The sequence below is a fragment of the Neopsephotus bourkii genome, unplaced genomic scaffold, assembly GCF_033783945.1.
Source record: "Neopsephotus bourkii isolate Nb327-2 ecotype Australia unplaced genomic scaffold, CSIRO-AGI_Nbou_v1 NB_196, whole genome shotgun sequence".
Lineage (NCBI taxonomy): Eukaryota > Metazoa > Chordata > Aves > Psittaciformes > Psittacidae > Neopsephotus > Neopsephotus bourkii.
This window is the reverse complement of record NW_026900709.1, coordinates 995468-1273915: the sequence shown is the minus strand read 5'-3', so window position 1 is coordinate 1273915 and position 278448 is coordinate 995468. Positions and strand designations below refer to the sequence as shown.

At 41.8% G+C, this 278448-nt stretch overlaps 6 protein-coding genes and 1 long non-coding RNA gene across 22 annotated transcripts; 3 read left to right on the top strand and 4 right to left on the bottom strand.

Moving 5' to 3' along the window:
* Positions 1–45737: 45737 nt before the first annotated feature.
* Positions 45738–70825, bottom strand: NAB1 (NGFI-A binding protein 1). 3 transcript variants are annotated; one of them, XM_061376199.1, is made up of 10 exons: positions 70627–70825; positions 68916–69006; positions 67824–67996; positions 64490–65323; positions 58811–58944; positions 57745–57796; positions 52714–52824; positions 50299–50440; positions 48981–49130; positions 45738–48410 (listed from the first exon to the last, which is right to left on the bottom strand). In XM_061376199.1, the coding sequence occupies exons 4-10, from the start codon at positions 65306–65308 to the stop codon at positions 48319–48321; spliced, it is 1500 nt and encodes a 499-aa protein (XP_061232183.1). In that variant the 5' UTR covers positions 65309–65323; positions 67824–67996; positions 68916–69006; positions 70627–70825; the 3' UTR covers positions 45738–48318. The 3 variants fall into 3 exon arrangements, with proteins under 3 accessions (XP_061232183.1, XP_061232177.1, XP_061232168.1); XM_061376193.1 differs by lacking the exon at positions 67824–67996; XM_061376184.1 differs by lacking the exons at positions 67824–67996; positions 68916–69006.
* A 24361-nt stretch (positions 70826–95186) lies between these two features.
* On the top strand, positions 95187–107700 carry NEMP2 (nuclear envelope integral membrane protein 2). Of its 3 annotated transcripts, none has more exons than XM_061376389.1 (9): positions 95187–95326; positions 97674–97789; positions 99330–99558; positions 99731–99803; positions 100837–100930; positions 101584–101698; positions 102322–102547; positions 103889–104065; positions 106068–107700. In XM_061376389.1, exons 1-9 carry the CDS (start codon positions 95221–95223, stop codon positions 106291–106293), a joined length of 1362 nt encoding a protein of 453 aa, XP_061232373.1. In that variant the 5' UTR covers positions 95187–95220; the 3' UTR covers positions 106294–107700. The 3 variants fall into 3 exon arrangements, with proteins under 3 accessions (XP_061232373.1, XP_061232392.1, XP_061232383.1); XM_061376399.1 differs by lacking the exon at positions 95187–95326 and adding an exon at positions 96376–96421; XM_061376408.1 differs by lacking the exon at positions 97674–97789 and having other exon boundaries at positions 95204–95326.
* A 2547-nt stretch (positions 107701–110247) lies between these two features.
* MFSD6 (major facilitator superfamily domain containing 6) lies at positions 110248–159917 on the bottom strand. 10 transcript variants are annotated; one of them, XM_061376294.1, is made up of 9 exons: positions 159510–159528; positions 139033–139082; positions 138845–138942; positions 128688–130285; positions 123654–123751; positions 117945–118106; positions 117277–117375; positions 114853–115133; positions 110248–112426 (listed from the first exon to the last, which is right to left on the bottom strand). In XM_061376294.1, the coding sequence occupies exons 4-9, from the start codon at positions 130229–130231 to the stop codon at positions 112244–112246; spliced, it is 2367 nt and encodes a 788-aa protein (XP_061232278.1). In that variant the 5' UTR covers positions 130232–130285; positions 138845–138942; positions 139033–139082; positions 159510–159528; the 3' UTR covers positions 110248–112243. The 10 variants fall into 10 exon arrangements, with proteins under 10 accessions (XP_061232278.1, XP_061232258.1, XP_061232309.1 ...); XM_061376344.1 differs by lacking the exon at positions 159510–159528 and adding an exon at positions 112643–112694 and having other exon boundaries at positions 112399–112426; positions 139033–139164; XM_061376360.1 differs by lacking the exon at positions 159510–159528 and adding an exon at positions 112643–112666 and having other exon boundaries at positions 112399–112426; positions 139033–139164.
* On the top strand, positions 159483–201839 carry HIBCH (3-hydroxyisobutyryl-CoA hydrolase). 2 transcript variants are annotated; one of them, XR_009728937.1, is made up of 14 exons: positions 159483–159603; positions 160556–160598; positions 161351–161491; positions 162953–163037; positions 163921–164001; positions 164701–164753; positions 180359–180437; positions 185279–185424; positions 186347–186433; positions 188412–188470; positions 189227–189308; positions 193492–193612; positions 194695–194814; positions 195726–195754. XR_009728937.1 is itself a non-coding variant. In XM_061376477.1 (14 exons), the coding sequence occupies exons 1-14, from the start codon at positions 159572–159574 to the stop codon at positions 200793–200795; spliced, it is 1158 nt and encodes a 385-aa protein (XP_061232461.1). In that variant the 5' UTR covers positions 159488–159571; the 3' UTR covers positions 200796–201839. The 2 variants fall into 2 exon arrangements, 1 of the variants encoding a protein (XP_061232461.1); XM_061376477.1 differs by lacking the exon at positions 193492–193612 and adding an exon at positions 200680–201839 and having other exon boundaries at positions 159488–159603; positions 195726–195759.
* A 5973-nt stretch (positions 201840–207812) lies between these two features.
* On the bottom strand, positions 207813–213176 carry CUNH2orf88 (chromosome unknown C2orf88 homolog). Of its 2 annotated transcripts, none has more exons than XM_061376170.1 (3): positions 213079–213176; positions 212373–212463; positions 207813–208886 (listed from the first exon to the last, which is right to left on the bottom strand). In XM_061376170.1, exon 3 carries the CDS (start codon positions 208734–208736, stop codon positions 208473–208475), a length of 264 nt encoding a protein of 87 aa, XP_061232154.1. In that variant the 5' UTR covers positions 208737–208886; positions 212373–212463; positions 213079–213176; the 3' UTR covers positions 207813–208472. The 2 variants fall into 2 exon arrangements, with proteins under 2 accessions (XP_061232154.1, XP_061232145.1); XM_061376161.1 differs by having other exon boundaries at positions 207813–208899; positions 212387–212463.
* An 8159-nt stretch (positions 213177–221335) lies between these two features.
* Positions 221336–247261, bottom strand: LOC133224593 (uncharacterized). The gene is made up of 5 exons (XR_009728897.1): positions 247138–247261; positions 232798–232878; positions 225497–225695; positions 223218–223293; positions 221336–222027 (listed from the first exon to the last, which is right to left on the bottom strand). It is a non-coding gene; the product is annotated as an uncharacterized LOC133224593 (long non-coding RNA).
* On the top strand, positions 246867–253641 carry MSTN (myostatin). Its single transcript, XM_061376143.1, has 3 exons — positions 246867–247477; positions 249634–250007; positions 252265–253641. Exons 1-3 carry the CDS (start codon positions 247105–247107, stop codon positions 252643–252645), a joined length of 1128 nt encoding a protein of 375 aa, XP_061232127.1. The 5' UTR covers positions 246867–247104; the 3' UTR covers positions 252646–253641.
* Positions 253642–278448: the final 24807 nt, after the last annotated feature.

The following is a 278448-nucleotide window of genomic DNA, read 5'->3' as shown; positions in this document are numbered from 1 at the left end:
ACTTCTAACCCCCCTACCATGGGCAGGGATGCCTCACACTAGATCATGCCACCCAAGGCCCTGTCGGGAATGGCTAGCTGATACTGACATCTGCAGGTGCCACCCCGGTCCTTAAGTGATGGAGATGACAGTGTTCTGTGGCCACACCTCATCCTGAGCTGATTGCTTTCAGCTCTGACTTCCAGCACCTTACAAAAAAGCACTTGGAGAGATGCAGTCTTTCAAGCAAAGACATGCAAGTGAATCCCATGTAATGGTTCCATGTAGGAAAACCCCCCTCTCACACATCTGGTTTTGTCCCTTCACAAATTGAGGTTGAAATTGTTTGTGGGTATGTAGAAGCTTAAACTTACAAGGACATTCGGACTTAGGAGCAGAGCTACCCATCCTGGAGAAAAACAAAACAAGGTAAAATGTCAAGCAAGCAAAACAAGCAGTCAAACTGCAATGGAAACTGTCTCATCGTAAGTGGTAATCCAACTTGTTTGTTTCCCACCTCCAGAAGCTCCTCTGGTGTACACAGAAACCACGCTGAGTGCAGGGAATAATGGCAGCACCAAGAAAACCCTGCTACCTCTGAAATGGAAAACTAATCAGCAAAACCACACATTTCTTTCTGCCCTTATATTTTTTGGCACCTTTTAATTTCCCAGTCTTCCTTTGCAACCACCATGAGTTATGAGTCTCCTTGCAAGCTGCAAGACTGTTTTAAGTCTCCTGTTGACTTGAAAACAAACAGCTCCCGAAAGACTAATGGCAAAACATCCGATGTTTTTAATTCTTGAAAGACGTAACCTTGAAAGAAGATTCCCCCCCCACCTCATCTAATCCTGTTTTTATAAACACCTAACTTTTTTAAGGAGGTGATAGGGAGAAGGCAAGGAAGCATAACAAAGCAGATACTCTTCATACCCGTGGGTGAGCCTACCTGTTCCCGGTGATTCTGGACGTGCTACCAGCAGCACTTCCAGTAGCACACAATGTACCATCACACTCCAAGGGTATTTAATATTTAAACAAGACTTGTGAGCTGTTCCGCAACAGTAGGCCAGTGGGGACTGAAGATTTGCAAAACTGGATTCATAGATTAAAAAATAATAATAATAAAAATAATAGAGCAATCAAGATTGTGTATTAGCCTGGATTATGCATGTGTTTTTGCTAATAACCAGTTGTTAGATGTGTATGTGTTCCTTCTAACTTCCAAGACTATAAACATTCAAAATATTTCTAATTAAGGTATTTTTGGTGCATTTGATACATTTGTGAAAGCACAAGATTTGTGCTTTGTTAAAGTAAATTGCAGTCACAGAACATCTTCACATCTTCAACTGCTCCATATTGCTCCAACTGTTCAGACAGGGCTTGAAACAACTCTCACAGAAATAAAGAGTCAATGGAAAAACACACAAGAAAAGAAAAAAAAAATCTATTTTTATATAGTATTTTTTAGCCTTCAGCATAGTTTCCATAGCAGTATTAAACCAAACTATTTGGGATTTTGCCTCAACTGACTGGCTTGTGCTGTTGCAATTCAGAGCATTTCTAACATTACATGATGTTAGAATTCCATGATTTCTGGTGGCAAAGTCACTCATTTCCATGCACATGCCATGGCTTGTCACCCACAAGTTATTCTAACACAACTATGGAATCGGGTCACACTCCAAACTGTGTGAGGCAACCTGGGTTAAAAAACTGATGAGTGATAATTCTCTGCTTTGAGAAAGAGGAGTTTCACACAATATATCTGTGGAAGATGTCTTGAAGAGCTTTGAATTAGACACGCCATAGGAATAGCATTAGCCAAGAAGCATTGATAATTTTGTTTTTCCCTGTGTACTTGGCCTTGTACCACAGGAAAGGGATGTTGTCAGACAACAGTGTTCACAGCCTTCCTGTCACAGACAATTTTTAAATGATGACCAAGTGCTTGGATATTTTGAATATTTAAAGTTTCACCTGGTTGCTTGATCAATGAACAGAGCTTTGTGCAATTAGATATCCTTATAATAAATCATGAAGCCAAACTAGTTGTCTGTCTGGATAATACAGTTATATTGATTTTAGGAGGAGATAAAAGCAGTTCTGAAATTACTAGAACATCACTTATTCTGTCACATACTTGCACACAAAGTAACCTTTAATACCCGACAATAATCATCCAAGCCATTGCAGGCCTAATTTGAGCACAAATCTAATAAAGCCTACCAGCAGTTAATTTGATAATGATTTTATTTCCCTTCAGGCTCTTTGCCATATATGCTATATTAAACTAAACCCTCATTAGGTACTTGAGGATCAGCACTGCTAAAACAGAGTCAGAAGAACAGTGGCATAGCTGAGGAACAAAACCAGAAGCAGGTTGTGGTATTTTTGTGGATATTTTGGGCTAAACGGACTTTGACACAACAAATGAAAAAGCAACTATGTTGCGTATTTTGGGCCAGAAAGAATGCAGAACAGACACATGTAATTATTCACATATTTATGGTCAGGAAAACATCATCCAGTCACCTTTCTATTTCCTCCCCAGCTTTGACTTACTGCATCGTGTTTGCAACAGAATTACAAAGTTTAAAGATAGGCACTGTTTTGCCTATTAGTCATGGTTGATCAAGATGTTATGTTTGGTTTATTTCTTGGACTTTCATTATGTGTATTCTGATGCAGTTCTTTTATTCAGTTTATCTCACTTTGTGCATTTCTGCAAGCTTTTCTTCTGGTTAGCTATTTTGTAAGTTGTATCTCTTTGTCTTTTGATTGATACACTTTAATAGAGAGAGCATGGTCTAGAAAAGTACAAATAGTGACTCAGTTTTGTTTTACCTGTTACTTACATTGTTTGATATGTCAACATATTTTATTAGTACTAAAGTTGAAATTCAGAGTTGAATAAAACTCAAGCAGTAGAATGTATTGGCTCTTTACACAGCAGTGTGATTGAAGAGAAAGGTAATAACTGCTCAGTGTGGCTTACTTAATCTACCTTGGTGTAAAGCCAAATAAATTTCAGTCTCTGAAATAAAAAGCAATTCTTAAACTGCCAGTAGTTGTTAATGATTACTAGAACTGGAAATTCACATGCTAGTGAGTAATAATCTTCTAGAAACATCCTGAATACAGAGATTATACTCTATTTTAACAGCTAACAAAGAAAAGGTGAATTTACATCTCAGTACTAATTTGCCTAATGAGAACCATTAACTTATGAATTTAATGAACTGATACATCCACCAGCTCAGTCCAGTGACCCTGTATTTTGGGAAAAGCTGAAGGATGTGTGTGGTGGAATGCTGCTGACCATTTCCTGAGGATTTGGCTGGGTTCTGAGTGCCTGGTGGATAGTATTCAGCCCTGCTCAGGATAGGTAGTTGTTTGGAAAAAGAAAACCATGAGGAATGGTGCTCTTCCCACACAGTAGTTCTGAAAAAAGGCTGCTGGCATTTTTTTTGCATCCCTGAATAGATTGCACACAATTGGCTCCAACACCGTCCATTAAACATTATAGGGAGGAGAAAAAGCATGAGCACCTTCAATAGCATTAGAGCTGTGCTTTCTCACCTGCTTATTCCTGTCCCTTGTACACTTCTAATGTTTAGGCAACATTTATTGGCATGCTAAGACTTGCAACTTAAACATCAGAAGGGCATTGCATCAGTGAGATGAAGGGTAGAAGTAGCATAGTCACTGGATAGCTGTCACCCAGATGGCCAGTTGTGAACCAAATCCTAAGTTAAATACCACTGAAACTCAACGTTGGGAATTTTGTGCTCCCCCAAAAGAGACAAAGCAGAGCAGACTGGCTTCTGCTTGCCTAGAGCAGGACAAAGCTGGTTTCTCTGTACCTCTGTTACCTACTGGTCTTCTCAGTTCAAGGGTATGGGAAGAGGCAGCTGTGCTGAGGTGGTTACAAGTGTAACCTTTGAATGAGTATTTCAGAGTTCACCTATAAAGTCAGCCTGTGTATTCCAGCTGGAACTCGAACTGCTTAACCTTCAATCTCAGCGTCTTTCAGATCAGGGCTGCAAATGGCTGGAGAAGATTGTTTCCAAACGGCCTGGCAGCCTGTTACACATTATCTTGGCGTGAGCAGAGGGATGTCAGGGCGCTCTGTCCCAGCAGAAAAGGATACCCTAGGATACAGCTCGCTGGGCCACAGCTTGTGTGTGCGTAAGTTCAGGCAAGTTTGTTAAAAGGCCGTGCAATGCCCCAGGAGGGAGGCCGTTTGTATAAGTGCCTCCCTCAAAGGTGTCAAGAAGCTGTAGGCGATGCTACACTTCCGCTGAAGGCAGTTGGACAGCGAGGTGCCTGAAATTCCTTAGAATCGGGCTGCATGACAATGAAGTCATAACTACTTCACTTTTCCTCCCTAAAGAGTTACATACATTTTTACTGTGCAATAATAAAGAGATGAGAGAAGAGGACATACGTTTTTACTGTGTAATAATAAAGTGATGAGAGAAGAAGACGTATGCTTTTACTGTGTAATAATAAAGTGATGAGAGAAGAGGTGAGGGATGATGATACTGAGGTACATAGTATTTTTAACAAAGCTAATTAGTTTTGATTTAAAAATGCAAAAGAAAGCCCACTAACCCACAACACTGTTTCAGAAGTGAGCCTCTAAGGATGAACTATGCCATATTCTACTAAAAAAAAATCAAAATCCAGAACTCTAAGTGGCAGTTTACACAGAAGGGCAACCATAATCTGTTCACTTCTCACTGTTGTGAACCATTTCAGTTTTTAGTCATATTAATGCAGCAGATTGAACATACCTTTGCATGGGAAAGGTTTCTTTCTGTAGCATTTTATCCATCCTCAGTAGAATTGGCTGCAACACAGTACATTTTAGCAGCAGTGCCAATCTGTTCGGCTTTTGTGACATGAGGCAGCACACGGGAGCACTGCTCCTGGCAGAGGCCCAGCCATCAGTGCTCTGCATGCTGCCCTGAAAATGGAGAAGACATTTCTTTTGAGCTGGGGCTGGTGTTGCAAGCAAACAGGAGCAGAAATTGCTTCACAAATAGCCAAACAGAAGCTTATCATTTTTATGATTGTCTTTTAGAACTAAACCTTGCTTAAAGCAACTGTTCTGAGCACAAAACACAAGAACAAAAACACCCCTTTTCGGCTGCGAGGAAGTTCATCTTTTATGAAACCTGGAGGAACAGATGTTACTATGCTCCCTGGCAAGTAAAATCTGGAAGGAAATGAACACCATTATCCAGGAAATGAAAATGATTGGAAGCAGCTGTAAACCGGAGCCTGATGACTTTCCCTAGCATGTTCTGTGGCCGTTGCTCGTCCTGCAAAGCAGGGCTTCGATGTCCCTTTAATTCATTTTACACTGTCAGGGACACCCCTGTGGAGGCTGGCTGCCACAGCCCCACTAGCATACTTGAAGATTAGTTCAGGGAAAGCACAGATGCTCTCCTAATCCCATGTGGAAGCCACGAGAGAGTGCAAACTCCGTATTACACAAGATCCCTTCTCTGACTCAGTGGAAAGGATTTCCTGGATGCCCAAGGCAGGGAGGATATGCAAGTGAGCGTGAGTGCAGCTCAGTCAGTTACATCACAGACATGGCCTATCCAAGCACTTGAAATAAGAGTTATTGGCACATTTCTAGGCAGCCTTCCTGCCTACAGGACCAATATGCTCATGTGAACCCATGCAGCTATTTGGCTCAGAACCCTAAGGATTAAAACAGACCTATGTGAGGCTTCCCCTTGTTGTTCTGAGGTGCGTACAGCAAAGATCCATGTACCTGTGCTGTGTGCCCAGCTCCTCCTCACCACAAAAACATCCTTCCTAGCTGCTGCCAGAAAAGAGTGCTGCTATTGCCACCACCTCGCAGCCATCTTCTGCAGCCTGGCTGATGGCTGTCAGCGCTTCCAAGGAGCTGAAGACAAATGAAGTGAGGGCTTTCAGCAATCTGATAGTGCTGCAATCCGATAGCAACTGCACAAAGCAAGCTTTCCTGGCCCCAAGAAAGGTGCATGATAAAAGAGGCTATAATACTATAGCCATAGCAACACAAATGTAATGTCTTGTATTTGGGAAGGGTTTGCAATAATATGGATGGTGTTATTAACCACCTGCATTTTAGATATGCTAAATCATCACAAGAGCTCTGATGCAGGGCAAGTGGAAGAGATCTCTTTTTGTTCATCTGGAGATGAAACACACCCTCACCCTGTGTTTATTTCAATACATGAGCCCTGATGAGAGGACTACCAGAGGTCAAGGGCTTCATCAGCTGCTGGGGACATGCAGGTGACATCAGCCACAGCATTAAAGGGGTGGTATGACAATAACAAAGAGAGCATGAGTTATCTCAAGCAAGCTAGTCCATGCTCTCCAACTGGCTCCAAGCCCCAGCTCAGAAAGTCACACAGCTGACATATCATCCTGTGAGTCATTCTCTGATACTGTGTGTGTCCAGCACAACTCATGTGGTTTGGCAGCACTGAGGGAGGTTCCTTCTCCTTTCTTGCTGCCCAGAGCTAGTGTTGACCTACAGAACATGCAAAGGGGTAAAGCCACCAGAAGACATCAATACAGTAACTTGACCACCTTGCTAGTCATCATCACCTCCTAGATGATGACTAGCAGCACCAGACAGGATTGGTACCACAAGCGTTACTTGCAAAGCTGTCTAGATGGAGAAATATGTATCAGCACAGCCAAAATACACCCACCTACACCAAAAATAAAGGGTTACAGCCCAGGTTGACTAACAGACTTAGACTCTCGGAAGTCCCTCCTTAAATACCAGAACGCATACATATCTTAGCCAAACGCAAACAACAGACATTCACAAAACACTAAGATGGATAACTGATCTGCATAGCACTGCAAAGTCAGGCCCATCAGGTCATACAGGTTTTATTCATGGTCTGCACCATTATGCCCTCTGAATCTACTCCCTAACCAGACAGTCAAAGTGTTGGAACATAACTGGCATCCTGACAATGTCCGCTAGGACATTGCCGACTGTCACTCCATCAGAGTATGCTCAGTCAAAGCCACCATTCTCCCACAAAACCACCCTTTCTGCTTGGGCTGGCAGGTACAGGAGCTAAAGCCACAGCCTGCAGCAGCTGGCTGGAGTCAACTGGGAAAGACGCACATAAATGTGACAGGGTACATTAATCACAGAGAAAGACAGGCAGAAAGCTCAGATGCAGTGGGTCTTCTGGCAGGACATGGAGCAGAAGGGTTCAGGAGCAAGGGAAGAAAATAACAACAAACAAATCATGCAAGTACATGTGAAAAATTACAGTCCTCAGGCTAACCTCAGGCCTGAGCCCCCTGAGTTTTGGCTAAACTTAAACATTAAAAAAGTCATGTGCATCAGAGGAAAGACACACTGTTTCAGGAGCAAGGACATGGAACTAACAGACGAGAGAAGCAGAAGCAAGGCAAGGCAGGAGTCCTCCCAGCTTGCCAGGTGTGACTCCATCCATTCTAGACAGGTACTGCCGGTTAACCTGGAGGAACAGATGCTACATGTGGAAGGAAAACTGCCTCACTGGAGTGCGCAACAGCACCTGGCATGTAATTTGTCACTTTAATGATAACGGAAGGATTATATTAATAGGCAGGTAGCTATAATGAGAATAGCGACACAGACCACACACAGTACATCTTTTCAGATGCAAAAAAGAATGGCCATGGCGACTGAGCAGTCTATTGACCATACAGACAGATGTTTCAGATGGGTGCTTAAAACCGTATTTTTTCATGAAGAGCAGAGCAACTGAGTCTTATGTTTTTTCTGTCAGGATAAGGTGTTGCTTTTCCACATTAGGTCTGATGGTCATCAGCTCAAGAACAGCTGGGATTTTTCTTCTGCAGTGGAAGAAAATATATCATACATTTCAACCCTTAGCTAAAAGCTGTCATCCTGAAATGCTGGATAAAGTGCTGCAAAACACCAAGGCTGTTTTGTACCATTGCAGAGATGATTCACGCCTTTGAAGGCTGTGCTAAGCCAAGACAGATGCTAAGCCATGAAGCTACTGGACATAGCACTCAGTATGTGCCACACCAACTGTGATCAGTTTTAAGGCCTGTTACAGGAGCAGTGCTAACAGCAGCACCTCAGCAGCTGCCTTTAACCATCCTCATTGCCATGTTAGTGCTGCAGCCAGTGCAGTGGCTGCCCTGGACCTGCTGCAAGGTCTACTGCTATGTGCTTTCCAGGTGTTTATAGACCACCACCCCAAGGAGCTCACAGCCTGAGGTGTTTAACATCTCTGGTGGACACCAGAGGCACATCACATCATCTGTTGCTTGCCCCCAGCAATGCAGGTAGCACATCTCAGCCTGCATAGCTGTGACGCTCAAGAGGACATATGAGCAGATGCCACCACCACTGTGGCAGACGCTTCTGTTTAACAGAGCACAAGATGAGCGGTGAATGAGCCCAGAAGAGCCTTTGAGTCAAAGGCAAGTCATAATATGCACCTGCAACAACATTATGTGTACAACTGTTTACTCCAAAAAGCTACATTATGTATTTATGGATAGACACCAGAAGAGTGGTTAGAAAAAGGATGCTCAATAATACTTTTTTAGATGCTAAAATACCGGCAAGAGGCAAAGCTGGGGGTTTTAACCAAGGGTCATACAAAAGAACTTACACTCTGTTTCCCAAACTATGTGTTAAAGTTACCCATTAGCAGCTCTCAGACAGAGGGACGGTTAGTCAGGGCAGGAATGTATGTTAGTTTTTATTTTCTCAGAAGCATGTAGCTTACATCTGGGGAAGATCAATTATTAACTCTGGCCTGAGATGGAAGTGTACAGGTTTAACTTTCCTTAGGGACATCATGTTTCTAGATCGGACAGGCTCTGTTGTGGCTTGCTCCCACGCAGGTCATTAGATACCAGCAAACAGTGAAACGGTCCCACTAGGAGAAAGGACACCACAGTAAGTACTGATGTGGATGAGACATGCATCGATTTAATTTAAATTCGATTTTTTACAGTGTTAATAGAAACAATGTTGTGGGGAAAAAAAAAGAATTTATTCTTCCTTGTTAATCCTAGGGCTTTGGTTTTGCTAAAACCTGTTAAAGGTTTTTTGTCAAGGTGTAATGTTCTGTACCTGTGCTTCATGGGTGATGTTTCAGTCTTCTAGAGAGTCACTTATGTACGCATGCATTTAATGTGGGAAAACATCCTTGCACCTCTGAAGACTGCTCTTGAAGTGCAACTCTAGGCTCATTCGTCAGACCTAATTGAGCTTTTGAATATCAGGTGTTTCTGCACAAATATAGTTTTTCCGTGCACAGCCATATATACATATTTTTACCATTTTATTCTGTCGATCCTTCTGTGAGGGGAATTGTTGCTTTAGTAACACCAGCTCTTTATCCTTGCCACCTAAAAATTAACCCGGCTTTACAGCTATGTGACAGAGCAACATCACCTGTACCTACTAACAGCAGCGGCAGTGGTTGGTACACGAGTGCTCTCACAAGTGGGTTTCACATGTTACACAGCCAGTTGCCCTCGGGGTGTATTCTGGAGCTAGACCTGCTCCCCAAAAGTCATACCCAGGTTCAGGGCACCTCTGATGACCTCTACGAAACGCCCTCCTCAGAGGTACTTGTTCCCTTCAGGGAAGATCCGTTTAACTCAAAAGCAGCAGGAGGCTGATCAAGCTGAATTCCTGAAGTGTGGAGGTCTCTGCCCCGTGCTGTGGTCTTCAAAGCTGTGCTCAACACCAGGTAAGATCAGGGGAAGCTTTTCTGTTGAACAGTAATCAGCACACAGCAAGCTGGCGGTGGTTTCTCAGTTTTGGCCCTTGTCTTCTAACATGAGAAAGGGAACTTCCCCACATCTGCTGGTTTGCAAATGCAGTTCCTGTCTGACAGTACACTACAGCAGCCTGTGATAGCAGCACTGGAGGAAGCACAGGCAGAGCCAGGGGCTGGAGTATTGCCACAGTACTCTGCTTTGGGAAAGCTGCCTTCCATACAAAGAAGACCTTATACTCTCCCACTAAGGCTGTGTTTCATCCCTCCCCATCCCAGCAAGCCCTCTGCAACCGCTGCCTCGCAGCTGAGATGCTGAAACCCAGGGGAGTGACGTGGCTGTGTGGCAGGCATTAGCAGATCTATTTAAATTGATTATACTTCAAACAAAACTGGTGCTGTCAACGTCTATTTTTATTAAGGTTTCGGAACAATTCATAACCACTTACCCTTTTAATTAAAGACATGCATTACCTCCATTGATGAGCCAGCAGTTCTTGCAAAGCATCTTTGCTGTCTCCTAACACTGTGTTAGCTCAGGAAGGGACCTGTAGCACAGGAAAAGGAGCTGCTGGCCTTATTTCCTGTCTCAAAACCAGTGCACTGCTTGGGCACATCTTCAGATTGATAAGGCTCTTAGAGACTGCAACATGAATGATGTGCCCCTAAAACCAGAGAGGACAGCTCAGACTGGGGAACAGGGTGACAGCCAGGAGCTAAGCCAGGAATGTTTCCTAAACCAGGGAAAGAACCCTCTCCATCCAGCTGAAAGTGCCTGGTAGTCCAGAAGGCATTTATAGCTTCCAGCTGAGGAGGAGTCAGTAGTACCAGTCTGCAATAAAGACACTGAGCTGGCTGTTACAAAGGAGGCTCTTGTTGAGGCCAACTTGTGGATGTTTCTTTGGCATGTCTGCACACACTGCTCTTCAGAAGGAAGCTGGTGGCCTCTTTCATGCTGAAGTCATTTAAAGGAGGGTTGTTTTTCTGGCCATCCCTGCAGCCTCCTATCTGACACATCACGGCATCGCTTTATGGATTTCTCTGCCAAGGACAGGCTCGTTGGACAACTGCACTTTCCGGCAGCTCCCTTATAAGGCAAAGCTCTGGGCTCGGCTGGGCTTAGCTATTCCCTTAATCTTTAGTTTTCATGGTAAAAATAGACCCACGCTCTGGTGTCCATTGTACTGGTGGCAAACTGGAAAGAACACGATTCCTCTGTTTCCCTTGGCTAAACACCAGCTGACTTCACCAACTGAAAATAAATAAACAATCACTCCACCCCCCCCAAAACAAGCAGTGCAGAGAATGTGTCATGATTGTACCGTCAGCTTTGCCCACCAACAACGGCTTACGAACTCTTCGGCGCCTGTCTTGACCACATGCCCATGCAGTGCTTGACTTGACAGAGCTCTGCCCCTCATCCCTGACCCCTGGGCATTACAGCCATGTGATCATTACAGGACATAGGGACAGACCCATCAGACAATGCCCTGTGATGACTTGGGTTACCAGGAGACTGGGCTGGGCCCTTATTCATCCCTCTGAGGAGCCCTCTCACAAAGGGCACCAGATAATCGGTAATAACACACACACCTGCCCAGCTACCTCCTTTTGGGCCTTTAGCCAAAAACAACTATTGTCACAAAGGCAGGGGCTTGCAACGCAGTTTGAAGATGACAAACACTTTGGTTACTGCAGCAGCAATCCTGAGAAGCAAATGGAAGAGACAGAATACATGTACATGGGTACATTTAGGTTTATACTACGCTCAAGTTGGAAGCCAGGTTTAAACCCAACCATGTTCATGCTGATAAGGCTCATCCCAGATCTCAATTCCTAAATTTTCCAAGGAGCTGTAGAGGTGTAAGTTTTTACTTAGTTCTGCACATGATTGTGGTGCCCTGGGTAGAGTTATTCTATGTCGACCATCCTAACCCATAAAGTCTTAACAATTAACATCTCAATGCTGTGTAAAGTGGATTACGCATTTGCCAAAAAAATGTGCTTTTCTTAAAGAAAACCTGTGGCTTAGATCCACTTTCGGCCACAGAGTCAGTGAACTACATAGGCAAGGTGACAGAGAAGATGATAATCTGCAGCAGACAGGGCAGCTGAGGATAGCAAGCCAGTGGCCAAGCATGTCTTTAGCTTCAGCCTCCTCTGCCTAAGCAACAGCAACTACTCTGGGATAGCAAAATAACAAAGTCTATTTGTAAATGATTAGCAATATTCCCACTGATCTTCCTATACGCCTGTCACTGGTCTGCTTAAAGCTTGATGACTGGAGCTACAAATGCAAGTCACCCTGCTCTGCAAGGCAATTGAAAGGAGTCATTGTGTGCTCCTTGACTTGGAGATGACTCACTTTCAAAACTGAAATGCAATTTCTCAAGCCCAAAGAGCATTCAGTTGGAATAACGTCACAGGGGAGGAAAAAGAAAAAGGCATGTTAGCTAAAGGGACAAGCTGAAAATCACCATCTTGCAGCTGCTGCCTGCTTTGTTACCTGTCTGGTAGGACATCACCTTACTACATGTTGTTTCCTTTCTGAAGGGACACTTCTTGAGCCCTTTGCAAAACCAGTGCGTAACAGGCTCTCCCTCTCCAGTCCTTTTTCCTCCCTAGCAAACTAGCCATGCTCTTGGGTTGGAAGAGAAGGGCTGCCTCCATGCACACATGAGCCCTGCTGAATGAGTGCCTGGACATGTGCAGAGTCAACAGGGATTTACTGCTCCACCCAAAATTAATCTCATCATAATCAAAGCTATTTGTACATGAGCATCCGCTTTGCTTTAGATAACAACCAGGGCTACTGTGCTACAGGAGGCTTGTCTATTAGGTGGGGCACGTAGTATCGCCCATTGCTTTCACGTATTATCTTATAAATACTATTGCAGCAACAAGAACAAAGGCAGGAGGTCATAAAAGGTACTGGAGGACAACATAAATATTTTGATTGGTAGGTTTGTAGTGTGTTGTGTTTACTTCCTTGAGTAGTACCACCATGCATACCGCAGCGACTGCTTAATCCAAAATAACATTATTTTTGTGCATGGGAGGAGGAGGAGAACTGAGAGAGGAACATGCTGTAAAAACAATGAAACCGGGTATACAGAAATGAACGACATTTCTGTTTTTTTTCTGTGAAGTCACTAAGCAAAGCAAAATAAAACCTGTCATAACTAAATTGAGTTTATACAATCTCCCTATTGCCATGTCCAATTTACTTCTGCATTTTGCCGCACAGCCCTTCCCTAACGTAACAGCAAAATCAGCCCAATCTATTCACAAAGTTTGAGAGCTGGTACATTGTCAGGTGTGGCGAATGACAGCAATATTTCATCATGAAAAACAAACAATCAAACAAACAAACACTCTTAACCATAAAAAAAACTTATCAATCCCAGCATTTGCCTCATGCCATTGACGTTCATTATGCAAACTCAAACATCCCAACTATATTAGGCACTTCCCCTGAATGGCTGTTTGCTGTGCAAGTGCTGCAGAGCAAAGATCTGTCTTCCAAAGCTTTAAAGTGCTCACCACACTGTTGGCGTCATGTAAAAGTATCATAAAGAATACACAAGCACATATCTGCATAGATTATTACTATTCAGGCTACTGCTACATTTGCTGTTATTTTACCCTGCAGTGGATACCTCACTCTGATTTATTATAACCTCATTATGGGTTTATAAAAATGCAAGCGTAATCTAGCAAATACAAGCGATTAATAATTCCCCCAACAAAAATAATCTGCGAGAAGTGAAATGCAAAGTGCGTCATTTCGCAGGCAGGGTCTAGGAGAGCAATTGGAGCTAATGAGAAAAGCTGTCCAGAAGCACAACCTACAGGTGTAAAATGATACTGCATTTAAGGCTGCAGGGCTCACACTGAGTTTATGCTTAGGGAAAACCAGTTCAGTTTAGAAGGTAAGGTGTCCCGTGTTCCACCCCCGAGTTACAGGTTAAAAACGGGTTATGGATGAAAAAGAGAAATAAATTCCCAAAGCACAGGATCCAAACGCACCCTCACAAAGCCTGCCACTCACCCTTCCCAAGGAAGAATCTGAAAGAGGATTTCCAAACCAGTTGTGAACACAGCACAAAGCACTGGGAAGGAAGAGTGAATGAAGGTTGAATCATCATACTAATGATGATTTTCCAGTTAAGTTCATCCCTTGAAGTGAATTAGGCACCATAGTTTGTAATATCACTTCCTTCTCCAATAAGTCAGGAAGACTTGGGAGTCCACACAAGCATCATTTACACCTGATACGGAGAAGATAAACAGCAAAAGGAAGCATGGCTTACCTCCAGGTGAGGGTCTTGGTCTTCAGGTTTCTCTGTGAGTAGCTCTGCAGGCACCCTTCCAGCTACTCCTTCCATCTCCATCCCCTTTCCCAGAGTGATTTCACAGGGAAAAGTCCAAGCTCCATATCCCTACATCCCAAGGAATCACTTTTATTACCAGGCAACACCAGGAACACCTCAACAGCTTCCTCCAGTCCCACCAGCATACCCAGGTCCAGCAAGCTTATGCATAGCCCTAGCAAGCAGCTACAGCCAGAGGACCAGGGCTTGTGGGGCACCCATCTATCATGAGCAGGACTATGCTGCTACCAGGTTGCTGTGGTTATCCGAATCATGGGTGGGGGAAGAAGAGGAGAGACCCTGTTGGGTGCTAATGCTCAGACAGCTGTGCTCCCTGGGGTCACACACCAGAAACAAGGGATCCTTTCAATTCCTCTCTCCCCAGGCAGCTCTGTCTACATCGTGGTTATCTCTACATCAGTCTTATGACTCCTAAATACATTAAAATCGTGTATGTGTCTCAAAGCCTGCAGGTGTTCAGCCACTCCAGAACTAGTGAATAAGGGTGTCTCTGGCCTGACAGCTCTACAAAAGCCTGGGTTTCAGCTGCAATTCCTCAAAATTGGCTCCACTTGAGAGGTTTCAAGTGGGATGGCCAACAATTGCCTTCAACTCTTCACAGTATCAGCCTTTGTATTTGCCCTGTGAAGGCCAAATACAGCTGCTCCCAGGTAATTCAGTCTTGCTGTGAACAGCAGCAGGTCTCTGTGTGGAAATTGACTGGAAAAGCTATTTCTGAATCACTACAGACATTTGGGGATAAAGGGAGCATTATTTCCTTGATTCCTTTTCTTTCTTTCTTTTTTCTTTTCTTTTGGTGGAGAGTCATATGGAGGCAATCATCACATGGGCATCTGGGAGAGATTCCAGAGCAGAGGCAAAGAACAGTTTTTTCTCTGTTGCTATTTCAGTAATTTTCTTCATGTGGAAAAACACTGACAATGGTCAAGCTCACAGTGTTGCTTACCTCTCTTAGGGCATGGAGAGGTGTCACACATGACCTACTTCAGATCTCAGTGTTTCAGCTACACATGTGATGTGTAGCTACACATTCAGCAGGCACACAGATCCAGTAGAGATTTCCAAAAGCCCTGGGATCTGGGGCAGGAGTCCCCCCAGTCAGGCAGCCTCCCCAGCTTCTGCAGATCCCTCCTTAGCAGCTCCTGTTTTCAGGAATGTCAAAAAGAGTTAATGTAGATTATAAAAGACAAGAAAGCTGCCTTTTTATAAACTGCGTATGTATGTATTTCGTTTGCACTCTCCTTACAAACCAGCAGGGTGTGCCTGCAGACCAGCTTTCTTACACATAAGCAACTCACGTTTTGCCTTAAATGATGCAAACTCTCTTCTGTATGTGTCATGGCTTTTTTTTCAGTCAATAAAAAGAAGACGCTATGCACCCAGTTAAACTCATGAAAAAGGATCACCCTTGCTGACACTAAACCACCTCTCTGTAGTCTCTCACAAAGACTGCAACTAAACTTCCTCAATGCATAAAATGAGCAGTGAGCCGAGAAACAGAAACCACCTCTGGTTTCCTAATGAACACAAAATACTCTCAACCTCCTCTTTACGCTGCCTGCTCTTAGGCGGATCAGCTTGGCAGCCTTCCCACCAGGACCTCTAAAAGCAGACTTCCTGGGAAGGCAAACGAGGGCACCACAGCTCCTTCTTCCACCCTGGTCCCGTCAGACCCTGCTTAGCACCACTAAATTTAGTGGCTTCTCCAGCTCATGGGGTTAAGAAGGGACCATGCCTCCAGGAAGTGTGCCCCATTAGCAGCACAGCCAAAGCCAAGAACTGGATGCAAAGACTGAGTTGCACCACACTGAAAGCTAAATCTATGCAGGATAATACTTTTATAGTATCAGGCAATTTAGTTTACTACTGGGACACACAAAGAACTGGGCTGTGCAAAAGGACAGGAGAAATAGAATTTGAAAAGCTGTTTAAAAGTACTTTGTGCTGCTAATAGGAACTCCAGATTTTTCCCTGCCATTGTAATATTGTGCACATCAATCTGTGAGTTCACCTCCACTGACCCAAAAGAGCTACAGCTGGCATTTGATCTGGTTTTGACACTAATGCAAAAAAGCTGTCCTGGATCACTAGCGAGCACCATCTGCTCTTTGCAACTGAAATGCCATCAATTCACACACCAGGGCCAGGAGCTGCAAAAATAGCTAGTCTAAAGTGAGATGCCTTGATCTGTGTTTAGACACCTGCCTGACTTTCAGGGAGAGCTGAGTGTGCTGCAGCTCCATTAACCTGGATTCAGTGCCCCCTACCACTGCAGCCTTGGTTGTGTCCTCTGGGATTCTCCAGCCTGGAGACTGGCAAAAAAGGGCTGGTTTGTACTAAATGCTGACCTAGCAGTCTCCCAGATGAGTGAAATTCTCCGAAGCATCTAGAGCACCAAAGCTTGAAGTGACCAGACTGCTACTGACTTTCCATTTCTTAAGCCAGAACTACTTTTTAGCTCAGTTACTTTAAAAACCATGAAGTTAGAATGGTAATTTTCACTTCATGGAGATAATAAAAGACAAACTCCACTATTAGTGTTTACAAGGTAAAAACCAGTTTGCACGAGCAATGGGAATGCTATACTAAATTGGCAGCTACAGTCCCTTGCACCCTATTTGCACAAAAGACTTTCAGGAATATCTTTGTTCATACCACATGGATACACCATTTCACTTTCTTCCAAAGGGGACCAGAGAAATGCGCAGTCTCATATCTACAGTGTAGGTCCAGGAAGACGTTTCTGTACCAGTGGAGATCTGGCATTTTTAAAATGCAACATAAAAATCCTGAAAGCTATAAAAGATGTTTTCACTGTATTAGTGACTATCATTTTGATGTGAAACTCTCTTTAATGAATACCTGACAACCAAACCTTTTAAAGGAATGATTTGACTTTGACATGAATGTATTCAACTGCTGTTTGTTGAACGATATCCCTCTTAAACAGCCAGCCAAAGAATATAGCGACACTGTAAATCAAGGGTTTGCAGCACTCAGGACCCTGTTTGAAACCTGCCAGTGTACTCAGGCCAGTATGAGACTGGATTTAAGAATAAGTTTAGGGGGATTTGAACAAGCAGAGAGAGGCCAAGCCAGTAGTTGCTATGTAGCCAAAACACAGTCCTCACCACAAATATTACCAGGTATTGTATGCAGAATAGTTTTTTCCATCAAATGCAGACTGACACAAAGCCAGCCTCCATGGACAAGGTGCTCACCGGTTTTAGGTCAACTGCTCAACTCCAGCCTCACTGCCCCAGCTGGAGCAGAACACTGATGTGCGAGTGTGCCTGGCAGCTCCATGGCCCATCCAAGTTCTACAAAACGCCATTTAAGCACCCTTGGACCAAGCAGGTCCCTCCTGCACCAGATTTTTGCTGGGACCCATAGAGGTTAGCAGGCTTGCAGTCACGGGGTCTCCATGCTCCTCCTCTCCATCACTAGTGCCTTCCTCCGCAAATGCAGCAGGCAGTTCAGGTAACAGAGAGGGCAAAGGCTGTACAAAGCTGATGGCATCTTTACAGCAAAATGACAATAAAACATTTTCAAGTTTAATGAGTTTAGGGGTTGGGTTCTTTGAAAAGCTTATCTTTTGCAGAATCAAAGAGGTATGATGCATATAGATACATCCTGTACACATAGGTGCCTTGAACATTCCAACTGCCAAAACGAGTCAGAGTACTGAGAATACCAAATCAGAGCACCAAGAAGCCCTGTACAGGCAAGTGGTAAGAGATGCATGCTTTTTGGACAAATAAAAAGCCACAAAGCAGGTCCGTTTTCTGAAAGGGAGCCATGCCTTTCCTTTACCAGCAGGTGTCAGATGGAAATAAGATGTCTCAGCTGACATTGCATTGTCCCCTTCCCCGGGGGCAACAAGCCTGCCCCCAGCTCAAGGTGGTCCTGACATCTGTCAGCTATGATCCTCATCATTTACAGACACATTACATTCCACATAGGGGTTCTGGATAACATTTCAGAAGCCACCTCTCACTAGGCAGTTCTCTAACAGGACACACCAGCTTGCTTTCTCGTATGAATAATGACTGATAAGGGCAAAGATGCCTGACAAGTAACACTTAGCATGCATGCATGGATGGGGGATTTTAGCAGGACATGTGAACGCAAGGGTTTGGGTGGTGTTTCTTTTTGGAAGCACTGAGATTCCCTTTCCAAGATGTGAGCTGTGAATGGTGAGCAAAAGGAATACAGGCAAATAACAATTTCTCATCTCATGGCAATTTCTAAGCTTCGAGTAAACACCATCTAGGTCATTTTCTAACGCACTTCAACAGCTGTTCTCACTCAGTGGACTCCTATGGAGCCGGAATCTCTTCTCAAGCAGCCTGCCAGAAACACCATGGACCTCAGCATGGCTGCAGAGCAGAGACACTAATTCCCTCCTCTCTCAGAGCATCACCTCCTGGAAGGAAACCTGCATGGGTGTATGCTAGGAACTCACCCACACCTCTACCACCACTTGCACTGCAGACTCCCCTGCTCATGAGGACTTCACACAGGAGGCCTGAGAAAGGTGTCCCTGAGTGCACCATGGGCCGGGGCATCTTGGTGTCAGCCACTCCATAGGACCCCAGCTCTGCTGGGGAAACCCTCTGCTGGACACCAGGATGAAGGGAATTTGGCCTTGGATAAGTATCTTCAGCTCTGCTGGACCACTGGTAAGAGGGAGTGACAACCATTTCTTTGCCCAAAAGGAGAGTCCTGAACTTTAAGCTCATTAATACCCAGAGAGTACGTGTTACCTGAGGAAACTCTCTATGTAAGCAGCTGGTGCACCACAAAGTCTAGGATATGTCTAGGAGAGAAGCAAATCATGACAATTACAACTCTATTAAATATAATAATTGATCAGTGCAATTCACAAAGTCAGAAGTCTTCTAGAATTATGCTATGTTATCTCGCTTGAGAGAGATGTTTTGTTTCTAACTTTGCTTCCAGAAAAGTGGGCATCCATTCCAGAATCCATACAGCCTTGTACACTCTTCCCCTCCTGGAACAAATACAAAGGGGAAGATAGATGCTTCATAGGTATCAATTTTCAACAGCCCTTTGAAAGTGTGGGAGTATGAATGTCTGACATCCCCCTGCATAGCTCTGAGCATCCTCAGCCCCATCTACTGCTTACGGGCTCCACCAGCCTATGCTAACCTGAAATACCTTGAAATAGAAATGATTCATTTGTACGAGCTGGTAGCTAGTGTTTCTTTCATCAACCTTCTGTAAGCAAGAGAGGAGCCTTTCAATATAAAAAAAAAAAAAAAGACCAACAAAAGCATGACATTTACTGAGATGAAACGTTCCGCAAAGCCCTAAAACTTAAAAATAAAACATCAGGGGGACTAGCATACTCACTGCAGCTGGGGAGAAGGAAAAAACATAAAGAGAAGGCTTAAGTTTCTGTTCAATGCTCTCCTTGTTGGTCACAGGATTTGTCTGCCTTTCACAACCTTCGCTAGGCACGGCCAACACTTCACATGGACTTGTCAAGCACTGCTGTTGCTGGCTTATAGCACCTCTTCCTTGTGGCTGAACCATTCTGCAGCAGCAGCCGTGCCAGTTCAGGCATGCTCCAGCATTTGCTTCAGCTGAGGTTTGGGTTGTCACCCCTCCTGTGGCCAGCACCTCCTCTGCTCTGCGTGAGATGGTCCTTCTATCTGTGCTTCCACTACAGGACAGCTTTTGCTCCCTCCCTCTCCTTCTCCATTTGGTAGGCAGGTTTCCAGTACAGACCTCGGGAAACAAAAACACAGGAGATTTGTGCTTTGTTGACTTGGAGCGAGCGAACAGCACAGCTTGAGTAGCACAAGCGGCACCGAAACGCTCTGCAGCACTGGGACTGAAGTGACCCACACTCATTGTTGCCAGAGAAGATGCAAGCTCACAAGTGAAGTCATCTCAGGATTATACTCTATCTGGGGTGCAGGGCAGAATTTCCCATTGCACACACAATACCCACACACACAGGAGAGGAGCAGGCACGAAACACATGCAGAAACATTCGTTTTGCTCAAGAGCTGCATGGCCACATCATTCCATCGCCTCACCATCAGTCTGTTTCCCCACCATCATTTCTCTCCCTTAGCAGGCCTCAATCATCCTGGTACCAGCAGATCCAAGAGGCTCATGGCAGGGAACATGTCCTCATGCAAGTCCAGCTCAGTGGCTACAGGCAGCAAGCAAACACCCAACTGTTCCCATCTTCCTCTCTGGAGTATAACTGACATTGACACCCAAACATCTACCAATGTTCAAGTAGAGATAAAATAAGAAACCTGTTTAAGCAAACAGATTCACTCTGTAAATGCTATGTGTGGCCAAAATGGATCTCACAAGCACACAGAGCTGCTCCTCAGCTGGTACAAAGCATACTGCTAAAGGGTATTTGCTCAGAGGTAACAGCCCTGGGGAGCAAAGGCCAAGCCTTGTGACAGGACAGAGATAGATGTGATTGGAACTGAAAAGGAGGAAAAAAAGGAAAAAAATCAGAAGAAAATTACGTGTCATCTTTTCAACCACATATTGATGGTTGTTGAAGGAAAGCTAATGTTACACTGAAAAACAAACCAGATTTTGCCTTGAAGCTGTCACTTATGCTGTGCTCTGACATATTTTTGCAATGACTATTTCGCTGTGCTTTCTTCATCAAGGGCAGTACCATCAGTGAAGGGACTGGCATGTAACCCTGCATGGGGCCCACAGGACCCCTCTCTGCTTGCTCGGAGGGTGAGCGGGCAGGAGGGGAGGCAGAGAAGGGTCCCACAGGGCTAGGGCAGCTCATGTGCCCCTTGCTCCTAAGGCAGAGCTGTAGGCATGCAGCAGGGCTGGTGGACCCTGGTAAGGTATTACACCAGATTCGTCCATATGAATCACAGCTCAAAGGCATCAGGAGGAGCACAGTTGTGTTTTGCTCCTCGTATGTCTTTTCACCTGCAGAAGGACCAGGCTACAGGCACATAGATCATGATTTTCTCAATATGAGTCTTTACTGACCAAAGCCCAACCTGCAAGAAATGCGTTTCTGGTTTCTACATATAACACGACTTAGCCCTTCCTCCTTTACAGGAAGGGAACTGTTATCATTAAAAAGGGGGGTTTTTTGAGTGTGTATATTTGGATGGAAAATAAGGGTTGTTATTTTTATGGTTTTAGCTGCATGTGTCAGAGCTTCTCTTGTCTTCCTCCCACAGCTGGTTTGCTCCCACAGTCACTGAGTCCCAGCACAGCCAAACCCCTGAGCATTGAACACATTTGCAGACCATTAGCCCTACTGACCTCTTCACACGCTCAGCATTTGCTTGGAGCCCGGGGCAGCCACAGCCAAATTGTTTAGCTATATCAAAGCTCTGCTGCAACAAGGACAGTGTCTGGTGGGAACAAACTAGCTTCCTGCATCCATAGCATCTCACCCATCCTGCTTCTTTCCTTCTTCATCTCAATGCTCCCTTCGATTACAGATGTTTGAGTTGGACTTGTTTAATTTTCTCCCTAACGCAAAGGTCTTTGGTTAAACTGAATTACTCATTTTTTCCCCTAGCCTGCGCAGCGCAGGTAGTGAGGGGTGATCAGAGTTTCACCATCACCACATCCTTCTGCAGCTATTTGGCAGCGCAGCACCAGGGAAGCCCCAACAGCAGAACGGTTGATCTAGGAAAAGAGATGGTTTGGAATCAACGATTTCCAAAACATAAGAAGTGGAATGCTTTAGCAATTATGCAATTATGACATTTAGCAGAAGCAACGTTAAGATAATGCTCATTTACATTGTCTGAGACAGAATTAAAAATAAACCCGTGTTTGCTTTGTTGTTTTTTTTAAATGGAAACTTGTTTGTGTGAGTTCACAACAGAAAAACACTCTCTTGTTCCTCCCTGGTTGCTGACTGCATCTGGTCCACCACTGGGGGCACAGCAGGAGCAACCCTGCTCCACTGGGAAATGTCCCCCACAGCACTGGGAATGAGCGGGGTGAAGTGATACACTCTATTTCCCCTTTTGGTGACTTAAAACCAGACACAGAGCTCATCACCATTGAGATTTGCTGCCTTAGATCACCTGTCAGGCTGCTACCTGGTGCCCCACCACCTGGTTCAGGACAACGAAAGTCGAGGGAGATGCTGGTCCTGCTGGGCTGTGGGATCCCACTACTAAGGGGACCCAAGTTTTTAAAGACTCCCAGGATCTTGGCACCATCCCCTGGAGCATCTGGGCAGATCCACAAGCCAGTAGACATCGTGACTGAACCACGTGCAAGGAGGTGAAAAACCAGCATGGCAAAAGGCTGTCATTCACCATCACCCCAGGTGGCAGAGGGCAACAGCAAGAAGAATGGTTTTGATTTATAACTGCTTCACGAGCCTTACAGGAAAAGGAGAAAAAGGGAAAAATAAGGTCAGATGCAGTGAGTGGAGAAGCAGCAAACGGCAGCTTTGGGGCAAAGGTGGGGTGGCAGGAGGCTGAGACAGTGTGAGCAGGATGGAGCAGGGGCATGGGTGGACATAGCATGGTACAGGCACAGCCTCAGGGAGGCTCGGGGTCCTTGCAAAACACATCCACTTCAATTGCTGTGGGGAAAACCAATAGATAATAATGGCAATAGTAATTACACTAATGCCTGGTTTTACACAAAAGTAAAAAGCATAAAACTCCATCAGTTAATGGCTCTGGGCTCTCTCCTACATCCCAGACCTCGGGCAGTCATCTCAACCTGGTTTTAAACCTACAGTGTTTCTACCATCAGATATAAAACACTCCTGCCTGGCTGCAGAGCCACCATGGCCCGACCTGCAGGGTGAAGGGTTTCAGGAGCAGCCCTGGCTCTGGCGAGGGCCTCCAAGCAGGAGAGGGCTCCACTCGCCCAGCCCTCGGTCCCCTTGGAATAGCTTTCCAGATTGAGCGATCATTGTAATTAAACCAGAGTCAAGTGTCATGGCAGGGCAGCAGCTAACTTACAGGTCTCAGAGGCTGGCCAAGATATACATCTGACTGCCTGACAATCACATTTGTAAATGGAACTCTGAGCTCCCATACACTGTAATTGCTCCCCGATCTGAGAACAGACAGGAACAGAAATTTGCCTCCAAAAAACCCATGTTGCAGTTAAATTTCTCTCCCTTTCTTAACATATAAGTTGAAATACAAGTATTTTAAATTACAATGGGTGATACTTCTGTAAACCAGATATTGTTGAAAATGAAAGGGCAAAATAAAAAGCTATGTAATAAGTAAACCTGGGCTATCTCAAGTAACTTATATTCCATGAAACAGCTTGCAGACAGTGACCCAGAAACTGCAGCAAATAAGGTGAGCACCAGGGTAGCCAAAACTGCTAGAGTTTCAGCTGCCTTCCATTCAGTTCCTCAAATCCATCCAGGATATCCATCACCCAGCTGGTGATGCCAGCTCATCACCGGGTGCCTGTCCATCCTGCTGGCAGGGATACCTGGCTGTAAGGTACTGGACTGGGTAATCATTTCAGCACAGCCTTCTTTAGCTACAGAGAGCAGACCAGGACTTGTCCAGAAGCAAAGGGAGATCTGGGGTTGGAGCCGGCAATGGCTGTGTTGGCGGTGGCCTCTGACTGCACTCATCAGAGGACAGTACTGCTCACATACGCTGGGAAATGCTGTGTGGGCTGCTCATGCTACAGTGGACACATTTAGAAACACTTACACTGACACTTCAAAAAATGCATTAACTTTACACATCTACTTCTCCAAGAGGGCTGCCGTATTTATTCTTTAATGTATTTATTCAGAACATCACCCTTTCTCCCTGCTAAAATGTGCTCTGTGTAGCAATCAGGGCGAGGAGAAATCCAGTGGACCCTCGTCTGTGCAGAACATCCCCAAAACATAAAAATACCAATGAGTTATAAAACCTTCCTTCCACAGCCATCTGCTTGGGGAAGGAAATCCCCACTATGCGCATCTCCTTGCAGGGCCAGCAAGGGGGATGCAGGGAAATAATAGGTATTTACCCAGCAATATCTTAAAAAAGATCTGTGGAAATGCTCTAGTAAAATACCACCAACAAACACACACTGTTTCCACTAGAAGCTAAGGGGTTTTCTGGAGCACATGGGTAATCCTGGACTGGCAATCTGAGAACATACAGGAACCCAGTTGTAGGACCCCAGGAGGACATCTCTTCTGGGAGCTGTGTTTCAGCACATGAGGTTTCATGGCTTATGAGACGCCTGAGCCATTTACCCTGGTTGGCAGGAAATCTAATTAAAATTCATCATTGAATACAGCAGGAAAATACATAGGGAACTGTTTCCCTCTCGTCTCACTTTTACATAATGGCAAAGCTGGCTTTGGAGGATGACTTTTTCTGTTTCTTTCCCTTAAAGCACATAAAAATTACTAACAGACCCGAGTAAGGTGATACTATTCATTAAGCCGGCAGCACCGTTAACATGGAAATGAGGCTTAAACATCAAAAGCACAGACGTCAGTCCCAGGCAGGTATCTGCTACTGCCAATGGCTTGCCCAGGTCATGCACGGAGATTTAGCTGGTTATGCAGGTTTGTGGCTACAAGATGTTTCCTCCATCACTTGTTGAATAAGAGCTTATTGATTTATTCATTTTAATCAGATTTCTCTCATGTCATGCACACTTACTAAATCTGACTGACAGGGCATGAAATAGCAATGCCTAAAAACAGCAGTGAGGAAGAGAGTCTCACTCTGCTTCCCCCTGAAAGCTCTTATATGGGGCTGCCCAGAGGTGGGGTCCTGCAGGGATGGAGTCAGCAAACCAGGGTAATACAGGCACTGTTGCCATCACAGGGGCATTGACACCAGTAATAAAAGAGCCAAATCCAGGTCCCTTGGAGGCAGTTAACTGCAAGTGGTTTGCATTCACTGCAAAGGCAGAGGTAAAGCCCAAGAGTAGGCTTTCTGGATTGGAATACTGAAGTCACGTCATGAGGGGGATCCAGTGCCAGTCTTTAGAAACACTAGCATTGAGCACCATAGACAAACCCCCACCAACTTGAGCTTGTCTGTGAGCTCTGGGCATGATCCTGGTCCCACAGAAGTGTGTGGGTGTTCTGCAACTATTCCCAGTAAATGTAGATCCGTTCTCCACTCCTTGTTCCCTTAACATCTCTGCTTGGCATCTCTTCCTCCTCTCAGCTCTCCTTCCCTGGCAGGAGTCTGCAGGTCAGTGCCTGCGGCCCAGGGCAGGGCTCCACGACCCGTCCCATGAGCTGCTTGAGGTGTGCACGGCAGCTGGAAAACATCCAGTTTCCAGCAAGCAGCTGCCTGAGATAACTCCTACATCAGCAGGGATAGCTGGCTGCTGGAGCTGAGCATCCAACGGGAAACGCCTGCCAGCCCCCGAGTTGCTGGGAAGCAGCTATTTGGGAACGTCGCATTTGCAACCTGTGCCTTTAAATTCATTTTACGATTACAGTCATTTCACTAAGCACTTAATTGCAGCCATCCCTCTGCGTCTGTCTCGGTCCGACTCCCACAGATGCTCCCACGCCGGCCCACGCTCTGACTCACGCGCCCAGCCGCTGTCAAAAATCCCTGCTCCGCGCCGAACGCAAGCGCTCCCTTCAAACGTGTGCTGCCACTTTGATCTATTTCCATAGATTCCTGTGAGTCATCTGATCCGTCTCTGATCTAAACCCAGTAGACTAGAGCCTACATGTATGTTGTTTCGCATCAATTTGACTCTCATGGAGGGCTGACCCTGCTGTAATGCATGGGCATGCGAGGGCAGAAGATTCATGGGAACTTCTAGGAGTGAATTGCTTACCTATCCAAAAAGAAGAGCAATTATTTCCTAGTAAAAAGACTTATTGTACTCTAAAAATATTATATGTATATATACACATATACACAACAGGAATGACATTATTCTGAGATATGAGGTCACAGTGATGCTCAGAAATCGTTTCCAAACCCACTTGCAGCAAGCACTGTATTACGCAGCCTTTTCCCACCCCTACCAGCCCAATACCCTCTCCCTCACTTTGCAGATGGCTCCTTGGTGGTGCCAAACCTTAACATGCCCATTCCAGCAGGAGCAGGAGCCAGCCTGCCACTAGCAGCACAGCTTAATTAAGGCATCAGGGATGATTAGTCCTGGGCACCTCAAGGGCTGTGCAATATGGCTGCTGTCACAGAGGAAGGCAATAATGACACCCAGGTTATCACTGTGCTCATCTAAGATTTCATACCTACTACCTGTCAGATTTGTGGCCCCTCATTATCCCAAATTCTGAAGCTATGCCCGAGGGGGTACCCAAATTCCTCCCAAGTGGGTATTTTCACCTGGCAATCTATCCACATGTAGCGCTTGCAACTGAATCCATGAAAGCCTAAATCTCTAAATCCATGTCTCTAAACCTGACATCTCTTCAAGTCGTGACGTGGTTTTTGGGGCCACTAACGTGGGTAAGCGTGGATACTCAGAGGATGCTCATTCCTACCTGGAGGCTGTTTGCCTCCACGCCCGCCTCAGCATGAGCTAACCCCATTGCCCCTCCACTCCCAGCAGGCAGGACCACTGGCCATGCCTGCACTTGACATTGCGTTTATACTCTCTGCAAACGTTGCTCCCAAATCCACTGTTACTATTCTCATTGCCACAGCCTCTCTGCGTGCAGCAGGCGGGCAGGATCCCTTCTTGAATGCGTTGCAGGCATGTAGCAGATGGTGCCTGTCACTGAAAGCAAATAAATGCTTTGGTGCCCTGATTTATCTGTACAAATACCACCTGAATTATCGAGGACAGAAGGCCCAGTTACAAACGCCTTTCTTGGTGGATTTGCACTTGGTGGCAACAAGCACTGAGCACACAGGGTTCATGCTTTTACGGAGTGTAGGTTATAGCACTGTCAATGGCTTATTTAGATTTGCACAGATGCATTTGAAAGATAATTTAAAAAATAGTAGAAGCCAGATGGGTTTCATGAAGTTGTCACAAAGATCATTCCAAGACATGCCTAAAATATTAAATATTAAGGAAAAAAATCATGAAACTGAAGGTCTACACCTGAGCTTACTGAGCTCACTGGCAAAGCTCCCATCATCTCCCTGTGAGCAGAGGCTGCAGGCCTGCAATTAGAGATGGGAAACCCAAGGCTAAATTGCTTCCTCTTGCTCCCTGGGTATAAATCCAGCTTAACTCCCTTCTGCACAGCAGATTAGTAACTGAAAGCCAAACCTTGCTGCTAGATTCAAAGCTTCCTGCTGGGTAAGGCTTAGACTCACCATTTTATTTTCCCTACCCAACCATCCATCCTCTTAATGGGTCTCAGCTGTGCCATCACACCTGTACCAGCGGGGTGGAGGATACCCACACACATCCATCTCCCCCTGCAAACAGCAGCCCAATCGTAAAGGAGTTCTGGGAGCTGGAGGTTTATTTAAATCAAGACAACAGGGGCTCATTCCACTCTGTGTGGCTGGCCTCAGCTCTCCCCAGCTGCTGGCAAGAGAGGTAGCACTGCATCTCCAGGCCATTCATCATGGGGATGCACCATGGGGGATGCTCTGCCTGGTGGAGTGGGACGACTGTTGTTTAAAACATCTCGGACTAGTGAAGCATGAGTTTCAGCCAGGTAGATTTTCACAGGAAAAACATCTGCACCAGGAGGGTGACCAGCCCTTACTGCAACATACAGCGGTCCCCCAGCCCTGAACACCCCCAAAAGTGAAAGAAATTGGCTGAGGAGCCTGGGAAGCACAGCAGGGCTCAGCAGCCACCAGGCTTTCTTCTGGGGAGCCTGTAACTATGTAGCACATTGGTATTGAATAACCCCTCTCGCTTCCACACCCCACACCCCCCCCTTGTTTTCATTCATTTTCTTTTGCTTTTGTTTGTTTTCAGGAGAACTGGGGGAGGAGGAAGAGAAAGGGGTAGAAAAAACATTACATGATTTGATTTCAATCACATTGCACTTTCCCTATGCTTTTTCATGCTCAATGGGAGCAACATGTGCAAGCCAGAGAGAACAGCACATCAGACCAGTCTAAAACACATTGCCTTGGGCAGAACCCAAGGTTTCTCCAGCTTCACTGGAAGCTGGATCAAGTCTTTTGAGTAGCCAGAGCTGCAGTCTGTGATACCAGGGGTTTAAGGAAAAAGAGATATTATATGGCAACTTAGGCTGCAACAGCCTCAAGTATTTTTGATGGCTGTCAGCACTGCTGAGCATCACACTCAAAGCGGCACTCAGCCCTTCCTGGTCCCTCGCAGTGGTTCCAAGCGGTAAACAGTAAAGCAATCAAAGCTCAAGAGGGAGACCTTTTGTTTCCCAGTCTATAAATGATATGCGGTGTATTAGTAGAGTGGGAAAGAATCTCAAACAAGCATGTAAACTGGCTGTTTTCCCCTTTTACTCCTAACACATAAACTCTAAATGATATACCCCAGAGGTGCTGCAGTTAAAACATGGTTGTTTATTCATTTATTTCCATATGCATCATCTTTATTGAAGATCAAGATAAACAGAAGTCTGCTCTGCTGGCATTAATCATCTCCCGCATCCCGGGCTGCCGGGGATGCGGGAGGTGGAAGGAACGTGACAGCCTTGCACGTGGGTGTTTGCCTGTTGGAGCAGAGGTTTGGAGCAAGCCAACATGAATGCTGAAATTCAGAGCATTCCCATGGTCTGTCACAGCACTCCCTGATTATTTGTGCTATTTCTTTAAAAATACCTTTTCTTTGCAAATTTTATTTGTGACAAGATGCACGTTGTCAGGGTTTGGGGCTGAATGTCTCCAGGGATAAGGCAAAATGTTTGTTTCTCTTTGGTGGAGGCTTGCACATCTGTGCTCTTTGAACACCTATTTTCAGGCTTGCCTCTGCACCGTGGCTGTAAGCAATAGAGTGCTCTCACCACAAGCCCTCCCTCTCCATTCAGAGCCACTGAAAGCACCTTGGCCACGTTTGAACAGGAGAAAATTTGTTCCCGCTCGCTGTGGCACAGGGAGAAAGCTGGATGTCAAGAAACAACATCGGTACAGTGCTCAAAAGTGCACTCAACGTAGCCTCTAACAATGCATGGGCATGTCTAGCACAGCTCGTGGCAGGAATGAAATCAACTTAGAGGAGTGAAAATGGGCTTGTTGGCAAGGACCACAGCACAAGAGCCACAGCATCGCTCCACAGAGGCGAAGAAGCCCACAGACACCCTCTGCCGCACAGGACAGGTTTTCCCTCCACCGCCAGCTCTCTGTGTTCCCCCAGCCACTGAATCTTAAACCAGGTCAAACTCTTTCTTGAACATTTGTTTAGCTTGACAGCAGCTAATTTCACTGTGAATGTGGTCCTAGTCTATTTAATTAGCACTGATTAATACCATTTCTAAACAAATTGAGGCAGCCAGAAAGGCTTTTGCACCAACACTAGCAAACCAAATCACACTAAGCCCGATTAAACACCCTTAAGTTAAATATCTCAATTAATCTCTGCATAGCAACATCTGGGAGTTAGTCCTTTAGTTTAAACCCCAGTGGCAGTGTACACCTCACAGGGTGTTATCCCACCTCTTTAATACCTGAATGTACTTACTTATCTTAGAATCACAGAATCATTTAGGTTGGAAAGACCCTTACTGTCATTGCGTCCAACCATAAACCTAACACTGCCAAGCCCACCACTAAACCATGTCCCTAAGTACCACATATCCTCTTAAATCCCATCTAGTTACAACAACAAGGAAAACCGTAACATCTCCTATACATGTGATACGCGACCCAGCTGTGTCCACACTGAATTATATGGCTTTTTAGCACAGCAGGCAGAACAACTCCCTCATTGGGTACCCTCTGCCATGAACAGAGCCCGCATTGGTGTTACAGGACTGCTGATGTCCTGCTGATGTGAAGATCAACCTCACACTGAAGAAGCTGACAACAGGGGAAGCTCACAGAAGCAGCAAAGCAAAAGGCAGTCTGACCCACCTTTACCTTCTGCTGATGACTGCCAGTGACAGCAAGGAAGGCTTCAATCTCACCAATGCCTTAGGCAGTGTGTGATAGCACCCATCCTCTTGCATCCTTCCTGAGGAAAGTCCTTAACAAAGCAATGAAGAAAACAGGTCAAACTGTAGGTACTCCTTAAATAAGCTTTGTACCTTCTTTTCAGAATACTTAGCAAAGACCCTGAGGAAGGAGCCCAAGGAGGGATAGGCTGTATCCCATCCTGCCCAGACGAAATGTAATCAACAGAACAGGGGGCAGCTGCTGTCCCTCTCCCAGCTATGCCAGCACCACCTATTTGGCTTCAGCTCGTTTCACTTTAAATGTAAAAACCAAAAAAGATTAAAAAAATCACGTATTTAGTTCCATTCACCAAGCAACAAAAGGCTGGTATGGGTATGGCCAATGGGAACTCAAGGTGATCTGCAGAGCAAAAAGGGTCTCATCTTCCTTCTTTGAAATACATTAAAAAAAAAGCTTTAAAAGATGGTGCTTGTTTAAACCTAAACAATGAGGAGAAAAACATAAACTTGCCATTTTTGCCCTCAACCACAAAGACTGCAAATTTATTTTGGGAGAAAGCAAAATGGCATCTCAGAGCCTAACACGTTCAAGACTCCAAGCGCTCCAAAAATAAACCTGAGCATCACAAGGCAGGCAGCGCCGTGAGCAGGCTCTGTGCGGAGATCGCCTGCCCCTGTCAGAACAGGTTTCACGAGGCTTTATAGCAAAGTCATCTGGTGAGAACTCTACTGTCTAATCCACAAAGCACACCTGGTACTGTAGGAAGAAATCTTGCATGTACTCAATATTCATACTGTCAGACTGGGGCTCCACATAGCATCAGGAGCACTTTCTAAATAGGAAAAGTGAGTGATTGGGGAAAGAGGAAAGAAAGGGAATAAAATACAGGATGACACATAGATGCAATGGCTAACAAACGGCTTACTTGTTACTTGTAGAAGCATGCCTGTTGAAAAATACTAGGTCAGTTGTCTCCCAGTGCTGGAGGATGGACACCTTGTTCTTATACAAAGCATAACGTAAATATGGTCCTTATGGCAGAATATTGGTGGGGTTTTGTTCCAAAAATAGAAATGGATCATTTCTAGAATTAATACTGAAAGTCAATATAATGCTATATCAGACTACAAAATACACATTCCGTTTTCTGAGTGAAACAGCATTTACACAATGCAAGCAAAGGAGGAAGTTCTCTAAACACCACTGAGGGATCAGCTCACTGGAAAAGCCCGATTTTACACAGTTTATTTTTCATTATAAGGTGGTCTTGACAGAAGCTCTTTGATCTCGTGAGATCCAGCCTGCAGTCCTGCATCCATCTCTGGGGCTCCCAACACAAGAGGAGCATGGACCTGCTCAAACAGGCCCAAAAGAGGCCATGAAGATGCTGCGAGGGCTGCAGCAGCTCTGCTCTGGAGCCAGGAGGAGAGAGCTGGGCTGGGTCAGCCTGAAGAAGAGAAGGCTCCTGAATGGGAGACCTTAGAGCAGCTTCAGTGCCTAAAGGGGCTACAGGAAAACTGGAGAGGGGCTTTGGAGAAGGGATGCAGGGACAGGACAAGGGGAATGGCTTTAACCTGCCAGAACAGGGGAGACTGAGATTTGATATGAGGAAAAACCTCTTCCCTGTGAGGGTTCTGAGGCGCTGGCACAGGGTGCCCAGAGAAGCTGTGGCTGCCCCATCCCTGGCAGTGTCCAAGGCCAGGTTGGACACAGGGGCTTGGAGCAACCTGCTCCAGTGGAAGGTGTCTCCGCCTGTGGCCGGCAGTTGGAACTGGACCAGCTTTAAGGTCCCTTCCAACCCAAACAATTCTATAACTCTACGTATTTCCTGCACTCCTGAAAGTGTATTTACAGGGACTGGGTATGTGCCAGCCCCAGTTGCGATGTATTGTAGTAGACAGCCCCTGCAAACAGCTATCGCTCCTGCAGGGAAGAGCTGAATTATCCCACTCCCTCCCTGTCCTCCCACCCAGGTCCTCGGCATTACATCCTTACTCCTGCCAAAACACAGTGGGGATCCCGGCTGCACCCTGGTACAAGGCTGAACCGGACAGCCCCCTGACCCTCACAGTTTATTCACTTTCACTATTGGAGAAAGGAGGTCAGCTTTGGGATGCAGAGTTGGGCTCTGGCAGAGCATCTTACAAGCCAAGCCACAGTGTCTCTTCTGCATTTGCTCTGTTGAAGTCGGTTTGTGTAGAAGTGATGACGCTTTCGCTATGGGTAGGTGTTAATAGCAATACCTAGACAAACAGTGTGATTTCAGATGCTGTGTTAAGGCTGTATCCCACAAACATCTACACTCCTGAGTAGGGTGAATAAATATGCATATGCCTCTGGGGGATCACTCCCCTGACTCACTTGCTATCTTAAACCCTGCTGAAATAAAAGGTACTGTCACCTCCACTGCAGCTCAATATTTAGGCTTTGTGGAAAAAGAGCAATAAATCTTTACATGCAGTGGAGTGTCTTTTGAGGGGGGCATTATCCAGCATCCCCTGGCCTTGGCACAGCCTCTGTTCTTCACCAAGCTTTTCTATTTGGGAGCACCGTGCATCCACTAATCACTGCTCTGGGCAGTGTGATGGATTGGGCTGTGTTTAAGGGGAGGAACAGCGGTTCCGTGCGCTCCAGCTTTCGCAATGTCTGCATCTCTTCCCCCCCTCTCTGGTGGAAATCAACAGCCGTGACAAGCGGGGGTGCAGCATCGCCCATTGCCTGCTCCCACTCGCTTCAGGAAGAAAACAGCCTGGTTCCTCCTCGCTTGTGTCGGCTTCCAGCTGCACACCAGGCTGCCAGCGAGATAGGGAAGTCATGTCAGCCCAGTAGGCACACCACTGTGTACATGAGGAGGTCACCGGTTAAGAATCTCATGATTCATTTCCAAGGAGTTGCAGGAGTGCTTGAGGGGGTTGCAGATTGCCACCGTTACAGGGTGGTGCTCACCTGTAACAGTCACCTATTTGCTATTTATTTCCCTTGGTTTCCACAATACTAAGGTGACGCCCATCCAAAAAGCTCCGGGCTTGGTGCCATTACTTAAAACACGTCCATCCGAAGTCGTCCACCCCCAGCAGCCTCACCCCCAGCAACACCCAGCTGTGAGCTTCGAGGGGGAAATAAAAGAAAAGGAAAAACAAAAGGGAGAAAAGGGAGAAGTAATCCAGGTGCCTGAGGTCCCCCTCAGCCACCAAACCTCCCTATAACCTCTTTATAACACCAGCTCCCCATGTGCTCTCCGTCTGTAACCAGCCACTGAGTCAGGACACAAGGTGGCCCCTAACCTCAGCATCAGCTAATGGCATTGCCACGGCCTTATCCTGCCACCGGACTTAGCTAAGACCTCTTCACGTCCCTGCGGGTCGCAGGGACACGGATGGCAATGCCAAGACCGAGGATTTCTAAATCCTGGTTTCTGAGCAGTTAAACCAGGACAAGAGACCGTCTGCAAGGCGAGGAAGAGCTTTTTCTCAAGCCAGGAAAGGGAACAGTACCTCTTAATATAGCAAGGGGAGTAATATAAAAAGAGTTTTCCCTATCTCCCACCTCACATCCCTCCTACAGACTGACTTATTTTAGTGCCTAGCTACACCCCGGCATGAAGAAAACCATTAGGGTTGCCAAACGTCTGTTTCAGGAGACAATTTACATACACAAAATAATTAAGGTTTTATTTGCTGCTCCTCACCAGTGCACCCGAGGCTAAGGCTGGCCAGAAATCCCACTGACAGCTCCTGAAGTTTCAGCTAACTTCACCGGCTGGCTGGCAGCAGAATGCAACTTCTGGCTCCTTCCCCAAATCCCAGCAAGCTTCTCTGGTCCTGGCTATGCCTCCGAGTGTGCTAGCAGCTAGGCTGAAGGAGTGGGATGCTGCAGGGCATGGGCAAGGGCCATGTCGGGTCCCTGCCTGCCCCAGCAGCCTGCGAGGGAATGATAGGAGATGTTCAGTGGGTTATGGCTACACAACCTGTCATCAGCCTGGAGCCTTCGAGTTTGGAGGGAGGAAAGTGAGACCCCAGCTCTGGTGCACTAGGGAAACCTGCCCTCCTGTCCTAGCCTTCTTCAGCACAGAGAGACATCAGTCCAAGCCACAAAGTAAGATCACTGAGGCATGAATTCAGACCACAAAGGCTGTTTGCATGCTGGTTTGGGAAAAGCCTGAGCAAGAGAGTCTCTCTTGGGAAGAAATCCTGCAGCTTCCCCACTTTCTAATGGTTGTCAGCATTCCCCTCCTAGTCCCAGCACAGCAAAGCTCTTGCACTGTCCCCTGACACAGGGCACATCTGCAAGAATATCTCTGCATCCCAGGCAGCTGAGCACCAAGGACTCCATGCTAATGAGAGCCATTCCTTAATTTTTTGGTCAAACTAAGTATTTTCCATCCCATAAACACTTACAACAGAATTCAGCTGTTGATGAAATGTGTATTAATGAAAATTATCTGTCAGTAAACAAAGGATTCTCCACGGCAAAAAAAAAAAAAAAAAAAAAAATCCCTCTATTTTATGGAGTTTCCTTTTAATATTATTTTCACCTATTAAATTGCATATCAGAAGTAGTTATTGTATCATGTCATATTGTGACAAGAATAATAGTTGAAATATTCTCATTTTATTTTCCATTACAATCACAAAGAGCATCTGTTATCTGGTACTATTTGAGACATCCTTTCTTTGCTCCAGATCAAAGTGGCTCCCATTTGTGCCTTAGCAAAACTGTTTTGTTATGACATGAACAGGAGCCACTTTGATCTGGAAACAAAGGCAAGGCAGCTCAGTCAGTATCGAGCCCAAACCTCTCAATTAAAAAACAAAAAGTAAAAAGTATTGCATCTCTTATGTCATCCGATGATGTGTCAGTAATTACAAGGCACATAATGCGTTGCCTTCATAGGTGTGACATGAAAAGTCAGAATGGCAAAACATCCCCCTGCACTAAACAAATTCTGAGAGATCCAAACAGATTTCCTCAAAATTCTAAATAAAATAGATTTTTCCAAAACTCCAGTTTATGGAAAACTGAAAATATTTGGGTTTGTTCTAATCCAGCAGCTATAGGTTACTTTCCTTTTTGACATTTCATAAGAATCCTGAAATTTAACTCTATCAGTTACTGACTTTCCAAAACGTCATCTTCAAATGACTTCTGCTACAGCCTGATTTGTTTAGGAATGTGTTGCCACATGGGACTGTAGTGGTAGGACAAGGGGTAATGGGTTAAAACTTAAACAGGGGAAGTTTAGATTGGATATAAGGAGGAAATTCTTTCCTGTTAGGGTGGTGAGGCACTGGAATAGGTTGTCCAGGGAGGTTGTGAATGCTCCATCCCTGGCAGTGTTCAAGGCCAGGTTGGATGAGGCCTTGGGTGATATGGTTTAGAGCAAGGTGTGTCTGCCCATGGCAGGGGGGTTGGAACTTGATGATCTTAAGGTCCTTTCCAACCCTTACTATTCTATGATTCTATGAATTGCTGAATTCTTTCTGAACCAGAAGATCTCCATAGGGAAAAAAAATCAGATACAGTGAATCTGGAATACTTCAAAGGCTGTTTCAGTTTCATCAAGGAGATACCTGGATAAATAACCTAAGATTTTTCTTTAAATTTATGAAGCATTTATAGATAAAAATAGCAAAATAAAATAAAAAATGCTTCTATTAAAATGTTAAAGTAGGTATTTTTATATGAATTGCATAAAATAAAGTCTTAAGGTGGTCAAAAGACGTTTCAGAATTCTTAATTTTTAGATTAGAAGATTACAGGTTTCGGGATGAAGCAACATTCCTGTGGTTTTCTCATCGGCTTTCTTGGCCATCTCTCCTGCTGAAGAGGGAAAGGAAGAGCCCCATTATCTCCCCTGTGCAGAAATGCTTCCTCACTGGTGGCTGCAGCAGGAGAGGCAGCAAGTACCATGGGTTCATGTTTTCCTCTATAGAACAAAGCTCCTTGAGAAGCCCCAACTCCTGTCCCTGCACCGCAGAGCGTCTCTGCTTTCCCTCTGTTGGCTGCTCCTCAGCCTTGGTTGGTGCTTTTATTTCTGCAGACTTAAGTCCATAGATTTGAAAGGAGTCCAGGAGATGCAAAGCACAACAGCTGGATATTAATATATTAATGCAGCTTGGCATCACAACAGTTTTGAGGCTGCTTTTTTTTAATTAACACTCTACCATATTACAACAAGGAAACAGTTTCTCTTCTTTTATTACCATCCTAACCCTGAGCCAAGTATTAAATAAGATTTAATTTAATTAGCTCTTATATCCTCCTCTCTTGCAGGATTATTCAGCAACACAAGGTTCTTACCCAGCTCCCTTTTTTGCAGGCAGATAAAAATCCTGCTGATGGTGGTGGGAACACATCAGATGCCCAATTTACATGCAAGATGTGTTACTGGGTTATGGAAAGCAGAGATATTTTCAACCAGTCCTGCAGTTCACCTTTTGCTCTGCCACATATTCACAAGCTGCTCCACTCCACGTGCTCTATCACAGAACATGGGGATGTCACCAGCCTCAGACCCTGTGCTCATCCCACCTTTGAGGTGCTGCTGGAAAGCTAAACCTTCGAGCTGTGGGTTCAAGGTTTATATGCTGGCATCCCCTTATCCTGCTGGCATCACTCCTCTCCCTCATCCCCAGCTTTTCACTGCAGACTAGATGAGCCAGTTTTCCTTACCCTTGTGGTTTGGAAGAAGGATCGGTGGTCTTAGGAGGTGCTTCTGGTCTTCTCTTTAAGCATGCTCTTACCTGGAGGTGGACCTCTGATGTTTTCAGACTCACTGGGCATTTGCACCTGTAAGACATTCTCACAGCTCCATTCATGAGCCTGCCAAGTAGGACCCCACCAAAAGCCTTGCTGAAGACAAGGACTACAGCATCTATTGCATCCCCACGTGTCACCACTGAAGAAACCCAGTTAACTGGATGTCAGCTGTGCCCTGTGCTCAGTCTATCAAGGGGAGGCTTCCACCAGGATTTGAAGATATGGAGTCACTTCTGCATGTGCCCAAGGTAGAAACTGACTGAATAGAACCTTGAGAGTTGTGGCTGCCAGGACAGAGCTCCCTGAGGGACTGAGCTCTGTCCATGAGGGACATGTATTGGAGCAGGACGGAGTCCCAGTCCAATCTTGAGCAGGAACTGCTGTGAAATGCCTCAGATGGTGCTTGCTCTGGGCAGTGAGCAGTAACAGCAACTGTAAAGGATGCTACTGAAGGGTTTGATGTTTTGGCACTGCTAACCATGGCTTGTCACCTTGATCTGTCCCTTGGGTGACCAAGGGTGCTAGGTGCTGGGCAGCCTGGCCTGGACCCAGCTTTAGAAGTCTTGTAGAAGTCTTTGCTTTGGAGTGGTCATCTCATCCTTTTGAGGCACCAACAAATAACCCGAATGTTGCAACTAGTCACTTAAAATCAACTGACTTTGACAGTCGCAGCCTGGATGGAGCATGGAAAGGGAAAGAGCCCTTGGGAAGGGGAGGCAGAGTGTTGTGTCACACATCATCTTTGGGGAGTACAAAACTGCGCCCTAAGCTTGTCAGCTGAGCAGTGCCTGCTCCATGGAGCACACACGTCTAGCCCAAAAATGAGAGCATCACTTTGAAGCAGCAAATGACAGCAAAACCCAGGGCCAATGGACACAAGAGGACCCAGCTCTGACGGTTTTATTCAGTCCAGAGCAGAAAACCCATAGGCTGAGTCAGGCTGCTCTGCTGTGAGTCAGATCCTCTGATATGATGATATTCTGCCAGCAGGCTCGCCTGAGCGGGGGATAAACCCTGCTCTGCACCCAAATCACCCGTGCCCCAAGCACACTGCCCGCAGCAAACCCATCCAAGAGCCGTGCTTCAAAAGCAGAGCAAGGACAAGTTTTGGCCACAGGCAGTGTCTGGAGGAGACGTCGAACGGCAGCAGCTTTGTGAGAAGATGGGAGAGATTGATGGGGAGAGCAAGGAGGGGGGAGAAGCCCAGGCAGGAGTGGGTGTGTGGTCCAGGTACTGGTGACAGCTGCCGGGAGGCTTTCGAGTGTGAAAAGCACCCTGCGAAAGGAAGAAAACACTCGAGCAGTGAGGGGAAAGGTCTGGGAAAAGCGGCGGGCGCGAGGGAAGGAGTAGGAGGAAACGTGGGCACAGAAGTGGGTGGTGCCACATAGCAAGTGTCTGATGTAGCCGGGAAAGGCATCCAGAGCTCCCGATTCCCAGTCCCACACCTTCACTGGGAGACCATCTGTCCTCTCCCGGGGGGAAGGAGCCCCCGGGTCAGGAGAGAGCGCTTTCCTCATCCCGTGAAAAACAGGAGGCGGCGCGGAGCACTGCTTCCCATGGCTGTGCCCCGGCAGCTCCGCTCCGAGATGGGGCTGTGCTGGCTGGTACCCGCTCCAGAGGAGAGCAGCATCCTTCCTCTGGGACCAGCCACAGGTACCTGCCTCCTAAAATGGTGCCTCAACAGGTGCTTAGAAAGTGTCAGATGATAGCTCTGATGTTTTTCTTCCTTGGTGTTCAGCCATTGCTAATCCAATTCCTCCCTTTGGAACATCTTAAAGAGAGTTTGGGATTGTTTGTGTTTTTTTTTCTGGTGAAAGGTTGTCTTTCAGGATGACAGACATTCCCCCAAATTCTGTTGAATGCAGACTGTAAAGTAAAGCCACCAAACAGTTTAGTGGTGACTCTCCTTTCTTTCTCCCCCACTCAGCCTTAAATCAAAGGAAAATCTTAACAATGCTGAACAGTGATTTTTTTTCCCTGGTACCATCTCTGTGTGTGGCTGTGTGAGCAGGCACAACATTCACCCCTTTCCCTAAGTCCTGGCACTTGGGCACCACCAGAGGAGGACTCACAAGCAGTGCTGGGAGTAACTTCAGGCTTGTCTATGCTGTTCAGCTGCAGCCAGGGCACGGCCCCATTGCACTGACTTCACTCCCTGGAGCTGCCAACACCCTACGGATCATCTGCCCCCCCCCCCCCCCGGGGCGTTGCGGCAGGTACGGGTGCACTGAGCCATGGGGATGACCTGCAGCAGGGAGGACATGGTCCGGACAGGTCCTTCAGAGGGTGCCAACCTACTGGCATGATCAAAGGGCAGCATGCTGGTGGCCTGGGTGTCGCCTGTCACACAGACCATGTTTCCCAATATGATCCACTAGACTTCGCATCTCAAGTAGCAGGGGATGCCTACATGAATGTCAGAAGACTGGCTGCACACACAGCTTCTCATCGTCATCTCCCTCTAGGTATGTGAGGTTAAGTTTCCAGGATCAGGAGACAGAAACACCGCTCAACAGTTCTCAAAGTCAAGGTGTAGCTCACCCACTAAGAACCAGGCACCTCTGATAGGCAGTTTAGCAGCACCTCGTGGAGTCAGAAACGGGGTAAGCAGCAGCACATAACACATCCTACCTCCTCCCCAGCATGGCTGTGGAACTGCCCAGAAGCCCTCGGCAACAACAATGTGCTTTGCAAATATCACAGCAAAACACTGCCCTAATTTATCAAACAGGGTGTACAGCAGGGACACACCACAGGGAAACCCATCAGCTCCGGACCGCATCCCCCTGTATCCCTGCCAGCAGCACACTCCTCCTGGGGACATGGGGCTGCCAGCACCTCCTCACACAGCCCTTTGCAGTGAGGAGCAAACCAAATCAGCCTTTTACCATCCCATGGGAATGCAAACTTTTGACATCGCTCAAGAGGCCCCACTGGTGTGAGCCATGCATTTACATGTCTCTGCCTTCTCCCTGCAAACCATGAGTGCCGGCTCTGCTGTGTTACCAGCAATAAACCCTTAATGCCGCGTATTCAGGATCCCTTGTTTGCCCCCTAGAAAGTTTCCCTTCATGCCTTAGACTGGGAGAACAAAGCAGGGGCTGTTTAGCCATGGGATTTAACCACCTGTTGTAATACTCTGTTGATCTAATCTCTTGTTTTAATTAAAAGCCTTTCAGTTTGGTTTGCAGGTTTTTCCTCCCTGCTCTGAACGCAGATTTGCCACTTGCTTCACTGGCTCTGTCTCAGCTGTGGGGTTCACATCAGACCTCTTTGATTGCCCCCAAATACATGGAAATGGGTAGAAAACAACCGAAAGCCACCACAGCAAGCGTCCAACCTGAGACCCACCGCTGTGCATCCACTGCTTGGTGCAGCAAAGGGTGAAATTCAACAGCTCCAAGTAAGTGGGGAGGCAGCAAGGTGTTTGCAGGGTGAAGCTTCAGTTCAAGCCAGATGATCTCTATTTGAGGGAAGAAACAAATGGCCTTTGGAAATGAGACTGGACCCTGCACTGCGGGCACCCAGGGGATAGTTTCAGACACCAAGAGAAAGCCATTTGCATGATGATGAGATTTAAACTTGGTTTCAAGCACAGGCACGAATTCTTCTGTATCTCATAACTAAAACATCTGCAGTTACATCAGAGATCCCTGCAATGGGTACATGCTTTCAAATGGCGACTTTGAATATCATCCCAGCTCTTCTTCCTCTGCAAATTTAAATAGAACCCAGACTTCACCAGCCGGCAGCAGTCATTTTTAGCCTTTTGAGCAGGTCACTGCAGGAGATGAAAATCAGCAAATACAAGAATGAGATTTCAGAAGATGCAGAAAACAGAACAATCCAGCCATAGGGATGCCACTCCTGCTGAAGCCATGCACCGGAACTGCCTTCCCCAGCCTCTCATGGGAGCTCCTCAGCAAGAAGATACGATTCACTCTCCCTACCATTTGTAATCCATTGTTCCTATCAAGCTTGAAAACCTTCTCTATCTTCATGAGGAGTGATAGCCCTTTAAAACTGGCCACATGTTTAACATGCTGAAAACTGTATTCACACTGTTTCTGGCACTTCAACGCTCAATGCTAGCAACACAGCAGGGAGCCTTATGTGGCTCCAACCTGACCTATGGAGTCATCTTCAGCTAATGTGGCCGCCACCACCCACGAGAAAGAAAAGACAAATATTATCTAAGACAAGTGGAGCAACCTCTGAGCACACCAAATGGCTGCAGTTTTCCCTGCTTTGCAAGAAGTATATATGTATATGTATATATATATTAAAGCCCAGACACCTTTTAATGTCATCACCATTTACTGCATCCAGCATCCTCCTCCAAAGATGGGCTGCTGCAAGAGCCAGCGGGTCCATGCAGCGACGCATCCGGGAGCAGTGGAGACGGCTGCTCCACGCTGTGCCGTCAGGATGCGTCCCAATGCGCGGCGTGTCGTGCATCACTGCTTTGACGAGCTACAGGCAAAAAGAAATGGATAAAAAGAGCTGGATCTAATATGTGAGTGGGCCGGTATGTGCAAGGGAGATGAATATGAAGTAAAACATGCTGGATGCTACAGTAATAACTGGGTGCACGCGGGAGAGGCTGGAAGTGGGCCAGGGAGGGGAGATACGAGAGGGATGCTGCTGAGATCAGTCTTTGCGTGGCGCCGATGCTGCAGCTCCTGAATGAACACAAGGCGGATCCTGAGGCTGCCGCATGAGAGCAAGGGTGACACCGCTCCATGAAACCAGCGGGAGCACTCGGCCAGGGCCGTGTCCCCTCACCAGACTCCTGGGACACCCATCCTGTGTGCAGGGAAAAGGATGGATTTTGTCCCTTAAAATGAAGCTGCTCTTACAAACGCACTGGGTCCAGTACCCTGTGCTGCCAAGCAGAGAGAGGAGTGACTCCAGCTTGAGAAACATAAGAACGTTGAATGTGTCCCACAATATATCTGTGTTTTGGCCAGCAGGTCGAGGAATGGGATTCTCCCCATCGCCTCTGCTCTCATGAGACCCAGCCTGCAGTCCTGCATTCAGCTCTTGAGGGCAATAACACCAGAGGGACGTGGAGCTGTTGGAGCAAGTCCAGAGGAGGCCACAGAGATGCTGTGAGGGCTGCAGCAGCTCTGCTCTGGAGCCAGGAGGAGAGAGCTGGGCTGGGTCAGCCTGAAGGAGAGAAGGCTCCTGAATGGGAGACCTTAGAGCAGCTCCAGTGCCTAAAGGGGCTACGGAAAACTGGAGAGGGGCTTTGGAGAAGGGATGCAGGGACAGGACAAGGGGAATGGCTTTAACCTGCCAGAACAGGGGAGACTGAGATTTGATATGAGGAAAAAACTCTTCCCTGTGAGGGTGCTGAGGCGCTGGCACAGGGTGCCCAGAGAAGCTGTGGCTGCCCCATCCCTGGCAGTGTTCAAGGCCAGGTTGGACACAGGGGCTTGGAGCAACCTGCTCCAGTGGAAGGTGTCCCTGCCCGTGGCAAGCAGTTGGAACTGGATCAGCTTTAATTTCTCTTCCAGCCCAAACCAGGCTGTGATGAAAGGGGACACCAGCTCATGCTTCTTTTCACAGCAGGGTGGTGCTGAACCTAAGGGTGGTGACTTTGTGCCTATGAAAATCCCATTCTGAGGACAAGCAGGAGGGGGGCTGAGGTCACAGGCAGGCACCCACCACTGAGCTCCATTCCAGTGCCTGCAGCATCCCAGGGCCCGTGCCTCCATGCCCTGCCCATCAGCAGCAGTAGGAAGGGCTGTCTGCCCAAGGCCCCTTTTTGCCAAGCACAAGCTTCTAATGGCACACGGGTGAGTCATTAAGGGGTTTTGAAATGCGTCAATAGGATCACATCCTCACTCAGTGTGTCACCCGGGAGCTACCCTGGACCTGGGGTTACTCAGCTCTGCAGCAACCTCAGAAACTCCTGCCCAGCCTTGCGATGACAGAATGTATTTGCATTCGTGTCACTGCATGCACAGAGTTAATTCTTTGGTTTGCTTTTCCGTTTGGCACTGGGTTTCAGTGGAGGCTTATGTGCAGTTTTACAACCCGGTGCTGCTATGCTTTGCACCACCAATTTACAACCGAGTAACAAGTAAACACAAGATCTTTTGGCTCCACAGGATTTTCCAAGGTGATTCAATAATTTTCTAAATGGCTCTGAATGAAGCTGTCTAAAATCCCCAGGAAATCAACTGCACCCACATGCGCTCTAAAGACACAGGAGAATCCAAATTTGCTGAGAAATAATATAAAGTATTTAAGAAACCAAGCAAAATTGAGCTGCCCCCCCAGTGTAAAGTAAATCTACCTGAACCAGCAGTAACTGCCTTGGCTGCAACAGCTCCTCTGGGGGACTCCACATGTGCACCAGGCTCTGCAAGGCCCCAGCTCCAGCAGAGACCACAGCAGATGGTGCACGCCTCAGATGAACGCACCTTAAAGACCTCTGTTATATGGCGAAAAGCGTTCATCAACTCTTTCAACACCTCCAACCACTTCCCCCCTGCATGAGAACCCTGTTCATTGTGGACTTACCCAGAAAACAGGAGCAACCCAGATTTGGCTGGGGGGGTGGTGGTTTTGGGGTAAGCATTTTTGGGCACCATCTGATGACCCAAGGACTTGGCTATAGCTTACATTAGGTCTTCTCAAGCTTTTCCATAGTGGGAGCCACCTCCACCGCCTCCCCAGCTCTGGAGCTGCTGCCTGCTGGAGCTGCCAGCTCACCCAGGCGATGGGCAGCCAGCCTTGACCCAGCTGCAGCCCAAAACCGTGTGAGAAGGGGACTTGCCCTTCGTTAAGGCTGCAGGTGCAAGCGATGGGGCAGGGCGGACTGCCCAGCCTGGGGACCTTCCTGGATCCAGGGCAGAGCTTCATCCCGGCATGGCCGGGCAGCGGGAGCTGGAGGAGGAAGGGCTCTGGAAGCCATCCCTCCTGAGCAGCTCGAGGAAATTCGTATTTCATGTTCTGCTCCTTGCCTGCCCACGGAGTTCTTTCTCGTGGTGGTGTGTAGGTGTATGTGAGGGATTTATCCTTTCCCCACTGAATCACTGCAGCACAACATCTTTTCAACCCTTCTGTACAGCAGAAGAGAGCCTCATGGCATTTCTCCTCGCTTTCCTGCTTAAGGAGGCAGCCAGAGAGCTCCTCAGCACGATCCAGGCGCACCCCAGCCCAAGCAAGGCTGGAAAGCAGCAGGACCATTCCTAACCCCGATGAGGGGATCCCTGAGGGAGCAGACAAGCCCCCTCCTGCTAGCTGGCACCCCCAAACCACAGCCCTGCGGCCAGGGATGCTGCTGCTTTTTCAGCTCTGTGCTGAAGGGAAGGAGCAGAGAAGGGCTCCCCGAGCAGAGCGCTCTTCCCATCACCTCAGGAGCCCAGATCCAAGCCAAAGCTTCACCAAATCCCAGTCACTGCAGTAGTGAGTGTTCGTGCTCTAACTGTGGCCCGTTAGAAGACCTTTCACAACCAGTCTGAACCTGGTATTTGCCATTTTCTGCGTTTTGAAGAGAAAATGTAGAGGAAATTAATCACAATGGGCAAAGCGATGGCCATGAGCAAAGGCACAGCTCTGAGCAGATGTTTTCCCTGCTGACCCTCATACAACTTGCTTATTTAGAAGAAGACACAGGAGCTTTAGGCAAGTAACCAACAGAAGTTTTATCAGTAAGGAGGATTTTTGGCTGCATGAGAAAGTGGCACCTCCTAACATTTCAGATGAACATTAATGACCCTTCTGTAATGGCTGTTTAATCCAACAGTGCTTTCCAGAGGAGGACCTCACAGCACCAGAGCTTCACAGCACCTTGCTGAGACACGGAACCTGGTGAGGCTGCCACAAGGCGGTAGGCTCTAGTAGGACCATGCCTGTCCAGCATACTGTGGCTTTACTGAACTGCAGGCACCCACTGCTCAGCCCAGATCAAGCTAAAAACATCTAAAGGTTTTCCAGCTATACTTGCGTGCAGCCTGGAAGATCAAACAACTGCGGCATACTCTGTCCCAGCCTTGCACCTTCAAGACAGTAGTGCCTAGCTCCTTCCTTCCTCCTCCTTCTCCCAGAAAAGGGCAAGATGACATTGGAAGTGCACACAAAACCCAGCAAACATTAAGCCATTGGTTCTGATTTCCCACATTTAATCTCTTCTGAGCTGGGAGAAGTCAGGGGCATTGCACTTCACTCTTGACTCCATCAGGCTGAGCCCCTCTGCTTTGAATCACACCAGACTTTTATGTCAACTCAGCAACTTGCATGTTTCCCAAGGTTTTTGGTGGGTTCCTCCACTTCTTTTGGATGTTTTTGCTCCTTGGTCTGTTTCTCTCCCGTTTTTTATACCCCGTCTCCTATTTGGTTTCTGTCCTCCAGCAACACTTCAGCTGAGATGAGAGCCACCATTTGTAAAGCCAGTGAAACAGGATGGACCACCAAGACACTTGAGGGCAGGCTGGGCAGCAATGCTTCATTCCCTGAAGTCCCAAAGACCACTTCTAGCTGCATGGTACCACCTCCTAGCAGATCTGCTGCTTGCATTTTTGCACCAATGTAAGCACACACAAAAGCAGGAGGTGGAAAGAGCATTAAGACTGCCATCCTGCAGACACCCTTCCTGGGTTTCAGTTCATCCCCCTTTGCCTTGGCCCACTACAGCCCTGCAGGCTGTGCGCATATGGTCACCCATAAATGAGGGCTCAACCACAACAGAAGGAAAAGGTTTCCTCCAGAAAGAGCTGCTCCCTCCTCCCCTCTCCCCAGAAAATTAACATCTCCTTTCAGAGAACACCATTAAAATAAAAAGAAGGAAAAACCCTGGGGAAACTACAGAGTTCTCACGGTGAATTTTATTTTGTAAGCAACAATATAAACATGTGAATAAGAACAGGCATCATCTGCAGGGCCGGCCTTTGATCCAGGGTACCCTGAATCTACCAACCCTTCCAGAGCAGATGAGGGCATGCCTTCACCTGCGGCTCCAGAGGCTAATCCAAGTCGCAGTCCACCAAGACCTCTGTCATGGGAAGACCAATGCTTGAGTATTTGCTATTACCAAAGGTATGTGCAAACTCAGAATGCACCTCCCGCCTCCCCCCCCCAGGTTAAAAAAAAGTAATTATCATACAGCTGCAAACCAGTAAAAAAAATTGCTTCCAGCTTACTGAGACTGAAATGGCCTGTTGGACTACAGATAGACTGAAATATCATCCTGGAGAGAACCAACTGGTCGTGACACAAAGTACTGTATTTACAACTCAAAAATATAACTGTTATGTACTTTAATTTATAGCAAATTTAATACATTAGTGTTTACAAAATAGATTCTGGACTCAACTGAAACAGCGTGCTGCTTAGCAAGTTCTTTTTCCTTCCTCTCACTTTAATCAAGGAGACCAGCAAGCTTAAGAGCTTCTTCTGTGATCCACACAACCGTTGATCATGCCAGGTGTTGAAAAACCAGAACATTTCCTGCATCTCTAAAGTTTTGTTCTATCACACCAGCTGTACAGTTCAAACCCTAAGCTGTCCTTTAACAAGTTCCATACACATCTCATGAAAGCTACTCAGATACTAACCAGGGCACTGGCTTAACATTACAATCTTATCCGCATCACTAGTTCACACAACAGGAAAGAGGAAATATAACTACACATTCAATCTCTTATTTCTAACAGCAAAGCTGTGAACTCCATTGCTTAAAGATACTTCAGTAAGTGAAACAGTACCATACAGTTCAAGAAACATTAAAAAAAAAAAAAAAAACCAAACATTTTAATAGTATAAAAAGTTGTTTACTGGTGTTTCTACTATAAAGCTTTGTTCCACAAATCGAAAGTGATAAAATAATTAGATATGTTTACAGTGATAAGAGACTGCAGTGTAGACATTTCAGCTCACATTTTGCTGACTGTTTCAGTACAACACAGACTGTGACTGAATCGTTAATACACATCTATGACACAGAGCAAACTGCAGATATGAAGTGCACACCTGAATACGGAGGTTTACCTGCTGGCACGGTAACTTACTGTCTTCAGCCCTCCCTTTCCCCTCCTGAACATGTTGTAAGCAAAAACTGTATTCAGAAACTGAGGCATATAACTGTTTTGATGCTGGAAAGCAACTCTTATTGAGGGAGTTGCGCAGAGGAAAAACAGATGCACACAAACACACCATGGTAAATTCCAAAGTTATATGCCGATTATTTCTCCTTAGATAAACTGACATCTGCAAAAGTGAAAATGTACAAAAAAATAAAAACTGTCAAATAAATAAAGAATACAGATGTTAATCAATCACATATATAAAGAAACGTATTGGCATACTGTATGCAGTATACGGTATATTCATAGAATCATGTGGGCTGGACAGCACTTAATTAGGAGTCACATGCTAAAGACGTAACTCCTCGTCGTCTCCTCCAAAAGATCTTATGGTTTCTGGATATCAAGTGCAACCTTTTACATCAACACATAAATCGTGCACCATACTTCATCTCTGCCACACCTAGGATGCTTTTTGTTTTTGTTTTGGAAGATCCACAGAGAAGTCCAAAAAAGTTATAATGGTCTGAATCACAATTTTTGCAGCCCTGTCCATGCTACATTGTCTCTTGGGTTTCCCACCAGCTGAGATTTCAGTAATTGTACAGTATTATCAAACCATAGTTTTTTTCCCCCAAGGAAATGGGAGCCAATCATATGGCCTCTTCCAACTGGCACTCTACACTCCTGAACTGTAGGTGGGTATTATGCTGTAAGTGTGTTACACAAAGGCTGCTAAAACCATTGAAAGTGATGTAACAATAGTTAAGTGTCAAGTATGTCCACTATAATACAGAATCAGGGTCTAGGTCTATCAAATGCTATATCCACATAACATTTTTAACCATGAAATATTTTATGCATTTTCCTTTTTCTATAAGTATTGTTGCAAACTTGCTGTTAATTGTGTCACAAGGTTCGCATTCCTAATTCTCCAATGAATTTTAATTCAAATGTTTAACAACCATATCTACGCTAGGTACACTTAAAGCAGACATTGAAATTTCAAGTAAAATGAACTGTAGCCACATCTACTGGACTCAATACACGTCCCAACATCTAGATTTACTTTGATAAGTTATACAAATACATAATACATTCTTAAATAATGAAGACCCACAATATTAATTTGTGCATCTTCCCATGTTATAAAACCACTTTTACAGGAATGTTTATCCACCTGTATTACTGTTTTAGTGTGCAGTGTCTCTTGCTTTCCTGTTTCCACACATTACTGTACCAGTTCTTAGGCTTTGGCTATTGAAATCTCTTATTTGAATGAGGCAACACTGGTTATTAAGGCTGTTTTTTTTTCTCTTGTGAAGTTTCATTCGTTATTACGACACCATTTTCCAGAGCAGAATGACTATCTTGTGTCTTCAGGTTCTGTTTTTATGACCTTCCTTTCTATGTTGTTAAAAGCCGAATGAGGAAAATCCTTTAAAATACCAAGGCCTTCTGCATTAAGAAAGAAAAAAGAATAACATTTAAAACCCTGCTTGGAAACAAATACATTGTGCTCTTAATTCAAGAAAAAGGACCATGAACCATATGGATACTAACAGTTGAAGCAATGAATTCTGCCTCCTCCTGCTGGGCTTTAGCCCATCTGAGTTAAAACTGAACATCACTAGGTCCTTATAAACCAGAATAAAAAACATTTTATAAAAAAGCCTGATTCCTTTATAAAGGGTGAAACCACATTATAATCAAACTACAGTACAACAGCAACCTAAGTATTCAAAAGCAGTAGTTTGGGTCAATACCACTTTCTCAGGACAGACACATGCCAGAACTTGCTTATCTGAACTTAGTTACTGCACCCTGTAAGCTTTCCCACATAATATTCAATCTGATTCTAGATTAACAAGTAACACCCCTCTGGAAGTTTTGTCCAAAGCCTTGCTAAAAGGTTACACACAAAGCATGCCAGGCTGAGCTACTAGCTTCTTCACCCAGAGACATTGTCTGTTAGTTCATCACAGCCTTTTAAGAAACAATGGGTAATTTACAAGAAGAAGCACTAACCCGAAGACTGGGACTTCGCCTCACCACTGGGGTAAAGCCGGATCAGATCACTGCACAGAGGTTTTCCAACATGCTGCTCTCCGTCAAGTGAAATGTGCTGCAACTGTCTACTTGGCAGATTGGACATTCGGAGATTCAGCGGTCTTTCACCTGGAAGTTGGTCACAGTGAAATGTTGATCCATTAAAAGCAAATCAATATTAGAGATTAAACAGGTAGAGACTTAAAGGCACACTAATTCTATCAAGAAAACTGCATCCTAATTTCCAGCTGCTCATGGAAGGTTTCTAGCAAAACAAAGCTTATGTAAATATGCTGCTTTGCAGACACAGGCATTGCTGGAAAAGGGACACTCAGCCATACCAAAAGTAAAATTAAAAAACTCTCATTCTGCTCAAAAATCTCTCTGAGATCCTAAAAATTCCAGCTCCCACTGCACAATGGAAAAACGGCATAAAGAAGCTAGCACTATCAAGAAGAGCTGGAGCCACACACCCCAGTTCTTCCTGTATAATTGTGTACCGCTTTGCCTGACCAATACACACAAATGAAAACCTGTTTTAATGCTTACTTCTATTGATTCCTTTAGTTGCCTTCTCTACTGCTTATCTTCCCCCTTAAACTAGCTCTAAAAAAACACCAGATACAAAAACTTCTGGTTGTATTTCTTGTGCTTAAAACATTTTATCTCCCTTCACAACAATTAAAAAAAAAAATCTAAACAGAAAACAGTCAAACAAAACAAACACTCCGACAATTAATTCAAGCTAAGGAACAGCCAGTTGGTAAATCAAAGAGAGAGCCACTAAACTTTAAGCTTTTTGAAGAATAACAAGCTCCTAAGGACACCATAAGAATCTAGTTAACTCTAAGTTATTTTTGTAGCCAGCTCCTCAGGCTTTGTTCCTAGATTGTACAAACAAGTACACAAAAAGAGGTACCAACTACATGATTTGCTCTACTTTCAATTTCCACAAAGCAAGAACACAAACAAAATGCAACATCCCGCTCTATTTTGGAAACTTAGGATAAAGCTAGAGCCAAGGTTTGCTTTCAGTAACACTAATGCACCCTACCTTTTTGCCTTCCCACAGGGTTATCCATAGAGAAAGCAGTTTGCCTGGCTACATTAGAGTAATAGAGCAGAATGTGACTCTACATCTGATTGCATTATTTAGACTAAGCACTCCAGGGCAGAGATCCTGACTTGTCCATTCAGCGCTCAGTGTTCTATACTAGATAAATAACACTACTGACAAAAGTTGCATAATACCGAATGTATTTCCTGGCAGCAACACCATGCCTGGAAGCTACCGTACCTTGTCCATCAGTGTTATCTAATGACATGCCATTTGGGCTGTGCTCTTCTGAGTTTTGCCTGTAACACCCTGTGGAAAGACGTCTCTCTAATGCAGCCTGGTTGCAAAGAAATTCCATCTGTTTTGCCATCACCTTTTCTGACTGCAAATAAAGGAAAAAAGATATCTCTCTGTATACATACATACAGTGAGTCAAAACACATGAAAAAAAACATTATCAGATGATAAGACTAACAGCCTAGATATAGGTTTTTGTTGACTCATATGTACAGATGTGTGTTTTACGGTTTCTTCAAAACTACCAAGCAAACAAAATATTTTTGCACCCATAGATTTTCATACTGTTCTTCTGAGTCACTCCAGAGTACTTAAAATGCAAGCTGCTGTAGTTCATCCACACAGAAATGCAATGTTAAATTCTACTCTTTGAAAACACAAAAACCACTTTCTGCACTTTAGGACTGCAGGTTATGTCAAGAGAACCTCAAGAAAAGCAGAAAATAATGTCTTAATTATCAGTTAGCTCTGTTCAAATATATGTCTTCACAAAGTATTCCAAAAAGTATTCCAAGAGCAATGGCAACATCTGCTAAAAACTTATGCCAAGATTTCACCAGACATCTTGGAATCTTTATTTTAGGCAACAGCACTACACAAGCTTAAAAATCTGCCATTCTGAAAGTGTAGGATCACAGTATGTTTGTGGGGGATAAAGGTGTGAAATGTCTGTCTAGAAGAAGAAGACCTATACACCTCTCGAGAGTGAAACTAAACAATGCGGTGCAACGTGGGAGGAAATGGCGTCTGAATGTTTGTCATTGACTTTAATGCCAAGAGAATTCTAATTTCACTATAATCTTGTTCCTGAGAATGTAAATAAGCATCTTGCAAAAATAAAATCACAAGTCAAGAAAGTTGATTTAGAAGAGCCACGATGAACACAGGAACAGAAAGTGTACAACCTTAACATCTACAACTGATTGGGAAACAGGCATTTCTCTACCAGATAATGCAGTAATAGTTTCAACTGGTACACAGGCCCATTAACTGCAGAGGACTTTTCTTGGGAGATGATGAAAGCCCTGACTTCCCATGAAGGTCTGCTTACCCAGCATAGTTCAACAATTTAGAAATACAATGGAAGCAAAACAGACCAGCAAAATCTGAGCTTCTACAGCACAGTGATGCCCTGATAGTAGGCTAATGACATGATCAATATTTACTTACTCTGGCTTAGAGCTCATCAGGTTCTGCAGAAGAACACTGATAGCTCAAGCTCAAGGCAAAAAGAAACTGTTCAAACAGTTTACTTTCAAGTGTGCTTTTTGCTATTCCATCACTCCTCTTACAACTTTTGAACTTCACAATAGTTTTCTAAGAGTAAACCATTTCTCACTCATGCCATTTTCGCTATTTAATTGGGACAACCCCAAAACTTTGACCTTCTAATCACCACAGAAAACCCTGTATAGTTGCAGATGCCTTTAAGCTTAAAATAAATTTCTAGTCCATTGTTACATAGCAGTGACCAGTGAAAGCTTTAAAGCATATATGCGACGAAAATAAGCTTCCAAAATCAAGTGCAGGTCATCATTATGTGACACCAGAACATGTAGCATGATTGTTTTTTGATGTACCACAATGAACACATTTGTATCACTGTACACTACTTTGCAACAGAAGAAGGTAAAAGACAAGGTAACACATCCACTCTCAGGAAACAGGAATGTAACTCCGTAATCTTACGTGAAAATTTGGTGATTAAGTTGCTCAAATCAACAATACAATTTGTTGCAACTTAGCATGAAATCCCTCCTTGGCAACAACTGGCAGCAGGAGATGCATTTTTTTGCCTCAAGGCTGGGATACACTACAGAAAAGACAAAGCATCTGAAACCTGTCTTCATTTATAGAAAGCTTTCTGGGTACTTGAACACAACGTACTGCCACAGGGGTAGATGTTATTTAGGCTATTTATCCTCTCAGATCCAGAGGTTCTCTATTTCCTAATTATACTGGCCTTTCTTCTGGTAAGAAACATCAGAACTGAGGACTCCAAGATCGCCTACTCTATTCCTCTACACTCGGTAACTTGAACTTTCCATTTATAGCTAGTAACGCAAGTAACACAGCACATACTGTACCAATAGTACCCCACTTGCTCTCAACAGGCAGTCACGTATTTTTCAAGCCTACTACACTAGATCTTACCTCCTTGGAACTAACAAGGCTAAAGCTGTAGTACTGTGTCAGAACACTTCCAGAAGTAAACCCCAATTAAGAGTGATGCAATCACAGCTATGCTCGGCAGCCTTCGAAAACTGATGGTAATTACTTTAGTCATCAAAACAATACACCAAAATCAATGCACAAAGACATGCCTGTATTATTCACAGTGTAGTCTAGGTGGCTTACCTGGGAATTAAGAGCTGTTGAGTCTTCATTCTTCCCTTTAGCCAAGGCAAGTGGCATTTTGTCTTGCTGATAGAGAGTCTGGACCGTGTCCTGGAAATCAGGATAACCATCCTATTGAGCATAAAAAGAAACCAAACAGCAAGAGGGACATATTACTGATTTTTCATCACCTTCGCTGTATACTCAAAAGAAAAAAGAAAAGAGCCAACAAAAAACACATTCCTGAACTTCTGTGAAAATTCGGGTCTCCAATTTACGTGTTCATGCTATTCACATCATTTAGGCTTGTGCATAAAACATAGACAACTCCTCTACACCAACTGCTATATATCTAAAATGGCATACACACAAAGTCATCTCTCACAGTTTCAGGTGAATCCAGACTAGTGTTGCCTCTGACATTAAACTAGTTTACATTCAGCCTTGCCAGGCAGATTTAGGCCCATGGTTTCTGTCACTTGTTACATACAGCAGCTTTGGAGATTCTTAAGAAATCAAGCTTATATCTAGTCAAGATTAAGGCACAGCAGCTGCATATACTAACCTTGTGAAACTGAGCAAAGCCTCCTGAAATTCAAGGTATTTTACACAGAACCTACAGTAGCATCACAAAATGAAGTATCACCACTTTAAAAGCAGGGTAGCTAAGGCTTTATATACTATGGGAAATCATAGTTCAATTTTTTCAGTCTCAAATGCTTATGACATGCAAATCTTTTGCAGCTTGCATATGTACCCATAAAGCAAATAAAGTTCCTGTGAAAACGTGCCAGACTCCATTAAAATAAATTAATCATCGAAGCAAAGGTTCAAGATGAGAAAATTTATCCTGCTCGGCATTATAAAAGGAAAGCTCACGGAAAACAGAGGAACATCCATAAATGTTTACAAAAGCACAGTATATAGGTGACAGTATATATAGGTGACTGTTAAAATGTGGGAGGAAGCAAGAGATCTAAAACAGACCAACACCTGAAAACAGTGACACTGAGGATCCATACGTCCACGTATCAAATATGCCAAATTAGACATATTTTCCTTGTGGATTCTAGAGGCTCATGCATGTAAACAACGTTTCTTTACACTATGTGGACAAATAAATTACAGCCCAGGAATAAGAATAGCAATCTTGAAAAAAAACACAAGGGAAGGATTGCAAGGTCCATGCCACTGGCAGGCTGCCCACTGACCTGCACCATGGTGGCCAGACCCTCAGTGCAACCCAATGCCAATAAAGCCATTCTTTATGCTTGGGGGGGGAATAAATAGAAGTATCTGTCCGAATACTGCATATTGCTTTTATCCACCCATCATACTCCCTCAGGGAAAAACCAAACATATAGGTATGCAAAATTTCATAACTAGGTAAATTGCCACAAAACCCCATCCTCTAGAAACAAAGGCTTTACAGCACATCTCCATAAGAACTGACCATTTTCATAGTTAGAACTGAATTTGTTTTGGAGAGGAGAACGATTGTGTGTAGGAAGATGAGAAACTGAACACACAAAACCCCTATCACTCAGGATCCTATTTTTGCAACAAAACAGGTAACATGGCTCTTTATAACATATATGCGATCACTTGCCAATACAAAACCAAAGACTGCTTCCTGAAAGCAAGGCCAGCTGCCCCTTGCTGTGTCTGTCAGCCGTCAGTCATGCAGATAACTTGGATGATGATGCCATTCTGGATCACCTTTCCCAGAGCCATTCCCCACCACTGGCTGTTCTCTGCCCTACTGCCTCATCTAAGGGCTGATGAGGAGCAGGCTGGGCCAGCTGACAACCTGCTCTGCACTACGTTTGCCTAGAGGCTCCTTTTCCCTCTGTGGTCAGAAGGGCCTGCTGTATGCAGTGCAGCAGTTTTGTTTTGCCCATGCTGCTGCTCAGTTGTTTTTCAAGCAGCTTCATGCAGCAGATGTTCTCAGTCCCACATGCGCTTTTTCGCTCCCTCTAATGACATTTTTCCTAGGAAAACAGTAGCTTTTGCTGTTTTTGTGAGAAACACAAATCCCACACTTTGGTTTTCTTTTCAACCTTCTTAGCAATGGTGGAGGTGGGTCTTTTCTCTCCTCTCCCTCCACTCATACCAGCACTAAGGGAAGACGCTTCCTCACAGCCCCCACTCAGGTCTTCCTGCCTGTGCCCCCTGACTCCCACTCAGCTTTGTGAAATTAGCTTTTGCAAGCTCTCCCCACCCCTCCCGTTCAGCTGAATGAAGACACTGACACATAGAACAATTTCTCCATACCACAGACAGCAAGAGTATTTTTAAAACTCTCTCTTCGCTCTCTTGGCTGTTCACACTAACTGAGGGGGAACCTCGCCAACCGCAACATAAAGCAGCAGCAGCGATGAGTAGCCTCTCCCTTCCATGCGTTCTGCGTGATATACCTGTGACTTGTTTTGCTTTCCAAGCTGGTGCCACAACAGCTCATCGCTTGAAGCAGTGCTGGCACTGACTCATGGAAGATGACAAAACAAGGGGTGCCCCCACCCCACAACACCTAGGCAGGAGACAGTCTTGCCCTGCAGGGGGATGTGCTATTCACCTGCTTGCAAACAGCACATCCCTATTTGCCTGTCCTGCTCTTTGTCCGGAGTAGATTTAGCAACTACAACCCTTTCCTTATAATCTGCTTCCAAATCCCAATTCATTCCATTCCCTTTTTCATTCCCTCCACACCTTTAGTCTGTCATTTGCCTGGAATTTTTCCCCTTCTCCTCTCTACACTTCACTCCCACAGCTCGCCCACCCACTCTACGAATAAGAGGGGGAGAGCTCGCTGGGGAAGAGAAAGGCTTTTACAGGTAATTTGATGTAATTCATGGCATATTGTTTCTTTGTAATGCTTTTGTGAGTTTCATATTCGTGAAGAGGATAAATTCACAATGGTGGCTGTAACCCAGCAATATTCAGCCTGCACATGCAGCTCTGCTAGCTCTGCTCCAGGATGACCTTCAGAGTCTCTCTGGAGTTTGGGGGGTGAGGGGGCTAAGTGTTATTATATTTCTGGATATTAACTCTTTTTTGTTTTTTAAGTAATCTTTGACACTATGCAAACAGTTGTGAACTCTCTCCAAATTCAAGTCCTGGTATTTTAGGCCACACTTTGCAGAGACGTTAATGACTAATGGGTAAAGGAATGGTGAATCAAAATACAGGGTTCAGCCTTAAAACAGAAAGGCAAAATGACCTTTACAAAAAGAAAAAAGAGCTACTTACAACACCACCACACTCTCATTCAGATCCTCTGCATGATACTAGCATGACAGTGAGCTAACAGAGCCACAATGAAACATAACAAACTTAAAAAACAGGATAAAGAATTCTTATCCAGAACAGAAGGAAAAATCTGCCGCGTTTGCTACCATTTTCATTTTTACCTCCACTTTTCTAAGAACGAGCCTCCTCAAAAATCCCCAAACATGCTACTAAAAAAAAGGCCGCTTTCTTTTTTACAAATCTAAGCCCCAATAACCCAAAACACCACATGTAAAAGTTATTATGTAATAATGCACCCTTTTAAAATGTATTGGAAGAAAAGTCCATGACTTACAGTGTGTCTCTATTATAATATACTGTAGTAATGACTTACTCTTAGAAGACTCCCAAAGGGAAAAATAAAATGTATGCTGATGACAACACTGGTTACCTCATAATTAATCATATGCTATAATGCTACCAAATGAAAGAATATTTCCTTTAGTTTAATTTAAATTTCTTACTGTGGAAAAAAAAGTCCTATTTCTGAAATAGCCATTTGTACAGCTAGGACATGAATCTTTCACCAGCATTTTAAAATATGACTGGTAATTTTAGAGAGAAAGAAATCCAAGTAAACATCCTTTCTCAGAATTACTGAACTAAAAGGTGCCTAGAGAAAGCAGGCCTTCCAGACTCAGGATTTCACCATGCATGAAAATAAGAGAATAGAGTTTCCCTAAGGCTGTCCAAATTTCCTGCTCTCCTAAAACCCTAAAGTTTCAGCCTGTGTTTTTCAGGATTTTAGTCTTTTTCTTTCAGTGAATAAAAAAGCACCTCCTTTGCAGTGTGTCATTTTAGATACTTGCTCATCATCAATGACTACTAAATGAAGGAAAAACTTTCTAATGCTGAAATTTAAGTCAATGAAATACTATTCCAAGCAGAGGAGCAGCAGCTCCCCACCAACTCTCATAAATCAGGACTAGACTGGACAAAAAAGGGCAGACTCAAGCAACCATCCTGCAACATGCTGGTCAAGGGAGATAATTGCGAAGGTGGATAAAAAGATTTAATGCACCTTTTCTCTGCTCTTTCATGGATTGAAGAACAAGCATATGTCAAAGCAAATCCTAACACATGTAAATGACACTACTGATCTATCTTCAAAGGTACAAGTAAATCCTCAATGCATGTATATGCTTTGTGTTATATAAACTACAACTGTATGCAGACTGATGAAACTTAATAAATAAAAAAATTAACTCCTCTATACCTATTCATAACTGCCTTTTCCAAACAAACTGCTCACACTGAGGTCTGTCTCATGGGAAAAGCCTTTGTACAGGCAAAAGCATCACACTGGTGAAAAATTATGAAAGCCTTGCATTCAGTGCATCATTTGTCACAGAATGAATTACATGAGAAATGCATTCCAGAATATGCTCCAACTTTCCTCTGCAGTTAAAGAATGTATCTTATATCTGTGTCACACACAGATCTAACTCAGGCCTAGCTTATACTCAAATGCACATTTAGCTCACAACTTTTGGAGTAGACAGTAAAAAAAATCCCAAAACACACAATGCTAAGTATGAACCAGATACCCCTGTAACAGAGAAACAGTACTTTGTTAAAAAAAAAATACATCAAAAAGGAAGATCTGCCATTCTTATGAGGTATATAGGTATATACACTTAGAATTTTTTTTTTGACCTTGCCTTTCAAATGTTTTTCTGGCACATTTCTTTAAGATAGCTCACTTCAAAACAACAGTGAATTTTAGCATGCATAGGTCAAAACATAGGAATCGTAACACTTTACCTCTATCTTGATTCTCTTTGGTGACAGCTCATCCCTTTCTCCACATTTAGATCTAGAAAAGAAGACACGCAGACTGTCAGTAAACAGCACATTAACCCTCACCATCAGAATTAATAATGACAAACAAGAGTCAAGATAAAAAAAACCCAAAACATCAGGCAAGAACAAGTGAGATGCACAGAAAAAGCCTCTAATTCACTTGGACGTGGCAGTGTATGTCACTCAAGTACAGAGGAATTTGTGTGCCTTGTGTGGTTTTCAAGATGTCAGACATTCTTCTGAACAGAACAGAAAACTACCTGAGCACAGAGAATTCCATAATGCCTTTGGCACTGCTTACCCAGAATGGATATATTTTTACATAAATCACTATAGAAGGAAGGGGAGCAAAGGAAAATCATACGAAAATCCTACAGGCATAGGAAAACGTATTTTGAAAGGACACTGCATTACACGTGAAGGAGTTAACACTTAAAAACAATATATAGAAAGTATCAAGACTTTCAGTAACACTTATTAATTCTAAAGTTTTAATTGTATTTGAAAGCTATTAAGACTTTGTTACTGTTTCATAACAGCAGCTCATTTAACAGAACAGTAACAACTGAAATTAGGAGTCAGCTTCAGTCCCTTTAAAGCAGGTTTGTAAGCTGCTCCCCACAACCTTATCTTTCTCATTCCCTGAAAACTAACGAGCTAAATCTGTAAATGTAGAAAAAACCAACTGATACATTGAGCAGCTTTGGCTACTTTGCCTATTTACATTAACCTTGAAATACACAAATGCCTCAAATACTTGAAATGCCAGCCTCTCAGATGCCTCTCAGCATGCACTATCATCGAAAACTTTGGAAAACGAGAGAGCAAATAAAAAGGTAATTCAAGGCAGCTAAATCTCAGCAGTTTGAAAGCTTCACAACTTAAATAGCATTTTTCTACCTTCCTCAGAAGAGCACTTTGCTAGCTAAAGAGCAGGAAGAAAGTGTCTCTAGCACTTCAAAAGAAATGTTATTCAACTGATTCATTCCCTGAAAATAAAGGTCCTTTGAGTTAATTAAAACCTTACTTGGTGGTCCTGTAAGTATACTTGTATGTAACTTCTCGAGAGATTTGCCGAGCTAGTGCGAAGAGTTCATCTCTCCTGGTCAACAAGGCGTTATCTTTTACACACAGCTGAGCGGCTGCTTCATTAACTGTTAGCTGGAAATCAAACACAAAACCAGGGATTCATGATTTTGCACAAGTTCACCCACTGTGCTTGTAAAAGTACCCGTTCTTCTGAAATAATGACAAATTTCAGCCGCAACTAGAATTACCCACAAATGTACAGCAAACCCTGGAGAGTTTCTTCCATTTATTTATACTCTTACTAAGCCAGGTAAGCCTCTGGGAAGAAAAATGTGTAGTTGGGCCATTTAATGTCCTTTAAAGTAAAAATGTTATTGTAAGACTCTCTCAACATGCGCTGCCTGTGCCTCATCCCAGCATTAATTAAATCTCAGTATAAAACAGTAGCTCTGAACGTTCACAGTGTTTGGCTCCCAAAGCCTGGTTTACAGGGAATACTATTTTTATAAATGCAATATGCCCAGGACTTGGGGGGAAAAAAAATGACAGTGTGGGTACAGATGGCTTTCCCTGGTGAATACAGCACAGATTCTGTAGAAGGTGATGGTTTAAGAAACGATTAAACTTTTTTTAGCTATGTTTCTCACCCTCGTGTTGTGAAGACTATCTTCAGACATGAATCAAATGTGACTTGTTTCAAGGATGTTTTCCTGAGCCTGCCAGGACACATTTCTAGTGCCTCTGCTGCTGGCAGTAGCTTCATGAAAAGGGGAGGAGAAAAAAAGCCCAAAGTTAAGGCTCAAAATGGTTTCACAGTGCTCGGAAGCCTACAGAAAGTGGCAATACTGTCATGATTACACCATATACAACACTGCGGTCTGAAAAGCCTATGGTCAACAGTATGGACAAACAACAACACTATTAATACAATGAAAGACACTAAAACTGAGATGTTGGAGAGGAGATTCTCTGCTCCTTCCACAGTCAGTAGAGGCAGAAGAGACATTTTCATTTCTTCTTCAGCTGAAGAGCAGCCAGCACTTCTAATGAGGCATAAAAGCCAGAGGCCAGAGCATTGCAGGTGGGTTTTTTTCCCCAGAGCACCCACAACTTTTCTACTCTTTATTTCTAGAAACAAAGCTGCTTTGAATGGGCCTGGCTTCTTGCAAATGAGCACAGCTGCTTTGCTGCTCCTGTCGACAGTATGTTCTGTATCTGTCTCAGGCTAGTGAATATTACCAAGCAGGTAGGTTTTCCACAGCACAGTCAGCATATTCATGATGGAATGAGATGTACCATCCCCAGCCCCTGATCCGACAGAGCAAAGCACAGCCACAGTGCAGTGCACAGGGTTGTGTGGCCAAGGGCCAACAGGAACACACATGTGTGACCTTAGCCACTGAAAACACTGCTGCTACAAGAGGTGCTTTTCATGGAAGAGAACAGAAGATGAGGCTGAGGAGAGGCCAGCAGGTCTGCAGTTAAATGGTGTCTCTTGAGAGAAGGCTAAGAATCATACTCCTTTACCCTGCTGTCTACCACACTGCACAATGTTACTTGTGAATTAATCACAGCAACTCGCCCAAAACATCATGCACACCATCCCTGAAGGATGGAAGCTGTCATAATATATGAACAGCACACAACCATGCTGTCCTTCACTGCAGTGCTTGATGTCATCCTAATCGGAATAGATGTATTTTGCCTAATGCAACACTTGTCCTCCACGAGGTTGAAAAAACCCCAAAACATGTACCAGAAGACCTGAGACTCTCTCAGTTGCCTGAGCCCATGCAGTATTTCTTGTAAAACCTCGAACAGAACTGCTGTTTCTAATATTTCTTGAGCATTTTTTTCCTGTGTTTAGCATAAAAGCCTCTGATCCGAGTAGGGCATTTCCTGAGATACCTGAATACTAATCAGAGTGCAAATATGTCTTTAACAGGTGAACTAGATATGCTGCCCGATCCTTTGGTTTCTGTACAGACCAAAAAAACCCATCAGAGATCAGATGTACAAGGGTGGGAAGTTTAGATTTAATCTGTGAAACAGCTCAAGGTTACTATGCTCTCACAATGTACTGAAGTAACTGCTACCCCTTAGACAAGAACAGTTGTTCTACAATGTCTATCGTCTCAGAAAAAAAAAAACACAGGGAAAAAATAAAAGATACAAAAATAAAAGATAACTACAACGCTGATGCAAAGTATTACCATTCAAAGCAGGCATTAATTTCTGTAATGGTGATAGCTAGTACTTTGCCAAGGATGAATAACATGGCCAATGCTCACAAAATAATCTGAGATGGGTTTTATCCGTCAAAGTGTTGAAAGGCTGCAAGGAGCTGAAATCACTGAAAATGCTTTGGGTGGTTGTAAGCAAGTGCTGTTTATCCTAATATATGAGAAAAGCCAAATGTTTGCTTGTTTTTCCTGGTTTCTTCTTTCAGGTCACATCCAGACTTACAGAACTGAAGTGCATTATGGCATCCTGCCTTTTCAGGAGGCACAATACTGCAGCTAGAAAGCGCTGCATGCCTAAAAATAATTATTCTGGTTGCTGGAAGCCTGAATGATATGGAGGAGCACACGATCATACAGGCTGTATGGAGAGGGATGGGTACATTTCTATCTGATGGGGTTCATAGATTCCCTCACTACAAAACAGAAATAAATACCAAGCCCTACTGTTTTGGTAAGTCAGCAAAACAAAAGGAAGAGGCCGAGCAGACAAAATTTTTTACTTGCATTTCTTATTTCTGATTCTCACACTATTAAACAGGATTTGTTTGTTTTATAGGTACCTAGACAAGCACTGAAACATTAAGACAAATTACAAATCTGACTCAAACATGCACAGGTCACCAAGTTCAAGGGCATGGCTTGTACTCATCACTTTTCCAGTCCAACTTTAAACATTAAGGGCTCTCCATGCTTGAAAAGCTGCGTATAATACCGAGACAGTGGGATGGATTACAGATAGTAGTTTGTTAGTTCTGGAGTATCTCTGAAAGATTCTGCATCAGATTTTAGGCTAATCAGTGCCTTATAGAGGTAATCCTACCAATAACACACGCTTCCAGACCAGCTCAATGTCTACAGCTCCCACTAGCCTCTAAAGGCTGCCCAAAGCCCTCTGAGACACTCCAATGCTCATGCTGAAACAGAGAACATACTCACTAATTTGACAATAATTCCATCAGATTTGATTTTTATTTGCATGCATCTCCACTCTGCTTCAGGAGCCAGACACAGCCTGATCTTTACATTAAGGAGCTAACCACTACTTAAGCCTTTTAAATTCACAGTGAAGTTTATTCAGCTGTTCATTGCCAGCTGCAAGGAGAGATCTTGAACTATGATGCAGAATGACAGTCTTGGAATGTATTAACACGTGCAGAAACATAGTCTCTGGACAAGTAGAAACTTACCTCCCTGGTTGTTTAAGGTCCTTCCTTCTGAGCAGCAAATTAAGCCATCAAAACCAAAAATCCACTGAAGTTGAGTTTACAAAAGGCAAACCCTGGTTTAGCAGATTTTAAACAAACAAACAAAAAAGATGGTCTCATTGCTACTATTTGTATATTTACTGCTTTAAAACGAAGACCACTCAAGACAAAACTTTGTGAAATCTGGCCTCTTTAAGCAAACAGTAAACCAATTATGAGTAAATTCTTCTTGCTTGCATGTGTGCAGTTCCCATCAAGTTCAGCAAGGCCCCACATGCGTAAGTGAGGCATAAGTCAGCCACATACTCCTTTGATCTCATGCCCTTAATCATAATAGTGATAGGAACATTTCCTGAAGCCAAACCGTGCTCTCATTCCATTTTTAAACATGGTTTTACAATGATGTAGTAAAGAACTTCAGTGCAGTACTAAAAAATATAATTAACAAGGCAGAGCAGTCATCCTTTCCTCTGGTTCTTTGCTACCCTGCTCCTTCAAACCACCATCACACTACTCACTCCAGCTTCACAGAGACACTCCTCAGCCTATCACATGCCTGGCACAACATCTACCCTTGGTGCCCACCTCCCATTGCCAGGGAATTATCCTGCAAGAAGTCTGCCCAGATTTCAGAGTATATTCTGCAGCCCCAGAGAGAAACTGTGAAAGCGCACAGCTTCACATGTTGTACACCTCTGACAGCCTCCATGCCCAGGTGGGGAGAACCCTATTTCTCTGAACCCTGAAGCAACATATACAGGGCATCTACGCAATTAATCCTTTCAAGTCCTGCCTCCATGTCACACGCAACTTGCTCTCCACAAGGTCAGGGGAGTAAGATGAGATCTGTTCTTGCATACTGGATGAATTCACAGACTGTAACTGTTCCACATAAGCCACGATACACGTAAGTAAAAGCTGCACAGCTAAAACTGTGGTAGAAAAGTCTGTTGGAAGCGTCTCCTCAGTCTGTACTGAAAGTCCTTGGGAAGTCTCTGCTGCTGATGTGCAGTTGCCTTATAAATGCAAATACATAAACCAAAATGTAAAGAAGTACATCTTGTTTCCTCCTGCCCTTCTACTCAGAAGCATACAGAGAACCTAGTCTTACGCTGTAGATCACACACCTACAAAACTTCTTCTTAAAGTGAAAAAAAGGCTAAGCCAGTACAGCCTTTTTGGCACTCCCGTAACATAAACATCGCCTTTCCTTTTGGGAGCTAAGCCCTACATGCCAAATTTTAAATCCAACTGAAATTTTGCAATCCCTGTTAACTGTGAAAATGCTGATGCAGCATTCATATCAACAGTGTTTTGGCACTGCTCTGAATTCATGTTTGTTCTCCTCTTGTACTGTACTTTGGCTCTGGCAAACCCTTCCCCACACAGACACACCTATTGTGTTACAACATATGCAGTGTGAGCCTGAAGAATGCCAGAAGAGAAGCGAAGGAGGTCTACACGGTCTTTTAAGGACAAAACGGAACAAATGATATGCAGGTATTAAAGGACAAACCTTCAAATTACAACTACCCATCAATATCCATCAATACTGGAGCCAGTCCTTTCCCTTCCTCCTCACACAGTCTGCACTTCACCTGCCCAACTTAAGACCACTGCCCAAAACAACTTGCAAGTTGTATAGTTAAGCATCATCCCAATTCAAACACAAAAACTCCCATCCCACTGGATTTAGGGACCTCATCAGCAAAATCCTTTTTACCTTGAGGGCACAAGCCACACAGCAGGGTCTCCAGGTAAGGGAAGACAGCACAGTGTGATCCTCTTTCCCAGACACAAGCAATTTTAGTTACTAATCTTCCAAACAACCAGTCTACCCTCAAAGCTGAAAGGGAACACCAAGCCAGGACTGCTTTAAAAATGTGCCAGGTGCTTAGAATCCCAAGGGCCATGCTCACTGTAATGCTGGTTTGCTATTTCAGTGCCAAACTGTTTAAACCCTCTGTCTGACAGGCTACACCAGTGACCACGCCGTCTGATGACACCCAGCTGAAGTCATCGGTGCACACATGCACACACCCATACAACAAAGGGGACTTCTGCACTTAAGATTTCTATCCCAGGGCAGGACTGCCTACGGCTCCAGTAGGACACACAGCTCTTCTAACCCAGTGAGAAGTGCCTGTACAAAAAGTGTACCCTGTGAACAGCAGCTCATAAAAGGCGTAGGAAAAAGGGAGGAAGCCCACTGTTGCTCAAGGTTTTTACCTCGTGGAGGGTGAGATGCTTGCCATCCTTTCTTTTCGAGTCAAATCTGCCATATATTGCACTGTACTTCCTGATCTCCTCCTCTTTGTGAGGGTCCTCGTCACTCATCTCAAAGATGTGACCAATCATCTTTGCCAGTTTCTTATTTGTTTTCAGTAACTCCTTGACTTCATTCGAGTCACTTTTGGGCAGGGAGGGAACCATACGTTCTACGCATTCAGCAACTGACAGAGCAGCAGCAGCATCCAGGGTCTCGCTGTTTTCCTTTGGTGAAGCTGGAGAGCCAAGGTCAGCTGGAGAAAGACTATGTTCACTCTCTGTGGTGTGGTGGCCTTGCCAGAGCCTCGGCTCGCTGCCGCTCTGCAGTGGTAAGTTCCCCACCACATCAGATTTGCTTGCACCCACACTTTGCACACACGTCGTGGCAGCACACTTTGGAATCTTCAAGTGAGGCTCCCTGGTGCTGCTGTTCCTTTCGTAACTGCTGCAGGATATCCCCAGCCACGCAGGTGACCCTTCTGGCAACTTATAGATTGGAATGCTGCTGACCGGTAAGGAGGTGAGAGGCTGGTTAAAAAGACCAGGGTTTGTGACCCAGTCCCTCAAAGCCTTCTGCAGCCTTCGGACGTGAAGAGGCTTGCTAGCCATGCCTACAAGAGCCATTATCTCCAAAAACTCCTCTTCACCTGCTTCACAGAGCTGCTGGACGTCATCACCACCCTGCTGAATGAAGGCATCAAAGTAGAATAGGAGATTTGCTTTTTGTAGTATTCGATACAGCTGCAATTCCCCGAGCGTTCTGGGCAGAGCTGAAGCCATCACGGATGACAAAACCTGCAAACAGTAGGAACAGAGAGAAGATGAGTACCAGAATGCTGACGTCCAGACGTGTTCCCCACCACCCATCCTTCAGTAAGGCTGTCAACTCAGAGGACAGGATTTCTTTCTCTTGTTACAAGACCAGGTATGGGAAAAGGGGCAAAATCTCTACTTTTTGATAGCTAATTTAATGGAAACATTCGTGAAAAAGCAAATCAGCAGATAGTTGCGATGCAGCTACAAAAAAAAACTGATTCAAACATGAAGCCAGCTTGTTTTCAGCATTCCCTCTTCATGTTTGTTCCCAAGAATGTCATTCAATATTGCTCACTGCTTCTATTTGACTCTTTTATATCTTCAGATCAAAATGATCACAAAACACCCTGAAGAACTACTGAATACTTGATCCCCTGAAGAAGACAAGAAGAGCTCATCAGTTTCAATTCTTATTTTCCCCCACAGCAGTGTGGAGCACTGTAGAAGGAAAGCAAAGAAGGAAAGTGCTTCACAAAACCCCAGAGAATTAATGAAGCTAGATCAATAAACGGGTGTTTCAGAACAAAGTATTTCTACCATTTTCCCCATTTCACATAAAAAGGATCTCATGCCTCCACTGATCTCAATTATGAGAGCAACATCCACAGACAAACCAAAAGCAGTGACAGATTACAACACATACAATTTAAAAAAGTTATTCTGAATTCACCTGCCTGTCACATCTGCTAACAGGCCTGCACTTCATTGATACTTAGGACATGAAATACCATATACCAATATAACAATTGTGCTCTAAGGGCTCCCAAGGGACAAACTGCAGCAGTATTCTACCCTTATGGCTGCAGAAAAACATTTGCAGAGTTTCAACTTCATAAAACCTGTTATCCACAGTTATCCTGCAAAAAAATAAACTCCTCAGAGAATTGCAGGACCTCATGCACACACCTCTTCACTCTACAATGGCTTTCACAACTACAAGCGGGTAATTTCCAGTATTACTGTGTTAAGCTAAACCACCAATCAATAAGGTCTAAAGCATGCAATTCATAGTTGGTCAGGCAAGTAACAGAACTAAAGAATGCAGCTGGTCTGCTAACACTACTCTGGCTCTACTATCACATTGCACTTGAAAAAACACAAAGCAGGAACCTAAAAATCAGCACTCAGAACAATTTACATACATTGGGGGGAAACTATTTTGACAACATGCAACATGCTTCACCCCAAAACTGTGATGCAAGAATACATCCATGCTTAGGGGCACTGGGAGACTGGTAACCAACAGTAAAATTAAGGCAGAAATTGCAGTATGCATTTTTGCGTTTTTTTTTTTTTTTTTACAACATGCATTTTTTTCTTCAGCAACTCAGAGCAAATGTAGATATGTAACAAATGGAACTGAACTTCTATTCAAGGAACATCTGAAGGATCAGGCTTTTGCTGCAAATCTTTGACTAAACTCTAGTAGAAGAAAATGAAATGAGGAGGCCAACAGAAACTGTACAAAGATGTATGTGGCAGCACCAGGATACCTACAAATAATCTCTTCAGGAAAAGAGATGGAGCCCCAGAAAAAGACCAAAAATACAAAAAACCAAACCCACCAGCTGTATGTATCGTTCTCTGTATGCTGGTGCTTGTAAAACAGAACGGACAGCAAGAGTAGTTCACATCTGAGCAGCCACCTCATGGAGCTGCTGCTGAGCTCAAGAGCAAACAAACTGCACGCTCTGGAACTTGGGGTGGATGCAAGAGGCAACTAAGGGCAATGAGGAAAATCACACACGGCAATCCTTCAAACGGTACAAAATTCTGCAATTCAAAAAAATGACTTTACAGAATTTCAGAAATTTCTCAGGAAAATCCTCCCATTCCATACCATCTTTGACAAAGCAAACAAAACTAACAGCTTATGGTTTACCAGCAGTTCAGTGAACCATTCTTATTCTCCCATTTCAAATGATGTTGACTTTCTACCATCAATACCACAATTACACTTCTATAACTGCTATAAAAGAATAACCGTTTGCTCTGAAAGTCATTCTTCTTAGCACAAAGTCTACACAAATTGACTTTATGCGAAGAGCTAAACTGAATCCTGGGAGGACAGTGGCAGTGAAATTACACACAGCCCAGGAGCTCCAGGCAAGGCATGAAGCTCATTTTTCCAGCCCACAGGCTGGAAGAGCAGCAACAGTCCATGAGCAGCCTTTACCTGGAGGCTTCTAATCACAAATCTCCTCATGACAGGTGAAACTGGATTAATAGGTACTATGATGCGCCAGTACCGAGTCCACAGTTCAGACTACATTGAGATTTACATTTAAAGCAAGACTGAAATCCCTTTGTTTTGTACTTTAAATTCTGTTTTCCAAATTTAGTACTGTAACTCCTGAGAGGGCCACGCAAATTTTCCATTTATGATTGCCACCAATTTCTGCAGAAAAGGAACTTTCAAACACTCCTCTTTCTGATCTCTTTTCTCCCCTCATTTAAACGGAGTTCCTTCTTTACTCACCTCAATGACATCCCAAGTATTTCTAAACTTCAACAACGGGAAGGCTCCCTTCCCTTTCTGAGACAGCCTCACCACACCAACAGCTCCACTGCTTTTCTAGACATTACCAGTCCGCTCCACCGGTTTGGCTCAGCTCACGGCCGACAGCTGGGAAAGGAGGTAAGCTAGTTGACCTGGAGGAGTAAGATGGGGCTTAGGAAGAGGACAAGCAACAAACAAGGTTAGCTCAGACAGCAGCGCAGCACCACCTGGGCCAGGAGAGACCATTAACTCAAAGGTACTGCTGCCGCTGCCTGGCTCTGCTTACCTATCTGGGTATGGCAAAGCCTTAGCACACCCACTCAAGTCTCAGTGCCATACATCTTTTGGGTGACCCTTAAGCTACATCTAAGAGACCTAAAGTACTGCTTTCCACCACTGCTGCTCTCATTTTTAGTGCAGCAGGGGCCGTGCTTCTGGGACAAAGGGTGAGCATGAGAAGAGGTTACACAACGGGAAGACATGGGGCAAGCTCACAGCCAAGAGACTTGTGTACACTCCTCACTGGGAATAATAGCTCAGGTAAGACCCTAGGGCACCATGTGTGCTCCCCTCTTTCACTGCCTTCTCGGTAAGTCTTAGGCTTTCTAGTCTGGTTCAGGAATAACAATCTGGAACCGTCCTCTGGTAAACCCTAAGAAGCTAACCAGAACAATCTGCTGCCTTAGGAGAGAGAAAGTAGATCTTCTAAGGCATGACCAACTGCAAACCCTTTTAGGGCAAAAGGCAGGAACACAAAGCTGGTATGGAAAGGTCTTCAGGAATAAATGAATGCAGCAATGGCAGTTCAGCTGCAACTTGTCCAGCTTCTTTGCTTGTTGTCCGTAACAGTAAGGAGTGTGGGAACACACAGGGAAGAACAGCTGTCTTCTACGTTTTTTTTACATATAGAGCAAACAAAGATGCTAGGAAAGTCCCCATCCCAGACAAAGCTGCTTAAAATACATGCAAGGTTGCATACTGCCACAGCCACAGAAGAATCAGGAAATCACAAGTTAGATTTTCACTCAGCCTTTGCTACCCACAACCGTGCATTCTGATTTTCCACATTACCTCATTCACATCCACAGCCTATCACCCCACATGCCGAGCCCTCCTCTCCAAACGCTGGATGTCACCTTAACTCTGACCACAAACATAACTCCTAGGAAAAAGGAGAACAAAAACCACAAGAACACCACAGAGCACGACTAAATATTTGTAAACAACCAGGGCAGAAATCACAACCTATTCCTGCAACCAGCTTCCTCTATCAAGATAGCCAGCAGTGGAAGCAGCCCGGCTCAGTATCTTTAACCACGGGAAAACACTCATTTCTTCACGTCCTGCCTGGTCCAAGATCAAAGCTGCACATTTCCCGGAGGTGGCAGGAAGATACAGGGCTGCAGTGAGCAGGTGGTGGACGTGGGTGAAGGAGTGGGAGAGGGAAAACGCGGGAGTTGTGGTATGTAAGCATGGGGCAAGGACTCTACTAGCAGTTTTCCTCCTTTTCAAGGCTGCACTAGAAGTAAAATCAATTGAGCAACCCTAACTGATTTTTAGAGGCTTTTATTTGAGGTGAAATAATATTTGAGCTGTCACCAATTCAATTAGGAATACGCACAAGGAGAAAGCGCGAAATATCACATTCCTGTGTTTTAAGCAAAAGTGATTATTTCATAATATATCTTGATCACTTTGGGCGTTTTGAAAAGTCTCTGAAGACAAACCGGATTCGGATTTGAGAACTGGCTGCTTTGCATATTCATTACATTTCTGCAGCGTTTCCAAAGGACTTTTAGCAGAAGAAAATTACATGTAGCTGCAGAAGCGAGATTTAGCAAATTAAATAGTCTTGTCTAGCTCCGAGATGTGCCAAAATACAAGCTATTAAGTGAGTTTCACATCCAAATACAGATGCGTATCTCTCCGCAATTAATAAGAAACTTGAAACTTGCAAAAAACCACCCCCAAACTCATAACGACAGAAAGAACCCGAGTACTTCGCGACTCCCGCCAGCCCGGTGCGAGCCGTCGGGTCCCACCGGAGCCCGGCCCCGGGGGGTTACCTGCAGCCCCATATGGCAGCCGGGCCGTGGAAGGGAGCCGAACCGAAGGAAACCTACGCAGCGAGCGCAGGGGAGCGCTGCGGTCCCGACACCAAGTTCGCATCCGCCGAGCCCGCTGACGGGAACAACCCGGAGCCACGGCCCGGCACACTTCGGGAGGCGGCTACCGCCAGCGGGAAGCCTCCCCGGGGCCGCTTGCCCGTGAAGGCTGCACTGAGGTGCCCGGGTGCCGGGCAGCGGGACAGTCTCCCCACGGCCCGGCCGGTGGCGCCCGGTGCCGCCGGGCCCGGACAAGCAGTCACATTCCACCAAGGGCTGCGGGCAGGAGGAGGAGGCGAACCACTGCGCGGGGGAACGGCGGGGGGGAGAGGCTGCAGAGGGGCAAGGCGCCACGCTGCACGGGACGAGGGGGCGGCCCGTACCACAGCGCCGTCCCCGTCCGTGTCGCCCCCACCCCCCCGATAACCCCGCGCGGGGCCGTCGGGGCACCGCCCCCGTCTGTCCCGTCCCGTCAGTCCCGCCCCGCCGCCCCCCCGCGGCAGTAGGCGCGGTGGGGACGTTCCGGTACTTTCCGCCCACTCCCCGTCCCCCCCGCGCTGCGTTCTCCGGGAATCACCCACGCACGACCCGCCCGCTCCTTCCGGCCGTACCCCGCGGGGCCAGGGCCGCGCTGCCCCAGCTGCCCGCACCCCCTCCCCGGGCCGCCCCGCACGTACTCTGCAGCAGGCTGCCGCCGCCGGATGCCCGGCGCTTCCCTCGACGCCGTCCCGGGGCCGCAGACTCAGCCCCGCCGAAGTTGCTGCCAGCGCCCCCCCCGCCTGCGCGCCGCCGGCCCAGGCTCCTCCTTTCCCATCGACGGGGCGGGTGGGCGAGCCGGTCTCCGCCACCGCCTGGCTGCTGCCGCCGGGCGGAGGGGAGCGGGGGGTGGGGGGGGCCGCCCGGCACAGCTCGCCTCGCCGCGGCCGCTCCTGCCGTGTAGCGGAGGCCGAGCGGGAGGGAGGGAGGGAGGGAAGGAAGGAGGGAACAGCCTCCGGCGCCTCCGCCCCCCTCTACCCCCCCCCCCGCCCCGCACACCACACACCGCCCCCTCCCGCGCGCGGTCACATGGGGAGATCCCGCGCGCGCTACCGCCGCCCGCCCGCCCACGCGCGGGCTGCCGCGTGACGCAGCGCCTCGGCGGTGTCGGCCGCCGCGCGGGGGCGGAACCGGCACTGGCAGAGCGCCCCGCAGCGGCCGCACCGCGCACCGGCACCCGGGCCCCGCCACCCGCCCTGCGCAGAGATCCGGGCTCCCCCGCTGCGAAAGGCGGGTTCAAACCTTCTGCTCGGACGGGGCGAGCTGCCGCCTTGTCCCGGGGCTGGTGCCGGCAGTCCTGGGCCGGGCACGGAGAGCCCAAGGGCTTGGGTCGCTGGCGGGTCTAGGCGCAAGGCCGCGTGTGAGGGAGGCGGTGAGTGGGGCCGCGGCGGTGTCAGAGCTGCACAGCGTGGTGGGCACCACGGTTAATGAAAGCAGCTCTGGTAGAGCACGGTTTGATAAAGTGAGGGTTGGTGGAAGTCAGGACAAGGCCTGGGTGTGGCAGCAGGACCTCGCCAGCTCGGCCCGCGGCTAGGACTGGAGTGCCACTGACACAACTGCCCCCGGGCTGGGATCCGCAGGGAGGGTGACACCTTCCAGCCGGGGCTGGACCAGCCCCCGTCACCCATCACTCAGGTTGAAGGATGCCATACATCACCTCTCTGGGATGAAAACCTTACTCCTGCTCCTCACCCAGCGCACCAAAACACATCAGTCCTGGGAATAGGTGCAGTCGCCATTCAGGCCTGAGGTGCCCGCTGTGTGGGAAGGACATCCGTATGCCTGGTGAGGAGTGGCCACAACACTGCTGCCTTCAAGACTGGGGTTTGGGTGGTGCGACAAAGGGCAGAACTAAAACTACCAACCACTAATGAGATTAAGCTAACTTCTAGCCCATCTTTGCAGGGTGCAGCAGGGACACCAACTTGGGGTACTTAGGGGAGGATCTCCACCTGCAGCACTATGAGCTGATGTCCATTCGCCATAAGATTACCCACTGGTAGAGTTTTTCTCTTTGTAAAATCTTGCCGTACAACATCTAATGCAGCAATAGGAGACCCCATTCTTGCTCCTCATGGGAGTCCTGGTGAGCCTGGGGTCAAAACTTGGCCCCTTTATTACTGTACTGGGATTTCATTTGAATTTCTTATTCTAGGTTTTTAAGTCTGTGCAAAACACAGATGTACAAAAATCTGTATTAAACACAAAGTGTCAAATTGAGTGAGGAGAAAGGGTACCATATATGTATTTAAACGAAGGAGAGTTGATTAAAATATGAGGTTTTAATAATGTAAATCATACTTAGTGCAGATAAAAAAGAGATGGGGGGGAAATGAGAAAGTGAGAGGGAAAAAAGCCTCAATAAAATATGTTTGTCTTGTAGGCGATATCCAGCTCTTCCCACAGCCAGAAATACTTATCACACAGGGTTTCTTTCCAGTCTTCATTGCCTTCCAATCAATCCCTTGGCTATCAGGAAGTTGTGTTGCAACTCACGGCTGTTCATCTGAGTAGGGACCGTCTGGGAGGCTGAGCTGTGGGCTGGCTCTTTGGTAACCACATACAGACAAAACTGAACATGTCGTTCAGTCAAATAGAAGGCTACTGGCTTTGTAGCATCTTAATAACAAACCTACATCAAGTCACTGGCGCACGAACTACATGGATACGCCTAAAAATTACTATTTGATTTAGGAACAAAGCATAAAAAGTTTTCTTTCTGTAGCTAGGGAAATGCAAGCATCTTTATTTCATATAATTTTAATTTGGTAACACCCAAACTCTGAAAACTTGAATTCCTGCTTGGGGTATCCTCCTGGTTGTCAGTGGTGTCTGTAATGGTCAGTGGTGACCATCAAGCTGGTCACTTTGCATTAGGCCTGTTGGCAGTGCCAAGCAGGCTCCCGTGGGGAAGGAAAGGTGCAGGAGGGGTTTGCCCAGCCACCCATGGCCCCTCTGTCTGTCCCCTCACCTCTGCCTATGCCCAGGCATGGACATGCATGACATAGACACGCATGACATGGACATGGCTGACAGGGGCGAGAGCTCTGGCTGCGTTGTGTGCCCCAACTAAGGAACCGGCAATGCTGCTCTTGAGGCTGCTGGCAAACCCATGCCAATTGCCCAATCCTAAAATCATCCTGCAGGTGAAACTGCTGCTCATCCTACAGAAGGGGCATCGCCTGAGGAAAAATAACCATCGCTTGCAGAAAGGGGCAGCACCCGGAGTACCTCTACAGAGCAGGGGCAGCGGCAGCCCAGCTTTCACCTGAAACTGGAGTGACTGTGGTTGTCCCCTAGACTCTCGGGTGTGATCCAGTATCCTGGCGGAGCAGATGAGGAGGCAGAGGCAGCTTTCCTCTCTGGCATGCTGTGGTTCCCATGAGAAAACTCAATTGCGCATTGCCCAGCAAAACCACAAAAATGTTCACAGCGCTGCCTCCTCTCCTCCCACACACAGTGTTTTTGCATACGCCTCTAGGCACTACAATCATGGTAATTAAAGCTGTAAAATATTATTAGTATCACACGTCTATAGACTTTTTGTCCTAAATGCTTTCTATACCATGCAACCCCTCCAAATGGGGAAAAGGAGTAGGGTAAGCATGCGTCAAGATGGGAGATCAAATCTTCACCAGGGATGCTCAGTGCTCCCAGGCCACCTCTGAAGTCCACCCAGGGCGATCCTATGCTGGGACTCGGGCAGAAATCCTGCACACCTGGAACTGTGTATGCCAATGCTGGCAAAACAGGCACTAATCTCAGTGCTTCGGGAGCATTCCAATGGATTTGCAGAGATGCTGCCAGCGACTGAGGCATAACTCAGCCCCATGCTACTGAATATATTGGGGCAGATATAGGAGAGAGCTGAGTAGACTGTAGCCCTCTGTAGCTTGGACCAGGAGCGGGGGTGTATCTGTTCCAGTCTTGCATCTCTTGCTGGGGAAGAGGAATAGGACAAACGTGCTCTGCTGTCTCCCTTCACCAGCAGATCTGAGAATGTCCGGCAAAAAGCCAGAGGCAGCCGAAGAGACAAATTGAGACTTCCCCAGCAAAAAGTAGGGAAGTGTTTTTACAGTGTTTTTTCGCACTGTCCTATCATTAAAATTCAAATGCTTTCATTGCCCGGGTACTGTTTCTGCTTACATCCCACAGAGGACACACCAGCGCCGAGTCCAATCCCTCTCCCAAATGTCCTGGTATCTGGAGGCAGAAGTGTCCTTCAGAAGACATCTGCCCTGCACAAGTGGTAAGGAAGGAATGGAAAGAGTTCTGGTAATTTTATAGCTAGTTTTATGCTCTTGTATTTTGATTTTGAAATGGTTGTAGTGTACCAAAAGTAGATAGGTGAAAGCAAGAAATAATAACACTAAGGAAGTGAATAAATCAGGTGAATCTAGTGGGGGAGGTAGCAGAACTTCAGCTCAAAAGACAGCCTCTATATCAGACCTCCTTTCTTTCCTAAAATACTTGCAAGCTAGAGAATAAACAGCAAATTTTAAGACCTTTAGTTAGCGTGAGGACTAGCTAATCTGATCGCCACAACACAGGCCCTGCTGAGTGCCATAAAGCTTGTGACGAACATTCAATGTAATCCATAAAAAAGCACACATGCCCTTGAACCAAAACCCCAACCATTTACACATGCTTTTCCTACCACTGTGCTAAGGTACCTAGATGGATATCATTAAAATTCCAGCCAATTCCATGAAGTGATTTGTTTCCTCAAGACCTCCAAAGAATGAGAAGCATGTTCATCTATGGCACATGCAGATTTCCAGGCAGACACATTCATGTTCCTCAAGGACTCCCCGTAGCCATTGCTGTTCAAACAGTCCTGCCCCAGCTCTGCAAGAGGGAGAACATGCTCTGCCATGGAAAATCTGCAAGGCTGAGGAGCAGTGTGGGGCATGGGGAGGTGAAGCACAGGGTTAGAAAGGGGCACATACAGATATGCTGTCACCTGTATGGAGCAGGGAGTGTCTCTGCAGAAATGGCTCCTTCCTTCCCCACTGAGAACACAAACCTTGCTGGTACAGTCTGACTCTGATGTTCTGATCACACACAAAAAAAATTGACTCATGCAGGGCATAGGGACACGTTCATAATATACAGAAGAAATATGCAGATTATCAGATCTTTTACCTCCTCAGGCTCCCCAGATTGCACAGTTGACGAGGAATCCGAGTAGGAGACAAGTGCCACAGAATCAAAGGGAAGGGAGAAAGAAAATGAACCGGCAGTGAGCAATTCTATTAAAGGAGACAAGACAGCAAGGCAGACCCAGAGGCAGCTCCACGGCTGCCAACACAGCAGCTGGTACAGCTCCCCAAGGAGCTCCACACAGAACATCTCTGTGGTGGGTCCCCAGCCTCCCTGACTGCCACTGGAGGAGGAGAAGGAGCAGAGCACAGTGGTGTAGGTGCCACCTCACCCCACTGTGCCCCCTTCTAGCAGTCATAGCTGCTGCATAGCTGCAACACAGGCAGAGGTACTGCTGAAAATGCATATTAATGACTGTGAAGAAAGAGAACACAAATTGTTCACTGCTAATGGAGAAAAATGCATTGCAGGAACACAAATATTATTAGCTGCCACTGATGAGGCTGCAGGGTCTCGTGGCTGAACTATGTATCCGGGGCCAGAGATGGCTGCACTCACTTTCTAACTCCTCTGCTGATGTTGGGTAGACTATTTCACCTTGCAGCACCTCAGTTCTCCATCTGGAAATTAGGATAATGATTTGACTGCTTCCTCAGTGAAGCAATTCCAGATTGTTAACGGGTCAGAGGCAAGGATTATTATTTAGCATTATTAATATTCATACTATTGTGCAGTGGGCAGGACTTACTCAACAAACAGCGCTTTGCTAGAGACCATGCTGCAGAAAGTTTACAGTCTCCTAAAGCCTATACCTATAAGTTAATCCAATGCAAAAAAGAACAGATACGAAGCAGGATGTATTTTTGGCAGCTACAACACCTGACTGAATGGATGGTTGGGAAAAGAGTTTTGAAGAAAAGTTTGTGTGCTTGGTGCATGTAAATCAGAAGGTGGCTTCAGATGAAAAGGACAGTACCCCACACACATAGAAAGCTGTGCAGGATGGGCTGGAGTGGAGCTTTCAAGAAAAGATATTTATGCTTGACTGGGGGGTGAAAACCAGGAGAGTAGGGTCAGGACTGAGTAGCAGAGGAGATTATCTCATCAAAGTGATATCTTTCTATTGATCTTCAAGTGAATAGATTTTATGGCCAGGAGCAACTGCCTAAAATCATCATCGTCTCACCTCTTGTACCATGAAGATCAAAGAATTTCATCTAGCTATTTGAATTAGATTAATCCTATGTAAATAAAATAGCGTGCTAATTATGATCAGTCGGAGGATACAGATTCATGACAAAGACATGTGCAAGCATAAGGCTTGTAAAACAAGACTTTGCTAAAACTTCTCAGTTAGTCCTCATCCAGACTCACATAAACCTGGAATTCAGTCCATTTCAGAGTTGTACCTGCATGGTATTTTAGCCATGGCTGTTTCAATCCCTTGGGAAACACAGGTCTGCCTCCCTCCAGGCAGAGCCCCAACCAGTGCATGCTTCTACAGATGGAAGGGCTGCATCATGGGCAGTTGATAGTCAAACTAGCAACTCCTTGTCTGGCCACCACACACACCACCACAGCATTTCTTGCAAGGGTGAGAAGATACTGCTTCTCACTGCACTCTGGCATCACCTAAGCCCTTGGGAAGAGCTGGGCAAAACATCTGAAAGGAAATGTGATGAAACATGGAGCCCTGGAGGAACTGAACATCTTCACAGGTTCAGCCTGTATCTGACAAAGAGCTTCATCTCAAAATCGCAGGGAGGAGGAGGAGCAACTTCTGAGATGTCAAAATACACCATTTCAACATTTTCAAAATAGCAGGGCTGAATGCTTTTGCCTTTAAGCACCCCATTTCTGATAAAAAGCACCCCAAAACAGGGGTAAAAACAACAGGAAAAAAGAATATTGGAAGAAAAATTGCTTTTTAGAGCTTAGTATGCCCAGTATTGTGACGGTGATGGAATCATCATCTTGGCTCAGACTCACTGCCTTGGTCAAATAAGAAAATGTAGGCACAGCAATGGTGCTTGTAGTTTGACTTCTATTACTTTCAGCTGTAAGACTGAAAAGGCCATTCTTTGCCCAGTCCTGATGAAGATACATGGGTGGGGGGAAAGCAAGAAATCACACTGTGAGTGTATTTATCTGACACTAGATTTGCTAGGGCCAGGTTTGTATGAGACCAAAGGACTCATAATGTTTGTATGAAGTGCCAAAGGACTTGCAGCCCTCCCCGTGCAGTTCCCACCATCAGCGGCTGCCGATTGCCACCCCTGCCGCCCCAGCCCTGGCCCTCATCCCAACTGAAGCAATCCAGAACTGCAACATGAGGCGCCAGCGGAGGCTGCAAACCCCAGGAGCTTGGGAACGCAATGAGGGGGAGCGAAAAAACACCTCCTCGAGCCACCGGGTATCGCTTGGGACCTCCTTCAGGGCAAATCTGGTTCGTTATTTAGTTCCCAGCCTGTCAAAATAGCCGGAGCTGGAGCCAGAGAAGGGTGGCAGCATGCGTGGCACCGCACCTCCACAGTGGGAATTTGGCTTGGCAGCCCCGCTCTGGGATCTCATCAATAGCCCCGGGGGGGGGTCAGTTTGTGACTTTAATCTCTGAATGCGGTGCTTTCCTCGTATGCGTGGGTTTGGAGAACAAGTGGTGGGTTAATCCTCTGACTCCTCTCCTCTCTGACAGTGCACCCATGCTCAGCACTCAAGATGAAAACCAAGGCAATGGGGCAAGGGGTCATCTCAGGGAAAGGGCTTTCAGCAACCCAGGATTCAAGGCACCCTGAGTTTTCTGAAGGCAAGGCAACCCAGGGCCAGCAACAGAGGCCTCCATCCTGGGAAGGTGGAGACATGAGCACCAGACCTGGCAATAAAGACACACAGCTGCAAATGGTGGTGTGTGCTCACAGTGGAGACCAGGGTGATCTTGCCTATGCACAAGGGCAGTGCCCTCTAAGAACAACCCCCAGGAATAACATCCCAAACTCCCCACAGGAAAGCCTGATGCATGCTTGCTCTGCAGCTTGGTACAAGCCTCTCACCACTGACATTTAAAGCTGGAGGGCAAAATCCTGACCTTGCAGGGATCAAGGAATTATTCACCACTTACTTTACTGTGCTTAATCCATGCTGAATTCCCTTAGAGTAACCTGGCTCTCCAGTGTGCTGTGCACTTGCATCTCCCAGTGCCTTTATACAGACCCCATTCCCTAAACGTTAGATGCACAGATTCAAACACTCTGTGCCTCAGTTTATCCATACCTTGATGGCGGATGAGGGTTATTCACATCACAGCATTATGGGAATCCAAGCATTTGCAAAGAAGCCCAAAGCCTACAGGTGGAAGCCTGCAGAGGGAAAGGGGAGCGATGATTCCCCCGGGCCCTTTTTCCAAGTAAGGAGAAGGCTTCTGCGCCTTCCAGCTCGTCTCTTGGCAATGATTCGCATGTAGGCAGTGGTCATAATCAGGAAGTGCCTCCTCCAATTTACAGCTGGTGGTACCACCTGTGCCTCTCCAATTCCAGCCAAAACAACCACCTCCTCAATTCCACTTGTAAGCCAGGGCAGAGGATCCAGTGATGATGGCTCAGATGGAAAAGCAAGACTCGAGTTTAAGTGCTGACATTTCCCTAGGTGTGTGCCACTATTTATGGGCATTTTCTTTCTCTTTGTAAGGGCAATTGCAGTGTCTGCTGAGAGAAGATGACCCTGCCATGCCACAACAGCAAGTGATCTGTGGGTGGGAGGGTAGGCATGAGAAAACAAGAAACGGTTAAGACACTCGAATTTGCTGGGTCAGCGAGGGACCAGTGTGCCTGTGTGGCAGCTGAAATAGAAGAAAGTGGAGCCGTTACTCATCACTTCAAGTCTGTCAAGGGTTTTCTTTCTTGAAGGGAAGTTAGTAGCTGCTGGTGAGGCAGGGAACATTCCTGTACAACTGAGATATAGCTGTGTATATGGCAGTATGTATACACACATAACCCATCAGTATTACCCTGTTGTCCCCTGGTTTTTCATTGCCAGGTCCTCCTTGGCCTTTCATCTCATCATGGTTGAAGCCATCTCCCTACTTGTGGAGCATCTCAAGAACCAGTTCTTGATTAGCAATCCATGTTTTAATCTACTCCAGACCCTGAATGGAGCTCTTTTACTTTGGGAACTGGAAACCTGAGGTGACTGTAAATTACAGAAACTTGTAAAAGTAACATCTCTGGTGAGCCAAACCTCATACCAGAAAGGGAAGTCTTGCTGTTTCCATCAATGCATCCAACATCTGAGCTTCCCTGACTTCCATGGATGAGATAGTCTGAACAAAAAGAACAGAGGCCACCACTTCACGAGCAGGAATTCGTTCTATGTGGCCTAATTTTTCCAGATATATGTCGTTTGCATGGTATATATTGTTATCCTGCTCTGGTCCTACTCACAAAACCTAGTCTGACTTCTCTGGAGCATGCAGAGCTAAAAGGGACTGATTTTTCAGATTTACTAAATGCCTGCATTTCTAGTTAATCTTGAGCTATGGATGCCAAAACCTCAGAGAGAGTCACTTACCCTCATTGCAAATATAACTTCAGCCTTCCTAATGCCACTGGAAAAGTAATAACCTCTTGAGAAGACTTAAGGCCACTCTAAAAGCTATATACAAAAACCCCAACAGGATCAGGATGAAAACCAACAGTTTCAGACATCAGATAAAACACTTCCTTTCATCAGTATTTTCTCCATTAGTGATTTCTTCTCACCAACTTCCCATTGCCTCAGGAAGTTTTTTGGGAATAACCTATTTGCTGCAGATTTCCTGAAGAGGCCAAACCATTTACTCAACTTGCTGCTGTCTGGTCCTACAGTTACATGCATACGAGCCTAAAGCAGGCAGGTTCCCATCTTCCATTTAGATTGTTTTTAATGGACAATGAAAAGCAGAAGCCATTCAGCCGAGCAGCTCTGTAAAGCTTTTGACTTGCAGCTTCCCCAGTCCAGCACCATGGTGACAAGCCAGCAGAGGGAAAATATACTGCACAATAGCCAAGAAACACACACTTTGCATTTCAGAGAGAGTGCTCTTCATGTGGCAAAACATCTGCCCAAAGATACAAAGCAAGCATTTTGCTGTCTTTCACAATACCTGCAAATCAGTCTCCTTAGAAAAAGGGGGACATTATTTTTCCTGCTAAACTCTGTATCTGTTCATCAAACTGATCCCCACCATCTGTACCTGCTGGATCCACACAGCATACTCCCATCACCTAAAACTGGGGTTGTCCTGTAAATGGGATCCAGCACACAAGGTTCTGACCTATGCTTGGGATATCCTACAGTGCTACTGACACACATAATAAACCACAGTGTTTCTTCCCCTAATCAACAAAAGTCACCTCATGTCCTTGCACCAAAGCAGTCCTCTCCGAGACATGGAAGCATGCACCAGAGCCTCACTGGCTCTGACCAGTCTCATGGCCACTGTTACTGGATCTAGAGTAAGGAGCCACATCACTTCCTTCTGCTAGCTTCTTCCTTGATGTGGAACAGCAAGTTTAGTCTTTTCCTGCTGTGTGACCTAGGCGATGATGCCTCAGAGATCACTAGTGGCAGTTGGATGAACTGGAACAAAGATGAGCCTTGTGATGTGTCAGAAGCAATGGTGGCCCACACACACAAGTCAGATGCAGGGTTTAGCAACAAATAAAAGCAAAGCCTGTGGCTTGCTTTCCTCCGTACAAGTTTGACATCGGTGACAGAGGTCACATTTGGGTATTGAACACAACTGAAATACACACAGAACCACTTCCAAGAGGTTTGCCAAGGAACAAAGCAGAAAAGACATGGCCACAGTTGAATTACATGTGGGTAGCTGCAAGGTTCACTCCAATAATCACTGTGCAGGCCTTTTTGTGTTCAAAATTAGCTGCCAGCTTTTCAAAGGCAGAACTGTATGGGACCTTCTTAAGGAGCTGATTACTTAAGGTGATGATTACCAGCAGGGCCGAGAGCTTCATCTCTTACCTAACACTTCCTGTAATGAAGACCTGTTTTAAGATGCTTTGATCTTCCTAAACTTTAATAATTTGGATTAAATTATTTCCATACCAGGTATTTACCTCAGGTGTATTTTTTTTTTCCAAATCCATACATCTTCGTGCCTGTTTTCATAAGTCTTACATCAGCATCCTCACTACACATGATATTAAAATTGCTCACTAGGACCACTACCTGCAGGAGCAGGGGTAAGGAGATCCAGTATTATTCCACAAGGAACAGAGAACTGGAGATGTTAAATGATCAGATGTTTTTGACAACAGGTGAAGTTTTTGTGGGAAGGAGCAATTCTGTTCATTCCATAAACCTTTTTTACATTAAGACTTATTTTTAACATTGGCAAGACACAGCTCATTAAGTTAACATGCACAGAAAGATATTTTACAATAAATTAGTACCACAAGTTCATGACAATGTGTGGAATTCTGCAACCATCTGAAAGCAGGACAAGTTTAATATTACCTGGAAGGATGTTTCAAGGGTGTTACTGACCCTTCGTATGTACTGGTAAAGGGATGATCAGATGGCAGATCCTGCACAGGGGTGGGTGATAAGGCAGAAACTGAAAGCCCAAAAGTTGCTGCTGTCTCCCCTCACATTGCACAGAGAAGTGGATTAGGCTCTAGATCAACGGCTGCAGGATGCTAGAAGAGGTCTCCACCAGCCATGCTTGGTGAGCCCTGCTTTCTCCCCACCACATTAACTGAGGACAAGGGTTTGGGGTTCCCTGCTTTCTGTTGTATGGCTGGTGGCAATGACCAGGCTCTGAGGGATGCCACTAAAAACGTGTGCAATTCTAATTTCATTATTACAGTGATTTGGGCTTCTTTTCCCTTTTTGCATTGTCTTTTCTGCAGCAGAAGCTGGTTAGAGAGGATGAAGTACCTGTGGGAAAGGAAAAAAATGTGTAGAAATGGGAACCTGATAAAAGGTAGCAATGAGAAGTCATTAGAAATCCCTTTAATAGTGAGGGCATTTCAAGTTTGTTGAGAACAGCACTACACCTCTCAGTGCCACAAGCAATGCTGAACTACAGTTTTCCTGCAGCTAAAAGCCAGTTTAATCATACAGATTTTAACCATGAAGGCAATGAAAAATAATTGTTTCCCATCAATTTCTTTCACAAAGCAGAGACAAAAATGGCATATTTCTCTTACTATTTGAATTAATTTTTATTTGTGCCAAAAGTAATTTCTGACCTCCAATACATGCTCCAAAAATGGTGACTGAGAATAGAAAGTGAGACCTTGCCTCTGACTCAATGTTGTTATGGTTTATGGTCAACTAAGACCCCCTGCCTAGTGCTTTCCTGCAATTAGGAATTCCTGGCCAACCTGACCACAGCATTTCAGGGAAAAGAAATTAAAAGGAGAAGCATTTCAACAATTATAGTGGCATAAGAAATAGATATGGAAGTAAGAAGTTGAAAGGACAGCATAATACTTACCCACAGACCCCAGCGGTAGTTCCAGGCAGAATTTACTCTAGTAATAAAAATATCTATGGTATACAGGTATCATAACAACACAGGAGTAGCAGCACTGGTAGAGCCAAGTTATATGGACACGATGTCACCTCCTGCCTGCCTGGCTGGATCGCTCTGGGCATGGAGCAGGTTCTGTGGGATCACAAACAGGCATTTTGGTTAGCAGGAGACTTGGGAGCAGATGAAAGCTTGGGTCCACCATCCCCCAACATACCTGCCTGAGAGGATGAGCTGGTACAGGGAGGAGAAATTAACTGTGCTAGATAAAGGAGTGGTATTAAAATCTCTATTTGCCTGCAGCAGTAAAGAAACCAAGAGAAGGAAGAGCAGCTCTGCAAGGGATACAGCTGCACACCACTCCTTTTCGAGGGTGAGCTGCCATATCTAAATTCGTGCCCGGGGAATTAGAATCTGGAGGAAAACTAAGGGAGGTTATTTATTTTCAGCAACCCGTTATCCTTTATTTGTGATTTAATAGCTTTTTACCATTCATAACTTCTGCATTTTCAACCAGGGGGGAAAATGTGATAGGATTTCCCATGACTCATGGTCTTGTGAAGTACTTTGAAATAGCTCATCTTTGAGGCTTTTTAACCACACTGAAGCCCAGTAAAAACCCAAATTCTGCAAAATGGCTCAGAAACTGAGCATCCGTTGGTGCTTTTTAAAGGTGATTTTCTTCTGAACATGCAAACTCCTATGGAAAATTTGGCAAATACCTACCTGATCAAGCTCACAAAGCTGTGTTTCTACATTCTTGGGTACATTCTTACATACATGCACAGTGCTACAGGCTTCTTTTTTTTTTTTTTTTTTTTTTTTCTACTTTAAAACTGAGGCCAAATCTTCAATCAGCAAAGTACATCTGCAGATCTGAGTTTACTAAGCCAATGAGAAATATTACCAGAGGCTTGCATATACAGTTACTCTGCTCTTAGATCCACTCCCACTTTCAGTTTCTGGGGCTGGATTCTCATTCTCTGGCATGAATCTGCATAGGGCCACCAGGAAACTTATTACCAGAGATCACCCGCCTTTATTTTAGTGAGCAATTGTCATATGGATTTTCCTTTCCACTTAGCTCCGATATGTTTGTGTCCTTTGTCCTGCTCCTTTACCACTACTGCTTATAACAGAAAGGCAATTAAGACAGGGAGACATTGTAAGGAAGGGATGCACTAAATAGTCAGCAAGAGAGAGCAGAAGCACATGCCTGGAAGTTGTCCTTCAGTGTGACTGTGGAAAAGGAAAACCCGTGACTGACACACAGAGTAATAGGTTACAGGCTCTGAGCGGAGGCATCTGAAAATCCTGACCTTTCCCATGGCAGGGAGAACTGTTGTGCTGTTGTTCCGAGTAACTTCTCCATAAGACTTACTAAAAACAACAATTAGCAATAGTAATAATGGGTTACAGAGCAAATTTGGGTTTATGACTGTCATTCATCAGGAAACGAAACATATCACAAATGTCTCTTTTAGAAGTGCTTGGAAAACTTGTCATAGTTAAGAATGAAAGTATTAAGCAGATGTGACATGTAATGTCTGAACTGCCATCAGACAGAAAATTGAATTGTTAAACCACATTGTTACCCAAGTTAATTTAAAAAAATAAATAAGAAAGGAAGACACATTTGACAGTGAGCACTAAGGGCCAGTTCATCCCTAGTGAATCCCGGGTCTCTGTAGCCCACAATACCCGTGCTGGCTCCCTTGCCACAGCATCCCTTCAGCAGCAGCCCCACGGCTGGGAATGTGAGCAGGATTCACGCACAGTTCCTGTAAGACTGCATCCAACACGCTGCAAGTTTCTAGGCCAAACTATGCGGAATGACAAACCAAACAAAACCTAAGCAGCTTTCCAAACCAAATGACAGTCATCTCTTGCCCCCTCTCCAGACTCTTATCTCTGAAATGCTTTGCTGTGTTTGCTTCAATCTTTCAACGCTGAAAAGGCGGCAGCACAAAAGTAGCTGGATGGAGATGGATGGACTTCGTTCTGGCAGAGCTGGATGAAACAGGAAGTAAGTTAATGGGGAAAAGTTTCACATTTCAGTAGACAGAGACAAGCATTTCTCTATAATAAGGAAAGGATTTGACAGAAGTTTTTGTGTTTTAAGCTTCGTGTGCATTTCTTAATAAAAGACTAAGCTCCTTTTCTACTTCCGACACAGTGCATTGTGCCTCAGATAAAATCCTTCTGAAGAACAACATGCACACACAGTATAAACTGACATTATTCCAATGCTACAGGGAACATCTTGAACATAATTGCACCACATGGAAGTTGACTTGCTATGAGAAAAACACACAAAAAAGCTTTCACAACAAATCTGTAAACACATTTATGCTCCCAATAGCCATGATAAATCCAATTAAACAGCCAGGATTTGTGCTACAAACTGTCTCTAAAGGAGTTAATGCAGTTTATGTGGCAGGGAATATACCAGCTTTAAGCAAGAAATCAGCTCCTAGCTGCCTGAGGTTCACAATTTCCTAGTCAAGCCTCACTTGAGAGGAGGACTGGCAGCCAAACCATGACTCTTTGAGCCAAACCTCACTTGTAGCCCACCCATGGTGGTACTGTCCTGCCTTACTGTCACTCTGCCTAGTCCTGGCATCACCTTCCCTCTGCCCAGCTAGCTCCTTCAAGGTGCTCTAGTGCCCCTTCCAGCAGTGTTGGTAACACGGTATCAGAACAACGTTGCCTGGTTTTGCTACAAGTACTGTTTCATTTCTGGTATGACACTGACACTTAAAAGAAGTACCAGAAACAAAACAGGGTCCTGCAGATCCATGTGCCATGCCCTGCACAGTACCAGTGAGCCCAAGTTCAGGATGTGACACCACAGTGAACCAGTTGCAAAAGCGCAAGTCCTAAATGTGAAATAATTCACTTGCCATACATGGTTCAACTTGCCCATGATTGCTTAAAAATGTGGTTAAAAATGTGGTTCTAAAGCCAGTTTAGCAGAAGGCCTTGTTTTGGTCCAATCTTCTGCTCCCATTATAGAGAAAGCATATAGCTACCACAGGAGATGAATTATTTCAGCCAGGAACTTAAGATTTTCTTTCCTGCAGATGCCAGTAGAGAACAAAGGAGGGATGCTGCCTTTGCACCGGAAGGAGCATGATGCATTGCAGCATAAGGGAGCAAGAAAGTGTCCAAAGAACATCTGCTTCTGAGGGGCATCAAGCAATGCATGGTGAGGCTTGTGCTGGCTGTTAGCCATGCTGAAAATAAATCCTACTAAATCAGTAACAGCACAATGTCTGTGATGCCATTGCTCTGCATCAAAATCAACAAAGCAATTGAAGTCTCACCAGTGAAGGAGGAAATTCTGTTTATGGGTGCTGAAAGTTGGTCTCAGCTGCAGCACAATAGTGGAAACCCCAAGTGCTAGGGGGTGTCTCAGCACTTGGCTCCGTTTCTGAGCATCCTAACTGCACAGTAGTCTTGTAGGTGAGACTTCAAAGCTCAGCAGTTAATTATCCTTCAAATAAAGGGAGTGCAGTGAGCCCAAACATGTCCCACCCTTATGCTACAAGAGGCTGAGGAGCACTTCAGCCACTGCTCCTGTGCAGTCTCCTTGTTGCTGTTCCCCCCAGATGCTTGTTTCTGTGCATACAATAGACAACCTCTTTACAACCTTCTGATCTCTGCTGTTCTTCAAAGGTTTGAAGCCTCCATTTCCAGTGGATGTAGCAATAGTCTCTGTCAGGGCTGTGGTGCTATGACTCACAGCAAAAGAAACTGCTATAACAAGCTAGGAAGTAAAACCAACAATGGGAAATGTTTACAGTATATGCCTACAATAACACTGGCCAGTGATTCTGAGCATTGCAAGTTTTGGTCACTTAGAGACATGTTAAAATTGCCTAATAAATGGCAGTACCCCATCTTTGTCCAGTATTAACATTCTTCTAAAGGTGTCCCATGGCCATGCAAATTCAGTACAGAGAAGATGGGCATTTTGAGCTGGAAGATGCTGTTGCATCCAGGTAAAGCTGGGATCTTCTCTCCCTACACAAGGGATATAGAGACATAGATACGGAGAAATGGACAAGTATTAGCTGTGTGATTCTAGCCTGCTGAGTGCTTTGGAGCATCCAAACTGCCTGAGCCACACCAGGCTCAGGCATAGGTTGAATGTCTGTAGTGCTGCCAGACACCTTGAGCAACACTGATGAGACTCAAATGCCTTATGAGTATTTCCAGGTGTGTGTAAGCTGTTTCTGACCTCCTCAGCCTGCAGTCTGTTTGGGTTATGGAGCTGGCAGGATCCCCTGGTGTGTCTGGAACTTGTAATTTCTTTGAAGCAGGGAATGGTGTTTGCCAGGTTACCAGTGCTGCGGTGCCTGTCCACGCCAAGGAAGAGGCTTGGAGATAGGAATTGTAAAGGTCCAAGGCAGCTGGCAAGTAACACCTGCCTATAGATGCTTTCCTTTGGAAACACAGTTCTGGGAATTCAGACTTGAGGTTTAATGACACGAAAGAAAAGCTGATGCTTCCAGACCATGCTGCTTCTGAGATTAAAAGCTTAAAAAGTATCTTTTTCAGGCAGTGAAAGAAAACATCCAAGTCAGAAGCTCACTCCCCAGTTAACTTTTAACTGTTTGACATCAAAATGGACAGACATGTAAAACATCCCTCTGCTGTAACACCTGCGTTATACAACTGGAATGGCCAGAAGAGCACTGTGCAGTTAAAAAAGCTGACATCTCATGGAAACAGTTTCAGCATTCAATCTGGAATCACTCTTGTGCCTTCATCTCTCATGCATTTTCTGCAGTAAATGTATATATATAGTCCACCAGGCTACATCTTGAGGTGGGGCTGTCCAGACACCTGTGCCTCAGAGGAGCCTGGCACTGGTTCTACAACCTTTAGCAGATTTATAACCAGACTGTACCTGGTTCCACATGCTGAGGAAATGGGAGTTTGATACAAGGTCAATCACGTGCAGACAGTATGAACCGAAGACGTGCCCTGCAGTCAGGAGCAGCAGGATTATCACACAGGCTCAGCAGCAGAGGAACCCACCAGCTCCAGCAGAAGCAGAGCAGCAGGACACAGGCAGCAAGGGGTGATGCTACAAAGCCCCAGGACAAGTCCCATCACAAGGGCATCTGGCAAGTACCTTCACTGTGTTTGGCACTGGATCAGAAAACTAAACCCTGATAGTACTTTGAAGAGAATGCCTCTCCTCCGTTCACCACCCGACCTCTTCAAGTTATTCTTTCTTATCCTGTCAGAATAGACTACAAAGCTGGAAACACTCAATTTGCAAGGAGGATGGAGTGGGCAAAAGTACTACTTCAACAATTCTTTTGTTCTTCAACTCTCTTGAAGCTTCTCTGGCCACTGCCAGAGACGAGCCCAGGCTTGTCCAACCATTCATCTGAGTCAGTACAGTAAGACTTTACCTTTGGTTTCCAGCTGGCATGAAAGGGGAAAAAAAAACCCACTTGTACTCTGCTGGAGTTACCATCATGAAATGCTGTTGTTGTCAGCAACAGCAAATATGAATGCTGGGAAAGGCTGAAATCAATGCAGTGGGGAATATTTGTAAAGACCTATTTGAGGCACATCCTGTATTCCTCAAGTGCCTGCAGGACGGCTGTGACTAGCAAGGGCAAAATGACTGTACATCCTGTACATACCTAGGCATTCACACATGCACCCAGCATCTCTTGCTTGTTGGTATTTTACAAAAGATAGCCCTATAAGCAAATTACCTTGGTTTAGGGAAATACACTGGGAAGCTGCCTAATAGGTAATGTACAGTCTAAATGTATTAATCAAGCAAAGCCACTGGTGTATCTCTGCCTAATCATTCAACAGCACTTATTTCCTAGTCTTTCCCAGTTTTATACTTCGATAGGAAAAAAACAGCAGCCAAAAAATTCTGAGTTGATAAGGAAAACACAGAAAAAAAAAAAAGTCATCAAGCAGCCTGTTTGGAGATGTACAGAAACTTGGTAATGAAGATGGGCTGTATCGAAAGCAGGAAAAGCAGACATCTCAAAACACCAGACATGCTGGGAAGGGACAGGATGCATGCCAGGCTGGCACACCGTGCCAGTAACAGGGACTGCACACCAGTGGAATTCACATGTGTGCAGAGTGAAGGCTCTGAACCAAGGAGATGTTGTAGGTAGTCTGGAAGTGCTCAGTTAGGGGGGTGCTAACAGCTGCCAGCATGAGCTGGACCTGTCAGGGTACACACAGAGAAGAAAACAGCAGCAAGACATCCAAAACCTTAATGTGTCGAACACAGCAGAGAGCCACAGGCCACCTCTGTGCTGTACCCAAGAGCTGCAAGACTGACTGCCCTTCCTAGGTCTTCCCAGTCAGGATGGCTTAGGCTGCCCCGTCTTCCTCACCATTTACTTGGTTAAAGCCAACCGTTTCAAGCACAAGCAGGGCTGGCTCTGCTGAGGCTCTCCTGCGCACTGTGTGGGGGGCAATGACTATGCTGGCTGGCCATGGACTGTGGGGCTAAGGTAGTGGGTTCCTTCAATTCTCCTATCCCCATACCTTTGTTAAGAGGGAGCTATCACCTCCCTCATATTCCTGGGGAGCATTTCTCATGTGAAGCCTCACAGGAAGGTTTCCATAAAACAACTTTCTATTACTTAAGAGCATCAACGTGAAGGACTAGGTCTTGAGCCAGTTTAACTCTGTTCTTGGCTTGCAGATAGGCATGGTTTGGAAGAGGTGCCCACCAAACACACATCTGCCTGATCAAAATCCATGATTTTCCCTGGCCAGTGTAATGGCACACCAGCAACTGTGGCAGCACTCATGCAAAAGTGTGATTACAAAGTAATTGGAAGACATTACCAGAGCCTTCTTAATACAGAACAGCCTCCTTTGATCTAAAAGAGCTTAACAGGCCTCTCTGACAGCACGGAGATTAATCATGATGGTAGCTGAGCACATCAGGGCTAAAATTTAATTTCCAGAACCACTGGAAAAAGAGCAACTTTTTCACATTTGTTTAACACTGTTAGCAATTCATTCTTCCAAGAGTGTCAAATCCCAGGACAATTACTAGAGGCTGCTGTATAAAGGTAGTAAAAAGCATCAATAGTTAATATGAGTGTAAACCTGAAGGCACAAGACAGACACACACTTATCCATAAACAAGACCTTGTTCCCATGGCCTCTTTATAAAACCATACCACCTCCTGTGGTTTCCCAGAGCAGACACGGGGGGAACACACACATTTGATCAGTTAGCTCTCTTTCATTCCCAGGCTCTCGACTTCTCCTACTCTTCAACAAACTTCTATTGGTTTTAAACCATAGAATGATGGTTTTGAAGCTCAAGATAGTGGGCAAGTCCTCAGTTTCTTCACAGGAGGGATGCAGCAACAAAACTGGTCCTGCAAGGTAATGACCTGCCTGCCTGCAAACAACTGCCAGTGAAGACCTGGTACGTGTCAGACTATCAGTCGGGATGCTAACATTAGTGGTAGGGCTTGGCTTTTGTGATATGCTTCTCTGCCAGCTAAAGGCCAGGATCACCAATCTAATTACCACAGACCATCCCAAATCAACTAGGTTGGAAAAGACCTTTAAGATCATCAAGCCAAACCATTCCCCCAGCACTGCCACCACCACCACTGAACCATGTCACCAAGGGCCTCAAAAGAAAACAATAGATTTTGGTAAATACTAAGCAAAGCTATGTATAAACTACTGGTTTAAGAGCCAAAGGTGCTTATTTCAGAGCCAGCATGCACAATCACATGCTATTTTCTAGCATCTCCATCCACCAGCCTAGCTTAACCTTCATGCTTCTTTTAGAGGAAATGTCATTCCCACAGTGTTGGGACCTTTCCCCACAGATAAATCCATGTAAGGTACTAGTGCCTGCACAGGGTAATCTCACAGCTGTTCCAGGGCTGCATCAATGCTCTTTTAGATAAGTAATAAGTTCACTTATGCTTAAAAGTGGGGGTTAAGTGGGCCTTGAAAAATGATGTCTGTAACATATTATCAGAGCAAATTTAACATAACAAAAATTTAAAAAAACAACACCCCCCCGCCTATCTATTGCAGATTCCAAGCAAAGAAGGAATCCAGACAGATTTGTATCACTGCTTCCTTGCTATATAAATAGCTGCAATAGACATGCTAAAAATAAACCAGATAAATATTTAAGGCCCAGAGCTATTTAACTTCTTGTCATGCTTACCTACTGCTTACTGCTGTGTAAATCAGGAATAATATCAGTGAGATCAATGAATTTACACCAGAATCCTCTGCTGAAGTTGGAGGGAGGGATTGTGTTTCCAGCAATTGCAAACGCATCCTCCTATGAACACTTTACCATCAGCAGAGCTTTCCTTACTCCTGACGCTCTGATAGCAATGGGAAAGCGAGCACAAGGTTAAGTGCAAAGAAAGCTGTGTGACTCAGAAGCCACACAAGAAGGAAAAAGTTGCTTTATTCAGAGGGGTTTATCTAAATCACTCAGATTGAGCCCATCTCAGACATGCCTGACCCCCCAAAAAACAACAGGGAAATGTGTGTGATGGCACCAAGATTTTCAAAAGCAGCTAGAATAAGCATCTTTCACTTAGATAAATATTCAAAGGCTTCAGAAAAAGCAGCATAATGAAAAAATATGGTTCTTTTGCCTAATCAATAAGACAGGTAACCTTTAAAAAAAATAACCCTTCTTATTATCTTGTAAGGTTATCCTGAACGAGGACTCTGAGGTATCTACTACCTGAAGCAGTTTAGGAGAAGTAAATATTCCTGGTAGAGCAGTATCTACCTCAGTATCTACATATGTCAACTAAAACTGATTACCATGAAACTACTTTAAAAATAAGTAGCTGCACTTTTCTTCGGTTGATCATTTTTCTCCCCCCAAAATAACTCAGTATTTTGCCAGTGAAATACTTCAGACTAATGCACTCCTGAAAAAACAGTTGGAGATGAAGAAAATAATCTCAAATGGCTCTTCTAATTTTAACTCTAAGAGACCATTTTACATCAAATAAAGAGACAACATAATGAACGTGATAATAAATTGCATTATTTGCAAAGGCACTTATGGAACATGAATTATTTGTGCTACTGGAATAAACATTCAACAGAATCCACCAAAACATGTGGAACAGTTTAAAGGGAAATACAGTAGCTCTCCATCCTCAATAACCAAGGAAAAAAGAAAATCAACCCCAAACAACAAAATACCCCAAACCAAACTGTGTTCAAGCATGTTTTGGAATTGTGTTGTTCTGATTACATGGGGAAAATAAAGACACAAAGGCTGCCTGTTTTGCTACATTTCTCTTGCTTTTCCAGGAAACCAAATATTAAGTACCTGGCTTACAAACCTCCTCCAGCAGTTGATCCCACTTCCTTTGACGTTCCCCTCCTACAAATGACACAATCCAACACCCACACGCCAGCTCTAAGAAAGCAGGAATGCTATGGCTTCAACAAACCCCCATCCACTCAGGGCTGGCCAAAGAAAGATAAAGCACCCTGCAACTGTGCAAACAAATTATACCCATTGCTGATGTAAGGAGGCAGAAGGGAGAGCAAAGGCGGGGGAAGGAATAATATCAGAGGCAGCATCCTTAGTCATCTGGAATATGTGTTGAGGTTTTTAAAAGCACACCTGGAAATGAAAAGCCTCTATTAGCTCTAGCTAGAAAGTAAACAGCAGGCTGCAACTGGGTAACGAGCATCACCTCGAAGAGTAGGAACTGGAACCCCCAGTGCCTTGTCCCCAGCTTGGACTTGAAGATAACTGCAGGGAACAGAGTCTGTCTCCAACAGCATTAGGGCCTAAGGTAGATAAGGCTTTGAGGAGCACAGAGAACAACCCCATTGGTGCCCTGCACAACTGTAACCCGTATTTATGGCTGCATAAGCCAAATAAATCATCATCAGGGAGTGGCCTGATTCTCTGTGGGAGAAAAAGGATTCAGCAGTAGAAAGAGGATTTGGTATTACATCTAAGGTTGCAGACAGCTTTTAGGCAGCTACACAAAGGCATTGCAAGTATATTAAGGAGTGCTTTACAGGCCAAAAATACAACATGTGGCAAAACCCAGAGCTCCAAAAGCCTGAGGAAAGCACACACTGCAGACATGGCTCTGCACTGCTCACCTGCCTCCTTCCCAATTACTGAAGTTGCAACTTGTCAAAAGCATGGAGCTTAGAGCCCTGCATGCTGCTTCTCAGGAATGCTACCCATTCCCAATAGTACCAGCACTGCTGCCTGCCACAGCTATTGTTGTCCCTTGAGCTCTCCCAGCCAAAACCTAATCTCACTCAGCAATCCCATCTTACAAGACCTGAGAAGGGCAGAGCTGCACCTGTAAGGAACCTCCCCATCTCAAACTATGTGAGCAAACAGTTAAAAATACCACCTTTAAGATCAGAACCCAAGCTCTGCCCTAAGCAATTCCACCATTTAGGAAGACAAACAAACAAGCAAGGAAAATGTCACATAAGTACTCAGAGCCACTCTGACAGGAGGGCTGTAGCGAGAGCACTGAGTCTCTTTTATGAGGCACTTCTTGCTGGGGTAGAACGCTGCCTAATAGCTGCTGTATTCTGCTTGAGCAAGTGAGTGCTTTCTCCTTGGAAATCAAGCAAAGGTTCCAAATCGTTTGTGACAGAGTGTGGTCCCCTAAAGCTACATTTTCCATCTGATTCACGCTGACTGCCTGTAACCCTACGACAGTTATTGAAAGTTAATTAGGACTGAAGTGCAAAGAGCTCTAGGAATGAAAATACAAGCCAGAACTGAATGTGGATGGTCCCCTTTCCCAGAGAAAATGCTGTCAAGAAGGTGAATGTAACCGAAAGAATATTGTAAATGTGAAGGAGATTCTGCTAATAACTTGGCTACGATTGTCCCTTGCTGTTTAGATATGGAACTGAGAGATAACATATTTCTAAGGGAAGCAGGTAAGCACAAAATCCAGCATTTCTTTCTTCACTGCCTTTGCTAGAGCAAGCACCCGAAAAGTTATATAAAGGCAACACCCAAATTACATAAAGACAAATAAAGATATAAATCAATCACTGCTTCCTTTGGCGACTGCAGTTTGTCAGATGTTGCACACGCTATCAAATCCCAACTATTTTTGCCCTTATCCTCCACTTCCTCAGTACTTGCAAGGAATAATCCACAGTTAGATGTGAGCCCAGCCAGCACGGAGAGGGTGTAGGAGGTGAGGCAAGGAGAGCGCAGCCCCGCAGCACCCACTCCCTGCTGAGGCGAATGCCAAGACACGGTGCAAGGCAGTGTGCAGCCCCTCCAGGTGTTAAAAAACCCCATCCTGGCACCCCTGGGAGTTGGATCCAGCCCTAAACAATAAAAAATAAACCCAAAAGCAACCTTCACGCAGCGAAAGTGTGTTGAGAACACGGAAGGGAAGACACTAGCAAAGCAAGTAGGTTGGGAAGGTCAAACGTTGTGCTCAGGATAAAAATATATGGTGATGCCAGAATGCCTTGGCAAAACTGTGTTTACTGATTTTCATGGAACAGGAACAGGCCTTTCCACCCCTGAGTGCTGACTGTGACTCACATGCCACCTAAAATGAGTGCAGTGAGTAAGCAGGCACTACTGAACAGTGCTGGACCTAGCTCACTTACTCTCAGCACCGGTGGGAACGGCATGTCCTATTCTAGGCTCTTCCTTTGGCTGCCTAGGAAACACAGGAAAGTGGTGGATGTCCACCTCATCACAGCACCTAGTAACATCTCATCCAGGGAATTCCTATGTGTGGAAGGGTCACAAGGGGTTCACTTGAGCCTTTGGTTTTGGACCAATTGCATACCCTGACTGGTAAGGGCAGTCAACACTTTGGGTCTGCCAGGCAAACATGGGACCATAATTATAGAATGGTTTGGGCTGGAAGGGAGCTTAAACCCAGCTCCAACCCCTGCCACGGGCAGGGACCCCTTCCACTGGAGCAGGTTGCTCCAAGCCCCTGTGTCCAACCTGGCCTTGAGCACTGCCAGGGATGGGGCAGCCACAGCTTCTCTGGGCACCCTGTGCCAGCGCCTCAGCACCCTCACAGGGAAGAGCTTCTGCCTAAGAGCTCAGCTCAGTCTCCTCTGTTGTAACCCATTACCCCTTGCTCTGTCACTACAGTCCCTAATGAAGTCCCTCCCCAGCATCCCTATAGGCCCCCTTCAGATACTGGAAGGCTGCTATGAGGTCTCCATGCAGCCTTCTCTTCTCCAGCTGAACAGCCTCAACCTTCGAGGGAAACGCTTTTCCCTCACTGTTATGTCCATGTGTTTTAGTCCCCCCCAAACGCACCCTCTGAACCCCGCAAAGCTCTAGAGCACAACTCAGAGACATGCAGCAGGGTAAGACCCGCCAGAAGAGGTGCCTCCCGCCGCCGAGGGGCTGCCTGCCTCTGCCTCCTGCTAGGCCGCTCCTCACAGCAGGATTACACCGAGCCGCGCTCAGCCCCTACCCGGCCCACTCACCCCGAGCCGCCCCGCGGGGCCAGGCGGGCAGCGCAGGGCCGCACCGCCCCTCTCCGTGCCGGGGCCCGCCCTCGCCTCGACAGGCAGGGCCGAGGCGGGAGCCGGCGGCCGCCACATGAGCCCGGCGGGGCGGCGCCCCCGGGCCCGGCTGGGGCTGCTCGGGCAGCTCCTGCCTCTCTTCCTGGCGCTGCCCGGGGGCACCGGGGAGGCGCCAGCAGCAGGTACGGGCCTGCCCCTCTCGCCCCGAGGGGACTGCGCGGAGCGGGCGGTGCCGCGGTGTGGTGCTGGGGGGGGGGTCCCGTTCCCCTGCTCGGGTGGTCGCAGGCTGCGGGGGTTCCTCACCCCATTCCCGTCGGGACACGTTGTTCTCCCCTGGCTTCCCTCGGTTTCCATGGCCGCCAGTACAGCGCGACCTGCTGCCGCCCAAAATGGCGCTGACCTGCGGGAAGGCCGGGGTCGCTGTGCTGCCCGAGGTTGTGTCCGGGGCCAGGCGCGGCCCGGAGGTGTTTTGGTGTGTACTGCTTGTGCCATGTCAGCTCGGTCTCCACAAGAGCACAGTGCGTGGTACCCTGAGGGACAGGGGGACACGGGCGCTGGGGCTGGCCCGTGAACACGGTAACAAAGCGGCCGCAGATGCTCGCCGGACAAGTGCCTCCCATGCGGTTGCGGCAGGGGCTGGTGCCGCTGGCACTGTTCTGCGTTACCCTGCTGGCTTGCTCGTTAGCTTGGCTCAGGACACTGGGATGCGGAACCGAGCTTTTATTGATGAGGGCAGCTAAAGCCCTGCAGGTTATTCTCCGCTGTAGCGGTGATACATAACTGGAGAGATGTTCCTTCCGGGTTCTGCAGCAGATGCTGATTCTTTCCAGTGCTCATCATCTCAAAACTTGAGAGCTGCCCTCTCTGTGTGTCCTCATAGTAGTTAAAATTCTCTTCCAACTTATGGTTACCTGTTCAGAAGCATCTTTCCTTTTGGAATGCGGTTATTTCACTCCATGGAGCTGATGTGTTTGAAGGAAATTATTTTCCTCTAGAGAAACAGCTTAAAATGAAGGGGGGAGTAAGAAAATACTTGCTAGAGTTGTATATGGAGGACACTACTTGATCCCAACGAACCCTACAGGGAAGGTGTGGGCACTCTGGGCTGCATTCTGGCCCTGCAGGGTTATTGGATTTCCCATCACTGGGCTATGTTGGTCTCAGCCCTGGGTAGTGCCCAGCCTCACCTCCGTGCTGTGTCAGTCAGCAGCACTGCAGGGAAGAATGGAACCCGTTGCACTTCATCTGATGACTCTTACGGAAGTGCCTGTCAAGAGGTACATCCAGTCCCTGCCTGGCTCAGCCCTTCCCGCTGCGTTTGCCGTGGGTGGAAATTAACCACAGGGTTAATTTTTCCCGATAAAATTACCCAAATTTCAAACCAATTTACTTCAGCAGGATCATCTGTGGACACTTTAATTCTGGAATGACATAAACTTACATAAGAATATCCACACTGGTATTTTTTATTGGCTTAATTAAATCGGTTAAAAAAGAATTTAGCCAAAGTTCAGCTTCCTTGGGCAGACAGGGCAGGTTTTTACCTGCAAACAGTATCTCGTTGTTGAGATTGGGACTGCTTTGCCCGTACTCATTTTGCTGTTCTGAGTTTATGACAGTGCTTTAGCAGTTACTACTGAGCTTGACTTAGACCTACATTTTCTGCTTGGCGAGCCAGATGATTCCCTCTGTTCAGATCTGTAATTATTTCCTTTATTCTCGTCTTTAATTATGCTCCTGGAACACTGCAGCAATGCACTGTAGGGTATAGTTTACACACATCTATAGTTTGGAACGTATGTTACTCTTCAGAGTTTGCTTGGTAAACCTTTTAGGTGCATTTCTGCTTAACAGTGCAATCTGATTTTGAGGACTGTAGGGTGCTCACTAACATTACAGGGGAGTTACAGCAATTGGCATCCCTAATAAAATGACTTAACCTCTAACACAAACTATACGTGCAGCTCCCTTACAGCATGTCATGGCTGGACTATGTCAGGAAGACTTGCTTTACAGAGAAGAGTTGTGTTATTATACATGAGGAACATTTTTGAGGGAGAGGAGTCTGCTTTCTGTGATCAGCAGGCGTGTCATGTGCTAAATGACTATTTAATACGTAAGCTGTTTACCTGCTCAGACTCCCACAGTGGTGTTCACCATTGGTGTAAGCACCGACTCCAGTGGAGTTACACCCACTCGTGCCAGCAGTGAGTTTGGCTTAGAAGCACCATTCCAGTGCCATGAAAACACTGATACCAAAGCCAGACTGCCATGGACTACATTTGTTTAAAAATACCACCTTTTACAAAGGTGTTGCAGTTTACTCTGGAGCCCAAATGACTTGATGAGAAGTCTAATTTGAATTTTCATCTAGATCATGCCCAACATGCTACCCTGCGGCACAGCTTTTGCTTCTGATTATCTGCAAATGCTTATGATTCCCTCAGCATGTGCAGTAATGAAATGGAGGAAAATTATTCATTTGTATTTGATACATGCTTAAAATTAACTTTTCTGTCCTCCCCCCAGGTAGCAACTGTAGTTTCTTGCAGGAAATGGATGTCATCCAGAAACGGGATGAAAGCTGCTACTGCTATGTGCAGAACAGAACCATTCACTTACAGTATGTTTGGTCAACTCTTCGGGTAAGAGGCTGTTTTGGGGATTATTCTGATATGCAGTACTTTTCTCATAAACACGTGTGAGCAAAGTTTATGATCAAAGCAATATCTCTCTGCAACTGGTAGTTTGAACAGTGTATAGGTAGGACCATGATAAAAATGCAGCACTGCAATCATCCTCTTCGGATGCAGTGAGGTTTGGCTTTTTATTAGAAAGATGATAACCAGGCTTATAGTATGATGCCACACAAACATAAATGTAGAGTTGTGTGTTATTTTGTTGCACACCTTTTCTCCTGATGGACCACTCAACCTCTGCAACAAATGTTTTTGCTTATCACCAAACGCCTTCATAAAGCTTTTAAATCTGAGGATAAAATGCAGTTCTGACTCACTCAGTGTAGCATACCAGGCCCCAGTGTAGAAACCAAAGGTGTATTAGATTGTGGCTAATGAAAAGACAGCAGTAGCAGTGCATGTCTCTCTTCCTGAGTAATAAAGGGTCATCTAATAACAGACGTGTTCAGAGATTCATGCAAAACAATATAAAAACCTCCTAACAGTGGAAGAGGTAACAGCTAAAGGAACAAGCTGACTATCTGTACGGTTCTTTTTCCTGGCAATCATGTCTCTGGACAAAGGAAGGAAACTGTTTCACTTCATCTCTGTTGGAAGAATTTGCTCTCAGATATAAGGAAGTGGAATGTCTCTTTGTCTGTTGTTCCCAGGACTGCTTTCCTCAGGAACATGGTGCAGATATTTTTATGAACGGCAGCAAACTTCAGGTGGTAAAATCCTATGGCAGTCACACACTTTCCTGGAGGAGATGTTTAAAAGCAGGAAGTTCAGATCTTTCCCACAACAAATAGGCTGTTGATGTGTTGTTGCTTCTCCCAGTAGAAGCCTGGTTTATTACCTGTTGCATCACTCTTTATAGATGGGTCTTCGTTGTCTAACAGGCTCTGATTGAGAGCTCACAATGAATCACAATCTTCAAGCAAATCACCCATTTCAGAAGATGGACAAGATCTTTTACCAGTTTCATGGGAGGATGTGTGCTAGGGACAATCCTGAAATATCCAACAGTAATGTGTTTATATTTAAATTTCTGGTTACAGCTTTCATTTTCCTTATCCCTCTTCTGTCCCTAACATGAAAATTGCATTATTAATTACAAGAAAAGCAAGTCCAGATTCTTACAGTTCAGGCAGGGAACAGGGAAGTCTATGAACATCTACAGAAGAAACTGTTGTCAGTCAAAGATTACTGGTTTTGTTAGAAATGTGTGTGTGGGCAAGTGTCATGGTAAATCTAAACCCACCAAGTTTTTTGAGGGATTGAGGTCCCTCCATTGAACTTTGCTGACACTGAGTTCTCCGAATCACCTTCTAAGGCCTACACAGCAGATTTTTACATAGTATTAATAACCAATATGAAACAACTAAGACTTGAATTCAAACTCTCTGTACAGATTTTCATTATATGCTGTATAGTTCAGAAGAACATCCCCCACCCCCCAGTGCTTCTGAGCTACTTCTCTGTGTATTCTGTGGTTTCTTTGTAGGTAAAAGTTAACAGCAGAGAAATGTTCAGGTTTGAGCCCATTTCACAGAACAGCAACTGTCGTAATTCAGAAACTGTTTTTGAGTTCGCTGCATGTGCTGTTCAAGTCTTCTGGAAACCAGAGACAGCTACAGAAACCAGAGTAAGCATAAAACAATATGGAGAGGATATTTGCTTCAAAATACAGCCCCTGAAAACCGAACCATACATTGTCAGTGTGAAACGAGAAAGTAAGTAAAAAACCTTTCCATTTGCATTACAGATAGCTTCGTATTGCCACTGTTTCTGAATGTACCATCTCTTCTGTAAGAAGCTTGGAACTTTTCTGTTGATATTTTATAATCAGCGTTTCAAACTGAATTAGTCTAAAGTCCTATTTTTTTTTTCCACCTTTTTTTTTAGTGCTAGATGGAAAGCTCTTGTTTTTGTTTATTGCTGGAATTTTTCTGTTCCATTTTGCAACCAGCCTGAGCCGGTGAGTACTAGCTGCTGGGGTTTGACCTTCTTTCCCAAAGCCTGTGCATCTTAGGTCTGTTTTCTAAGCTAAAGAGGGGGTTCTTTGGGAAAGTGAAATAAGGAAACAACATGTATTTACAACTCCTCCATACCATTTGTATGTGGAGTACTGCACTCTGTTAATCACTTAGCTGTGTTAGAGTTCTTCTATCCAAGCTTCCTTCAGTGGGCAACACCAAGTCAATCCTCAGTGAGCAGTTGTGGGAATTCAGACAAAATCTCTCTCCCTGTTGTAGACCAGTGAGGTTCAGCAGATGCTAAATGCTGCTGCATGTATTATCAGTGATGCTTTCTTGCAGAAATAAATGTTTAGGATGAGGTCACCCTGGGGCCTTGTATGCCTCCACCTCTGTACCAACCTTTCCCCATCATTCTTTCAATGCACATTTTGGACAGCATGTAAGGGAGGAGAGTTAATTATTATAGCAAAATAGTGGCCCAGGACTTCAAAGCAAAATGAGTCACATATTAGTTGTCAGGAGGCACCTCTAAAACAAGCAGAGCAGCAGTAGATTTTATAGAGTTAACTGAATTAAAAAATTAGATTTTATAAATCAGTAAGTTTAGGAAAAAAATGACTTGTGGGTTTGTGGAGATTTTTTTTACATTTTAAATTAAAAACAAAACCAACCAAAACAGCAACAAAACACCCACTTTTCTTGCAGTACAGAGCCATATTGATACACAGAAGAAAATGAGTTTACTGGAAATTAGAGGGCCAAGGCAGTCAGGAGTAGTGTGAGCATTAAAGAAAACAAATCACAATCTGCTAGCCTGGAACACCTCCAGTGACCTCAAGTCTCTGTTGGGACTTTTTCCTTACATCAATTTAATATGTGAACTGGGCCTGTCAACCATGTAACTACAACTCTTAACTTACAGCTGTGCTCAGTTCTTACTGAAGATCACTTCTGCTGTTATTTTAGAAACACTGGCATCATAACCAATTACAAATTACACTTCTCACTGTATTCTTTCTTGTTCTTTTACAGGAATACCAAGTTCTTTTACCTCTGTGGAATAATACTGGGTGTTCTTGCTCTGCTAGTCTTTGTCCTGTTGATACTTAAAAGGTTTATTCCAAGGGTAAATCTACATTTCTAAAACAGTAATAAGCATCATAATATAGACATGAAGAGTACAGAGCCAGATTCTGACTGTGCTCTGTCCTTATGGCTCTGTTTTAATGACTATAGGATTGCTTGTGTCAATAAATACAATTAGGTCAGAATCAAGTTCTAGTTAGCTTGCTCCTGAGTTTAAACAGAGCAGGAGGTTTTTGATGTACAAGAATAATTTATTCTGAAACATAAATTATTTTTACTATACTGGGGCTAAGTTTACTTTTAAATCTCTGAATCAGTCTAAATCAAAATGTGGTGTTAGTGGCAACAAGGACAGATTCTCTTCCATTCAACAGAGAGAATTCATTGAAAGGGTGATGTGAATTTTTCCTTCTGCAAAGCCCATGCATTCCCACAATATTGCGATGTCAACTGGGAATACACTGCAACAGGCTTATACCGTGACACTAGAGCACTGCACCATAGAAGTCTAATAAGTCATCTGGTTTTGTCTGCAAGTTCCCTTGCATAAAATAGTTGTGGGTTTTATTTGAAATTTTTTTTTTTTTTAATTTTTAAAAATATATTTTATTTTTGGTCGGTAAAAATATATAAAAATATATTTTTAAAGGTTTTTTTAAATATTTTTTAATTGTGGGTGGTTTTAATTTCCAGCACAGCACCTTCTGGATCTTAATGAGTGGCTGCTGGATGTCCTCTCTGTATTTTATTTACTGCTTCAAAGAGAATATGCAGTGGTTGTGGTCTGAACACAGAAACTACTTGTTGGGTAAGAAAATTATCAAGAAATGCGCTGCAGATTTTAGTTTAATTTAGTGATCAGATGAATACCTGCCCCAAAAAAACAAAATCAAGTGAGACTTATTATAGTGTACTTTTTCCTCCTAAGCCATAGATGTTGTAATATTCCAAGGGTTCCTAATCCATTCAAATAAATCCATTCAAAACTCATTAAATAAGAGTTGGATATAGTGGCCAGTAGCAGCATTAAGAGCAGATTTTGCCTGTATTATTTGTCCAGTGATCTGCCATTACATACTCTCCCTGTAACAGAAAAGGGTGGCTGTGCTGGCTCGGATTTTGCTGGGATTTGGGAACTGCATGTGGCTGCAAGGGCTGACCAATGTATTGATCTGCCATCTGCCCCAACATTCTAGCATGGGGAGAATTCATGTGCAGCTCAGAGCATTAGCTAAAGGTTGTTCATAGATCACCTCCTTGCACACTTTTGAAATAAAAAGCCCACACAACAGAAAGCAGGTACCTGTAAGACAACACAAGAAACAGCAGACTGTACTTCACAGCAGTTGTAAGCTTTGTGAAGCAATCTAATGACATTTATATGACTAGTTTACATCTTTTTCCCAATATCCACCTCTTCTGTTTCTACAGGGTATTTTCTGGCTGTTGGAATGACCAGCTTTGCTGCTTGCTATCAGCACGGACCTCCTACCACTGATCTGAGCATATCCTTGTTTGCATGGACGCTGCAGTTAACAGCCTTTGTCTTGATTTACTGTGGAGTCACCATACCTCAAGTTGCATATGCAGTAATAGTAGTCAGCCTCTGTTCAAAGGGCCTGTGTTACCCCCTGGGTGCTGCGTGTCACATAGGCAGGTACGTATGTATCTGTGAATGTCCAAGGCCCTGCACTGCCAGGAAATGCAGAGGCTGATAATGAAAAAAAAACATATGCTTCAGTAATGATTTATGAGTTTCTAACAAATTCATATTGCTATCAAATGTACAGCTGCAATAGGAAAGGTTCAAAGCCCAAGACACAGGAATTTAATTATTTTCCATTTGGCAGGTTTAAACATGAGTTTTGTTCTATGAATAATGGAGAAATGTAACTATTCTTAAGTACAAACATAGCACCTTCTAGTCTGCTGCATATTATAACCAAAACATTTCTGTGTGGTTATTTCATCAGACTGAAGCAATACTGCCTTGCTTTCATGTTTAGGGAGAGAGTCTGCAGGTAACTACTGAATCTTATGGGATAAAACAGCGTACTGTCACCAGGGAAGCAGATGTTAACAAGTGACAGTCCTTGTAGGTTAGATAGGAGTTCAGAGACTAAAAACCTATATCCACAAAAATAATATTTTCCAGTGATCACAGTTCAAAGCAGCTGATATACCTAGAGCCTTGCATTTTTGTTAAGATCAGTAGATCCCACTAAGCCAACAAGACTTTTTACCATTTGATCTGAAGAAGAGTTACAGTTCATTCCTGCTTTACAGGGAATAAGGAGGAAAGCTGAATGCTGCTGGTTGGAGCAGGTGTTTTATACAGAGCTGAAAGTTTTATGGGCATCCAGCCCTTGCTTATCTTAACTCATCACAACATTTAAATTGAAGGCAGTCGACAGAAGGGAACAGAACATGGCACACTTTCTAATTGATATCTAATTATGTTATACAGCACTATGCAGCAGCTAAAAAAACATCAGACTGTAAACATTTTGGCCTCACAGTACTCAGCTTTGTAATTTAAAGCAAGATTTAAGAGAAGTGATCTAGCAAACATCATGAACAGCTCAGAGCACTGCTCGTCTTCAAAGTTACATATGCAGACTGGGTTTTGGTTCAGCCCGTGCCTCTGCACAGACACATTTTGCATATTGCACCTATAAGTGGTTGAGCAAGCAGCCATCTATCTAATTCTACGAGATTTTAGTCCATGCGTACACAGTAAGGACTCTTCCAAAGCTTATCTGAAGTTCATTAAATGCCATTCTGTGGAATTCTGCACTGTCAGTTAAGACCTGAGGTAAATATGCTAGCAAATATTAGACACCTTGTCCTAAAATTTTAACGCAAAAATGTAGCTTGTCCTCTTAAAAGGATAAAAGTGATGAACTGCATGCTAATAGCAGGTAGTAGAGAAAAAGGACCGACAACAGTCACATGCCATAATACCTTAGAAATACTGATCGTTTTCATTTCATTCCAGAAAAATGAAGAACCACTTTATATCAAAAAAGTTAGTGTTTAAACACCTTACTGAAGAGGAATACCGAGAACAAGGTGAAACAGAAACTATCAGAGCTCTGGAGGAGCTACGCTTATTCTGCAGAAATCGTGATTTCCCATCATGGTTAGCTGTATCCAAACTCCAGTCCCCACACAGGTAATAAAATCTGGCTTCTCTAAAATAGGAAACACCTTGTACAGACACTTACAGAGCAGACCCAAATGTCACTTCAGGTGCTGTTCCAGATGTGTTTATCTTGCACGTAGTCAGATGTGCACATGGGTAGCTTTATCTAGCTGAGTAATCTCACCAAAGATTACTGGGATCCCACAGCCAGACCTCTCAAGGATACTGGTGGTGGTGTTAAGCCCCCTCTTTTCTCCTCCCTGACCATGAATTACTCTGAGTTAATTCACAGTAACCACAAAAGGAAAACCTACTAATGCTTCTCTGAGTTCCCACGCAGGGACCCAGGTGGCTGGCTAACCAGCAAAATGCCCCTTTCTTCAGTTTTCAAAGCAGTACACATTTGCATTGTGTAAAACTGGGGCAGGCTAAAGATACATGTTCAAATTTTACTTGTGTTAAGCTCTCCCAACTGCAAGCCTACACAGCCAAAGAATCCTATTGCTTCAAGTATCAACCAATAGCTAGGACTAAGAATACAGAGAAAGAAATCAGTGCCAGCACCTAGGAAGTGTAATAAGTAGAACTACTCCAGATTAGCTTAAGAGACCAACTTAAGACAAATATGGGATGGGAAGGATTAGATAAGCGCAGCCAGAAAACCTTGCAGAATGCAAAATTAATCATAATAGCAGTGTATTTCTGTCCAGACTAAGGCTTCAGGATTTCAGAAACAGAGTTTCACATAGTAGTCAGCCACAAACACTTGGCCCTTGCTACATAACCAAGTGTCACAGTTTCAACCTAGTTACAGAAGCTTCATCTTCCTTGGATGGGCACACAGGCAGCCTCTCTGCCAGGTTTTATAGATTTAAACCATCTTATTTTCTAAGCTAGTTGCATTCTGTAGCATGATTCAAAGATACAAAAAGTGAAAACTCACTGCAGTACTGTAAAACAAAACAGTGCCAAATGCACAAAACAAACAATGGAGACACATGTATTTGCTAGCCATCTCAAAAACCATTCCTATAAAAATACAAAAATAAAAAGCAGAACCAACAGAAGCCTGATTTAAAGTTGAGTACCCCTTCAGGCTTCCATTAAACATCAGAAGATAGTTCAACACAAGGCAAACCTGTAAAACAGCCTGGCCAACAGCCAGTTCCCAATTTAGACTAACAGTGCTTCCAAGAAGAGTGAGGTGACAGCATTCATGTTACAGAAATGTTAAGTCAAAAATGTAAATTATTGATCAGTTTACCAGAACTCCAGAATGTAGCTGCATTTCCTTTTTCTTATATTTCTCTGATGCTGTCGACACTTGCCAGGTGTCAGAACTGCCGTCTGTTTCCACATGCCTGCCAGAAACCTCCAGCTCCATTCTAGCTCTCCAGTGTGGTTGTCCACTGAAAGTAAGATTTGTGGCAATCTGAAATGTAGGGACAGGGCTTAGCTTAAACACAAACCTCCAGTTTGGTGTTTAGACTTTAGCTCAGCTTGCCCAGAGTGTGTGTGCAGCACCAGAAGTGAGGTGACATTGCAGCAGTGTAAGAATATGATGTTCTCACCATTTTTCCTTTCATTAGCAATGTCAACACCTGAATTCTTACAGCCTTTCCATCAGATATGCTACAGCTTTGATTTATTTTTAGAAGCTGAAGTGCCATCTATCCAACTGTACAAATGCTTACTCTGGATTACGCCATGAGCACTGACAAGATGTGAAAATGAAGTTAGATCTTCTTGCTTAGTCACAAGACCCTGCAGATGGCCTCTAGAACAGCAAAAGTTACTTATATAGAAAAGGCTGAAAAAATGAGGTGGGAAAACAAATCTTCAGGGTTGTTGCCATCTGTTGTGATTTACTCTCTGTTGTTCAGGACTCCCTCCCTCATGCTGCAACTTCCCCTCATCAGCGCTGCCTGCAGGCAGGTCCTCACAACATCCCTGCTTAATTGTTAGTAGCCCCTGCATTTACAGGGTTTTTATATTTCTCAGTTGATCACTTCTCCCTTTAAAAATCTGGCAGGTTTGCAGACTTCGTTCTGGGATCTCCCCACATCTCACCTGCAGAAACAAGGGTGCATGAGGAGGAATATGGCATTGGGAGCTTCTTCCTGGAAGAGCAGCTCTTTGAGACAGGGACAGAATCTGAGCAAGATGATCCAACCAATTCCATCCACGAAGGAGATGATGCGGATGAAGATGAAATGCATAAGCAGATTTCATTTCCATATGCTACTGAGTTGCTCTGAGCTTTGGGAAATATCAGGATGGAAAATGTGTTCACCCTAGACAGAAAGGATACACAGCGAGAACTCAAGCTTGGTGATTTCTTTTGGTTGCTGGTGGGCACAGGGATTTTCTGAAAACACAGTTTCCTCTATCACTGATGTTGCATGATCAGAGCAACAGAAGTAAATCATAGGGACTGTTCAAGTGAAAAGGATCCTCATGCTACTGGTACTTTAACTGGGGAAGTAAGCATTGCTTATTTCCAAAGCGAGTACTGGCAGCAGCCTGTCCCAGCAGGATGCCTTGTTGTGCCAAGGCTACTACCTCTAGAAAATTGTATCTGTTTTGGTCCTTTTCACTGTCAAGTCCTCTGTGCTGAACACTACAGGGAGAAGCCATTATTAATACTCTTAAGTACCCTATGGCGTCAACAATTATCATAATGCTGTTAATGTGCTGATAAACTGTGTTTATTGCTTGTGAGGATTTTCAGTGCTAAAGATGAAGTTAATACAGCTGAATGAGGTTTGTTTGCTCTTCTGGCTGGGCTTACTGCACATTAGCTTCATTTTGCCTCTCCACATTTGTTTTAAACTCCCCTAACTCTTCAGAACCCTGCCTGACTTTTCACCCTCTGCTTGTGTTGTTCTGTTCTTGGACTCTGCTCTACTTACATTGTACTTTCCATGTCTTTGCTTCTTTTTCACGTTAACACTCCTCTGTCTTCAGCAGGTCCCTCTGCAGAACCTTTCTTTACTCCTCTGTTTCTCCATCTGACAACTGCAGGTGACTTAGAAGAGGATTTCCATCCCCAGATGTATTTTTACTGTTGCCTTACCTCGGACGGGTGCTGACGTCCATTCCAGACCAATCAGTGGCACAGAAAAGACAACAAAGGCTGAGGCTGTTTTCAGCTGCCCGAAAGAACTGCTGTCAGCACAGCTGGAGCGATGCTGTAACCGTGTAACTAGGAATACAGATAACCCACATAGAGCTCCACTGTCCTGGGAATACACAGCCGTTTACTCATTCAGTAAAAAGCAGAAAGTAATTTCTGGCAAAACAAGGAGGGAGGGATACCTGGCTTCTACCTCCTCTTCTTCAGCCTTCAGTTTGGGACTTAACACAGGAGGTGTGTGGGGAGGAAAAGTAAAGAACAGGCAGAAAAATTCAGACTGTCAAGTATCTGTCAACTTACGTATTACACAATCCCAGGCCAGGGAGTAGGTCATGTCCCTTCAGTTCACCCACCTGCAGAAGTCATTTCCTTCTTTTGTTCTTTAAACTATCTCTGTATTCTTCTGTCCTCACCTTTTTTTTTTACTTTACTGTCTTCCAAACTGCAGAAAACAAAAGACCATTGATGTGTCACCATCTGATCTTCCAAACCCAAAAGGAGTTGCCAAGTGGTGGGAAAGGAGTCAGCTCTCCAGCCAGGATGTATTTGCTTTAAAAGGGACCTCTTTTCTTTGTAACATGCCTCATGATGCAGCATGACTTCAGCGGTGCATGCACAACCATGGTTTCTCATTGTCCACTGCTGGGCAAGGGAGAAAATCCGTTACCTCTAACAGTGCTGAGAGGTGCTGCTGTACCACGTTCCAGGAGCTTCTCTGTCTAAAACAGGAGTCAGAGTAGGTGCTTGGAAGAGTTTTGTGTCTCTTCCTACTTTATAATGATTAAAGTTCATTTTAAAAGGAAGAGACACTTAGCAGCCTTTTGTGCCATAAATTTATAAATACAGATGTAGAATCTATAGCATGTTTAGCAGAGAGAAGCCCTCTCTAGCAGGTGATCCAAAATACACTTCCTGTCAAGTCCACACCATTCAAAACAGGAAAAGAGTCCTGATGAGCAAGGCCACTAGCAGTAAGGTTCACTTCTGAGAACCAAATTCATAGCTAATACCACCACGCTCTGGAAGTAAGACTTGGCTTTGGGGGGTTCTGTCACTAGCAGGAGGCTGGAAGTGTTAGCTGTTGTGAAAACGGAGGAAAGCCTCATTAGCTTTGATGGTTTAGGAGAGCAATGGAAACTCGCCCCAATGATCTTTGTAGACTAAAGATGTATTTTACCTTTGCCTGTGTTGCCACCATGAACATGAAGTACTTAAAATTATTACAGATTAGTCAAAGAAGGCTACTGGAAGAGATGCCTAGTGGGTTTTGCATGTTGTAAAGTACACAGGTTTATTTCAGTGCACTTTGTAGCGAGCTAAGAACTCCCATCCACGTGATCTGAGGCCAGGGGGAAGAATCAGATTTGCCCTGCCTCAAACCCAGAGTTTTTCTGGATTTCCACTGTACTAAGGTAACAATGATTATCCCCCCATAAGCACATAACATGTATTATATGACCAGACAATACTTCAAGATAGTATTTTACCTAAGCAATATGTTAAACATGAAAGCCCCCCAAACCAGGCAGTTACATTTTTCACACTCTGTTCCTTTCACTGAATTATTTAGGGCAATACCAACTACATCAACACAGAAAAAAACCACCAACAAAAAACCCTCAAACCAGCCAAGCAAACCTCAGCCCATGTTCTCTGTGGCTGTGAGGTCCATCATTGGCCAGGGATGTGTAAATATTATTCAAAGCAGAGCACGAAACAATGAAGTACATATAAGGTAGGTGCAGCAACATGAGAAAGACAATGAGTAGTTTAGTGGATGGCTTATACTGACGTTAACAATGCTCCCAAGGCTGTTGGAACATTGGAAGCACTTCCTAAACAAAACCCAACAAAACAAAGTGCTGTTATTTGAGCCCTTTGCCAACAGTGAGTTTCCTTGCACAGCCCTCCTGTGATATATGGAGATACTACATAGGTTTACTGAAACACAACTGTTAAGTACTGTCCAGTGTTCAGCCACAAAATCTGGGAACAGAACCTCAGTGTTGATCTATTGCCTTAACTGTTATAAAAGCCTTTCTTCTTTAAGAAAGGATGAGTCACATGTATCTTGTTTCATGGTGTTTTAAAAAAAGTTACAATTTTGTATTTATTTTGTGTGCATGGTACAGCACACTTGATGTCCTGTCTGTACTTTCAAGGTTTTTTTAAATTATTTTTCAACTTTATCCTTCTCCTCCCTGATGCGTTTACTGTCTTCAGAGCAGCATGACATAATGACAAGGAGGAGCCAAGCAAATTGGGTGTGTTTATGTCCTGAGGTTTTCTCCTTTGTTGCAGATTTGTTGCAGTAGCTGTGGCTGCTCCAAAATAGTGTCCCCTCTACCTCAGATGCATCTCCCTGAAGGAGAGATGCATTCTCCCATCCTGGCACATCCAAACCACCAACAAAGTCAAATTCATAAGGTGACGTGGTCCATCACATATACGCTATACATGTGCAAACAAGGAAGCGAAGATCTTTCCTTGTCAGCACTTTTGTACTTGTGCAAGTTGAGCAGTTGAAAGTAAAAATTTAACTGTCCTACACCCAAGGTAAGAATAAATTCCACACAAATGTGCCCTTGTTAGGGTAGATGCAAATTATATCATTAATCAGAAAGACAAACTGGAAGTATCTCCATGCAAGCTGACATGACCTGCGCTCAGAGCAGCCTCTATCTCAAAACTGCCAGGTAACAAACAGAATCCAATTCTGACTTTCTCACCATGTGGAGATTGTACTTGATGATCTTAAAGGTCATTTCCAACCTCATTGATTCTATGATTCTGTGCCCTGCACACTTAATATCAACCTGTTCACGAAGCACATCACGGTGCATCCCTTACATTCCCCTCACCCCACAGAAGGGAATTTGTGCCTACAGTCAGATTTTTATCATGAAACACATTTTAACACTGTGGAAGAGCAGGTCCCAGGCTCTAGGTCCATCACGCTCGGGGCACTGAACCTAGGAAAAAAGGTCATTATAAGTGAATTCTTCCCAATTCTGGTGATTATGTTCACTGCTGGCACCACAACATGAGCAAATGTAAAGAAGGTTCAGATCAATACTACTGACTAGATTATGGATATTTTATATTTCTTACCACAGTTTTTACAGTTTCACAAATATAAAAACCCAGGTGTACATGTCCATTTTGCAACATAGAATGACTATACGATTCCAAAAAGAGCAGGCATTTCAAATACACGATTCTGAAGTGTAAACACAGTGTACAAGCTCTTCACCTTACAACCCGGTGCTATGCAGTAGCAGCTGAGGTAATACCGTACAGCATGAAGTCAACAAATGGTTGGTTTGCCTCAAAATGGTTTTCAGCATCCTTCTGTCACCTGTTCAGTCTTTAGCTCTCCTCCGAGTTATACATACAATAAATACATTTCTGATTTTAAAGGACACTTGGACAAGTCATGAGGATTTACGTGAGTACAGTACATTTAAATTCAAGTGCAAAAAAAGTAACTAGTGGTTAGTCATCAATGTTTCTTTTTATTGTCTATGGTGTTGGTCCCAGGCACCACCAGAATATGGGTTATTCCAAAAGCACAGCTAAAGCACAGCTACGGGACGCCCCTTCAGTAAAAGCAGGTAAAACTACACACCTCCTTTGCTGCTTAGCTGCTGCCATCTTCCTCTCCCCTAACCCTCTGATCCTGTTGGTCTGCCTCAGGACCACTGCACAGTCCCACAGCACACATCTTCCCCACAGAAGGTCTGACACATCACAGACAACTGGTCTCAAGGAGGGCTGACCAATACTCACTCGGTCCCCTAAAAGCCCAGTGCTCAGGATCTCCCAGGAACAAGCTGTTAATACAAGCAAATGGGCCAAACCACTGTCCTGACCAAACCCCCAGGCTCCTCCCTGAGCCCAAGGATTCCCTTCCAGCAGCAATTTTCACTATGCACTACGTGAGCCTGCTGCAGTTAATATTGAAAAGCATAATAAAACGTAATCCAAAGTCATCCAGTGTCTTCACATTGGGCAAAGTCATTTCCTAAACATACTGCAATTTAATTACGTTTGCTTCCTCCTGAGAATCTCTCACTCTACTTGATTTCTGCATCAACAACTTTGCCCCATAATCCTAATTGTTAAGATTTGCGGGTAATTCCTCCTTATCCCCCACCTTCCCTAGGCACTTAAAGCTTACTCTTTTCTTAATAAATAACCACAGTAACTACACTGCATTAAATAAACCATTGTATAGGTGATGAAATAAAAAACCCAAGAAGAAAGCGTGTACATCGAAACCCTTGATCAATCTCAGGTTGTGCAATCTTGACCAAAGATTTTTGTCTTGATACAACATCAAACAAAAAATTACCCAAACACACACAGCCAATGCCCAACTGAAGGGCTGCAAGCGCAGAGGTTAACTTCTTCAGAGCCTTTCTCCAGCTCTTCTGTTTCGCTAAAAACCCAGTTCAAAAATCTTTGCTTTGCAGAACTAAACCTGTATCTCAAACAAGATAACATTAGATTCAAAAACATTCTTTGAATATGTATGTGTGTGTTTTACTAAATCCACTACCGTAACAGGAAGATACACTTCCTAAAAGCTATTGTTTCTGAGAAATCTTTACAGAGACGGTTTCATGCTGTTCCTATATTTATTGGGTATTTTTTAATAGACTATGCAAGGAAACTCAAGTTTCTCTCCTAAAAAGTTTTCTCTCATTTTAACTTGGGAACAAATTCAATGAAGAAAATTATCCAATTAAGTCAGACACTCTGTGCCTCAAAAAGTGAGGAGTGAACTCCCTTTTTTTACACAGCACTTGACTCAGCTTTAGCAAAGCAGCCAAGAATTCTTCCTACCGTTAGATCCGGCCACATCACTTCCCTCAAGAATTCCGAACTTTGGCTTCCCTGCCGTGTTGCTCTGTGTAGTCATATGAATATTCTTTATATAATTAAAAGCTTGCACTGCGTCACATTATGATCATTAAGACGAAAGAAGTCCTACTTTTGAGCTCCTACTCCAGCATTTCCCAGGTGAGAAGCAGAATTCCATGCACTGTATTTGATAAGGTGAGCGCATCTCAGGGCCCTGCAGCAGCAGGCTGAGCATCATGATCTGACACAATGCGGTCGCCATCTACTTGGGAATCTGATGTTGCTGTAGGTGTTGGTGCTGAACAATTGCTGGACTGCCCAGAATCTGTTGGATTTTGGGGTTGTCTTGCTGAGCTGGCTGATGAAGCACTGCAATTCTCATTGATTTTCTACAGAGAGGGGAAAGGATTGCATGCAAAAAGTAAGTATAAACACTCATAACACTATCCCCAGTGGTACACCCCAGATGCATTCAGGCTCTTCTGGAAATTTACAAAGCACTTACTTTCAATGCCAGCAACAGAACAAATCAAACTTAAAGCAGCAAAGCAAAAGCAGTACATTTAAATCCAGATGACACTAATAGCAAGCAGACAGTAGCTTACCTTCCATCTCTTTTCCTAACTGCACTTTCCCAAGAAGCATGCAAAAAACAAACTTGTTGTGTTTCAAGGGAAAAAATACACAATTAACTGGACTTCATAGTGTTCAGACAAGATCGTTCTTTTGACCAAGCAATTCTATAAATTATTTTTCATGCTCCTTAAATATATAAATGCTCTTACTAAATAGTTTGTTCCCTAATCCTTCCCCTTGCCCCAAGATATTCCTCAGACTTTCTAAAAGGCAGAAGTTCTGCAATACTGTTGTATGATTCCAGCCAGGCTACTCAACTGGCGTTGCTAATGAACATGAAAGCACATTTAAATACTCGTTACATTTCCCAGGGTTGAAATAGCAAACCTTAACACCAATACATTCCACTTAGAAGATACCACACTATGACTGCTTCGTACTGAAGAACAGAGAATATGGCAAGTATGTCTCTTTGCTTGAAGGAGTATAAGCAAGCAGTAGGAAAATCAAACCAAAGTCTTAGCAAGAAGGAATACTTCTTGTCACCAATTCCATTTTCTGTGTACTGACCCCCCTTCCGAATGATCTGTTTTAGTTTTAAGGCGGCTATTTAAAAAATTCTCTCAGAGAGCTGGGCAGTGTTTTTTTTTAGTTTCAGTCTTTTACCACCAGCCTAAAATAAACGACTGAGCAAAAAAAAGCTTGAAGTGTTTTGGGGCACATTTGTCCTTTGGGAGCACTGAAATAGGGATGGGAGATTCTGAAAAATAGAGACAATGAAGGAAATAATACAGTGGTGTGCACGGAATTTTGGCACATCAACAAGAACTACTCTTTTATCAGCACTGTATTTTTACAGGAAGGAAAGAATAATGAAGAGATTACGTTCCACAGGGAACAGGCACAAAAGCCTTTCTTGTCTCTCCACAATTCTCAATGAAGCAGCTGGGGGGGTGAACAGCAGCGCTGGACTGAGCAGGCTCAGCAGCCTCAGCAGCAGGGCTCAGAAACCACACAACTGCAAGAACATTCTTTCCTTGCCATGTTCACAGCATAAGGTCTGTGTGACTGCTCTTCTCTGATTTAAAAGGGGATGGCTTATACTAACCAAGACCTTGAGGGTATTTACCAATGAGAAACAGAGCGGTTTATCTGGACAAATTACTTTGATGTCAGAGACCCTGTGATATCTTCAGTGTCACTGTAAAAAGAGATGCTCTTGGACTCAGTGAAGATCAAAAAAAAACCAAACCAACCAAACAAAACCCCATCAACCTAAAGCAGACATGCCTGCAGTATATTTTCAGGAATAAAGACAAGTAAAAAAGGCAGGAGATCGCTGACCACATTCCTACACACTCTGCTCTGCTGATTCACACTCATCTCCCAAATTACCAATTTCTAAAGACAGCAGTCATGGAAAAAGCATTTCTGTGTTTACGCCTACAGGGTGCATCAGAAGGAATCTCACCCACTCCTTCCAGACAGGTAAACACAGTGGTTTTAACATTAACCGTGCTGTTCTAAAACCTGCACTGACACCGCTGCATAAGTGGCTCCCTTCTGAAAGGCATGTCCAAAGCGTTAGAAGACAGTTCAAGATCCAAGCCCATCCAACCACTGATGAAGCTATTAAAAGGTATCCTGGAGGGAGACTGGACAGAAGGGAAATGGTGTAAAGTCACAGAATGGCTCTTATCTGGTGTAACTCTAGATAAGACGAGAGACTATTTTTATTTGAACAGAAGGTTTGTATCCCATCAGTAGTTGTCTGTAACACCTATTTCTGCAACCATGTAGATGTTTGACAGGATCACCCAAGGAAGCAAAATGAAATAAAAACTCATTTTACACTGTTAAGCAGCTGTGTATCTTCATATTCAGTTACCAACTGGTACATTTTGAAACATGTATGACCTGCACATTCCAACTAATACCAAACCAAATATGAACTTGAGGGAATTCAAGTATATCCAAGCTTGTAAAACAGAGTCTCTTCCTATGTCTCTCCCTCTCCTTCCAATTTTGGGAAAACAATACTTGCAAAAATAGTTACTCCTGCTGTACTATACATGGAGAACAGCTCCATTACACGCAATATTTCAACTACCATGTCAGAACACCAAAGTTATCACAAGCTGACAGAGAACACCTGCCAGGTACTAACAGATTTACATAGCTGTAAAGGTTTCAAGCACCTAACAAATGCATAAGAACTTCCTGTACACTAGAAGATTACCTGCAAAGGCTGATTCTCGGGAGTTGGATGAGTTTTGGATAGTTTAACCATCTCTTTGATCTGGTAGACAGCATAAGCTAAGGTGACCCAAGGAGAAGAGCTGATGCCCCAGGCAGGTTTGTTCACATCCTCTTGATCTTCTTGGTGTTTAGTTTTCTTTACAGGAAGTCTGGGCTCAGTCCGAGGCATGATATCTTCTGACTGCTGCTGTACAAGGTCAATAGTTGCTATGGGAACAGGACTGGAAGGCACTGGGATCCTTTCCGCCAGCATTGTCTTTTCTGCAGTTTAAAAACAAAATAATCACTGGCAAAGCCAATGAGCTTAAAAAAAAAGCCCACCCCAGAACACTGAAGCAGACAAAGAACACTAAGTATTTCTGGCTTTAACAGACCAGTTATCACTGCACTGAAAACAGAACACTGGCACAAACAGCCAGGAGTCAGACACACCACAGTCCAGTTAGGGAAATAAGCCATGGATGGTGCCTTACAAGCAAGGCTTTCCTGCAACTGCAACAAGGTATTTTAGATGTCTGCACAGCCAGGAAGGGCTAACAGGTATGAAGCTGTCCATCTGTTTCCAGGTAGTAGAAATCTGTGTTTTCATGTTACATGGAAGAAGTCATTTTCATGTTACATGCAAACTGGAAATAAGCCTTTTAAACTTGTTGCAAACTTCTTTCTCTGTGTAAAGCCTGCATCTCACAACTCACTAGCCCTCTAGGTAACTAAAAACTGGCTTCAAACAGGAACCATTTGGTGAAGGCACATGGCCTGCATCATCAGAACAGTCCTTTTGGATTTTAAGATTTTTAAACCTGATCATTTGACTTAAAGAAGTTGTTGTACATCTTCACCACTTCTTTTTTTTTACTTGAGAAACAAACCATCCCTCCATAGTTACTGTGGAGTTAAACAGGGAGAAAAAAATAAGGCTAGTGACACATGGGAGGACATGAAATATCTGTAACAGAATTTCAGGCAAAGGCAGAAATCCTCCCAGCAGATCTTTCTATCTGAGGTATTCTGATAACTTGAAATAGTTTTCACAACTGTCTTGAAATGTCATTCACAAAAAACTGTCATGGCCCAACACAATGTGCCTTACAACCTTGAAAAGCCAGAGTATTTATATATGAAAAGTAATTAAATATTTTTAGAAACGGTTAAGATATCTTAAGTAAGAGCTCTATGTTCTCTGTGAGTCTGTAAATAACACTGTAAATTTTGAGAAAATATTTTTTTCTGAGGTATTTTTGCAATTAAAAAGAACTTTTTTTTTCAAAAGTATAAAACTGTATTTTGCTTGCAGGCTTTTAGCACTGGATATTTTAATCAATGACTGGATGTTTTCTAATACTGAAGAAATGAAGAAGCTAATCCTTCATACACTGACCACACGCTTAGTCCTACTCATCCAACTGGTCTGGTTGAAAGCAATCAGATTAGTGCCATGCTTAAAATGAAGATACACTGTTAAGATTGGTTTTCATCTAATACGCACTACCCAAGACTGAAACAAACTAAATACAACAAGGCCACTAAGAATAAACTATTCTTTTGTAGGTTCATGTGTAATTAACCAAAAGTTGATGGGAAACAGAAGCAGCAAATACCTTTTTTACCTTTCCATATTTTGGTGTTATCATTTGAACAGAGGAGAAGAAAATTCTAGCAAAATCGGTATTTGAACACCTTATTACCGACAACTTGACAACCAGTCAAGGACAATTCATTTAATAGTCCAGCTAAAGAAAACTAACTTTCATTTTCATTTCATATTCAAAGCTCATTGCAAAGTAACATTTGGGTAAAAAGCTCAAAAATTCAATACTTTGCAGAATTTGCTACAGTTTTATTGTAATTATTAGATTTATGCTAAATTCTTTGCACCAACTGTTTCATTTTCTGGTTAGCCTTTATACCAATAAAGATGGAGATTAAAAAGTTCAAGTTCCACCTGAGGGAAGATTTCTCGGGTACTGTAACAGAACTCAGGAAGCTATAAAAGTTTGTGTCCTCCGAAGCCATGTCTACGGTTTCTGGCAGAGGTGGTGGCTTGGACTGGTAGAATATGAGTGGCAAGGGTGACCATAAAGAACTGATGCAACTGACATGACTGGCTGTATGTTCAGGCTAACCCAAGGGATTCCCAGAACTAAGAGGACTTATGGGTGGTAAAATATGTTATACTTTCCTCCTACTGACATCCAAAACTCAGTGCTGCCCTTCTTGCAGCAGCAGCACACCCCTTCAATTTCTGTCATTGCTCAGGAAAAGACTTCCCACTTGAAAACAAACTGTTCTGTCAAAATCTGAGTAAAAACACCAAACATGCAGAATTAAAACTGCAGGGAGAAGCTTCAGATATCTTTCTTTATTCGTTCTAATTTTGCAGGGTCTCAGAGACATTAATATTTACCTTCTTCTTCATAAGGAACCAACAGCCACTGGATCAGGGCAAACAGAAGAAGAATCACTAAACAAGCCATCCCTATTCCTCTGAATGTGGCAGCAGGACCTGTAATGAGATTTATTTTTTTTCTAAATCGAGAATGTACTTAAGATGAGTCAGTATTATGCACTCCTTGGGTACATACTGTCCCATGTAGGCTCATATTAGCCTGTTTCATACATTTTCCTCCCTCCAGCTCTTGAGCAGGCTTTGCAAAGGATTTTTAACCAAGTAATTAGATTCTCATTTGCTCATGGAAAGGCTGCATAGTATCAACCTATTCTCTCACAAAAGATTCATTCATCGCACTTATGGATCAGGTTGGAGATTTGTTCACATAGTACTAAAAATATCTAGGCATAACGTATTTAATTAATCTGTAATGCTCACAGGACAAAGCCGTAAGCAATCTGGTCTGCATTCAGTGGTGACCTTGTTTTGATCAGGAGCCTGGAAAGGACATCTGAGGTCCCTCCTAGCCTGAGCAGTTCTATGATTCCACAACCTATATGTAGTGCATTATTACTCTTTAAAGCACAAGACAACCTTGAGCATAAATAAGTTTAAAGCTGGTAGTTCAGTAAAACTGTAACTTCAAAAATAAAATGAAAGTTTTCAAAGCGATTTTTGCTTACCGAAGTAATTGACCAAAACGCCTCCAACCATAGCCCCGCATCCTCTGCCTAGACCCAAGTGGAGACCTTGCAGGATTCCTTGGGCTGATGTTCTCAGCTCCGGAGGCACTGCTGCACTAAGGTATGAAATACAGGCTGCCCATATAGCTGCATGAGTGACACCTAGAGAGATGAAACATTGTGAGCAAAGGGTTCAGTGTTCCAACAAAACATCAGAGCAATTGCACTCATCAACTGGAGCACATGCTGGAGAACAATAAAATCCCTTTACTGACAGCTCTCTGTGAAATACAGATCAGCTTTTGGTAATGTGATACTGGCAACCAAGCCACAGGGAGACATGATGGCTCCTTCTGCAGGGTCTGTCAATAGCTCTTTCTCCCTCTAAGATGACCTCACTTCTCGAGACACAGTCCCTCAGAAGATTAAGTAAAGTGCCTTAGATGTCTCCCTACCAGATTCCCTGTCCCTTTGAGAGGGACCCTGGGCATTTGAAATACAGTTCTAATTTCATCAACTGCAAGCAATTAAGCACTGATGCCTCTCAACAGACTCCTTACTGCCACCATGAAGGCAGTGCAAGGTCATAAAATCCAAACAGTATCAGAGATATCCATGTCATTCCAGAGGCAAGAATTAATTCCCTCCTGCCCTTCTCACTCCCCCCTAAACCAACCACCCTCAAGCAAACTCTTTCTGAACTCAACACCAACACACTCTGCATTTAGCACTGAATGGTCTGGACAAAAAAAGCACTCAAGCTCCTCAGGGTAGGCCAAAGATGCAGATTTTCACGCCTGCTGCTGAGAGGCAGAATCAGCATGCCCTTCCTCCTGCGATGACTGCATCCTGCGTAGGAGCTGCCGCACGCTGCTGCCGCCTCCCACTTCACCCACTCCCGCTCTGGGGACTGGCGCAGCCAAGGGCCTTGCTGCTATAAACAACAGCCACAGTTCCAAGACAGACCCAGCACCACAGCAGAGGTTTTGGAAGTCTCCTTTTGGCACATGTCTTGTAGATTGAGGGTTATAATATTTCTTCCTACTGCAGCAGAAGGATGGCTAATGCCCCATCCCTGGCAGTGCTCAAAGCCAGGTTGGACAGGGCTTGGAGCAACCTGCTCTAGTGGAAGGTGTCCCTGCCCATGGCAGGGTATTGGAACTAGATTAGCTTTTAGGTCCTTACAACCCAAACCACTCTACGATTCCATGATTCTAGGAGGAAATGACCTGTGCACAAATGACCCGTGAATGATCAGCAGCAGCACACAGAAACAGGCTGCAGACGGAGCCTGCATCTTTGAGCACCGGCTTGGTGGGGGTTTGTGGAGTATGGAGGACAAGACAGGAAAAGAAAGACAGGGTTGTGGAGAAGTTGGAAAAGCAAAACAGTTTATAAGCTGATCACACACTGAATAAGCCTGAACTATTTTGCCACCCTCAGATTGAGTGGGAATACTTTTTTCTTATTTGAATGGTATTAAAAATAGTCATCACAGCTTACCAATGCCTCAGCTCTACTGCCTCAGTTTAAAGAGCATTGGCACCACTGATGATTCAGTCAACATGTTTCTGTCCTCTACACTTGACTTATTAATGAATAGTTGGGCACTCAGTAATTACTTAGCCATTTATGCTGAAGACTGGTAAGAGCAAGAAAATACAGGATTTGGTAACATACAGACTAGCCTGGATTTTGCTTAGGTGTAAAATGATAAATAGCACTGATTGGAATGGGTATAGCCATGTTACATGTCCATAAGGCTGTACAGTCCAATTCCATTCCAAAGCTAAATGAGAATTTCTCAAGCTTTGGGTTTGTAAAGGCCACCTTTCACCTTTATACATTGCAGAGATGGTTTTGGTAATAGTACATCACCTTGGTGAAAAATAAAAAGCTTAGATCAGGATCAGAGCATTTTACCTTACCATTTACAGTTTAAGGCTTTAAAACTCAGATTTTCCAAGCAAAAAAGCTCAGTTCTAAAACTCACTGAATATCTACTTTTTTAAAATGCAGACCCATGTGTGCACTGAAATTAGCAACCAAGAACTGTCCCAATAACAAAGCAAAGCTAATCTCATCTAATGTGTTTTGGATTTAGAAAAGCTATCAATTAATGTAAAACATCCAGCTTCACCAGCTATTAAAGAGTAAGTCCCGTTTTAAAGCCCTGCAAATCAAAAACACATCAGAAATTATTTGAACCATGAAGCACGATAGCCCGGTATTTGTTTGAAAACAAAAGGCCGTAACTTAACCAACATGTTCTTGGATGTTTCCACCTTTAGGAGGCAACCCAGACAGAACATAGTGTTCCCAGTTCCCCTGAAAGCAAATCCATACCAATTTTTACAACAACTTCTTACAGAAGTCTGGTCTGGATTACTGCTAACCATGATTCTTTTAAGAAGTTGTGTACAATGTATATATTGTGACCTTATTTGCAAAACCACTAACCATCATTTCAACATCTGGACTATCATTCCAACAAACTGAACAACCCCAGTGTTATGCTTAGAATAACAGTGTTTAGCAAAGTTAGGATAATTTACTTACAAACCAAGAGCTGAAGATTTAGAGCACTAAATTTATTTCAGGAGAGATATATATCCTCATTACTGCCAGTTAAAGGCCCAAGCATTTTGCTCTCTAGATATAACTGTATTGCTGAAACATCAGTAAGAGTCACTTTGTAGAACAATACTTGTTTTGGAGTTTGCTGGATAACTGCCAAGTGAAAATAGCTAATTTTCAGGTTATCAATATAGTTTTGTGATTTACAAAATCCTTGTTATGTAAATTGGTGAGCTAGCATAGCTGTTATCAGAGAATTTGGACCATTGGTTTGTAAGAGTAAGTTGCAAGCTAACTAGTGGAGCAAAGCTTAATCTGTTAATTGCAAAATGAACAAGACTGCCTGTGTGGTTGCAGGTAGATATATATAGATATAAATACATATATATGCACATTTTACCATTTTCCTATGAGGATGTCTAGACATTTTCAGTTATTAAAGACTCAGCCTAAGCTCTTCTTTTCATATGCTGCATGTACAAGTTGATGCAGCATACCTATTCAACATTCTAAACTAAGAAGCAAGGTTAAATCTCCTCATCACTCCTCTGACAGTGCAAAGCACTTAAAAGAGTCCTCCCCATTCCAGTTACAGACAGCAATTGTTCTTATTACAATCAAGAGATGTAGTCTGGGGAGTCATCTTCCAGACATCTCTCCATGCCCTTCAGCACAGCACATGGGGATAATCCTCATATTGCAGAAATGTATTAAAAGAAAATAAATTCTTTACAAAATTCAGCTGCAACTGAATTATGTACAAAATTCAGCTCAAACTTAAACCCCCTCCAGCTCACAGGACTGGAATTTACATGGAATTTGACAGCTTCATGGGGAAAAGCTGTCTAAAAGAATAACAAGGCCTTCACTAAGGGATTTAAAGGTCCTACCAACTTGGTGCAGTCATGTGCCCCACATGGTATAAGCATGCTCTGCACAATCTTTCATTGTTTTTAAATACTTCTAACCCCTACGTATGCAAAGGAGCTACAACTCCTACCTCCCTCTGTCAACAAACTCATTTAACAAAAACAAGAGCTTCTACCTCACCAAATTTCATTAAGGTTATACCTGTTATCCCTACTGACAGATTCAATGGATATGTGTGGAAAAAAGCAGAGCAATAGGATCTGGTAACCACTGCAAAAGAAATAATGAATCAAGGAGAAATTAAAATCAGTAAAAGTGAGGAGAAGGAAAGAATAAAGTGGGGAGGGGGGAGTTAGCAGTACCTCTACAAAGAGAAAATTCAGTCTCCCATTCAGGAACAAATGAGTGAGATTACTGGAATGTAACAAACATAGTGGCAGTTATTAGATACACAGTGTACTTACAGACTTTATGGACAGTAACAGTGATAGAGGCAGGCTGAAAAGTGCACACAGAACGCAACACTTGGGGCTGGGGGAGAGTTCTATGTGTTTGTTTTGGTTTTAACTTTCTCATTTGCTGACTATAAACAACTGCAAATAGCAACAATAGCTGAAGCATAGATGATTCAGCAGTGGCTAGATACAGTCTGGCAGACGAATTCATGATGAAGTATTATTTTGAAGGTCCTTAGCTTTTTCTTTAAATTACTCAAGATTGTACCATGCAAGAAAGCCAACCAAACCAGATCCCTCACAGCCTTGCTGTAAAGGCAAACTTACATATTATGCAATTCATATTAAAATTTCAGGAGAATAAAAACAAGATTGAAAATAAAAGAAACGTATTTCTCAGTCATGACTATAGGATGCTTCCAGGCACAAACTTATGTCTGCGTTGTCATGACACAGGTTTTTTTTTCCTGTGATTTCAGTTGGGTTATCTTTAAAACAGAATTCCCTAGAAGGCAATATCCAAAGCTTTGTATTAGTAATTTGTTCGCCCTAGATGTTTAAGTAGGCAAGAGTGTAACACATTCCCACCCTTCAGGTTCTTTGCAACATTTTCACATTTGGTATGAATGATGAAGCATCAATTCAACAGCTTTGGCTTGGGTTTTTTTTCAATAACAAAATTCAGAAGCTTGCTGCTGTGTCAGTTTTAATACAATAAATTGTTTTTGTTAGCAGGGAGGTAAGGAGCTAGGACACAAACAGATCTTTTTCTATGCTTAGAGATTTACACAGTGCTCTCCAATGGCATTTTATAGCTCAAGTTAAAATCTACCTTAAAATGATTTCTGTAAACAGAGTAGAAAAAGTTAATACAAATTCAAATTATGCATACAGTGGAATAAAACTTCTAAGTATAACCTATGGAAAACAGTCCAGGTGGCATTGCAGAAACCCAAACCCCTGGCTTTAACAAAAACAGTTTAATTATTTTTAAAGGCCGGGAAAACATTTTCTGCACTTTAATTATTCTCTTGCAAGTTTACAAAGCCAAATACTTCAGTATTCTTCAAATACTGAAGAAACAAAAAGAGTTTAGATTTTTCCTGGTTTTGAGAAGTGATACCTACCACAAACACACAAAAAAATGCTGTAAAATCTAAGTTAGAACAATTTGCATTTTAACATCATAAAGAAGGTCTTAGAGACTTCTGGGACAACATGACTTGAAAACAGGGCTCAACCTACTCTTCACAGACCACACCTCTGTCCTTTTAATTTAATTAAAGGTTGAGTATCTTAAAGAAGCTCTATTAGCACAAAGCTATTGAAAGAAATTCCTCTCTAGCTATTGACAACAAATAATTATTCAGTCTAAAGGTATTGATCGAACAATAGCGATGAAAAACTACAAAGTATTTTAACAAAGACAGAATGACCCAGAGCCCTTTCAAGAGCCATGACCTTTTGCGTTTAATGAAGTCCATATTTTCCACCAAACAGGATTTGCAGTAGGTGTGTACCTGGCTCACGGTTCTGCCTCTTTGTTTAGTTAAAGGGTGTGCTGGTCTCGCGCAGTTCTGTTTGAATAAACAGAGAACTGTGCACAATCAGATACAAAGTCACCCTTTTGACGTCAAGTATTTCCCAAGACAAACAGTGATTTTTTATGAACTTGGGTCTTCTGGAGCATTTGTGGTCAACAAAAACAGAGAAATACAAGATTTTGACTTTATCACAGGTCACCTGAAAACAAGCTAAATGTAAGAACCTGATCTTATGTTGGAAGGGCATTACTGCACTGCCTTACCTTGAAGTACTTCCATTGGGAGAACAGTCCAAGCATTTTCCAGATAGGAGATGTAAATGTATCGAGCTGTATTACAGGCAAGACCAATGTAAAGCACTCTGAAGGAAGTAAGGAAAAGAGAAGTCAGGATAGTTTGCACTTTCTTTTTTTTTTGGTATGTTATAGCTTACTGCTTCAGAAGCTATTTGTACATGTACAAAACAGTTTTCCAGTCTAAAGCATATGATCAACGCAAAATACAGTCTTTAAGTCCTACAACCAAACATAAACTCTCCTCTTGCCCACTCCAAACATATTCAAACTGATGCTAAAGTTAAAGAGTCTCTTCAAAATCCTAATGGAAAAAAAAAATTAGAAAAAAAAAAAATTCAAAGGGACAGCAAATCCATTGAGCCTTTAACTACGCTGTGTAGTTCTATGTCATGCTCTACACTGGATTATATCTCAGAGAGACCATCTCTAAGCACATACAACATCCCTTGCAAACAATCCTCTAATCATCCAGGGATTCATTCTACCGCTTTAATGTAAGCCTGGTGTAGGTTCGTATTAGATGAATTAATTTTACCCCAATTAATATAAGTTTATAGTCCCAGTATCTGCAAACTGTTCAGAACTACTCTAAAAACACATCCCACAGAAGCAATATGGTTTATAACAACATGCCTCAGGATGATCCTGTTGAAAAGCAGCAGATGCTGCATCTCAGAATGAAGAGGAAAAAGAAGCTCTTGTAACAGTTTTCAAACAATGAAGCACAAAGACTATTTGTGCAGTGCATTTCCCACTGCATGTTTAACCTGATTACTTTTCCCTTCTGTTCTCAGATTCAGCTTAGCTTACCTCTAGGACATAGCCACTGAAAAACCTAGAGTGAGATGCAATCAAAAAGATGCAGCATCTTGTCAGCATCTGAAGTCTCCAAACATACACGCTGACAGCTACAAAACCAGTACCACAGTTTTCATCATGTCAGTGTCACCAAAAAAGCATTCGGGGCTATGCATTTCACAACAACATGGATCTACAGTAGACAATTTGCTTTACTTTCAGCAAGTTGGGTAAGCCTGAAGGAAGCTCCCCCACCCAAAAACATGCATCAGACCAAGCTGTGCTGCTTCCAGATACATGTGAGGTAAATGAATAGCTGGTTTAAGCTGCTTTTAGGCAATGCAAACCCAAGCATTCATTGAAGAAAACATGGGAAGCCATGAAAAAATTCATTATGATACAGTAAAGAGAAAAAACTTGTTCTTTGAGCCACACATCATAAATTTCATCTTCCCCTTTAATTAATGCCTTCTTTGGCATTAATGTTCCTTTCATAGCCACAACTTGATGTAATTATTTACAATCGCATTTCTTAAGTATATTAGGACACATTTGCCACAAAAGGTAAGCAAACATGCAAGTTCTGCATGCTCCTTTCTTCATTCCCTTACTAGTATGGACGAAGGTGTTGCACACTCTTGGGAATACAAAAGAACTGTCATACCATATATTTGGTTTTCCCCATCAGCAGCACAGATGTGCCCAGAACTGTTTAGGACCAGTTCTTGCCAGCTTAATTTCACTTTTGCCTACCAAAATCTTTGCCTGTGCCTCAATAAATTTCTTCCCACCTCAGCTATCCCCTGTCACAGCCAGGCCAGAGATGAAAAGAGGACTCCTGCTCCATAGCATCACCACTAACACACTTGGCTATCTGGGCTTTTCTGTTATGTTAAACTTGCAGAATGATTTGGATTCAGAGTTACAGACAAGCAACTTGGCCAGGTTATACATTTTAATTTGTTGGAATATGTACAGAGTTTTAGGTAAATTGCAGTTTATGAAGATTTCTACAATTACTGTTTTGGAGTGGCACATCACACGAGAGCTTCTGTGTAGTTAAGAGTTGTTTCAAAAATGTATTTATAATGATCACTTGGCCTCTTTATCAGAACTAAATGGAAAATGCAAACAGATGTTCCTTATGAACCCCATATGCAATATCCACAGAGACACCATATTCAATTTACAGGTTAAACACTTAAAGCACTGAATCTATATTTATGTTAAGGAGAGTAAGCTGTTTACAGGCATTGCTACCAGTCTCTGCTTCCTGTAAAAACTCACATGCTGGAATTGTGGTCAGACAAACATGTTCAAGCTTAACCTCAAGCAGGAGGTTATTTTCAGAGAGTAACATCATCTTCCTAAACTCAGTAGCAGTTTTGCGTGCTTCTACAGAGGATACCATTCGACAATGGTGTCTAAATATTAGGCACTGGTTTTGTACACTTTTCCATCGCAATATCCTCTCAAAGAACTTGTGGCCTTCACCACACTTTTAACTCTTTATTTTCTAATGAAACTCTGCCGTCTCTCAGAAGGTATCTGGAGCAGAGAAGGCAAAATACCCTTCTAACATCTGTAATACTCCCCCCTGTGCTATGACAGAACAGCTTTCGACGTGAACCCATCACTGTCATTACTCCAGATTAATCTAGTGGCCTGCTAAGATACACTGTTAGAAACACTAGCAGCATGTATAACATACACACACATGCCATGCACGTGGATGAAGAGTAAATCTAATGAAGCCAGAAATCAGGCATTTTAATCACCTGTTCAGCATTGTCATGTTTAAAATGCTTGGGCAATAATTTGAGTATTAGCTAAAAAAAAAAACAACCTCAGTGAAAATAGGTTTCAAAACACTGTAAGGGTCTTATATGCCACCCCATACAAAGGTAGAAACAAAGTTTCACAAGTCAAGAAAAGGAAAACTGAACTTCTATCTGACAAGGGTGTAAGGCCTTTTTCTTGTAGCTCTACAAAGGACAGTCAATAGCATTTTTTCCTGCTACTGTGACACCACCTGCAGTTCTGGTGCTCATGCCTTTCCCCAGAAAATTGGGACAGGAAGAAAAGATTGAATGATAATGTTCAAGTAAATAGTACAGAAAGATTGTCTATATCTAGGAGTCTTAACAACCCAGAACAAGGAAATTTTGAGCTATTATAGCTCAAAAAATTATATAAATAAGGAAAAAATATATATAAAGTGCTATTCCTGAATGCTTCTGGCTAAGATGGTCCCAAAGAGGATATATAGTTGGTTCTTATTAATGGAAGAATTAACATCTGTACTAAAAGGCAGCAGACACATATACAGAACTATCAAAGAATATGAGCTATGATCTCCTACTCTTCCCTCTTTTAAAAAAGGTTGCCTGCTCTTGAACAAACTATACATTGAACACAGCTCAAAGAGTACAGGAAGGCAGGCAAACAGGAGACACCTCATAAACTGTGATGACTAAATACAAGCAAGCATTAGATAACATTGAAGTATGACTAATGTGCATTTCCCAGGTGTAGGTATAAAGAATCTTGTTTCACCACAAATAGGAGCTAGTGTTTAAACAACTTAATCTTGATCCAGTCTTGTCTTCATAGGCTTAACAGTGCAAAGAAGCAAGAAGAACAGGATTTAATACTGCACATTATTTTTCTTTTCACTGGCCAATGCTCACATCCCCTTCTATTTCATCTTATTCACAAGCCTACCATTCTTGTTTTTTTTTCTTTCTCTAGTTGAAGCCTAAGCCTGAATTCTGAGCTATAACAATACACACAGAAAAAGCATACCTGAGCTATTTCTAGGTATCAAGACTCTGATCTGTTCTCACCACTCCTCCATCACCATATCCTTCCTCCAGTCTTTGCATGCAAGGTGTCACATATACTGATTATTGTCAAATTCAGAGATTAAAAGAGTGACTCAAAGTCAAGGGATACTCCTCAGTTCAGAGGAAGAAAAAAAAGCATCTTTTAAGTAATCTCTCAAATTACCATGCTAAACATCTCAAACATTTTTAGTAGAAGTCGAATAAAAAAATTCACCCCAGTAAAACAAAAAAAGCAAACCTACAGAACAGAAATGCACAAAAAGAACAGTGCAGAAAGCTTAAAAATACATCTCAATGACTGTATGATTATAAACAGGGCCTTTGGAAAGGACATGATGCTAACAACACAGAGCTTTGTGCTCAGTTGCAGAGTACCTTAGTAAATATAAAACCACCCCTTTATGACTTCATTAACTCAGATTCCCCCCTGAGCTTTTCTTAAAGAGCAGTGACAGGATTTAGAATATGCAAAATTAAGTCATTATCAGTTTAGCAGAAAACAACATACATTAAGTAACATGTTGGAAGAAGTCAGTTTCACTTACACAGGGCAAAAACTATGGAGAAGCCCCACACAGGCATCTCCCTTCAGCAGATGACACAAGCAGCTGCAAGGAACTGAACTGGTAAGCAACACCACCCGGCTGCAACCTCATTCTGCCAACAGCCAGTCTGATCAACAGGACATGTGCACAGGAGGTGTGCTCTCCTCACTTCTTCATCTCATCATCCTCCTCTCAGGATGCAAGCGACACCCTTCCAGACTACTGTGGGGCAAAGAACTGCCCTACAAGGAGAATCAAAGAATCACAGAATGGTTGGGGTTGGAAAGGACCTTAAGATCATCCAGTTCCAACCCATCTGCCATGGGCAGGGACACCTCACGCTAGACTATGTCACCCAAGGGTCTGCCAAGCCTGGCCTTGAACACTACCAGGGATGGAGCATGCTAAAGCTGGCTAAAGCAGGAGTTTTCCAAAACGCTGCTACTCACAGGTAAAAAAAAAGTTAAATTAACAATATTTGTATGTCAAAACAGACAGTCTTTGAGTGGGTGGCGTTCGCAAAGAACTCTAACAGAGCTTTGCATCACTGAACTAGGAAGTCTTCTGAACTGTCTGCAAAAGGTTACGGTGCCATGCACAATGCACGTACTAATGTGCAACTCAAACACAAAGGAAGCTTTTCAGAGCATTTTCAGCTCCTAAAATAACAATAAAAAACTGCATCAGGCAAGCTACGTAACTGAGCAGGACTTGAAATTTTAAAATAAAAATCAGCTTAAATTTCACTTTGTAACATAAGGCTAAGCCTGAAATTCAGCATCTTTTTGTACAGCTCTTTGATAGCATCTTACCTGATATGACCAACCAATTCAATCAGTTTGTGGCTGAAGAAGTAGGCAGTCAGCTCAGACACATGACTGAGCACAGAGCAAACTCCAAAGAGCGTGGTGGTACCATTCAGGTCTTCCAAGTGCCAGTACAGAAAGGTGAACACAAAGCCATATCCAAACCCCATGAACCATGCCACGAAGAGCACTGAGCCATACTGGATACTACACAGCAGTTTTATTAGGTCCCAAAAACTGAATGACTGTGACTGGGTCATACTGGTAGGAGTGTTATCAGAGGACTCGTTGGAGGCATTTCTGTCTACCTGTGAGATTTCTACCTCTTTTCTCTTACTTTCATCTTGCTTGAAGTGCGCATAATGGAATCGAAACTGAGTGGCCACGATCAACGCCATTGTCATCAGAACACCAAAAACTATGAACACTATCCTGTAGTTCTTGTACTCAGGAGCTTTACATCCTTGACCTTCAATGCTAACTTCTGTATGAGTATAGTCAATGCCAATTCCCACAGAGAGCATGGCTAGACCCCAGCCCAGAGAACCCCACATACGCTGCAATCCATACCGGTCCCTGTGTTTGCCGAGGTACTGCAGAGTTACAGTGTCCACAATAGTAACAGAGGAAGCACTGAAAAATTCTCCTATGATGACAACCAGCAGAATGAGTAGAAAGATGGCTTCTACTTCTTGTTGATCATAAACAAGCACAGCTTGGTCAGAAGGCATTGGCTTTGTCGTGACAGCAGCTGGCAGGGTACTCGGAGTCATGTTCCCTGGTGAGACTGGGCTAGTGGTGCTGTTTTTCAAAGTCAGATGGGTACTGTTTTCCAAGACAAACTCCACATCATTGCTCTGTGTAGGTAACAGGAATGTTACTTCAGGATTAGCTGTTCCTGTTGCTTCCAAAGTGACTGGGCTGGAAGTGAGCAGGTCTCTCTTCCTACGAGCTTTCGGGGATGCAGTACTGGCTGTGGTTAGCAGAGAAGACATCGAGATGTTTTGTGAAGCTGTTGTGAAAATGCTGCTTGCATTGGTGGGGTGTGCTGGGGGGAGACCCCTTGGTATGCATCTTAAGGTGGCTGGTCTAACAAATCCAATCCCTAGGTTAAATAAAACCCAGCATAAAAGTGAAAACAGGAGGACAATCTTCCCTTTCTTGAAGCGATCTGCCACCACTCCCCAGAAAGGAGCACTGCAAAACTCAATGAAGTACCTGATGCCCACCAGAAGTCCACTCTGACTGGGTGACATACCCAGCTGCTTATAATACACAGGCAGCAAGGGGTAGAGGGAGCCATATGCAGAATAGAAGAAAAAATAGAAGACCTTTGAGATGAGGAGATCATTGTTTATTTTGACGCAGTGCTTTTCTAACCAATCTAGCTCCTCATCCGGGACAGTGGTTGTCTCCGTTGAAGGGGACTCATTATGGGGTGGCAAATCTTGATCCTTGGAAATGCCATTGAAAGGATCAGCAAGCACATATTTTCTCTTCTGTTCCTCTTCGTCATCAGTCAAAATGGCAACCTTATCATCAGCTGCCATGGTTTACCACAAGCATCCAGTATCTGTATATTCTCTCAAGGAAGCAAGGCTACCCTGGGAACAAATGAAACATAACATGTTAAGGTACCACACATGAACTGACCTGCAATGACAGTCATCAAGGACAAAGCCAGCTTCTATTTTATAAGTGACATCCCTGAGCAATAATCAGGGTGTGGAAGGCCATTTGTCTAGACTAGTGGTACATGATAGCATCAATAAAAATGTGGTTTATGACCAATTCTGTGAAGTTTTCCCAACAGCAGCTTTAATATTGTGCAGTAAGACATATTTCGTGTTTAGGACTATTATTAGGGAATAATTTATATATTCAAAGTTACTGTGGCAATTACGTGCTAGAATTTGCAAGTCTTTTCTTTCAAGTTGTCTTTTCTCCCCTAAGGCTAACTACTTTATTCCCAGTATTCCCTACTATACCAAAGGATAGCCAAGATTTTGTAATTAAGTAATGCAGCCGCATATATATCTATTTTTTTTTAATTATCAAAACAAATTATTATCCAAAGCCTCACGACAGCTTTCAAAAGGTTCATCAACCTCCTCTTGAAACACTATTTCCTAAACACTCCACAACTACAGCAGAAACTGGTACAAGGGCTAAGCTTCTTGGCTGAATGGGAAGAGAGACAGGAATCAGGATAGGGCTTTAAGGTTAAAACAAGGAACTCTCAAAATTCGGATAACAACCTCAAAGGCATCGAAGACTTAGGAGCAATGAAACTAAAGGACCCTATACAGACCCTATAACGACCTCCTCAAGTCCAAATCTGAAATTGAAGAAAGGTGGATTGGGAGGCAACTGCACTGTAGCTTCCCACATTTATCCTTTGCAGAAAACTGTAAGACTGGACAAGAAACAATCAGAAATACATTCACCACTACTTAGACTTTGATTTGACCAACCAGCTCTCTCATTTAAAACCAACAGACTAATAAGGTAAGCTACCTAACAGCAGCTTTCCTTTCAAGCAATACAAAAGAAAAGCTCTGCAAGCAGACTACCAGCTCAAAATCATTCTATTAGGCAACTATTTATTCTATATTAGTATCTGTAAATTTAACCTAGTATTAACTCATGTTGATTATGAGAAAGTTGAACATTAAGTCTATTTTTGGTTTTGTTATCCCTTTGTGGTTTGGATTAGAGTTCCTATCACACACGAACTTTTCCAAGGATCAAGGAAAAGAGCATTTTATTCCAAAAGAACCTGAGATTTCTCCAAGAACATTGGAGTTATGATCAGGAATACCTTCTTCAGGAATTTCAAGTATTTTTTTTGCAGGTCTGCACTTTAGTTGCATGAGAAACACTCCAGTGAAATTGCAGTCTTTCAAAACTCAACCGTAAGCATAGTATCATCCCCTTAAAATTAGTCATGCATTGATATAGTCAGTGCCTTTAAATTAATTATTATTCAGAATTAACTTAAATACTGACAATGGATTTGCAAACCAACGCAAGGCTATTAACAGAAAAGAGACCCTAATGTTGATAAGCATGTCAATTTAACTGTTTCTTACTGATCCAACACATACCAGCTGATATAACCAACCACGGATACTTCTGAAAGCAACAGTCCATTAAAATAGTCAAAACCTTACAAAGTTCAGTGATAGACAAGTCTAAAAATACCACCATTAAAATCCCACACTCATGAGGTTTGTGTTCTTCACTTCTAAATGCAATTTCAGTGGGATACTACCTATGAGGATCTCTGGTTTAGCTTAGGGAGAAAAGGCTGCATAAAAACCTTAGAACCTTAAATATTCATGTATTCAAGGTCAGAAGTTAAAACAATGCCAGCACACACAGAAACTGCTTTTTTCTCCAGTTCCTTCAGAGACAATCCGATTTTAAAAAGTATTTCAAGTATCAAAAGATTAGAAAAAGTCCTAATGAAGTTGTTAGAACAGTTCAATGTGAAATCACATTTTCTTGCTCTTACCTGCTACCATCAAAAGCCACATGAACCAAAACTCAGCAGCTGTCTAGTTATCTCTAGCAATTTTTTATTCAGGCAGCCATTTCCACCTGACAGCTGGAAGGACTGTGGGGTTTTTTGCTCATATATTTGCTCATTTTTTCCACTTTTATATCCATAAAACAAGTCCTTCTAACAAGTAAATTAGATCATCTGTGCTTTTGTTTTCTTTATGCCTTGCCCGCTTTCACAACAAAGACTCCAGAACTTGTGCAGGGCCCCACTTATGTCAAGGGGATGTAACTGTGGTTTCAGTGCTGTTCCTGTGTCCTACCAAAAACAGTATACGCTCATCTGCTTGCAGAACTTGCTTAGTAGCTGTACCAGAGCTTTACAGCATTTAACTGTGAGGAATAAATTTCCTCCCCTGTCCCCATGACATGACAAGATAAAATTCGTATTTTAACCACCTGCGTATTGGGCCAACTTCTTTGCAACTGAACTTACCCCAAATTAAAAAACACAGCTATGTTCTTTATCCCTGTATATGACCTCCAAACCATCTGATTCCATATATAAATTACACAGATGGTTTTTAGAGCAAATAGTATTCAATCTTTTCAAATTCCACTTCCCTTTTTCGTTGTAATGGGGCTTCAATTTTGTACACTGTATGAATAGGGGGTGTGTTAAAAATTGTTACACTGCTTATCTTTAAACACTTCAGCTGATGCATCTTCTTCCTCCCTCCCCCCATAACATGTATCTGCCCCAGCATCCGTCTTCTAATCCGTTGTGAGCAAGGATTAATCCAAAAGATCCATCCTAGTATTTTGACTAGAACATCTTGGGTTAGAATGCTATGAAAAGTTTATTTCACAAGAATTTCAGTAAATATTTTCCTACCCTAAGAGTGTTTTATTGAATATTATTAATAACACAGAATATTCTCTTCAGAAATGTAACAGCATCAAGACTAGTAGAAGCCATATGGCATTCTTTAATGTTTTGATCACTAGTTTCTTTAGGAGTCAGGCTTTTGAAAGTGATTTTATTTAGCAACTTTTTAAAGACTAAAAATAAATGACTGAAAATGAGAAAAGCAAACTAGTGGTATTGTTACTGAAAAATCCACAGAAAAGTAATCTACAGGGCTTTCCTTATACTGACAAAAACACCTATGCCATTCAGGGACTGAACATGCACCAAATCAAACCAGAATGAAAACCAATGTCCTTTTAAATGAGACTGGTTATCTACTGGTTATTTTAACCATAGCCTTCCAATACCATATCTTCACTTTGCAAAACCTTTTTCCAATCCACAAGACAACAGGAGGATAGAAGACAGTACTACCAGTAAGTTTAAAATGAACAACAGAGTATAAGCAAGCAAGAAAGGTTTAGAGAGTAAACAGAATGGATTTCAGTGTGAAGACAGATTTTAACTCATTGAGGCAGAATGAAGTATGAAGTTTTGGTAGAGGCCTGTTGACTGTCATCAGTTCAGCCAGCACAAGTGAGACCAGAGAGGCTGCAGAGTGGTAGCATCACTCTGAAAAACAGGAGTAATAATTTTGAAGCTATCTTCCCTAAACTAGACAAGTGCACACATACAACAAAACCCTAAGAAGGAACTTCTGCAAAGATACTGAGAAAGCCCCTCAAAGGGCAAGAGAAGAGGTGCACCAAGCAGACAGCGCAGCAGTTACACATCACAGGAAAGCACCTCGGTCCTCCAGCAGGCAAGCAAGCTTTTGTCCTCCCACAGGTTTACGTTTCAAGACCAGTACAGAACTCACAACAGGATACTGAGCCCTTGTTCCTGCACCATCCCATCACCCCTAACATGGCTACAGTAGAAAAAGTCTTCATTACAATGTGAACTGCCAACTTCTCCCCAGCCTATTGACTCTACCAGCCCAGGAGCACAAGGCCCTTCGCTCAGACCTGCCCAAGAAGCTTGAGGCCAACCTGGCTTTCTCAGGCTGAGGATTAATTCTGCAATACCACTCATCCTCTGAGCAGCTCATGCACAAGTGCAGCCACTTCTCACATATAAAGAATATACTTTTCAACTACAAGACTGGTCTTAAGGCTTTGCACAGATATGCAAATACTAGAATCCATTATTTTTCCTGATACCAATTGCTGCCACTCTGTTTACATCTTACCTCCAGCAAGTCAAAATACACTTTCAAACCCTTACATCAACACATCTTTTGTCCAACCATCTTCTGCTAAGTTACAGCAATTTTCCTGCAGACTTGTACCTTTGAACAACTATTTGATGAACAGAGGAAAAATCATTTGTCCCAAGGAATTCAGTGATGACAATGCAATGGTTATTATAACAAGGCTCTTACACAGGTAGATGGAAGGAGCAAGTATGGGTATTCTACATATAGTTAAGGATCTTCTTGGCATTCTTGGCTTTTTAATTTCTTAAACTGATCCTCATTTACTCTGGCTCTCCTAGGAATTACGAGGATTTCAAGCTCAGAAAGGATAAAAAGCTAATCTTTTCAAGACAATCTGATGTTATGAGAAGTTAACTATAAAACGAAAGAAAACTATAATAAGGAAAATACAGTAACTAAAACTCAGCTCTTCCCTTGGAGCCACTCTTCCCAAACCCTGGGGAAAAAACCGAAACATCTCAGAACACCTGCTTTGCACCACATCTCAGGAGAGAAAATAAAGCTAATCAACAGATCAGAGTGGGTCAGCAAATCCCTAAACCTCTCAGGGAAAACAACATGGCATTAAAACTTCACTTGCAGACCAGCAGAAAGTTAGATTTGAGGGGAAGGAACACTGCTGCTTTTAAACAAAGTTTAACTCAGCATAAATGTTCCATTCATTAGGCTTTGAAGACTGAAGTACAATTAAAAGTCACAAAGCAGAGCCTCAAAATCAGGCTTTGGATATATAATGAATGCAAAAAAACCCAAATCAACCCACCAACCAACCAACCAAAAACAAAACAAACCAACCCAGGACAGTTAATCAGAAGATAGTGCCAATGATCAAAAGTAACTTAACACATCAAATCCCTAGAAAAATCTCTGTAGATCTGTATTTATACAGTCTCACAAAACATACTCTATGAATAGAATTTCAAACCAGGAATCAGTAATTAATCTCTGAAGCAACAGGCACCTGTAAAAACAGAGCAGACTAGCTCGCTGTTTGCACTGTGTGGGTAAATCAGTGTCACCCAACATGGCATCACATCTTATTTTTCCCTCTCAGATTTTCACAGATTAGCAAAGCTGATGTTGTAGCCAACACAAGAAGTTTTCAAGTGAAGAGTTTTAAATCTGCTCATAGGAAGCATGTTTCTTGAATAACCCTTTTTTCTAAAGTCACTAATTATTGTTTGATTCAGAATAGGTCTGTGCTAGAGAAGCAGACTTAAAAACTCTCCATCTTCTAAAGACAGCTCACCTCACTCATCCCCCAGCTGGTGCAACTGCCACAAGTTCATCCATCACATTGCTCATGCACAGTATCTCCTCCTCAGCTCCCCTTGTCTCATTAATCTAAACTACAAAACCTTTGGATCAAAGACTTTCTGCTACAAGATCTGTGCAGCATCTCTCAGAATTAAGCCCTGCATGTAGCAAGCCTGCAAGGCATTGCTGTAACAAACATGAATAATAGACCATGTTTTCCTTTTCCAAGGAAGTTTCACCCCTAAGGAGCAGCCCAGTGCTGTCACCTGCATCCATGCCAAAAAGGAGATTTTTATGCAGACAACTTACTTCATGACAGAGGAGTACATAGGCTTAATTTACTCTTGCATAGTGTTCCCAAACCACTCCCACGTAGCTTAACCTTCAAGCCGAGCCCTTGGAAGAGCTGTCCCCTGTCAAGCCATATGATCAGCTCACACAGGCTGACCCACATGCCCCACATCACCATCCCCTGCTCTCTAAAGGCAAGCAGTCCTCCTGTGAGACCCCTGCACTGACACCTTGCTCTGAATTTATAAAATCAGGAGTAAATTACATTTAGTGAATCAACTCAGTGCTAGGAAATACATTTCTTTCAAGTCTGAAGTGAAATACTAGTGCTGTAACATTAACCACCACAAATAGGGCTTCCATGAAGTGAAACCACCTCGTTCTAAACCACTTAGCTCAAAATGGCTTTATTTTGTGTTGCTGACATGCATTCAATGTGTTGGTCGATAGGCTTTTCTTCTTAATTCAATTTGCATATAAAACCCCACATACTTTGACATATTTAGTCAACTAGATTGAGAAACGACAGCATATCTGAAATATGTCAAGATCAAGTTTATAATAGGTTTAATGCACTTTACAATAGGTCTGAAGTTGCTAAATTGATACAACAGTGCTTAACATTAACATTAAAGATGACAAGAACACTATCATATCCTCATCTGTTAGAGAAAAACCATTAAACTCACATCTTTGGACTCCTGCTTTCCAATTATGTTTTCTATTAAATATGTGCAACTTAAGGTGTCCTAGCAGACTCTATTCCTGAATCAGCTTGGGTTTAGTCAGCATTAGACTCCAATTTTTTAGCCAGTTTTTAATTCACCAAAGACATACCTATACCACCGAGGTTTACACTTCGTTAGTGCCAGCAAACAAGCCTGCCTTCAACTACAGGCCAGGAAAACACTCGGGGTCAGGCCCGCAGGGCTCCAGAAGCAAGGCTGCTGCCAGCGCTGAGGAAGGAGGCAGGCACCGGCTGCACCACGGCTGGCGCCTGGCTGCAGCAGGAGCAGCAGGGCTGTGCCGGCACCGAGCAAACTCAGCCGTGGGGCAAACCCATGGTGCTGGGGCCGGGCTGCGTCACCCGTCACACTCCCCGGCACTGCTGTATACACTTGGGCCCATGGTGCTCTAACTAAAACTAGCACTAGCTACGTAAGTGATCAACCACAGCTTCCTCACTTCATTAGCCCCTCACTTCATCAGCTTTTGCTCTCATAGTCTCACTTCACCTGTTTGAACACTTCTGTTGAAATCTGTTTAGGATTTTTACCATGTTTATGACTGCTGTCATGAGCACCATCCTAAAAAAGACAACTGTTTCCTCTTCCCCTATTTCCTACTGGGTCTCCAGAGAATACAAACAATAAATTTCGGTTTTGCCCACTATTTATAACCAGGGAAATAAATACAAAAAAAATAACCAAGCTGGAAAACTAGCATTTTACAATCTTTTCCCTTGGGTATTACTAAATACAGTGGACAACTAGACCCTGTGCGTCTCAGTAACGTAATGAATGTTTGAGCAAGTTTTTACTGAGATACTTCACTATTATTTACATACAGCCACTCTCCTTTCCCCTAAACTACAAGTTTGTCACTCTTCAACGCTGTACTTGTCATTAACACAGCATTTTAAAAAAGCCTGTTGTTAAAACTTTAGAGCTGCTAACCAAACATGGGCTTTAAACTCCATCTAACTTGGGATCTAACAGGCATCCGTAACACCTATGATACCTCCAGCACCAGTTCCTTAAACAAGCATCTATTCCTATGCTTGTTTTAATAAACAGAGGAGCAACTGACAACCTGCTTACTAAAAAAAAATCGTACTTTTAAGGATTTAAGGGTTCAGAAACAGAGTGACAGCCACACATAACACTACAGCTGGATATTAGCAGCATGGACAAGCACAGCGACGCCAGTCCACGAGTTCCCATGGGACACAGCCCAGACGGCGGCCACCTCCGGGGATGGAGGTCACACAGGAGGGCACGGGACATTCGGCTTCGGATGGCTCAGACACAGGTACGGTGGTAACGCCTCAACCACAACGCTGAGCTCCGATGATGCGGGCCGGCACTCTAATGAGGTCACTGCTTAGCCACAGCTAACGCAGGGGACCTCAACAAGGGCGAAGCAGCGCACACCGACCATCCGGCTCAGCTGAGGAGCAGCTGATCGGCCTCGGCTCGGCGCAGGCAACGAACACCTCGGGAAGGAAGCGCTGAACGCAGCAGCCGTTACGGTGGGAAGGAAAAGGCTGAAGCAAGGGCCCAACGGCAGCATCCTGGGCGGCTGCGGGACAAGGCCCGTCACTCCAACGGGGAATAAACCAGAACCGGGTCACAGATTAGGAGAGGAACGGCCTCACCGGCCCCGTGGGGGCCCGGCTCCCACCGACAGCACTGAGATGCGCCGCAGCCGGCCCGCCAGCCGCCTCAGCCGCCGGCAACCCTTCGGCGCAGCGCGGCCCGCAGCAACCCCCGGGTCGGTACCCGTCGGCCCGCGGCCAGGCCCGCCCGCTGCCAGCGCTCTGAGGAGCGCGGTCAAGGGAAGCGGCGGCGACCGGGGGCCTGGCTGCCGGCCCAGCCCCCTGCGCACCGCGGAGCCCCGCTGACTCACCTCGCCCGGGGGCGGCTCCGGGGGGGGCGCGCAGCCGAAAGCATCGCAGCCCCTTCCCGCCGCCGCCTCCTGCCGCCGCGGCTGTTGGGGGCGGTGCTTCCGCGCACCCTCCACCGCCCGCCCCCCCGCCGCCGGGCCCCGCCGCGGCGCCGCCGCCGAGCAGAGGCGCTGAGGGGAGGAATGAAGTGGGCACCCCTCCCCCCCCAGTGCCGTCGCCGCGCTCCCGGGGCCCGGCCAGCGCCCCAAGGGCGGACGGGGCTCCGAGCAGGACGGGGCGGCAGTCGGTTTACTTACGTGCTCTGCTGAGGCTGCGGATGGTAGGTCTGCACCTCCACTGGGCCACGGGCTGGGCGTCTGGCTTAAGAATAGCGTTTGGGGAGCGTTCGTAGACCCTAAACAACCAAATAACTCAACAGTCATAGTGCTTCCTGCGCCTGTGAAGTTCCAAACACGTATTGCAGCATTAGGAATTAAATTATTACCTGTAGTGTCTGCCGCAGCCACTCGCATCATCCCCTCAGCATCACCATTTCTGGAATTATATACGAATTAAATTGCGTAAATGCTTAACAACATAAATTTACCCACCTCCCCCCAACCCTCCGCAGTAATTATTGAGGCAGAAAAACGAAGGCAGGGAGAATTAACTTCCTGAGCAACAACTGAGCCGTGTTGCACTATCTAAAGGTCAGCCGTGTTAAGCTAAGGGAGGGTAGTAATCAAGGCAGAAAGTGAAAGGCTGGCCTAGGATGTGGGGTGTTTATCAGCCCTGAGCTGACCCGGAGGCAGTGGAGTTGTCTGAGGACTAAGCTCAAGTGCTGGGGTGAGGGTGCTCTGTACACAGGAGCTCGCACTTGGCTGCAATCCAAGCGGAGTCACTAACACAAGCAGCCTCCATGGGCTATCCCTCTCCGAAGCACACACGGGCTGTTTCTGCCCAGGACACTGACATTAACTGGGTATCACAGGACAAACACATTGCTGACGTCTTCTGACATGTATCTCCCTTTCCTGAGGGAGAAGCCTTCATTCCTCAAGGGAAAAAAAAAAAAAACCACCCCAAAAAACCCAAAAGAAAATGGGGGGGGGGGGGGGGCATTATTTTATCTGAGGGAAGAAATTAGGAAGAAACTACAAGTTTGCATAATTGAGGACAGAGAAGGATGGGGGCACCATGGGTGTTTGACCCATTTGAGTCCTCACAGAAGTGGAAGAGACACCAGTGCATGTGGAAGGCTGTGCTCCCTTAAGGTCATTCCCCTGCCATGCTAAGGTACTAATGCAGTGTGATCTGTATATGTGGATATGAAGGCTACTGAGGTCACTGTCATCTCCTACAGTAAAGGCTGTAGGAGACAAAAGATACGGGAGATAACCTGGAGTGGGAGAAGGCTTGGTTATCATCTGTCTCTGGGAGGATTTTCAACACTCTTCATCTTTGAGAATCTCCCTTATGAGAGAAACCATGTCTGAGAAGACCAGGAGTGCAGGCCTCCTTTCATCTTGCTGAATTAAGAGATGGAGAACTACCAGCTCATATAGTGAGGGGTTAATTACAAAATATCACTGTAATAAACCAGATGTCAGCTCCACATAAAATGATTTAATCTGGATGGAGACTTTCTGGCAAATGACTACAAATGCTTTTAGAGAGAACGTCTATTTCCAATTGTTTCCAGTCACTGTTTGTGAACTGAAAAGAGAAAGCTGATCTTTGTAGTCACAGACTACATTTACTGCAGCCATAAAAGCAGTCTTTCTCTGAACTCTGGTAACTCATCATTGCCCACCACACACACACTAAGAATGTGACCATGTTCTGAAGCTTTGCTTGTATTTCCTTTTCTTGGAGCTGTGTTTTTGAGAAGCTACACCCTGATCACCCCCCCTTCCTTCTACGTGGTTTCATTGGTGCCAGGGATATCCCCTAAACAAACAAACAAATAAATGCTTTCTGAATAGAGGAATCAAGACAAAACACGTAAAACAAGTTTCTTTGCAGGCTGTTACATAACCTGGTATGTGAACAAAGGGGTTGCAGCTGAGGACCAAAATACAGAATATGACTAATACAGAGTAATTTGCAATGTTTTCTTTGCCCAAGGTAAGAAATTGAGAGAAAACTGCAAGTTTGCATAACTGAGGCAGACAGAGAGGAATGGGGGTACAATGGCATGTATAAATATGTATATGTATCTCTTTATACATAAATGGTTTCTTAGTGATTTTAAAAGCCAGATTCAGTACCAAGTGAGTTTGCTGACATGGCTCAGTCTGGGGTCCATGGCCTGCAATCAGTGTGAGGTAACGCCTGCAAAAAGCCTCTTTCAGTGAGGCTCTGTGTGAAGATATGGATTACAGCCTGTTAGGGTTGCTCAGGGACTTCTTTCGCTGTTCTTTTAGCTATGAAAATGAGGATTAGCAAAAATGGAGAAACTGTAGCACTGCACACAAACTGTCCAAATGTATCCTTATCAGAAAGGGTTACACATTTATAGCCAAAGCAGTGTTCAGAGAAAGGAAATGTAGTTGTACCCTACTTAAAGTACAAAGTTTTCTGTTAAAGAAGTTGCTAGTGTAAAACATTATAGAAAATAAAAATCTGAGTCAGGTGTAAAATCCATTTAAATTTAATTAAAAGATCTCTTCATTTCAAAAGGCCTCTGAATCAGAGTTAATGTGATACCAAACAACAATCTTTCTCTTAGCTAATACAGTGACATGAATAAATATGTACCCAACCACTGCATATTAGAATATTCAGAAATAATACTTTATAAAATAACTAGAATTCACACATATACATGCCATGTAATGAACTCTGCACTACAAACCCACACTGGGTTAAACTTGCTCATGAAATGGAAAGAATGCCTGTGGATTTCTGTGAGCTTTTGGTTCATGCATATGTCACTTTGTAAAGATTTAAATTTATGTGTCCTACATCACTTCACCATCTATCATGGTGAGAATACTTGTTAAAAGGACTTACAAACGCCTCGCTACTTAAAAAAGAAACAAATGAAATTAATGTATAAAAGAAAGCCCCAAACAAATTGAAAAATTAAAGCAAAGCAGTTATCTTTGAAAAGTACGTAAAATTACACATTAAATAAAATTAAAATAAACAAACCTGCCCATTACTAACCATGGTAGATTTTGCTTGAAAAGACTCAGTGGAAAATAAATACAGCATAACACACAAACTTCCACGGAAAAACATCTGGTATGTTATATGCATGAGATATGCATCTTGTGCATCTGGTATTTTCCAGTCATGATAAAGATAAAGTATCTGAGCCTCATCTCATGGAAATGGTTTCTAGAGGCTTAAATTTTAGTGTACAGAAAAACTAACTGGTTTCTTTCATAAGCTAGAACTGTACTTTGAAATCAAGAATTTCTGGCTGGCACAAAATATTCTGCTGTCCTTCAGCAGCTTTTAACTCTGAGCTCTAAAAAAAAAAACACCCCACTTACATCAGCCAGATTAGAAAGATAAGTTGAAGGTGAGATTTGTGCTGGCAGTACTTGCTCTAGAGTACAATGTAAACATCAGAAAAGCTTTCATTACCTTCAGACCTTTAATATATTTTTTAATATATTTTGCATAGCATGAACTACTTTTTTAGTCAGGCCTTTGCTAGGAGAGGTACTGCATTAAGGCAACTATGGTATTTGTTTCTTCCTCTTTAAGAAGTTCTTCATAACACAGTTCATACTTATCCCAGCGTAAATCTGGGAAGAAGTCAAGTCTTCTTCTTGTTCCTCAAGCTATGAAGAATAAAGTGGCTTTTTCCTACTGTTTCAGACACTAAACTATATTACCAGTAAGAGAAAAGTCCCAACAGAGGAACTGAGAAATAGTCATCCAGTGAATCAGCAAATCATACCCAGCTGTAAGCAATGTTAATGGTAACCAAGGACAAAATATTCACAACCAGTAAGATAACAAGCTACCATTGCAGTGGTCTGTCTGGTTTGGCAGGGAAGCAGAGGATTCTTTTCCTCTGATTTTTAATCCAACACTTTCAGAAGGATTACATTCATTAGCAAAGAGAAGGCAAAGCAATGCACAAAGCCAAATACTAGTTACAGAAACTGCATTTACTTTGACTGTTTACTGTGTGTATGTACGCATACATTTTCCTACAGGTTAGGTCCTTCCTCGCCCCCCCAGGTGGATTTATGCTTGCATAGTATCTGCTTATACAGTAGTCAACCTTTCCTCACCCCAAGAACCTCTGAACCTCCTACCAGGTATCAAAATTTGATGTGCAGTGACAGTCTCATAAATATTAAATTCCTGTAAGGTTGTGTGAACATCAGAGACTGACAAAGAAAAGAAATGCAAGCCAGTGCCCTCCACAGGAAGAAAGCGCATGGCATGAACTCCACAGCGGGCTTCCATTTGTCCAGTGAATCACTGGCCGTGATTCACTGAACTGCGTGAGCCGCAGTTCAGTTACCCTGTGGTGTCCCTGCCCCTGGCAGGGGGGTTGGAACTAGATGGTCTTAAGGTTCTTTCCAACCCTAACTATTCTATGGCTTTATGAAGAACTGGGGGTCAGGTGAGATAACTGAAGGGAAAAGAGAAGAGACGGCCAAAGCTTTTGAGGTGGTGTAGACAAGGGAACAGATCTAGAAGTGTAATAACCATAGGAAATCAAGCTTCAATAGTTTTGCTGTCCACACAGCAAACTGGTTCCATTGGGCTGCTGCTAACACTGGTGCCATCAAATATATGCAAAATCATGATGACTTTGATCCTGTCATGAGCTCCACTGCTGCAGAAAGTGCAGAGCTCCACTGACTCTGTAGTCCAGGGAGGAACTAGAGACAATTTATGCAACGTAGCTACTGAACCTGCAATGAATTCTGCTTTGGCCCGTCTTCACGGAAGGAGGGAAGCTTAACTGGCCACAGCTTTGGAACAGAACTGCTTAGACCTTCTGTTATAGCGGGGTCCCAGAAAAGTCCAAACTTAAACAATAAACACAGACTTTATTCTAAATAAACACTATAAAACTTAAGGTTTAAAAAATCCAAAATTACTAGGGCAAGTAGAATAGTTAAAAACATGACATACATCTACCTCCTCTGCCCCTGATGTCTTGGCGGGATGGGTCCTTACTTCCACACTTGGCCTCAATAACACAAGTACATGCCTTCTCCATTGCATTGAGCATACTAACTATTGAGCCTAACATGTTTTTGATAACTGCAGGTACATGACCGAGGGATGGCAAACTGATCAGTTTTCTCTGATCCCTAGGAAGTTCCTTCTATCCCTTCTGAGAGCAACAGGTTGAGAAAATACTGGCAGTATTTTGCAGTGAAGCAAGAAATTGCTTTCTATTATTGTCATTTAACAAAAAAAAACACAACCAAACAACAAACCAACATGGATATAGGGACAGATATCTCTGTTTTCCTAATAGTCAGTGACTTGAGGTCAATGGGAAATTGAGTTCTCAACTTTTGACTAAATTAAATTTCATGAGAGTAGCTTTTAAAGGTAATACAATACCACGGCACAGCAAAATATTCCCTGACCAAAGCAAATTTCAATTGAGGGTCAGTAATCTACATAGTGAAAGATTATTCAAGAAAATGACTGTTGATTTTACAGAGCATTATAGATTCTTCTACTTCAATCCAAGGACTAGCTCTCACTATTTATATATCTAAAAAAATGGTGATAGCTCAAAGCAGTTTTTAACTGAACTGTTTTTTCTGAATCAGATACAAGTATAGCCATATCATCTTGTCTTCCTGATTAAATTCAGGTCTTCTACAATGCAGCTTTGCAAACCTAAACCAAAACCAAACTCAGTATTTTTATTTAGTACATGCAAATGTGATTTTTGATGAAAAAAATGAGCAATTTTCTTATGCCCTTCTCAAATTCTCAAGATAATATTCCTCCCTGCAAAGAACAAAGGATCTTAGTACTTAAGTGTCAGTAGGAGGATTGCCATAGACTTCAGTTGCACTGAGATTCTGATAAATACTGAGTGTGAAATAAATAGAACCTTTTTAGACAAATAGAAGCACTCATCTGTTTAAACTGTGTTTAGGACAGGCAAACTATGTTGTCAGTCATGCCACAGAATAGTAACAGCAGCTTAATGTTCTCTGGTAATATTAGTGAATAAAGTGATGTTTCTATTTTTGTATTCAGATTTCTGGCAGGAAATAAAAATTATTAGTAACACATAAATGTTTTAGATGTTTTCGTTTTAGGACTATCCATGCAATGTGAGAGAAAGACTTCATGTAATGGTACAAATTGTTTCAGAAATACTGTACACAGCTCTTCACCTGTTTCTTACAATATCCCAGTCATTACAGTGTATTTAATTTAGAACTTAGTGTACTGTAGAATTCTCAGTGGAAAGCTTCAGAACATCTGTTTATTTCCGAGTTTGAAGTTGAGGATAAAAATAAGACAAACAAAATCTCATATTTTGAGTAGATATTAATAGTTCCACACTGACTGCGCTCACTAATAAATTCATTGGATTCCTCCCCAGCAGTGTTTCTTTTCCAAACCTGGAAACTAAATTGTTGACAGTGAAAAAAACCCAACAACATATGTTTAGTTTTCAACAGAATGTTAATTTAGGTTTTAAGAACCTGATTCCACAGTGTGTATTGGCATAAACTTGTATTAAAGCCAGTGACAGAGACATGCTTCAAGCAAAGATAAGTTTTGCACTAGTGGCATGATATTGTACCTGGCAAAGTTTGAGGAAGGATATCTTATGTCAAGCGAGTTGCCTTGATATAGCTACTGTGAAACCCAGCCTCGTTTCAGGAAGCAGCTTCTCTTCGAAACAGAAACATCCTAGAGAAACTCTGTCTCTTCCATTTAATGTCTTATTTTACCCACAGACACCAAATCATCTTTCCCAACAGTCACTCTAACAGAATTAGATAGTGGGAAGAAAATCAACCTTAGCTATATAGATATGGCTACAGAAATACTCCTAGGACTCAGTTTTCAGTGCAGGGTAACTACTTGTTCTTCCAAAGTCTGCTGGAAGTGTCAGTGGGATCTAAATCACCTCAAACAGAAACAAAGGGGTATTAGACTGTTCCCCAGTTTTGATATTTTCACTGCCCTCTTGGACAAGGACAAGGTTTCAACCAAATGCTAAGGTGTGTGGCTAAAGTTAGGACATATTGAGGCAAAGTGGAAAAGTGGAGCAAACTTGAATGCTACCAATTCAGAGTACATGAATACCGGCAGAAAAATTCCGGTGTACAAGTTATACATTGTGATTTAGTGGCTCTACAGAGTATAAAAGAGTAATTTCCTCTTGTGTTTTAGTTTCACATAAGGAGCTGTGACGAAACTGCAAGGTGCTGCCTTCTCATGCCATTGAACTTTTAAGTTCCCAGAGATGGGCTGGATGTCATTTTTTGCTTGGCACTGTGACCAGAAGTGCCACCTGATTCCACCTGGCTTCACAAGGAGCATGGGTTCCTCTGCTGAGGTTAATAAAGCATTTCAAACTGAGTCCTTCCACTCTTGGAGACACCTGAAATCTCAATCCACAGCTAAATTTTTCAGCTTTTACAATATTTCCATTCTCTTTGTCTCTTGCAGAATGTGATCTATTTATAACAGCACAGCTATTTCTGAACCTCAAGCAGACAGAAAATTGATGCGTCATTATAAGGATATGCCTTTGAAATGGTTGGGTGGGAAAAGAAAAATACAGGAAGGTGACAAAAGCGGAAAAATTAGCCTTTGTCTATGTAACAGTATTAACATTTTTCTTACCTTTTTTCTATGACATTCCTCATAACTTCCTAAATCAGCACATCAACTATGAATTCTCAGAACCTCTGCTTTTTAAAGTCATTTACTAATTCCTTTTCTTCTTTCCCCTCTCTTCCCTCCGTTCTATTAATAGTTGAGAAAAGGTCTGTTGCCTGCAGGGTTGGACAATTTTATCTGCTTTTAGGAGGTACGACCCAGCTCCCTGAGGATTTCTTATATTGCTGCAGTGTGCTGTTAACTGTTCATTACCAGAAGGTTCAAAACTGTCAAAGTACATATGTGTAGGGGGAAGAAAGATTGTAAGTGCAAAACCAATTGCAAAGAAAGAAAGAATTCTATTTTAGCATAATATATGCATTTTTTTCACACAGAGAGAAATTCAGACATGGATCCCATCTGAATTACAGGAACAAATCAGTATGGTCTCATCATTTCATTTAAAAAAGACTATATTAGAGCTGGAAAAGGTTCAAAGAAAGATGCTCAAAAGTAGTTTAATATTCACCAGTAAGGAAAAGAGGCAACTTAGCAGGAAGACAGCAGATTTACAAAGTTATGAATTGGAGAAAGCGGATTCATTTACTCTTTATTCTCATACATGGATTAGGAAACATCAAATGAGGTTAGTAGGAAACATGTCCAAAGTTCGCAAAGATACTGTAAATGATAAAAATTCATCAAGTTCCAGGGGAGTATGGACAGATACATGGAAAAGAAAGCCCCAGATTATAGAACATAAGCCATATTCACCCTGGTCTTAGTCTTGCCCATACAGCCCCTCAGGGCCATTTCTGGGAGACTGTGGCCTGGACTAGATAGTCATTCAGTCTGACTGAGCATGGTTATTCTTATGTCTTTTTACCAAAGAGCTGTAATCTTCTGGGGAACAACTGAAAGAGATTAGAATAACAATAAATCAATAGTTCTCAAACATCTTGTACCACAGTTTATTTTCCCTTCAGTTTTTCAAAATGTCGTGCATTCTTGTACTTGTTTCAAGTAAACTGTATTTGGTTTTGCAGATCACCTCTGGACCACTAGTGGTTCCCTGAACCCTTGAGTTCCTTAGGCCACCATGTAATAAGTACTGCTAACCCTCATGCTTTGCCTTAAACACAGGCTTATAGATGTTCTGAGTTAGGAAGACATTTTTCCCATTCATGTAGGGCCATTCTAACATACTTAAAACAGTAACATTTCCTACCACTGGAGGTCCATCAGTATATGAGTGACAAAAGGAGAAGCCAGAGCAGCTAATAGCAGGTGGCTCCTTCTTGACATTAGTCACATCTAAGTTAGAAAAGCTGTAGTCAGATATTCCTTGTATCTTCCATAGCCTTAGCCACTGACATCAGTAGCAGCAGGGAGTGTTACGGGAAGCCTGAGGTCTCAGTTTCTTTTTTCTCTGTAGCTTGCATGCTGAATAACATCGGTACAACGAGAGCAAATGCCATCAGCTCTGAACTGTAGATGTTTTGTTATCCAGGTTGCCTTGGAGGGCAATCGTGAATCAGCCCTCCTGATGCCTAAAACCCCTTCAGACAGCTCTCTCATAAGTAAGACTTGTAGTCTTGAACCTTCTCCAGGAAACTGAGTTATTTATAATTTCCACTGACAAAGACGAAAATGTATAAGGATATAAATGTACAAGACACATAGGTTGCCTGTCTACCTTGTATGTCTCCCTTAGATTCTAAATTAAGAATTTAAGCATCAAATACCAATCCAAATGGTAATATTGGAGAATAATTTTAAAGACCTTAAATCAAAATATATATCTTAAATTTTGATCCAACTGCACCAAATAGTAAGTAAATGCAGTATCACTAAAACAGAATGCAGTATTTGGTTTACAAAACCTGTCTTACCTACCATTAGATGTATTAGCTAATCAAAACTGGTAAACCTTTGGACTCTGAGCTGGGTGGGGGTGATCTCCTTCCAATAACAGTGGCTGAACAAATACAAATGGTTTATACACAAAAGCCTTAAAAGGAGGAAACAGGTATTGGAAGGTTGGCTGCTAATTAACTTGGGCCTATCTGGGAAATGGAGACAGAAAGTGAACTACACTACAGTCATAACACCAGAGTCGAACTTTCATTTAGCTATCTACTGAGCTGAAGCACTTTAAAACATGGCTGAGCTATAGTGTTTTTATGAGATAGGTAAATACTGCCCTCATTCTACATGCTAGATAGGTGTGAAAGATTAACAGGGACCTGCAAACAGTTCCCCTTCCTGGATAGGAGAGGTAAAGGTTATACAGCATGAGTCACCAAAACCTTTGGCAAAAAAAGTTTCCAGGTATTTAAAACAAAGTGACATCTTCTAGGGAGGATGTTTTCCTTCACCTTCTAGAAATAACTCCACATATGCCTGAGAGATCTGTTTCTGGTCATTACTATGCAGTGACAAATTCACAATCCGTTGGTGCAGTCATTTTGTAGTGAGTAATTATGTTACCTACAATCATTACAACTGCTTATTGTGGATAATAAAGAAAAGCAAACTAATTACTGTGAAAGAGAGTGCCAACTGCTTGTGCAAATACCCTATAACTTCCTGAAATTGCACACTGGAGGACATGACAGAATTTTGGCCTTTTTTCTTCTGTAAATACTAGGCACTTTTTTTTTTTTTCTTTTTCTTTTTTCATTTAAAAAGTGAAGAAGGTGAGAAATTCTCAGATAGGTGGGAATTTCCTCAGAAGAAAAGATAAGTTAAATTCTCCTGAGGAGAGTGACTGAGCACATTTTAATGCAGGTTTGTTTGTCCTGTGCTAAAAAAAATATCCTCATTGCCTTCTGCAGAGCTGGGTAACAGCTGGTAGATGGCAACATTACAGGCTTGCATGTGAAGCAGTGGTCAGATTATTTGTTCAGGAAGAAGACGCATGCATCCCTTCTAACATGCATAGAAAACCTGTTATAAATCTATTTATAACAGTTTACAGAGCAGCTTTTCTTTTCTTTCTTAAAGAAGCAAAAAAATATATTCCATGTATTGATTTGTAAAGCAACACAGAAATTTAAACACGTGGTATCTGAATCTTCTTCCTTGCGATCCCATAATCCTGGGTCATTGTGCTATGTGGCATTTTCTGGTATATGCACTGCAAACATATAGATAAGCTATATTTATGCTTTAGCTCAATAATACGAGCTATCTTTAGTGCTATGGCAAGATGCCATTTGTTATCACTAGAGTATAGCATCTGATACTTTCATCTATGAAGCTAATATTGATACCACAACGACATGGTAAAGGTTACTTTCTTTACAGAAGTGAAAACTAAAGCAGAACAGTAAAAAAAAAATACTTCTTTCTTAATGTCTTCTTCTTCTGACTAGTTAAAATATGTTGAAAATGGTACGTTGCTATTGTAATTGGGATGACAGACAGCAAAATTCAGCTGGTCCCTTACTAGGAAGTAACTGATTAATGGTGAATATTCCAAAGGGCTCACAAAAGCTACAGCAATATTAGTGGTGGCACAGGAGGAAGAATGCACAGAGCAGATGTGTTGCATGAGTCTCGCATTCATCCAGGGTGGGATGGGAGGGGACAATTGCCATTAACATTTCAGATGGAAAATGGATTTTTCTTTTTTGTTTGCTTCTTTATTCTTTCCTATTTTTTTTAACAAAGTCTCTTCTTTCTCACAAAATTATTTAATTTTAGCATAAAGCAAAAGTTGTTGCTTCTTGTTGCTGACCAGAGCTTTCTCTTCTTTAATTTTGTTTTTTTTAGGCTACAAATATCAATAAAATCACTTTTCATAGTATCTTAAATTTATGAAATAATGTCCCAGACTAATTCTACACGATGCTACATCTCCTAGGCAGAAGCACAGCTTTCAATTCAAGCAACAGATTTGTGTGCTTTAATATCTTGGCAGGGCCCAGATTGAAACCCTGCTGTTAACTCCTGCAGTTAACCATACAATAAAGCACCTTCTCACTCCCAGAGCCTGAAGAAGTGCTCTTAGCAACAGTTTTATAAGGTAGTGCCTGCATTTTTCTTGGCAGACAGAGGTGTGTCAAAGTATGACTAAATCACACTGAGTTGCATGTTATTTCTGAAATAATTATATATTCCCATATACTGCTCTTGGCGGCATGAACTTCCATTCCAGCCTGCTATGGCAGAGACAGAGGGAGAGCGAGAGAGAAGGAGGGACTGTCGATGTCTGGACAGGAGAACCAGTGGCATCATGAGATCCATACGGCAGACGAAGATTGAATTTACAGAGAGGAACCAAAGATACTACAGACCATGCATTTCCTTGTGAACAACTTAGATATATATTGTGCCTTGCCATGGCTGGCAGTGCTTTTCTTCACCAAGCAGTGTATATATATCCCTGGGGCAGTATATCCACTGAATGAGGGCTCCAGGTACCAAGTACTCCATCCCTGTCACTTCCATTGTTTGTTTATGATCCAGGATGACCATATTTCTTAAAAAAAAACAAACAACAAAACAAAAAAAAAACCCAACCACCCCAAAACCTAAAACACTTTCCCTTCTAGCTTGCTATACATCCTTTCCACCAGGGTAATCATTGTACACAGAGCTGGTAAATTGAGTTTCACTGAAGCATTTGCTTACAATTACCCCATATTGGAGAGTTGCAATTTATACTTACAAACAGAATATATCTATAATAATGAATGACATATACTTATTTTTTAATAGCTTGAAGGCCTCTATTTATTCTGCTGACCTTTCCCCCACCACCACCATTTTTAAGTTTTCTAATCTGCTATTCTGTCCTATGCATCACTCATGGCATTAGATGAGATATCTTTGCCTAGGCAATGTTCTTCAAAGGCATTATTTTATGAACAATTTTAGCTGCACTGTAGAATTAAATAAAATAGAAAGAAATTTGGAAAAATATTCTTAATATTGACTTTTAAAATCAAAGGTACATCTTTTCAAGTGAAAATGAATACCTGTGTGAATTGTCAGATGAGTAATGTGGAAAGGCTTGAATACACATACATCCATTTAATAAGACACTGTCACGCTGTCAGCCAAACTGCCCTGCCGCAGAGCCTCGTTTGAATTTAGAGCAACAAAATCTTAAAATAAACATCTGAGGTGTTCTCTCTAGTCATCACATCCCTGAACTGTCAGAAATCTACTAATTAGCATCAAATGCTTTTGTGTTTAATTCACTGTGATTCTGACTGGAACAAGATGAGGTAACTAAGCACTCACTACAACCCCTGAGAAGGAATGGCTTGGTACCAGATGGTTCAACACCAAAGCATGTGACATTGCAGCTGAACAACAGATAAAACAGAGAGGCCGCAGGAATCTTACATACAGGACTGAGCTCCTAAAATGGATTTGTAATGATTCTAAATGTTTGGGGTTTTGTTTGTTTTTGTTTCGTTTTTTACTGCCTCTTGAATAATATCATTCCACCACAATAGATCATATGAGGAAAATTTCAGGTTAACAACAGTTGGCAAGATAAGCATATAATCTGCGTTTAAAATGTAATGTACGTTCATTGATACAAAAGATATGAAAAGCACTACCTTTAAAGTTAACTGAACCAATGCTAAATGTGGGATAGAATTACAAGCGGGACAATAGTGCTTCAGAATGCTACTGACAAAGGAGTTACTGCAATGTCTCAAAGTAGATCAGTCAAGTGACAGGAACTTCCTATTTAGAATATTGTTCCTTGCCAGGGTGGGTATGTGATTCTAGTAGATTATAATAACAAGTTCCATAAGATTCAGTGGAGGGTCATATGCATATATATGTAAAATATTAATCACCATTCAGAAGTAAGACTTTAAAAACATCAGGATAGTTCCATTAAGGGTACATCTCCATTGAAATTGCTCTAGCTCTTGCTAGCATAAGTCCATCAGCTGATCTTTCTGTTGTGTCACATGCAAATGTGTTAATTAGGCTTGTTCATAACTCCCTTTGTTTCTGAGATGATTGTAAGGAATTATTATTATTATTATTATTGGCTACATTTTTATTCAAACTCTAGGGTAAAATCTCCGGAGCTCCAGGAGATAGGCTGGCAGGAGGGAGGCACTGAAGGCAGTGAGCCCAGTTCCCTACTGCATTGTACCTGTGCAGTCCTGGTCTGTGAAATGGATCTGGCAAACTGCTATGTCCTGACTGGAAAGTAAATTGCCTTGTGCCAGGATTTCACACCCAGTGTGTACTCATTTTCCATGAAGAAAGTTACTTCACAGAGCTAAAATCATTCAAGTATCAGGTTTGAGGTTTCTGCTCACTAGGAGAAAGTTACATGCCCTATGCAATACTTTTTAAAAGATCTATACTTGTAAGAGTCAAATTTCATTAATTGGCTTTATTGCATCTCTTTGAATCATTCACATCCTGATACGTGATTTTGCATCAGTAATATATATAAATTCTGATGAATGGTGAGAAATAGTGAAATTTATGGGTAGAGCTGTTCTGTACCCTTGGTTCTTGGAGTCTATCAGAGATTTCTTAAGAAATAGGAGTACCACTTTGCACTCTGTACCACTAGTCTTACAAGTTCTGTTTTCCTATACTAGTTTCACTGCTATTTTCATGTAATACGAGCAAAGCACCTCAAATAACATCCTGTTAACATAAATAAGCTTGAATTTAATTTCTTATAGAAGCACAAATTTAGAATAAATCTCGAATTAACTGATATTCTGGGATAGTGCTATTTCAGGAAGTCCAACAGGGATGGTATTTTGAAATAGACACACTGTGTGAAAACCACATGCCTTTTTCTCTTCCTACATGGAGGCAGCTCTGACTCTCACAAAATCAAACTCATACATCATGACACAACAGGATGCAATACAAATACCATTTGCTAAGCAGACTCCTAAAGTCTTGTAGGCAAGTATCCCTGAGCAAAGAGTGCTGGCTGCACTGTAGCATCACTTGCATTGCCAGGGAAAAAGGAACTCAGTTTCATTCCTTCCAGACCTGGGAAACTCAACCTCAAGAACTAATTTATACACCCAAAAAGACCTTCAGCAGTAACATATCATTGGGGGATCTTTTTTTTAGTCCTCTAAAGGTTAACTGTCCTATGAACAGAAAATGCACTTTCCTCTGGCCCCATTCCCACTCCACACATACACTCCCTACTGCTATTTCCACCCACGCTACAGCTCTTTTTAACTGTGTTTAAGAAGCTGAGAGAGAAATATGCTGATGCTGATGCTGCCACTCCTCCTCCTCCTCAGGTGGGCGGGTTGGTAGCTGGTCAGTTTTCCGCAGCATTTCTCATTGCTAGATGTGTGGGAGGCCGGGAGCAGGAAGGGAAGGAAACAGCCCTCTTAGGAAGGGAGGCATATCAAAGCAAGTGGGAAGCAAACAGCCCCTTCCCACCTGCACATGTGCAATTATATGCAAATGAAAAACATAACATCTAGAAGCAGAGCTTTCCAAGATGTGGTCCTAAAAGGTATCAAACAACAGGTCTCAACGCCAAGCTTACGGGTGACCAGATCTCTTGGCAGACAGCATTTTTCACCCACGAAGAAGCACAGCCCCGTGGAGAGGGAAGGGGGAAGGGAAGAGGGCGTTCCTTACAGTTCTGGCTGTGTACGTAGGTGGAGGGTGGTTCGAGGAGAGGAGTGACAGATTGCTCGTGGCAGCAGGGAAGAAAGATGTAGGAGGGTGTCGGCCCAGGGTCCCGTCTAGCCCAGGGGATACTGGCAGGGTGGATGCAGCACAAGTGCTATGTCTAAGTTGGGAGGGGAGGAACCCGCTGGCGGATGGACCTTGCCTGGGGGCTTTCTACCGGCCCCATCAACACGACAGCGTCTGCTGGTGCCCTGCGAGGCCAAAAGAAAATAGAAACTACTTCACCCACAATTTCATGATGGATTTGCTTTCATACTTTTCCAAACACTTCCAGTTCCCCACTGATAAGATTCAAATTAAGTGGTTAGGGAGGTGAAGCGGGGGGGGGAGGGGGGGAGGGGGGGGGAGATGTTTGTTTGGATTATTTTTACCCTCTCACACACTTTTTTTTTGTGCAAGGAGGAATTCACTACTGCATGCCATTAGTTGTGCCCTTATCCCAAATCTATGACTTCAGAGGTTATATGGATGCATTATCTGAAAAGTCTGTGACCAAAAGCCCTGGGAAAAGCACTCTGTTCCCATGGGATTACTCACATAACAGACAAAAGCAGGTATTTGCTTCTCCATATTATGTATGTGTGTTTCAGTCCTTCACTGGGCTGGGCTGGTTTTAGAGGGCGGAGAAACAGATTTTTTTCCACTTACATCTAATTTACTCTCAGTGACATCAAGGGAAGACTCCACTGCAGACCTGAGCCTTTAGTACTTAGGTGTCCATGCTGGCACAAATAAATTTGAACTTGTATCATGTGGAGATGTTTCAGAGTGTTGTCAACTGAAACTGGGCTGAGAAAAAACAATCTGATAACAACAAGTTAGCACTTACTGGAAATTTTCCTGTTCTTTACTGTGGGGGTGATGAGGCACTGGAAGAGGTTGCCCAAAGAAGTGATAAACGCTCCAACCCCGGCAGTGTTCAAGGCCAGGTTGGACAGAGCTTTAGTCAACATGGTCTAGTGTGAGGCATCCCTGCCCATGGCAGGGGGTTTGGAACTAGATGATCTTAAGGTCCTTTCCAACCCAGGCATTCTATGATTCTATTCTGTTCCTCACGCCTTCACAGACTCATTTTTCCTTACCTTTGTACACAGTAAGGATGGACTTACTACCCACACGTAGAGAAATTAGATGCCAGCTGTTAAGCCAGCAGAGGAAAAGATTAAATTTACAGCAAGCCTCGATGCAGAAGCATGGGACATGAGGAAGCACTTGTACTGTTTATTATCTGGTCTAGGTGAACTACACTGGGAGCTCTCAGAGGCAAGTAAGCGAGAGGTACAAATTAATGTTTCATTAGGGGTATATAGGTGGCATACATCTGAGCTGCTCTTGGAATCCTCCTTAGGAACAAGAACTCCTGCATCCTTAAGTTATATGTTTTTCTGGAAAAGAAATCAAAACCTCCCAGAAACAAAACCCCAAAACATCTGCTCAACTCTGAAGTCCTCCTACAGTCTGCAGCTTGTTTTCGCTTTCCAAACCTGCTGAACACAGTGCCAGGGAGGAATTACAACCTGCCTATCCTTCTGGCTACTGCACTTACACTCCTTGAGTTACTGGTTTGATTACTAGGGGTGCTGCTCACCCCAGTGTATGCAGCCTCCTGCATCCCTTTCTGCTAATAGGTTAAAGGTCATCTCATTCCACTTACGCGACTCCACTGTTTTCACTCTTTTTACTAATTCTACTTATAGAAGTATTTTATTTACTTTTCAGAAAACATTTCACTTTGATATACTGGTCGATGAGAAAATGAATATGAGCCAGCAGTGTGCACTCGCAGCCCAGAATGCCAGCCGTATCCTGGGCTGCATCAAAAGGAGTGTGACCAGCAGAGCAGGTAGAAGGAGGTGATCCTGCCCCTCTACTCTGTTCTCATGAGACCTCACCTGGAGTATTGTGTGAAGTTCTGGTGTCCTCAACATAAAAAGGACAGGAAACTGTTGGAACAAGTCCAGAGGAGGGCCACGAGGATGATCAGGGGACTGGAGCACCTCCTGTATGAAGATAGGCTGAGAAAGTTGGGGCTGTTCAGCCTGGAGAAGAGAAGGCTGCGTGCAGACCTCATAGCAGCCTTCCAGTATCTGAAGGGGGGCTACAGGGATGCTGGGGAGGGCCTCTTCATTAGGGACTGTAATGACAGGACAAGGGGTAACAGGTTAAAACTTAAACAGGGGAAGTTTAGATTGGATATAAGGAAGAAATTCTTTCCTGTTAGGGTGGCAAGGCACTGGAATGGGTTTTCCAGGGAGGTTGTGAATGCTCCATCCCTGGCAGTGTTCAAGGCCAGGTTGGATGAAGCCTTGGGTTTAGTGTGAGGTGTCCCTGCCTATGGCAGGGGGGGTTGGAATTAGATGATCTTAAGGTCCTTTCCAACCCTAACTATTCTATGATTCTATGATATTGCACTCTGAAAACAAAAAACAAAAAACAACCCCCCCCAAAAAAAAAACAACCAAAACCCCAGGATGATATCAGAGTTACTTTTTGGACTGCCTTGCAGTCACTAAATGGCTGCCTGTAAGAAAATTGCAACTTGGTAAAACCTACCACCCCTCTACCTGAAAAAAATCCTATAGATAAATTCAAGCCATCACCAGCATATTTTAACACGCAGGACACTAGGTTCAAGGAAGATGGCTCTTCTGGCACCACCCCTTCTTCTTGAAAGCAATTTTTAAAAAGAAAAAAAAAAAAAGAATTTAAAGAAAACATTAAGCTTAAACTCAGTGCCAGAACCATAGAAAGAAATCAGAAGCTGTCACAATGCATGCTGATACTTCATTGTTTACAAATGAGTAGGCCCCACTCTTACTCTGAATCAGACATGCAGCTGGAAGACAACAAAGAAAGGGTCTTTATTTTTATACTGAAACCATGGGGGGGAATAGATTAAAATCAGCATAAGTAAAAGATGAATCAGATCATTGACTTTTATTTTGGATTCTAGAAACAGACATACTATGTAATCATGTCCTGATCACAGCTTTGCCCATATGCAGGTAGAATTTATTAAGAGATTTCCAGGGTTTCAAGCAACCTCCACCTGCTCATACCCAAGGTTAGCTTACACACCCTGATTTCTTCATTTCCACAGCACACCAACAAAAGATTACCTGACAAAAAGGCTCTGTTCATGTTTGTCTGTGAAATATACAGACTTTCAGACACAGGATACGAAGAAGTACAAAAACGTTATCTCCTTATCAAACTCCTCCTAATTTGCCTACACATCGATGAGAGATGCAGTTATCCTCAAAAATAGTTTTAAAAATAAAAATCTAAGTAAGGGTTCAGATTTTGCAACTATGGCAATTTAGTGTCATTTAGAATGGTTTAGATTTAATTGTGTGGTACTTGCTGTAAAACAGCATATAAGGCTGTATATACATGCTCAAGATGACACCGGAAGGCTGCATCTTTGATGATCATATAATATGCAGGGAAAAGTCTGGATAGTCTGGATTGTCTAATGAATTTGCACTCAATTAATTTGCAGTAGTCAGTCTCCCAGTGCCTGCAAAAGTACCTCATGTCCTGTTCTGTTATTCTTTGTTCAGTGTACATGGCTGAAGACTGCGACTGCATAATACAAACATGTTCTGTGCCTGTTTAGTTTAAGGTTTTTACAACCAAATTTAATATAACCCAAGAGTTACTGCAGCGGAAACGCCAATACAGATGATGCTGCTATAAGCAGGGCCTGAATTAGTTCTTGAAATGAAGAGCAAGGTTGCCCTCTGGGGACTTCACTAGAAGTGCTTCCCAGAGCTGGGAGTTTTTTTTTGTTCCAGAAAACTAATTTTACTGCAAGGGTTTTATTTATAAAAAATACAAACGTGAATCAAGACAGCCAGTGCTAAGAGCTTGCCACATTGAGTGACAAGGAAGCTATGGTTCGACCTAATGCACTGTATTGTCATTTACTTCATACATCTCATTTTTCAGTATCAATCTCATGCTGGCCCTGTGTCAGTCTAAAAAAGTAACCCATAGAATGAATGATCTTAGTTACTGAAATAAAAGTGAATTTAGTTCTCCTGGCATGATGGTCATGTATTCTCAGGTGCCTTAATCTTCTATTAAAATGAAAAAGGCAAAAAAAGCCATTTTCCTGGTTGCAATTTCTGAGTCTGTCTGGGCTGAACACATGCTGAGTTTGAATTCACAGCTGTCTGTGATAACGGAATAGACTCCACAACTTGGTTAAAGTTGTAAAGAAATAAAATGCTTTATTCAGCTGAAGACGCACGGGGGATTGGTCTTCCAAAAGGCATGCGTGCCTCAGTGCCGTTTTCCTTTTACATTTATCCCGTAAAGTCATACATAGGTATTAGGTCGCACAATACGCCTATACATATTCATATTCTATCCCTGCTTCGTATTATAATGAGCTAAAAGGCGCTCCACGCATGCGCAGTGCCTCCTGGTGGTCTTGGGCAGGGGTCTTCAGATGAAGTAAGTAGTCTTCCTCTTGTGGGTAGGGGTCTTCAAGATGAAGTAAACGAGTCTTCCTCAGGCTTGAACTTTTTACCTCTGGTCCTCATGCATGCTCTTTAGGAGCTGGATGGGTCTGGTCCATGTCTAGCTAGTTTAATGGGCTATTCCCTTCGCTAGGAAGCCTTATCTTAGTACTGCCTGATAAGGCAACTGCTGGGCTTGTCAAGCCAGCCATGATTTAAGCAGTACTCCTTGTACAACCCCCCATTCTCCTCACTAGGAGGTTTTGTTCTGGTATTTGTCTGATAAGACATCTGCTGAGCTCGTTAAACCAGCTATGACTTAAGCAGTACCCCCCTGTACATTTTGACAACCCCCCTGTACATTTTGTCTAACCCCCTTGTACACAATAGGCCACATCAGTTTCAGTCTGTAGCTACTGTTGGGGCAGTAATCATGCCAGCTGCCTAATCCCTGTATTTACCTTCCAGGATAACCAGGTTCTGGTGGGATGTTACATCAGAGCAGCTCCTTAACCCCAGTCACTGAGAGAGTGTGCAGCACAGGTGTGGCTGCAAGTGTAAGGAATAAAAGGAGAGAGCTGGATATCAGACATTAAGAAATCAGGTTTGCTGTTTGAAACAACACATCACCAAAATGCAAGGTTCAGTCTACAAAGCTCGGCTCTGAAGGTAATTTAGCAATGCCGGCTTGCTCCGCTTTGGGCAGCTACCACCACGGTTTAAATTACGTTTACTTCACCGACTGAAGAAACAGTCTCACCTCGTGTCCTCATACCTCCTGGGTTAATTCAGGACGCGGAACAGCACTCATTCAGCCCAGACTCTATCGAGGTAAGGGACTAAACCTTTCACAGAACTCCCGAGCAAGGGGCCTGCTTGCAAACTCCATGCCACCGCCCGGCTCTCCTTTGTCAGACGCTACATTGACTGGAAGAGGGCTGTTCATGCCCGGGATGGGGAAGAAGGGGTCCTGGAGCGGGCGGCTATCCCTCAGAACCACCCGCCTACCCGAAGTGGCGTGAGCGGAACGGAGAACGGCCCCGCGCATGCGTCCTACCTCGCTCCCGGCGGATCGTATAGGTTATCCGATGACGACGATCGATCGCGCGGGCTGGCGCCATGGCGGCCCGGGTGCTGAGGCCGCTGCCCAGGTAACGGGGAGGTGGCTGTGGCCGCACTGAGGTGCGGCGAAGCTGCTCCCGCGCTCCCCTTTCTCCCCGCCGAGGAGAAATGTAAATGGCGCCGGGCCGGCCGCTCCCTCAGCTTGCGGCGGGAGGCGGTGACCTGGGAAGGCCTCTCATGCCGGGCGTTGAAACCCTGTGAACTAGGATAAAGGATAATTTAGATCCGAATTAACTTTCCCATTCTAAAATGAATATGTAGTTTGGGGTGCCCGAACTTTAGAATGTAAAATGTTTATTGTCCGTGATTTGCGCTCATAAGTAGCTGAAGGATAGTTTGTGAGCGCTGATGCAAGCCAGGCGTCTGAAGCCCAGTGAATGCTGCTGTTAACCGGCCTCCTTAACAGAATACACTGACAATTAACACAGCCTCATCAGTTAAATTGAGAAACATGTTCACAAAGTGTCCCAGCATTGGTATTTCCTGTCAGTAACAGAAGCATGAGTTCAAGCTGTTCATAAACCCTACCTAAATGCATGTACACACAAGGTCATGAGAACAGGTTTCTTGTAATGGAAGCTTTGGGAATAGACAAGTCTTTGACAAGACTATTAAAAAAAAAAAAAGTATTTAAACACCCAGGAAAAGGCTGTAAATCTTTACAAAACCCACAGACTGCTAAGTAGCAATTGTATCCACCAAACTCCTTGTCTTACTATTTACAAGTTCCCCTAACTTGAACACATCAAAACCAGTAGTTGACATTGGTATCTGCCATCTATTTACTAGTAAGCAAAGAAGCTTCCAACTGTTTTTAATTTCAAAATTGTAGGCTAGTTTACTTGATTTTAAAAAGGAGAATGTGAAACAACGTCGTGTTCAGATATTTTTCTGACAAAGCCTTGCTTAAATCAGCAGTTATATATTTGGGATTGAGTAGCTGGTTTATGGTTTTAGCTATCTTTTTAATATTTTTTTCAGGCCAAAACCATTCAACAGACTGCAAATAATACTACAACATTTGGTAAGAACAGTATCTTATTTGACTGAGCTGGAGGTTTTTAAGGCTTTTAACTCCCTGAGACAGACATGCAGCTTGCGTCTCTTCACAGTGGTTCTAAATGCCATCACTTATTGCTAGGCATAAGGCTGCTCACGTCTTTGAGCACTGTTTCAAGTTTCTGTTACACTGTAAATTAAAACTTAATTATTTTGGCCTTGCCTACTTTTATAGCTATTTTCTATGTTAGCCTCTGTATATTCCTTAAATAGAACTCAACTGAGTTTGAAATCAGTTGTGAAAATAGTTAGTGATTTGTTCCCTACTGCTAAAGGTTACTTACAGACAAAGCAATACGTACATTTGCGTTTCCAGTGTCAAACTGCCAGTAGGGACACATAGAACTACCATTGTTATAATCGTTGCAGGTATTTTCAGAATGCTAGTTGTAAGGAACCATGGTTTTGTGTTTTATTGTGGCAGTTTTGGTGGTGTGTTTTTGAATGAATTCAGTTCTTAGTGTGTAGCTCAAAAACTTATCTGAGGTTTATTATTCTCAAGGACTCGGGCATAAGGTGTTTTTGAAAAAACTGTTCAGGAATTGCAAATAGAACTTGAAGCACAGTGGGAAAGCAAGCCTTAGTGTACATTTCCAAAATGCATGCTTTATGATCTTAAATGTTACGAGACTATTTCCATAAAAACTCTTGTATGGGTGTTACTTAAGGTATCTAACTGATGACATTTGGTTTATTTATTTGTATTTCCATGTACAGAAGATTTCTAAGCAAACAGATTCAACAGCTGAAGTCTTATTGGAAAAGAAAGGAGGTGCAGGAATAATAACTTTGAATAGACCCAAGGCTCTCAATGCACTAAATCTTTCGATGATCCGACAAATTTATCCACAAATAAAGGTTAGTAGCTCCACTTCTACCCATCCACTATGCATATGTATCCAAAACCAATTTTGGAATTCAGTCTGACACTTCTTAGTGTACTGATTTAAAGAATGAGAGTCTGTGTGAATGCATTGGCCAATGAGCCATTTATAGTATGGGAAAGAACAGACAGTTTTAAATAAGTTAGAAAGAGAAGACATGTCAAAGAAACAAGCTGTCAGACAAAGTTAAATTTAGCATCTGGATAGATAGAGACACCCATATTAAAAGTAGAACTGAATTAAAAACAAGAAGGGCTCATGGTTTATATATTGCTTTTGGCAACACCCAGCTGGTCAGTCAGCATGCATGAATTCCAGGATGTACAGTTTTGTTGCCTTTTGATTTGGTGCATGTTTTGTGGGGAGGCTGTATCTCTGGAATAAAAGATACAAGCCATTTGAAAGCAAGGTGTTGTCAGAGTCATTCCTTTAGGAAGAATTGTATAGATTTACAGGAACTTTTTACAAGCTGGTGAAGTAATGTGAAATTTAAGCATGCAAATAGTCCTTTTTAATTTAATTTAATGAGGCTATTTATGATATGCACGAAGTCAGACTTACCAGTATTTGTTGGATAGTTGCCTGCCTTTTGGTATTTTGGTAGACAGATGTATTGCAAGCTTGTGCATTCTTTGAAGAACATTTACAGACATACTTCTGTAGTGCTGAGTACTGGGTTTTATTTGAAGCACAGCCTTAAAAAGTGGTGTAATTTTAAGTACACTTGCTGGTATACAGCAATATCCTGTCTTTTTTGTCTGGGTACTTGTTTGAATAAGGGATTTATAAGCATAGTTTAAAGGGCAGGGGAAGGGAAAACCTGTAGATGACATCTTTTTCTCAGTATGGTTGCACCACTGCTGAAGTCTTGTACCACTGTATTTATTTCAGGGAAAAAAACCAAACAAACCCAAACAACAGCATGGTCATTGTACCTAGCAAAATGTCTGTGCACATATTGATTTAATTCAGAAAAAAATTCTTGATGAGCATTGATTACAGTAATTTTGACAAAATCCATCAGTAATTTAATCCCTGTTTTTCTTGCCATGCATTTTAGATTTACACAACTTTCATGATTTGGCCCGAGACATTGTTATTATATCTTCCATATTCCGAGCTTTATGCCCCAGCATTGTGTTCCAATTGGGATTTATGCTCGACCCTGTTTTAGGGAGTGCTGCCTTTCTTCAAGTTGGTATCTCTACATAGGCATTTTCTGAAATACATGAGGCAACTCTGCTAATCTCTGATGTCAGGGTTAAATAGGACACAGGAGTGGCAGAAAGACATTTAGCTCTCAGTGTAAGACAAACTATTTTAAGTATAGTTTGATTTACTTTTTGAGAAAGTAAAGTAAGTATTACAGCATACAGAGAAAGCAATTTTTTTACACAGACTTTAATCTTACCTGGAAACATTTACTTCTTTTTAGACCTGGGAGAAAGATCCCGAAACTTTTCTAATAATTATAAAGGGAATTGGAGGAAAAGCTTTTTGTGCTGGGGGTGACATCAGAGGTAAGGAGTAGAGTCGCTTGAACATTTAACATATCTTTGCCTGTTGCTGTTTTGCATTGGTTTATTTGCTGTGACTTGGGTAAGCACAGCCTTGCTACACAAAAAAGTAAGAGAGATTATTCTTATGACGCCTTGATGCAGGGATGCTATTTAAGTTACTCGTCAGGAGACAGCTGTCAGAACATTGTATGAAAGAGTAAAAATTGAACTTTTATGAATAACTGATAATAGCAGTCAGTCATTCGTGGGAAGAGAGGGTCCTTGTCTCTACGTTTTCCTTCCCAGATTTTCATTACTGACAGCTTCTTTATGAGAAATTTGAAGAGTCCTAATAAGTAACTTTTACTATAAGATAATTTGTGTCTGGTGTTTGAGTTGGCTATGTAAAGAGCTGGCAATGGTTATCAGTGTATCTGTGATTATTTTGTAAGTAAGAACTGTAGGAAACTTCCAGACTGTGAAAATTAGCAGTTGTTTTAAATTTTAGGTGAACAAGCAGCACGGCTTGTTATCAAATTATGTCCTTCTCTCATTGGCTTCTCAGTTTTAGTATTCAGAGTTTTCAGTATAATAAGTTTTAAGTAACCATCCTATATATTGATATCAAACACCACAAACAAGACTACCATACATTAGGAGGGGTTCCATGGCGTAGAAGATGTACTGCATGCTCACATGTATGTGACAATCTCCAGCATAATAAATTGACTCATATTTGAAACTTTGCATTCATATTTAAGTTTGAGCAAATTTTCTCAACTAAAAGCAGGATTAAGTTGCTGCTTGATTGCAGTTGGAAGAAATTGTTTTCATGCAATATTAATTCTTATTTGCACTTCCCTTTAAACTTACAGTGATCTTTAGAATTTTTATTTCTCTTAAGCCATCACAGATGCAGGAAAAGTTGGAAATAAGCTGGCGCAAGATTTCTTCAAAGAAGAATATACCCTGAACAATGCCATTGGTATGTTTAATGGCAAATTCTGAAGCAGTACAGTTTTCAAAGTAGTGGCTTTGAATGTAAATTTGCTTTCTTTCTTTGCTAATCTATATAAAAAAAAGAGATAATAGAAGTAGTTTTATGTTATGTTTTTTTTTTTTTTTTTAATACTACTAGTGTAACATATCTCATTTTTACATCATGCATGCAGAATTTGTTTCTTTTGTTTAAGCTACTGTGATAGCTTATTGCATCCAGTTGTTCTGGATAGTTAGAATTCAGCTATAGGTTAATTATGTCATAGATGCAGACAGTGCAGTTCTGCACTAAGTACCATTGATCTACTACAAAGAAGACTTGCGATAAAAATAGATGCATGGAAAATCATTAGTAATCAGTCAGAAGGCAGAAGATCAAATTATGTTAAAGCTTTCCATTTAAGTAGACTGCATAAATTAAGCTAGGAGTTAAACGCCTTAGTTTATTGCAAAGAACCTAGGAGTATGTGGTTTTAAAATAACTACCAGCAATGACACTGAGTAAAGACGTTTTCAATTACCGTGCATGGAAAGATGCAGAAGTCCACTCTAAAACTGCTGTCTAATATTCGTGTTTTCAGGTCAGACTTTAAAGTTCAGTCAGATTCATCAGTTCAGCTGATGTCACAGGACCATTGTCTTGAAAAAAATGTACATTTTTTTTGTTTCCTTACATTCCTTACAGGCACTTGCAAGAAGCCATATGTGGCACTTATTGATGGCATTACAATGGGAGGGGTAAGTTAAGCACTTTGGTGTGGTATCTGACATCATTTGTTTTAAAGTAATGTAATATGCTGTGCTCGATTTAAATGAAGCGCACACATGGCATTTCAAATATTGCAATTCGAGAATAAGGATTGTAATGTGAACCTTTGTCTCTTGCTTGTCAGGGCAGCTTTGCTGCTCTTCTAGTGCTTCGGCTGTTCTTTCATACCCATACTGCTTCTCTGAGGGTCTGGTGGTTGTGTTAAGAGCAGAATCCTGTCACTGTAGGAAATGCCCCTTGCAAAGGTTTTCAGAATACTGAAGTGTGAGTTTGTAGATCATGCAAGAACTGAGTTTTCCACTCAAAATGTATTAAGAAATTGAATTATATAAATATACAATTAAAGGAGAACTCCATGAAAACTTGTAAAAATTATATTCTAAACTGTACTTTAACAGATGTTTGTGAGATCTGTATTTTTCCAACAAATTATCTGAAAATGCATCTACTTTCTCACTTTTGTAGTACTCCTAAAACATGAATTACAAGATCCTGATTCTCCATTACCCTTTCCAAGGCCATACCTTATTACTAAAGCAATATGGAAAGACTCCATCATATTGCTGGTTATACTCAGTGTTAATATTTGATTCAGCAATTGGTGGCTCTGAACACTATGAGTAGGTAAGAGACCAGTACTGTACTTTTCTACATGCTGAAATGCTATTCTCTTCAGCTTGACATCTGCTGGATACATTTGCACTGTAGCAGGGAGTAGAATATAACAATCTTAAGTTATTTTGAACAGTGAGTTTGACAAGTAAAGTCTGCCTGCCATATTGTTGCTTAAATTTATATTCTTGCACATCAGTATGATGTTTGTCAAAGACAGGATGATATAAGCGTAACACTACATGATCCATCACTGGTCGTGACTCCTCCCTTTCCAACTTCCTTGCACATTTCTTTTTGTGTATTTTGGCTGTGGTCTTTCCAGTTGGTGATCTAAACATGCAATTCCTCTTTCCCCCTTTGCTGCTCTGCTACCAAGCCTCAGATCTCAGACCTCTAGAACAGCCCTTGAACTTGGCATGGTTGTACCGTTATCTTGTTCTGCTTCCTGTGTGGGAATGCTCTGTCCTACTGTAATTATTCATCAGAACTGCATCCATACAAAGGAGTTATTCTGTTCATGGTATAATTAGATGCTCTATTTTAAATCACTCAGATGTTTGGTTCTGTGTTTTTAACACAATAAGTTCATACTTCATCCCTTTCATATGCCCAAGATCTGGCTATCTTAGTACCTACAAGTGAGTGGGAGCTGGAAACACTTGTCACTTATGAACTACAGTAAATGCCTTTAAAACAAATTTACATTGAAATTGTTGGCTTTAGAAGCAAGTCATTTTAGCTTGGCCTTGAAATTTAAGGAACACCTCTTAAAAAGTGCAATTTTACTATAGTCAGTGAACGAAAAGACAAACAGGTCAATCTCAAACTTGCTCAAAAAAGCAGCACTGTACATAGTGTGCTCTGTTGTTCTAGTTTAAAATAAATTGAAAATCAGAATGTTTTAGAAACTCAGTTATTATGTGTTTAGGTAGTAAAAGTTGCTACTGATGCACAGATATCATAAATTTATGAGGGTAAAACTTGGAATTGTATCAAAATGAACTAGTTCCACTTCAGCACTGTTGGCCAGAGGCTGGTAGATGGCTTTCTCAAGAGCTTAATTATCCAACAGATGGGGCTGTGGAGCTTGATTTCTGCACTTCTTGTCTATGCTCGTGTAGTTCATAAAAAAATTGATATTCAATATAAATGTATCTTTTCATTTTTTTTGTACCTAGAACAGTAGGTTCAAGTAACAAGTATGTTTGATGAAACAAAGGTGACTGAACCAAAGGTGACTGTTCTAAGCAACAGTGAAACAAGTTATAGATACCACATTTATTGCTAAAGGGCATATACAGTGGAAGGGAACACTGGGCGTGTACTCTCATGATGCTGAAAAATATCAGATTATGACAGTTATCAGGTGCTGAAAATCTATTCAGATTATTTTAGTTGACTTCTATCTGTACACTTTTAATTTCTTGAAATGAAATACCTGAACAGTAGACAAAAAAATGCAGAGTATTTAAACAGTTGTTTGTTTGGTGGTTTATTTTAGTATTATTGTTTCTAAATGAGGTCCTAAGTTTGGGTTTCTTGGTTGTAAAAAAAACTTCCAATGTTTTCCTGACTTCAATGAACAAAAGTGTGCTGTGTAAGTTCAGTGTAACTCTGTGGTTTTAAATAGGGCTTTGGCACAAAATACACTACTGTGTCATTGTTCTCTCTAACAGACTAAAGGGCTTAATAACAATGTATTTTATACCTGTTTCAGAGCTAAGTAAAGGACACTAGACAGATTTGATTGGTGGTTTTAACTTTACATAAAGCCTACTTAAGTCTCTGGCATATTGCCAAAGCAGAAGTACGTATATTTAGAGCAAGGTGTCCCTGCCCATGGCAGGGGGTTTGGAACTTGATGATCTTAAGGTCCTTTCCAACCCTAACTATTCTATGATTCTATGATTCTATATTTAGGAGCAAAGGCCACTGCTTTTAGTTTAAGGAGGAATCTGCAGCAGTGTCTACAAAGTACCCTCCTCCTTAGTATCATATTTAGAGCATGCATAATTTAGAAACTTCCTGAGCTACACTGTATTTCAGAACCATAGTGCTAAATAACTATCAGTTGTCACACTCGCCTCTCTATTCATATGGTACTTCTTGACATAAAGTAGCTTTGGTCTTCAGAAAGGCCTGTAGCAATAGGCTTTACAGTTCAGTTTTGTGCTTTGTGAAAAGCAATTTGCTGCTGTTTCAGGCTTATCATCTGTTATTACTGAATGCTTATGTGTTTAGTTATTAATAAGGCCAAAATAGGCCCCCCCAGTATTTGTTTTTCTACTGATGAGTAAAGGCTGTTTCTCAAACATGGGATTTTTTTGCTTTGGAAATCATATACAGTATTTAATCCTTTTGTCTGACCTCTTGCATGATGTATTTGCTAAGTTTATTTTAGCAAGTTACAAATCTATAAAGGCTATACCTTTATGTTACACTTCTTGCTTTAACAATTAATGCTTTGAGTTTTAGGATGTGAAAACACCTTGTGGGGCAAATAGGTTTTAACTTATATGACAACGTGCAACATTTTTAGTATAAATGAAGCTGGATAGAGTTACCAGTTCTTTTAAATCCTTTGCAAAGCCCTGTGTTTGGAGTTACTCTGAGAATTTTATTTTCTAATCTTGATTTAGGTTTAGGGGGAATAGTAGGAAGCTGGAACTTTAATGTAGCTCACAATTTAAAGAGATATTGTCATCTCCAATTCCCTCATATTCTAGGGCCCAGTTTTTAAGAGCAATAGTACACAGTGCTGACTTTTATTCTCTCCTCAGTAGGGAAGGACCTCAGGTGTATTGGAGCATGAGAAGACAACCTGTCAATTGGGTGTTTGGGTTCATGAGTATCTTTCCATTCGTTTTGTCAACACACCTAGCAGTAGAGGTTTTTCTAAGCAAGGTATTTTATTTAAACTGAGAGTCTACATCTAAGTTACGTGGACCATCTTTAAGGTTCTGTTAGAGAGTAGAATTTTTTAAGGAACTGTTTGAGTTTGTGTTAGTCACTCAGGTAGTAATGTTGAATATGCTAAGTTTTAGACTACACAGAAGTATAGATCTGAGAGGAGCCTCGGGATTGTTCTTTTGCACTTGAAGTAGTGTTAAATATAGTTAGATGGTTACTTAGCAGATTTTCACCTAAAGTGTTCAGAAGTCTCCAACAGCAAGAGTTCTGTTTTTTGCTGATGTCCTACCCAAGTACTTAGTTATTCTTTTAAGGTTCCCTAGTGTCTAATTTAAGACTTTAGCATGTGTAATCAATATATTCCTGTCTCAGTCACAGCTCTTTAAGAACATTTTGAGATACTTGCATTCCTTGCTTCTAGCCAGCTCTTTTTAATAGGGATAAAGATAGCTACTCAGCCTTCTCTATAGATTAAGTCTTCTTACAATCCTCTGGAATCTTTCCAATTTTTGTACTTTACAGTTCATTACCAGAGACCAGGCAATATTTCAGCTGGAGGATTCATCAGCACCAAGTAGAGCAGAATAATTATTCTCTATATATTGCAGAGAAGTTCTATCACAAATAGCTAAATAGCAACTTCTCAAAGCATCAGGTGCTGGGAGGCCACCACTTCTAGTTATTCTTAAAGCTATTACTCTTACCTCTTTCCTTCTTGTGTAACATTCCATGACAGTGCCTTTCTTTACCACTAAACTTTTACTAAGCTTTAAATCTTCTTCCTTGAACAGAACTTGTTTGTTGAAGTGTCAGTCTTGTAGATCTACCCTTTTCCTCAAAGGCAATAAAAGGATAGTACTAATTTTCTCCCTAAGAAGCCTGAGTGCCATCTCAGCTGGCATTGCCTTTGACAGATCCACTTCTTTGGTCTGACTAGGCTTCCCAAGCACATTGAATCTAGGCTGTGTGGGTATACTTCAGCCCTTTGGTGCCTGCCAGCCTGATACTTTCAGTAGCTCTTTTTTCAACAGTGTTGCATCATTATGTGTATTAAGTTCATGGTTACTGTAAGCCCCTGAAAAATGCCTAGGCATTTGTTTCGTAGAAAACAGACTTGTAATCTCTGCCTTTTATTTTTCTAAATTGAGTAATTTTTTTCATTAGCTTCTATCTGGTCTCCAAAGTGAGATGGTTTTGAATTCTGATTCAGAGTGTTTGCCTTCCCAAAAAGTAATCTGTAAATTCTAGAAAACCTTGTTTTCATTATCCAAGCAGATAATGAAAATATCAAATATGACTTCGTTAATGATTGACTTTGCTATGACCTCAGCTAGGGTGCCCTCTCGATCTGATTGTAGACTGCTGGTAACTCTTAATATACTTTCCAGTGATTTTGCCCTCCATTTCATAGCGATACCATCTAGGCTGTGTTCCCCTAGTTTGTTTATGAGAGGTAACTGTGCTGTGTATGGAAAAGCATCGGAAATGTTGCAGTTCACAATCTGAAGATTTTTCAGACTGCTGCTTGCTGAGTGACAGTCTCATTTAATCAAGGGGTTATGGAGGAGTTCCAGATAATAGACGCAGCCAAACCCCTGAACTTATTCTATGGTTTGGAAATACTACTGTGCAGCTAAACGTGCTTCCCGTCTGGACTACAGATTGAGAACTAATGTGTGTTTTTATGTTGCAGTAGAAGAGTGAACTGAGTACCTAAGCTTTACTTCTTCTTTGTGTTAGTGCCACTTCATTTTCAGGAAAAGATTCCAGAGCCTGACGTTGTTAGAGGAATCCAACTTTCCTGTAAATCAGAACTGATCTGTAATCTTTAAGGCAGAAATCTGCTTAGTTGAAGTGTGCATCTTTGTAACTATTCGATGTTGCATCAGGTAAGGTCCATTTGTCTTGGAAAGGGTTTAATAAGTAATTGTCTTGTAGGAAAGGGTGATATTTTAACTTTCTTCAGGAAAAAGTAGAACACTTCTCTGTTTTAAGCTTCTACTCTGCTTTAATCAATAAAGACTTGTCTAAATTTGAATTAACAATTTTTAGAGGAAATTTCCAGTGTTTTACTTCATTTTAGCCAGGCATATTTGTGAAATTTTACCTCACAACATTCTGAAAAGGTTTTATAATTATAGGATTTTGTTAAGTAATGCTTTATATATTCCTGATGCTAACTCTTTATAATAATGTTCTGACACCTGAGGGGAAAGACTTGACAGAGATGGGTAATTTTTCATGGTAGCAAAGTTACTTAGTAGGTGAAAGTAAATGCCTAATATGCAGAATAATGCACTAACTGCAAGTGCTAGTGAAATCAAGAATCAGTTTTTAAAAATAGCTTAAAAAACATTAGTCCCCTGTGCTCTTGTGTGTGTTTATAGATGTTTGCTGCCAAAAAAATGCATATTGGCGTGTCACAATAGCAATTGGCCTACTTCCCTTGGTTGCCCTGTATGGGAGAAAACATGTTTGCTTACTTAGCTGTTTGAGGTTCTTGCATTGAATAAATAGCTGAAAGCTGTGAAGGAATTTGCCCCAAATGTATCATATAGTTGTCTTTTTCTCAGGACTTGGTATTTCTAATAGAAATCATTCTCAGTCACAGAAATCAGAAGATTTATATGAAAGAAGGCCAGTTCCTAAAATAAAGGAATTTCTCATAAGGAAAGGTGAAGTCTGTTTTCAGGAGTATTTTTAGAAGATCTTTACACTTTGCAATGCTTGCATGTAATTTAAGCTGGAACTTTTTTTTTTTTTCCTAATGCTTAATAGAAAAAACATCTAAAAAGTTTTCCAGTGCAATATTCAAGATATCAGCTGCATCTTGCACTTTTCTAAACTACTTGAAATGTTATCTGGAGGGGAAGACAGACAGGCAGTATCTCGTTATACTTAATAGACTGGTTATTTGCTACCATGTCTGTATGTTACCTTATGTAACACTGCTTGCGTATGAGTGCTCTGACACATCTGGGCCTCATTAATCAAAGAAAACAAGGGTTTGGATGTACAGTACAGGTTTAAGAGCATTTACTGAGGCTGGAAATGTAATTTACTGTGAACAGCTGAATTAATGTTTTCTTGAACAATGTTGTTAGACGCTTGCTACAGGTACCATGGGGATTCTACCAATATAGTTACTTACACTTTAGGAGGATTTGGTCAACAATTCTCATTACAGTAATATTTTGTATGAAGTAAATCTGTAATAATGTACGTTATAAGCAATATGTATATTATGCATTTTAAGTCAACAGAATTCCAGTACACAAAGGAGCTGGAGCAGAGCAATAGCTGTCCTTATCCTGTCCCATTTTTATCCAGGTTGTGTGGCCATAACTCTTCAGGAATGTTCCTTTCACTCCAAACTTATACATAAAATTTCTGGCATGCATCTGCAAATAACATTTTTTCCTTGTTTCTTCACAAATATGTTTATGAAAGTAAACATCAATGTTGAATTTAAGATATGTATTTGTAAAATGGAATTGTTTTTTGATTGCATAATGTTCTGTAGTCAGGAGCAGAGCAGCATCAGAAAGAACCAAAACTTTCTTACTGCTGTATATAAAAAACACAATTGAAATTTCTTACTCCCAGGCTTCACGAGTTAACCTCTGAGTTACACAGATTAACTACCGGGCAGCTGCAGAAGGTGGGAGGGGGAAAGGGAGAGCTATAGACCTCAAAGATTTAGTGGTCTATAGCCTGAATATGCCCACTACCAAATCCAGTTCCCAGTGAAGTAAAAGTGAGAGGGAAGGCTCTGCCCTCACTCTGTGCCATTTGTGGGTACAGACATCTATGCAGATGGTCCTTCCTTCTGAGCAAGTTGCCTGGTATTGCTGTCTATTTTTTCTTGCAGACTAGTGAAACAAAATCACCGTGTAAATAGCACCTGACTTACTAATGTACATATATATGTATATACATATCGTGTGCTTTGGGTGATTAATTGCAGTGTATTAAAGTTCATTAAAAACTATTTTACACAGCACAGTGCTTCTATACTGTAATGGATATTTAACCCCTTTAAGCCTTTTTTTACAGCTAGGAAACTGGAACCTAGAAATGTCAGTGCTTCTTGGGATTTCTCCTGATTCTTCTTTTCCTTCCTTTTTAAGGTTACATCATGCCTCTTGTCAGTTACCATGTGCTGAAACTTGAACATCTTTGGTTTGGTTTTAGTTTATGCTCTAAAATCTTCCCTGAAGTAAAAGTAATTGTCACACTAAACCTAGATAAGCTGCTTCCCAATTCTCTCTCTTCCTCTCCCGCTCCCTCTGGAAACTGATGTGTATGTGTATCACATAGAAGCCTGTGGCTTGTTTTGTTGCCTGTTCTTCAAAGTGGAAGGCAGCTTTTACTGTAAAGTAGAATACAGAGTGAGCAAGTAGTTATTTGTTGTACTTTAAAACAAATCTTTGTGAGATTGACTCGAGTGCCTCTTAGCTTCTGTAATATAGGATATTGAAAACAATGCTGAGGTGGTACTAAGGCAGGATTCGCTCTTTGCTGACACAACAGTATATTTACCATCTGGCACATTGGTCTGCCTCCTAAGCTCCTGTGCGTGATCCTAGGGACAAATGGTGCACTTGATTTTGTAGCTAATCGGACTATGATATCAGCAGCTCTTGACATCAGCAGAAAATAACCACTGAATGTTTGACTGGACTGTGATGTTATTCCCTGAAGGGCTTATCATAAAGCGCAGTCTCAAAAACAAGTATTTTAAATTACGGGTCAGTATTGGTGCAGTAAGTTAAACTCTTTTCTCCTCCCTCTCCCAACTCTACAATGACAGGGTTTAGTGTACACTATGAAAAGGAATGGATGCCACTATTTTACACCAAGAAAAGAAAGGCAGACTTCCTGAACATACATTGTACAGATGCTGGTATTATGCTATCATACTTCACTTAGTATTTTAAAATTCCAGAATGTTTGCATTCCTGTTCAACGTAATGACATGTAGATCATGTCATAGAGCAAACAACGCTTGTCTACTCCGAGACTGAAGCTGAAGCTTTAAGCTGTACTTTTCTAGATAATTATTACTATTTTTTTTCCTGAAACCTCTCTGTGTTTAAAGGAAGTTTTATTTGTGGCTTCATGGAAAGCTTTCCTACCTCTGCTGCTGACAGTCACTGCAGAGGTTTTTGCAAGCTTCTGCACAGATTTGTTCTTTTCATTTAACACCAGACTCTCTTTTGCTAAAAGTTCTACTATTTTTCTCTATTTCTAGGCCTTTGTGTAGATGCCTAGTCTCATATTGAGAATTCTCTCATTATTTCACTTTCCTTCCCTTTATAATAGATCATGAAAAAGATTTCTGAAGAGAATGATCTTTGCTTGCTTTTCCATCATTTCATATTTCTATTTTTTTCTCATTTCCAGAAGAATTTGAATGCTTGCTTTCTCCTTGAGTTAGTTTTAACGTCTTGTACTTTCTAAGCATTTCTTCCTGAGAAACTGAACGTCATTACAAAATCCCCTTAATTCTCTCCTGTCATCCCCCAAAACCTGTGCCCCTGTTTAAAAAGAGTTCTGTTGCATGGGCCTGTTTAAGAACAAGAAATGTTCCTGTAATTTAAAGATAAAACTTAGTTATCTAGTTATGCATTGGTGATAGTTGCTGAAACAGGTTCCCTCCCACATCTCTGCCCTCCCTGCAGATGTCAAGATGTGGCAAGTTAGATTTACAAATTTCTTGCAGTAGCTAGATTTTTTAGGTGATACAGAAGACCAAAGGGAACGAGCTTGTCTTCCAGGATTTTATGAGTAATAAAAAAAGCCTGTAGTATCTTTTTCTGAATGTACATGGCCAGTATAGGGAAAGACTGGAAAGCAGCACTGGGGGAAAAAGAATGCTGTCAAATTTAACACTAGAAAAAGTTTCACTTGCTAGTAATTAATTACTTTTGTTGTAGACTGTCAGCACTAAGCCTTATTACGTCTTCTCTTTCTGTTGCAGCAGAAGTCTTGTGTTCATAAAAAGTTCTGCTTCCTCCAAGATCAGTGTTTTCTAACAGACATAGCTGACTTGATGCCAGGAAGTTTTGTAGGCTTACTGAATATAAGTCTTAGAAAATAATACGTAGTAGTGAGAAAGAATCAAGGAAAACAGTTTTAAGTCTGGAAATAGGTTATTCCTGAAAATTCTGAATAATCAGAAGGAATTTTTTGTAAAAAGTTACTATGTTTGCATCATGGTTGTGGAGCTGCAGTGTCTGTACGCCAGATTGGACCATGAGACCACACTGTTCAGCCTGCTTTTTGTCTTGGAGGAGCCAACGTACTTTGCCAGGGAGGATATGAAACTGCAGGTACTCAAATCCTGCTGTGGAACCATGGGTTTAACTGCCATCACAGGATCTGTATGGGCTGCCATGTGGGACTGCACACTACTGTGGGTGCTCACCAGCAGAAGACTGGATCAGTCCTTGCAGATTACACAGGGGAAAAAACATGGCTATTACAGCTAACCACCCTAATAAAAACAGTTTGAAACCATTCGTAAGCTTTTGCTGGTAGCAGAAAAATCAGAAGAGGGCTTTTAAAAATTCAGTCTAAATTCTGTGGATAAAGGACACTTGTAGCACAGAAGGGCCTATGTGGGTTTTTTCCCCCAAATTTCACTGTAAGATGAACCTGACCTAAATTTTTACTGTTAATGTAGTTGGATCAAATTTATTTAAATAATTAGAGGTCAGAGTAACACAACTGACACATCAGATATGATTACAGATAATCCATCTGCATTCAAATAGTTGTGCCTCTATTTCTGTAGGAATTTGGACTGAGAATCTAATACATGATCAGTATGTGTAAATTAATATATTTATCTTACATTAATATTTTATGTTTTAAAATACCACACTAAGTGATTGAAAATTTTACAAGAAACCTGTTTTTAATGATATTTTTAAATAGTTGTATAAAGTTGATTTATATGTCATCAGCCAAGAAAGTGATATTCCTGGTCCAGGCTGATCTGTTGTGCTGCATTGCTTTGGTTCACTAAGTCATCTTGCCTGTTAGTATCTACGGATAAAAATGGATTATACTCTTTGGAGTAGTCCATAACATCAGTGATGAACAGAGATTAATTCTGATTCAGTTTAAGCCTTGCCATGTCTGGATGCAGGTGGTAATGCTCTTACATCAGTGATTTTTGACCTAACATAGCTATAAGCTCCTCCTGTTTCCTGAATCAATTCCACTCATTTTGCCAACTGATGCTTTTGAAAACCTTTTTGCCGCACCTTAGCTATTTCTGCACATCTGTATTCAGATGTATTTGTTGTGTTATGCTCAGTTTGTTTGTTGATTTCCACGTTTCTTTTGTGGCACTGGCCCTACCAGGAATTGTATTTTACAGCAGTTCAAAATGAATGTTAGCATTGGATGTGAACTGTTACATTCAGTGTTTTCAATTCAAGCAGGATTTTCACAATGTTAATACTGGTATTGTCATAAAGTTATGTGCTTTCATAGCTAAAAGTTCTTTATCAGCCTAGTGAAGATGACACAAACAACATTCTGGAAGGCCTTTTCTGTTCGTATTTCCTTTATTCTGTTACTTATGGTTTCTTATGTAGTGCTTCCTTTGCAAGTCTGAGTTAAATTGTTTAGTGAATAGACAAGTGTTATTTATGGTTTTGCTGTGACACAGATCTGCTTTTCTGTATGTGAACAGAAGTTTACATGTGTAATACAGGAAGGGCTTATTTATTCTGTTATGTTGTGGTAGCCCTTAATTTCTTAAGTTCCTTAGACATGATGAGTTCTCTGATTTACTACTATGGGTCATTCTCCATTTACGATAATGGAGCCTTCTGGCTATGACTTAAGACTTACGACTTTTAAGATTTATAGTAGCTGTATTCCATTTTTCCATCTATGAGTAATTTGCACCTTGTTTTTCATTAGACAAATACTTCTAATAAGGTTCTGTATTCATCATGAGAAAAAAATGAAAATCAATGATAAATTTTCTATATGCAGTCACATAATGACTTTTGAAATACAGCATTGAGTAGGAAATTGTGTACAGGAAGTAAAATTCACGTACTCTGGTGTTTTTTTGTTTTTTTTTTTTCAGAAGCTTGGTGAGGAATTCAGACCAAACTGCCTGTAATATTATGTTCCTCCTTGAGGACATCTAGCAGTCAAGTTGTAACACAGTGCTTTTAAGATTAGTAACCATGTAGTAATAAATCTGTAATTTGTAACCAAATGCCTTCCTAGACAATCTATCTCCAGTAATATATTGTCAGACCACCATTTCTGCTCTTACCTAGTTTTGATTAATTCTTATATAAACCCTACAGAAAGATTATTTAAATTGATTGCTTGTTAATTTCTCAACTCCCTAACGTCTACTCACATTAAGTATCCTTTACAAATTCAAACATTCAGCTACCAGTGGAAAATAGTGTCATGCCAGTACTAAGATAAACGGTCTGGATTAAAAAACAAGTCTTGATACACCATAGGAATCAATTATCTTGGTAAAGTCTGAAGGAAGACATTAGTTTTAGGATGTATTTTAAGATCATGAAAGGCAGGACACTGACAGTGCAGGATATAGGGTATTTTAATAAAGACATTACAGCATCAAAACTTGTATGTGTAAATATGGGGAGTATTTGGTGAAGTGAGCACAGCAGGTATTTGAATAGTGTGCCAAGGGCCTCCTAGGTGGGACTGTATATGGGTAAGATTCCATTTAAATTAAAGAAGAACATAAAATTATATAATCCAGAAGTGGAGAAGGCATTTAGACTTCTGACTGGAAGAGTTTGTTCTTTACATGGGATACTATTAAACTAATAAGCATCTGTCCTTTGTATTAGATGGTGAAGGCTAAACACATGCAGGTTAAAAAAAGCATTTGGGAAGTTGCAAATAAACATATGAAAGCATATGATTACCAATTTAATAAATTACAGGGGTTTGTATCCCCAGAGCATTTACTCATTTTTCTCACCTAATTTTATCTTAATGTAGGATTATTTAGAAATGATCTTCAAAGAAGTAAGGATGTATTTGTACCATTTTCTGTATAGTGGGTAAGAAGAAAAATAAAGTTTTAGTCTTTTAAATATACATCTAAAATTATGGTCTTATCTGAACTAGAAAATTCAAAGCTATCCAGAAAACAAATACAGTTAGGGCTTACACACTCAAAAAAGTGAAATCTGATTTAATTACTTCTCTCAAAAGAAAATTACCTCTTTCAACATTTTATTATTAAAACTCTACCATTATTTTTATCACTGTGAAATGAACAATCTTGGAAGAGAAGTTTTCTTCCTGGAGTTCACACGTTATTCTTTGTTACTTAATACTCAAGCTGAAAATTTGAGTCTTTATACAAATGTCCAATCATCTAGAAAATAGCCAGGAAAAATGCTTTACGATAGATAATATTTATATTCTTAGTTAAGGGATTAGAAGAAATTAAAGCATTGGAAGGAGCAAAATGGGTATTTTTTATTTTTTATTTAGTTGTGTTATCTTTGTAGCAAGGTCATCATTATTACTGAACATGCATAAATACAACAGCAGGCGTTACCAAATGCAGCGAAAATATGCTGTTATGCTATGAAAAAAAGAAGAGTTGGAAATAATGAAGTCACATTCCCATTTCGAGTTCTAGAGCTGTTTTAGGAGTGAATGTAGCTTTATATTTGGAAAAGAACTGAAGACAGGGCCCTTGCCTTTGCCTCTGTTCAGATGAGATGTACAGCATCTCACCAGTCCTCAAGTGAAAGGGCTGAAGGACGGGTAAGTGACGAGCCACAGGTTGTACCCTTTGCAAATAAGATTGCAATTTTTTGCTCAAATCCCATTTGCCTCCTTGAAACAGCAGTACTTCATGTGTGTAGATTTGGCTTAGTCTGTGGATATAAAATCAAGTATGATAACCAGTTATCTTAAGTTACAATTTCTCAGAAAATCAGACGGAAATCTTAAAAACTTCATACGTCTGTATTAAAACCCTTGACTGGCAGATATATTTTTACAAAAAAAACAAACTTGAAGATGTTTTCAAATTCAGTCATGTATCACCCTCATGGAGGCAGTGACAATTTCTTGCTGGGCAGAATTGTAAGAGAGGCCAGGGAAGAATGCATGAGACTGGTGTGAGGAAATGGATATGATTTTTATTGAGATAACTTCTCAAAATTTTAATGTAAAACCACACAAAGATCTCTGTAGATAAGCAGAAATATGTTCTACTCTCTCCTCAAAAGCCTATCAAATATATAATGCTGGTCCAAAGAAGTATCATCCGATTAATTCTACTGGTTTTGTTGGTTAAAATGACATTTTTCTAGTATCTAAGCAATTACAAATGCTACTGTCCTGGGTTCAGCAGTAACAAGTCATTTTTCTCCTTTTTAGTAGCTGGTACAGTGCTGTTTCTTTGACTTCCAGCCTGGGAACAGCGCAGATAACACCGATGTTTTTAGTTTCTGCTTAGTAGTTTTTACTCTAACCAAGGACTTTCTGGGTCTCATGCTCTGCCAGGGAGGAGGGTAAGGCAGAAGGAAACAGACAGGGCACCTGACCCAAACTAGCCAAAGAGGTATTCCATACCACAGCACATCATGCCCAGGATGTAAAACTGGGGACAGTTGCCCGGAAGTGCTAGCTCACTGCTCGATCAGGCTGGGTATCGATCTGCGGGTGATGAGCGGTTGTATTCTCTTCCTTTGTTATTTCCTTTATCATTATTATTATTGGTGGCAGCAGTAGTGATTTGTGTTATACCCTAGTTATTGGACCGCTCTTATCTCAACCTGTGGGAGTTGCATTCTTTCAATTCTCCTCCCCATCCTTCCAGGAGCAGGGAGAGAAAAAAGTGGGGGAGTAAATGAAAAGCTGCATGGTTCTGAGTGACAGGCTGGGCTTAAACCACAATTAGTCTAATGCACCTTCATTAGACACTGACTTCTTTTCGCAAATGATATTTAACAGGTCTTAGTTTTAATACTAAAATTGGATGGATAGAAGGACTAAGCAAAGGGACATTTAATGGTGAGGAAAGAAAGTAAGATGGAATAGTGGAAAGGAAGAGAGAGAAAATATTTGTATGAAGAAACTTTTTGAGAAGTACTCAGTAGAGGGTTTTATCTCCAAGTAGGATATGAACATTTCCGTGCCTATGTATCATATAGACAAACTTTTGAAAAGTGAGACTCCCTTGTGATTGTGCTTGGTAACCCGAATTCTTTTGGATTACTTCCAAATATTATTCCTAAAGAATAGTAACTTTGTCAGATAACCATTTTTCTTTAAATTGGCAGTTTGCCTCTTGAACATTTATCTAAAATTAAGTTTCTATGAACTGAAAATATATATTTTTTTGTTGGGCCTTGCTGCTGCTCACTGTCTAATCAGAAAATACGAGATAACACCAGGAGGTGTTAGACCAGGTGGTCTTGAAGGAAATGTCTTATCAGGAGGGACTGCTAGAGAAGAGGGTTAAATACTAGCTATTGGATACTAGATCTATTTCTGCTTTGAAGAACAAAAGGCCACAGGTTAAATGAGTTTCTAACCTCATTCTTTGAATTTTAATCAATAATGGTGAAGGCTTTTGCTGCTTAAAATATTTCTGTACTGATAGAGTAAGTAATTATTGCTTTATAAGAATAGTTAATTATTATTTCTCTTTAATGTATTATAATTAAAACTTCATGCAATTCATATATATTCCAAAAGTATTGGGTGAGTTTTGTTGGTGGTTTGAATTACGTGCAAAAATTACAGATGGGGTAATGTTTGAAAAGGGTGATGACAGTTTTTTAAAGCATACAATGCCATTTCAGCCAAAGCATAAAGATAATCTGATGCTTTATTAGCATTTGAACTGTAAAAGGCCTTTAAATATTTTGTTGAGATGTATGTGGTAAATCATGTATTTGATTGTAGAGCAAAGCAAGAGGTGTGCTACATGGGATTACAGTTATGATTATTTTTACTGATCATTTTATAACGGTGTCCTTTGCTTGTGCTCCATGCATAGGGAGTTGGCCTTTCAGTCCACGGACATTTCCGAGTTGCTACAGAAAAGACAGTTTTTGCAATGCCAGAAACAGCAATAGGTAAGTATTTTAACAGATTATGACATGCTAATGTCTTTAAAGTTTTGCTGTTTGTGTAATGAGGATGAAATGTCTTTGACTGAAAACAGTTGGGGTAATGAAAGAACTTTAAAAAGGAATTGGAGATGACCATGTATGGAAAGTATTTTCTATTAAATTAGTAGCAACTTATCTACATTCTGGCAAGCTGATCTTGAGGCTCTTAAACCTGGGGTTTACTGTCTAGACAGCATGAAGACTGTCAGGATACAGTCTGTAAAAAATGGAAGTAGATGTGAGGAGTTAAGTCTTTGCTACAGATGTAGGCAGATGACGTCTGAAGATCCCAGTGCAAGCATCTCAGCTCTGCATTTGGAATTCAGTGCGAGTCAAACTCGCTGTACTACAAGCTGATTTGCAGTGTTAATGAGACAGATTTTGAAATTCTGGCTTTTCTTGTAGATTATTAATGTAAGCCCATTACAGTTGCATACAGGTTGTGTCTAGGCGAGATTGCAGTGTCATCTGTTTTAATAGCAACATGTACTTTGTGTTTTCTAATGTTTGATCCTACAGCTTCTTTGTCAGCTGAGATGTACAAAATAAAATGTGTCTGAGAGCTATATGAAGATGGTGGTATGGCTCAAGAAAAGTCAGTCAGATTACAGTGAAATCATTATGAAATCATTCACATTTTCCTTCAAGACAATCCTGGCACCAACAGGGTATCCACATCGAACTATTACAGTCTGACATATATACTCCATTGATCCTTTCATCAGTGTTGAAGTCCCTTTTCCCTGCTTATCAACAATGTTTATGAAGAGTTCTCAAAGCCTGTAACCTATCCTGCATTCCTCTGCAAAATTTTTAGTTTCTGTGTCTTTCCAAAGCAAGGCAGCTGAAGAATGATTACAGTTATCTTTATGTCCTCAAACAGGAAAATGAGAATAGTCTGAAATATGTGGCTCTGTTAAAATAATTTTTGAGAGTATAGAATTACCTGGTGGTCATACATCTTAAATGGCACCAGACATGGTGGTGCTATTAGGTTTAGCCTTAGTTTCATCTCAAAGAATTAATTGTAAGAAGTAGTGATCATTATATCAGGACTAAGTTATAACATTCTGCTTTTGTTGAGAGTATTTTAAGTACAGTAATGTCATGACAGCTAACGTTAAAATGCATGCTTAGCTGATAGGATTTTTGTAGTGTGCCCTGTTAGTAATGCTTAAAGGGTCTAGCATTTTTCATACTTTTAAAGGGAGTTTTACATATTACCTAATGTTTATTGCTATCCAGCCTGTATGAAACATTTCACAAGACATATTCTGAAATTCTTAAGATATCGAGCTGTGTCGAGTCAAAACATAACCCCCCAAATGTAAGCAAGCTCACTATCGTTTTAACTCCTGCAAAAAATAGTAGAGCAGTTCCTGTTAGCTGTAATTTCTCTGATCACATAAATTTGGGATGAGAAAAATAAGAACTTTTGAAGCCCTTCAGATACTTTTCTCTGCTGACGGACAACATAGTAAACTAAGTAGCTCCAGCACCAATACCACATGGATTTGCTAAACTCTGGAAGTTCATAATCAGTTGTTGTACAATAAAACCACTTGAAGGAAACAATGTGGGTTTATTTGTTTTTTAAACTAAACAGAGAGGTTCTTTGGCATATGAAATTATTCTAATAATAAAAGATATCTCCTTTTCTCCTTTGCTTTTTTTTTCAAAGGTAAAGATGCGAGTAGTGTTATATTAAAATATTTACATACATTTCTTGTGTTGACAAGGGCTTACTTTAAAAGAGACCATGAAGACATGTAAAGGAAAAGCTTAAAACTTGCTTAGGAAAGAAAGTAATTAAAAGCCTTTTAGGATCAGTTAGAAATAAAACCACTGAAAGCGGTTTGGGTTTAAAGGCTTAGCTGTTTTGATCTCTGTGGTGTATGTTTGAAGTGTCTAGCTGCCTAGATATTGTATTAATTGATCTTTTTCATATGTTCACTTGTTTCAGTAGGCATTAATTACACCTTTTCTGTGAAATGAAAACAAACCATTCATTCAGCTGCTACATTTTCACACAATTGCTCTGCATTTATACACCACCATAAATAAAAGGATCTAGATAGATATGCCACTTTGAAAATAGAAACAAAAGGCAACTCTAGGTTGCAGGATTTCGACACAGATAAGGTAAAGCACTGGAAAGCATCCTAGATGTAGGAGGGTGTGGAAAAAACACTGGTGAGGAGAACAGAAGATGAAAGTATACATTGTAGGAGGTAGGCTTTAAAGTGATGTTATAGTAATAGTGGACACTGTCTTGTAGATCCCTCTTAAGGTTTTAGCTTTCCATGAGTTATTTACTGCTAAATCTCCATCCATCTCTGCAAGATAAGGTAGGAATATAGGAGTGCTATCTTTATCTTCTACTTGGCAGCTGCAGAGTTTCACATTTGATATTGCAGTTACATCTGTCTCAGAGTACAGACTGCAAGTCAGCATTATAGTCATAGGCTTTTAGCCTCATCAGCCCAGCAGACATTCAGTTCTTCTCTTATTTAAGTAGGGATTTGAGAAATGATTGGTAAATGGTATCAAAAGGAAAAAAAAATAAGACATATGTTATGAAAAACCCAGTAACAGGCAGAAACGTATGGGAAGCATTACTGAGAGAATTGAGAGGAATATGTGGAACAGGGACAAGAGAAATAAAATTATAAGAAGAAAGGTATACAGGGACCTTGAAAAGGATATGGTAGAAGCTATAGGGAACTATGTTGATACAGCTAAATAAGTGTAAAGTGAATTAGTTACACCTTCACTAATTCTGCTTGTAAATTCCTTAATAATTAAAAGAAACTTTCATTCAGTTTAGTGCCTCTAAGGCAACTTAAGGTAATCAGCTTAAGTTGCTGTACAGCTTATCTAAAACTAATTTCCCTGTGTATAGTCATGTAGGAAGGCCCTATAGATCCCAGTAGGAAGATGGCTTTTCCTCTGAAAACTTACTGGAGCATGGGGAGAATAGTACTTCAGCATCCGTATTTTAATTGCAGTAAAGAGGAAAAGGCTGTTGCAGTCCTGATGAATGGGGAGAATAATGTAATTGCCTTTTTATTTTGGAGGGCATTTATGAGTTTGGTTTTGAAATGAGGATCATTTTTTTTCAGCAGTAGGATATCCAAGGGGAGACAGATGAATAGAAACATAAAACCAAATTACAGTCTTGGCATCAATATTCTGGTTATGATGCCTCAAATTGAGACGGTAAATGTGGAGTAGACTATTCAGAAAGTGAGTACAGATGGAGAATATAGGTGATGAATTGGGGTTTTAGGGCTTTTAAAGGGCAAGACATTCAGCATTTTGGAACAGCTGCATATCTCAGTAGCCTTTGGTATGAGGAATAAATCAGTTAATGGCAGCATGCTTATCAGAGGGAACAGGAACAGAATACTACAACTAACAGGAAGTGGTGCCTAAAAACAATTTTGTGGTGTATTAGAGGCAGCTGAACTAAGGGAGGACAAAGAGGGAACCAGGGAAGGAGCTGAGAGATGTGTGAGGACCTAAGGCAGTGATAAAGTTTAAAGAGAAGCTGTCTGAAAGAAACCTTCGCTTGTTTCCATCCAAGAGGGAGAAATATTCAGGGACCACTAATTTCCCACATCTTAAAATACTTGTTGTAGGGTCTTTCTGTAGTACATACATTGACTTTTTTCTCTTGTGACAGAAAGCAGTTACTTGCGAATGAAAATTTACCACCTTCCATGAGAGCCCTATTTAAAGTCCTTATGTACATTTTAATCTTCTCAGTTAATATCTCTGCTTTGGCAAGTGTTTTCTGAGTTTCTTATTGATCACTTGTATTCTTTTTCATTTATGTCTCATTTATTCTCCCATAGTGAAAAACACACCACCACACCTAACTTCTTCAAAAGACTTTCAGTTTCATCAATGTGCTCTCGGTCATTATTTCCAAGTAGTAACTGGACACTGCTTCTTTCCATTTCAATTTCTGATATTGATACAGCTAAGCTTAAGTTTCCTTAAGTTTGTTAAAATTTATAAGAAGTGGTTGACTTCATTTTATAGGCTATTACTGTAGATAATAGAATAAGGCAGATATTGACAGAGTGATGATTTGAAATATTTAAACTTTGATAAAAGTCATATTTTTCAATTACAAGTTTTAAAAGTCTTTTAGATTTTATTCACAGCTTTAAATGATTAAGGTTACCCTAATACATAGATTTAAAGAGTACGAATTTCAATCACTAAGTTGGGAAGTTTTATAATTTTTTAAAATTGCAGGTTAGTCTTAGTCCTGTCAAAGAGCCAGGTTTTAGCTCAGCATCTCGTGCCTCCACCCTGAAGGCACTATGGCAATACTGTTGATCTGTTAATGAATTCTCAGCCCCCAGAATTGTTCAAACTCAGCTGTGCAAGAGGCACTTTATCATTGTAAGGAGAGATTTCAGAGGGAAAGCAGCATCATGTTTGAGTTTGCACAAATTAGTTCATAATTCCTGTTTTTTGCTGAGAGCAACCTTGGTTGTTCAGGCATTTGAAAATGGCTCAAAAATTGTTGGCAAATAGAATTAACACTATTGTTTGCTGTATGTTTGTAAATTATGTGCCAGTGGAGAGGTTACAATTTGGAAGGTGTTCAAGAATTTGCTTGCAGAAAGGGTTTTGATGACAAGAGAAATGTCAAACCAAGTCAAGGGGAAAGGGGTGAGAGAGCTGTGCCTAAGTCAGATGTATGAAAGTGAGACAAGAAGAAATAGCTACTAAGTTGCATGCAGGATTGGACAAGTTCTTCCTTCACATTTTTGTTTTGTTTATTACAGGCCTTTTTCCTGATGTAGGTGGAGGATATTTCTTGCCAAGACTATCAGGAAGGATTGGCTACTACCTTGCACTAACAGGATTCCGGCTGAAAGGAAGAGATGTACTGAAAGCTGGCATTGCTACACATTTTGTTGAATCCGAGAAGGTAAGCTGCTAACCAGTGCTAGCAAGAGCGCAGCTGACAACCATAATGACAAGTATGAATTGTGTAGCACACCAATATACTCTTACTAACTTGAGCATATGCAGAGGTGCAATTATATTAGATGGGCATGAACTGTGAACAAGGATCATAAGATACTGTCAATCTGTCATTATAACACTTGCCAGCTAGTGACAGCTTTACTTGGAAGAGGGAGCAAATGTTGCTGTCTTCATGATTCTTCTGTTGAAGGGCATGATTTACTGGCATGATTTACTGAGCGTAACTGAGGGTGCTTGGAAATTGTACCGTTTAGACAACAGTGCCTGAAAGTAAAGATTATTTATACAACCATAAAGTTTTTAATCTAGGTAACACCTATTATGTGGTTATAATTAGTCTCCTTAACAGATATCCTATTTGTTCTTATAGTGGTTGTAACAAATTATAGAAATCAGTATATTTGATAGTCAGAGTCATAATGTAATTTGCAAGGACATAAGTGAAGGAGAAACAATGACTTGCTTTCCTTCTCTGTGTAAACTCTCATGGCTGTCATTGTGCAGCTGGCTAGATACTGCTTTGAGCATAGTATGGTTGCCAGGCTCTTGCTCTTCCCTCTCAGATTGTTGTAGGCTGGCTTTACCTGCTGCAACTGCAGCACTGCACTGGGACTCTGCTTTGGAAGCAGAGTTCTTTGCTGATCACTGCAGACATCATTAAATCCATATGGTTCAAAGTGAAAAGTGAAATCTGGCTGCTTGTATTGTTTAGTTGGTACTACTTTGAGATGTCTGTCAAAGTTGGGGGGGGTTGAAGGTGTGTTTATGTCCATATATGCTATATAGTACTATTACCATAGCACTAATACTCTAAGTAGTACATTTTAGTTTACTTATTTTTAATTAAATCTTCTTTTTAATAGCTACCTGCCTTAGAGAAAGACCTGATAGCCCTGGAATCTTCTTCAACAGAAAATATTGCAGACTTACTGAACTCCTACCACATGAAGGTAAATCTGATCAGTTACCAAAAATCAAGTAGAATTGTTAAATATATGTAAATAGGAATTCTTTTTTATCTGCAATCATTTGTTTTATGGTTAAAAAATGAGTTTACAAACCCTTCCCACTATAAAATAGCAATTTGTATCCCTAATGCCAACAGTGGTCAAAATTAAAATTTAGAAGTCCTTCTTCACTTTTTATTTATTTTGGATACCTCTCAAATTCCTACTGTTACCTACTGTTATCATTTCACTCTCTTTCTATGAGTGTAAGGAAGTTTCCAGCCAGGAGCATGACGATGCAGAAAATGTATTGCCGTTTCATTTCCACCCCCCCCTTCTTTATCCTTAGATTTCCAGCATGCTGTGCAGAAGGCAGAATAGATAGACACTGGCAGACTGGGAGCTGTTCACAATAGCAAATGCAGTCTGGGGAGTTGGCCTAAAATTCAGGGATTCTGCAAACACAAATGACAGGAGTGGAACTACTGGCCTAATCCAAAGGTTGCAGAAGTTACAATGCCAGTCATTAAATGCTATGGTGCTCACTTGGAAGTGGTGTTATATTTTCATCCCAGAAACTTTCTTTTTATAAACCTGAAGAAATGATTTTCTAGCTTGATGCAGTTGACAAATTTTAGCATTATTTTGATGCAGACCATCTGCAGTCCAGATTTGAAGCCTGAATTTAAAGACTCAAGTTGTTCCTTTAGTTTCTCAAATATTTTATGTGTTTGTAAACTTGAGATAATGGAAAGACTGAATAAGCACAGGAGTTATCAATAGCATAAGTATTACAAGAGAGCAGGCATATTGTAGGGAAAGCATCTGAAGTCTTAAAGCAGTATTCTCCCAGTGGACAAACCCATAGTTCTCTGTTTGATTTTGTAAGTGAATGTAACTGTATTGATAATACGTAATTAGTGCTTGTATAAGGCCCATGTAATGATGGGCATGAAAAGGGTTTCTCTTTACAATAAGTTTTTCCAGTGGCTATTTAGTTAACTCAATTTGGTTGAGATGTGTGATGTAATTTTATTTCAAAGGAAAGGAAACTTCTGGAATCAAATCAGGATTCAATGTATTCAGTCAAACAGTATTACTCACTAATTCAGCTCTGAAGTGAGCAATGGTAGTCTTGTTATTTTTGTTTTGGCATTGCTAAGTTAATATGCTAAGATTAATTAGAAAAATAAATGGTATGATCAGTACTACTATGGGTGTTAGCTTATTTTGACAAAATAGAAACCTGTGAAATAAGAGTGATTATATGTCACAGTATACTACTTTACAAAATGACACTGAATGGAAAAGGAAGCAGTGTATTTTTAGTTACCAGAGCTGAAGTGAGAGGGAACCTTTCTCAGTTTCAGCTGCTGTTACTGAAAAAAATCTGCTTATGTCCTAAATCTCTTAATGCCAAAAGATATGAAACATTTGACAGCCTTCCCACATGAGGCAAACAGATCTATTACACACTGTGTTTGTCTAACTAGAATTTTGTAGAACTACAGAGAAAAGATAAGAAAGAGAAATGCAGGTTGTGTTGTTTTGCTTGTGGTGGTTTTGTTTGGTTGTTTTTTTAAATACATACACGCATGCTCGTATATTTTTAATAATAATATTTAAAACCCCGCAGTTTTTTAGTAGATGTTTCTACACTAGCTTCCTTAGTGTATTTGATAGAAATGTATTGATAGAATAAACATGATTACTTGTGTTTGAGATAACCACCCAAATAGGCGTACATAGGAGCTCAGACCAAGCACTTCATTGTGGTGATATCTTTAACGTTTACAAGATAAGCAATAAGTTCATTTATACACACTGTGAAATTGCAATTCATTAAAAATGTCAGTGTTATGAATATTAAATGTTCATTTACTATGATACATTTGTAACACAAGTGATTGAAATTTTTCAGTACTGATAAGCTTTTTGGTCTAAAGTAACCGAGTAAACTATGTATTTGCTTTTTCAATAGAGCAAAGCTGATGAAGAAAAGGATTTTGTACTTGATGAACATATGGAGAAGATTAACAGGTATTTAGCAATCTTTGTTCTTTTTCACCTTTTGGATAGAGAGCATGAAGTTAAATCCACTAACAGCATCAGTGTTCCATAGATAAGGTGACAGAAATGGCATTTAAGTTAGTAATTTAAAATTTTTGTCTTTAGAGAGCTTTATCTGAATCTCATAAAATATTTCACTCAGCAGTATACTAAATACTCAAGCATATTTGCCCGATTCATACACCATTATATTAAGCAACTACCCTGATGCACTTTAAAAGGAACATTTTTCTATAGAAATTGCATGGGCATTTAAGAGAATAATTGTTTAGTTGGACAAGGAATTATATGTAGTACATTCATACTCATCGATATAATGTCATTTCTATGATTCTTTGGAACTTCTGTGTTCTCAGAAAGGGAAGGAGAAATGTTTCGTAAGAAGCAGCTAAAACTCTTGAAGTATGGCAGCATAGAGACAAAAGACGTTGACACCAAACCAGTAGAATGGAGCTGATAGCTAAACATTTGATGAGTTACAAAAATACAGATAAGATTGATGGCAGTAACTGAAGTTTCTGGATAAATAGAGGTTGTAAGTGAGGCTTATTGAAATGCTAGAGGTTTGTAAAGTAAGAGTTAAGTAAAACTGAACAGCAGGGAGCAAGCACATTGCTAAGAAAAGCCAAGTAAGCTTGTTACTCTCCGTTCCCAAGTTCTGTGTTACTAGCACTTCATAGGGAAGAGGAAGGTTGAAGCAGTTCACTCATTAACTTTTTCTTTCAGTCTTTTTTCAGGAAACAGCATGGAAGAAATTGTTAAAAATTTAAAGCAGGATGGTTCTGCTTTTGCCATTAAGCAGCTAGAGGTAACATCTATACTATTTTTGTTAGAGGTTTTAAATGTGGTTCTGTACTGTTTTTTTCCACAGGGCTGACTTTAGTCACCTTAGTAATGTAACTAATACTACATAACATGTATATAGGCCATTGGACTGAGATCCTCAGGTTCTCACACGTAGTCCTGTGGGCCTGTCAATAGTTCTACTCAGACAAGAAAAAATACTCCTCTGTAGAATGTGAATACCATCATAGGTTGCAAAAAATTGTCATCTAGTAAAAAAACCCAAACTCACTCCCCTTCCTTTTCCCCTTACCACGATCAGGGAGCTATTGGTGACTAAGGTTCCTTTTATAGCTTCTCATTTTATTGCCAAGGTTTGGAATAAAACAGTGCCAGAACAATGTTGTTCTTTTTCTTCCATTCCAGATATTTCATTTTGGTAAACAGCAAGCAATTTATCACAAAGGTTTTTTTGATCTTTTTAATGCATTTCTGAGCTTTCTAGTCACTACTTAGTCTGCAGTAATACTACACACTTCGTACACACTTCAGCCTCAAAAATCAAGAAACGGCTTTTATTCATTTATAAGTAATGTTCATATTTTCTCTTTTTCTTTTGAGGTATCCATATTCAAGTGCCTTGCAAAAGTTTTCCTTGAAACTAATCAAATATCATTTACAATTGGATAGAACACAAGCATTTCTGTAACAAACGCTTTATCTTAGCTTTAGTTCCAGCTTACGGAAGAAATCCTGCTCTTGTAATAAAACAACACCCATTGTCTTTGGACTTTCATTTGAGCAGTATAATATAATTTTATAGTGTAGTGTCATTAACATTAAGCATCCTGTCCCAGGATGAGTTGAAGATAGCTTTTCCTAAGTTAATTTCATAGAATTTTGTGGCACTTCAAAACATAATCAGACCTAGAGGAACACCTTTAAAAGGTGTTCAAAACACAGTTTCTATTACCAAACATGCAAGGAGTCTGAAAACACTTTGTTACTGAAATGTGTTAACTAGCTAATTTGTTCTGCCACATTTGCTCTGGTTATCCGACTGGCTTGACTCCTTCCCTTCATCTGCAGCCCTGTTACTCAGATTTCCCCTGTTAAAAAGATGGCTTTTTTCCCAGTTGTTTAAAAGTGTATGTTTGTTTCATATTTTTAATCTAGAACTTAAAACTATGTCACCTACTTCAAGGGTATGATTGTGTCATTTTTTTTTACTTTAAACAAACAAAAAAAGCTCTTTTGTTGCTTCTTGGTTTATTTCATGTCTTTAATAGTAATTTATAGCAGCTTTTTTCTTTTATATGATTCAAAACTGAATTGACTGTCCTTGGAGTTCCTGGACAATTGTCTGTGGCCTGTTCTGGTCAAGAGATGAGACTGTTAATAAGAATTGGTTCTGCCTATACATAAATTTGGGGAGGGAGACCCTAAACCTCACATTTTCTATCAGGTTCAAGGCTTATTCATGTGAACAAGTACATAAGTTTCAGACAGGTTTCTAACAGCAAACATTCTGTGCCAAGCAGTAGGATTAAGTAAGCTTGTAGGATCAGATAATTTCTTCTGTGAAAGATCCACAAAACCAGAGAAGGAGAATGCATTTGTGGGTGAAAAAAAGTTAAAAAGGGATTCAAGTATAAATATGGCTTTCTCCAGGAATGTTTGCCAGTTGAACTGGAGACTGTGTTTTACTAGGGAGGCAGAACTGTAATTAAACTTAATTGTAGCTGAAGAAAGAATAGTAGCTTGCACCCTGGCACTTGAGCTTTTACACCTGCAAACAGAGCACTATTACATTGCTCAGAGGAGCAGAGTTCAAAGAGCTGGTTAGAGCAGGGAAGACAGAGCAAAACCATGACAGTCTGAGATTATCGGACATTATCTGTGGTACCAGTTTGCTGACTTGTGTGAAGCGAGTAATTTTCCTCATTAGGAGTAACACAGTACCAAGAGTATTTCCATGGATAGTAGCTTCCCTTATGTCACTTTATGAAACCAAGATTTCACGTTAGTGTCTGGGTACAGGAACAACAGCACATTCAAATACTAAATACACAGACTGCAAAAGATTCAACCACAGCAATGTGTATGCTTATTTTCTTTATTTCCATGTATACTTCTTATGATATATGTTAGTAAGCTTATGGAATAAGCCCTAATTGAAAGTCTAATACCAGAGTCTAATTTGGAGGTACACCTTGATACAGCCCCACCTTTGATGTACAGATACCTTTTAGAGTTAACAAAATGGAACTGCTAGTTCTACTATAGTCCAAGGATGCTGGGGGCTGTTCTGTCTCTGGTATCCTGTTCTGTTTGATCTACAGTACTCCTGCTTTTTACTTTCAGAACATGTCTGCTTGGCAGGCCTTCACATACCTGATACATGGTTTGCATTAATAGAAGACTGCAAAGATGTTAAAATTCTACTTGAGAGTGGCTTCGTGACTTAAATCGCATTTCAAGCCCAGTTGCAAATAGGTAGAAGGCTGGAATACTAACATACTTTCTGAACTCTTAATACTAACATATTTTAAAAATTGTTTACTTTATAACATTACTTTGTTTTTAGGATTTATATGAGCTAAAAAGCTTTGATCTGAGTGACAGAAATATCACTTCTAGTTGGATTAAGTAAGCATGTGGGGTCAAAACCTGAAAAGCATCAGTTGTTTACTTTTGTTTTTACATGATGCTTTCTGAGAACTTTTTTGGCAGGTCAGTACACCTTCTGAGCACTGATACTTAGTGAGTTTATAGCCTTAATTGTTACTGAATGAATTCCAGCGTAGTCTGCAGTACTGAAAATTACAAGGTACCTTATCCAGATCTGCTAGTCAGGTTGGGATGCAGACACTAGCTCCTGAAATTTTAAATGGGGATGTAGCAGTAGGTGAGGGAGATTACAGGTATGAAGCAGGATGGTATCTTTGTAGCACTGAACTCAAGTAAAGAAGGATTCTGGAACTCTTAACAGACAGTAAACGTGATATATCTGTCTTTAAGCAGTTTTCCTATGGTACTTTGGCTGGACTCTCATGTTATGTCAAAACTCATCCAGAACGATTATTCATTGTTCAAACAAACTGTTTGTTATCTCAGAAAGTGATGGGTGTCTTCATCTATTGCAAGGAAAGTGATACACTGGACCTCTGTCAGGGCTTTGTTTTGCTTATTGCTCTTTTAAGTTAAAGAAATCTTCCCTCAAGAGCCTTCAGCAGCTCAAATCAGAAACTTTAATGGGCCTTGGAGACAAAGGATGTAGCCACTATTCCAGCTGTTGATTCTTGTAAGGGACTCCACTGAGTCAGTGCCACTTAACTCAGTCACCTTCTGATAGTATCTTACTGGAAATCAGGTGTATTGCGAATTCAGCTTGTAGTTTTCGGGATCATTATGTTGAAATCAGTATGGTCTCAAAATACTGGAATAGATGTCAAATACTTCTATGAAGACTTATTTGCATTTTAGTACTCCCTACTTCAGCCTATCCTATCTCCTTTGAGGCTTGTTCCCTAGCACCAATGCTCTCCTCTTTGTACAGAGAATTTATTTATAGATACACTGGTGACTCATTTTTCTGCAATTACACCTACCCGTTTTCTTCCCTTGTTTCCTCTTCCTTCAGCTTGATTTATGGCAATGCCTCCTCCAGCTTCAACCTCATTGATATGCCAAGATAAGGCAGCTGCTGGATGCACTAGCTAGCTAGGTGTGCATTTCATATCTTTCCCATTTTAATGCTTTCTAACCAGAAAGAGCTCACCATTATAATTTCACCTGTGGAACAATCTGGTTGCACTGTGCATACCATTTCACCTGGTCTGAGTAAAAACTTTCTAATTTAGATGATAGAATGTGAAACTCAAAGCAGAAAAGGTCCAGTTCAAAGGTAGAGCCTTTGTGTTTTACAGGACATAAGGTGTCTGGGTAAGAGTTGCTATCCATAGGAGTTGCTGCATGGTTATGTAATTAGAGGTGTAGCTAATGTCTTTGTCTGCTGAAAGGTAGCTCATTGTTAGAGAGCTTTACCAGAACTCGGGAAATGTTTACAGTTTGAGCCAGCATTCCTTCTTTCTAAACCAGATTCACTCTTAAGCACAGTGGTCAACATGCAAGTAACAGAATGACAGTGCTTTCAAGGTACACAATTGCACAGCCTCCTGCTTGTATAGCAGTTGCATATCTTCCAGCTTAACCAGGCAAAATGGGTCACTGCTGTGTCAGCTGGTGTCTGGAAAGGGATGAAGAGTAATTGGGAGCCAGAAAAAATGTTAATGTTGTTGTCTGGAAACCTGCCATTTCAGTCTCTGGGTAAGAACTCTAATGTCTGCAATGAAAATAATGTAAAGAGGCAAGTTTTACCATCTGCTACTTACATTAGGGTAAAAATGTCCTAATTTATAGGATATGTCTATTGTACTGTGAATAATAGAGAGCTTGTAGTTGGATTTACAGGGAAAAAGTCTTGTTTGAAGTAAGAAAACAAAGATGGACAACAGTAAGATACAGCTATTTTCCCCCACGAGCCTGAAAGCTTTAAAGCTCATTTCTATTTTTTTAACCAGGTTTTTGTCTCTTTCCCCACTTTCCCCTACTGTTTATTGGTGTGCTGTTAATTGAAGGATAGTCATGAAAGCCAGAATTACAGCATTTGTCTGTGTGCCTTAAAACAGATCCCATCTGTGGCATAATATTTATAGCCTGTAACCGTTGAACGAAGGAAAGCAAGACCTCCAGGCTTCCTATCAGAAGAGCAATGTAGGACTAAATCACTACAGCATCTGTTGATCCCAGACAAAAAGCTTAGATAAATATGCGTTTATGTGTAATTTCTTTTAATATTTTTCTTCCACAGTTTTCTTCATATGTTGTCTAGTCTCTGCAGATGATCCTAAAGTTTGCAACCACCATAAGTTTGTTGCTAATCTCGCCATTATTACCTTACTACCCTATTGTACCAAATAAAACTTAAATTCTGTACAGTATCAGCTACAACTTCAGTAACTTGTAAGAGCCTTAAGACTATATGTATATGATATTAGAAAATGGAGTAACATTGCTTGTCACACACCTTCACTTCTCAAAAGAATCTGTTTGGAAATGGCTTTCAAGCTGTGTAAGATTCCCGGGCTAGTAGTAATTTAGTCATAAATGATGTGATTTTAGGAGTTCTGGGCTTTCCACAAGTAGTGGCAAACATCCTAGGGATCTTGCCAATAAGTTTATGCAAGCAAGTTCTTTTAGTTTGATAGCATGGTGGGAGGGAGCGGGAGGAATAGGTATAAGTGAGTTCAGTGCCATAATTTACTTCACAGTTTAAAATGCAACAAAGACAGACTTTCAAATGTGTCTGAGTTGAAGAGAACAAAAGTAATTGTTGTTGTCTTCCCCAGACTATTAGTAAGATGTCACCTACATCCTTAAAGCTGACTCTCAGGCAGCTCAGAGAAGGTGCTTCCATGAGCTTGCAAGATGTACTCACGATGGAATACAGACTGAGCCAAGCATGCATGGTAAGCAAGCAGCTGAGCCCCTTGTCTCTTTCCAGCAATGGAGGGGTGCACATTTATCAGAGACTAAGTTATATACAGATTACATCAAGGACTCGCAAATTACAGGTTTTAATTCTCAATATCTTTTGTGTATTTGTTAAGCTGTTGCTTTTTTCCAGTTACATCTCTTTATATGAAGCTAGAAGGGGACTACATTAATGGGAATTGTAGAGGGCTTTTGTTGAGAAAACTATGGTAGTGCTGTAATATAGGAGTTCTGCATTTGGACTGTAATTTTAAACCCTTATTACCAGTTTCGTGACATTTTAAGGTAAGACTTTTATGTATTTGAGTATTTGTGATAATGTAAATACTTGAAAAAAGGAAAATGTATCTGTTTCTGATATGTTGTAATGTCTGCCAGTATCCTTGCCATAGCTTTCCTGAAACTAGTATTGTTGCTCCATTGCTAGTGAAGCATCCTTAAGGATTTAAATGTTACATTTACCTTTATAAAAAATCCCTGGATGTTTTCAGGGTTCTGTTTAACTGCATAGTGTTCCAGTTGTGTAGAATACCTCACAACCCTTGATGACTGTCCTCTCTCTGATGAATTTCTGATCCTACATGCCTCAGTCCTCATCACGCAGAACTCTTCAGAAAAATCTGACATGTAATAGAGATAAGGCTGCATTGCATAACAGTTGACTGATAATCGAAGTTCAACAGACTGATTTGGTGAGTTGTGGCTGCATTTAAGCAGGAGGTCATAGAGCTCTAATAAGTAAGGAGCAAGTAGGGTTATATGAGAACAGTACAAGTGAGATTTAACTGAATCTTGAGAACTTGCGTTTCAGGCAGAGGTGGGATAGGGAAAGATGTGCTAAATAGAATCTGTCATGTTACAGCTTTTTTTCCTTTTAATCTTTCAGAGAGGCCCTGACTTCTATGAAGGAGTTCGAGCAGGTAAGCATGCACACCAGAAATGTTTCTCAGACTTAATATGCAGGCTCACTGTTGTGTTGCTTCTGTGGAGGTTAAGAAAAGTGTATCCTGCAACAGCCCAGAGAAAACTTCCAAACTTGCTCCAGTTTTTACTTATTGGACTCCTGTATGACCAAAAACTTATTATTTTTTCCCAGAGTGTAACAGCCATGTTTTCTTTGTGTAATCTCAGTTTCCTAATGTTATTTATTCACCTGCTAATGCATGTGAAAGGTTTCACCAGTTCATTGGGAAATGTCAAATATATTTAATGCTAGCAGTAGTGAGTAGCTATGGGTAGCACTTGTGTGTCCAGATTTGGTGTTGCTACATAGCTGGTTCAGCCTGCTATAAGGTGGTGTAAGACTTGAAGAACATGGAAATTTGTTAGAACAGAGGTTACTCCTATGTCCAAAGTGTATCTATATAGAGGTGTCTTACTATCAAGATATAAATACGTAAACTTAAATATTTCAGCATTTTAAAGCATTGGTCAAGGTAGGTAAGGGTACAAGCAGAGCAGTGGCTCAGGAAGTTCATCTAGGGGACAGACTTAGATTTTGTCCTTGATTCTACTGCTGATTCACTATGCAGTTTGTCAAACCCAGTGTCACATCTGTTAGAAACTATTGTAATTATTTATGTACTGTACAGCAGGAGGTGAAACAATATGCAAATACTTCCTTTTCCTAGGAGCTTACAGTACAAGACATTTGGATGAGTAACACTTCGGGGTTGAGGGAATCTGACTTTGAATTCAAACTCAAGTATATATTATTACCTCCTTCTCATTTTTAAATATCTGTCTTGATAAAGTAGTTTAAAATACGCTTGAGTGATAGATATTAGTTTGAGTGTTCACTATTAGTAATACTGTATTAAAGCCTGTGGTGAGAGATGCAAAATTTGTTTGTAGAGCATGGAAAAGGTTTCTGATTTTAATCTTTAGTTCTTACTGGCGGAGAATGCTTCGAAGAATTTACTCCACTGCATGGTAAATTCTGTTGAATTCTGTTCTTATCAAATACTTTTGAGAAGTACATGGTTTTCATTGTTGATAATGGGGGCAAGCATATTTTACAAAGATTATTCCTAGGATGCATTCTAAATCACCATATAAGCTTTTGAAGTGACAAACTCAAAGTCTGAGAGTCAGATGAACACCAAGCCAAATTCTCACTTACAATGCCTAAGGTCATTAAACCATATGGTGATGAAGTTGAGGACAAAAGCAAATCACTTGTCAGTGTGACCAATAAATTACACAAACTGCTCATAAAGAAAGAAACTGCAAGAACATCAGTTAGGAAAGATTCTCTTTTACACAGGATGATGTAGCAAAGGCTCAACTATATCAGGAATTAAAAAACAACCCACCAACATACTGAATAATTTTTAATAGGAAGTAAGATTGTTAAGACTTCACTGGATCAACCAGTGAAAAAAAAAAGAAAATAATAAATAAAATACTAGCTTTTTATTTATTAAAGCATTATTTATCAAGCATTTAAGAGCCAGCTTTTGACTCTGTCCACAGAGGATCTAGCACAAAGTAAAGCTAAGATATAATAATCAGATTTTAGTTTTCAAAGGTTTTTTTTCGGCAGCCATAGGTCAGGTTCTAATAACAGCTTTTATTTGCTTCGAACTGTAATTTTAATAGGCATGTTAGGCAAATAGTTTGTTGAAAAGCTTTATAAACCTGTTTTGCCCTGAGATCAGAATTTCATTGTTCTTTCATCCAGTTTTCTTTCAGCCAGACTGAAAATAGGCTGGCAAGCAGTATTCCTCTCTGATACTTGTAATTTGGGCTACTAAAGGAAAGCCAAACCTTCTAAAGCATAAACTGTACAGATCATATTTCAGCAACATTTTTCCATATAATGGTAAATGTGGTCTTTGAACACTTTAGGTATCAATTTTTTGCTTTGATTTATAGAATAATACATAAATTAAGAAATGCATAGCTCTGCATAATTTCCAAGAACGTTGGTTTTCTATTCTTACTGCATAATTTGGGTACAAATTGGAGCACAAGAGGTTCCACTTAAACCTGAGAAGAAACTTCTTCTCAGTGAGGGTGACAGAACACTGGAACAGGCTGCACAGGGAGGTTGTGGAATCTCCTTCTTTGGAGACATTCAAAACCCGCCTGGACACGTTCCTGTGTAACCTTATCTAGGTGTTCCTGCTCCGGCAGGGGGATTGGACTAGATGATCTTTTGAGGTCCCTTCCAATCTCTAACATACTGTGATACTGTGATACTGTGATAAGCAAAGCAGTCTTTTTTTAGTGTCAGTGCTCAAACACATCCAGGTGGACTACAATCTCAGCAGCCTGAGGGGACAAAAATCTGCTAAATTAGCCTATTTGTGCAGGAATGTACAGTTCAAATGGAATTGTAAAGGCCTTCTACATATTGCTGATCCTGCAAAGATGTTATTTCTGTATGGCTTCTGCCCTCTCTCCTGCAGTGCTAGCAGCTGTCAGATGTAAGCCTAACCCTGGACACACAAACCCCCTGCAGTCTGTGAGCAGGTAGAGAGATTACATTGCAACTAGCAGAATTTTAGGTGCTTAGAAATATCAGCATTGTGACTGTGCTTAACCTGCCTTAGAAGTTTTCAGAATTTTTTCTGTTCTTGTAGTGATCGATCTCAAGCTGGAGAAACACAGAATATACAGTTGTTAATACAGAAAGGAAGTATTTTCAAGATACTAGTAGAAAACAAGTATTTTAACTCATGTAATATTAAAGACTTTATTGGAGAGAACATAATAAGCATTCACTTATCCACCAAACTGGCCACAAATCCAAACAGAAAGGTTGAGTACACAGCAGTGCTATAGAATGAAGAATTATCAACAATTCCTACTGTATTTCAGAGTTGAAGCTGTAGCAGTATACACATGGACTTTTATTCTTTTTTTTTTCCTTCTAAAGCATCTCTAGTCAGTATTGACTTTTGTGGATGACCACTGAGATTATTTTGGCCAGATTATAAACTTCAACTGAAGTTGAATAAAATCATTAGATAAGTCATACTCCAGTGGAATGAATATACTTGATTCAGGACAGTTACATATTTTGACCCAAAACAATCAATGGATTCACATCACAGTGTTTAACTTGTAAGATCATAACTTTTTACCAAGTTATCCAGGTGAGTGATCTAGTAAAATCACTCTTTTACAGCACATTTTTTTAAAAGAATTGCCCATATGGATTCTACTCCCTATAGAAGTACAGCTTTGATCTATATAGGGGTTTTCTTTCAAAAATTAGTTTTTATTTGTACTGAAGGAGTCCTTAGACCTCTATTTGCAGTTAAATGGATGCAGGGCTCTGATTCTCTTTTCACTTTGGAGGTGCATGATAAAGGGTTGTGATGCCTGTTTGTCTTCAGCTATATTCAGAAATATTAATTAATGCAGCTGATATTTGAATGGTATTTATTTTGTAGGCACTTTCCAAGTGTTGGTTATAGAGGGAAAAGTTAAAAAGACATTTTGAAATCACTTGGTTTTTTTTACCACAAACAGCCATAATGCCTGTCTTCTGATATGACACAGTCTTTAGGTAGGCATTCCTTCCATTAAATCCAACTCCTTTGTATACTTCACATCCTAGATGGTTTTAGTTTAGTCACCAAGCACAAAATCTGTTTAGAAAAACATGACAATTTACCAAACCCATCGGCTGTTATTCTTCAATATATCTAGGCTCTGTAAGTTATCTTCTGTCTGCATACCTTTATAGCCATCCTACTCTTCATCAGAAAAATCAACCAACCAGACAGACCCCCCCCTGTTCTCAGCACATTAAGTATTGAGAGGTGTTTCCTGCCCATCTTCCCTTGTATGCTGTGGGTGCTGTTGGTCAGGAGGTCTGCCAGGACACAGACAACCCCATCTCCAAATCAGTTGCTGATACCACCCATCTGAAGAGAATGTGTGTTGAGGAGTGATGTTGGGTGCATCCTAGAAAGCGGTAGTTACTATGGTTGTTCATTTTAAATTATAAATCATGTTTTTGAATAGCACCTCTGTGTGCTTTCTTGGAGCCAAAAAGGTGTTTGGAAGAATGCTCTGGAATTCCATTCATACTGATAATTTTTATACACAAATAAATTCTCTCTTTGTCTTACACTGTTCACTAATGCAGCTGTTCTTACTGACATGCCTTCAACATTCCTGCAGTACAAGGGATGCTTTTTATATTTTCTTGCTATACATGAAATTCATTCACTGATGATTTTGTCTTCAGTAATGTACTAGTACACATGTAAAGTACGCATACTAAGCTTATACAAATCTCCATAGTTAAATTTACATAGGTCTGCCGTATCTGTCAGTACTTACAAACAAATATTCTTGTATTTGTCCACAAAGATACTCTGCTTTACTCTTTCCTCATTAGTTATTTCATTATTAGTTTATATGATGTGTTTAAATTAGCTTTAGGCATTAAACACCTCCTTTGAGTCATTTCCTATAGCCTACAATCAGATTTTGCAGAGATGTGAAAGCCCTTATCCAAAATGAGAATTATGCATACTGTTTCCAGTTTCACATGAAAAAGCCTAAGTCAGGCAGGAGTAGTAGGTCTAACAGAAAGCACTAATTTGAGGTCTATTCTACCAAAGCTTGGGCTACTTCTGAAGTTACACACTTCCTTGTATCATCAGGTAACTCCCAGATACGTCTCCAGGCAGATCACAACTCAAGACTTTTTATTAAGTAGAAATATGTTTGTTACAAAAAAATCTGTCTTCTCGAGAACATACTGATTTTTCTTCCCTATGTATTCACTGTAGTTATCTGTCTGGATGCAATCTGAAGTCATCTTAATTACAGAAAGCTTACAAGTAACTTTTGTGTTTTTGTACTCCACCTGACAGTGCTGATTGACAGAGACCAGTCCCCTAGATGGAAGCCAGCTGCTCTAGAAGAAGTCAGTGATGAGTTTGTGGACAATTGTTTTAAGCCATTGGGAAGCAATGATCTCAAGCTATAAAGATCAAGCCTATTAATATCTGCTTAAATCTATGATATAAAAATTAATAGTAGTGTGATAAAATTTGGTAAGGCTCAGGTAGCCTGAGATTCATAAGTGATTTTTTGCGTTCAGGACCATTCTCTTTTGTTATGCTGCCATAATGGCAAATAATCTCTGGTTAATAAAGAGAAAAGGCAAACTGTTAGTTTTACTGCTTTATGTAATGATTAACATTTAATATTTTGCATCAGCTCTTAGTTTAGGAGGAACCTTTGGGGGACAGAGCAGACTTAAGAGATGACCCTAACAAGCAAGAAGTTAGAAGACCTTTTGTGTTCTTGGCTGTGTCATGGATCTGTTAAGTTTGGGTTGTGCCCCAGCTTATTACTTATACAATGAAAATAAAATACACATAAAGCTTTAAAACAGAGCTACAAAGGAAAATGCAGAGAAATCCATGGTATTAAGTAGTCTTTTAAATAAAGGGTCAGACTGACACATTATTAGTCTGAGAGAAATTGTTCTATTGATTTAACGCTTGGTCAGTATTCAGTTTTGCTATGTGATGTAGACATTGTTTCAAATGTCATAATATTGTCAGAGCCTACAGCACACTTCTGTTTGTTATAAGAAAGACCTTTAAAAAAAGATATTGAGTTGAACTGCACAATTAGTTTTTCAAGATTTAAAAAATAGCTAGCTTTTCCTGGTCTTACATGGGTGAAGAAATAACTCTCTCAGACCTTCCTCTGAACACTAAGCATTGATGTTAGTGATTGTCGAATGATTTTAGTGGTAGAGATCAGCCCAGCCCTAACACTGCAAATGCCTGGAGTTTATACCACTAGTCTGGGTTCCCATTTGCTTGTGCCCATGAACATCCAGTCTGCTGGGTGGAAAACCTGTGAAAAGTAAAGGGAATGCAGCAATATGTACTGAAGATCATGAACAGGGGAAAATATGAAATACCTGCTGTACATGGATTGTATAGATTTTTTTAAGACAACATATCCTAATGAATGTATTTGTTGGGATCAAAATTTAAATATAAGTCAAAAAACAGATTAAGATTGTTGTGTGTGCATTAAAGGTTGCTTGGTTCTGGTACTAATAATACTTGGTTATATGACATATGAGTATAATCTTTTGGGAGGGCAATATTAATTTTTCCATAGTGTTTGCAACAACACATAACTATTACTCTTTCTTCAACATTAAGACTGCATGGTTAATCAAATCATGTATCAGTATCTTTTCCTACTTGTTTCTACAGTTATAGACAGGTCACAAAACCAAATGTTGGCTTCTATGAAGGTGAACCACTGAGACTAAAGGAAGAAAACTTCTGTCCCAGTAATAATAACAAAAAAATTATGTCAGTAATCAGCACTGGAGAATCAAGAAGTCAGAGCTCAGCACTACTATTACAGAGTTTTCAACATTGGGCAGAGTTTATTATTGACAGTATGGGTATAGAATGGCTTAAGGCTCCTTCCTTCCTAGAAGCTGTTGCTTGGAAACAAAGCCTGGGAAATTCAGGCATCAGGGTGAACTACTAAAGTGACTTTCAGAGAACTAGAGGTGAGCAAAATGGAGAGCAAGATCATGAAAAAATGGCACCTTGATTAGTTACTAGATAAAACTGTCCAAATTTTACCTGCAAGTTAATCTTACCATGTATGTATTGGTTATGAGACAGTCCTTCAGCTTAGTTTCAAAAGTAGTTAGATTTCATTAATACATTTAGGATAATTCTGAAAATAAGACTTCAATTTCTACTTCATTCTGATCTGTAAGAAATTTAAGTCTTCCCTCCTTAGTTTTTGAAATTTTTGTATGCTTTATATTCTTAAACAGTCATAGAATCATAGAATAGTTAGGGTTGGAAACGACCTTAAGATCATCCAGTTCCAACCCCCCTGCCATGGGCAGGGACACCTCGCTCTAAACCATATTACCCAAGGCTCTGTCCAGCGTGGCCTTGAACACTGCCAGGGATGGAGCATTCACAACTTCCCTGGGCAACCCATTCCAGTGCCTCACCACCCTAACAGGAAAGAATTTCCTCCCTATATCCAATCTAAACTTCCCCTGTTTAAGTTTTAACCTGTTACCCCTTGTCCTGTCACTGCAGTCCCTAATGAGTCCATCCCCAGCATCCCTATAGGCCCCCTTCAGATACTGGAAGGCTGCTATGAGGTCTCCAGGCAGCCTTCTTTTCTCCAGGCTGAACAGTCCCAACTTTCTCAGCCTGTCTTCATACGGGAGGTGCTCCAGTCCCCTGATCATTCTCGTGGCCACCTCTGGACTTGTTCCAACAGATACATGTCCTTTTTATGTTGAGGACACCAGAACTGTACACAATACTCCAGGTGAGGTCTCACGAGAGCAGAATAAAGGGGCAGAATCACCTCCTTCAACCTGCTGGTCACACTCCTTCTGATGCAGCCCAGGATACGGTTGGCCTCTTGGGCTGTGAGTGCACATTGCTGGCTCATGTTCATTTTCTCAACAACCAACACCCCCAAGTCCTTCTCTGCAGGGCTGCTCTGACTCTCTTCTCTGCCCAGCCTGTAGCTGTCTGGGATTGCCCCGACCCAGGTGTAGGACCTTCCACTTGGCATGGTTAAACTTCATGAGGTTGGTATTGGCCACCTCACAAGCGTGTCGAGGTCCCTCTGGATGGCATTCCTTCCCTCCAGCGTATCAACCGAACCACACAGCTTGGTGTCATCGGCAAACTTGCTGAGGGTGCACTCAATCCCACTGTCCATGTCAGCAATGAAGATGTTAAACAAGATCGGTCCCAACACCGATCCCTGAGGGATACCACTCGTTACAGGTCTCCAGCTGGACATTGAGCCATTGACCACAACTCTCTGTGTGCGGCCATCCAGCCAGTTCTTTACCCATCCATCCACAAGAAAAGGTCCATCCATCAAACTGATGTGTCTCCAATTTAGAGACAAGGATGTTGTGTGGGACAGTGTCAAATGCTTTGCACAAGTCCAGGTAAATAACAGCAACTGCTCTACCCCTGTCCATCAGTTCTGTAGCCCCATCATAGAAGGCCACCAGATTGGTCAGGCAGGATTTCCCCTTAGTGAAGCCATGCTGGCTGTCACCAAGCACCTTGTTGTTTTTCATGTGCCTTAGCATGCCTTCCAGGAGAATCTGCTCCAAGATTTTTCCAGGCACAGAGGTGAGACTGACTGGTCTGTAATTCCCCGGGTCATCCATTTTCCCTTTCTTGATACTGGTGGTTATAATTCCCTTTTTCCAGTCGTCAGGAACTTCACCTGACTGCCATGATCTTTCAAATATGATGGCCAGCGGCTTAGCAACTTCATTTGCCAGCTCCTTCAGGATGTGTGGATGGATTTTATCAAGTCCCATGGACTTGTACTTATTCAGGTTCTTAAGATGGTCTTGAACCAGATCCTCTCCTACAGTGGGCCTAGGGTCTTCATTCTCACAGTCCCTGCATCTGCCTTCCAAGACTTGGGTGGTGCAGTCAGAGCCTTTGCCAGTGAAGATCGGGGCAAAGAAATCATTCAGAACCTCAGCCTTCTCCAAATCCTGTGTAGCCAGTTCTCCCGATAGCTTCCTGAGGGCGCCTGTGTTGTCCCCAGTCTGTCTTTTATTCGCTACGTACCTATAGAATCCCTTCCTGTTATCCTTAATATCCCTATCCAAGTTTAATTCTAACTGGGCCTTAGCTTTCCTAACCTGGTCCCTAGCTTCCTGGACAACATCCCTGTACTCTTCCCAGGTCGCCTGTCCTTGCTGCCACCTTTTATAAGCCTCTTTTTTCCTTTGAATTTTCCTCAGCAGCTCCTTATCCATCCAAGGAGGTGGTTATTTTTATTTTATATTTGTTCATTCCATTATTTTTATACAAAAGGAGCAATCTTCAGAAACTATTTAATGAAAAACATGGTAATTTTCAGGCAGTAGGGATCATGCCTTCTCTGACTGAAAAGGACTTAAGGTGCTTTAGCAAGAGTACTTCTGAATCAATAAACTTTGATTTGCATGGTCAGTTGCCTCCAAAATTTATGCGAACATAAATTATCCCAGACTCATGGTAGCAAGATCCTGTCCAATCTGTGCATTTCTATGAAATAAAAGTCGTACAAACAGATGGTAAGTTCAATTTTATTTGGTCCACAAGAAAATATTTTCCACAAAAGATACTGTAAAAAATAGATTGTACTGTGTTTTATTTGGGATTACTGATGTGTCTTAGTCCAGAAATGTCAATTTTATGAAGTTGTGCTGTAGTTAATATGTTTTGAATTATTATTAGAATATCAAGTCAGTCACATTGTATCTATACAGACTACATTTATGTTTCCTGGAGAAAATATAAAGCAAGCGTATTTTTAACTCCTAAATAGAAGTAAATGGTTTTGTGGAGTATGCCAGTCCCATACTGGAGTGCCTTTATTACACAAAATCAAGTCAAAGAATCAGTGGCAAATTAGCTGGAAAGCCACTGCAAGTGGCACAGTTGAGGGTAATCTAATAAGATATGTAATTTTATTTAGGTAAAGCCATCTTGATTTTTATTATACATTAGTATTGTGCCCATTAGAAACACAGTGTAATTCTGGATAGAAGTCTCCTTCAATTCCTCACCAGACTGTAGTATTGAGCAGCTTTTATTTATGTTTTTATTTTATTAAGGGTATGTGCATTATTTATTAAGGACAGTTTCTTCTAAAAGGGATTATTTTCCTGGTGAGAAGTTGTCTCCCTCTTGTTTGTAAGCTTGTTTGCCTTCCGTTTGCTTCATGCTTTCCCTGAAGTTCCAGTGTCCTAGAAAGCATCACAAAGCAGCTGGCATTGCACTTCAGGCCATATTGAAGCTGCTGTAGTCTTCCAGCATTAATGAGAGAAGACAAGCTTTGTGGTTGCAGGTAGGTAACTGGTTGGACAGTGGGTGATCCGCTTACTATCATGTTATGATGACTTTCTGAGGAAGCAGCGAACGTGTTCCACACAGCAAGTACTCCAAATGGAGTCACACTGTGAAGCATGTTTAATTATACCTAAGTGACCTTCTCCTCTGGGGAAATTTTGAGTATTTATCCGCATGGATGCCATGATATAACTTTAGACTATTATATCTTATTTTATAATTCTGCCTGCTGTTGGACCATGCAGCGGCAGCCTGCCAATGGAGAAGCTGGTTTCAAAAGCACATCTGATATTCTGACTCCCAGAAGAGTGTCAGATGCTAAGGTTACATCCAGAGAAAGGATTTGAGACATTGCAACACCTAACTCGCCCTGACAGCCACCAAGGTTACTTGTACAAGGGTCAAGACAGATCTACCTAAATGCACTCTTAAAGTGAGTGCAGCAGTTTTGTATCCATCTGCTAGTCACCTATCTGGCAAATAATGTCTCTGGAGCTTTTGGGAGGGTTTCTTCCCTCCCGCCTTGTTTTCGTGGGGGTTGGGGCAGGAGGATATGTTTGTCTTTTTTTGCTTTGGGGTGTCTTTGCTATTTTTTTCTTTAATCACTGTCTTTGACAGTGTTAATATCTTTAAGTAAAGACTAACGTTACAGAAAGGTTCACTTTTTTTTTGTAATAAAACTTTATTTTAGCTATAATATGAATAGGAATCTTTTTTAATACTGTGGTTAACCAAGATCAAATTAATATATGTGCTGATCTGATCATCCTAGTATATAGCATGGACGTTTCTTTGGACTGAGCAAATGTAGGGTATGGTCTAATATTTTACATGCTTTAGAACTTCAAGGTACATCACTTTTGGCAGTAGAATTTAAGTGGGCCTTGGTCCCACTTTACATATGGCTTTAAAGATTCATTACTTCAAAGAAGAAAACAATGCAACATAAGCAGATTTTGTTCCCCTTCTTTTCAGCAAAAGCCTGAGTCTTAATAGCAGAGTCTAGTCTGGTCACTGTGAACTAATACAGTCTTGTGCTGTGTTACAAAGAACCATTTTTCACCCTTTACTCTTGATAAAACCACTTTCCCATACAGGTGGATTTAAAGAAACTAAGTTTGTGTGGCAGAGTTTTCAAAACAGCTCAAATCATAGCTTATTCTCAGACTTAAGGCAGGCTACAGGTAACAACTTACATGGTCCTCTTTCTGCTTGCTTCCCTCTGCCTGAAAAATCCTGCTTTATATAATTTACTAGAACTATGTGTATGTTTTAAAAATAGTAACAGTTTTTGCCAGTATGGAAAGCATTTTTCTGTAAGACAAAAACATAAAATGGAAAACAGTTTGATCTAGGAAAAAAAACCAAACCTACGTCTTTTAAATTGGCCATAACAGAAAAAGGAACAAACTGGTGCTAAACCCCAAGCTTTTACAAGGCATTCACTTTGTATAAAATGTCAGCAAAATTGTAGCTTTAAGATGACAGTGATTAACACCTCCCTTTTTTCATATCTCAAATGTTAGTTACAAGTACTGTAGGACAGGCTGCAAGTCCTGGAGAAGCAGGGTACGGAGTCTGGAGGCAGGCTATATAAAATTGGTAAAGAATTGAGTCCCTTAAGCTTTGGGCCTAAGGCTTATTTGCAGATTCAGTGCACTGCTCAGGCTTTGGGTTTCTGTAGCTTGTATTTGCATCACCATGTGCAGTTTTTACCACTGGGTCAGGATGAGCCTACAGAAGCTGAAGGAAGGTACTGTGCCGAGGGCATTACCTTTGTGTGAAATTTTAGTGTAAATCAGCCATAGGTCCTATGAAACATACAGTCCTAAAATACTGTCACACTGTCGAAGGTTCATTTCACTAGTTTGCATCAGTAGTTTTTGCACACCTATGTGGGTTACAGTAAAAAACTAAAACCAATCCCCCCTAAAAAACAGCACCCGAACATAAAAACAAAACCAAACCAAAAATCCAAACAGCTTTGGTCTGAACACAGTGATCAGATGTCATTAAACTACCTTACTGTAGGATTTTAGAGAATAGCCTTCATGCATTTACAGAAGCCACAGCATCTGTTAATTATAATGCACTGTTTGTCAACACAGTCCTGTACCTCACTGTTTCACTTAAGAACGGAAGTTCATTAGTATCATAATCCATATGGGTCCCTGAATACTGCTGGGGTTTATACAGTGCTTCTCATCACCTTCATTATTTTGTGGTTTACAGATTTAGCCAGGTCAAAGAATCAAGGTAAAATCTATGACAGCAGTTACCTTTGCTACATGCAGACCTTGGTTTCACTTCAGCAAAATGCAGATAAATTTACCAAGCATGGAGAGTTCCTCTCTTTTCACCTACAACCAGGCCACTGATTTTTTTTGCAATACATAAAAATAATCCACACTTTGTTGTCAAGCATCTTTGGGGCCTCTGAGGCAGTGCTTGTACAGCTGCAGGGCAGCCACATTCCTCTCATCCTTTTAACACTATCTCTGATCACATTCGACACATATAAAGACAGAACATACTCAACATACGGCTGATGACAAATGACACTTTCTTAATAGATTGTACTGTAATCCAATTAATTTCTTAGCAATATAGATGAAAAGGCAATTTTTTTTTCACCTCTTCTTGCAAACACATTCATATAGTGGCATTATGCTCAAATCACAGCTGATTTTACTTTATTTTCACTAGTACCAAATACAAACTGCTTCACAGACAGGACACGCATGGTGAAGACAGTTCTTGTCAGTCAGGGCTCAGGGCACATCACTTTCAATAAAAGGGATGTCGCTGTATTTGCTTTCAGTCACTGCCCACTGTTTTACTGCCTGATCAAGGATCTCACGGGAGAGACGGTGTGCATAGTCTAGCACTATAGTGCTTGATGGAGCTTTCTCATCCACCTTCACTGCTATCAGTGATGATTTCTCTCCAGTGCATCCTTCATTACCTTCCCTGATCTGTTCATCCTGGATAGCATTTGAACCTTGAAAGGCAGCCTTGGATTTGATGCATCCCATGGTACATTTGAAAATGCAGCTGCAAAATTCAGTTCAATAGCATGTTTTGATAACCTGGAAAAGGTGCCCTTGTTCAGTGCAGTGTTGCTGCTTCTTGCCAGTGGTTCCAGTTGTTTTCAAAGAGCAGAATGTCTTCTTTTGTACTGCTTACTTCTGAAGAAATCTGTCAAAACACTGTTTCATATAAGCACAATAAATAGTCTACCATTCCCAGTGAGCTCAGAGGAAAGATAAATTCAGTACAGATGCTTGTAGAAACAACTTTAATAAATGTTTGCATGGTGTGTGAAAAATGTTTTTATCAGTAACATACATCTATCAGAAATAGGCAAAGCTTGACCTGAATTCAAACTGCCTTTGCATGCAGTTCCCAGTACATGATGTAAGCCATCTAGGAATGCAAAGGTCTTGGGGAAAACAGTAAGAATAATCATTTCTTTCCAACTGACAATGCAGTGCTCTTTTCCTGAATCTGTCAACAAATACTGTTTAACTGCAGTGACTGCTGCTGCTAAAGAAAATAAACCCCCAAAACACCCCAAGAGGCACGACACAACCACCACTGCACAAGAGCCTTGTGTCATGGCTGTTGTATGCCTTTTGGGCAGGAGTGACACTAATTCCCAGTGTCATTCTGCTGTTGCTCAAGGAGGCTTGAACACATATTCATGAGAAACAAGAGCTGTTTTTCTTTCTTTTCCCTTGAGAGGTCAGGGAAAGCAGCAGCACACTGCTGTGTTCAAGGCAGTTCTTACAGAGCTGGAGCACCATTCTTGCTAAAGCAGGACAGCTGCACATCTAGAGGAGGGAGAGTGGTGAATGCAACACCTGACAGGGTCCTTTTGTTAAACTCTTCAAGAATCACAGTTGTTCAGCCCCGAACTCTGGTGTATGGTTTTTTGTTTATTAGCCTTCAAGGCTGTTTCTCAGTACAGACAAAGCAGAATCTCATGATATGCTTGACTTCGCTTGGCATGAGCTTACCCACTTATCGGAGTTAACAGACTGCCAGCCAAAATAAAGACTCTGCACAGAAACCAACTGTTCCCTACAGCTTCACCCGATGACGCTGTACTAAGGTCAGCCAAAGTTAAAGAGTTTTTTGTAAATAGCCTTTGAAAACATAATCATGACAAAGATGTTAAGCCTTATTTATTTGCTTTATACACTGGGGGAAACAGGGACTCCAACCCAGTAACCTGATCAGAAGCAAATATTTGCAGAGGATATCAATCCCATTTGCAGGCAAACAGTGCTTCACAGGTAGGACGGAATTCCCCACCCTAGCAGCTGACCCATGAGGACCAGGTTCATGGTCACAAGCATCACTAAAAACATCATTACCTGTTTAGGAAACAGTTTGTAGGACTCAAGTGCCAGTACTTGGAAGTGGTGGTTGGTGTTTCTGGCAGAAAGAGCTGAAGGGCTTCTGAAACCACAAAGTACATACAGATGTTTTCACACCTTTAGCTTTGTGTCAGAACACTGCAGCATTTTAGAGAAGTGTTTATAAATCCCTCTAATAAAATTTAGTAAGGTGGTTTTTTTTTTCCTGGAGCATGTGCCAGTGTATTTCAGAGCAGGCAGCAGAGTGAACAAGCCTGTAACATAAACCCTGCTGGGAGCATTTGTAGTTTTACCCAATACAGAGGAGAACTAAGCTATCAGACAGATTTTTATTGTAATAACTTGTTATTAAATGAGTAAAAGGCTGGATTTCCCTTCACCGCACAAGAAACTATACTGATCCCTGTAGAGGTTTATTAAAAAACCCCATGAGCTTCATACCCATGTCTATTAACTGATGAAGCTTAAAATGCTTTCAGAACATGCTTATAGACCAGAGGCCAAGGACATGTCTGAAAGCAATTCAGACGTCTGAATAATTCAGACCTTTCTAATAGTAGTATCTTGTGCATGTCTAATTTCAATATTTATCATTAATAAAATATTAATAAAAATAATTTCCACTGGCTTTTCTGAACAAATACATAGCTCAAAGTATCTGACATGGCAAAGAATTGCTAACAGCATCTATAACCCAGCATAGCTAATACCTGAACACGGCAGTCTTTACCCAGCCAAGGTAATACGCAAGCTTTGTGGGAGGTATACATCATATCTATATACCTCCCTCTCACTACTACTAGTAGCATTAGAAGTTTTCGATTTGGTATCATTTCCTCCTTAGGCTAAGCCAGAATTGTAAATACCATAAATTTAAGCCTCATATTCCCCAACCATAAAACTGTAGCTCTATGCCACAGTTGATAAAGTATTTCATTAGATTTTCATGCCTGATATTTTACTTAATGACAATTCAGATTTGATTTCTAATCTAAGTTTGGACCCATATTCTTTTAGATGTTACTCCTTTTTTTGTGTGTGTGTGTTTCTAAAAGGAGGTGTGTTAAATGGCAGCCAGTTTTAGTTAGTATTTTATCATTGGTTTAAGATGTTTCCATCCTAAAATTGGAGATTTCCTTTCCTCTTTTGTGAGGGGACACCAGCAGGTGAATTAGTGTCCAGCAGAAAGAAGGAGGGAATAAGGTAAACATTTCCTAAAGCAGGTAGGAAGAAAATCATCTTCAGCATCTTCATCTGCAGGATTTACCTCTGTTCCCACCTTCTTACCTCTGCCTTTTCATCTGGGCTAAATCAAGTATCTGTGTGACTGCCCTGCACATTGAAGGGGCAGGCTATAACGCTTCTAGATAGCAAGACATCCAAGACAACTAAATTGTTCCGAATTGATTACTAGTTGAGCTTAAAAGCAAAGTTATTGACCTTATTTTAAATGCTCGACTGTTGCTCACTTCATTATTTATGGAGTGCGGTACTTTCCCAGTCACTGCAATAAGTTTTATAGTTTCCTCATTCTACTTGGGTTAATAATTGTGGGCACATGAATGATCGCAAATGAAGCTGCCCTCAATCTTCTGACTGCTTGCCTGTTTTTCTGACAACCACTGCTTGCACGTATGTGGTATAGTGCTGTTAAAACACTCTCCACCTAACTCATCTCCAGAGTGGGACTTCAGTATCTCCGGTTTTCCTCACAATGCTCACCCCCTCGGGGAGCAGCAGGGAGGATACTCATTTTACTCCCAGCACGATGTTTCATTCAGTAACTGCACACGAGTCTGTTTTAATGCCCAAGCTCTGATCTGTTGCCAGATTTGTCTCAGAAACCACTGCATAGATGGTTTGAGGCTCAGGCCAAAACCTCTGCAGACACAGTCCCTCATGTGACAAGTTGCGTGCTTAGCTGGAGGCAGAGGTTAGGGAGCTGCAATCTGCTCTGCTACACTGTCAGCCAGGAGTTAGAGCAGCACCATCACAAACCAAGACCAATTTTACAGTAACCAAAATGCTGATTTAACTAATCTGGGTAATACAGGTTCCTCATTGTGCTCAATTTCAGGGGACATGTAGTAAATATGCTTTTAAATAAATACCTCATTAAACTTCAATACTATAAACTGTGTATTATTTTAAGAGTCCTGAAAACAATCGATTCCCTTCCATACACCTGGAATTGGAAGTTCAGGTGTTGCTTCACCTGTGACGTTATTTACTGCACACGTGCCCTGTAGTAATACAAGGAGAGAGAAAACACTGAGGGAGCCATACCACATAGCTGAACTCACCTTGCATGAGAGGGCTAAGCAGTCTCTTTGCCAGCCTGGCTAGGTGTTTCCTGACAAGGTAAGTTCATTTCTAAATACTGAAGGAAACAAAACAGTGGTAAAAGGATGCCTGCAATTCACTATTATACAATATAAATTACATTTAAAAAGCATTAATAGCATAATTGCAGTTTCATTTAGACAAATAAGACTTTTTAAGGTATTAAAATCATTAGTAAGAAATAATTACAAAAGGATAAACGTGAGCTACCCAAAAATAAGTTTCACCCTCCTCTCTGGAGTACATCTTCACATGATGAAGACAGGCATGAAGAGCAAGACTTCTGCTGTTATACAACATCTCTAGCTACTGCAGGCAAGGAAGTTCCTGCTACCATTTAAAAAGCTTCATGCGTAAGACCTTTGAAAAAAAAATCTCCTTGAAGTTCAATGCTATACTGCAAGGAACTGCTTTCTGTAACACTTTCTGCTACAGCTGTCATTGGATTAACAAATAAGTCATACTTTTCAAAATAGCTTAGTGCAGCTTTGCCCAACTGAACACAGTGAGCAGTTTCTGCTGTGACAGAGCCAGGCTCCTCAGTTTCCAAACCTTTAGGTTCAAATATGGACTCTGTGCAGCCCTCCTCCAGCCAGGGAGGCTTTTAGTTTTAATCTCGGTATCCACAAGAGAAGCTCAGTGTGCTACTTACCAAAACCACATCTGCTTTTAACAAGTTGTCCCACTTGTCCTCAGCATGGCACAGACAGCTTCACAGCTGGGACTGCAAACGGAACCAATAAATGAAAGTTAGCACTAGGGGATGTGTCAAAGTTAAGTATTATCACAAGGTTAGATGAAATCCATAGTGCTGTCCTTGCAGAAGTCTGCCTGCTTGCTCACCCACAGGATTTGACTTTGACAAAGGTGATGATACAGCACTTCAGAAATTAGATTGAATGGTAGGCTGCAACAATTTATATACAGCACCTAATCCCATCGTACAGGGGGCTGGTGCTTGGGCAAGTGCCTCCCATCCTATTTGCCTCCATCGTCCACAAGTCCAGTTAAGGACAGTTTCAGTGTGGATATAGAAAGGGTCATATGCCAGCATGTGGAGTGCCCCATCTTCTGCCAAAGCTTAAAAGTTCCTGTTTTCCCTTCTCCCTCTCAGAGCTTCTGCTGAGACCTGGACCTTTATCATCCAAGTGCATAGGGAGAGTTTTCAGATAATCATAGTGTTGTCGTTATCATGAAAACAATAAACATTACTCTTTGTAACAAAAACACTCAAGCTTGAGGCAAGTGATGCAGCTGAGGTAGCAGCAGAGGTAAACCAAACGGCATCCAGGCATCCAGACCTCTGAACTGCATCTAATTGCATTACTTACATCCTCCATGCAATAATGGAGAGAAAAAGAAATCCGGAACATCTTACATCTGCCTTTCCTCTCCCTAACAAGGCGGGATGCTGTTCAGGAGGATACATGATATTGTGCCTCTGGGTGCTCTGCAGTTTTAAACAGAGCACCAGCACACAGACGTTAGAGGAATGAATCATTAGTGCACAGCATCACCTCTGTCGCTCAGGCTCCTGTGCAGAACAGCCCAGGCAGGGCCTCTCAGAGCAATCTGACCCACCACTTTTAATGTCTGCCTCTCCTTCACATCCAGTTTTCTGCAAAGCCAACAGAGGCAGCACACTGTAGTAACATTTATTATAAAGGTTCCTTCTCATGATAGGGAACGGAGGTTTTAAGAAGCTGGAGTTATTTTAAGACAAGCATGATTCCCAAGATCCAGCTACCTCAGGCAATCACTGATTTACCTAAATACCCTGAAACAACTTGGGCAACAAAGAGCAAAAATGGAGCCCTCATTCCTCGCAGAGCCATCCTCTCCCTCGTGTTGCTTACTGCCAGCAAGAGATAAGAGCTACAGATTGGAAAGGGCTGGATGCAGGAACAGCAAACAACTGCTGTGCAGGATTAGTGTGTCAGTGTGAGTCTTCTGGCTATCTGACTCAGGGCACGTGCTGGAATTCCAAGGGTCCCTCCACCCCCCATGGCCAGAATTGATAAAAACTTTTGCAGGCTTCTAAGCCAGTTTATTGTAACTGAATGGGGAAACAGCATCACTTTTCAGAACCAGGCATGACCTCTTTAAAAGCTTACTTTAAAAGGGTTTTCGGTAAGACAACAGCTGTTCATCAGATTGTTTAGGTTGGAAAAGGCCTTTAAGATCATCAAATCCAACTATTAACCCAGCACTGCCAAGTCCCCCACTAAACCAGGTCTAAGTGCCACACCTACATGTCTTTTAAGTACTTCCAGGGATGGGGACTCCACCGCTACCCTGGGCAGCCCATCCCAATACTTGACATCTCTTTTGGTGAAGAAATTGTTCCTAATACCCAGTCTAAACATCCCCTGGTGCAACTGGAGGCTGTTTCCTTTCGTCCTGTCACTTTATACTTGGACGAGGAGACAGACATCCACTTTCCTATGAGTTTCTTTCTCAGTCAGAACACCGAGTTACTTAATGGAGGCAATTTCCATGTCAAATTTCAACTCTCAACCACTTCAGCAGTGCAGTTAAGGAACATGAAAATCTTAAAGAAAATTAGAGGGAAAAACAGGAGAGAGGAAAATATTTCTTTGCCTCAATTCATGATTTACACGCACAGTGGGAGTGGGGGAATCAGGTTTTTTTTGCTGCCAATCAGTATACCTGTGTTGATGTGAGTTTTTATGCTGACATGCTCTGGATATCTAAAGCTTCTGGATCTAAAGCCAGTACTGACTTAGAAAGAAACAAGCAAACAGAACACCGCTGTATTAACAAAAACCAGCCAAGCCCCATACGCACACACAACAGACATGTGACCACAGAAGTAAGGAACAAACCCCAAGTGCTTTCCTTACTGCTCTAGCAATCTTACCCATGCTTTCGGAAGCAGCAAGCAAGGCTGGAGTACAGCTGGGAGCCTTGAGGCAGAAATACCAACAGTTCAGACAACAGCAGTGTCAGTCAGTACAGTCCTCAGCAGCCACAAGGGTGGTTTTCATCCAGGAAAAAACAGTCTTGTTAAAAGCAAAGAGCATTGTGTGCTTGGTACCTGTCTGGTTTCATGAAAGTAAAGCTGTACCCATCCAGCCTTTCCTGAAATGCTTCCTCCCGCCAGTACAGGGCTTTATTTACCAGAACCACATGCAGCAGAGATCAGCCTGAAGACAAGGGGATGTTGAAAACTTCTTACCACTTCTGCGCTCATCACCTAGCTGCTTGCCCAAGCACCTGCACATGCTACTTTTTCCACCAAATTCAGACAGAAATACACACCACATACTAACTCTACTTGCTTTTTGAACACCTGGTAGTTTTTCCCCCCCAGTGTCTCAGAATACAAGTGAGCAGACATTTATCAGCACAGACCCTCTGCCAGACCATAGACAAGGGAGAAAATCAGCTTAACCTACCCTTGTACAAACAAGAGTGGGATGCCTTCTGTTGATTAAAGCCTGTTTTCTATATGAGTAAGAGTGGACCAATGGGTTTCCTTAGCAAGTGAGGCCTCTAAGCAAGACTGTAGAAAAAAACGCATGAGGAAGATGCAGAGCTTCCCAGAAAGTCCATCTGCAGGAAGTTTAGCTAGGATTTAAGGAACCCAACTACAGAAATTACAGAGGAATGCCTTGGCTCAGAGGGAGGAAAAGCTAGTGTTATAGAGGAGACCTGAAACTCTCTAAGAACCCAAATACAAAATAATGCTTGAAACTGGTGAGTGCACAAAAACAAAAGAAATGGATATCAGGTTCTTAACATAGATGGTACAGCTGTTTCCCTGCCCTAAGAAAGACACGGGTTCAACATGTTGTTCAGCAAAGCCTATAGATGTAGTTATCAGCTGACCCCCCATAGGGATTAGGTGCAAATCTACAGCCTGAAGTTCCCCAAAACCATCTTCCCTACAGCAGGGGAAAACACAACTTGTATCACCAAAGGGTATCAGAGGCACTGCCCAAGTTAGACTGCTCTAAAGCATGGCACTGGCTCCAAACAAAGCAACCTGTGGTTTATTACAACATGATACTCTTTTGGACAAACCAGAGCAGAAACTAGTATTTTCCTAGATACACCACAAAACTTATATCCCAACAAGCCAACTGTGGCATCACAGCCTACCTATTAATGACGCACCTTCAGAAACACATTAAAGCATCAAGCTACCTACACTCCTGCTAAAGCTTAGGATCTAGGCTTGTTTGTAAAGGTGCATTACTGTCCTTTGCAGCAGACAGACTGCTGCAGACAGCGGGCAGGGATGCACAGATCTTCACAAGCAAGAAAGTCCCTCCTGCCATTATCCCTGGCTGCTGCCCAGCCTGGGGATCCTGCCAGCTGGAACTGATGAGCAGCAGCAGGTAGAACACTGGATCAGTATCTCAGTCTGACAGAGTCGTGTTTTATTGTAGTATCTTGTAGTCACAAGATTCATCTACGAGCATATGGAGCCGCAGACCTCAAGGTATGAATGAAGCACGTTGTTTTGCTTTGTGGCGCCCTTACAAAGGCAAGGTCCCACTAGATTAGCAAAAGTGAAAGTCAGAGGAAGGAGATGGCCAGGATCTGCCCACCAGGATAGAGTAGTACAAGAAAAGCAGCGCACAACCCCATTCTGCTCTTTAATCTCCCTATGCACAAGCCAAAGGTAAAACTGGGACTCAGGAATGGAGCAGAAGACCTGTTTGTCCACATCTCACATAAGAACACACAGGAAAACACAGCCCCATGCTTTAAAATCACAACTGTGTTACTAATGAGTGGCAGAAATCAGCCGAGGACAAAGTGAGGGGTTAACAGCCAGATGCTCCAGTTGTACAAAAGCTGCCCAGAATTGCAATAAATAACTATGTCAGCCCTAAATGTCACTGTCTCACAGCTCTCCCCAAGTATTTTCCTTGAATTTCATCACTCCCAATGCGCCAGCTTCTACTTCTAAGGGAGCTGCTGCCTCTGGGTCCAAGCAGCAAGGTGGCCAGCAGCCAGGCGAGGCAGTAGTACCCGCAGAGCCCAGCAGCACTGCTGGCTCTCCCCCAGGACCCTGCCCATGGAACCACCTTGTCCCCTGACACATGAGCATCGTGAGGCTCCGCACAGCCCCTGTGCTACTTGTACAAACTAAAGAGATTTTAGAGAAACAATTCTCAGCAGAACATAATGTTATGAAAAAAAACTAATTTGTATGCACTCAAAGGTCAAAAATGCCACTTTGTTAAGACTACAGTACAAATCCCTGTATTTTTCCTTTTTAATTACTGCATTTAGAAACACGATTTGAAGTCCTACTTCCTTAACCATGAGAAAGAATAAGATGTTTCTAAATGTTCTACAATTTTTTGCCATGGCTGACCTTATGCTACCAGATCTGTATTTTATGATGTACTAGATGAAGGTAGCCTGCCCCATCCAGGTTTGGGCCAAAGCCTGGAAAAGGTATTCAGGGGCAGACAAGAAACCCTCACACCACCCCAGCCACTCAGAGAGGAGCAGTCAGGCCACTTATCTTCCTGCTCAGCAATGCCTGCATGGCTGTACGCAGCACCACCTCTTCCCAGACAATCCCAAGGGGCTGCACCTCTGCCGTGCCCAGTCTGGAGGACTTTGGCGCTAGCCAACCTCATTGTGACAATGGCAGGAGTAAGGTGTTACCACTGCCTGTCCTGCAAACCCCACCTCTAACCTAGGTCTTCCTCCTTTTCTCCACATGCTGAAGGCCAGTCCTGCCCATGGCCACAGCTCGCCCCATGGGTCACTGCACACTGTGATGGTTGTGAAGGGACACAGCCCATCCCTCCCATAAACCAGCACCAGGCTACCCCAGCCCTGGCAGGACCTGAGCAAGGTGAGACGAGATGAAAGAAAAGCCTGGTTGACATACCAGCACAGTGGGGATGGCTGAAGTGTCGAGAGCATGTTGTAAACGTGGTCCCACCAGCACGCCTCTGGCCATCGAGCAGCAGTTCCTGGGGCCAGCCAGGCAGGAGAGGGCTGCTCCGTCCTCGCCGGTGCCCGCAGGATCAGGCCCTCGTCCCACCAACGCCGCGTCCTCCCGATTCCTGTTCGCCAACGGCAAAGATGCAAAGCCTCCATGAAGTCATTCCCACACCACTTTCGGAACACTACCGGTAAGCGCACCCGGCTCCGGGCGGGCCCCGAACGGCCTCCGCCCCACACCCCCGGGGCTCTGCCACCGAGCCCCCGCCGCCCCGCTCCCCCCGGCGGGAGCCGGCCCGGTTCGGTCCAGCTCGGCCCCGCACCGCTCGCACAGGTAGCACCGGGGAGGGGAGAGGAGGGGCGAGGCCCCGGCCCCGGCCCCGGCCCCTGCCCGCAGCGCCACTCGCGCCACTCACTCCGCTCCACTCCGCTCCCCTCCGCTCCCCTCCGCTCCACCAGGCGCTCCCCGCCCTCCCCGCGGCACCGACGGCGCTGGTGCTGCCGGCGGGGCGGGGCGGGGCGGGGCGGAGCGGGGAAGGGAGATGCCACCGCCCCGCCGTGCCCTTCAGCAGCGCCGCGGCCCCAACCCGCCCGCCGGGCAGCACCGCCCCGCCTCACGCACCCACTCCCCTCGCCGGGGCACAGCGGTCCCCATGGCGGGCCGACACAGCGCCGGGATAGGGCCTAAGAGTTACAGCGGGGGGAAGGGGGGGAAGAAAAACACGCGCGCCCGGGAAAAACGCCGCTCGTCAGCTTCTCGTGCTCTGAAATGGGGGCAGCGCCGGGAAAGGACGGAGTTACCGTGTCACATAGCTCATCACATGCTCAACTCAGGCCCTGGGGGAACGCGAGCGCGCCACGGAGCGGTGCGTGTTGCAGCCCCGGTGGATGCTGAAGTGAAGCATACCGAGGGGAAGGCAAAGGGCAAAGGGTGAGGCACGGGTGGTGCTCCTGTTCTCTCCTGTCAGGCAGCATCAAGCCATGTACAACTGCAGACACATATCATTATACCAAAGCTATCTGAAAAATGCCCCCACTCCAAAAGGCAGCTCCTGAATGAAGGGGCTGAGCAGTGCCTCGGTGCAGGCAAGCACTTGCTGTGAGTGCAGATGCTGACCTGGGGCTAAGCCTTCCTATGCACTTAGGCAGCAGTTTCATTGCCAGGTAGGTTTCTAATGTATTCCAGTTAGGTGCTGGCCAGCCAAGGAATTTATCACAGCGTTATCAAAGCCAAAGAAAACACCACGCTGGTAATATTAGTCAAGAAAAACGCTATTGTACATATAGCACTGGGTCACAGGGAGGATGGGAGAGCCATGGGCTGGAGAGGCACAAACACCCCCATGTCCCTTTGGGTTTTAGGAGCAGGTTTGAGAAGCTTGAACCAAAGCCCAGGCAAAGCTGGTGGCACTTTACTCTTTGATTTCAAGGAGCTTTGACTTGGGACTGTGGGTAGATACTGGTCAGATATTTTTACTACCGTTTTAGGTTGCCTCTGGGTGGCTGGAGGAACAGATCAAATAAAACCATAGCGCCGAGGATTAAAAGACAAAGTACTGGAAAGGCATCACTGTCTTGCATTAACACAGGGGTATTATTATGACAGTGATTTTTAAGCTATACACAGTTTTTAAATAAGAATTTGATAACTGAATTATGAATATTGTAGCAGTTTATGGTTACTGTGCTCTTTTTTTTTTTTTTTTTTTTTTTTTTTTTTAGTTTCTATTCTATTTATAATATTCTATTTATCCTGGTTTTTAACACAAGGCTCCACTTTTCAGCTTTAAGTGACCTCCCATTATTCCCACTGAGTCCCCATCAGTTCCCACTGAGCAACTTTGAGACACGGAGCAGACATTTCACAAGCTGCCTGCCCCTGCCTGGCACAGGCTACAAGTACATCAGTAGCACCAGATTTAATCACTTTGTTACATCCCAACAGATAATAACCCTATGGCACTGTGCACTGCTCACCTTCAGTGTCACAACCTGACAACAGACTGTTTGGTCTGAGCAGCAGCACTTCAGTATAAAGCATGGGGGAGGAACTGGGAGGTAAGGAAAGGGAGATATGTGTGATGGGAATTTTGAGCCAGTATTTATTTCTGGGTGCCAAAACATATTTAATATTTTATTAGGTGTGGAGTATGCAAGACAGCTTATTATGTTTGGCTCAAGCAAAGCAGTCAGTCTTTGCATACAGCGCATCCATCTGAAATGACTGCCACCAGGCACAGACCGCGTGCTCAATGAAATATTTAGCTCGTAAAGCATTTCAGTGTGAAAAGCTGGGGCCAAACATAGGTGCTGTGATGCTGAAAACCACAATGCCCAAATCGGAGGTATCCCAGCCCCAGCACAGAGGCCTCAGAGGTGCACAGTCACTCAGAGAGCCAGGACACAGAGCCTGAGCTATGCATGTGCTGGTCTTGGAGGACACGGGCACCAAAGCCTTTCTGGGACTCAGTTTCCCAGCTTGTGCTACCCTCCCTCCCTCCATAAGAAATCATTCTGAACAAAGTTTGATGTTTTTGTTGTCATAAGATTTGATATTTATTTTCTTAGCTATCTTTCATAGTTATTTACTTATTAGAGCTTGCTATAATACAGTCCAAACTCTCTAAACACTTGACATGCCCTGCTCTATGTGCTCATGTTCATCCCAGTGGAGCACAACTGCTTGGATGTCCCCAGAGCAATACAAGCACTTTCTGATAATAAGGTGCATGCTGTGGGAGGAGAATGGTGCAGACTGAACCCTGGAAGCTGCTGAATACTGCTAGTGCTGGCATTGCTGGAATGGTAATTGGCTGCCAAACTATATGACAGCGATGCTGAGGTTTCAGAGTAGCTTTGGTAAGAAACTGCTAACCTACTAAAAAGTAGTAGGTTTTGGTTTTGTTTTTTTTTTTTTTTTTACTTTTTATTTTTAGTATATTTATAATTTTAGTAAATTTACTGTTTAATTTACTTTTTAATTTTACTTTGGTATAAAATTTGTCACCTACCAACCTCTGTACCAGGCGCCAAACTTTCAAAGAGTTTGTCCAAGGGTAACAATAAATGAAATCTGGTTTCTTCCTTCCTCTGATGCAATTTCACAGTTTTTGTCCTCATCGTTCCACCTGCTGCCCTTCATGGCTTCTCCTCATCTGCAAACCCTTCCCCCTTCAAGCCTTCAGCTTCTCCTCTATGCCCCATAAGCCCACAATATCCTACACCCATTTCTGTACTATTAATCTCTTCTTCTGCTTGGCAATTTCTCAGCTCCCTCCTGTTTCACCTGTGCCCATTTACAATAACCCCAGATTTCTTACACATCTTCTGACCAATGCTATGTGCTTGGCCAGGTGGGCAAGAAGCAGCACATGTTTGGACTAGGTGCTGCCTGGATGGCCAGTCCGTAAGTCCTTCATACAGACAAATGCTGAATCAGATTCTCCCTGCCATTCTTTCAGAAAGCAGAGAAAAAGACCCTCATTTTCCCAAGCAGTGCTTAAGTTAAGAACCCATTAACATGGGATGTGGTATTCAAAACTCCATGGAGAGGAACTGGAACTGTCCAAATCCAACAGCCAGCTGAGTTCCTAGTCACTAGTTGAGGCTGAACCACTTCATTCTTGCTCTGTTTCTCAATTCATTTTACCATCCATGCATACACCTGTATTAAGGAGGGCTTTATGGAGACACATGTTTCTAATGCAGTTGAAGAGTTAAAGAATGGAAGCTATTACAAGTATTCTCTGCCCCAGTAGCTTCCTCCCCACATGCCCACAGTCATGTGGTGACTTTACAAGATCTATTGCTACATGCAGAAATCCACTAACTATGTGTTGGAAACTGTTACGCAGTCTGAAAAGGATCAATATAGAGTATGAAGGGCTAAATATCTCCTAATGATCTTGACTAAAATCTCCTAATAATCCAAAAGCCTTGGAGGTTTTGCCCAACATGCTCTGACCTCCATGCAATAAGGTGCTTTGGTAGAGGTTCAAAATCAAAAGTACGATGCAAAGGAGGTCATCTTCACTGCAACAAACAGCTTTATAGACTAAATAACTGCCTTTTAAATAAGTGCTCTGTTTTCAAAAACTTTTTGATGGGAAAGATACTCTTTTCCTCAGCTATGGATTTTTCTCTTTTCTCCTTAATTCTTGTTTCATTGTGTACTGCTCTTCTATTCTGCACACAACTGAGATTTACCAAAGCCTTTCCTCAGAGCTCATAATTTCTTAACATACTTCCTTAATGTTTGCAACCAGGTTGATTAAAAGTAAGGACAAGTATGATTAGAGTATGTCCAAGCAAGCATAAACCATAGAAATCATTCTGTGCTGCCCTAGTTTTCAACTCTGTTACTACCAAAAGTGCATGACAGTGGTGATTACACATTTGCTCCAAACCTTAGGGCACAACATTGATTTCTAGATCACAATTATTTTTGGAACATCCCATCCTCCTGCTCTCAAAAAAGGGTTTGATAGTTTTAACTTTAGTATATGAATGTAGACCCTATTTCCACTTTCTTGTATGAAGATATCCTGAGTATTTAAAATACAGTGTTTAAACCATCAGTGTTAACTTGGTCTTGTTTTGTTACTTGGATGTGCTTATATTGCTATAGCTCGAAGGAGAAAACCAACATGAACCATCAGCATATTCACTGAACTTCATACATATTAACAAATCCCCACACTATGTAAGAACAGGTAGGTGACTGTTATCATCAGTCTTCATCATGAAATGCAATTGACGTATCTGGGGACAGACCTCCTTTTTCCCTAAAACAGGTGAAATACCCCATTTAGCACAGAACTTGAAGCACGTGCTCAGTTTTACTCATGTACTTACACTTCAGCGTTGTGCTGCAGTATTTCAGTGGGTAGGGGCTGAGTTGCAGTAATTCATTTCTGCCAGTCACCAATGCCTGTGAGGACATTTGGAACTACTTTAGCCACCATATTTGCAAACTTTTCTGTCAAGAAACAACATTAGAACTTGTCTAGATGCTTACGAATGTGTTAAAAAGATAATTATAAAAAAGTGCTCTGCCCAAATATAATGAGATCTAAGGTGTGAGTCTTATTCTTTTCTCCCATAGAACAAACATACTTACCAGTAATAAAAAAGATGAAATCAGAAAAGGGGTTAGAAAATAAGTTGCACGTCTCTATACAGCACAGATGTTTGGCTACCTGAATGTAATAGCTGTTAGGTGCTTTTGTTTCAATGTGTGTTAGCCATTAATCCAAAATTTAATAGAAAGCTTGTAGTGGAAGTCTATTTGGACAATTTTAGGAATCTTTAAAACAAAAGTTGATTCACATAATGGGTCTTGATTGTTTGATAAAACCCATAATATCTTCAAGAACTTACATCATACTGCATGACATTGAAATACTGTTAAAAGAAGGCCATTAAGAAAATAGGTTGGGGCTTGTAGAACAGACAAGACAAAGTTTACAAGAAAGCATTGTGTCAGAGCAAGTCCATGAAAGCTTTTGTCCTCTGTTTTCTGCAAGGTAGAGCCTGAAATGCTTTCCTTATTTCTGCTTTTGAGTCAGAAATCTGACACCTGTTTGTAATAAATGTCCTCTTGTCCATTCTCCATCGTTCCTGTACCTCTCCCATTTATCAAGAAACACTAAAAAGACAAAGTAAATATTAAACACTGAAAACCATAGCTATCTAGCACAGGCTACAGCTTTTGTGGCACTGTTACAGTGCAAAAAGACACTCCTGTCATAGCCTACAAATAGTGAGGTAAAAACAGGACTAAGGATATAGAGGAAATGAACTTTAGGACTGAAGGAGGACACTGTGTGTAACATTATATCTGTAAGAGAAAGAATGGGATTCCTCGGCATTTGGATACACCAGATACAAGTGTGCCCTTATTTCTTTCAAAAAAAATTGAGATGCTTTTGTAATGTAAAGCCTTCTTTTATAAGCACCATATACTCTACGTGTGTAACTGGAAGAAAAAATGGGTTTAGGCTAAACAAACTACTGACAATTTAAGGAATTTGTAAGTATGTGGTGACTGATATGAAGTAGCTTCACCATACTAGATTCTCTTGGGTTTCTCTAAAGCTTGAAGGTTATAATATTACCAAATCCTGATGCTTTCCTAATGCTCTTGGGGCTTTTCAGATTGTGTGTCCTACAGTGGGGAGCACTGTGGTCGATGTTTTCGAGTAAACATAAAGCAAAGACACCTGCGGAATTCAGGAGACAAGAAATCTTACAAATAAAAATAAAATTGAGTGTTAATTCTCATTAAAGAGAAGAGTTTTCCAGAGTAGTGGAATTTTGTCCAGTGGAGGAGGTTAAGCATTTCAACTAACTAAGATTCACTGGCAGCAAGTCCTAATAGAGCAGTCCCGCTAATAGAGGAGTAAACTGTGTTCCCCAAACACTGACCTCAAGTCTATGGCTCATATTGGTGCCACAGCAGCAGCTAGCGGTCTTTTGAGAAACCTTCCTGGGTAATAGCTCCTCCTATGGTGTATACAGGAACCAAGCACTAAATCACCAAAGCAGCACTGTGCGTCCACCATGAAGGAAAACAAAAACACCAGCAATGAAAACTTCCCAGGAGCTTTGGGGAAAGAGGCAGCTACACCTTTTGCTTCAGTCTACATATGAAACTGGAGATTGTATTTTGCAGAAGGCTAGCAGTGAGTCTGTACAGAAGTTGCCTATGAGAAGCAATAGGGACATGTGGCTTCAGCCACTCCACTGCCCAGCGACAGCTTGGGTGCAGTCTGCATACAGCCTGTGCAGCCAGCCACTTACCTCTTTGCGAACAGAGACCATGCTTATCCCATGAGCAGTACTGGAAAACATAAACCAGGCAAATACCAAATATTACTTACATTTCTGCTAATAAGGCAGATATGAATACAGAGAGGAAACACCACCCAGAGAAATATTCTTAATTTATATGCAAGTCCTCTGGACTTTTTTCATCAATAGCCAACGGCACTAAAACATGAAGCATGGGAGGACACACAAAGCACAGCCCTGAAAACCCAAGGCAGCAGCACAGCCAGGGGATTAACCAAACATGGAGCATTAGAATATTGCAAAGAGGATCAGAAGAGATTTGTGACTCAAAAGCCACCCACCAGAAGTGCAGTCAGCTGAGAAGCCGGGCAGGCAAAAAGTGGGTAAATCTTTTAAGTTTAGATCTCTCCTAGAATTATCTCAAACTCTGGGATGCTCACTGCAATACATCACATCAGGCTTCCCTGCGACATGAGGCTGCAAACAACACCACCTTCTTTCCACACTAAAAATTATAGCTTTGTGATTGTCTAATATTATCTGGGGAAACAGCACTGAATATGGTCCCTAGCACACCAAAACCTAAGAGTTCTGAGGATAGCAACAAAGCAGCAGCTGTACCAAAACTGCCATACAAAGGGAAATAATACAGAGAAATAAGAGCAATATAAGAACCCAATCATCCTGCAACAGTCACTTTTCCAAATTAAGTCACTCTCAGGGTCCCCAGTCCAAAAAAGACACTAAAATAAAACATGAAAGAAGAAATTGCTTCTAAGGAGAAGTTAAAACACTCATTGCTGTAGACAAAGCCGTGGATCAGCAGAGCAGTGGTCTGCTGAGAGCTTGCTCTTCCCAATCTCGTGTACTTATGTGGAGAAGTCTCGTGTTTCATAGGAATGTTGTACCAACTCATATTTTCACACCGAGATCAACATCATTACGAGCAACAACTGAAGAAGGTTAACAAATATAAAACAAGGCTTTGTATTTGCCTTTGGTCTGGCAGGGATGTAGTGAACTTTCTCCACAGTTGGCCTGTAGGGTGTTTGGATTTGTGGCTAGGATGGTGTTGATAACTCACCAGTATTTTGGCTACTGCTAAGCAGTGCTTGCACAGCATCAAGGCTTTCTCTTTCCCACTCTGTCCCCTCAGTGGGTAGGTTTGGAGGGACACGACCAGCAGAGCTGACCTGAGCTGGCCAAAGGGATAACCTATACCCCATTATGTGCTCAGCAATACAAGCTTGGGAAAAGGAGGAGTGTTTATGGTGTTGGTCTTCCTAAGTAATCTCTGGTTGTGCATGCTGAAGGCCTGCTTCCTAGGAAGCTGCTAAACATCTGTCTGATGATAGGGAGTAGCTTTGCTTGCACACCTAGCTTTAGCATCACCCAGTGCACTTTCATCTCCTATCCGTGAGTCTTCTCACCTTCCTCCTACTTTCTCCAGAGCCAACAGGAGAATGGAGTGGTGTTTGGCTGTTGACCAGGAGTCAACTCACCACATTATTTCATCCCAGCTTTGTTCAGTCAGCCTGCCCCTAAGAACTAACATGTTCCCTGAAACACGCTCTCCATGTGTTTTATGGACACGGATAAAGATGCTGAATGGACATGAAATAGAGATTTTTAACTAGTACTTGTAGTAACTCCCCAAACCACCTTTGCTAGAAGATCAGTTTCTCAGTTCTGCGAAATGAAGCCATGCAGACAAGCTTGTGAAAGGGTGGGCTCCTGCTGCCATGAGAGCAGCTGTGAAGTCTCTCGCTATTTTAAGAACTTGGCCCACTTCTCTTAATTTTCCTGGAGGGCAGGCATGTATTCCCCCATACTTTAAGGGGGGGAATCTTTTATTATTATCTTTTTATTTTTATTTTTATATATTATTTATTATTATCTTTTATTTCATTTGTTGATCAGCTGCCTGCCCAGCAGAGGCAGCCCATGGGGAGCCCATCAAACATTCACCCCGCGGTGCAATCTAAACTGGTCACTGCACTAATGAAGTGGGCAGAAAAACTGGCTCCTTTTGAGCACAGAGCAAATGGATTTTCAAATAGGAAATGAGCCAGAAGATGCCTTAAGAAGAAGGTGGGGTAGAGATTCCGTCAGAGGCTACATTAGGGCAAAGACAGGGAACTGAAGGATGAGGATACTGATAGGGCAAAGACAAGACTGAAGGATGCACATCCCTCGGGGAGATTTATGGGTGACTGAATCAGAACTATTGCTGCTGAAGACTTTCATTTCCCTAAATTGCCTCACTGGCTGAGATCAAACCCTATGTACTTTCTCTCATACACCAACATCCCCTTTTGCAGCACAAATGTCAAACAGATTCCTTTATAGAGACAAAATTACTTAAACTGTCACTGAAATGAGAAGGTAAATTAAAAATGAATTTTTGTAAGAGTTACCTCACATAATAAATACTTTGATAACTACAGACATTATCCAATATCCAAATGATCTAATTATCTAGTTATTACTAGATAAACCTTCCACTGTGTGAAGTTTTCAGTTGCACAATCTCAAAATCAGAACTCTTGAACACAGTGAAAGTTATGACAGCGCATACAGCAAGCAGCAAGAGGCAATGCATTTTTTTTAGAGATTATAAATAGAAATATTATCTATTGCCACATAATGGCAAAGAAGAAGGTAAGATGGATTTCATTTGTGGCGTACATAGACCCTGATATCCCCAACTTTGCAATTTAATTTTAGGAGGAAAAATTAACTTTTAACATGGTACAAGTGATTTCTCTTGAGGGGGATAAAGCTGTCTTGAGGACACCATGTGCATCACAGAACAATTCTGTTAAAACAAATGTTAGTTATGGATGGTTTGTGTAACAGTTGCTCTACACAGAGATTCAACAGAGCATGAGTATACCCTTTTAGGATACAGATACAGACTGGTGTTCTGCTTCCATGTCCCAGTTTTCCCAATTTCTAATTAATATTATGGCATCCATTCCTACCTTAAATATAGCAGTGGAAAGAGTATTTTAATTGGAAGACAGCATAAGCTTGCTACACATTTATTTCATTAAAGCAGGGCTTTGAAGAAAAAGTAATTTTGATCTCAGGTAGGAAAGTATTTATGACTAAAAAGACTCAAAATATTTGATCTGATAATATGCATGATTCTAAACAACCCATGAAAGCTTATGATACTGCTAAAGAAAATAAAAATTGAGCTGGCTTGCCACTAGCATCTGATTTGAGCTAATACAGGTTTTGTGGAATAAACTTTGGGACAAGATAAAGCCAGGATTAAGACCTAGGGTTTAGTGGTCAGTGTTAACTGAGGTCTAGTGTTCACCTTTGACAGATTTGAGACACTTGTTGGTTTGGGACTGGCAGGGGCTGCTGTGCTAGGCTACCTTGAGCTGAGGAGAATCAGATGCTAAAGCAAAAATAAACATCCAGAAAGTACACTGTCAAAATGCACTCAGGTGGTACCTAAGCACTGGCCTACAAAACAGGGTTGAGAAAAAACAGGATTTAAAGCACAATTGGGTTTATAGTGGCCTGCCAAAGACCCCAAAGCTACAAAACTTACCACTGGAAGTTTAATGGTGGTAGTTCCAATCTCCATCCATTTTCCAGTAACCTTTGGCTTATGAAAAAGCACACTTTTGTTGGTATTAACTGATGCTGTCTGTGTTCTCTGAGCAGAACTGTACATAAGAAAAACGCCATAAAATAGTATATGAGAGTTAAGCCTACCTGGATCAGCCTTTGGCTGTTGAAGAACACATCTGTCAAGTAGCATCAGACATCTGTAACGTATCAGTTTGGGATGTTGTCACAAGTTTTGACAAGGAAACATACACACAGACATATATATATATTGTTTTGAACACCAATAATCTACTACAATCCAATAGCTCATAAACCTAAGAGAGGTCTTGAACTGAGTTTTAGCATAAGGTTATATGATTAAGTTTTGATAAAGTAGTTAATATGGGCAAAGTAATATAATCTGTGATAGACAAATGGATCACAAATAATCCAGGAAAACCATCCTATCTAGGTTGGCCTGCCAACAACCCTACAGTTTAATAATGAAACGTTGCTCCTATCAACTTTTCACTCTTTTCCTGGCTCTCCTTTCATCCTCTCACCCTGAAGTGAGAAGTCTGGCCTTTTGATGTCTGAATTAAACACTATTCATATCACATTGTTCAAAGTTCAAGACCCTACTTGTATGTAGCATGGCTTCTTACTAGCTGGAAAAATTTAATCAGATAGAGACTCTGTGATGAGAGGCCAACAACTGGATGCAATTTCCACAGGAAAACTTGTGTCACTTAGCTATAAAACAAGCCTGCATTTAGTGAACTAAAAGAGTCATTCAGTGGCTTGGCCAAGAGCTCACAAACACACACGGTCTGACAGATGCTTTTCACCAGGCGTCAATAGTACACACAGACACACATTTCAAGCCTCAGTTCTTCTGAATAAGAGAGGAGGAATCAGGATGAATAGTTTCAGCCAAACAATAATATCTGTCATTTTTATCTGCCTCATCTATGAACAGCATCACACACTATCAGTAACTAAATAACTGTTTGATGTCTGCAACTTGTACCTCCTGCCGTTCCCTTACCTAGCCATCTGTATGCTTACAGAGGTTTTATCAGGGCAGTATCTTGGTATTTTGGAACATCATACATTTTGTTCTCACAACTATGATGCAAGTGGAAATTTATATTTACTCTTTAACAGTGGAGAAATAAGGGATAACATGGGGGAACGGGTGTGAAAGTTTGGGAAATGGGTAGGCTTAATGTGCATGAAGTGAAGGGCTGTGAAGAGAGGTCTGAGCTGGCTCTGAACAAGCTGAGGTAGAGCACTGGGCCCATGTAATTATATTGTGCTGTATGGCTCTGTGTTGCACTGACAACACAGATGCATCAACTCATTTGGAGCTGGCTCCAGTGTTTTAACTCAGCGTTGCTTTGTGGGCTGCAGGCATGCCCAGCAACCAGGCCAGCAGAGAGCTGCTTGTATCGGTAGAAAGAATAAGGCTCTATGTAACAATTAGGCCTCTTACAGCTACGGGCATTGGGTGAGAAATACTAAACTGATTTGTCCAAGGTCACCCAAACAACTTAGAGAACAGAACCAGAGACTTGCCCCTTCAGTTTGTCATAGAGCAAGATCTCATATAATGAAGAGATGACTTAATATTTACATAAGTGAGTGACAGCGTTATCAATGACTTCAGTAGAGCCAAGACCCAAGTTTTATGATTTTGAACCCAAATAACCTTTTCTCATTGCCCAAACCAATCTTTTGAGCTTTGTCAATCATATTTATCTATGCCATAAGAAAGATTCCAGGCCAGTAATACTTATGGCTGTAAACAACTTGCTATCTAATCTAATATTGGCATGATTTTAATTAATAAAGAAGCTTGTAAGATATAGTTTTTTTTAGGAAATTCTTTCAACAGAATTGATTTAAAATGCTACATAGAAACCTACTGGAAGTACAAATAACATTGACTGAAAATGGATCTGTTGAATTTACCTCTGAGATTCCCCACATGCTTACAATACAAGCTTTCTATTTCAAACGTAGTGACAGCAACAATAAATTAAACTTGTATTAGTGAATGTAACATATTATTTCATGGATATCACATACACTGTTATCACATCACACCATCATGATATTTGTTTAATGTTCCCATAATGACAACATTTAGGAAGAGAGCGTTCAACACCTTTTTATTAAGGTGAAGGAAAAATGAGAAACATCTTTTGCTTGGAAGATGCTTGTTTGGAAATAATTTTGAAACACTAACCCTCTCAAGAGAGGCAGCAAAAATATCACTTCTATCATCTTACAAGAGTAGCCTGTGAGCCACGTTAATCATCTTGGACTGAAATTTATAACAACATATGGAAGACTTGCTTCACTATTATTAGAAGTTGGGTTTCATATGAGTTCTTCAACTAATTTAAGTTCACTACTCTTCTGCTTTGAACATTATACCCTAAGTAATAAGTGCTATAACAGGTCATTTGCATTCAGGATATTATTTTTGGACAAGCTCCTGCTTGATGCAAAAGGGTAAAGGCCACTGGGATTTAAAGTCAAGAATTGACTTCTCTTAGGCCTTGATCCACACAGCCTTTGGAAGGCCATATGATCTTTTAATTCAGTTCCAAAGGATTTCAATAAAACTGCCTTTGGAATATTTGTTGTTAGTGATATTTTGCCAGGTTTTATTAGTATTTACTCATGGCTTTACATTATGTGCTTTTTAGAGAATGGAACTGCACAGAAGATTTGGTCTCTTCCACCAGTACTGTGACCTTTTTGAATCTTTATTATGCTTCCAATTTAGTATTATTATTTCATCCTCTGAAAGAAGAAAATCACTTCATACTGTAAAATCTCTGCATTTGACTCTGACAGTATTACAGGCGTGAATAAAGAAATTTGTCAATAAAGTGTTTGCATCTCTTTGAATATTGATATAGCTTATTTGTTCTCACCAGCAGAAAACTACAAGATTTTGTACTTCTCCCCCACCAGTGGATCTCCTGGTGTTAGAAATGTTTACACAGGCACGTTGATGATTATTGCACTGCAATAGTATCCATTCCCTGTTCTCATCCCCAAAATCAAGACCCCGAAGACTCAGTGCTACAGCAGTAACGAAAAGACATTTTGGAAGATTCTCAGCCACTTCTCAAAGTTGTCACTGAATGTTAGTCAAGTGAATAAAGTCTGTTTATTTAAGCTCTGAAGCTTCTTTTATTCACCCTCTTTTTCTTTAAATATACTTTTCCTGCTCCTACACTCATGCATATAGCAGATGGAAAGTAAATTTATTCTAGCTTAGCTCCTCAATGCTGAGCTATGCAGCCAGCAATATCATAGATGATCATGCATACACTGGGTATATACTATACCACTGGGTAGTAGTAAAAATAATGCTAGCTTTTACTTTTACCTTCTAAGGAAAGGTAGATTTCATATAGAAAATAGAATGTGAAAATCAATGAGGTGATCCAGTCTCACAGTTGATAAATTTTAGGTTCTTGTTCACTGATAAATTACGCTTGAGGGATGTCACTGATAAAAGTATTTAGTATTGTAATTATCACCCCAGTAAATTCAAGAGAAGTTTTTAAAGTTATTACATGATTTTAAAAAACTCAGTAGTATCTTGTTTAAACAAATTTAACCTGTTTCTTTTCAGAGGCAAGAAACTTCCATGTCATGGAAGTAGCCAGAACCACCCAAAAGTGGAACAATTTGGCATTGCTTTTAAGAACTATGGTTCTCATGCGGTTTGACTCTAGCTAAACTGGAAGCACTTTGGGAAAAGCACTTTCAGTCTGCTTTTCAGTCGAACAGGCGTATAGAGCAAATTCAGTTGGGATTACTGAATACACATCCAGAAAGAAGAACTGAATTACTTGCAAAGCTTGCACGGCTTTATGCTTATTATACTTTTTTTAAGTTATTATTAAAAGAGAACACCACTGTGAATAGCTCAAAACTTCAGTTCAACATGCAGGTGGTTTTTGTAACTTCCAAATACTGGTGTGCAGAATGGGTAAAAATGTAAGACAACTCTAGTTCATCTACAGCTGTATAATCAATGTATTACCTTGCCTGAAATACTGTAAACATTTGCAGAATATTGTTGATTACTCCATCTCAAGAAGATCAAACTCCTCACAGAATAGCACTAGAGAGGGGAAACTAAAATTGTACAGAGAAAGTGGAGCTGTTTACTATAGAAAAGAAAGAACATGATAAATTACCTGAAGCTATGCATGGAACAAGGGAGGCAGATAAGAAATTGCTGTTTTCTGTTTCTCATAGAAAAAGTGTGATAGACCATATATAATGGAAAGGAAGGAAATTCCATAGTGGTAAAAAGAGGAATTTCTTTATCTAGTACATAATCAGCCCACAGGAGATGCTACCATTATAAACAGATTCAGAATGCCTAGATTTACTGCAGTGTGCACTGTCAACTTTGGAATGGGTTTTTATCTCGTGCTTTGGTGCTGAAGCCAGTCCTTGGCAGAGCTGAAAGGGAAGATCTGTGAGGTGGCAGATTATTTTGCAGGCTTAATGGGATTTCTTGAAGGTTATACAATTTCCTAGTGCCCATGATTTTGGTAAAGAATTTTACAGCAGACTTAAAGGACCCAGCTATATGTTAAATACATGCATGTTACCTCTGATTTCACAGCTTTAGCCAAGATTAGTGGACTATTGATTAAACAGCAGAAAACAGAAAAGCACACATTTAACACAACACAAAGCTTAGTGACAATTTCGCTGGAAAACAGAAGAAATTGGTGAAAAACAGAGAGACTGGATACACAAGAGAAGGAACAGGGATATGAGAAGCACAGTTTGTGTTCCCTGCAGCCATGTTTCCCTTTACACCTCTGGATATCACCATGTGAATGTGATGAAAAAGATATCCATAAATATTAAGGAAGTAGCTATTAGTAAGCAGAGACATGCTTAGGATGCTCAATGGCTGAATCAGATCCAAGAATATAACCCTGAGATTTAAAAATAATATTTATAGGATATTTACACTGTATCTTTACAAAAGCTTACTGGGCTTGTTTGAACTGGAATGAAAATAACTCGAATTCTTGGGTCCTAACTGATGTTGTCATACAGATTCAAAACCTGCTCTGGAGGCAGACTCCTCTGACACAAGAACTGTCCTGAGCCCCATTAGCTTTCTTATTGATTACTACTTGTTAACCAGATTTGTGGTTTATTGTGCTTTTCTATTTAAACACCTGCTCTTCCTCTGATCATTTGTAGAATGCCAAAAAAGATTTTCCAGAAAAACCCCAAAACAAACCTCCAAACCCACACTATTTGATAGTGGCTGCTGCTGCTGCTATAGAAATTTGCAAACAGAGTATCTGGACGCAAGCCATGAAAGATATTTCAACTTTGCTGTGGAAGGCAAATAATCCAGTAGTGTAGACAAAGCCAATTCAGTTCTTCAGCCATGTCATAAAACCAACCTTCAAAACCAGCTGAAAATGGGGCAGTGTCAGTGGGGGCAAGCTGGCTGCAGGTTCTCACCTTTCCACTGCCTCTGGTACCTGCTTTGTACCAAAAAAAAAAAAAAAAGATGAGGAAAGCTGCTCCCAAGGCAAAGCTTGGACACATAGAATCATAGAATCATAGAACAGTTAGGGTTGGAAAGGACCTTAAGATCATTCAGTTCCAACCCCCCTGCCATGGGCAGGGACACCTTGCTCTAAACCATATCACCCAAGGCCTCGTACAACCTGGCCTTGAACACTGCAAGGGATGAAGCATTCACAACTTCCCTGGACATCCCATTCCAGTGCCTCACCACCCTAACAGGAAAAAATTTCCTCCTTATATGCAATCTAAACTTCCCCTGTTTAAGTTTTAACCTGTTACCCCTTGTCCTGTCACTACAGTCCCTAATGAAGAGTCCATCCCCAGCATCCCTATAGGCCCCCTTCAGATACTGGAAGGCTGCTATGAGGTCTCCAGGCAGCCTTCTCTTCTCCAGGCTGAACAGTCCCAACTTTCCCAGCCGAGCTTCATATGGGAGGTGCTTTAGTCTCCTGATCATCCTCGTGGCCTCCTCTGGACTTGTTCCAACAGTTCCATGTCCTTTTTATGTTGAGGACACCAGAACTGCACACAATACTCCAAGTAAGGTCTCACAAGAGCAGAGTAGAGGGGCAGGATCACCTCCTTATACCTGCTGGTCACACTCCTTTTGATGCAGCCCAGGATGTGGTTGCCTTTCTGGGCTGCAAGCGCACACTGAAGCCGGCTCATGTTCATTTTCTCATCGACCAGCACCCCCAAGTCCTTCTCTGCAGGACTGCTCTGAATCTCTTCTCTGCCCAGCCTGTAGCTGTGCCTGGGATTGCTCCGACCCAGGTGTAGGACCTTGCACTTGGCATGGTTAAACTTCATGAGGTTGGCATCAGCCCACCTCGCAAGCATGTCAAGGTCCCTCTGGATGGCATTCCTTCCCTCCAGCGTATGAACCGAACCACACAGCTTGGTGTCATCGGCAAACTTGCTGAGGGTGCACTCAATCCCACTGTCCATGTCAGCGACGAAGATGTTGAACAAGACCGGTCCCAACACCGATCCCTGAGGGACACCACTCGTTACTGGTCAACAGCTGGACATTGAGCCATTGACCACAACTCTTTGTGTGGCCATCCAGACAGTTCTTTACCCACCGAGTGGTCCATCCATCAAATTGATGTGTCTCCAATTTAGAGACAAGGATGTCGTGTGGGACACTGTCAAACGCTTTGCACAAGTCCAGGTAGATGACATCAGCTGCTCTACCCCTGTCCATCAGTTCTGTAGCCCCATCATAGAAGGCCACCAAATTGGTCAGGCAGGATTTCCCCTTGGTGAAGCCATGCTGGCTGTCACCAAGCACCTTGTTGTTTTTCATGTGCCTTAGCATGCCTTCCAGGAGAATCTGCTCCAAGATTTTGCCAGGCACAGAGGTGAGACTGACTGGTCTGTAATTCCCTGGGTCATCCATTTTCCCCTTCTTGAAAATGGGGGTTATATTTCCCTTTTTGCAGTCGTCAGGAACTTCACCTGACTGCCATGTTTTTTCAAATATGATGGCCAGCGGCTTAGCAAGTTCATTCACCAGCTGCTTCAGGACCCGCGGATGGGTTTCATCAGGACCCATGGACTTGTGCACAGTCAGATTTTTAAGATGGTCTAGAACCAATTCCTCTCCTACAGTGGGCCCAAGGTCTTCATTCTCACAGTCCCTGCATCTGCCTTCCAAGACTTGGGTGGTGCGGTCAGAGCCTTTGCTAGAGAAGACCGAGGCAAAGAAATCATACCTTGTCCAAAGCAGAAATCTGGCCTTCCCCAAATTAAAGTTTAAATAACACACTTGAAGATCTGTTTGTTGCTGGAAATGGGAGGTTTCCTAACAGAAAGGGTATGTCGGAAAGGTTTACTGAGATTTATATTCTGTGCAGGGCAAACACACTCCTTATAGAAGAAAGAGGTTCATAAAGCTTGATGGAACTGCATATCAATACTGCTTCTCAAAGAACGACTCTAGCCCAACAACTGGCTTTAGCACATCAACTTATAAAAATGGAAGCAATACCCTCTCTGTAAATGCTGCAAAGATTCAGAGCATTTTAGGACCCTTCTTCTATATAATCTAACAAAAAAGAACACACATCATACCTAGCTGTATGCAGAAATCACTGACAGTGGTGATGCTCTCACTATGTATAAACCATGGATGACACTACTATGCTGGAAACCACTTTTTGATTAGATTCTCTCTAGAAGATAAAAATTATATTCTGTGTTATGCAGTGGTAGTTGCTAGTATTATAGTTGAATTTGTACTTTCTATTGTCCTGTTTCAGTCTGGGATAACACAGCTGGAGGCTATTCAAATTGCTTCTTGAAACACAACACATCGTAATGCAAAAATAACATCCTTTCCATTATAACCTTCTTCAATGTATGTTCAATATTACTCACAGTAGAGGTTACAAAATTGGCTATCAGCTTTCCTCTTTTTTATTACACTTTAGTAGTGCTGAATGGCTGAAAGAGAAAACTAAATTTAACCCTGTACAGTAATACTCAGATGAACCATTAATTGGACTGATGATTAATGGATCAGATTATTAATTTACATTGATATCAGATGACACCAAACCTTAGCCCAAGGTGTAAGAAGACATGTCTTTCAGTAATTAGCATTTCTAAGTACAACATTCTTCGTATATGAACAACAAATATACATTTCATACAATTCCAAATACATGCTGAAATAAGTAGTTCCTTCTTATTATTTTGATAATCCTTATTTATTGTATGAAATGTGTACCATTCTTTGTGTAGGAAAATTCTGGAAAGCATTTAGTGACATCATGGTCCTCCTAGCTAATGCCTGATTGACTGATATAAGGGAAGGGCTATACAGAAAGGCAATCTCTTTCTTTAAGCCAACCACTGTAGTGAGTATCAATGAGCAACCTTTTGAGCACAGAAGCTGCTCTTTTTTTTGAAAGTCTAATTGAAACATATATATATGTACATATATATATATATGCGTGTATATATATATATGTACACCTCCACCCCTAAAACTACATGTATAGAAACATAATATTTTTAACACAGTTTAGGAACTAATGAAGCAATTTCTCTCTACCAAGTTATTACCGGGACTCTGCTTTGACAGAGTTATTGATACAAATCATTAGATACATCAATCAGACTCTAGAATTAGCAAAGCAGCCAACTGCACAATTCATTACTTATTAATTAATTTTCCTTTACTATAGAGGCTTTGGACAAAATGCTTCAATTTCTTAATGTTGAGCTGCTTTGATAATCTGTAGAAAGTATAACAAAGTAATTTGATATAGCCAATTTTATTTCATTTTGCATTGCATTCCTACTTGTACTATCCATCTCTTTTAATCAATATGTGCTAGAAAGCCTTAAAGGTTTGGTCAAACTCTCACATTTTTAATTGATCACAAGCTTGGCTTTTGTATGCAGCAGGACTTTTTTTTTCCTTACTTGTTAAAACTTCAGAAACAATCATGAACTACTGCTTGAATTTCCTCAGTTTGTGTACTCAAAATATCCTGGTACAAAGCTCATATGACAAAATAAAAGCTTTGTGTCATTATCACAAAGTCAGATAGCTCTGTATCTATTAATCTGGGTATCCTAGGAATATTTTTTTTCTATTAACTTTTCCAAATCTACTCACAGAAAACCATTCTTTAGCCTTCATTAGCAGGAGTGTGCCCATTCCAGCTACCATTATGTTAGTATGCCTCAAAACTAAACTTTGTGGCAACAGCCACTGTAATATTTCAGATCCATGAATTACATTTTGCAAGCATCCTTTCAATTAGTTGCATAGTCAAGTAAAAATTATGAAATCTTCACATGGTTTCCATGACTGTAAGGCATGTACCCATTGATACAGTGAGAGTCAAGCTCTTTGCTACAAGACTATGAAGAGTTAATTACTAAGTAGCTTGGTGTATCTGCAGAATGATAGTGTTTAAAAGTCCATTGCTGAAGGTGAAACAACTCAGTCAATTCATTTGTGTTTTTTCCTTGTTTCTCATCAACCTGTTGCCTCATGCTACCAATTAGCAGGCTGATGGGAGAGAAAAGGTTCCAAGTCCCAAGCTAAAAAAAAAAAACCAAACCAAATCAAACAAAAGCAAACTTGTAAATTTTTAAAGCATCAGCCTTTAAATTGTGGGGAGTTTGAAGTGTCTGCTAAAGGAGCCAGAGACAATTCCCAACAGGAAAGGTCAGTAAAGCTAATGCTTTAGCTGGCACAGGCAGTTTTCCTTCAGTTGATGCTCATATATGATGCTTCATAATGGAGCTCATAAATACAAAACATCTTTACTACATCAACAGGGAGTGAACAACAAATAAGGAAATATATAAAAAAAGAGAGTGAGTGAAAGCTGTGCTGCTGCTTCTCTTGGATGCATGGGTTACATGGAAATCCTCTGAAGATGCCTCATTCATTACAAAAGTTATCATTTATATTCTTCTCCTCCAAATGAGAATCGAAATCATCAAGAAGCTTTATTCAGTCTCTGATGTATTCTTTGTCTTCTAAAACCCTAGAGCAGCTTATATGACTTTGTGTCTCTGCATTATTTTCTACAGGGTTTTCACAGAAACCACCTGATACTTTGGGGGTCTCACTTCAATTGAAGCAGCTTGATCAGAAGTTACGGCCTTGTGTGCCTGCTTTTTGACATCATACACTTTTGTTATTAAATGATTTTGAAGGCTTCAGTGTGTTATAGTTCATCATTAAAAATTACATTAGCAGCATTTTAAACACCAGGGTTAGTAGCTCTAGGCTGTCAATTAAACAACTCTTTTGCTGATGAATATGCCAGACTCAAAGGCTGTTTTGGACTGACTGCAGAACTGCATATTGCTTTTTGATTTCTTTGACAACATTACCACTGCTTTTCATTCACTTGTAGAGGCTCCTGCCTCAAATCAGCACGTCTAAAACCGGCCATAGATCAGCACGTGGCAGAAAGGAAAGGAGGTAACTAAAGCGCACACCTTTGGGCAAGAACTGTGAACCATGTATTCCTAAATGAACTTTGCAAGCAGGAAAAATCATTATCCCCATTATTAGTCCTGAATCACTATGAGGTATAAACTAGCACCTTGTAAAGAAAAAGGTTGATATTGCAGCTCTTTACTACGCTTTTATTACCGAGTATTTCTGACAGAATTTTCATGGGCAAAACTGTGTTGTTATGTTTCTCATTGCCTCCCCTTCTTCTGGTATGTATTTTAAACTGTCTGCCAAAAAGTATGTAAGATAATCTTCCTTTTTATTTCAGGTTTAAAGTAGATTCCTAAATAATGTAGCATGACTTTAAAAAATATGCTTATATGGAGTAGTCAATATTTAGAGTATTTGCAAGAAATCTTTTACAACTTCTGGAGCTGTTTTGGCATTTGAAATTTCTTTTGAAAAGACATCATTACAAACTTCCTAACCTACTGCAGCCCTTGGACTATCACTCATTACTGGTCTTCTGTGTAGATGGAGATGAAGGCACAAGGTGTAGTCCAGGGGTGATCAAAAGAGACTTCAGTCTCTTGGAATATAAATAAATGGAATTGTTTAGTATCTTCATCAATGACATAGACAGTGGGATTGAGTGCCATCCTTAGTAAGTTCTCAGATGACACCAAGCTGAGTGATGCAGTTGACACACCTGAGGGAAGGGATACCAACCAGAGGGACCTGGACAAGCTCAAGAAGTAGGCACACATGAATCTTATGAGATTGAAAAAGGCCAAGCCAAATGCAGGGTCCTGAACCTGGGTCAGGGTAACCCCCTGTATCAGGCTGTATACAGGCTGGGGCACAAGGGAATTGAGAGCAGCCCTGCTGAGAAGGACTCCGGGTACTGAGTGATGAAAAGCTGAACATGAGCCAGCAAAGTGCACTCACGGCCCAAGAGGCCAACCGTATCCTGGGCTACATCAAAGGGAGCATGACCAGCAGGTCGAAGGAGGTGATCCTGCCCCTCTACTCTGCTCTCGTGAGACCTCACTTGGAGTGCTGTTTACAGCTCTGGGGCTCTCCACATAGGAAAAACATGGACCTGATGGGGTCCAGAGGAGAGCCACAAAGATGCCCTGAGGGCTGAAGCACCTCTGCTTTGGGGACAGGCCGAAGGAGTTGGGATTGCTCAGCCTAGGAGAAGGTTCCAGGGAGACCTTACTGCGGCCTCTCAGTACTTAATGGGGGCCTACAAGAAATATGGAGACCAACTTTTCAGCAGGGCCTTCTGCAATAGGTCAAGGGGTAATAGTTTTAAACTAAAAAAGGGCAGATTTAGACTAGATATAAGGAAGAAATGTTTTACTATGAGGGTGATGAAACACTAGAACAAGTTGCTCAGAGAGGTGGTAGATGTCCCATCCCTGAAAACATTCAAGATCAGGTTGGATGGGGCTTTGAGCAACCTGGTCTAGTTGAAGATATCCCTGCTCATTGCAGGAATGGATGACATAACCTTTAAAAGCTCCTTCCAACCCAAACTATTGTATCGTTCTATGAATTCACTATCCCAAATGCTGAGAGTTTCAGAAGACTTGAACTTCAAAGCCAGCTTCTCTGCTTACAATAAACAAATAAATAAATAAAGCTATTCTTATGCCTGTATATCACGATGTCACTTACAGACAAGTGGGTATTAGGTGATACAGGTTGTTCCCATTCAGCTTGTGTCAATATTCTGTAGGAGCAAAACCACAGAGTGTGGCCAAAGCAAAGGAGGCACATAGGCACACAGGGAGGGCAGCAGAAGGATAGTTTGAGATGAGGAGCCAAATCTGTCCCACACATAGCCATCTTCTGATGAAAAGATTTAATTAATTCAGTCCATTATGGCACTAGGAAAGCTTACGCAGAGTGAAATCACTAAATTTTGTAAAAGTGCATTTTTCTGGTGTTATGAAGAATTTCTGTTAGCTTTTAACATCATCTCTACATATATATATATATATGAAAAAAAAGGAGGAAAATAAAAAAGAGGAGGAAAAAGTAAAACATTTGAGCTGTGGCCCTCATTTCCCAGTGGATGCCATTCCCGAACAACCCAGCAGAGGACAGGCCACTCATACCAAATCACTGACCTCTGGGGCCGAAAATGCCCTTCAAAGATTTGTGCCTTAGAGAAAACAGAAGCATTCTTGTAGCTGCTAATACCGAGCCGAGGTATTTGGGTATTTCAAGCACTCTGACTGTGCAAATGCAGAAGTGAAACCTCTCCAAGTACGGTAACAGATCCTTAGAGGAATTCAAGTTTTCTCATCAGTGCCGTAGCGGCTGATGCAGCTATTTAAAAAGACATTGAAGATGAATGTCAGGATGGATGTCAGGAATTCTGGGTAAAAAACATAAAAGCTACAACTCTAAAGGGTAGAGCCCTTAGAATTAAACAGGTATTCAAGAGAGCTCTTTATAAGATACACAGACACCATAATGAAGGCTGCAGAATAAAGTCCTGAAGACAAAAGAACTCAGAAACTGGCATCTTTCACTATAATTGCATTCTTCCTTAAATCTTTTTAATAATTCTAATGGGAACATATTTCCTTGACTGTTTCTAAAGTTCATTTCCATTAGTGTATCTGGTTGGTTCTGGAGCAACATGTACTGGAACATGTAGGAGAGATAACAGTGACAGGGCATTGTTGGCCCATTCTACACATACACTTATGTACAGCAGCACAAAAGCTGCAGGCATGAAGGAGATGGCCAGAAAGGCAAGAATAAGCCAGAAGCCTACATTCAGCAGCATCTCTTGGGCAAGCTAAGAGGTGCATTATGGGGCACAGCACCCATTTGCTATGAGGTTTGCTTTTTTGCTATGGGTGCCAGTTTTACCTGTTTTCCCCATTTTATCCTTTGCATGCTTACATATCATGGCTTGTGAGAAAGTCCTCAGCAGGTAGGATACACTACTATCTTTCCTAGCTCCCAAGTCAAGGAAGTCATTGGCCAGACAGTGATGATTTGTCCTGGTACTCAAACTGCAGTCACAGACCCAGGTACACACTGGGGGAGACCACTCAAAGTCTCAGATCCCTGAACACTGTAGTTTTCCTAGGAAAACAACCCAACTGGAGCGGTTGAGGAGTTGCGCCATACCCCACCCAGATGCCAGCATACCAGGGCATTCATACCCTGTGCCATGCGTGCTCTTCTATGTGAAATACACTTCCTTATAGCTGGAACTCAAAATTAATGAAAAAGAAGATGAACTTACTTCTTTGGTTTTTGGTAAGTTGAAGGAGTTAAACGCCCATGCCATCAAAATAAAGAAATAAAGCTGACTTTCAGTAGCTGATACAGCAAAATGTTTTGAACGTTATATATGACTACTTTTGTAGGAGAAAAAAAAATAGCAGGGGGCAAACTGTTTCAGGGCATTTGTTACAGAGCAAGAATTCATACCAGTTACAGCTTTCATATTTCAATTCACTTATTACTACAAGTAATATAAGTAAATTGATAGTAGCTGCAGCTTTAGTTTACACAATGTGGTTGGGATGATGTTTTCATCAGCTTTTTGTTATTGCAAGATCTGTTTCTGTGTGTTTTATAGACATGACCTTATATCTGCTTTGAGGTCAAAGTAATGCATTTATCTTGTGATTCAGGTGGCTAAGAGCAAGCACCTGGTGAGTTAAGACAGCTGGGCTCATAGTTAAGCACTTAAAACACCCCACGTCCACTGCTTTTAATTATGTGTCTGAGTTTTTCTATTCAAATTCAACTGTTCCAACCAAAAATACTTCACAAACATTATCCCCAGCTTACTGCAGCTAAGCAAGAGATGAATCTGGTCCAAAAATGCTTTAAATGGGATGGTCCAAAAATTCTTTAAATGGGATTTTCTATCCATTTCAATATGCTACTCTAGAAATTAGGCTTTATGCTGATGAAAGTGAGAGAAAAGGTGACTCAAAGAGTACCTTCCCCAGCTGCTCATAAGGAATGTTACATTTTCCTTAAAAGACAAACCAGGGAGAGAAACCAATTCAAGATGTAGGACTTGACATCAATGTAAACAGCAATCACAGATTTACAGTGCATTTCACAACACCTGAGTTTTTGTTCCTTCGACCTTCTGAAGTCAGTCAGTTATAGGGACTATTTCATTTAACTTCAATAACAGAAAAAGTAATAGTGAATTTCTGGTCCTGCAGGCTATAAGGAAGTGTTTGGAAATCTAGCCTACAACAGGATGAAGCTGCCTGATTTCTGGCAGGATTATAACCCATGTCCCTCTCCTTCCTTGCTACGAGAGCAGCTCCTTCATGCCCCTGTAACTCTCCCTTTTCTCAGAAATGTCCTGGTTCCTTTCCATGTCTACTTGGTCCACCCCCAGAACAAGATCAAATCCCATCCTGCTCCCTGTGTTTTCTGGGTTGCTGGCCCAGCAAGGGGTGACACACTGTAGATGGTCCAGAGCTATCAGCATGCTGAGTAATGATGAAGAAGCACAAGCTGATTGGCTAATTAGAGGCTGCCAAAAAGGATGGGTAATGGTTGGGCTCTGTTTGCCTTCTCCTCAGGGAGGGCATTAGTAATCTCCTTTTCCTCCACAGTCACTGTTTTTCCATAAAACTCACGGTAACACAGTGTCTTTGAAACTTCTCTATTGCTCAGATTTGTTGGGGATGAGTTTGTGGTTTTTCCCCTTTTTTTCTTTTTAGGTTTTCCAATGACTACAAAAGCTCCTCGTGGAAGGGGGGAAGGAGCGGAGAAGTCGACAGGTAGACAGATACATGTCTTTTTCCTTTAGACAGGAACATTCTTACATTGCTTGGTTTGGGGGGCCTGAGCCATGATCTTTGAATAGTTAGGATTGGGAATGCTATTCACTATTGGCAGGCATGGCGGGTAGAATGACACAAATCCCAAAGATAATATTAAAATGCCATAAAGTTCAGTAAGATTTGCATTTCATTTTTAACTCTTCTTTAGTGTTGCTGGTGGTAATGTGCTGAGTTTTTCTGGGGTTTGGGGATTTTAGTTTTTTTTCCCAAATAAATTTTTTGAGCAACTTTAACTTTGCCATTTTATCACTTTTCCCACCTCTGTCACCTTCTGTAGTCATCGCTTCCCAATCCCACTACAATGAAAGTCAGATGGAGAACCAAATTGCATATTGTATTATCATTAACAATGAAATTAGATCCTTCAATAGCTCCTGATCAAGTGCAACTCTTCAAGCTCCCTTCCAAATTCTTGCAGTTTCATAGAAAAGAAAAAGCTGGCAACAACAGAAGATGAAGAGAAAGGTATTTCACTAACAGCCTAGAGTTATTCAGAGCATGTGGATATGAAGTACTCTTTATGAGGGAAATGGAATAAAATACTGCTCTTTGTTATGCAGCTGCTGGTGAATTCTGGGGCACTTTTGCCATCCTGGTCAATCAGTTAGTCCCTATGTCACTACTCCAGCTGCTATTGCTTCCTCCTACTTCTAATTAGTGAGCAGAGCCATGTGTCACCTGGGTGGCCAAGATGAAGCTCAGCTCTTGCTCAGAGCTCACAGGGGTTTTTGCCTTACAGAAGATGACTTTGGTCTTGTGGTCATAAACAAATGGGGGGGGGGCTTTTTTGCAGATTAATGGAACTATTGCAGAAGATAGGAAAACAAACCAAGAAGTTCTGCATGCCCATGGTGAGCCATAGTCAGAGGGTGAAGAAGAAGGAGCAGGCCAGGTACCAGCATGGCTGTTGAGCACCGGGTAAGCTGCTGCAGAACACATTCAATGAGGAGTCATGGTGCTGGAGGCATTGCTTTGAAGAGAATTTCTCTTGTCCCCTCTCCAACATGAATGGCTTAAAGCCATGGTCTCCCAGAGCATTTAGTTACACTGATATTACTCATCGTTTCCACCTGTTTAAGGATAGATCATTGTTCTCTTTAAAACTGTTGCTGGTGTGAAATCTGGTACCTGTTTCTACCTGGGGGTAGATTCCCTTTCACGCCCAACTTGTTAACTCATTCTGGTTTAAAATAAAAAATGATAAAAAAGTTTTATTGACATTCACTGTCATAATAGTATACAAACAACAAAAAATCCCCTACCTAAAGCCCCCCAAAATCACGAGCAAGATCAGTACTCTTCAGAAAGATTCATACTGTGAATCATCCTACGTGTCTTCCATAAAAACACATTTCCAGCACTTGAAATGCACTAGAAGTCTGTTTAAAATATGTTATAGGCACGGCAGGCAGTCTCCACTGCAACTCAAATCTATCCTGACTTCTAGTTCCAGTGAACCAGGAGCCAATTTATGTTGACACATGTGAAAAATAGCTGCAGCATACTCTTGTATAAAAAGCAAATGCTTGCTTTAAATGCATATTTTGGATGAAATCAGAATACGAGGGTCTGACCCTAAAGCCATAGGCCTGGAATATGTGAGTGTGATACATCTATCACTTGCATCAATTTTACACCAGGGTAAGACAATCAATTTTAATTGAGTACTCATGATTTACGTCACTGGTCATGAGCTGAATATTAGGCTCAGTTCTGTGCTATGCAATGAATTTGCATGCACTGGAGAGGTGATAAAAAACAATATGAATGACCAGGCAGAAAGAAACTCTTTGAAAGTATTTTTCCATATACCAATGTTTTTCTTACATGCACATGTGCAAAAAAACCGCTGTTTGCCATATATTTTGGTTGCACTTAGAATGGGAAGAGAAACTCAGTGGGAAATTGACAATTCAGTCCTAAGTTAGATAAGCCAACTTTAGCATATTGTATGAAATTCTAGGATTTCCCTTTGCTGTAACATACAGATCCCAAATATACAAGTATATACAATATATACAAATTCCAGGGTTTCTGTTTGCTGTAATATACAGCCTGTGCTGACCAGTAACCCCCAGTCCCCCAACTGTGAGTTCCACAATTCTTGCTAACAACACATCAAACATGAACTACATCACTGTAAGATTTTATAAGCCATTACCTGTAAGTATAAAATCACACCTAGATGTATCTCTAATGCAGAAAACATATTAAAACTGTGATTTAAAAATATAAGCAGAATACAGAGAACTTAAAAGTGTTTGAGTAGAAAGCAAAAGAACACAGAAAGGTGTCACTTAAGTTGGCATAATACAGAGACATTTTAAACAGAAATAGAAAATTACATGGAAAAAGAAGATATAGTAGAGATTTAAATGTATATATATTTATGAATATATTTTAGTTGTTGAACAACATAAATTAGTACTGTTTGCAGTGCATTTCTGAAGTATTTTTCCCCCTGCCTGCTAGCAGCAATCCCTCAGGGTTTTTCATTTAAACAGCACAAACTTTCAAGTCAAAAAGACTGGTAGAAGCCTGAAGCAAGTTTAGAGAGAGGTCTGTCTTGATTCACAGTACAAGTACACAGCTGGTATATATTTAAGAATGACAGTGCTGTCTTTCAGTACTGCTGCCTACAATACTTGGAAATATATCCTTTCAGTATGCAAAGACATATCCTCTACGAAGCACCCAGATAAATCAGTTCACCCTTGGCTGTAACTAAATGCTGTCTAGTGACTTGTGATCGACAGGGCTTTACCCTCTGACAGCCAGATTCATTGTTGGGACAGCAACCAATCGTCGGGTTTGACGACATGAGCCTAATCAAAGTTGGAGTATAAAAAGCCCCCTTGGAATATATAAGGTACACCAGTGTGGCAAGCTGTCTCTCAGATTGCATTTGCTTTCACGGATCTGTTTAGTACTGAAAGGGAAAGGGGGAGGGGAAAGGAAAAAAAAAGGGAAAAAGCGCTGCACTGAATGTGAGATCATGCAAAAGCTAGCAATCTATGTTTATATTTACCTGTTCATGCTGATTTCAGTTGATCCAGTGGCTCTTGATGACAGTAGTCAGCCCACAGAGAACACTGAAAAAGACGGACTGTGCAATGCTTGTACGTGGAGGCAGAATACAAAATCCTCCAGAATAGAAGCCATAAAAATTCAAATCCTCAGCAAACTGCGCCTGGAACAAGCTCCTAACATTAGCAGGGATGTTATTAAACAACTTTTACCCAAAGCTCCTCCACTCCAGGAACTGATTGATCAGTATGATGTCCAGAGAGACGACAGTAGTGATGGCTCTTTGGAAGACGATGACTATCATGCCACCACCGAAACGATTATCACAATGCCTACAGAGTGTAAGTAACCCTGATGCTTTCGCCTCCCACCACTCCTCCGAGAGAGAGTTCTCTCTCTGCTGTAGAGCCACACAACTCCTCCTCGGGCTCTCCCAACAGGCTGCTGGCTGAAGTCTGCTAGAGGGAGGGAGGAGAGCATTATTACTAAAGAATTTGAGCCAGGTTCAGATGACCGTGTTGTGATCCTTTCTTTTACTGTTCTGTTTTCGGCTCCTTGTAACGTGTATGCCCTGTAGCACTTAGGATTTGCCCATTGCCTTAGAGAGCAAAGGGAGATCTGCAGTTTAGTTGACTTCGTTATCTGCAGTACTGAGGGCATTTGCTATCACAGATATAAAGAACAAGTGCAGCTAACGAGATAACTATGTATTTCTGAGGGAGGTTTACTGGCCAGCATTTTTAGAAGCAATAGAAATCAGCAGAAATACAGCTTGGAGCACCAGACCTACCTAACTGCAACGTTATAGCAAGTGCAAGTATAGAGTTAAATTCTTGCTTCTTTGCTGATACCATAAACTAGCACCACCCACCTCTGAGTTAAAACTATATATTTAAAGCAAATATGTGTGTAACAGATTTTTAACTGTTAAAATGTCCATGCTATAGCAATCAGCTCTGGTAGTCATGCCAAGGAAGAATGAAGGCATTTACTGAATGAGCTGATTCTGAGTTATCTTCTGAGTGCTAAACATCTGCTATGGCTCCTATCAAGTATCTTTTGCGTGGCTAACACTGTAGTATCTTATGTTCTTCATCAGCTAAAGTATTTGGCTATGGCAGCTGGTTTTTTAAATAACACTTATGAATATGATGTCAAAAATTAAAAAGATGACAGGACATATATGGCATGTTAGCAGTTACAGATATCATTGCAATATGCGTACTAGAATAATATCAGCTGCTCTAGCCAGCTGTACTTATTGATGAAGAAGTAACTTTATCTGTAAACTTTTTTGACTCATTAATTAGCATGTACTTAATGGCAGTATATTCCTGCAGCCTTATCACAAAGGTGAGGTCTGCCAGCAGTTTTATTTGAGCTTATTATTTCCAAGGCTTTATAACACTTTTTAACTAAATTGTTACATAACTACAGTGATTGAAGAAAAGTCATTGTGCTTCATTGATCCGAGCTCATTTCCTACTCTTTATAAAAAGCCCTTGAACTATTTTAAATGCACTAAAGAGACAGGTATCTTAAGTGGTGAGATTTATGAATGTTAAAGCCCTGCACCATTTAAGATTAGTATTACCCATTTTATCCTGGCATGGAAAGACATTGCCATGACTAAGTATGACAGCTGCTTCATAGGCTACAGGAAGGAGGAACGCAGCACTGCATGTGACTTTCCTATAATATTAATCAAATGAAAACAAAATGATCCTTAGATTAACACTCTTAATTATTTTTTCCCCCATTCAGAAAAGAAATTAAAGCAATTGTGTAGTTTGCCCACAGCTGCCTCTGATTATACGTGTAGCACACTAAGGTTATTTGGTAAATTAGGAATAGCTATATGATAGCTATTAACACATATTGAATCAGCTTATGCAAAGTTCCTATTCTGCATGCTTTTAGAAGGCCCTCAGATGATGACTAGCAGAAGTGAGTTTGTAGCAGTCACTGTGAAGTCAAATAGGCTGTGTCCTCTCCCCAAGTAGTTTTTGTTTGGGAAAGAGGCTTTTTTGTAGTTGTGCAGATCAGCCCACAGCACTGACAGCACTGGTCAGAGCCCTGATCATGCAGAGGACCACAAAAGTCCTCTACAGTGTTTATCTTGTGATTGCCTATCATTTCCAAGTTTCAGCCTGAGCATACCTCCACTCTGCTTAGCCTGTGGAGCACAAGGCACCAACTAGAGTTAGAAAATGATTACCCAAACCTCATTTTAGCCTGTTTACAAAACAGTCATAGGTTCCTTGTCGCATAGTATTACTTTTAGGTGACAGCATAATGATTTCATTGACATCCATTAAATTTGATGCAAAGCATAAACCAGAGAAAATGAATTAAGTTAAATCCACTTTGTCACTGGTACTGTTTATAACATATTGTAAGTCTTCCTACATGGAAGAAAAAAATAAAAATGGGGTTTATATACGAATTTTTATTTTTGTTCCCTGTTCAGTAATCTGTTCTTTTCATTCATTTATAGCTGATTTTCTCATCCAAATGGAGGGAAAACCAAAATGTTGCTTCTTTAAGTTTAGTTCTAAAATACAGTATAACAAAGTAGTAAAGGCACAGTTGTGGATATACTTGAGGCAAGTCCAGAAACCTACAACAGTGTTTGTGCAGATCCTGAGACTTATTAAACCCATGAAAGATGGTACAAGATATACTGGAATTCGATCTTTGAAACTTGACATGAACCCCGGCACTGGTATTTGGCAGAGTATTGATGTGAAGACAGTGTTGCAAAACTGGCTCAAACAGCCAGAGTCCAATTTAGGCATCGAAATAAAAGCTTTTGATGAGAATGGACAAGACCTTGCTGTAACCTTCCCAAGACCAGGTGAAGATGGATTGGTAAGTTTCTTGAGAAAAATCCAATTAAAATATCTTGCATTTTATTGAAAAGCATTTAAATTGTGTTTGAAGTATAAAATGGAAGCGTTGTTCAGGGAATAGAAGTTCTACATATCCAAATCTTCTGTTCTTTGCTTTCTCATTATGTCAAAATCAATAGCATTCCTGTGCCTCTGTTTCCCTATTTGAAAATTTGAGTCAAATTGCAGTACTTCAGAGCAATGTTGAGAGGCATTAACTAGAAAACGTTTTGGTACTGATGGATGGTATGATCAAATCAACATTATTTTCAAATTTGAGAGCAAAAACTGCTCAATAAGCAGTTGTTTTACATAAAGCTTAAAGAATAGTGGTTAGATTCTTTCATTGATAGGAAATATGCCTCAGATATTGCTGAGAAAGTGAAGGGGTTTCTCCCTACAGTGTATGCATATATTTTCTATTAACAATAGCAATAATTATCTAAGTTTATGAAGGTGAGAACAGATCTTCATAATGTTAAATTCTGTACCTTTCAGTATGTGATAGAGTGCATCGTTCCACCTACTAGAAATGTTTGAATAGAGAAATTCTGCTTGATACAATAAGTGAGTTATTATTATAAGAAAGAGCATAAAATAACTATCTGGTTTCTTTTTGTAAGTACAAATTAACAAATTAAACTTGAAACATATCAGTTAAAATAGAGCATTTTCCTTGTTATCTGTTTCTGCAAATAACAACCTGTAAAAATTCCCGAGCTTATCACAACCAAGAAATCCCTCCTTCTGAATAAAAAAGGATATTTTACTTTTACTTCTATGCAGTAGGTCAATCAGTTTATCATAGAATCATTTTGCTTGGAAAAGACCTTTAAGATCATTGACTCCAACCGTATTTATGTAGCTGTGTGAGGTTTAACTTCATAACAGTATAATGCAGTTAAAAAGAACTTGAAGGAAAAACACTGTGATATCTTAATTGTAGATTCGGTATAGGTGTGGATCTCCCATACTTGAAATAGGCAAGCTGGATGTCATGATAAGGAACGTCCTCACCACCTCCATCCATTCAAATGATGACCCATGTGGATAACACATGGTTATCATCATCGATAAAAACAAACTGATTCAGCACCAGGGCAGGGTTAGATGCATGGCTGATAATGGGAGAGGAAGTTTCTTCTCTTCCCTCTGGCTCCTTTCCAGCAGCTCCCAGTACAGGGACACTCCTCTCACCAAGGCCCTCCCCATATCATTTACCTTTGGGAGGAGCGTATCCGGCAGCTGGACAACTTGTAGCTATAGAGGTGGGTATCTCGGAAGGGACAAACCCACGTAACAAAGTTAGCTGGGCTGCTATTTACTCATAAGGAATGGTCTTCCTTCGTGGGGCAGCTCAGTCAGTGCCAAAGCAATGCACAGGACTGAAATCAGTGTGTGGAAGGGAGGAAACTTCAGGAGCTTTTTCAAACTCGTGATTGTGAAGGCTGTGATTTCCTTCTGTTCTCAGTTGGTGACCGTGGAAACACACCTTCAGCAGGAGACACGTGGCTCGGAGATCTGCCAAAGTACATTCCTGGCCACAGGGCTCTTTCAAGAGTCAAAATATTAGCTGCCCCTCCAAATTCAGGACAGCAAATCCAGCCCTTTGGCAGAGGGGAAAGTTGTGAAGTACAAGTAACCTGAACTAGCAGGAGGAACACTTATTTCTACTGCCAGTGCAGTAATTCAAACATGACAGCAACTTCTTCCTTTCTGGTCTGGACAAGAAGCCTTCCCCATATCCAGAAAGCCTGAACTCAGTATTATTTTAAATGGAGGGAATTTCAGAGGGATTCAGAAAAGGGAGACCAGCAACAGTTAGTTCTGTCCTTTAAAAGTTTTGGGAGTTCTGTTCTTATTTTGGAGTTCAAAACAAACCCAACATCAAAATAAAAATCCAGCATCCTCCAAAATTTCTGAAACATTCCTGTAACAGGTAACAAAAACGGTGCTAGCACTGAGGTAATGATGATTTCAGGAGCAGATACCCAGGAATTGAAGCTCTTTATAGAGGAACAGAAGGGAAATGCTGGTCCTCAGCATGAAAAATAGGAGTAATACTTGAGCAGAGATCAGCTGTAGGAGAGATTTGCAGGAGGACTCAGTTTTGTTTAGAAAAAATGATTTGAAACTGTTAATTTGATACATCTATGTCTGAAATACTTACTTGCATGTTTTTAATGAACTTCGGCATACCTGATTAATGCTTCTGATTCATTCTCCTCTCCTCACAGAACCCGTTTCTAGAGGTCAGAGTTACAGACACACCGAAACGGTCCCGAAGAGATTTTGGCCTTGACTGTGACGAGCACTCGACAGAATCCCGATGTTGTCGCTACCCGCTGACAGTGGATTTTGAAGCTTTCGGTTGGGACTGGATTATTGCCCCTAAAAGATACAAAGCAAATTACTGCTCCGGAGAATGCGAGTTTGTGTTTTTACAGAAGTACCCACACACTCACCTCGTGCACCAAGCCAACCCCAGGGGTTCGGCAGGCCCTTGCTGCACACCCACCAAGATGTCCCCCATCAACATGCTGTACTTCAACGGGAAGGAACAAATAATATACGGCAAGATCCCAGCCATGGTTGTAGATCGCTGTGGGTGCTCATGAGGTCATCGTTAGATCCACCACTTCGTATATTGTGGAAGCTACCAAAAGAAAAATTTATACCCCCTCACCAACCAGTCTTTGAAACTGTGAAGTTACGTACGCAAGGCATTGCCAACATCCTACATACTGTATGATAGGCTATCGTACAGATTTAGTGCAGCACCAGCTACAGAATGTGAACTAAAGGACTATACAGTTACCTGACCTGGCTGGCTTTGAACCAGTGAAACAGAAAAACTACAATCAAAATCACCGGATTTAACACACAAAGTTCTTACATTGTGAGGGAATCAATATTCAGTCATTCAGACGCAAATTTATATGCAGGTTTCAGTACACTTTGGTAATCAAAAGCAAGCTCCTTCTCACCTGAGGACAGAAGGAGAGGGCTTTTAAGTCCATTTCTTCACAGCTTCACTTAATATTGTATTTACAGGAAAATATATACTGGTTACATATACACCACTACACAATACCACCAGAATCATCCTTAAACACTTGAATATATATAGTGCAGAATTGTGAAATGTATCAGATGAAATTCCACATACATGGACAAATCCTGAAATTAGGGATGGCATAGTGTAATTAGCGTGTTTCCATTCCTTCTTCTCACTAGTATGTTAGTAATCAATGGCAATGGTGCTACGTAAGCAGGTTGAGTAAATAGACAGTTATCTAAGTGAAAGAATTTAGATTAATAATGAATTTGCCCTATCCTCAGGTACACTATTCAACATTCGCAAGAAATAGATATTTTATAAATGAAAACGAATAGTTTTCTAGATGTAGTAAAACAAAAGGCAGCAGAGAAGTCTAACATTCAAATCGCAATCCCACGTTATAACCTGCCTTTGCAACATTACCATTTGCACTATGATAAACCAATGCAAATAGTTGGTTGCTACAGATATTGTTTTAAAAAACCACTTTGATATAACTGACTTATGTAATATGTATGCATCAATATTTTGTAAATAAATGTTTATTTTTTAATCACTGTTGGTATATGTTCATCACAGGAAAAGAATAACTTTAATCTGTACTTTAGTTTAATAAACAAAAGCCAATATTCTCTTCATAATATAATTTCCTGGCTTTTAACACGAATAATATGTAGGAACAATGCAACAAAGTAAACCATATGTTGAGAATTATACTACATTTTATATGTTTTTTACATTGGTATGAGCCATCTGCGATAAATGATGGGTGTTGACATGTTTATAAGGTTCTTTGGGTTATTGTTTTTATGGTCATTTTGATCCACAATTGAATTTCCATACTTTGAATGTTATGTCCATAAATAATGATGATACCACAAAAGATTGCTATTAAATGCATTTTATTATATTTAAAAGTTTGCAGCAAAGCATTATCTTTATTTGAGCAAACATATTACACAGATTTCCACACTAATTCTGTACATTTTCCTATGGTAAAAAAATCATTACTTGAAATTAAAACCAAAATCTATTTACTATAAAGTCCAGTTTGCTTCACTTGTGAAATATACCTGATAAAACAGGTGTTTGTTAAGACAACACAGTCACTGTTAAAACAACCTCATGTTAGTGTGATACACATTTCTGTTATATTCTAGAATTCAGTTTTGAATTTTCCTTTGTGTAAAATCAACCTAAAAATGCAAAAATGCTCAATTTTCTTTCCTTTTCTTTCTTTTCTATATTTTCTGCCTAGGTGGTAAATATTTTGTATTGAGTTTTCTACTTTTTTTATTTTATTTGTATGTAAGGACATTAAAATTTAAGCGATGAGGTTTGAAACTTAAAAGCTAACAGATTTTCTACAGTTTCTTTCGAACAACTAGGAGTTCTGCTAAAGCTGTGCCTGAGCAGATGTTCAGCTTCTCCTGATGCAGTTCATCAGAGCAGGTCTCTGGGGCCCTTAAATACATTTTCAATTTAGTTTCCCACAAAACACAATCAGAGTAAATAAAAGATAGTTTTAAAGCTTTTAGAATACAGAGTCTTGGTGAAGCCACAAGAGGTAAAAGAACACCACAATTGCTGCCTCTCAAAAAAAGTTACAAAATCAAGGGAGAAATCCTAGCTTTGTTGAAGTTAATGACAAAACTTCCACTGGCTTTAAGGGAGAACAACATTTTGACCTTTGACTTTTAACTCGTGACATTCAGGCACCAAATAATCCCATCCTGCTCATATAAGCTATGAATAGTATCTCTTTGCAAGGGGGATACCAAAACCCTCTTATACTGTTTGGAGATTCAAAATTAACTTCCATTGTATACCTTCACTAGCTTGAACGGGGTCAGTTCCTAAAGCAACAGCCACAGAGATGCGGCAGCGTGGATTTTGGAGATGATCATAAACAAAATATGTCCCCAGCTTGCACCAAAATCCTGTTACAACACCTGCATGATTGTGTTTCCCCCATGATAGCTAAACTAAAGCTAATGCAAATTCAGTTATCCCCCCATTTAAGTGACATCATTGGCTGCCCTGTAATAACTCTGATAACCTGCACAAATGGGGTGCACAAATGATGAAGTCTTTTTGCTTGGATTATTGAAAACAAAAATAAACAAAAATGAGAAAAGAAATAATCTGAATTTCCCAAATCATCTACTCCAAGCAGCATTTCATCTTGACATTTGGGTAAGTTTAATTCCATGGAAGTTTTATGCAGTATGTGCCTTTCATATTTTGCCAAACTTGAAATTATCATAGAGCACTGCTGGCTCACTCCCATGTTTTCAATATTGATCTCACATACAAGTGGCTACCGAAAGAACATGAACTGGTCTTTGATTCTGTTGATTTTAGCTGATTATTATTTGTAATTAATATGTTTATTAGCAATGAATTTGAGATGTCAATAATTCTTTCAGCTCTTATTGTTACATCCTTGTATTTCCAAGGCTCAATTCCTGAAGACTTCAGCAGCATCTGTGTTTTGTGTGTCGCTCAAACTTCGCCCAGAAAAGACCAAAATAGAGAATGAGGGTTAATTTCTGAGAAATAAATAGCCTAATTTCCTTGCCTGGCCTTTTAAGAACCCATAGGAATGACACGGGTAGAATCCAGCCTTCCAGTACCCCAAGACATGTGTGCACACCTGCACTGGGGCAGTCCCCCATGTCATCAGTATTCTGTTTCAGATCTTTCTCTAGGCTCTACTATGCAGCTCCTCCCCTTTCAGCATGAGCCGGTCCTTTGCCAGTGCTATTTCACCCCAAGCTCTTACCCAGTTACAGTTACACCGTGGTTCAAGTAATGCTTCCTCACCCTTTACACGGCATCCCCCATCGCACCCCAGCCCATGTCCATCCCCAACTCAAAGCATGCTCCATGCTTTGCCCCACAGCCCCGTTTGACAATGGGAACCCTGCAGTTTTGCCCTCCTGCCTATTATCCAGCTCCAGCGCATCCTGCTTCTGCTGAACGCTGTGGTTTTGGGGTAAACCGTCCAGTATGAACAAATGGAGCCTTGGGGGAATTTACCGGCTGACCGAAGTTATCACTACTAAGCATATGTGAACTGCAACTTTTCACAGATGTACTGTTTCACTAAATATGAGCAGATTTCAAAAGAACAAGTAAAGGCCAAATCCATTCACAGCTTTAGGTAGCTTTTCCTCAATTCTGTGCCATCTAGGTTTGTTTTCTGTGGTTGCTCATTGGTGTTTTGGGATTTGGGGTTTTTTTTGTAGGATTTTTTTTGGTGGTTTCTGTATTAATCAGGAACATTATTGAATTGGCTCATTCTTGGATGCAAACGAGCTCTTTTGGCTAAGAGTCTTTAAAAGAAATCAGCCTGAGAGTAGCTTGGACAGTTCAGTCCAGACAGCTATACTTCATTAAAGTTACAGCAAGATAAAGCAGGGTATTATAAGTATTGGATGGACAAATGTGATAACCAAATGAGCCCACCTCCACTTATAAATACAGTGAATAATAGCTTAGAAAAATAAGGAAATGGGTTCCAGAAGGCACTAACCAGAAGCTTTACATGACAACTTTATTTCACAACAGCACTGTACCTATGTAATTCAGAAAAAAATTCATTAGGAAGCTTAGTTATCTTTTTAATTTGCATAAGTTAGCTGTGAGCTTGCACTTTGGCTTCACCCCTACAATGTTATCAACAGAAAGTAGATATCTGTACAATAATTAAACACGAAAAGATACAACAAAGAACTACTCAGTAAAGTACTAATGCAACTGCATCTGCTTCTGAAATCTTCCCTGGCAAGCAGTAAGACTGTAAGTCTCCCTTCAAATGCATGTGTAGCCCATAAAAATAAGATGTTAACAAGCTCTGGAAACACTAAAGGGCCAATTCTCAAATTAACAAACATTACTGTCCACAAGTCAACCTGAGATGTACTGGTTTTTAATCAAGAGGCTATTTGCACTTTAAATCTAACTATGCATCCAAAAAGGATGCCTAGGCCCTAAGAGCTATTACCTTTTCTCACCTTTCACACATTTCTCATCAATAAAATGTCTTTTACTTATGTCAATGACCAAATTTAATTCCAAAACTGTTGCTTTACCATTATATTTCTCATTTTCCTTGAGTCCATAAAAGTAAAGCCAATCACTCTTCAATGCATCTTATGTTCCATATTTCACCAGTAAGTTTAACAAGAGTCCTTAAAGTTTATGATTGTATGGGAGGAGTATCTGGGAAAGCATTACAGAGGCATTACTTGGTAGGCAGCTCCCACAAAAAATTAAGAAAGGCCATTTGGGAAACAAGTGTAACACAAAAAGAACAACATACTAGAATCATATAAGGTGTAACATTCATTGTCAAGCAGTTTTGTGTGAAGGATGGTCTGCTGCTAGGTACGTCAAGGAGCTGAGCATAACATAGAAGATGAAATTTAAAGGAATTAAATAATTTGATGGGGTGTAAACCAAATCAGCAAGAAAGATTTTTATCTTCCCAAATCCAGGATGATACTGGAGCCATTTGCTAAACTCTGACATCCTCAGCTTTAAGAATGCTTAAACAGAAAAGGTCACTTCTTTGCAAGATTAAAGACATTTTAAAGCAAACCTATGTTAAAATCTGTTGCATCATAATCTGAATAGGTGTCAATCCAAAATATAATTACTCATTGCATAGCTAATAGCTTGCAGCTCAGATTATTTGATTCACGAACTCGTCCTACGGAAATACAGTCAAAACTCTTTTTTCCCCCCTTCATTATTTTTTTACCTGGGAGAGGATCAATTACCTTCCCAACCTAGCAACAGTATTAGGGAGCTAGCACTGCAAATTCAAGGCCATAAAGCACTCTGAAATCATGCTTTTTCTTGAGCATCATACACAACAACATGCAGAGCAAAGACTTCATGCTTTAGCATCTGCACCTTTAAATTAGAGGTTTATTCTGATCTTAGTCAAACAGCAATCACAGCAATCTGCTCTCCTACTTTTCCATCATCCTTTTTCATTATATTCATCAGGACTGGTAAGGCTGACATATGAAACAGCAAAACTGAACACCTGGCTGTCATGCATTATAGCATCAGGTTCTCCTCGCATGCAGTGCCAGGCGGTCAGAGCTGGAGGCACGTCAAACACATGCCTTCAGGCTGAGCTCAGCTGCCTACTGTATGCTGCTGTTGTGTGGGATAGGGCAGCCTAGGTGTTCTCCCAGGCAAAAAAAGCAGCCTATTGCTTCGCTGCTATAGGTGACACTGCAATACACTGAAGCTTCACCTGACTAGTGGCCAGAGGTTTCTGTACAGCTGTGTTGAAGTGGGGAATGACAAATCCCATAGGCTTCCAGTAATGATTACTGTATGCTCAGAGGTACCAGAGGTTGCTCCAACTAATAGCATCATAACTTTATCATAATCCAGTATTATCCTTCCAGATAGAAACTACTCTGAACGCGCATTGAAATTGGGCTATTCTCCAATGCAGAAGCATTCTTCTAAAGTCACATCACAACACGCATCCACAGCATCAGATCTCATCTGACTAGAGCTCCATTGATTGTTACTATCACATAATCACATATGACAATTTTCTTCTTTCTGGTTTTGAGTGTATCTCAAATCATGCCCCTAGAAGGTCCAACGCAATCCTCAGTATCTGTTGTTTGGATTAGAGACAGCTGAACTTCAGATCTTTAGCTGAAAAACAACCAAAAATTGGTTCCACAAGTTTCTGTCTGCTGTGATTAAGAAGGAGCTTAGTTAGAACAAAACGCAATTACTCAGTTTTGGCCGTGCAGCCTTGATGAGGCTTTTCCAGATCCGCTCCCACGGACCGTAATTCTGGTTTGGAAGCCAATTGTTCCTTGGCAGCGTTGCCATGGATCTCACTCAGAAATTTAGCAATACATTCTCCAACAGCTAACAGCAAACATCAACATCTCCAGTACACCCACAGCTTACTTATACCACAGTTTGTAAGTTATCCATATTGGAACCTGCCCATTACAAGGACAGGAAGGGTGGAATGCTGTGTCAGTAGAGATTGAGCTCTTCTAACTGTACCTGAGACTGTATTTTCACGGTAAAAAGGTAAAGCTTCCTGTAAGTAGAATATGCAGTTACAGAGTAGACAGATGTATCTGAGCTAAGCAAAATCTACTTGGTGCAAGAGCAATAGTCAAGATGCACCAGCAAAGAGTTGGATGTATGCTTGTGAGTCAGCTGGACTGAGCAGCTGAGCTCTTCTCACTAGAGCACTGAATCAGCTGAGGCTGGTCTAACACCTCCCCACAAGCCTCACAGTTTGTTCTTTCTAGTCATCCAGAGAGAGACAAAACTACCCTCCTGTGTAAGGCGCACATCAAAGACAAGACAATGTGGCTAGTACTATAGCAGCAAGGAAGCAGCAAGGAAGACAGATCTCATTCATGCCCAAATGTGCTACCATGTGCACACAAGGACCTGAGTTCCCCATAGATATTTGACCTACCTAGTTTCTGCGTAGTTCTGGAAGCAACACTGACTCATACATGGTTTATTAAAAAAAGGTATTAAAGTCTCGTTTAAACTGAGTAGCCAAAAGCATCTTTGCCAGCAGGCTTGCAAACCAGTGAGCAGAGTTCTAACTAGGTTATTTGAGGCGTAGAGTAAGGATTTAGTACTCATAGATGGAGGGGTGGTACTGCCCCTGAACAAGTTGCAAGTCCATCAGGTTCATCTCCAGTTCTTGTACACAACATCATGTATAGTGGGAAACATGCAGCTGGAACCAGCATTCTCCAGGCACTAGCAGAGCCACTGACATCAAATTGTCCCCCAGCAAGGGAGACATCATGGTAGGTGTCTGTTATGCAACACCTAACCAGGAAATGCAGAAGCCTTCCTTAAAGAACATAAATGAAATTTCATAGTCTCATGTTAACAACGGGACCTCAAATGCCCTATCACCGGCTGGAAGGGCAACACAGCAGGGTACCAGGAATTCCAGAGGTTTCTAGAGGGTGTTGGAGATGTGTGTGGGATGTGCTGCAAGAGAAAGACCTTCCAGTGGCTCTGCTACACCCACCTCGAAAGGAATACGATGACTGAGGGTAACTTATAGGAACTATGAAGCAGTGGGGCAAGGGAAATGAGAGAGGCAAAATAACAGAAGGCTTCTGGCTTGTTTCAGCAGCTGGCTGGTAGGATCACAGGAGAAAGCTGCCCTGAAAGGTGAAGGGGCCCAGAAAAATCTCCTGACCCCTGAGGACAACCTCCAAAGAACCTGGGAATGGTCTTGCCTGGTGTGTGGAAAGAGAAGTTTCTATTAGGTAGAAGTTACTACTATCATTATGGATAGCAACACCCCCCCCCACACACGTATAATAATAATAAACACTCAATATTTGGACAGCTGTTTCTCTAGCTGCAAAAGTTCTGGGTTCTTTCTTGCAGACTCAAGGAGGCAGAACTAATGGAGTCAGTGAAATGATTTAAAATCTCTTTTAGGATTTTTTCTATGTGCTTCACCAATCCAAGAGTGCTAAACAAATTTAAACAAACATGGAACTGGAAAACTGAAATAGAAACAGAAAGCTCAAGGGGAATAATTTCGGGAATTACCTTCTGTCCCTTTCTTGAGCTAAAGCATAAAGTTTTCATATGCAGAGCAGTTCCCATTCATCCATAGAAGTATGACATGACAGTAATAGAAAGCCAAATCAAATAGCTGTAATTCTGTAAAAGCATCTCTTGCACTTTGCTGTATTGCCTTTCTAACCTTTAGCATGTTCAGGCCTTTTATTTCACAAATCACAAGGTAGGTAGGCACTTACAGCCAGCTTTATGGAAAAATAAAGGCCAAATTTCCTTCTATAATAGCCTAATTCTTATCATAACAAGAGAAAAAAATCCAAACAAACCCACATGAAAACATAATGCAAAGCATAACTTCAACTACCCTTGCTTTCCTAAAAGCTTGTGAAACTTTAGCAAAATCAAAGTGTATAGCATTAACATGGAAATCAGAATCTGGCACCTTGAATTGCCAATGGTTTTAATTATTACTGAAACGATGACAGAAAAATAAGTGTTTACTGTGTCTGAAAAGCCCCTGTTCCACTGGTCCTCCTACTGCACTGGGGCGTCTGGCTGGAAGCTTGTGTTTAATAGAGTAATGCATTTTACATTCTACAAAAAAATACCAGTTTTCAATTATCCCACAGATAATATCCAGAAGATGGTGTGAAAAAAAAATGTAATAAACTACTGAGATAACCTATCTCCACCTTGCACCTGAAATTATATTTTCTCTAAAATCAGACAAATACTATCTCAAACGCAACGAACTTTTAGAGAATGAGTAACACCGTAACTTCTCCTCTGGGACTTGAGTAGGTGACATATTCATGGATCAACATCCGTGAAATTCTCCTGGCATCAATATTCTCTCTTTACTATAAATTACAAGAGAAGGATACAAGTGAATAATATTTAGAATCATAGAAGCATTTTCCAAGGGACATTACTGAAAATATCTTTTTTCAACCCAAACCTTGACAACCTGACAAAATTTGAAGAGTAAACTCAAAACAGACATTTTTAGATAGTTAAGATGCCACTCACGAGCACCTACATCGCTGTGTCAGGATCCCCAGATGCCTAAGTCTTGTTATCCTGATCACCAAATCTGCCCAGCAAAGGCACAACTATACAACACAAAATTCTTCTGATCCTTCTTCGCTTTTTCCTAACTGTGTTGTGCTCTTGGCTTTTTGTTTTTCTTATTTGGTTGTTTTTTTCTTTTTTGTCTGTGCTTCCTTTTTTTTTTTTTTTTTTAAGAGATGGGGAAGCCTTCTAAATTGTGTGTTACTTTTCTCCTGGATAAATGCACTCTCAAGCTATGGGATAACTCTCCTGCTACTTAATGTGGAATAAATAATCACATATAACTTGTGGTAATGACAGACTGGTGTAGCCTCATGGTATAGACAGGTAGGAGGAGGGATATTATTTGCATGAGACTTCCAACAAGCCCTGCATGCTGTGAGCTGTGTGAGCTTCAGACAATAAAGACTGGTTTGTAATTAAAAGTATTTGAAACTTTTGTGTTAAATTTTTGAAGTCTAATTATGCTTTTTAGCAATTATTATATATATGTATATTTTCCAAAAGTGCTTGGCCAGCATGAATAACTGGAAGAGTTATTGGCATTATTATTTAAAAAGAAAAAGTCACAGTAAGAGTCTTTCTTTTCTTTGTCCAGATGGTCGTATTTAAGCAAAAACCAGTGAAACAATGAATAAAATCCCCTTGGACTCAATAACAAAATCGTGGGCTGGAATCTGAATTTCATGACCATTATTTCATAAGTGAGACAAAAGTCTTCAATTCCAGATTTGAGTTGTGCTAAAATACTCAAGTAATCTTTATCCTATACATGTGGAAAGAATGTAAGAGAATATTGGCATTATGGTGGCTTGCTTTAGCACACTACAGAGATCACTACAAATGGATGTATTTCATCCGAGGAATTTAGTTGAGAATACCAGGAAAGCTACATAAGCAAATGGATGGAAACACACAAACATTTTTCTGACCTGCTATTTAGAAACCAAGAGACTTCTGGTTTGGATTGTTTGTATATCTGTTCTTACTCATATTTCCTTTGCCTTTGGATATATCTGTTAACAAAAATGAAGTTGCACTCACTCTCACTGTTAGGAGAATAACAGAATTCAGCTGCTCAAAGTTAAATTTTTAGTTGGATATTTTAAAGGCTTATTGTTATTACAAGATGGCATTAATAAAAATAACCTTAGTGAGAAATTGCACTGTAAAAGAGCTTCTGTTTGCAACTTGAGATTTCACAATTAAATTATGATAATCCAATACCAATGGCACAGTCACTGAAATAGTCTTATTGATTTTCCATTCCTATTTTCAGGACACCCTGCATGAAATCAGGAGATCAGGAAATGTACCTCTGGCTACAGTACCTGTTCGTAACCCCACCAGGAGTGTTAAGAAATTAGAAGCAGCATCTTTTGCATTACTCTAATTCACACACTGATTCCCAGCTAACTTTGAAAACAAAAGTCTACCTTCAAGTTTAAATCACGCAAACATGCGAAACTATAATGACCATAGAATGGTGAAAGGAGGGTTAGAAGTTAACACTTGATCCACGCTTGATCTTTTTGGGTGACTATGACACTGCAGGGACACAAGCAGACTTCTGTAGTTTCTGGTAGTGCACTGAATATGTTTCCCAGGATAACTGTATCTCCTCTTGCCTTGCAACAAGCAAGTCAGGAATCAATTCTAAAACTAAAGGAATAATGTTATAGAATCACAGAGTGGCTTGAGTTGCAAAGAACCTTAAGGATCACCTAGTTCCAGCCCTTCCTGCCACAGGCAGGGACACCTTCTGCTGGACCAGGATGATCAAAACTCCATCCAGTCTGGCCTTGAACACTCCCTTGTCCTTACCTTGACCCATGAACCATTTGTTATATCTCCTCTTCCCCGTCCAGCTGAAGAGGGGAATGACAGAACAGTTTTGGTGAATTTTGGTCCAGCCAGAATCAACCCACCACACATACACAACATAATACACGTTGACTAGCTTTATACTTCTAGACTAAATAAGTTTCCCTACTGAATGCACACACTGCTATAGCAGAAGGATCCTAAACCAGTGATTTCTTTTGAGAAAAAAATAAATTCCATACTATAGAACTGAATGAGAAACTTGGAATATATTAGGCATTTCAGTGAGGATACACCAAAACCAGAAACACAATTGTTTGTTCTTTTCCAGAAGATGAACTGGCTCCAAGAGCAGTAGGAAACTGAAGCACCCTAAAACATTCTTTTTTTCCTTCTCCTCTTCCTCCACCATCAATATTATTTACAACAGCGTAATCTGTCCTGTAGGGGCAATGTATCAGTGTGCAACAGGGACCCCTTCTGTGGAAGTCCAATTTCAAATCAAGTAACCTGAACTAAATCACAAGGGTGAGCCCAATACTCTATGTCAAAGTGTAACATCTAGTCTGAGCACACCAGGGGAAAGATTCTGCCAGGATTTTCATTGTCCCTAAACACTCCTTTGCAATTTAGATAAAAACCTGCCAGGGTGTTTTCTCCAACACTTCACATCACCCTAAAGAATGCCAAATCTTGAGCCAAAATACTATCAGGTGATTAAAAGCCCCTCCATTGCTTTAAGAGCACTGTCAACAAGTGGCCTACTAATAGCAGAGACTTAATGCTATTAAGACATCAAGACAACAAACGCCAAAAACCCCTTCAGAATATAACATTACCAAAGAGCTGAAGGTGGACACCTGGTTTTGGGACAAAATGCACTTTAATTCTGGAAGAACTACTGCTCTCAAATGTACCATACAGAAGGGGAAACTATCTAGAAATTAGGAATCATTCCTTGATAGGAGAAGAATGGATCAACCCTATGATCTATGGCAAAGAGCAGCCATAAAACACAGGATATTTTTTGTATGGCTGCCAGCTGTTTAGCCTTCCTTAATGCAGTTTTTGGTAATTCTTGCCTTTTAAATGGACCTGTGAATTTTTAAATTATCACCAAAAAGTTGCAATCTCCCAAAATAAAATCACTTGAAAGAGATGCCAATTTTGCTTGTTGTCAGGTGAATACTCAAGTAAACATGACTTTGCCTCATCTTGCCAAAAGGCTGTTGAAGAATGATATAGAGCAGCAGGAAGCAGAGATTTTTAGGATTCTGCAGGCATCCATGTGTCCTTCCAAATCCTACTCCTGTAATGGAAAGCCTTCCTAGTGAAAGAAGACACCCGCTTTTCTGTAGCGCACAGTTCCTTTATGGGCCATGAATAATCTGATACACTTCAGCAGTGCTTTCATCCTTCTGGATCCAGCAATAATCCAATTTAAGATACAGAATGGATTTTCCAAGGTAATAAATTATATCTATTATTAACATAAGATTTTTAGACATACCTGTCTTTGCAAAATTAACTAGAGCTTTCTAAGTACCTGTATAACTGGTCAATACCATCTACTTTGGTATACTGCTTTCTCAGTATAGACATTATACTGTTGAAGCTGAAATACAACTCAAACAAGGCAACTAATACACTGTGTGAAAAAGACGATGGTTACACTTGATATGTTTACATTATTATACATTGTGAAACAGATGGGGAACTGAAACATTGGTGGAAAGCTGAACTACATTACACATTAGTACTTGCACATTCATCTATTTCTGAAGTCCCCAAAAGTCCAAGGCTAGAAGAAATATGATTGAGAACTTCCCCCTATTTAGACTTTTAAATTAAATGGTCCTATTTGTGGCATACTGAATTAAAAATAATAATCTGAAGCTAGGTAGTGATCTGTTTGCTTTTTTGATCTCATTCTAGCCTCAGGAGTATTACAGTCTTTGCTGTGCAGGTTTTCATAAGACATACAGTCATTAGATGCATAAAAATAGATGCTCTGAATATAAGGCAGGACAGCAAGAAGCTATGTGAACATTATGATTGCATCAATATTGAACATGCTTCCAGGCACCTGTAGCACGAACCTAGTGAAGCCAAGAAATGAAATTTGGAAACAAATTACTGCTAATTTTCTAATTAGCATTAGTCTAGCAACTGTCACTAATAGTCCCGGGTTGGGTACTGCAGTTCTGCTGCAAGCGTATGCAGCATCTGCAGGAGTCCTAGTGCTTTTGCAGTGTTACTGGAAAACAATCACAGGTAATACCAGTCTGTCCCAGTGAGTGGTCCATTTTCCAAGGCCACTTGCCACATCAGAGAGCAGCAATAGTGACAAGTTCAGGGGTAAGGCCTTTTGCAACTGTAGCTCAGGACTTTAAGTGATACAGATTTAAAGAAATTACCTGAAAACTCAAATCAGCAGCCCAGAGCTCTTCTGAAGGGTTTCCAAAATGTACACTCATTTACAAAGAAAAAGAATCCCTTTTTTGTGTAAAGCTTTTTTCAAAGACTATTTAGTGAGCCTGTTTTAATATTATTTTACGCGGCTACATTCATTTCGGCAGCACAGAATGGATACTGAAAATCATTCAATATCATTGCCTTTCCAGCTGTAGTTCTAGCTGAAATATTAAGCTATCACATAACAGTGGCAGCTCTCCAGGCAGGGAAAGAAAAACATGGTTTGCACCTGTTTAGAAATATATTTAGTCATTATTCATCATTACCTTGACTGTACCTCTGATTAAATACATGCATCCTCCTGCTGCTGCATGGGCTCCTCCGTGGGCTGCAGCTGGATATCTGCTCTACATGGACCTCCATGGGCTGCAGGGGAATCTCTGCTTTGGTGCCTGGAGCACGTCCTCCCTCCTTCACTGATTTTGGTGTCTCATATTCTCTCTCCTCTCTCAGTGTGCAAGATGCACAGTTCTTTTGCCTCCTTCTTAACTATGTTATCCCAGAGGTATCACAGATGGGCTCAACCTTGGCCAGCAATGGGTCCATCTTGGAGCCATCTGGCTCTGTTACACACAAGGGAAGTTTTCAGCAGCTTCTCACTGAAACACTCCTACAGCCCCCCTGCTACCAAAACCCTGCCATGTAAACCCCATCTCCTGTGGTTTAAAGAAATCCTTATATGTGCTCATTCAACATTTCAGTGAGGATCTGTGAAACCACTTGTCTGCCAACCTGCGTCTAACATAAACAAACTTCCCATAGATGTACCCTTTCCATTAGAAACTGCATCACTCAAGATGATCATTCACTACTGATCTTACTCATCAGCTTCAGTAAGTTGGGCAAGCATCAGTACACATACAGGCACAGAGGCAAATGGCATTTTTATTTACACAAACATTAACCAGTCCCTCTTCCCATTTTTAGTATTACAGTTGCTCTAAAAGTTTGAATCAGGCTTAGATGGTTTTGAAAGAGTTGCACAACTTGGGAGTTGAAATCAAAAGCATGAACCAAAAATGATGATGCTATTCAGTTATTTTGGAGCAGCAATATGATGTAAGGAACTACTGGAAAAATTTAAAACTAATGTAGTTCCTTTGCTGGACTTTGTCCAATATACTGACATAACTATTAGAACCAGAATATGTAGGAGGTTATTTGAGGAGCAAATAGGACCATAAGGAAGATACATGAACCTCACCAGACCAAGACTCTGATTAATTCCAGTCACTACTGTTAATTCCAGACCAGCTATGGTCAATGTATTTTCCTGTAATTTGTCAGGCTGTCTCCTGTTCTTAAGAAATGTGATAAAAAATTATAGAGGAATAGATCTTGAAGATGTTTTGCCCACAGAGATCTTCATAAGCTGCATCTTTGCTATGCGCCTGCAATCAGATTTTATTGGAATAGGTGCTCCTTTAGGTGTGATACTTACTACCTTTTTTGCTCCCATTATTGCTTTCAGAGGGTAGCAGAGCCTTAAGTGCACTTCAGCAGGATTGGTTGGTTGGGTTTGTTTCTTTTTTTAACCTAGACTTTGAGTTTTGAATCTATATTTCTTCAGCTAATTGGGATAGTGGCAGGGGGCTGAGGGGCACATCAGAATGACCACTGCAACTACACACGAATTTACTTTGAAGGTATATATATATATATATATATATATATATATTTCAGGATAAATTAAATTAATTAGTTCCCCAAGCAATCTTCCACACAGACTCTCATTTATGTGATTCAAAGATTTTTTACATAGAGCTTTAAGACAGAGAATTACTATTTGAAGAGTGAGGAGAGAAGGCTACCAATTGTTTTTACAACCCTGCATCAATAGTTAAAGGAAATGAATGCATGAATCTAACTCTGAAGAACAATACCTGAAAAACACCCAGGGAACTGCTGTAGTTCCTAAGGAAGCAGCAGGGACTGTCTAAGCCTCAGAGGAACAGGGCTTTAGTAAGTTCCTTGTTATTTGATAGCTAGTCTTAATATAGTTAGGAGAGTCTGAAACAGATGAAGCTGGCTTTATCAAGATAGGATTGATAAAGCCTATCACTTTTGCAGAGCAGGCACAAAGACATAAAGGGTATGAAAAAGGTGCAGGAAGTAATGGACACAATTCATATTTCTCTAGATCAAGCCACAAAGACCAATTCACATGGAGATCATTAAATTTAGCATGGCTGAGAAGGTAACATGGGCTTTGAGAGGAGAAACAGAAGATAAATCATTTGGTTACATTGAAAGTCTAAAATTATCTTTTACAGAAACTTGGCAATATACCTAAATCTGCTTGCAGCATAGGATGTGCAAGATTTTCCACAAGATCCTTTCCATGTTACCTCTTTCAGCTGAAGCAGCAGCCATACAGAAAGCTATACTAGTTTATACTTCCCAGTGTTAGGTAGATGGTTTCTCAGTGTGGGTCCAACATCACAATGGACATATGAGGCTCCTCTGACGGAACTGTGTTTTCCCAGAGTGCAGCCTTTGGTGTGCTACTGAAGTGTCCAGAAAGGACATGGATAGCAGGGACTCTGTCCTACACATACATTGATCAGAAGGGAAAATAAATAAAAAAAAAGTAAGATGAGAAGCTGTTTGAGGGAACATTTCCTTTAGATGCTCTGTGGGACAGAGCATCTAAAAAATGGATTTGGTGCCAGAACGGCCCATGTAGGCAAGAACAGGACCATTAAGAAGATGAGCAGACCTGCTGTTAAGGCAGCTCATAATATTCTTTCTGGTCCAGAACATGAAACTGCGAAAGGGAGTTGGAGGTTGGTGCTACTGATCTCTAGGTCTTCAGATATAGAGGTGAAAAGGGCACCCACAGGGCAGGGGTGGCAGCACTGTTTGAAATAATAGAACTCTACATTGGTAGGACTCACACACAGAGATTTATATCAGCACATTCAGTAACACAAGAAATTTCATGTTTCCAGAATGAAGTGCACATTAATATATGTTTATAGATAGGTTCGCTGCATATTTAAATTACACCTTCAGTTCTTGGTGTCCAAAAGCATGAGAACATACTCTTCATTAGTCATAAGTTTTGTCTTGAAGCCACATGTAAGCTGGAAGCCCAAGTAGATGAAAGGAACAGGGTATTGTTACCTTTAGATACATACTTCAACAAGTGAACCACTGTTGTGTTTCAGGAGCAAAACACAGAGGCTACAGAGAACACTTCAGTAACCAAGTGATTCACCACACACCTACAGACTAAGTCAAGGCAAAACAGACAATTGAGGCATCTGAGAGGAGCAAGCAGAGGATAAATTTCATTTTACTGATGCTTTAAAAAAATTCTATTTAGATTATAAAAAAGAATAAATTTAGATTATTGGGTCATCAATTAAGGAAAAAAAGACATACTCTACAAGAGATAAAGTGCAAGAATGATTTCTGAGCAAGATGATGAAACAGTAGGCACACTTGATACCACTAAGGTTGTGATAACTTCTGAAGAGCATGACTTCAAGACAAGGCAAAGGATTGGGTTTCTAACAGAACCAACAAAAATAATAGAACTTTTTGAGAAGTCACATATACAGCTCATCATCTTTATAAACAATTGAAAGGAATCAAAAAACCCAAACCCAAACCAACAAAACCAGGCCAAACAGATCTGATAGCACTTCATAGTGTGAGAAGTTAATACAAAACCAGCATGAGATAACCCTGGATGGTAACATCTCCGTACTAGAAATCGCCTTTTAGGTGATTCTCTCAGTCCAGTAACTCTGCCAGGGAAGGTGATACAACATAAGAATTACAGGTGTCTCATTTTGCTCCTGGGTACACACCAGCCACACAGCTGCAGCTGACACCCCTTCACCACCACGTGCTTCACTTGATGGCACAGACTGACTCTAGGCCTGCCAAGAGGGGGAAAAACCCTCACAAAGTCATGCTTTGCTATGCATTGATCAGCACAGGGACCACAAGAGCCACTGCAGGGAGAGGGGTGGTGCGGGCTTGGTCATATGAGAAGTTCTGGCCAAGCTGCTGCTCCCACTTCTGCCACTGAGGGCTTGGCCCATGGCCGCTGCTTGGCCTCGGTGGGAAGTTAAAATGACAGTGGGGAGAAACAGGAAGGTTGTGCTTTATGCTGTTATTTGCAGCGCCAGCAACAGCCAAAGCAGATTAGTCAGTGTCCAAATTCATGAGCACGTGCTTCAGAGCCAGCTTCCCAGTTGTTCACCATTTATCTACCCCTCATCTCCTCCTAAGAGTGCGTTCACTGTTTCAGAACTTATGTAAGTCACCCTCAAATTATTTATCTCGATTTCAGTTAAAGTGAGTATCCTTGGTATGGCTGGTTTCCCCAAGAGCACAAGGAAATTCTTGTGTAAATATCCACCTGTCCCCACAACCACGTTAACAAAATGGTTGTAAAAAAAAAAAATAAATGGAATTTAGAGCGCTCATTAAAGACAGCATCCCATAATGAGGATGAATTTTTGGAGCATGAACAGATAGTGCTACAGTTTCACTCCAATGAATGGCAATAATGACCTACTCTTCTGGGTAGACTACACAATCTCCTAAATATGAGGTTGGAGGGCCTCAGGAAAAAACGCTTTGCTGCTGTTTTTGGAATTTCTGAGGTATGTTTCCCACATTGACTAAGACACTGGCACTGAAAATTATTTCCCCCTCAAAATTTTAATGTAAATCCACTGAACTTTCAGGATAACTCATTTTCAGACTGTGTCTTTAATCACATGCAACCACAGAAGGGAATTTTGGAGTTTGGAATGCTAAAGAGGTTGAGAAAGAAGAAAAATGGTATCAATAGAAAAAAAAGAAGAAATAGGTAGAAAACCACATATGAGAGAAAAAAGCTTTTTTCTTTGAACTTTACGTATGAACATTTCTATTGAATTTTATGTAATTGAATTTATAGTGTGACTAAAAGGCATTTCTGTTCATGAGAGTGGTGAGTGCTGGAGGGGGAAGAAGTTCTAGATGGAGAGTCTAAAAGAAAGCAAAGGAGACAGTTCTGTATAACAAAAAAGGAAGAGCAAGAGACAGTGACAAAGTCATGCATGAGAGGAAGAGCACATTCCTTCTTTCCAAAAGGAGAGGATGCAAGAAGAAGGAGCAGTAAAAAGACAGGAAAGGAGAAAATCTACTGGAGAAGAATGAAGTCTGAGAGCTGGGGGGGGAAAGCACAAACAGCAGAGACTATTTGAAAGAATAGAAAATCTGAATTAAAAAGAATTCAAAATACAGATAAATTTAATACATTGTTCTTTGAAATTAATTTCTGAAAAATTAAATTCTATCCTTACAGCAAAGTTACTCAAAAAGTTACACAACAATGTCAGGTAAAGAAAAAGATATAAACCAAGAAAACCAAAAAAGATCACAGATGCACAAAATTATGGGATATGCACCTCCACAACATCTAGCTATGAATCATCTGCCATATAAATAAATCCTTTGCTGCCTTATTCTATCAGATTACCTTTACCTAAACATATTATTCCATAAAAGAAATGTTCTGTGTATTAAAATAGGTGTTTGTTTTTTTCCTGCATGAATGTTTCCAGGAATTTGTGTTTCATCCTGAAAACAGAAGCCAGTACAAAATGTAAAAGGATGCTGATTTGCCAAAGCTCAAACAAATAAAATTAGGATGGTTAGAAGACACGAGTGCATGAGAGACTTGATGGCAAGAGAGTACATTGCTCTTGTGCCTGTCAGGAGATTTTAAGTATGAATAAAGCTATTTCTATTTATCTTCTCATAAACTAATTACAAACTATGTTCCTTTCTGTAATAGAATTACAAACTAAATGTACTTTTAAACTGTTAATGGTATTGTTATCTATAAATGATAATGAGAAAATACTTCATTTCACAGCCACATTTTATGTAAATATTTACTATTATGTACTGTACTTAAAAAAGCATATTCTTAAATGTTACTAAAACTATATAGATGGTTATTTCAGTTCTAAACAACAAACTGGTTTTAAGTGAGAATATGTCTGAATTGATCATAGGCAAAAGAACCAAATTTCCTATTCCAAGTTAAAATCTATTAAACCCAAACTGAGTGTGATTATATGTGTATAACTCATATTAACACCTGAGTATGTAGTTAGCATAGACTCCTTTATAAGCAACAAGCTATAGAATAAATTGAGCTAAATTTGGTGTCAAATATTTAAGTAAATTTATTTCAGCTTTCATCACAGGTCAAAAAGAAAGATATCTTATGTTCATAATAGTGTAGTGAAACACACTGCAAGTACATTTCAAGCTTCAGTCTTTCAAACTTACTGTATCGTAGTAGACAGGGTTTTGTTTGATTGGTTTTTTTTGGAGTGTTCTTGGGGTTTTTCACACAGTTTCTTCAGTTTGTTGACTGGTTGTTTTTCCTTTTTTAACCTTCCCTAGAAGCACCAGACAGTGATCGGCTGATGCAGGGGTCAAGGTGCTTGGAGATCTGCACTGACTCAGAAAGTAACACCAAGAATTCCCCCGGAGCTCAGGCAGTGCATCATATTCACTTGTGTAAGGTGAGATACTGATTTTTCCCATCTGGGACTGGAAATACGTTTCTTGTGCTACCAGACAAGTCACCTGCAAAATCTTCAACTTAGCAGCACTGTGAGTAGCTCACCTGCTTAGGTCACCTTGAAAGATGGTGACTCACTTCATTAGTGAGGACATTAGGGCACAGATGACCAATGATTTTTTTCACCTGTAGCCTATGTTCTGCATAGACAAAAATGCAAAAGCACTGCACTAGCTACTAAGAAGTTGAAAAATAACTGTTACAGCTGATCTCAGGACACCTAAACAAACATTTAGGCTTGACACTAACACCAGGTGAAATACAGTGGAGTGTTATGTACAACAGACCAGATTAAGAGATCTCATGAAACACAAGTTCCGTTCATTTCAGTTAGTGTGAACAAAGATATCCCGTGTAGTACAGTTAGGGTTAACATGAGTCACTCCACCAGTGAAGAGAGAAACTCATCATGGCTCGACTTCGCGAACGAAGATTTGGGAAGGGCTTTACCCACGCTTACTACAAGTGCGCTGATGACTAAGAAGGCCAATGTGGGATAGGCAAATCCGGCTACAACAAGCACAGCAGAAGGTCTCCTTGGGTGGAACAGGTGGGGCGCGATTCTTCCTACGTTGTCTTTTCTCCTCGAGACTAGTCCTGCGTGAGTTCTCAAAGGAGTCAGCGGCATTATGTATGGTGTGCCTCCAAGTCTCCCGATTGGAGGCCAAGGTGGACCACTGATGGTAGTCAACATGGCCAAGGCTAAGGTATTGTTTCAGGGAGTCCTTATAACTCTTCTTTGGGGCATCTCTCTTGCGGCTACCGGTGGCAAGTTCACCATAAAACACGATCTTGGGGAGGCGGTGATCCTTCATTCTAGAGACGTGCCCTGCCCAGCGCAGCTGCAATTTCAGCAATATGGCCTCGATGCTGGTGACCCCTGCCTGTTCAAGGACAGTGACATTAGACACATAGTCAGTCCAATGGATGTTTAGAATTGTACGGAGGCAGCGCTGATGAAAGCGTTCGAGGAGTCGCAGGTGATGATGGTAGATGACCCATATAAAAGAGTAGACAATACAATGGCTCTGTAGACACTGATCTTTGTACTTTTCTTCAGGTGTTTATTACACCAGACTCTTTTATGGAGTTTTCCAAAGGCTCTATATGCCTTTGCTATTCTGTTGTCTATCTCTTTGTCGATCGTGGCATCCGAGGAAATGATGCTTCCCAGATAGCTGAACTGCTGAACTGTCTTAAGCTCTGACTCGCCGATGCTAATATGGGGATGGCGATGATCTTCTTGCGGTGCAGGTTGGTAGAGGACTACTGTCTTCTTCAAGCTGACTTCCAGCCCAAAAACTTCAGCCGCTTCCGCAAAGCAAGATGTTAAACGCTGCAGAGCTGCTTCTGTGTGGGCAACAAGAGCGGCATCATCAGCAAAGAGCAGTTCATGGACAAGATAGTTTAGGGTCTTAGTGTGGGCCTTCAGTCGCCTTAGATTCAATAGGCTACCATCGGTACGATACCGAATATAAATGCCGTCTTGTTCGTCGAGGTCTGCCGTAGCCCTTTGGAGCATCATGCTGAAGAAGATTGTGAATAAGGTTGGTGCGAGAATGCAACCCTGTTTCACACTATTGGTTATTGGGAAAGGCTCAGAGAGTGCATCACCATACCTGACTTGGCCTTGCTGATCCTCATGTAACAGAATAATCATTTTGAGGAACTTGGGGGGACAACCTAATCGTTCTAAGATCAGCCACAAGCCTTTCCTGCTCACAGTGTCAAAAGCTTTGGTGAGGTCAACGAAAGTTATGTATAACCCCTTATTCTGTTCTCTACACTTTTCTTGCAGTTGTCTGAGAACAAATACCATGTCTGTGGTACTTCTATTAGTTCTGAAACCACACTGGCTTTCAGGTAGAAGTTCTTCTGCAATAGCAGGTACTAGTCTGTTCAATAGTATTCTTGCAAGAATTTTACCAGCAATGGAGAGCAGAGTTATACCATGGTAGCTTGAGCAGTCTGACTTGGCACCTTTTTTCTTGTACAGAGTGATGATGATTGCGTCACGAAAGTCTGACGGTATTTTGCCTTGTTCCCAACAGCACACAACTAGCTCATGTAATTTAGCGTGAAGTGCTTGGCCTCCATGCTTACAGATTTCAGGTGGGACTCCGTCAACCCCAGCTGCCTTGCCGGTTTTCACCTGCTGTATGGCCTTAAGAGTCTCTCCCATGGTAGGGGCTAAATCCAATTCATTTTTCACTGGATGTTGCAGAATGTGCTGGATTCCTTCACCTTGGACTACACGATTAGCACTAAAGAGGGTTTGAAAATGTTCAGACCAACGATTCAGGATGGAGATTTTATCTGTAAGAAGCGTTTGGCCATCTGCACCAAGTAAGGGGCTTTGAACCTGGAATGTGGGTCCATACACTGCCTTCAGAGCCTCATAGAATCCTCTGTGGTCACCCAAATCTGCACATAGTTGAGTCTTTTCTGCTAGGTTGAGCCACCACTTGTTCTGGATGTCTCTAAGTTTCTGTTGGAGTTTGCTACATGCAAGACGAAAGGCTGCTTTTCTTACATGGCAGAGTGGCTGAGCGAGGTGTGCTTGATGAGCAGATCTCTTTTTTGTCAGCAATTCCTGGACCTCCTGGTTGCTATCGTCAAACCAGTCTTTGTTTTTCTTTGAGGAGAACCCAATGGATTCTACGGAGGACTGCAGGATGCTGTTTTTGATACGTTGCCAAAGCGCTTCAGAAGAAGAATCTATACGTTGGTCTTCAAGCCTAGTTTGAAGGTTAGCCTGAAAGCTGTCCCTCACTGCAGCTATTTGAAGATTATCAACATTGAGCCTCCTCCTTGGAATGCCGCCCCTCTTAGGTTTGGGCTTGAAGTGGAAATTAAGTTTGCAACGCACAAGGCGGTGGTCTGTTTGGCATTCTGCACTAGGCATCACTCTGGTCTGGCAGACATCACGAATATTTCGCTGGTGCACTAAAACATAGTCAATAAGGTGCCAATGTTTAGATCGAGGATGCATCCAGGTTGTCTTCCAGCTGTCTTTCTGCTGGAAGATAGTGTTGGTGATGGTAAGCTGTTGCTCTGCACAGAACTCTAGTAAGAGATGACCGTTATCATTGCAGCTGCCAACACCGTGCTTGCCTAGTACTCCTTTCCAGGCTTCAAAGTTCTTTCCTACTCGGGCGTTGAAGTCACCAAGGATTATGATCTTATCTTCTATAGGAACTTTCTGAGTGAGGTGACGCAGGTCGGAGTAGGATTTTTCTTTTTCTGCAGGGTCAGCTGGCAGAGTTGGAGCATATATGCTGAAAAGAACAACGTGTTGCTTATTGTGTAGTGGAAGACGTAAGGAGATAATACAGTCGGAATGACCTATCGGCAAATTTTCAAGTTTAGAGATGATGGAGTTTTTAATCATGAAGCCGACTCCAGAAAGATGACTTTCAGTTTTGGGTTTGCCTGACCAGTAGAGTGTATAGCCAGCACCATGTTCTTTGAGGCTACCTTCCTCATGAAGGCGAACTTCACTGAGTGCAGCGATATCGATGTTAAGTCCTGACAATTCATGGGCAATTAGCGCAGAACGGCGCTCAGGACGCCCACTGTTCACTGTATCAAGCATGGTTCTGATGTTCCAACATGCGAGTGTCAATCTGGACACACCTTTGGAGGCAGGTGTATGCCTTTGTCTCTTTGTCTTTAATTGACTGCAATAGAAGATGCCCGTTGGCCGTGGCTAGCAACCAGGTGGAGGGGGAGATGAGCTTTGGTTAGGCCACCTTTTCTAGGCCTCTCTCCATATGGAGCAAGCAGTGCTGTCCTTGAAAAAGGCTGCTTGGTCATTCAGGATGCTGCCGAACAAGACTGTCATCTCCTGGGTCAGACTTGAGCGACCAATGTCCTGAACCGCCTGCATGCAGGGTTGGGTCTGCGACTTCCAGTGCACCTTATCACCTGCCGTTTCGTCCCTCGCCTGTCGCTGCAGGGCTTTGCAAGTGTGGGTAAACCCTTCCGGCCTGCGCAGTGGATTTATTTTAGGTGAGGCACAGCATGCGCAGAACTGGCCTCACCCTTTACACCTGAGGTTTATCTGCCAGGGCCCAGCGAGCTTGGACGGTGACAGCAAAGTCCTCAGGTTGTAGGTTTGATTAGAGTGTCCTTCTCTTAGATGGATGGCCTTACAGGGCTACACGAGCTCCATCTGCCCGGGTTTGAAGTTGGAGTTGTCCTTCTCCTAGGATGGTTGCCCGAAGGCTAGTGAGCCCAGCCTGCCCATGGACACACTTTGTCTGACCCTTCATTTGAGAGCTGACTGGCATGGGAGACCCTACCAGAAGCATAAGCCACCACCACCATAACTCCCAACTTCACAAGGGCGCGCAAGCTCTTTCCCCACGACAACGGGGTGTCCGTGAAAGAGGAAGAGAGAAACTAACATTGAACTAAACACAGAGATGTCCCCTTCATCCTGTTTGTATTGCAGACACACGGTAAGCAAGTCCTATATTTAGAGAACATTATATTTGAAGTGTCTATATTTGGCACATACAGATATCCCTTACTATTTTGTAAAACACTGAGTACTAACTTTGTATCTGTCTGCTTATAGGCAACATTTAAATTTGTATATAGTCTACTTCCAATTAGTATGCAATATTTTTAATTAAAAATACAGGTTTTATAATAAAAGACATTTCTAGTATAAGATGTGGTAGAAAACACCTTAACTTTTATAAAATGAATATTTAGATGCTGCTCTTCAGGTTACAACAGAATCCTTAAGCAGAGGGAGTATTATATGTATATGTATACATATATACGTGTGTGTGTGTGTACACACACATCAATATGTAATTCAATTAAGGCAAAAATCATGTTAGCCGTAATACAGAGTTTGTACTCTTTGTATTTTGTAATGAACCCTTTACAAAAGCTTTCTTTTCTTTTCAGCTCAGTCTGTTACTTCTATCTAAAAACCCCTGGTAAGAGGGTTCAAAGTTGGAATGAGAGTTCAACAAGGAATGAGAAGTTATTGATACTGTCTCATTCCAAGTCCACTGCACACAGTTCACTCACATACAAGGCTCAGATTAACCTAGTCCATTTTAAACAGCAGATAATTAAAACAAATTAAGCATCACAAATTACATTTAATCCAAAAGGATCTGAAGATGCTTTACAGACTCTACCCACAGATCACTCCATCCGTCACCCAAAGCAAGTACGTCTGGGATGAAATGTAACAACTGTTCCACAGGGCACAGCAGAGGAGAGGAAGTGAGGAATACCAGCACATCGAATTGCAATTGCAGGGGGAATTTAGGTAGGAAGAATGTAATTACCCCGTTTGGAGCCTGGCCAGACCACGGGGGTTAACATCTTACAAAGAGTCCTATGAGAATTTTAACAACCCCTAGTGCTCAGGACCTTTAATTTATATGAGCTCTTAGGAACAAGGCTAACAGCTCTGCTCAGATGGTTTTGTATGCTGCTACAGGAAGCAGGGAAAAATCCACTTCTAGTTGTTCCTTGTGGTTTCCACCCAACTACTAAGCAGATTAATACTACTTATTCTGCAGTATGTGATGAAAATGCAGCAGAAGGCCACATGATTGAAAGCTGCTCTGAATCAGAGCAATTCTTACTGATCTTTCAAAAGCCATACAGGAAGAAAATGCTTGTTATTCCCATGAGTCCTAAGTCATAAAATCATAGAACAGTTCGGGTTGGAGGGGACCTTCAAAGGTCACCTAGCCCCACACCCCCCACAATGAGCAGCAACAAGTTCACATAAAGAAAGCATTCAGGATCATCTCAGCAGGTATAGCAATAAAGAATTAC

What these genes read in the sequence shown, in the direction of transcription:
- NAB1 (XM_061376199.1), bottom strand. Translation starts at nt 65,308, where the DNA reads ATGGCTTCAGCTCTGCCCAGAACGCTCGGGGAATTGCAGCTGTATCGA. An exon ending in AGCATCTCACCCTCCACGAG is followed by an intron (nt 58,945 to 64,489) that starts GTAAAAACCTTG and finishes TTTGATTTCCAG; the next exon opens with CTAACAGTTAATGAAGCAGC. An exon ending in GGCGAAGTCCCAGTCTTCGG is followed by an intron (nt 48,411 to 48,980) that starts GTTAGTGCTTCT and finishes TTCTTAATGCAG; the next exon opens with AAGGCCTTGGTATTTTAAAG.
- NEMP2 (XM_061376389.1), top strand. Translation starts at nt 95,221, where the DNA reads ATGAGCCCGGCGGGGCGGCGCCCCCGGGCCCGGCTGGGGCTGCTCGGG. An exon ending in ATGTTTGGTCAACTCTTCGG is followed by an intron (nt 97,790 to 99,329) that starts GTAAGAGGCTGT and finishes GTTTCTTTGTAG; the next exon opens with GTAAAAGTTAACAGCAGAGA. An exon ending in AAACTCCAGTCCCCACACAG is followed by an intron (nt 104,066 to 106,067) that starts GTAATAAAATCT and finishes AAAATCTGGCAG; the next exon opens with GTTTGCAGACTTCGTTCTGG.
- MFSD6 (XM_061376325.1), bottom strand. Translation starts at nt 130,231, where the DNA reads ATGGCAGCTGATGATAAGGTTGCCATTTTGACTGATGACGAAGAGGAA. An exon ending in GAATTGGTTGGTCATATCAG is followed by an intron (nt 123,752 to 128,687) that starts GTAAGATGCTAT and finishes TACTTCCTTCAG; the next exon opens with AGTGCTTTACATTGGTCTTG. An exon ending in CGTTTTGGTCAATTACTTCG is followed by an intron (nt 117,376 to 117,944) that starts GTAAGCAAAAAT and finishes ATCTCATTACAG; the next exon opens with GTCCTGCTGCCACATTCAGA.
- HIBCH (XM_061376477.1), top strand. Translation starts at nt 159,572, where the DNA reads ATGGCGGCCCGGGTGCTGAGGCCGCTGCCCAG. An exon ending in GTGCTGAGGCCGCTGCCCAG is followed by an intron (nt 159,604 to 160,555) that starts GTAACGGGGAGG and finishes TATTTTTTTCAG; the next exon opens with GCCAAAACCATTCAACAGAC. An exon ending in GACTGAGCCAAGCATGCATG is followed by an intron (nt 194,815 to 195,725) that starts GTAAGCAAGCAG and finishes TTAATCTTTCAG; the next exon opens with AGAGGCCCTGACTTCTATGA.
- CUNH2orf88 (XM_061376170.1), bottom strand. Translation starts at nt 208,736, where the DNA reads ATGGGATGCATCAAATCCAAGGCTGCCTTTCAAGGTTCAAATGCTATC.
- MSTN (XM_061376143.1), top strand. Translation starts at nt 247,105, where the DNA reads ATGCAAAAGCTAGCAATCTATGTTTATATTTACCTGTTCATGCTGATT. An exon ending in TATCACAATGCCTACAGAGT is followed by an intron (nt 247,478 to 249,633) that starts GTAAGTAACCCT and finishes ATTCATTTATAG; the next exon opens with CTGATTTTCTCATCCAAATG. An exon ending in GACCAGGTGAAGATGGATTG is followed by an intron (nt 250,008 to 252,264) that starts GTAAGTTTCTTG and finishes CTCTCCTCACAG; the next exon opens with AACCCGTTTCTAGAGGTCAG.